General features: G+C 58.0%; 16 protein-coding genes and 1 pseudogene across 20 annotated transcripts; 7 read left to right on the top strand and 10 right to left on the bottom strand.

Moving 5' to 3' along the window:
- Nucleotides 1-7027: 7027 nt before the first annotated feature.
- EIF4E1B (eukaryotic translation initiation factor 4E family member 1B) lies at nt 7028-8514 on the bottom strand. Its single transcript, XM_072872653.1, has 7 exons — nt 8497-8514; nt 8236-8324; nt 8033-8128; nt 7833-7896; nt 7518-7631; nt 7266-7405; nt 7028-7142 (listed from the first exon to the last, which is right to left on the bottom strand). The coding sequence occupies exons 1-7, from the start codon at nt 8512-8514 to the stop codon at nt 7028-7030; spliced, it is 636 nt and encodes a 211-aa protein (XP_072728754.1).
- A 1205-nt stretch (nt 8515-9719) lies between these two features.
- SNCB (synuclein beta) lies at nt 9720-13738 on the top strand. The gene is made up of 5 exons (XM_072872835.1): nt 9720-9840; nt 11372-11410; nt 11751-11869; nt 12711-12800; nt 13023-13738. Exons 1-5 carry the CDS (start codon nt 9720-9722, stop codon nt 13053-13055), a joined length of 402 nt encoding a protein of 133 aa, XP_072728936.1. The 3' UTR covers nt 13056-13738.
- A 1411-nt stretch (nt 13739-15149) lies between these two features.
- LOC140656984 (glutamate dehydrogenase 1, mitochondrial-like) lies at nt 15150-22181 on the bottom strand (annotated as a pseudogene).
- Nucleotides 22182-26464: 4283 nt separating this feature from the next.
- Nucleotides 26465-31316, top strand: GPRIN1 (G protein regulated inducer of neurite outgrowth 1). The gene is made up of 3 exons (XM_072873366.1): nt 26465-26550; nt 27761-27855; nt 28058-31316. Exons 1-3 carry the CDS (start codon nt 26467-26469, stop codon nt 29475-29477), a joined length of 1599 nt encoding a protein of 532 aa, XP_072729467.1. The 5' UTR covers nt 26465-26466; the 3' UTR covers nt 29478-31316.
- Nucleotides 31317-31706: 390 nt separating this feature from the next.
- CDHR2 (cadherin related family member 2) lies at nt 31707-41543 on the bottom strand. The gene is made up of 31 exons (XM_072872542.1): nt 41485-41543; nt 40972-41037; nt 40742-40881; nt 40419-40472; nt 40089-40178; nt 39418-39507; nt 38740-38862; nt 38519-38662; nt 38301-38376; nt 37991-38097; nt 37681-37911; nt 37434-37589; nt 37059-37226; nt 36727-36788; nt 36392-36632; nt 36050-36286; nt 35708-35777; nt 35006-35620; nt 34673-34744; nt 34338-34387; nt 34073-34224; nt 33765-33867; nt 33597-33685; nt 33290-33364; nt 33094-33171; nt 32948-33008; nt 32718-32842; nt 32443-32556; nt 32196-32273; nt 32029-32089; nt 31707-31826 (listed from the first exon to the last, which is right to left on the bottom strand). Exons 1-31 carry the CDS (start codon nt 41528-41530, stop codon nt 31707-31709), a joined length of 3894 nt encoding a protein of 1297 aa, XP_072728643.1. The 5' UTR covers nt 41531-41543.
- An 11253-nt stretch (nt 41544-52796) lies between these two features.
- Nucleotides 52797-62699, top strand: RNF44 (ring finger protein 44). The gene is given in 12 exon segments (XM_072872743.1): nt 52797-52849; nt 52851-53242; nt 56223-56403; nt 56782-56998; nt 57516-57683; nt 57889-58065; nt 58266-58427; nt 58506-58630; nt 58797-58884; nt 59033-59154; nt 59258-59357; nt 59633-62699. Coding segments are annotated over 12 exon segments (1833 nt in total). The 5' UTR covers nt 52797-52811; the 3' UTR covers nt 59696-62699.
- A 1289-nt stretch (nt 62700-63988) lies between these two features.
- FAF2 (Fas associated factor family member 2) lies at nt 63989-81304 on the bottom strand. 2 transcript variants are annotated; one of them, XM_072873743.1, is made up of 12 exons: nt 80493-81304; nt 76975-77062; nt 73169-73237; nt 72601-72735; nt 71234-71310; nt 69936-70074; nt 68512-68597; nt 68341-68432; nt 66700-66877; nt 65603-65774; nt 65241-65384; nt 63989-64765 (listed from the first exon to the last, which is right to left on the bottom strand). In XM_072873743.1, exons 3-12 carry the CDS (start codon nt 73214-73216, stop codon nt 64583-64585), a joined length of 1254 nt encoding a protein of 417 aa, XP_072729844.1. In that variant the 5' UTR covers nt 73217-73237; nt 76975-77062; nt 80493-81304; the 3' UTR covers nt 63989-64582. The 2 variants fall into 2 exon arrangements, with proteins under 2 accessions (XP_072729844.1, XP_072729843.1); XM_072873742.1 differs by lacking the exon at nt 76975-77062.
- Nucleotides 81305-81356: 52 nt separating this feature from the next.
- Nucleotides 81357-88499, top strand: CLTB (clathrin light chain B). Its single transcript, XM_072873744.1, has 5 exons — nt 81357-81696; nt 83460-83506; nt 84816-84933; nt 85238-85349; nt 86320-88499. Exons 1-5 carry the CDS (start codon nt 81513-81515, stop codon nt 86489-86491), a joined length of 633 nt encoding a protein of 210 aa, XP_072729845.1. The 5' UTR covers nt 81357-81512; the 3' UTR covers nt 86492-88499.
- Nucleotides 88500-90180: 1681 nt separating this feature from the next.
- Nucleotides 90181-91014, bottom strand: HIGD2A (HIG1 hypoxia inducible domain family member 2A). The gene is made up of 2 exons (XM_072872713.1): nt 90796-91014; nt 90181-90541 (listed from the first exon to the last, which is right to left on the bottom strand). The coding sequence occupies exons 1-2, from the start codon at nt 90908-90910 to the stop codon at nt 90375-90377; spliced, it is 282 nt and encodes a 93-aa protein (XP_072728814.1). The 5' UTR covers nt 90911-91014; the 3' UTR covers nt 90181-90374.
- Nucleotides 91015-91129: 115 nt separating this feature from the next.
- Nucleotides 91130-93982, top strand: NOP16 (NOP16 nucleolar protein). The gene is made up of 5 exons (XM_072872712.1): nt 91130-91303; nt 91526-91637; nt 92337-92406; nt 93190-93296; nt 93543-93982. The coding sequence occupies exons 1-5, from the start codon at nt 91197-91199 to the stop codon at nt 93684-93686; spliced, it is 540 nt and encodes a 179-aa protein (XP_072728813.1). The 5' UTR covers nt 91130-91196; the 3' UTR covers nt 93687-93982.
- A 284-nt stretch (nt 93983-94266) lies between these two features.
- Nucleotides 94267-97601, bottom strand: ARL10 (ARF like GTPase 10). Its single transcript, XM_072872711.1, has 4 exons — nt 97001-97601; nt 96248-96410; nt 95841-96016; nt 94267-95383 (listed from the first exon to the last, which is right to left on the bottom strand). Exons 1-4 carry the CDS (start codon nt 97184-97186, stop codon nt 95207-95209), a joined length of 702 nt encoding a protein of 233 aa, XP_072728812.1. The 5' UTR covers nt 97187-97601; the 3' UTR covers nt 94267-95206.
- A 645-nt stretch (nt 97602-98246) lies between these two features.
- Nucleotides 98247-106392, top strand: KIAA1191 (KIAA1191 ortholog). The gene is made up of 7 exons (XM_072872826.1): nt 98247-98424; nt 98531-98721; nt 100063-100189; nt 101878-102002; nt 103312-103418; nt 103737-103873; nt 104335-106392. Exons 1-7 carry the CDS (start codon nt 98397-98399, stop codon nt 104541-104543), a joined length of 924 nt encoding a protein of 307 aa, XP_072728927.1. The 5' UTR covers nt 98247-98396; the 3' UTR covers nt 104544-106392.
- Nucleotides 106393-107870: 1478 nt separating this feature from the next.
- Nucleotides 107871-116569, bottom strand: SIMC1 (SUMO interacting motifs containing 1). 4 transcript variants are annotated; one of them, XM_072872456.1, is made up of 11 exons: nt 116434-116569; nt 115211-115435; nt 113861-114616; nt 113401-113621; nt 112558-112627; nt 111966-112111; nt 111333-111512; nt 110736-110864; nt 109582-109738; nt 109416-109500; nt 107871-108435 (listed from the first exon to the last, which is right to left on the bottom strand). In XM_072872456.1, the coding sequence occupies exons 2-11, from the start codon at nt 115220-115222 to the stop codon at nt 108215-108217; spliced, it is 1977 nt and encodes a 658-aa protein (XP_072728557.1). In that variant the 5' UTR covers nt 115223-115435; nt 116434-116569; the 3' UTR covers nt 107871-108214. The 4 variants fall into 4 exon arrangements, with proteins under 4 accessions (XP_072728557.1, XP_072728556.1, XP_072728555.1 ...); XM_072872455.1 differs by lacking the exon at nt 115211-115435 and having other exon boundaries at nt 113401-113618; nt 116434-116568; XM_072872454.1 differs by lacking the exon at nt 115211-115435 and having other exon boundaries at nt 107874-108435; nt 116434-116568.
- An 11-nt stretch (nt 116570-116580) lies between these two features.
- On the top strand, nt 116581-120368 carry THOC3 (THO complex subunit 3). The gene is made up of 6 exons (XM_072872459.1): nt 116581-116909; nt 117401-117557; nt 118427-118631; nt 118971-119132; nt 119221-119321; nt 119653-120368. Exons 1-6 carry the CDS (start codon nt 116727-116729, stop codon nt 119814-119816), a joined length of 972 nt encoding a protein of 323 aa, XP_072728560.1. The 5' UTR covers nt 116581-116726; the 3' UTR covers nt 119817-120368.
- A 2269-nt stretch (nt 120369-122637) lies between these two features.
- On the bottom strand, nt 122638-137817 carry CPLX2 (complexin 2). The gene is made up of 5 exons (XM_072872891.1): nt 137799-137817; nt 132985-133083; nt 123889-123996; nt 123254-123429; nt 122638-123081 (listed from the first exon to the last, which is right to left on the bottom strand). The coding sequence occupies exons 3-5, from the start codon at nt 123917-123919 to the stop codon at nt 122884-122886; spliced, it is 405 nt and encodes a 134-aa protein (XP_072728992.1). The 5' UTR covers nt 123920-123996; nt 132985-133083; nt 137799-137817; the 3' UTR covers nt 122638-122883.
- An 18431-nt stretch (nt 137818-156248) lies between these two features.
- HRH2 (histamine receptor H2) lies at nt 156249-163031 on the bottom strand. The gene is made up of 3 exons (XM_072872991.1): nt 161899-163031; nt 158244-158391; nt 156249-156287 (listed from the first exon to the last, which is right to left on the bottom strand). Exons 1-2 carry the CDS (start codon nt 162999-163001, stop codon nt 158373-158375), a joined length of 1122 nt encoding a protein of 373 aa, XP_072729092.1. The 5' UTR covers nt 163002-163031; the 3' UTR covers nt 156249-156287; nt 158244-158372.
- Nucleotides 163032-204132: 41101 nt separating this feature from the next.
- Nucleotides 204133-209198, bottom strand: SPINK1 (serine peptidase inhibitor Kazal type 1). Its single transcript, XM_072873040.1, has 4 exons — nt 209144-209198; nt 207612-207652; nt 206867-206979; nt 204133-204214 (listed from the first exon to the last, which is right to left on the bottom strand). The coding sequence occupies exons 1-4, from the start codon at nt 209196-209198 to the stop codon at nt 204133-204135; spliced, it is 291 nt and encodes a 96-aa protein (XP_072729141.1).
- Between the last annotated feature and the right edge of the window lie 4603 nt (nt 209199-213801).

Here is a 213801-nt window from a genome sequence, read left to right as displayed (position 1 = left end):
TGTGCCCCAGCTGCCATGGCCGGCCAGGCCAGCCGAGGAGAAGCAGCTCCCACCCATCACCGGGTCCGGCAGAGTCCTTGCCTGTGCCGTGCCCGACCTCCTGCCCGGCCCCAGCAGTCGCGAGCAAGGCCAGCCCCGAGATTTTCTAAACTTCCATCAAATAGTTAAATAGGTATTTGAGCTCATGTATAATGGATTGCCCGCACACTGCCTCCCTATCCATTTGTGGTATTTAAGGAAGTCGAATATTAAACACCATTGTATTAGCAAAACCACCGTCTGCCTAATTGAGTTACAAACGGGGAAGGTGCTGACGAATAAACAATGCATAATGCATGGCCCCGTCAGCAGGATGCGGCCGGGACCCCGGCGCCGGACAGGGACCGGGCTGTGCAGGGTGCTGGGGCCAGGAGGGTACTCTGGTGGGGAGCAGGCACCAGCGCTGCTGGTGTCGATGGCAGAGCCGAGGGTGCGAGGAACATGTGTGCCGTGCAAGGGACACATGCCAGAGTGTGGCATGGCATGGCATGGCATGGCACAGCACACATGGGACATCCTGGGCCTCATCCTGCACGGGGATGCTTGGCCATGGAGCCAGGAGCCTGAGAACAACCCCAGCTGCATGAGGAACAGAAAGATTATGAAAATGAAAAGTAAATAAATATGGATGTTGAGGACCTAATTCTGATAAGAGGATTTTCAAAATTAGCCATTTGCAAGAGTAGATTAACAGCGCACGGCGCCGGGGGCAGGAACGGCTCCATTAAGACACGCGGCAAAGCCCGTCCCAGCACAGCCCGCTCCTTGCAGCCCCCAGCACCCACAGAGCCGCTGCCTCCTTTTCAGGGAGATGGATTTGCTGCTGCTGTGGGGGAAAAGGGGGCAGCTGGAGGGGCCCGGCCACAGCACGGTGCCACCCTGCACATATGGGTCCTGCGGTCATGTTGCCACAGTGCTGGGACCTCACCGGAGAGCAGCGGTGGCTGGAGGCACTGGGGTGCTGGCGTCTGTGCCCAGGCAGACAGGAGGGAGGGCATGGCGGTGTTGTGCAGCCCGGGGTCCCCAAGGGTGTGCCTGGCACCCCCAGCCCGGGCATGCGGTGGCTGCACTGGTGGCAGTGTGGGGCTGGGATGGGGGAAGTGGGGTGAATAGGTAGTGAAGCTGCTGGCTTGTGCATCCCATGGGTGCCTCGTGTCAGCCAGCGCAGCAGGCGCTCCCAGACAGAGCTGGTGCAGATGCCCCCGGCAGCGCTGTGGGTGCTGGGGCAGGGGCAACTCTGGATGCCCCGGGGTGGGCAGGGGCAGGAGGCTGTCAGGGCTCGGAAAGGCTTTTTGCATCCTCCAGCTGGGATTTTCCATCCAGGCAGCCAAGCAGAAATCTCATTACAGCCCGGCACAAAGGCAGGGTCCCCATCCCTGTCCCCACGCCTGGCTGGGGGCTGGCGCAGGCTGGGGCGAGCATGGCTTCGAGGAGCAGGAGGGTGTCCTGGACATGGGCAGCCAACAGGGCTGAAATGGGCCATGTGCTGCCCCCCAAGCCACTCCTCAGCCTCGTGTACTCCTCACACCAGCCCAGGGCCTGCCAGCCCCTCCCCAGCCTGACACAGACCCCCCCTCTGTGGTGCAGGTGGGTCAGATGTGGGTCCAAGGCGGGTGTCAGCTCCCACAGGGCCTCCAGACCACGTGTGGGGCAGGGGCTGTGAGCTCGCAGGCAGGGCAGGCAGGGCAGGGTGCAGGCAGCCCAGGCACCCCGGGTGCCTGGCGCTCCCGCAGCAGCAGCAGCAGCAGCAGCAGCAGCAGCAGACAATTAATTAGCAGGGCGGTGGGAGAGCAGCCGGCGGAGCTGTGTGGGATCGATGGGCGCATCGACCGCCCGGGAAATACCAGCCCTCCCAGCCAGAGACGCAGTGCTGGGGCGGGTGGGCAGGGAGATGGGCAGGGAGTCTGGCAGGGAGCCTGGCAGACCCCCAGCCCCACGGCTGGGTGCTGGCAGGGGGTTGGCTATGGGCTGCAGCATCACCAGCCCCTTGCAAGGGAACAGCAGGGTGCACAGGGCCAGGAAGGAAAGGACAGGCATCAGTGGCACTGCCCGCTGTGTGCCCTGCGGCCTGGCAGCCGCGGGGCTGGTGGCTGCTCCTCTTGAGCTGGGAGAGCGTCTGGTCCCTGTGCCATGCCGGGAGAACGTGGGGGTGCTAATGGAGCCCCCCTTTCCCAGCTGTTGGGATGCATCTGTGTCGAGGGAGGTGCAAGCTGGTCCCTCCGAGCCGGTGGCATCAGTTAGGAGAGCCGAGGGACAGGGCCACAGGCAGAGGCTGCACCATGCCCATGGTGGAGGCTCAGGGACAGCTTGGGCACGGCGCCTTGGGGGGACGACAAAGTCCAGTGGGAACATGCCAGCCAGCCAGGGGGCACCCAGGCCATGGTACGGGGCCAGCAGAGCAAACCCCAAAGTGATGATGGGCAGGGGGACACAGGGCAGAGTGGCGGGGACAGCTCTGCCTGCGGCGGGGCACTGCCTGCAGCCTGCCACAGCACCGTGCCGCAGCCATGCCTGCAGGGCTCATGCCTGCAGGTCTGTGGCCACGCGGCTCCTGTCCCTGTACCCATCCCTGTCCCTGTCCCCATCCCACCCGCTCGTTCCCCCCGCCTGCCTCTGCCAAGAGGGAAGTGCCAGCCCATCCCTGCGGGGGAAGGAGAGTGCTCAGCCATGTTACAGGAGCCTGGTTGCCACTGTCATGCAGATGAGAAGTGACAGCAAGGGACCCTTCTCAGGTACAGGCTCCCTGCGGCGCAGGGCAGGAGATACAGTCCCCCTCTCCCCCGCCTCTGCTGCTGGTACTGGGGACAGCCCTGCAGGCACTTAACCCTTTCCCCTCCGTGCAGACCCCTCCATGCCAACCCCACTGTGCAAAACCAGACGTGCAAATCCCACCGTGCAAACACTGCTCTGCAACCCGCCCGTGCAAACCCGACAGCGGTGGGCAGCACCAGCACTGCCATGCCTGCCTGCCCCATGCTGCAGGGACAGCGGGCAGGGAGCAGGACGGGGCAGGCAGAGCCTGAGGCCGGGAGCAAGACCCATGGGTGCAGCCCCTCTGCTGCGTCCCGCTGTATTCTGCCATGCAGGAGCCTGAGTGTGGAGGGGTCCGTGGGCCCCTTGCCTCCCACTTCTCCCGCACTGGCTGCTGTCTCCAGGGAGGTTGTCATGGGAACAGTGAGCTGTAGGTACCCCTCACCCTGGGTACCCCTCCTCGCATGCCATGGTGCTCATGGATGGAGGACGAGCTCGGCCTGCACCCTTGGCAGGGCCCAGCAGGGTGGGCAGGGAGGGCACAGGGCACCTTGTGGGGGCCTGTCCCTCAGGGGATGCTCAGGGGATGCTGGCAGTACCCAGGGCTGGAGGTCCCCTGCACACCCACATCACCCCTGCCAGGGCCCAGAGTGTCCCCATGGCTCCCGGGCAGGTGATGGGGCAGGGAGAGGGGTGCAGGCACCACGGGAACTGCATGGCACAGCCACAGCCCCAGTGCCAGCAGCCGAGCTGCCTGCCCACTCCCACGGTGAGCCAGCGCTGCCTGTTCTTCCCCAGCCCACGCGCCAGGGAGCCAGCAGCTCCTTCCCCAGTTACTTTGGGGGATTTTAACCCTGCAGCACCCACCGGCCAGAGCGGGATGGGTGCCTGCACCCAGCCTGGCACCGGGTGCGTGCCGGGGGCAGGATCTGTCCTTGCTGTCGGAGCCATCAGAGCCAGTGGCGCAGGGAGAGGCCAGGCTGGCAGCCTGCCGAGCCGAGGTGCGGACCGTCAGCGCCCAGCCCTGGCTGCACGCCAGCTGCTGGCAAGGTGACCCTGGGCAGACACCCAGCACCACCAACCTGCACTGCCCGCCCAGAGAGGGGGACATGGGTCCCCATCCCTGTGCTAGCCCAGTGCCATGCTGCTGTCCCCATCTCCTCTGTGCCCCACAGCAACCCTGGCCCCACATCCCCATCCCTGCTGTGGCCTATGGGTCCCTTACCCTGCACCCCCCATCCCCACCAGACCCCACAGCACCCTGACCCTCCTGCCCTACTGCACCCCATGGCTCCCCTGGCCCCCCCATCCTTGTCCTCACCAGTCCCCCTGGCTCCAGTGCCCCCCACCCCCACCTGCAGCCCTGCCGCATGTCTGCTGCCATCTGCCTCTCCCTTTTGATTAGTATTAATTTTTAATTATGATTATTGACAGGGCTGCCAGCTCAGCTGCCAGCTGGGACAGCTGCCTGGCATGAGACAGGCCGGGGGCAGCCCTGGCACTGCTGTACTCACCGGATGGCTCCCGGACACCGCTGTGCCCACCCGGGGGGTTCCTGAGTGCCCCCAACCTCTCAGCACCCTCTTCCCCCCAGGCACGGACCCCGGGGTGCAGGAGCCAAAGATGGAGACCATCACGTCCCCAAAGGGTGGGCTCCAGGTAGGCACTGCCAGCCCCCCACCCCTGGCCTGGCGGGGCTGCAGGGAGCCCATAAAGCCACAGAGATAAATGGCCCCTATTACTTTTCCAATCAAATGAAATCCCACCACAGCTGCACACGAATGGCAATGAACCACAGCAGCGCACGGCAGCCTCTGCCATTCCCCCCTGCCAGGTAACCTTGACCCCCCAGAGCGGCAGGGCGCAGGGCAGCCCATGAGCACAGCCCCCTTGCTGCACCCATTGCGGGGGTGAGGGGACAGGGACAGTGTGCCAGCATGGCATAGGGGGGCCTCAGCCCCAGAGCCAGGCGGGGGGCTATGGGGGAGGGACGGGACGGGGATGGGGATGGAGGCCATGCCAGGCAGAGGAGGGGGTTGAAGGGGCAGAGGGACAGGCAGCCCCTGGGCCTCACCCCCTTCATGCTGCCACTGCGGGGGGGGGCACACACAGGAGCCACTGACGGTGCGTTGGATGTGGGTCTCAGCATCCCACACCCCCCCGTGCTTCCACCCCCCCTCCAGCTTCAGGCCTGCCAGCTCCACAACCCGTGCCCCACGCATCGCTCCTGCCTGCCTCTCACCGGGGGGGGCTGGGGCAGCTCTGCCACCCCACTGCAGGCAGGGCAGGGTGGAGGGTACCCCACTGCAGGCAGGGCAGGCTGCCAGCCCTGCCGTACTGGAGCTGGCCAAGGCCGGGCGAGCGGCACCATCGCGTGGCGAGGGGCCGGCAGTGCAGGCAGCAGCCGGGTGCCCGCCCGGCGGCACGCGCTGCCCGTGCGGACCGACGCCGGGCGGGGCAGGCTGCAGCCCCCCGCCCCAGCCGGGCAGGCAGACCCTATGCCCGGGTCCCTCTTCAGGGCCCCTCGGCTCCCCCGCCTGCAGGCGCACCAGGCTTGGGGGTACCAGCCACCCCCATACTTCTCTTCCCCACTCCCTGCCTGGCCGTGCTGCCGGCCGTGGGGCCAGCTTGGCCCACAGCACCCCCGCACCGGTTGCCCTACAGGGAGGACATCAGGGTCCTGTCCCCCTTGTACCTGCACAGGGAAGCAGCCCAGGGCCAGCACGCGACTCAAGGACAGAGGGACACGGCCTGGCACGCTGCGTGCCAGGGATGAGCTCCCACCTCCCCTCTCTGGCAGCATGTCTCACCCCCGCTGTGCCTGGCACAGGGGCAACGGCAGGCAGTGAAGGGCAGGCAGGCTGCAGGCAGAGCCCTGGCGCAGCTGCCTCAGGGGAGCTGCAGGGCTGGTGGCCCTGGAGAAGGGCAGCTGAGTCCCAGGGACACAGCCCTGTGCAGCCATGGCAGCATCCCAGAGCAGGGCAGGGCTCAGCCTGCCCCAGCAAACCCCGTGGGGCTGCACTGCAGGGTCCAGCGCCCAGGGTGCCACAGCCGCACCACCTGCCTGCAGAGCTGTGGCCAGACATGCCTTAACCAACTGCAATGGCAGAGACGTAGTCAAGACTGTCCTTCTGCAGGACCAGCTCTCTGCAAATCCCAGCTGCAGGCAGGGCAACACTGAGCCAGCACAGGCACCACACAGCTGTGGGGGACAAGTGGCCCCAGCTCTGGGCTCACGGGGAGGCATGGATGGGCTGGACGTGCTGCCCTGACGGGGTGCAACCCTGGGCTGAGCTGGAGCTGCCCAGGGTGCTCCTGGAGGGGATGGAGGAGGCTCCTGGAAGAGAGCTGCAGTGAGGCCAGAAGTGCAGGCAGCACTGTCAGGAGGTGAGCAGGCAGCTCCACCTCAAGAACCTGAATAGGCATAGGGAAAGGACAGACCCAACAATCAAAAACAAATAAAAGATTAAAGGACAGACCGTGGGCTGGGCTGTGCTGGAGCAGTGGGGGCCCCTCTGCAGCTAGGGCCAGGACAGCTGAGGACATGGGCCATGGAAAGGAGGAGCCAGCAAACTCCCAGGGCTCAATGGGCTGGAGCTGTGAACCTGCAGGTCTGGCACCAATACACCCTTGGGAAGCAAATAAGCTTCATACCACTTGTGCTGCAGGTGCCCGTGGGAGGGGATGCGAGCAAACACAGCCCGAGGTGGGCAGCTGCGGGGACACTGGGCAGCTGGTCTTCCCGAGAAGGCAGACCCATGTCCCACTGATGTGCAGGGGCTTGGGGGAGATGGGGACCAGCCCCTCAGGCTGAGCCAACCCAGAGGAGCTGGGCTCTGGTACCCCCTCCTACACACAGGCTCACAGGGTAGTGAGCTGTGCCCGTGCCTTGGCCAGGGGATGACAGAGCCAGCATCCTCCTAGGGACTATCCAGGGTCCCCCAGAGCAGAGGGACACCCGCGCAGCCCCAGGGAGAGGGGCACCGGTCCCAGGCTCTGGGGAAGGCAGGGGGACACATACAGTGCCTCAAGCCCATAGTGATGCCTGGGCAATGCCAGCTCTGTGCTCGCAGCCCCACTCACCCAGCGGGCAACGCATCATCCCCCTCCCAGGAGACCACCCCAGGGTGCCAGAGCCCTGGCCCAGTCCTGGACACACAGGCCATGCTCAGCTGCAGCCATTCATTGTGGGATGGGACAGGGGGACCCCGCGGGCAGTGCCCCACTCCCCCCACAGTCACACCACAAACTTGGTCTTGGTGAGAGAGCCGCTCTTGGTGGCCGTGTCTGCATGGGCCTGGTACCCGATGGCCACTTTCTGCGACAGGCCCAGGTGCTCCTTGTAGACGCGCCTGGAGGAGGGAAGGGGCTGTGTAAATGGGGCAGCATTGCTTCTCCCACCGGCTCCCTGCCCAGGGACCCCAATTCCCCCCAAACCTGGCCCCACACAGCACCCCCCCCCAAAGCTGCATTACCCAATGTGGGTGACTCCTTCCCGGTTCTCTGCTTCCCGGGTCCAGATGGCAATCTTGTCCCCCTTGGCGCGGATGTTGATGACAGCTCCACACACCTCATCACTGTACTCGTCAAACATCTCCCCGATGAGGCACAGCAGCTGCCGGGAGGAGAAGGGGAGTGCGGGACAGTCCCTGCTAGGGCTCAGCAGGGGCAGGGGGAAACACTGCTGCCGGGACCCTGCAGGCCAGCCCGAGCAGGGCCACACTCACCGTCTCCAGCCAGAAACGGTCCAGCTCGGTGTGCCGCTGCTGCTTGGCTAGGGTGATGAGCCAGCGCCCGCCACGCTTGTTCTGGCTGTCCTCCCACATGGGCTCGATACCGTCCTGGGGACGGGCGTGGGGTTGGTAGGGGCACCAAGCACCTGGCCACAGCCAGCTCAGGGAGCTGTGAGCACCCAGCCAGGCTTCCCCTCCCACCCTATGGCCAGGGCACCCTGCCAGCCCCACCAGCACCCAGTGTGCCCCCGTAATGCTGGGTGCTGCAGGGGGCTCTGAGGAGGGTCTGCGGCAGGGAGGATGTCGCACCTTGAAAAGGGAGTAGTCACAGCCAGATGTGAGCTTGCTGGCGAGCTGGATGTGGCTGTACAGCCTGTGCCAGGTGGAGACAAGACACAGAAGCAGGTGAAAAGAGATGCTTCAGGGACCCCCAGCACCCTCCTCTGGTCCATACCCCCCCACCGGGACCTCTTTGGAGGGGGCGCATTGCCCACCCATGGGACACTCACGCCCAGAAGTCCTCCACAGTGCTGAACTTGGTGACGAGGCGCAGGTTTGCCTGCCACATCTTGCTCTTGTCATTCTTGAAGAACCACAGTGCCCACCTGGGGAGGGAGGGGAGATGGGGGGGTCAGCCATGCCGGACCCCGTCCAGCCCCAGCACCCCCCTCCCAGCGCTGGGAGAGGCTGCCCATTGCTGGGCCCCCCATACCTGTTCTGCAGGGGGTGCTTGCCTAGGGTCTCTGCCAGGAGCAGCTCTTGCTGCTGAGCCCTCCGCCGCCGCCACTCCTCTTGCCTCCGCTGGGGAAGGAGGGACAGCCCCAAGGAGCCCCAAAGCCACCCCAGCAGGAAGCCTGCAGCCCCCCAGCCACCCCCACACCATGACATGGATCCCACGGCCAGGGGCCCCGAGGGGATGGCAGGGCTGACCTAGGCTCTGCTGCCAGGCCCAGCCCACAGGGAGAGCACTCACCTGCTCCCCTGTAGCCATCCTGCCCAGCACAGCCTTTCCCCCCGGCCGCCTCTGGCTCTTAAGTGCCAGCAGGCGGGCGGGATGAGGCAGCCGTCCCAGCTGCAGCTGGTGGGGCGGGAGGGCGGTGTGCTGGGGAGGGGGTGCCAGGCCTGCCCCTCCTGGGGAGCAGGGAGATGGGGGGATCCTCCCCCAGGGCAGGGAGCTGGGGGATGAGGGCAGGGGTCAGGGTGGGATGGGATCAGGATGGGGGGGTAGGATGGGGTAAGGTGGGGACAGTGGGAGGTGGGATCAAGATGGTGTGGGGCAAGGCAGGATGGTACACAAGATAGGGCGGGGTAGCGTCAGGATGGGGCGTGGGGATGAGATGGGATGGGATGGGACGGGATGTGGAGGATGTGATCAGGATAGGATGGGATGGGAACAACATGGGAGAGGAATGAAATGGGATGGGGAGAGTGTGGGATGTGATGGGGAGGGGATGGGATCAGAATTGGATGGGGTGGGGACAGGGTGGGATGGGAATGGGGTGGGATGCGGTGGGAGGAGGGCACGACGAAGAGGAGATGGGATCAGGATGGGATGGGGGACGGGAATGGCATAGGGACAGCGTAGAACGCGGAGCGGGTGGGACGGGGACAGGATGGGATGGGGACAGCCTGTAGAGCGGAGGGGATGGGATCAGGATCGGGAGGAGATGGGACAGGGAGAGGATGGGATGGGACGTGACGGGGACCGGGACAGGATAGCCTGGGGACAGCGTGGGACGGGATCAGGACGGGTGCGGATGGGGAGAAGGTGCGACGTGATGGGGCCGTCCCGGGGGTGCCGAGCCCTGCGGGGAAGGAGCCCGCGGGCCGGGGCGGCAAAGGGCCGGGGCGCGCTCCCGGGCGGGGCGGGGGGGGGCGGCCGGGCACGGCTCCGCACGGCCGGGCACGGCTCGGCCCGGCTCAGCCCGGTCCCCCCCGCGCATCACGGCGCGGCGCGGCGCGGCCCCGGCACAGCCGCACTGAGCCCGCCCCGCCGCAGCCCGGCCCGGCCCGGCCCGGCCCGCCCGTCCCCGCCGCCAGCGAGCCAGGTCGGACGGGCGGCGGGGCCGGGGGCGGGCGGGCGGCGGGGCCGGGGGCGCGGGGTGGGCGGGGATGCGCGGGGCGGGCGGGAGCGGGGCCGGGCCGGGGGGGGCCGGGGCGGGGTGAAGCCGTGCGGCCTCTCCCCGCAGAGCCGCCATGGAGGTGTTCATGAAGGGCTTGTCCAAGGCCAAGGAGGGGGTGGTCGCCGCCGCCGAGAAGACCAAGCAGGGGGTGGCCGAGGCCGCCGAGAAGACCAAGGAGGGGGTCCTCTATGTCGGTAAGGGCCGGCTCGGCCCGCCTGCCCCCTGCCTGCCCCCTGCCTGCCCCCCGGCTAGTCCCCGCCCGTCCCCTGCATGCCCCCGCCGGCCCCCTCTGCCTGCCCTTGCCTGCTCCTGCGTTTGCCGTTGCGTCCTCCTGCCCATCCCCCTGCTGTCCCCACCTGTCCCCGGCCCCGCTCCCCCACCCGTCGCCTGCCCCTGCCCCTTCCCCGCCGCCACCACCCTGCCGGCGGGGTGCCCCGGGGCAGAGGCGGGGTGCCCCGGGGCAGAGGCGGGGTGCCCCGGGGCAGAGGGCCGGTGCCCGCAGTGCCCTGCCCACCCCCTGCCCACAGGCCATGTGCAGGCAGGAGGATGGGGCCCCGCGGGCAGGGGCAGGGTCGAGGCTGGTCCCCGGGCTGAGGGGATGGGGCCCCCGGGGACCAGACCCCCTGCGGCTCCCGGTGGTCTGAGCCCGACGGCCCCGCGGCTCCTCGCCGAGGATGCTCTGGGGCAGGAGCGCAGAGGGACCGTGATGGAGCTGGTGACCCCCGTGCTGGGATGTGCCCGGCTCGGAGCCGGGGGGCCGGGGACACGTTTGTCCCCCTCGGAGAGGCCGTGCCCTGGAGCGCATCCTGCACCACGGCTCTGCCGGCATCTCCCCTGCACCCAGCCGGCGGCTGGGGGGGTCCCTCCGCGCTGCCGCTCGGGGCCGGGGTCCATTCGGGGCCAAGTCCCGAAGATGTGGCTGGCAGGGAGGAGGCAGCTCCCGCGCAGGCTGCGTGCCCGGCTGGGGTGTTGGGCTGCTCGGGGAGGGAGCTGAGGCCGCCCCTGCCTGCAGTGGGAGGGAGGGAGGGCACAGGGCTGGGGCTCTGTCCCGCTCCGGAGGGCATCAGCTCTGAGGGAGGGCTGGGGCGCCGGCGCCGTTTCCCTGGGCGGTGGTGGGTGCCTGCTCTGGACCCCCCAGGGGTGCGTGCCCTGGCCGGGGGTCCAGCAGCTCCAGGAGCGCCCCGAGGCCTCATCCTGCAGGAGCTGCCCAGTCCCTGCCTTTCCCCTCGTGGCAGGCACCCCGCTCCCATCCTGTGGGGTGTCCCGGCATCTGGGGGTGGTGTCGCTCTGCCTGAAGGGAGCCTGGCAGGGTCGGCATGGCCAGCGGCAGCAGCCGGCCCTGGGCAGCTCTGGCTGTGGGGCTTCCCGTGCCGTGTTGGCACCAGCTCCGGGTGTGGATCCCGGCTCCCGCGGGAGGCTTTGCTCAGCGGCACGGCCGGCATTCACCCTGCCCGGCTGCGCCCCGGCACGGCGCTGGGCCCCAAGGTCTCTGTCCTGCCTGGCACGCGGCGGCGGCCCTGTGCTGCCCCAGCCTGGGCTCCTGCAGGGACTGGAGGAGCCTTGCAGGGAGCCAGGAGGGTGCTCAGCCCCCCGACTGCCCTGGCGTGGGGTGCGGACAGGATGCTGCCCCAGCTCGCAGAGCCCTGCTAGGGTCCTGGGCACGGCACGTGGCAGAGCCCGGCCGCCAGCCCCTCTAACCCTGTCTCTGTCTCTTTCTACCCCCAGGGAGTAAAACCCAAGGTGTGGTGCAAGGCGTCACCTCAGGTACAGTCCCTTCCGGCTCCCTGCCGCGGTACCCCGAGAGCACGGACGCGCTAACGAGATCAGAGGCTAATTGAGGGGCTGATGTCACCCGGCTAAAGCCTCTTATATAACAGGGCCCGCAACGAAGGATTTGCGGTGGCTGCTCACGCTCCCTGCCCAGCTGCAGAGCAGCGTCCCGGCCCCCTCCGCTCCCCAGTGCCTGGGCAGGGAGGCAGGGAGGGCCCGATCCTGTCCAGTGACTCCCCAGCAGCCCCCCCCGGGTGGTGCGGGGCATGGAGCCGTGGCTGGGCACCCCTCCCTGGCACGGGGTGGCACTGATGGGCACCCCCGGCTCTTGCAGTGGCTGAGAAAGCAAAGGAGCAGGCGTCCCAGCTGGGCGAAGCGGCGTTCTCGGGCGCTGGCAACATCGCGGCAGCCACTGGGCTGGTGAAGAAGGAGGAGTTCCCTGCGGACCTGAAGGTGAGACCCCCCCCGGCCACTGCCATGCCCGCAGGGAGGCTGGCTTGCCCCCAGGCTTGGCGGGGAGCCCCTCGGCTGCTCCTCAGCCGCATGGGGGGACCCCGAGGGTCCCCAGCTGCTCTGCCTGAGCCCAGGGCAGGCAGGCGTCGCTGCCCCAAGCGTGCCGGTTGCGTGTGCGGCCGCCGCGGACGTGTGCGCGTGCGGGCTCCTGCATGGCGGCCAGCGGCGCGGGGCCGGCGGCACATCGCTCCAGCGGTTGCGAGGTGACCTGACAGCTGTGGGAGCGGAGGGGCAGGGAGGGGCAGTGGGTTTGCATCTCACCGCCCCCATGAGCCGTTGGCTTCCAGCTTAGCCCAAAATAGCATCAGCTGAAGAAATGAGGCCACCGCCGCCACCGCTGCTGCACGGGGGGGATTGGCTGCCCCCCTTTCCCTGCTGCCAGCTGCTCTGCCAGCCCCGGGGAGGGGTTACCCAGCACCACCCTCCCCTGCCAGGGATGCAGGATGCTCCCGCGGCCCCGCCAGCGCCTGGAGCCCGCCAGGGCCCACGCGGTGCCAGCACCCATCACCTGCCTGGGGCTGGGTCTGGGAGCGGTGCAGGGATGTGCACACCCAGGCCCTGCTCCCATGGACTCCTGCCTGTCACCTCCCAGCTAGGTGGGCTGGTGTGTGCCCAGGGTGCCCTTGCCAGCCACCCCCCACTGGGCCCCCCAGATAGAGCCCCCAGCATCCCGGGTGCGTTGCTGGTCTCTGCCAGGTTCCCCCAGTCTGGCAGGGGCAGGGAGGGTGGGTGCCGCGTGGGGGGCTGTCTGCATGGGACTGAACCCCCGTTTCACCCCCAGCCGGAGGAGGTGGCCCAGGAGGCTGCTGAGGAACCACTGGTCGAGCCGCTGCTGGAGCCAGAGGGGGAAAACTACGAGGAGACCCCGCAGGTGAGGGGACGGGGTGGCAGGGGTCACAGGGATGGGGTGCCAGCACTCACCATGCCCATGGCCATCGCTGTCCGGAGTAAAGCCCAGAGCCTGCCTGCTCCCAGGTGCCCCATGCACGCAGCCCTGCAGCCTCATGGGCAGGCTGGCGTGGGGCTGGGGGGGACAGGGGCTCCGTGCCCCACCTGAGCTCTCTCACTGGCTCTTTCTTTCCCCACCCCACAGGAGGAATACCAGGAATACGAGCCAGAGGCATAATGGACCCCCGTCCTCGCCTCTTCCACCAGCAGCACAACGAACCGCCGGTAGCCCCCTGCTCCTCCCCAGCTGGCCCCGGCCGGTGCCCACGTGCCGGGGAGGAGCAGGGGTGCCCCTGCCCCGTTCGCTCACGAGTTCTTCCTCCAGTTCCGTTCCAAGGGACTGTGTCCATGTCTCCGTACCATGTCTAGCAGTGAGAAAAACCCGCCATGTCCAAGCCCCCGAGCCCCGGCGCGTGCCCAAGCCGTGGGCACTGCCCACAGGGGCTGGTGTGCGTGTGTGCGTGTGTCCGTGAAGCCTGGGTTTATCGCTCTGTATCCCTCCCAGCGCCATAAACCCCGGCCGCGTCCCAGCGCGTCTGTGTCTGTACAAAGCATGTTTACCTGCTCATGGGCTGCTGTACATTTGCTTGCACGTGTGTCCCTGTGGTTCTGCTCTGGTCATCATGGAACTTTTTTTTTATATATATCTATCTCTATCTATGGGTGGACGGGTCTTTTGCCTTTGTGAACCCTTGGCGCCCAAGCCCGCTCCCCAGCCTGCTCGGTGGTGACGGTGCCTGCGCCCCCCCCCAAGGTCCCGTAGTGCCGACGCTGTGTTGTGACGTGGCATGGATATCCCCCCGCCCCCGTCGCTGGATGTGCAATACGAGGGCAGCTGCCAGTGACACAGCTGCCCCCGTGTCCGTGAATAAAGCCAACTCTTGTCTGTAGCCCTCTGGTCCTGGCTGTGGGTTCCCTGGGGAGAGGGGCGGCCCTGTGCTTTGGTGGTAGGGGTAGTTTTGGGAAGAGGAATGAGGGGCTGGGGCAGACTAGCTGACCCCTTCTGGCTGGGGGAGTGGGCAGGACTGGGTTCTCGTGAGGACAAGATGCCTTCCCGTCTGCTCGCTGCTGTGTCAGCCTCACGCTCTGGCTGAGGCGTGGGGTGCAGGAGCGTCCCCGTACCACCTGCCTGTGTGCTGGCTGCAGTGCTTTGCGCCTGCAGGCGAATGCAGGGGGCCCTTTGGGGCTGAGGACCTCGAGCCAGGATGAGGCTAGACACAGTCCTGGGCTCGAGCACTGGTTCCCTCCCAGGAAACGCTGGCTGTGCTAGCAAAGGATGTTCAGGTACTGGGTGCAGGCCTCCCGCAGTCCTCCCTGCAGCACGATGTGCTGCTGTTTGTGAGGTACCTCCTAGGGACGCACCCTGATCTTGTGCTAGAAGCGCAGAGCAAAGGGGAGCCTCTCCTCTGCTGTCCCCACCTTCCTACGTGACCCTGCTCCCCTCAGGGGGCCGGGGACATGGCTGGCACCTGTGGCTCGTTCAGCTGCAGTGTGACCACCTCAAGGGCAGGTGACTGCCACACACCATTAGCGATGTCCACCACAGCAAGGGGTCCTGTGCCCACCCCAGAGCGCAGTCCTTGGGCCTTCAGCTCCCCCAGGGCAGGGCCACCAACCCAGCCTGAGCCCCCAACCAGCCTCCAGCCCCTTGACTGCAGCACAGGCCAGGCTGAGAGGTTGGGCTGAGTCTCCCTGCCATGAATATCAGATCAAATCCCCAACCCGAGCTGGCTCGACAGCTTTGCCAGCAAAGAGTGAAGCTGCAGCAGTCAGCACGGACACACAACAGGTTTGCTGATGCCTGCAAATCCCCGCCCTGGCTCTGCTCCCCGTGTCTGCGCCAGTTGCAGCAGTGCTTGCAGCACCCACCGTGCGTTATTAAAAGGACCGAGACAGCTGTTTCTGGGGCTGGCTGTGCCGTGGGCTGTCCCCTCCCCTAGAACTAACTGCATTTTTTTCTTCCCTTGTCCAATTCTGCCAGCCACGGGCAAGCAGACCCAAACCAGCATCAGCACGGCTTCCTCCAGTGCCCAGGAGGCTGTAAAGGGGCTGGGGCAGAAGGGATGTGCTCAAGGGATGAAGACAGCCCCCTGCCCAGGAGAGCTGAGAACCAGGCAGCAGGGAGAGAACATGCTCAAACCAACCATTTATAGAGACCAGGGTGCCCCCTCTGCACAGCACGCGGTGTCCCAGGCACCCCCTGCACAGCAGGACTGTGACCCTCACCATATGGCTGGCAGTGACGCCTGGGGCAGCCCTGCCGGGTGCTGTGTCAGTAGGTGAAGCCGGCTTCACTGTAACACGGTGAACACCTTCTCCAGAGCGCATAGGTAGGCAGTGGTTCTCTGGTCCAGGCCCAGGTTGTACCTTGCAGCCATGGTCATAATTTGCTAGAGAGAGAGGAGAGCTGTGAGGCTGGTGCGTGCTGGGAGGGTCTGGGGGCGAGGGGTGGGCAGAGGACCCAGAGAAGAGGGTGCAGGCAGCGCCACACGTGCAAGCACCAGGCCAGGCCCTGGGAGCAGCCAAAGGGGAAGAGGTCACCTCCACACCAAACAACCAAACGGGCTGTTCTGTAAGACCTGCAGCCGCCTACGAGCGGGTCTGGAGATGCTCTCCCACTGCTGCCTGCCAGCACTCCCCTAGGGACAGACGCTGCACTCACAGGTGAGCTGCACACACACTACTCATGCCTCTGAGCATGGCACGCAGCCATTTCCCCGAGAGGTGGCATGAGACCCCCCACCCAGCAGTGCCGGCACCATCCTGCACCCACTGGCTTATTTAAGCAACCCTGGAAATGGGGAACACAGTTTCAGGAGGATGGAGAGAGGGACAGGGACCCAACAGCAACAAGGGACACTGCTGAGCACGAGTCTTTACCCAAAGTGTGGACACAGCCATCACTGGGAAGATGAACCCAGGCCTTGTGCTGACCCACTGGGAGTGGTGATGGGGTGCTGTGGGTAGGCACCACTCAAATACAGCACAAAGCCTCTGCAGCGAGGCAAGGGGCCCGACAGCAGGGATGGGCGAGGCTAGGAGCCCGTGGAGGTACCTTGGTTGACTGCTCCAGGGTGTAGGCCAGTCCCGAATACACGATGTCCTTCTCTGAGGCACCCTGAGGGGGAGAAGAAGTGAATCCTTTGTGGGAGAGGCTAGAGGTTGGACCCCCAAACCCATTTATAGAACACAGCCCCTTTGCTCGGTGCAAGACCACCACAGGTGGTCTAAGCTTGGCTTGCCACCTCTGCAGCTGGCTCCAGCACATCGTTTGGCTCCCAAGGGACTCCTTGCAGCACCCAGCAGCACCCTCAAATGGTAGGGCTGTACCACCACACACGGCATCTCCACTCCATCCCCTCCACTAGTGGGATGATAGCACAGGGGGCTCTGTGTGTGCCACAAACGCAGCTTTCAGCACTGGGGTGGCAGACAGGAGCGTCTGGGAATGTGAAACAAGTGAGCCAGGACAACACTCCATGGCTGTAGACACTTACAGTCATGCGGGCCTGGAACTCTGGTGACGGGACGATGGGGATCTCCCCTCTGGCCTTGCCAAACTACTGCTCCAGGCTGTGCTGCACTGACTGCAGGAGGTGGTAGCTGGATTCCTGCTCTTGAAGCTGAGGCGGCCATAGCTAGTGTGGTTCAGGTTCTTCAGCCACTCGAAGCAGGATACGGTCACACCACCTGCATTCACATACACGTCCTGCCAAAGGCAGTACACGCTTCAGATTTGCTGCTGAGGGTGACCCTGAGACCCATGACCCATCTGGGGATCTCTCCTCCTCTGCCTTGGGTTCCTCCCCATACCCTTGGGCTCTGCTGTCAGAGACAGTCCTGAGGTTACTGGGATGGCTGAATCCTAGAGCCACGGTGGCTCTGCACTGCCTCTGAGCAGAGACACCAGCTGCTCTGACACCCCGTGTGATGTGGCACGGTTTGCTGTTGGCCCATCAGCGGCCGCAGGACATCTCGGTGCTGGCCAGGAGCCCTGAGGTCTATTGCTGCTGCAGCCAAGAACCAGGAGGGTTCAGAAGGGAAACCAGCATCTGAGATGTGCTCAGGAGCTGGGGGCAAGGCAGAGGACAGGCTGACTGAGACAGCACCATTAATGCTGCCTGATCCCAGAGCCTGGCAGAGCCCAGCTGGATCCACATTGGTGCTGCTGACAACACCATGTGGCCCTAATAGCCATGAGCCCACCATCTCCCCATGTGCATGGGGATGGACATACCAGGATGACCAGGATGTTTCTTTGCAGGAATATCTTGTGTGCTGCTGGTGTAGTGGGGCCGTTAGCAGCTTCTGCAGTGATCTGAGAGCACAAAGAGAGCAGAGGCGAGATAGGCAGAAGAAACCAGTGACAGACTGCTTTCCCTGCTGCTGGATCCCCCCCACCAGGCCACTTCTGGTGGCAGGGGTCTGGGCGCTCGCCTACCCACCGAAGCTGTTCAGGATGAGCAAAAGCTCAGACCTCACGTTTCGCACAGAATGATTAAAGGCTCAGGCTGCACCAGACACTGGCTGTGACAGAGTCCCAGGTCCCAGCAAGCCCTGTCCCTTTGGTCCCTAGAGCTCAGAGTGAAGGGAGGAAGCTGGTATTCATAGCAGTCCCCTACTTTTTTCACTCTTATCTGCTGCCCATGATTTTCAGTGTCAACACTGTGACACCCAGTACCTTCGAGGACATCATCTCCCCTGCCCTGGGGGGAGGATCTGATACAGCAATGAAGACTGAGGATGCCAGAAGAGTCAGCCAAAGTCACTCCAACAATCCTTGTCCCCTGCCAGCAAAGGGAAGGGCTCAGTCTTTCCTCTTCCCCCGAGTTATGTGACCTGCCACCTCTGCCTCAGGCTCTGGCCCTCTGGCACAGCGGGCGAGTTGTCAGCGTAGTGATGTGACACCTCCCTGGGGTGCTGAGTGCCGACAGCGAAGGTTTGGCTGGGCTGCTGTCATTTGCACTGATGCAGGGCCTGTTGAGAGTGTGCGGTGCAAGCAGTCTGTACCTTTGCTTGCACCCGGGGTGCATTCTCCCTCGTGAGCTGCTTCTCAATAGCTGCAGGGATAAGGATGTTGCAGGGCACCTCCAGGATGCTGCCATCGTAGGGCTCTGCTTTTGGAAAGCCAACTGTGGTGCCATGGTCCTGGAATGAGCAGAGAGCCCTGCTGGGCCCAGCCTGGCAGCATCGAGCACTGCCCTCAGAGCTGGACTCTGCAGAAGGTGGGGGGCAGCCCCCTTCTCCGTGGGCATTTCAGAGACAGGCACTGACCACGACCTCCTAAGAACAGGGGCTGGGTTGGCTGGGCTTAATTCACCTGCTCATAGTCTTCTAGCTCTTTGGGGTCGATCCTTCTGGGGCTGTAAATGGCTCCATCTGTCTCCCCAACACAGATGCAGCGGGCTCCGTACTCGTGCAGGTACTTCATGGTGTGCAGCCCCTCTTTGCCAAAGCCCTACAGTAACACAGAGCGGAGACGGTCTGGGAAGAGGGAAGTCATGGGCACAAACACTGAAAACTGACCTGCTGCTCCGGTTACAGGCCCCTCTCAGGAGCTTGAGCTGAGAACCACAAATAGGAACCCCTGATCTAGCAGTTCTTGGTGAATGATTTGGCTGGATGGAGACTAGGACCTGGCAAGACAGAGATCTTGGCTAGTTAGAGGGTTGTGAAAAGCAGAGCCCGTGGGTTAAAGGCTTCTAGCTCAGCCTGTCTTTATCACCTCCAGAGCTCCTGGACGCGATGTTCCAAGCACAGCATGCTGTTCAGCTTCTAAGAGCTGATCGCAACAGAAAACAGATCCAGTGAGAAACACAGTCCCTTGGTGGGCACCACGCAGCATCTAGGCACAATCCGAGCAATCCTCCTGCACCTCACACTGAGGGGGTGCGATCGGCTGCCACGGCACCAGCACGAGGCAGAGCCATGGGGGTAGCCCAGCTCTTCTTAGGGGAACAGATGATTTTGCACTGTCTGCCCCAAAGTGCTTGCCAGCTTGGTACAGCTCCTAAAAGCAACACTGGTTCCTGAGACTGCAAAAACATCCCCCATACACAGCAAAATTATACAAACAGGATCCAAGGACTTCAGCCTTCTTGTTCTCTGCCATATCAGCAAAGCAGAAGGGTGTGCAGAAAGGGAAGGGACAAGCAAAGGCAGGGCCATTCCTGAGGGCACTGCAGGCAGCAGCTCCGGGTGCAGCCTTGGTTCAAAGCCTCTTCCCCGCGGCAGGGAGCTGCATCGAGGAGCGAGCGCTCAGAGGCAAGCACAAAGTGCCGGCCGCAGGCAAGACTTCAGCTGCGCGGTTTCCAGTTTATTTCTCCCTTGCAGAGAGCAGTGGCCTCAGCAGGAAATGGGCAGCTGTGGGCAGAGCGGGCAGTGGATTGGGGCAGCAGTGCCTGGCCCAGAGTAGAAGCTCCTGGAGCTACAGCAGGGGGAAGCACCTCACCGCAGTTGTGAGCAGGCCCTGGGCTGCAGGGAAGGGAAGGTCCTTCCTGGCAGGAGAGGGGAAAAGGCAGGGCTGGCACCCGCAGGGTCCCACTGAGCTCCCAGGTCGCTGGGCAAGGCAGGCCACTGTGGGCCAGACCCACAGAGCACCCAGAAGAGATGGGGGCTGCACCCACAAGCAGGACCTTCGCTGTGGGTAACATCACAGCTCGCTGTGGCTGGTTTGGAGGTGACAAAAATGTGACGTTGTCACTGGGGTTGGCTCTCTCCACCCAGTCTGGTAGAGCCCCCTGTGTCCTGCCACCTCTCTGCTCTGCCTGCTGCACAGACAAGGGTCAGTCGCAGCTTCCATTTTATGAGCGATTTCAGACAAGATGGCTACAGAGAAACCTTGGGAATGCCTGTGCAGTGTGAGCAGTGCGGCATTCCTGGACCTCTGCACACAGTGGGTCTGAAAAACTGCTCAAAGGAGCGTGTGCTGGCTACAGGGTGAGGAGAGATTTGGGAAATCATGTCCAGGCAGCACTGAGACTGAAAGCTTTCCTGGAAAGGAGAGGCAGAAAGATCCCAAGGAGATGTCCTTGTACTCACCTGCAGCACAAAGTTCTTGCTGGGGAAGCTGGGGCTCAGGCCGATGCAGTCCATGTAGTCTGTGTTGGTGATGTAGTTCTCAATGCCAGGCAGGACTCCTCGCCCAGTGGCAGAGTGTTGCCCACGGATGCCTCCCTGGCTACAGGCTTTCCTGTTACACATGCCTGGGCATTGATGTCTTGCAAAGCCGCGATGGGGAGAGCAAAGGTTAAGGTCTCACCTGGTTCAGGTCCTCTAGAGAGGACTTTCCCCAAGCCTCAGCTTCCCTCACCCTCCCCTAAGCCTCAGCTAAACCTAAAGCAAATCACTGGCAAGGGCCTCTGGGCATGAACCCTTGTAGTGCCCATGGCATCCTGGGCTCCAAACCAGCACTGTCGGAGCTTACCCGGTACCCCAGCTTGTGGGTGTCAGTGTCAGCTATCCAGGACATCTCCTGCTCCCCAGTACTGACATCAGGGGCCAGCACGTCAATCCCAGGCCCTGTGGAGGTAGAAAAATCTGTCAGATCCTGTCTTTGCAATTCAACTGCTTTGCTCCAACCAATGGCATGTGCACAGACAGGTGATTTCTGCAGGCTTGTCATGTCCTTGGGCGCACCAGGGAGTCCCCTGACCAAAGCGTGGTGCTGCCTGTGCCCCAGGGCCTCCCCAGCTCCCCTCAGGCATGAATGTCTTTGGCTTTCGCAGGGTCTTTGCCATGTCCCTTCCCAACACTTTAAAGTACAGAAGGAATGTAGAGGTCTTTGCCTTGTGACCAGCACCCAGTGAGCTCTCTATCATGCGCTAAGGCAGGAGAAACCTTCATTCCTCCCTGCGGCTGTGCAGACCAGTGGGAATGAAGGGTAACGTGCAGGTGAGACCCCTGCCCAGCAGTACCTGGGGGGCAGCCTGGCCAGCCCCGCCGTGCTCAGCACCGCAGCAGGCTCCCCCTGCTCCAAATTCACAGCGCAGGCAGAGCAAAGCAGTGAACAGACAGCAGAGCACCAGGGCAGTGAGCACTGCTGACAGGCAGTGAGTGAGCAGCAGCCTCTGTGCCTGCTCAGCCAGGCAGCCGCTGCCCGCTCCCCTGCCTGCAAGCCACACGCTGCTTACAGAATGGGGACAAAACCACTCTCACCTATAAATCCCTTCTTGGCCATTTCTACAGTAAAATGCCTCATTATTTTCTCCAGCTCACGTTCCTGTGCAAGAACAACAAAACATAGTTGTCACTACAGGCCCCAAGAAAAATCAGAGCCACAGTACAGCATCTGGCAGCTGCCCTGCCCTGCACGTACAGGGCACACCCTGACATCTCCTGGGAGTTAATTCACAGCAGCTGGGACCCTGGATCGAAAAAAAGAGATGTGTGAACTCCTGGTCCCTTTGCTCACTGCCCTTCCAACCCCTCGCTGATTTGCACCTTCTCCCAGCACAGCAGGCAGTGGCCAGGAGCGTCCCTACTCCAGGCTCCTTCAGTGTGTGTCTGGCCAGATGCACTCACCCATAAAACAGAGTTCACCACCCCTCTCCCCGCCCTGAGCTGCTTTTCGCAGTCGCTGGGTGAGTGTTACTCACTACAAATGTCTCCCCCCACTTGTCAGAGTGCATTGCTGTGATACGCACAGAGAGGAAGGGCTGTGCAAATGGAGCGTGAGTTATGGGCCGTTGGTGGGGGAAGGAGAGGAGCCAACTCACTGAGTATTTCCTCGGATCGATCCTCACACCTGCCATGGCACCACCAAAAGGAACGTCTGGAAAAGACCGGGTAAGGCAGACAGATGGTCTCTGCCTGCTCCCCAGGGGGAGAAGGCGACTGTGGCAGTCATGACCTTGTTGGTGAATCCAGGCAAGGGCCCACCGCTTCCCCACGCCACACATGGCTCCCCCCTAACGCCACACGGCCTCTGTGGAGCAGAGCCAAAGGCAGGACAGGATACGGACCCTGAGCCTGCCACCAACTCCACCAGCTAGAGCTGAATCCATGACAACCCAGGCACAGAGACTGCATCGGAGAAGCACGATGCTTGACGCTCCCTGATTAACAGAAACATCCTGGACTGCCAGCGGCATATTCTGCAGCCACAGCAAGCCTTGCCCTCGCACATCCGTGCCCAGAGGAACATCCTGCACTTCTAGAGCACTTCTGATTTTCAAAGCATCTAACGAGCTTTTCTGACTCACGGTATCACAGCCCCATCCCATGCCCAAGTCACCATGCACGTTTCGTTCCCCTTGTACTTACCCGCTACAGTGCATCTGTATGTCATTAATGCAGCCAGGGCTTTTACTTCATCGACACCGACTGAGCTGCTGAAACGAAACCCTGGGAAAGGAGAGAGAAGAAATTAAGAGTCCCTGGCTTTTTACCACAATTGGCACAGAGGCATTGTAGGAAAGGCTTTGACTCTTGAAACAGCAGCATCTACTCGCAATAGGTGATCAGCAATTGTTCAGCTAGACCCGTTCCTCCAGATCACCACAGAATGGAAAGCAGGTTCCTACCAGCTGGCCATCCCACAGACACAGGCCTTTGCTGTGGTGGCACCTCAAACAGTGCGGCCGCAGCGTGGCGAAAGCCTCAGGCTAAGGGTGAGGGGACAGGAGGCTGGGACCCCTCGGGCTCAGAACAACTGTCGCCGCTTTGAGGTGTGTTTAGGACAGCGAGTATGCGGTGTTTAGGACGAGGAGTCAAACGTACACGGGGTGGCCGCCAGCCACGGTTCTTGTGCTCCAGCGTGAGCAGCTGGGCTGCAGCTGAGGTTGGCAAAGCTGCCTCCTCCAGGCATCCCTCGTCCTTCTGCGGGACGCGTCCAAGGACGGCATCCTCCTGGGCACCGCGTAGGCATCCCAACCACCACCATGTTAACGCAGATGCCTCCCACTCGGGCTCCCCGCTCCTTGAGCCGGGCGGGGGTGAGCCCAGCAGAGCCCCACGCGCAGGGCTGGGTAGGGATGGAGAAGCGTGTCGCGGGGCCGCGGCTCCCTGCCTCACCCCCTTTGCAGGGCAGGCGCTGCCGGCTGAGCTGGGCCCGCCAGCCCCACACCACCTCCCAGGCGCCGCTGTCCCTGCGCCGGGGCAAGGCCACCGCAGGACGCGGCTGCAGCGCCGGATGGCCTCCAGGAGCCCGCGCACCCGGGGCGGCCGCGCACCCGGGGCAGCCCCCCCCGCCGGGCCCCCGCCGCCGCACCCGCCTCCGCCGCGGCAGCCGCCCGCCCGCAGAGGGCCTCCACCACGGCCAGCGGCCCGGGGGCGCCGGGGCCGTCCCCGCCAGGCCAGCCGGGCCCCGCCGCCCCCCGAGCCAGCCGCTGCCCTGCCGCCCCAACATGGCTGCCCCCGCCCCGCCGCCCTGGCAGCAGCCAATAAGAGCCACTCTGGGTGGCTGAGGGCACGCCCTTCAGCAAACGGCGCTCTGATTGGCTGATCCCCGCCGGGATGGCCGTGGGGGGGGCGCTGTGGAGCGCGGAATGGGCGGGGTGGGTACTGCAAGGCCCTTCTGATTGGCTGTTCTCTGGCCAATGGGAGATGGGAAGATGGGGTGGGGTCTGCACGGGGAGGTGATGGCCTAAAGGGGCGGGGCGATGAGGGGGGGGGCCACTTGGGGCGGGGCCAGCCGGGAGCAGGGGATTGTGCGGGGCGGGTCTCGTGGGGGAGCCGTGGGGCCGTGGGGCAGGGGGCCGTGGGGCAGGGGGCTGCGGGGCCGTGGGGCAGGGGGCCATGGGGCAGGGGGCTGCGGGGCGGTGGGGCAGGGGGCTGTGGGGCCGTGGGGCAGGGGGCCATGGGGCAGGGGGCTGTGGGGCCGTGGGGCAGGGGGCTGTGGGGCCGTGAGGCCGTGGGGCTGTGGGGCCGTGGGGCAGGGGGCTGTGGGGCTGTGGGGCAGGGGGCCATGGGGCACTCGCCCAGCTCCCAGGGCCTGCACAGCCCCACGCCGCCATCCCAGCAGTGGGGGCTGTGCCTCCCTGTGCCCCCGTCCCTGCCCGTGTCCCCCAGCCGGCCCTGGGGCCGTGTCCCTGCCTGCACCCAGGGCCTTGCCTGCACCTGGGGCCTGGCCTGCACCCAGGAGCATCCAGGGCGATGTGCCCGGCCACCAGGCTGCGGTGTCCCAGCTGCAGTGCCCTCCCACCCCGCAGAGCTGGGGCAGGTCAGCCCCAGGCACGGGCTGTGTTTTGGGGCACCCAGGGCAGGGGGTGCCGGCAGGGATCAGGTCCCCCCCCAGCACCTCTGCGCCGAGGCAGCTGGGAAGGCAGTGCTATTTTTAGGGCGCTTGGTGCTTTTAGATCTCCCGGTAACGTCCATGTCATCCCAAGGCACTCGCAGCCCTGGGCAACCCTGCGGGTCCTCCCAGCGGCGCAGCATGGCCTGGCCCGGGGAGGGGAGCCCAGGGGGCAGCAAGGGATTTGCCAGCACCCCATCAACTCCACAGCCTGGTTTCCCTGCCCACAGATAACGTGGGCAGCCGCACGTGAAGGCAGCGCAGCAGTGAACGTCCACGGGAAACCCATTGCCTTCGCGCCGGGCAGCCCCGGAGGGGACACGTTCCCCGGCCAGACCCTTTCGACTGCGTCCCACCGCTCCCTGGCACAACCGGGCACCGGCGAGCCGGACGGCACAGGACCCAAGCCTGGGCCGAGCCGTGTGCCGGGCGCGTGTGCCTGCCCGCACCGGCGTGTGCGTGTGCCGGCGGCGTGCTGGTGGCTGTGGGGGAGCCGGGCGCGTTCACGTGGCGCTGCCCGTGCGGGCGTGGGAGGTGGGCCACGGCGCCGAGGGAGGGGGCTGCCATGCTACCTGCGCCGGCAGCCCCCTCCGCCGAGGCAGAATGCGCTTTTCAGGCAGCTGCCTGACTCCTTGCGCGCCGGCAGCGCGGGAGTGCGTTGCCAAGGCAATGGGGACCATCTTACTCATCCTCCTTGCTATTGTTCTCCTGCCAGCCCCAAGGTGCCCGGGCGGTGAGAGGAGGAGGAGGAGGCAGCCGGCCTGGGATGAAGGCTGCCGGCGGGGAGGGGAGGGTGCTCCCCGCGGCCCCCCCCCGGCCGGCCCCAGCGGGGATGGGGACGCGCTGGGTGCCGCGATGCTGATGGGGACGGGGAGAGCGGCTGCTGGCAGAGCTGAGAGCGGCGGGTGGAAGCAAATGCCGGCAGGATGCAGCCCCACAGCCCCCTGCCCCGCGGCAAAGTCCCGGCCAGGGGATGGGGGACATTTTGGTCCCCTCCTCTGCTAGGACTTGATCCTGCCTGCAGTGTCCCTTTGATCCTGCCCCTGGTGTCCCTTGTCCTCCCCCAGGGTCTGTGCCCCGGCTTGGGTCTGATCCCACGTGGGATGTAAACCCGTACCTGTGGCCCACTGGAAGCAGGCACCTGGGCCCAGTCAATGCTGCAGGACTGGGACCAGCACACAGGACCATGAGTGTGGACAAACACCTTGAGGGGGGGACACGCTGATGGGTGCAGCGATGCACTCCCACACCATCCACCCCATCCGCCTATTGGGGTGCCCGGCGGTGGCACAGGGGTGCCCCGCTCTGCCCCAGGGGGGGTAAAGCAATGCTTTTTATTTCATTTCCATATCCTGTCTCCCTATTTTTTGCCTTTGGGGTTTTGTTCCAGCCTGGCTGTTTACTGGAAGGAACATTTCCAACCTCTCCTGTCTCCAAGCAACCAGGTGTGCCAGCTCCCATTGCGCCCACCTCACCCTATAGATCTATAGGGCCGGGGGTGTGTGTGTGCTAACGTTAACCCCAAGATGTTAGCATCCCCCGCTCCCAGCCCTATAGATCTATAGCTCCTGCCCCAGCGTGGACATCCCCACGGCAGGGAGGGGATCCTGACCCTATGGAGTGATGGGGGGCAGCTGGGAGATTTTGGGGGGATGCGGGAGGGTTGTGGGGGGGATGCGGGGATGCAGGCGAGGCGAGCAGGCCGCCTTCCCCCCCGCAGCGCGAGCGGGAGTGCGTGGGAAGGAGTTAGACAAAGCCTGAGCCCGGGAGCAGAGGCAAGTGCTGCCGGGAGGGAGACAGGGACGTTCTCCCCTCCCCGTCCTCCCCCACCCTTGGGCGAGGGGTACGCGGGAGCCCACCTCCATCCCTGCCGCGGTGGCACCTTGTCCCCGTCCCTCGGGCTGGCTGGGGTGCAGCCCCCCCCGGTGATGCTCAGGAGGGAAGCGGCCGTCTCCATCACCAGGTAGGAGGGGGACCGGGCTCTGTGTCGCTGTCAGCCCCACCCACGGGACCCATGCTAAGGGTCGGGGACCCACGGGGCAGGCCGGTGCCGGCCGTGTGCCCTGCTGTGCCCGGGTGCACCGGGGGGGACCGGGGGTGACCGACCCCGGAGGATACGGGGCGGTGATGCTGGGGGTGCCGGGGGCTGCGGGGTCCCGGGGCGCTCCCAGGGCGGGCCGGGGGTTGACAGCGATGACACCGGGGGGAGGGGGGCGTGCCGGGACCCTCACGCTCCCCCGCGGCAGCCGGCCCTCCCTCGCCTCCCCACCGCTGCCCGGGGGCGCCGGGGCGGGCGGCAGCCGGGGGGAGCGGCCCGGGGCGCGGTACCGCCCCCGCCGCCGCCGCCGCCCCACGCATGCTCGCCACCGCTGCCGCCGCCGCGCCGGAGCCGAGCGGAGCGGGACGGGACGGCAGCGGGCGGGAGGGTCCGCCGCCGCAGGTAACGGCGGCCGCGGGGCGCACGTGGCGGGGCCGGGCCGGGCCGGGCCGGGCGCTGCGGCCGCCGCCCGCCCCCGACCGGCACCCCCAGGGCGGGGGGGGGCGGCGGCGCCGCGGGCCCCGGGACGGGCGGCGGGGGCGGCCTCCCCCCGGCCGGGGCTGCCGCGGGGGCGGCTTTGTCCGGGGCTCGGCCGCGGAGCCGGGGCGGGACGTGCACACGCGTGTCCGTGCGTGCGGGTGTGCCCGTAGCCATGTGCCGGCGTGTGCGTGCCTGTGCGTGTGCACACGCGTGTCTGTGCGTGTGCACGTGCCTGCGCGTGTGCACACGCGTGTCTGCCTGCGCGTCTGCACACGCGTGTGCGGGGCTCGCAGCTCCTCCGTGGAGCAGCGGTACCGGGGCACCACGCCCAGCCCCGGGCCGGGCAGGGCGCCCACAGCCCCCCGGGTGCTGTCGGGGCAGGTCGGGGTGCGGGGCGGCACGGCCCCCCGGGAACGGGGTGCTGCGTGGGAAGACCCGGACGGGGGACGGGGTTCATTGCCTCCGGGGCCCCGGCGCTGCAGGGCGGCCGCGGGGGGCTCGGTGCCAGCCTGGTCCGTGCTCCTCTGCCGCTTCCCGTGGGGGCACTTGCTCGGCTCCAGCTGTGTCTGCTCAGCTCTGCCCTCTCCAGGACCCACGAGTGGCCGTGGCCGGAGGCGTGGAGTGCCCCACGGCTGTGGGACGCATGTGCTCCCAGCGCCAGAGGGACTCGCTGGCACTGGCAGAGTTGGGGGGCTCCCGGCGAGCTCGGGGCTTCCCACCATGCTCCTGCTGCAGGGCTGCCCCACGGGGCTGGGGAGGGGGGTTTGGGGCCGGTTGGGTGACACCAGGCTGTGTCCCCCCACCGTGCCGGGGTGCCTGCCTGCAGACAGCTCTGCACGCACGGCCAGAGCTCGGCGCACCCTCGACGTGGGGCATGGGAGCTGAGCTGGGGGTTCTCGTGGCCGGGGGACACACTCAGCTCCGGGAACGCTGGTCCCAGCCAGCGGAGGGAAGGGCTCGGGCTGCCCCATGCCCCTGCCGTGCTCTGCAGCCCCCCTTGGCCCCGGGGCCTGGCTCGCTCTCACCCCATGCTGCGCCCAGCTCCCCTCTGGCGGGTGGGGGGTGCCGACACCCCCCCCAGGCTCTCAGCCTGGTGCCTGGGGCTGCGCTCTAGCTGCCGCTCTCTCTGCAGGGGTCCCTGCGCCACATCCCCCAGCTCCGGCAGCCGCAGCAGCGCCTGGATCCTACTCCCGGTCCGGCCGTGCCGGGGGAAGGCTGGCTTTTACGGTAGGCAGCCAACACCGTTCCTCCCTTCCCGTGGGGCCGGGCACCGGGTGCCACCATGCAGGCTGTGCCGGGGCTGGTGGGTGCTCCGGGCAGCCGCCCAACCTGTTGTCACGGGTGGCATGGAGAAAAACAGTTGGCAAGCGAGGGGGGCTGGGGGTCCGTGCGCTGCTCCCCCCTCACTGCCCCATCCTCTCTCTTGCAGACCTGCGTCGGGACTAGCATGGGAGAAGCCTTCCCCGGGCATGGGCAGCGCTAAGGAGCCCGAGGGGCTGCAGCTGCTGAGCCGCCAGGCTGGGGCCGAGGACGCCTGTGAGCGCAGCGCCAGCTCCCCTGGCTGCCCACTGGCGGACGAGTGCCTGCCTGGCTCCGGCTGTGCCACGGAGGGCCGTGCCATGAGGACCTGCTGCGTGGTTGAACCGGAGGCCCAGGGCGCCGTGGCCAGCCCAGCAGTGGAGAAGAAGACACCATCACCGACAGGACCGGCTTCCGGCACTCTTCTCCCGGATGCCAGCGCAGAGCCAAGCATTGCGGCAGCGACGGGGAGCTGCGGAGGACCAAGTGGCGCTGCCCCTGCCTGCGATCCCACGGGGATGGGGGGCCCTGGTGACCAGAAGGAGAATGCAGCCCCTGTGCCCGCTCTGCCCGAGCCCTGCCTCAAAGTGCCCAGCAAGGACACGGGGAGCGTGCCAGCTCCTGCCAAACACGTGGTATTCGTGGAGCCCGCTGTGGCTGCCAGAGCAGCTGAGCTGCCAAGTCAGGAGCACCCCCAGGGTGGCACGGGGACGTCTCTGGGCACTGCACCCCAGCTGGGGGGTGGCGAGGCTCCCAAGCACCCCCAGGGGGGCACGGCAGACCCCCCTGGTGCCAGCACTGCGGGGAGCGGGGGCCGAAGTGAGGCAGGGCCAAGCCCCACCACCCTGGGTCAGGGCAGAGCCGAGGGGAGCCCAGCCCAGGGTGTGGATGCCGGGAGCAGCCAGCAGCCCCGGACAGCCAAGCTGCTCTGCGAGAGCTACTCCTTCGAGGTGACCCCACCACAGGATGCCGGTACGCAGGACATGGGAACGCAAGTGGACAGCCGAGCGTCCCTGGTGTCGGTGGCCTTGAGCCCCATGAGCCCCCCGGGCGGGGCTGCTGCCTTCACCTTCCCCAAGAGAGAGCCGGGCTCTGCTGCTGCCCCGCGCCTGGAGCCCTCCAAGAAGGACGCGGAGATGCAGGTGTCCATGCCTGTGGAGACCCGCTCAGTGGCCACTGGGCCCATGACGCCGGTGGCCAAGTCCCCGCAGGCCTCATACCCCGAGGTGCACGTGAAGGGGACGGTGGCGGAGGAGGCTCCGGAGCCCATCCGGGAGGTGAGCTGGGATGAGAAGGGGATGACGTGGGAGGTGTACGGGGCCTCCATGGAGGTGGAGGTGCTGGGCATGGCCATCCAGAAGCACCTGGAGAAGCAGATCGAGGAGCACGGGCGGCAGGTGGTGATGACCCCGCAGAGCACCCGCACCGGCTCTGTCAAGGGAGCCCCCCGCAAAGGCGAGGCCAAGAGGCAGCCCAGCGTCTTTCGGGCTCTGCTGCAAAACGTCCGGCGGCCCCGGTGCTGTTCCCGCGCCGGCCCTGCTATGGAGTGAGCCGCTGCCCACGCCAGTGGGGCAGGGGTGCCGCGGGGAGGGGTCCCTGCCCCGGCGTCCCAAGACACCCGCTACCAGTGTGCAGGGCTCCTGGGGCTGGGGCAGGTGGTGATGGAGCACTGCACGCTGGGGCAAGACGTCTCCTTCACCGGGGGTCCCCCTGCCAGCCTGGCCCCATGGAGGTGTCCCGGGACCTGAGGCTGGTGCCGCGTCTCTGTGCTTGGTGGCTTTTTTTAGCATGAGGAAGCACATGGCTCCTTCCAGCTGGAGGCGGCTGCTCCCGGGGCATCTCCTGCCCATGGCACAGGTCTGGTGATGGCTCAGGGTGGGCACGAGCAGGTTGCTGCTGTCTCCCCCGAGCTCTGGCCTGGCTCGTGCCCCAGGCAGCAGCGTCAATCCCCGTGCTGGAGGGACGCTGGTGTGTCACGGTGCCACCGCTTCGCCTACCCAGGGCTCAGCCACGGATCAGCCCATGGCCATGGACATGTGGGTCCCCATGGCTGCCCAAGGTGGGGGCATTCAGCCCAGCCCGCCACAGCCCTGTCCTCTCTGCCCCGCTGCCATGCCGTGGGTGCCCCAGAGCTGGGAGGACCTGGCCATGTGGGCACTGGGACAGATCTCAAATGGGAGAGACTAGGGTCAACCATGCCTGCGGTGGAGAGCCGCTTGTCCCTGTCACCGTGGCTTGGGAGGCACTTGGGAAGTCTGTCCCCACGGCCCCCAGCCCCCCCCCCCTTCCCTGGGGACCTTCCTGAGAGTGGCCATCAGAGCCCAGGGCACATCCTCCCCACGGCTGGCGGTGGGGATGAAGCCTGCCCTGCCGCCGGGCCCGTCCAGCCTCCCCAGTGCCGGAGAGGCCCTGCGTGCTGGGGATGTGGGCTCGTATCCCTGCGCAGGTCCCTTCAGCCCCGCTGGCTGCTCTCCCCCCATGGCAGCCGGGGATGTGCCGGCTGCAAAGCGCTGCCACTTTTTACAGCTGGGATTTTACAGGGTGGGGGGGAGGGGGGCTTTTATTGAACAGTGTTTGGATTTTTGGAGCTTTTTAAGAGACACTTTCAGCTGTGCGTGTCGTGCCTGGAGCCACCTCCTCCCTGGTGGCCTGTGGGGCCGTGACCCTCTTTTCAAACACTTTTCCTACATTGCCTGCGCCCTGCCAGGCCGGAGGGTGTCAGGAGCGAAGGGTCGGCGTGCAGGGGGGTGAGCATCCCCGTGGTCGGGTGAGCATCCTCATGGCCAGCAGCACCACAGCATCCTGCCGAGATGCGGGACCTGGCCTCTCCAGCCTGGCCTTGTGCAGAGGACCGGCCCTGCAGTGCCGCAGCGAGGGGGGGCCCAGGTCTGTGCCCAGCGCCTGATGGGCAGGAGGCTGCAAACGGGGGGTGCTTGGGGAGCTGCACCATCCCCTCTCGGCAGAGGCGCAGGAGCGCTCGAGGTGCAGGGGGCACCAGTGCAGCCGCTTCCTCTCTTTAAGGGGCAAGTCTTGCCCCCCCAAGCCCCTGTTGTACGTCCTGGGCTCGTTTTGGCCCTGCAGGGGTGTCTCTTGCCCTGGGGGGTGCTGCGAAGGGCTCACTGAAGGGCCAGCCTGCAGCCAGGGCTGCGGCCAGTGCCCGCTCTGTGCCGCAGTGCTCACCAGGAGCCGGCTCTTCCCTGTGCCTTGGGCCGTGGGAACGGTGCCGTGGCCACACAGGGAAGACCAGGAGCCCTGGGGCATCCCCTGCCACCCTGCCCCGGGCTGTCCCCCGCCTCCAGCCCTGCGCTGCCGAGCTGTGGCACACCGGCGCCGTGGCTTCATCACCTACTTTTTTTCCTCTACATTTCTTTTTTGGGGGTGGGGGGGAGGAAGGGGGTGGGAAGACTAACCTGTCAACGTGGATGTTGGGTAATAAAACTTGCACAAACCTCTGCGCCGGGCTGCCTGCACCTCTCTCCCCCGAGGCTAAGTGGGGCCAGGGGACAGTGGGGCAGCCCAGAGAAGGGTCCTGGGGACAAGAAGCCAGGCTGAGCCCCACGGTGGCACTCACCTCCCCTCTGGCACCAGCCTGGCCCAAAACCAGCTACTTGTGCCGGGAGAGATGACCCCGAGGTGGCTGAGTACCCTGGGCAGACAGGCTTATGGCCACAGGACACCATGACCCATGTGGGACAGGTTTATTGCCTGCCTCTGAACACAACATCCCCAAAGCAGCTGCTGGAGTCCCACTCTGGCCCCGCTGCTCCCCATGTGCCCGCTCACAAGTCCGTGGTGGTGAAGGTATTGTTGATGTACACTGGTTTTGTGGGTTCCTTCAGGTTCAGGGCGGCCACCAGCACCTCCTCGTTGGTGGGGTCCATCAGCTGTTCTTTGTCCTGCTGCAGGAAGAGAGCGTGGTCAGAGGGGATGGGGACAGGGACAGGGACACTCCGTCCTTCCCAGGAGCTGGGAGCTGTCAGGGGGATGGAGAGGAAGGGAAATGAGGGGTCCAGGAGCCCAGGGACCCCAGAAGAGAGGAGGGGACACGGGGTGTGGTGGCAGGACTCCCTGCTGGGCACCAGCAGCTCTTTGCACACTCACCTTGGCCTTGAGGTTGTTGTCCCCAGGTGCATTTACTGCGTTTTCATCCAGGGAATTCATGCTGTGGAGAGTGGAGGGTGGGGGGGTAGAAGAGGGCCCAGGCACTGGCGGAGCGGGGATGCAGGGTGACGGCCCTATGGCCTTCGGGACCTGCCCACAGAGCTCACCTGGCCACAGAGATGGAGTCCTCATGGAAGCCCAGGTCGTGGGAGGGATCCAGTGAGAGGTTCAGCATGGGGTTGGCCCTGGCCAGGGATGGGTGGCAGGTGAGTGACTGTACCGTGGGGCTGTGGGGTCAGCCCGGGGCAGCCGTGTCCCCCAGGGCAGGAGGGCTGTGGCAGCGAGCCCTGCAGCCCCTGGGTGTGGGGACCTGCCTGGGCTCTCCCTTCCTGTGGCAGGGAGCCCCCCACTCACCCCTCTGCATTGTACTGGTTGGTCCCGGGGATGCCAGCTCCCTGCTGGGCCATGGCAGGGCTGAACGTCGTGGCAACCTTCAGAGCCTTCATCGCACTCAGCTTCCTCTTGTAGCTGCAAAGCCCAGGGACGGGGTGGGTGAGAGGGGCAGGCGGGAGCCGGGCCGTGGGATGGGGTGGGCAGGAGCGGGATGGAGGGTAGGGATGGGTCTGGGGGTGCCGGCGAGGATGGGGGCAGTGGGGGGAGGCAGGAGGGGGGTGCGGGCGGTGCGGTACCTCCTGGTGGTGAGAACCAAGACCAGGATCATGATGAGGATGAAGATGAGCAGGAATGCCACCAGCCCTGCGATGATGCCAATCAGCTCCGTCTCCCTGGTGGGCTTAACCACCTCCCCGGGGCCCTGGCGCAGAGCAGGGGTGAGGACACAGCCCTGGCCAGCGGACCCCCCCCAGCCCCACACGGGGCTGGTGCCCTCTCACTGTGCCCCTTGCCCGGCCCCACTCACGATGACGGCCAGGCCTAGGTTCACCAGCTCAGCCAGGACCAGCGGGTCGGACTGTATGAGCCTGCCAAGGAAAGCGGAGGCGTGAGCAGCTGGGCTGGTCCGGGCGTGTGGCAGTGCCCGTGCGCAGCCCCTGCCCCGGCACACACACGGTCAGCTGGTTGACGTCCAGGGCAGTGCCATTGCTGTAGACGAAGTACGCCTCCATTACCGACTTGGCTTCCCCCCTGCGGGATCAAAGAGATGGGGTGAGCGGGGTGCAGGGCACGGTGCCCTGCCCCAGCGTGACCCCTTCCGATGCCACTGCCACGTCCCCTTCCCCACCACCTGCATGGCCCCACTCACTGGGAGGCACGGGTGTCCTCCATGCTCCGGATGGCCACCACGTAGACCCCTGCCTTGGTCGCGGTGGTCAGGGCCCTAGGAAGAGGAAGGATGGAGGGAGGCTGGGCCAGGCGTCCTGCCGCCCCGCTTGTGGGCACGGGAAGCGGCTGGAGCCCCTGCAACCCCTGGCTCTGGTGGGGACCTGCCTGCCCTGGTCCCTTTCATGGTCCATGAAGCTGGGAGACACGGTCAGTGGGTCCTGGCCTGCATGATCGTGTCCCCTGCTGCACAGCCATGCACACCCCCTCCCCAGCCCGGCCCCCCTTACACTTTGATATTTTCAGAGTTACTCTGGACTTCATCCACCGTTGTAATGAACTGGAGGCGAACGCGGTAGCTCTGATCCACCGTGAAGATCTGTGTGGGGAGAGCAGGGGTGAGCGGGGCTGGGCAGGGCACGGGGCATCCCCGGATGGGGGACAGGGGTGACACTCACATTCAGCACGGTCTGTGCTGTGTGCGCTGGTGCCTCACCGTCCCGAGCCTCCACCGTCAGCTGGTACTGCCCCTTCAGTGAGCCATCGAGGTTGCTGGCCACCCTGTGAGGATGGGGACATCAGCGATCCCATGGGACATCCCCAGGAGGGCACCGCCATCCCCCAAGCTCCACCCTGCCACCATGCCCAGGGCAGGACCCCAGGATGGCTTTGTCCCTTTGCCAGCCTGCGCTGGCCCTGCCTGCACCTCTGCCTTGCAGCAGGCAGGAGCCGAGCTGCGTTCCCCGGCCCAGACCCATGACCTCACTGGATGCTCCCGACGTAGCTGTCCTGCTCAGGTGTTGTCACCACCTTGAAGAGGTTCTCAAAGGGCCGGCTGACCCCGTTGTCCTCCACGAGCACCACACTGACAATGGAGAAGGTGATGGTTCCCCTCAGCTCTGAGTCAGCGTCTGTGGCCTACATGGACAAAGCGTGGCAGGAGCACGGATGGGAACGGCCACTGCCTGCCCATGGTGGGGACAGGTGAGCCCGGCTCCACAGACTGGGAGCTCATCACCCCAGCTCCTCACCTTCACGGTAGCCACTTGCAGGTCCACAGGAGAGATTTCGGGGACAACCACTGCAGGGGACAGACAGACAGACAGCACGGTCACGCTGGTGTGCAGCCAGGCTTGCTGCAGACCCCGTATCCTGCACAGCCCCAGGGCTCAGCAGATCTCTGAGCGTCCCCCCGCTGCCATCGGCCCCACAGCCTTCATGGAAAGCATCGAGTAACCTTAGCCTGGTCCCTGCACCTCTCACAGCCCTGCCCTGGCTGGGGAAGGTCCCCACCACTGGGGAGCATGGCAGAGCACGTGCAAGTGCAGAGAGGAGCCCACAGGACGCACCAGCCCCGGCTGCTCACCAAAGGTCTCCAAGATGGGCAGGAAGAGTGGTGTGTTATCATTCACGTCGGTGATGAGGATCCTCAGGGTTTCTGCAAATGTCCCAAAAGCAGAGCTCTGGTCACCAACAGAGCAGCCCTGCAGCACCCTCTGTTGCCTATGGGAGCCCTGTCCTCCCAGCAGGCTCAGGTCCCTGTGGCAGGGACCAGAAGAGCTGGGACACCCTCCCTCTATCGTCAAACTGGTCGGCTCCTGCCCTGCTCCCCACAGCTCCTCCTGGGAAGTGGGAGAGACAGGTCCCACCACCCACCATGCCCAGTGGTAGTGGAAAGAGTGGGGAGTGGGTGTCGTACCATTCTGGCTGTAGTGGTTGCCCTTCTTGGTGTACAGGTCTTCAGCCCGCAGCGTGAGCACCACGCTGTCGCACAGCTCGTAGTCAATGTCCGAGCTGTTCACCAGCACTGAGCCATTGGGTGCCAGCATGAACCAGTCCCAGCACACCTCCCCAGCACTGCTTGCCCCCTTGAAGCAGGCGACTGCCAGCTCCTCGAAGACCAGCAAGTGGTTGGTGTCTGGGTCAGAGGCGACCACCGTGTGGACCAGACCCTGCTGCGTGCCGTTCTCGCTCACTTGCACATCCTGCAGTGAGGCCGGCAGGATGGTGGGGGGCTCGTCGTTGATGTCTAGGATGTGGACCACCACTGAGACGTTGGTGGTGTCCCCCATGTTGTCTGCGGCCGTGTTCTCTGCCAGCACCACCAAGGAGAAAAACTTCTGCTGCAGGGTGTCATAGTCCAGGGAGGTGTCGGGGTCCACGAACAGATGCCCACCATAGTACCCTGGCTGCGGGTGGGAAGAGCGGATCAAGAAGTTGCTGGAGCCACTGCCCCTCTGAAGTAGGAAGGAAATGCGGGAATTTATCTCCGTCCGGTCGGCATCTGTGGCCTCCACCTCACCCACGAGGGACCCTGCAGGTGGAGACAGACACTCAGTAGCCAGTGGGCACTGACTCCAGGACACCACTGGTCTCGCAAGCCTGGCCACGCAGCTTCTACCTGGAGAGTCTTCAAAGACTGAGAACTCATAGGACTGGTTGAGGAACACAGGTGCGTTGTCATTCATGTCCTGCAGGAGATAAAGTCTATGGTTGTAGCCGCTCCAGGAAACAGGGTCCCCCACAGCAGGCTGGGGTCAGGAGCGTGGACACGTGCCTGCCCGCAGGCAGGAGGCACACAAGCCCTCTCCTGCCTCTCTTCATCAACTATTCCATCTGCCCTCACAGAGAATCTGGGGACACAGTGCCCCTGCCAGGGATCCCACGTCCCCTCCCTGCCCTTACATCCCAGCTCCAAGCCTCTGTCTACCCCAGCACATCCCCACTTGTGCCCAGGGCTCACCCCCACAGTGATGGTGACGTTCACTGAGGTGCTGAGCTGTGGCATGCCGTGGTCGTACACCTCCACTGTCACTACCATCTGCCCCCGCTCATCTTCCAGGGCCTCACGGTCCAGTGGCTCCTTGCTGTGCATCTCACCTGTGGTCGCGTTGATGGTGAAGTTGTTGCTGAATGGTCCTGGCAAAATCTTGAAGCCCAACTGGCTGTTGCGGTTGCCAGGCTCATCATTGTCGATGGCCTGAAAAGGTCAGGGGTTGGAACACAGCTGTCCAGCACCTTGGGGACAGTCCCTGCTCCTCTCCAACAGCCCCCCATCGTCCTCCCCACCTCCAGCGGCGCATACCTGGATCTGCGTTCTGACATTCTGCCCCTCTTCCACCGAGATGAAGTAGGAGCCAGTGATGATGGGCGCCATGTCGTTGTCATCCAGCACGGTGATCTCCAGCACGGTGGTGCCCACCAGGTTGCCCCCATCCTTGGCCTGGAGGTTGGCGTAGTAGATGGAGCGAGTCTCCCGGTCCAGCAAGCTCCCATTCTGCACCAGCACTGCCCCGGTCGTGGCATTCACCGTGAAGATTTTACGGCTACGGCACACACGGAGCTGTCACCAGGGCTCAAGGCCTGGAGCCCCCTCACTGGGACAATGCCCCAGTTGTGGCTGACCGTGCCCCTACATACATGCTCTCTGGGAGTAGCTCGTAGGTGATCTGGCCCAGGACACCACTGTCCGGATCATAGGCCTAAAACAGAGAGAAGGAAGCACCCGGTCCATTCACCTCAGCTCCCAGGGCAGTGATGAGTCTGGGGCACCGGCTGCTAGCAGTGAACACCCCAAAAACATGGCCCTGATGGGCACATAGTCCCACACCCTGTGTGCCCACTGGCACTGTCTCCTTCCCATGTGCATGGAGACCAGTGTCCTCAACATGAGCTGCTACAGCAGTGCCAGGCGTGCCCAGCACCCTGCTTGGGGGACATAAGCTGTGCCTGCTCCCTGCCCAGTGCCTGACCGTGATGTTTGGGGAGATGGTGGTGCCGGCCGGGCTGTTCTCCATCACTTTCAGGTTGTAGGTGCTCTGGGGGAACTCAGGGATGTGGTCATTGCTGTCAATGAGATCGATGGTCACGGTGGCCGTGGAGCAGCAGTCCGTGGGGTTCCCCGTGTCATTAGCAATGATCTGCAGGATGGAGAAGGGTCAGTGTCTCACATGGGTCCCCAAGCATGAGATAGAGACCTGTCACACTCCAGCCCAGCTCCCCTAAACCAAACAAGCTGCCAGGGCAGAGCCATGTTCTGCTTTGGCTTTTGAACCCTTTAGGAGAAGGACTGTGTCCCCTCTGTGCCCCGGCATGCACAGGAAGCAGGGACTGTTCCCACGGCGAACCTGCACCACCATGACATGGCTTATCTCGTAGTCTACAGAGGATGGGTCTTGCACCAGGAGCTGGACCTCCCCTGTGCCCACGATTTTTGCGGGGGAGACAGTGAAGGCGCTGGCATTCGGACCCTGCAGGTACAGCTCATAGTTGCTGTTGATGCCCTGTCAGGGAGAGACGTGCAGGAGTGAGGGTGGGCAGTGCAGCCAGGACAGGCACCTGCACTCCAGCCTAGCCCCCTGGACAAGCTCCCACCTTGTCCGGGTCATGGGCGACGATGCTGAGGTTGGACACGGGCAGTCTGGACGAGGAATGCTCTATGATGTTGCCCCTGAAGTTGTTCTGGGCACTGGTGAAGAAGTTGCAGTTGGGAAGGGAGCAGTGGTAGAACTGGGGCTTGTTGTCATTGACATCGGTCACCACGACTTCCACCAGGGTGCTGGCCTGTGCCACCTTGCCGTAGATGTCCAGGTTCTTCTCACGCGCCTGGGCAGGAAGAGAGAGCGGGTCGGAGGGGCCCAGGGAGCGGAAGAGGATGGGGTTCCCCTTGCTGCCTCCTACTCACCATGACTTCCAGCAGCACTTCCTCGCTTGGCAGCTGCTCACGGTCCAGGGGACCACTCACAGTGATGGTGCCCGTCGTAGCATTGATAGCAAAGGGGATGCTGGCATCTAGGGCAAGGGGACAGCAGGAACCAGCTGCAGCCACCGGGAAATGCAGGCCTGGCCCTCTCTCTGCCAGCAGGGCAGGCTGGCAGTGCCCAGGAGCCCAGAACCAGTCCCCATGTTGCCTCTTGCTGCCTGATCGCCCCTCCTTCCCATCCCACCCTCCCACTGCTCGCCCCCTGCCCATCCCGTCCTACCCCATCACTCACTGGTGATGCTGTAGAAGATTTCATCATTCACCCTTGTGTCTCTGTCCACGGCAGTGACAGTCAGCACAGTGGTGCCCTGTGGGGACATGGCCATCAGGGCAGGACCCATGACGTCTCCAGCTGCCCCCATGCCTGGTGGCCCAGACACCCCGGAGCGTCAGAGCCCCTAGGGAGTGCCAGGGGTAGGGACATGCTGCTGGGGCAGGCGGGCTCCTTACCAGGGTGCAGTTCTCGGACACAGAGCCGGAGTAGGGCTCGTTAAGGAACCGTGGGTCCAGGTTGGGCAGGTCGCGGATGGTCAGGGACAGGTAGGTCGAGCTCTGCTGGAAGGTCAACATGTTGTGCAGAATCCCCCCGCCGTCCTGGGAAGCAGAGCACCCATTAGTCCCATGGCACCCTTACCTGGCAGCCCCACGCCCCTGGCACAGCTGGCCCCCACCTTGGCGAGGATCTTGAGCTGGTAGAAGGTGTTCTTGGCATAGTCCAGTGAGCCGTTGAGCACCACGTTCCCGTTGGGCAGGATGTAGAAGAGCCAGCGATTCTTTGTGCTGTCTGGGATCACCTGGGCAGGGGACATTATCCCGTGTCACCAAGGCAGGGAGCAGAGGTGTCCCAGCAGAGATTGGGGCTCAACCCCCATCCTACTACCAGGCTTGACCCACAGGCTATGGGGACCCTCTACCACCTGGCTTGTCCCCAGCTTGCAACCGTTCAGTACCTTGCACCCATCGCCCCGTGGGTGCAGAGCCAGCCCTCCTGACCCAACACATACCCCTGCTCCCCCAGAGCCACAGGCTGCCCCTGGCCAGGTCCCCCAGCACCTCTGCCCCACAGAGGTGGCTCAGGTTTGGGTATGGCATGCCCCACTCTACGATGCACTGCTCTCCAGCAGGCATGAACCCCTCCTTGGTGCCGGGGAGCGGGCAGGCTCAGCCAGGGGAGATGCTAGGGCCTGCCCTGGCTCACGCGGTTGAGCCATGCCGTCTTCCTGTTGGCACAGAGCGCTTGCTGGGGAGGTCCCGGGACTGCCAGCATCCTCCCAGCCCCACACACCCCAGCACGCTGAGCCCCTGGCCAGGGCAATGCCCGGGGTGTTGGGGCTCAGCCCCGCACTCACCTCCTCAATGCTGTAGCTGACTTTGGAGGCATTCCCGGTGTCACTGTCATTGGCAAACACGGTGTAGACGGTGCTGTTGAGTGTCACGTTCTGGGCACACAGGAGGGTGGTGGTGGCATCACCCGGGAGAGCAGGGGTGGTGGTGCTGGGCCCGGCCCCTGCCAGCCCTGCTCTGCGGTGCTCTGGCCCCGGAGGGCTCCAGGGGCTGCCCAGTGCCGTGGGCCACCCAGGGATGAGCTGCTGCCCTTGCTCCCCCCCGCCACCCTCCCAGAGGCTGCACCCCAGCCCTGGGGCTGCTGGAGGGGGGTAGGGCTCAGCCCCACACCCCATCTGCACCCCGATCCGGCCTCACCCTGGCCTGGGCTGAGCGGCAGCTCGGGCGCTCCCTGCTCAGAAACTCATGGCAAGGGCAGAGTCCCAGCCATGTGCCAGTGCCTCAGACTGGCACAGAGGCACCCACCGGCAACTGCCCCGGCACGGAGCGCTCCCAGGTCAGCCTTGCTGACTGCACCATTGTCCCACGCCCAGGCACGTCGTCACCACACGCCCAGGCGTGGGGTCACCTGGTTCCCAGCGCACCGTTGCCCCGCTGCCGGCACACCCATGCCGCAGGAGCCACCCAGCAGCCCTGCCCTGCTGCCCGCGGGGGACAGGAGGTCCCGGGAAGGTACCTCGGGGATGGAGGCTTCATACGGCAGGTGCTGGAAAACCGGGGCGTTGTCATTACGGTCCTCCACGATGATCGTGAGCTTTCTGGAGACCTACCAGGTGTCAGGGAGGGCACAGGGTGGGTGCAGGAGATGGTGCCTGGCAGAGCTGGGTGCAGCTCTGGCACCCTGCACCCTCCCGGCTCCAAAGCCAGCCAGCATCGCCCGCCCCTGGGCAAAGCTCACCTCCAGCCCCTTCCCCACCAAGCCTTGTCCATGGCCCCGCTGAGACCCTGCTCCCCTCCCTGTCCCCATGACCCGCTGCAGCCACCCAGCCCATGCCCTGGCACTTACTGCTTCGTTCACCTGGTCGAACACCTTGACGATGATGGTGAGCCTGGCCAGGAGCTGGAGGGACATAAGGCAGGACTTGGTCTGGGCCAGGCAGAGCTTGATCCTTGGATGGCTGAGCCTCAATGTCCTCCCAACTGCCAGTCCTGGGTGGGATACTCCTCCCAGGTGGCTCTACCACCCAGAGCCAGGCTCCGGGGCCAGAGAGTGACCCACAGTACCGCTGTGAGCAGCTCTCCCACAGGACTCATGGCTCTGCCCTCCATCCCCATCACCCCAGACCCCCCAGCTCAGGCAGGGATATCTGGCCCGGTCTCTGCCCTCACCTCACGGTCCAGGGAGTTCCTCAGCGTCACGTTGCCTGTCTGGGTATCGACAGAGAAGTAGAAGGCTTCTGGCCCACTGATGGTGTAGGTGAGCGGGTCCCCGTCTATGTCAATAGCTGTCAGCTGGAACGCATGCTGGCCTGGGGACATGGGCAGTGTCAGCCCCTGCCCAGGGTCCCCCCTGGCCGCTCCTCCTGCACCCGGGGCCTCCCTGAGGCTGCCCCACTCACCCAGCTCCAGGTCCTCAGGCACGTAGACAAAGGTCATGTTGAAGAAGGGGGCTGTGTTGCCTGAAACTACAAGGAGGAGGTGTGCTGAGCACCATCCCTGTGCCAGGCTCTGCCTGCACCCTGCACCCCTGCGCCCGGCAGCACCTAGCTCCAGCCCCAGCTCCCGGCTGTGGTTTGGGTCTCCGGGGGAGGCAGGGGAACCCACCACCCCTCACCTTCCTCGTGCTCATCCCAAACCTCCCACCTCCCACCTCCAGACCACGCTTGACCTCCGCCTGCAGCACCCATGCTGGGTGCCATCCCCGCTGCCCAGCCCCCTGCCCGCTCTGCCTTGCCCTGGGGTGGCTGCCGTGGGGCAGCAAGGTTGCCATGGGGTCTCCAAGATGCCAGCAGGGTGGGCAGCTGTTTTGGTGGTCCCAGCTGCCCTCAAGGAATTTGGAATGAGTGTTGGGGGCTGAAAGCATCTCCAATGCCTCCTGCCCATCCGTGCCAGCCACCAAGCGAAGTCCTCACCTGCCACCAGGAGGAAGGGGAGCAGCACCGGTGAGCGCCATGCCATCCTGCCAGCGAGCCTGTGGGCACACACCAGACAACCAGCTCCTTGGGACTTGTGGCTGCCTGCTCCCACCAGCCCCCCCAAACCCTTCCTGGGGAGCAGCCCCTGGGGCAGGAGGGGCTCTGGTGGGGACAGTCCCCTCTGCTGAGCCGGGCTGGTGAGCAAGCACCAGGCTCCATCCCACCCCCCTGGGGACATGGCATGGGGGGACAGGGTTGGCTTCCAGGGGCTGGAGACCATGGGGGTGCCTGGGGACCCCAGGACCCTCTCTTGGGCATGGCTGGAGGCCTCATCAGTTGGGCTCAACAGGGCCACCCTAAGCAGCACTTGGAGCTCAGGAGCAAACTGTGACACCACCGCGGTGTCCCCGTCCTTGTGCCACAGCCCATGGGCAGCCCCACGCTTGACAGACACCCCCACCTCCCCCTGCAATGGACCACAGTGCCCATGGGGGCCAGGGTGGGGGCTGACATCCCTTACCTGTGGCTGCGTCGCTGGGGATGCTGCCGGGCGGGCTGCTCTGCACTCGTTCCCTGACACCGCTAGAGACCTTTGCCTCCTGCAGTAAATATGTTCATCAATTATTAACTGCAATTAAAGGGTGAGGAATCCCTCTCTCATCTTCCTTATTCCTTGTTCTCATCCCTCACCTCCTGCCCAGCCCATTCCCATGCTTGGTTCCCAACCCCAGCCCCCCAGGTCCCCACACTGGGTGCCGTCCCCCAGGATTCAGCCACCCCAACCTGCACCCATGGGACTCCGGCTCCCAGGAGGGATGCAGTGCCTGCGGGGATGCAGAGGGATCCCAAACCACCCCAGAGGACTGGAGAGGGGCTGGGGACACCGGGGTCCCACCAGGACAAGAGATGGGCACCAACCCAGTGGTGTAGCTACTGGGGCGGGTGCCTGGGGCCCTCTGCACCCCTCTACCACCCACTCCCCTCCCCAGGGGCTCGGCCCAGCCTCCCTGACCTACTTTGGACCCTCTGGGGACAAGGGCGGATTGTGCAGCTCCGCTCAGGCAGAAGAGGGCTGGGAGGTGGGGGGGAGGGCATGGCCAGCTCTGGGTCTGTGGGACCACGGCCTCCATGGCCCTGGCCCCTTTCACCCCTATTCCCTGGGGAAGTCCTGGGGTCTGGGTGCCCAGGAAGCTGTGGGGTCCCCCCAGATGCCCAGCCTGCTCCGAAGTCCCCATCTCACCCCACACCTAGGTCAGGAGCCCTCAGAGAAGGGGCTACAGGGGGCCAGCCTGCCCCCCCGCCCCCCAAACCCCTCCAGGGCTGGTCCAGGATCCCCCCAAGACCCTGCAAAGGCTGCTCCGGGACACCCCCAACAGACACCCCACAGGCTACCTGGGAGTACCCCTGGAGCCCCCGAGGTCTGGCCCAGGACAAACCCCCTGAGCCCCCCAGGGCTAGTGCTAGACACCCCTCTGCAAACTGCCCCTAGGCTGTCCCGGGACCCCGCCACACCTCCCAAGGGCTGGCCCAGGACATCTTCCCCAGCACACCCCCAGGCCGGCGTTGGGACGCGCTGCCACTCGGAGCATTACGGCCGCAGCGCCTCGCCGCGCGGTTTTGGCGGCGCCGCTCTTGGGCGCAGTACGGCGAAGGGGGGGCGGGCGCGCCCATAGGCGCGGCGCGGGGGGTGGCAGCGCGGCGCGGCCGGTTCCATCGGGGCGGCGGACGCGGGGGCGCCATGAGGCGGGGCTGAGGCCGGGCCGAGGCCGGAGCGGGAGCGGCACCGGCACCGGGACGGACACCGAGTCCGGCGGGCCCGGCCGCCGCGCCATGCGAGCGGGCTGAGCGGCGGGCAGGGCCGGGGCAGGCACCGAGCAGCCCGCGAAGCCCGCGAGCGCGCCTCCGGTAGGTACGGGGCGCGGCGGCGGCGGCGGCGGGCCCGGGCTGCGCGGGGCAGGGCCGGTGCACCGGGAAAAGACGGCGGGCAGGGCCTGGGGCTTGGGGAGGGCAGGCCCCGGTGCACCGGGGGAAGGGGCGGCCAGGCCGGCCCCGGTGCACGGGGGGAAGGAGGTAGGTAGGGCCGGTGCAGGGGGGCAGGGAGGCCGGCCCCGGTGCACCGGGGAGCGCGGCAGGCAGAGCCGGTGCAGGGCGCAGGCAGGGCACGGTGCGAGGGGGGGCGGATGCACGGGCTAGAGAAGCCCGGTGCGTCGGGCGAAGGAGCGAGCGGGGCCCGGTGCGCGGCGGGGGGCGGGCGGGCAGGGCCCGGCGCACGGTGGCTTGGCGGGGGCGGATGGCCGGGGCAGGCGGGGGCTCGGCGCGCCAGGGCCGGGGCCGAGCGCAGGGCCCGGTGCGCGGGGGTGGTGGCTGCATGGGGCACCGGGGCTCGTGGGAGGGGGCCGTAAAGGGCAGCAGGGCCCGGTGCACCGGCAGCCGCACGCCGGCGGGAGGAGCCCCCGGTACTCGGGGAGCCCCTCGGGGGGAGGGGGGGCCGCGGCAGGGGCTGCTGGGGACGGCGGCGGAGCCGGAGCCCTGTCGCCCCTCGGGGCCTCGCCGGCAAGAGCGGGGCTGCCCCCAGGCTGTCCCGGCCGTAGCCCCTCCTCGGGGGGCTCCCCCGTCCCCGGCCGGGCGTGAGTCGGTGGCTCCTGCCGAGACCGGTTCTGTGTCCCCGACTCGCTGGGCACCCCGGGGATGCTCCCTCCGCCGCTGCCGCAGCCCCCGGGCCCTGCTGCCCGACCTGGGGTCGGTAAGCAGGGCCCGGCTCGGGGCGAGCCCCCGGCGTGTGAGAGGGGATGGGAGGGGAAGTGGCGAAACTCTTCGGAAAGTTGTAAATGGGGAAGAGGTAGGAAACAACTAAGCCCCAAATGACGGGGCGGTGGCAGCCGGGGCGGTGGGACAGGCCGTGCCACCGACCCTGCGGTGCGTGTGCTGGCAGCGTGGGCTGCGTGTGGGGCCTGTGGCAGCCCTGTCCCGCAGAGGACACGTGGGACCGGGCTATGGGCAGCGGAGGTGTGCTCTGGGGCTTGCAGGAGCAGGAGTTGAGCCCCATGGGCAGCCTGCGGCCAGGCAGGTGCTGTCCCTCTGCTTGGGGACAGCCCCTCTTCCTGTGAGCACGGCTTGGTTTTGTGCTGGCATCTCGGCCGCAAGCTCTGCACCGGCCCTGTGCTCTGGCGCAGCTGGCTGTGCGTGTCTGCAGCTCCGGAGCTTGTCCCCGTGCTCGCCTCCTTGCCATCCGGTGTTACCATGTCTCTTGGTCCCTCTGCCACCTGCACCCATTTCTGCTCTGCTGCCGGCTCCGGCGCCCCAGGACCCCGAGTCCCCCTGTGTGCAGCGGTGGGGCCGTGCCCTGGGGAGATGCGCAGGGCACAGCCCCGGGGGACAGGTGGGTCCCTGAGGCCGGGAGCCCTGGGAGGAGGAGTGGGTGCCGGCCTTGCCGGCTGTCGGAGGGGAACAAGCTGTGTCTGATGTCACTGCGGTGCATGGTGGGTAATTATGCACGTTGCAATGAAAATAATAAGGCCGGCTCCATAGCGGTGTCTAAAAATACTGCTAATGCGGAGTGCCTGCCGGGTGCCTTTGTTTGTCACCTTTGGGTCTTTGCTTTGAGGCTGGCCGGGCGATGGGAGCCATGCTCTGCGGCGTCACGCCCCTCGGGCGGTGGGTTTGGTTTAGCTGGTGAACTGCAGCCCCTCCGTGCCCCTCCGCTTGGGCAGCGGTGCCAGGGGAGCCGGGGCAGGTGTCAGCATGGGAGGTGAGGCAGGAGCCACCTGGGTGTGTTTGGGAGGCTCCAGTGTCACCCTTCCTGCACACAGCCATGCAAGGAGTCACGATGGGGTGGTGGGGCTTTGTCCCCCCCACCTTGTTTGGAGCCAAGTGCTCTGACATGTGGCTATTCCTGTGTCCCAGTGACCTGCCCTGATGTCCCCTGGCAGGTACCAGTGTGCTGGCCTGCCTGCAGGAGGGTTGGCGGAGATTGGGGTTTGGGCCCAGGTGGCATGGTCTGTCTGTCACTGGCATTGTGTGGCCGGGGCAGAGCTTGCTGGGGCCAGGGCTGCCGGCCTTTCCCCTGGGGCTGCCTCCATGGCGTGTCCTGGTACCGGTGGGACCGGGGCTGTGGCATCTTGCTGCTTTCTGGCTGAGCAAAGGTGGGAGGGAGGGATGCGTGCCTGGAGCAGAGGGAAATGGTATGATGGGTGCTGGGTGGCACCTGGGTGCTGGCCCAGGGCAGGGGCTGCCTGGGGTGCTGATCTCTGCTCCGTGGGCAGGCAGGCACTCTGCCCGTCTGCTGTCTGTGCAGCTCTTGCTGCTGCTGTGGTCCCTCCATCTGCTGCCAGGAGCTGGTAGCTCCCTGCTGCAGCGGAGGGAGAGGCTTGCCGGGGTGGCAAGAGCCATCTGGAGCCCCAGCTGCTCCAGCCACCAGCCTGGCACACTCACGGGGGTAAGGTGGCACATGGCAGGGCAGCAACAGAGGGCCGGGAAGGGCAGGAAACGGTGAGCCTGTGCGCTCGGATCTCTGCGACGAGTCTCTTCCACTTTGCGCATGGGGAGGTCAGAGCAGTGGCGGCTGCTTTTGGTTCCCAGTCGATGCTTGCAGAGGGCTCTGACTCCAGCCGTCGGCCGCGAGAGCTGAGCCTTGTCCCTCTCCACCTTGGAGCGGGTGGAGAGGCGTCATCCCGCCTGCGTGCTGGGCTGCCTTGCCTTTAGGGTCGTGGCTGCGTTTTTGGGGCCCCATGCTGGGCCCTCCCTTCGCTGGAGGGGGAGCATCGCTGCTGCCTCTGCTCTTGCCAGTCGCTAAATCTGACCTCTGAAGCTGCGCGTGGCAGTGACGTTCCCTTGAGCGGTGAAACAAGCTGTCCCTACCTGCTGCGCAGTGTGGCTCCCCTTTGGTGAGCGAGGGACAAAGAACGGGGAGAGGAGACTTTGCGAATCCCCATTGGTTCGCACCGTGGAAGCTGCCCGCTGCGTGTTTGCGTCTGCCTGCCTGGGACCAGGGCTCTGCGAGGGGAATTGATCAAGCTGTAAAATCCAGAGCCAGCTAATGAAATAGGGACTATAGATTTTTATTTTAAATGGAAGAGAGTTTAGGAGAGATTTAATTATCCCTGTTTTATGGACCTGTTAGAGGAATGAAATAACAGCCGGCAGGTAGGGCCTGGGCTTTGGCTCGCAGCACTTATTCCAGGTGTGTGCAGGGCCGGTGAAGTCCTGCCACCCCGGGGCAGCGGCGGGGAGTGAAGCAAAGTCACTCGGAGCAGAGCAGGACAGAGCGAAGTCCTGCTTATCCTGCCAGGTGTCCTTGCTTCCCCAGTGGGAGTATCTGTGCTGAAACAGCAGTGGGGCAGGCCCTGGGGAGGTGGGTTCCCAGCCTAAACCGGAGCTGGTGTAAGAAGAGCTCTCCTTGTCCCTGGGGCTTGGTGTGGGACTGTCCTTGCACTGGTGGACATCAGAGAGTTCAGGAGCCCCGTGCTTGCTGGGCTGTCTCCCTCCAGGTGTCGTTTCCCCAGGGCCATGGGCACCGAGCTCTTGCTGAAGCCTGTGTACCTGCGCAGAGCGTGTGGGGTTTGTAAATGAGAGCTGCAGAGCACTGGGATTTGCTGGGCTTAGCTGTGTGTCGGACACAAGCTGTAACACTGTCACTACAGCCACTCCTACTGTGTGCATCCACTTCACCGTCACGTGAGGCCGGCCGCGGGGCACGGCTGGGGAGGTGGTGGCTGGGCAGCTGGCGGCAAGCGGCGTAGCGCTGGTTTTCGGCAGTAAGGCCTGGAGCTTTTGGATGCTTTTTGTTTTTCATCTCTGAATCGAGGAGCCGGTGCATGCTGTTTACCCACCACCCCCTGGCTTCCTGCTTGGGGTGAGCTGGAGAATTGTGGTTTGTCACCTGCCCTTTGCAGGTGAATGGTTGGCCAAGGGATTTGCGTAGCCACCAGGCAGATGCAGCACATAGAGTGCCAGTTTGATGTGTCAGAGGCTGCTAAAATGTCTCGGGAAGCTGCGAGTGCTGGGGAGCCCTCCCAGAGGCTCTGCGACATTGGCCTGGCCAGAACTCAGGAGAGCCAGGCCCTGAGCCCTGCGGTCACCAAGCTGCACGAGGATGTTGCGTGGCTCCCTGGGACAGGTCATTTCTGGCGAGGAGCAGTGTGGATCCGTGCTGTTGGCTTACAAGGGTGCTGGGAGAAGCCAGCCTTCCAACTCCCTGGGCAGCAGAACCACCCCAGGGTGCTTATCCTTTCCTTCGCCCTTGCACCTGCAAGTCCTCAGCCTTTCAGGGCAGGAGCCATTTCCTGGAGGTCACGAGCAGCCTGTGGGGGCCTGTGTCCAATACGGGATGTCTGGGTTTTCTGGAGCGGGGTGGCTGGGGAGGGCTCCCTGCTTCACTGCGTGCATGGCAGAAGGCGAGGTGAGCAGTGTTCGCAGCAAGCAGCGCTTGTGACAGGCCTTGGGAGTATTATTTTCCAGCTGCACCCCAGTCTCTGGAGACCTGGCCTCGCTGGCTGCGGAGCTGTAGCTGTGGGCTTTCCTTGGCTAGCCTGGAAAGCAGGATGAGGGACTTCAGCTCAACCATGCAGAGCAGAGGACTGGCCTGCGATGCTGTGCGCTCGGAGCTGCTTTCTCCCGGGTGAGCCTGCATGGTGGTGACCTCTCGCTGTCACCCCCGGGAAGGGAGCGCCTGTGCTCTGGTCCTTCCTTCCCCCAGCCTGGCAGCGCTGAGCTGCGGTCCCCTCTGGCAGGTTGTCTTTTCCCTGCTGTGCTGGTGGGGCTCCCTGGCTGTGTTTGCATTTTGAGCCGAGTGTCTTGGTTGCTTTTCTCTCCGTGCTTGCGCTTTGGGAAAGTGGTGAACAATAAAAATCTGCCAGTGAGAGCTGTAGCAGAGGTCAGCCAGCTCCTGTGCCCCAGGCTGCTCTGTTGTCACAGCACAGTCACTCTTTGTGCACAGGAGCTGTCAGCTTGGAAGTCATGTTTTTGCTCTTAAAACCATCCCCGGGCACTGGTGTGGGGTTCTCTGTGAGTGATGTACTGGGGAGGTATTGCAGCAAGACTCCTTTGCACTTAAGGCAGTGGTCACTGCCTGTTTCGGTGCATCTTGTAAGCAGCCTCCTGGCAAATTTTAAATCGAGGACAAAAGAGGATAAACTGTTGCTGAAAATCATTAATTTCTCTGAGCTCCTTTCTGAAAATGATCGTTGCAGGTTGTCGGTGTCCCTGCAGGCTTCTTAAAATGCCAAACAAAACACCCAGCCCAACTTCCTGACTGTCACTAGTGCTTTCAAGAGACGCTTCATTTTGCTGAGCAGTAACGAAATTGCTCTTTGCCATCCACCAGCTTCTGGCTCTGCCCGTATCCTTTTGCTGGAGCCACGACGCCAGACACTGCCGCTCTGCCCTGCCTCCCACATGCTGGCGGCAGAAGGGCAGCAGGGAGGGGAGGCGGAGGGGTCCAGCCTGAGCCCAGCCGGCAGAGCAGTGGGGAAGGTGTCTGGAGCCCGGCCCCTCCTGCCCTCAGCCACTTGCTTGGCAATGCTATTAACGCTATCCACAGCATGTAGGGAGCAGGCTGGACTCGGAAGGATGCTTGTGAAGAGGTAGCAGGTGAGCTGGGGACTGCCAGGGACACTGTGTGGGGATGGGGAGGGGAATCCCTGCTCCCTGGGCTGGCTCTGCCCAAGGAGAGATTGGGTCTGTTTTAGGAAAGAGCTGTCTGAACGGAGAACTAAAACATGAAGGGTAGAGGAGTACGGAGTCCTGAACCACAGTGTCTCGTGGTAGGAAGGAAGGGGAGGACTGGGGAGGTTGCCCAGACAGTAGGTTGGGGACGGACGTGGTGGTGTTCACTCTTCTCTCCCCACCTATGTGCAACTGAGCTGCGGAACTGGCTGCTGCAGGATGCCAGAAGAGACAGAGGTGAGCGTGGTTCAATGTGCTTCTGTCAGGGGCAGAAGTGTCCACCGAGGAGAGTGGAGGACACGACCTATTGTTTGATGCTGCTGAGCTGTAGAGGTACCTGAGCTGGACCCAGCTGCTGCACAGCAGCTCTTCTGGTCATGCTATTCAGGTTGTGCTGGTGTTTCTAGGGCAAATGAAGGAAGGTGGAGATATCTCTGCAAATTATTTACCCTGTCCTGAGGAAATGAAGGCTTGTGCAAGCTTACTGTTTATTTGCGAGTCTTCTCCTCTCTGCTTTGAACTTGCTGGATGGTGTCAGTTGTGGTAGGTGTCAGATGTGGCAGCTGTCTCAAAGGTCTTGGCTTGCTACAGGCTCTGGCTCATGGGGAGGAAGATGCTGCTAGTTCTCCCTCTGCAGTGCAGCTCTGCCTTGCTATTAGACATCAGAGAATCCACGTGGGAGAGATCGACAGGAAACCGGGCGTTATCAGTTCCGCTGCCTGTGCAGCTACTCACTCCTCATGTCAGCATCCTCCACGTGTGTGTGGTTGGAGGCGTTTGACGGGAGTGCTGTCAGTCTGGGGGTGTGAGTGGGTGGTGTGCGATCGCGGCAGAGGCGTCCTGCCTCCGCTGCCAGTGAACTCGGCTCCACCGGGGTGTGTGGAGTGGGGAGGGAGCTCCTCATCCCCCCCGTCTCCCCAGCGGCACTTCACCCTGTGGTAGCTGCTGATGTTGGGGTGTCCCATGTACCCTGATGCTTGTGTCGGGCCTTGGGTAGGGTGGGGACACTCCTGCTGCTCCCCCCCCCCCCCCCCCGCAGCCTGGGAGCTTCTGGGGGCTTGGTGCTGGTTTCTTCCCACTTGTTTTCCAGGCACTGGGGAGGGGAGAGAAGGATCTGGGGCTTCTTCCTCTCCCTGGACTTGGGGGAGAGGCTGGGGAGAGCGTGGAGGCGAGCCACTGGCATGCTGGGTGTTGGGGAGAGGACAGGGCAGAGTGTACCTCCAGTGGGAGATGTGCTCACACCACTCGAATCGCCCCGGCTAATCCTGTCAGACCTGACCTATATATGGGGCAAGGGAGGTGGCACATCTGCGGCAGCAGATGGTGTCTTAAAGAGCCTGGGCTCGGGAAGGCTTCGTTTCTGCCGGCCTCTGGCTCTCACGAGGGAGAGGACGGGCTGCCTGTTGGCTGCGGAGCAGCCAGGTTCAGCCCGAGCAGCCCCCGCAGGTAGAGAGCTTTCTAAGGCTGCTGCCTGGCACAGGGGGATCCCCGCTCACCTGGGGTGTCACAGGGCTCGGTGGCTGGTCTGGGGACCCCTTGTCCTGGCCCAGAAGCACTGACCAGTGCTGTTGTCCATGGCCAGCCTTGCTGTAGCATTGGAGGGGTGTTGCTTGGGCTCCTCACATGGCTCTTCCAGGCAGGGCTCCTAGACATGGGGCAGCGTGATGATGGTGGCTGTGTGCATTGGCTGTGTTCCTGAGACGACACGGGGCAGGCCTGGGCTGAGCTGCTTCCACGTGCTCTAACCCTGCGGCTGGACGTGCAGTGCCCCATCCTTGCGGGAGCTGGCTGGGCAGGCTCGGCACGGCCGCACGTGATGTGGCTAGACCCGGCTCTGCCACAGGAGCCGTCCAGCCTGGTTGGGCAGGGAGCACGAGCAGTGCCTCGCTGGTGAGCTGTGCTCCATTGATGGTTTCTCCCAACGCTGTCCTGAGGACATTGATAGCTGCTGGCCACGGGGGAGCTGGTGATGCTGGAGCGGGTTGGGAGGGAGTATCTGCACAGATAGCCACCATCTGTAGCCTCTGCCTGCTGCCAGTGCTCTGCTCAGGATCAGACCATGTCCTGGCAGCCTTGTAAAGGTGCGGTGCTGCCTCTGCCTGCAAATAGTGGCAAGGTCAAAGTGCAGAGTGCTATTTTCCTCCTCTTCCCTCTAGCCCCCAGCTCTTGAAGCAAAGAGGCTGCAGAGGAGCAGACTTTGAGGTCTGGGCTGACGATTCAGTCCTTTGGCTGTTTCCTCCTGGGGTGCCCGTCTGAGCACATGGGTCTGACCCCGTCATAGGTCTGCCCCATGCCCTGCCATGCTGCTTTCCTGTCTGGTGTGTCCCCTACCATGGGGACAAAAGCAGTTGGCTGTGATGCTGTTGACAGTCATGGTAGAGGGAGCTTGCCCCAGGATGCTCCATGCCCCGGGGGATCCTCGAGGCTGGTGTGGGTCCTCGCGTGCACCTGGATTTGGGGTGAGGAGGTGAGAGCTGGCGAACTGGCCTTGAGAGGGGCCTGGAGGGAGCTGGGCATGGGGCTGGGATGGGGCAAAACTGAAACCAACCACTCATCGCAATGATGAGCCTACTGAATCATGAAATCATTGCCACCGATCTGAGGTTTTCTTTAAAAGGGGTGATGTTACAAATTAATTAGCTCCCTTTTGGTTGTTAGCGCTTTAAAGCCCAGCTGTCAGGGGAGGGCTGGTTTATAGGCATTACATCAGGGCTGCCGGCTGGCTCGCTTGCCTACCTGGGAATTTCTTAAGTGTGCGTTGTAACCCGGGGAAGTTTGGCTTGGATGCAGCATCTGGCTTTCAGCAAAGCCGCTGCGATGTGCTCTGCCGAGCACAGGGGTTTGACTGGCGCTGAGCGGTGCTGCCGGGGGCAGGCGGGGAGCCGGCGGCACAGCCTCTTGGCGTGCAGCTCCTGGTGCTAGCTGCCAGCCGGGTGATGTGCTCGGCTGACCTGCAGGTGTGCCTCCTGGAGATGTGCCGAGGAGTCCCTGCTCCTTGTTTAATCGAGGGGAGAGAGCAGGAGGCTTTTCTGAAGTAAAAGGGGGCTTTTCTGGTGCCTGGAAATCCGAACTGGGTAGAGGTGCCCTGGGAGAGCTGCCTGTGCCTGGCACGCTGCCGGTGTGGGCAAGGGCTCCACGCAGTGCTGGGCTGGAGGGGAACAGCTTCTCCACCCTCCCGTCCCCGCGCAGGAGGGTGCCGGGGAGCCGAGCTCCTGCCTTCGCCTTCCCCCTTGCCCGGGCTTTTCTGCCCACCTGGCCGCGGGAGCATGGCGGCATGGTGCGGGCTGGCCGGGAGCGCCCAGGCACACGGTGCTGCTGTCCCGGCGGCCCGCCGGGCTCACGGAGCCGCCGGCCCGGTGGGTTGGGGCCCGGTGGGCCGGGAGCGGTGGCGGGCTGGCAGTGGTGGGTGAAGCCGCAGGTAAGGTGCCACCTCGGCCTGGGCCCCCGGAGCCGTGGCGCCCGTCCCCGCGGGGTGAGGCGGCGCGGCCGGTACCGGGGCCGGGCCCCTCGAGGGCGGGGGGGTCTCGGTCCGGCCGGGCCGCCCCCAGGCCCCGTTGCTAGGGACCCCCTCTCCGTGGAGACCGTTGCTAGGACACCGTCCCCCGGGGGGGGCGGGGGGCCCGGCGCTGCCCCGCGTGGCGGCCCGGCCCCGCGCCTCCAAGATGGCTGCGGAGCGTGACACGCCTGGTCACGTGGGGCGCGCGCGCGCCGCGCCGCCCCCCCTCCCCCTCCCGCCAGCCGCGCGCGCCCCCGGGGCCTCCGAGTGTTGTGACTCGGTCCGGTGCGTCCCGCCGCCGCCGCCGGTTCTTAAAGGGGCAGGCACCCCTCGCGCCTCCCCCGGCCCGGCGGCGGCTGCCCCGGCCCGCCGCGGCGGCCCCGCCGCCCGCGCCGCGGAAAACAAAGAGGCACCGGAAACAGCGGCGGCGGGAGGGGCCGGCCCGGCGGGGGCGGGAGGCGGGAGGGAGGAGGGTGGGCCGGCGGCGGGCGGGCGGGCGGGGGCAGGCCCGGGCCCGGCGTCGGCGAACAAAGAGCGGCGGGAGGGGGCGGGGGCGCCGCAGCGGCACCGGAGCGGCGGCCCAGGCCATCGGTGCAGGTAGGTGCGGGCGGGGGGGGGCGGGAGCGGGGCGGGGGCGGGGGCCGCCCCCCGTACCCCCGGCGGCACCTGCCCCGGGCGGCGGCGGCGGCGGCGGGGCCCGGCGGCCGCCTTTGTTATTGCTTTTGTTTGGCGCCGAGCACATGGCCCCGGAGCGGCCGCTCTTAAAGCCACAGCTCCGCGCCCGGCCCGGCACCGGCACCGGCGGGGCTCCGCTGCTGCGGCGGGGGGCGCGGGCTGCCGGCTGGGCGGTGCACCCGCGGGGGGGGGCTGCGGGCTGGGGTGCGCTCCTGGGGTGCCAGTGGCTGGGGTGCCCCACTGGGGTGCTGCGCGGCGGGGTGCCCCGGCGGGGTGCTGCACCCGGCGGGGTGCTCCGAGATGTGCCGCTCGCCCCGCCGGGTGCCGCCGTCCCGGAGACCCCAGGGCCTGGGCTCGGCTTTGGGGTCGGGGTCGGCGGGGCGCCCCTCCGAAGGGGCTGCCGGTGCGGCGCGGCCAGCGATGACCCCGCTCCCGGGGGAGTCGGCGGCCCTCGCGTGGGAACGGCGGGGAAGGGGGCCCGGGGGAGCCCGGGGTGCCGGGACGGAGCCGGCGACGGGTGGCACCGGCGTGGCAGGACCCCCGGGGAAGCGATGGCGGGGCGGGCGGCTCCCCCGGCAGCCCCGGAGCCCGGCTCTGCCCGAGCAGATGGCACCGGGCGTGAGCGCTGGCGCGCTGCTAACTTTGTTCTCGGCGGGGCCCGGGAGCCGCCTTGCCCCCCCGCCACCGAGGGGCTGCGGGGCCCGGGGTTCCCTTCGCTCCGGGGCTGCGGGGCCTCCACGGGGTCACGGTGACCCTGCCCGGGGTGGCCTCTGGCTCCCAGCCATGGGTGCGAGGAAGGGAGCCGGGTGTGCCCGCGTGGGACAGGAGGATGGGTGCCTTGGGGGCTGCTGGTTGCGGCAGGACAGGGGGCCGTGCCAGGTCCGTGCCCCTCGGCCACCACCGTCCCGGCGAGTCGGGGACGTCCCGCCTGCGGGAGACGCCTGCGTGGCTTTAGTGTCCCTCGGTGGAGGCGCTCCCCGTCCCCAAGCCCATCGCTGTGGTGTCTGGTCTGGAAGGTGCCCGCTGGGTCACGCAGGGCCCTTGTACCACGTGTGCTCTGAGAGCGGGGATGCGGAACTGGAAGCAGTAACACCTCGGGGAGACTCCTGGAGAGCGGGGTTAAACTTGGCCACCGCTGCGTCCTGGCCCCCAGCCCGCTGGCGGGGCACCCGGGGCAGAGGCTCAGGGGCAGAATAAAACACCCGTGGGGCAAAACCCCATCCTTGAGCATGGCTCTTTCCTGGCGGCAGCCACGGACAGGCTCCTGGGGCTCTCGGTCTGTGGCTTTTGTTGGTTTTTTTGGTTTTGTTTTAGTTTTTCCTTTCACCCCCAAAACAGAGAGAGAAATTTGCCTTCAGCTTCTGAAATAGTGAGGGTGAGCTTGAGAGACCCATGTGTGGCACAGGGCTCACCCCGGTGACTTCCCGCCCTGGTTGGTGATGCCTGTCACCCAGGCGTGACATTGCAGCTTCTCCCTGCTGGGGTGAGACCCCACCGCCAGCCTCCTCCCAGGGCCGAGCAGCGCTCCCTGGGCTCGGGGTGCCCCTCCTGGCCCCAGCGTGCCTCTGCCATGGGCACCGAGGAGGAGGAGGAGGTAGGGCTGAAGAAGGAGCTGTGTTGGGGGGGCGCGCCACCAGGCGAGCTGGATTTAGGGGCACGTGGGGCACAGTGCCAAGGCCATGGCTGCTCCCACTTGCTGGCCGTGGCTGTGGAGGCTGAGGGAGGCTGGCAGAGGGGCCTGCTGGGCAGCGGGAGGGTGCGCAGGGGAGGCTGCTCTGGGGAGGGTTGGACAGACATGGAACCAGGGGAAAGCCCTTTTGAGGCCAGGGGAACCAGAGCCTGGGGAAGCGCAGCCCCGCATGCAGATGTCTCCTCTGTGCCCTGCCAAGCTTCGCTGGGTGTGGGAGGGGAGACGGGGCAGGGCCCGGGGCTGTGTTCCCACTGACCCCCTGCCTGTGGGGGTAGATGGGGGAGCAGAGCTGCCTACCTGGCTTCAGCTGCAGCCCATGCCTGTCCCCCCCTCCACGGGGTCGTGCAGTTGTGCCCCGTGTGCAGCAGGGAGTTAACGGGCACAGGCTGAGCCAGAGCAGGGCCATGAGCCCCGCTGTCCCCTGTCAGCCTCCTGTGCCTGTCACTGGGGCGGCAGCGTCAGTCCAGAGTAGGATGTGCAGGAGCCCAGCAAGAGAGAGCAGCCCCTAGAGCAGCGCTGGAGCCTGTCTTGGCCAAGGACGCGCTGGACACCCCCCCACACCACGGTTCAGGCTCCTTGTCGGCCAGCGAGCAGCCTGGGATGCTGCGGAGCCATGGGGCCTTCCGCCGCTTGCTTTTCTCTGTGCCAAAACCAAAACTTCTCTCTCATTCGGTGTCTGTGTCTTGCATGGGGTGGTGGCTCTGGCCATGCAGGGGGGGGACAGTAACGGGGTAGCTGGGGGGGACGGGCTCTTCCTAGCCCCCGCCCCAGGGCTGCATCCAGCCATGGGAGATGGGGCAGGCACAGGTCTAGGTGCCGGAGCAGCAAGAGCTCCAGTCATTGGCATTACCATCCCTGCAGGGAGCAAGCAGCAGGCTGAGCCGTGCAGGAGCAGTGGCGCTGGGGTGGCTCAGAGTCACTTGTGTGGTGTGGGTGGCAGGGCTGGGCATGGGAAGGGTGGCCTGGCTCCCAGCGTGGAGGGGGCACGGGCAGGAGCCAGGCAGGCTCCAACCCTCCCAGCATGTCCGTGGGTGCAGTGTGTGCCCTGGGCTTGCTCCATGCCTCTCCTCCCTTCCCTCTCCCATAGCAGGCGGTGGGGGAGTGGGCTGGGGTTGTGCTGCCCAGGCCTGGGGCACAGGGAGGATTTGGGGCTCCTGCAGCCCTGCGCAGCCCCGGGGGTTAGGGGGCCATGACCCGCTGTCCTTCTCGCAGGATCCAAGGTGCTGGTGTCTTGCCCTGCCTGGAGCCTGAGGTCCCGTGTGCCCATCCGCCTCCCGACGTCACCAATGCGACCATGGGAACTGGCAGTGAATAGGCGGCCACCCTCTGCCCCTTTTAACCAGCACCGTTTCTCGGGGGGACCCTGCAGCAGCCCCGACCACCTCCGGCGAAGGTACGGGGCGCAGGGTGGTGCAGAGCCCTGTCACCCATGGTGTGTGGAGACATAGGGCTGGTTCCGTGGTCTTGCTGGGGGGCAAGCCGTCAGCTTCTGGGGGGCTTGTGGGGAGATCACGACAGGGAAGCACATCCACCTGGCCCGGCCGATGGGTGTGTGGGGAGCAGGGGTCCCTTTTGTGCTGAGGTGATGCAGCACCTCACGTGCAGGGTGAGCAGAGGAGCCGGTTCTGGAGCTCCCCAGCCACACAAGGAACCTGGCCTGGCATGATGCCCTGAGCATCTCTCCCTGGAGCCGGGCTGGCACTACTAGGCTGTGGTGCCCCTGGCCCGGGGGTCACTCCTGCTCTGTTTCTCTCCCGCGGTGGCCCCGCAGCCCCCCTGCCAGGCGTCAGTGGGGACGACGTGACCGACCTCTGGCAACCCTGCTGGGCCAGGATGAGCCCCAGCTGCACCCTGCCTTCCCCCAGCAGTCGCACATCCCTGTAGATGAGCCCCGCGCCTACGCTCTCCCCAGCACACCGCCACGAATGCTTCACCCGGCTGCTCACCCGCCCCACCAGAACCCATTCATGGTGGATCTGCATGACCAGGTAGGTGCTCCAGCCCCACTCCTGAGGGTGACCCTATGGTGGCCCTGGGCTGGTGTCTGGGGCAGTGGTCCCAAGACATGTCCCTGGGTCCCCTCTGGCCAGTCGCTTGCTGGGGAGCACCCAGCCCTGAGGCTGCCAGTGCTCTTGTCCTCTGAACACTTAAACGCTGGGGTCCCCCTGTCAGCTTGGGTGTGTCCAGGGTGGTCCCCGCTCCCAGGGGCTGGGGACAGTCCCCTCATAGGGTTGTTCATGATGCACAACTGTCACAATCGTCCACGGCGGTGGTGCTGGGTCGGAGGCCGTGCCAGCCTGTCTGCAGGGAGCAAAGAGGGGTCCAAAAGCCCCCTCGAGCCCAGCCTGCACTCAGCCCCCCTCTTCTGGCCACACCGGTGGGATGGAGGTGCCAGGCAGTTGTGTCCTAGCACTGGGTGCTCAGTGCCCTGCTGCCACCCTGCCAGGATGGGGACAGCTCAGCCGGGGCTGTACCCTGACTGTGCCCTCGGCGCCTTGTCCTCAGGTGCACCAGGGACCTGTCCCTCTCTCCTATACGGTTACCACCGTCACAACACAAGGCTTCCCCATCCACGCCGGCCAGCACATCCCTGGGTGCAGCACCCAGCAGCTCCCAGCATGCTCAGTGATGTTCAGTGGACAGCACTACCCGCTCTGCTGCCTCCCGCCCCCGGTGAGTCACGGCGGGGGACACCCACAGGGGACGCCTGGGGACAGCCTGGACTGTGGGTGCCCGGAGGTCATGTGGGTACCCAAGCCCATCGGAGTGCAAGTTTCTGGGGGCACAGGGTCTGCTGGAGGCCCTGGGGAGGGGGCAGGGGTGCAGCCATGCCCATGGTGGGTGTCTGACTTCCATTTTTTTTCTTTCTCCCCCACAGCTGATCCAGGCATGCGCCATGCAACAGCTCCCCGTCTCTTACCAGACGTTCCCCCCCATCATCTCCAGCGACCATTACATCCTGCACCCCCCCCCACCGCCAGTGCCCCCCCACCAGCCGCCCCACATGGCCCCCCTGGGGCAGTTTGTACCTCTCCAAGCCCAGCACCCACGCATGGTGAGTTGGGGTGGGGGTATGCGCTGGGGACACAATGTGCCTTGTGGCCCAGTGAAGGTCACCTTGGGGTCTTGTCCTTCTGCAGCGCCCGTGAGTCTGAGCTGGGGGTGATGGGTGGGATGCCCAGGTTGTCTCTGTCCTGCTAGCGTCGGGGGGGTGTAATTTGGGACGCCCCTCTCAGCCTAACTGTTTGCCTACAGCCTCTGCAGAGGATAGACAATGACGTGGACCTGCGAGGGGAGCAGCACCCCATCGCGGGCTTCACGTACCCCCCGTCCCACCACGCTCCCACGCTGTCCCCCTCTGTGCCGCTGCATTACCTCCCCCATGACCCGCTGCACCAAGAACTGCCATTCGGCGTGGTGAGTCCTTGTCTTGTGGAGGGGTGGGGGGATGCCGTGGGGCTGACACAGCTCTGAGCGCCCCGCCTCTCCCCACAGCCATACCCCCACATGATGCCCCGGCGGCTGAACACCCAGCGGTACCGGCTGCAGCAGGCGCTGCCCCCTCCACCGCCCCCTCCGCCGCCCCCCCCGTACTACCCGAGCTTCCTGCCCTATTTCCTGTGAGTACCGGCGGGGTACAGGGGGGATGTGTGGGGCAAGGGCGGCACTGCGGACGGGGGACACAGTGGCGCGGCGTTGGCACAGGTGGCTCTGCCCCCCTGGGGATGCCAGGGCAGAGGTTGGGGTTTGCGGCCCCACACCGACTGCCCCGTTCTTCCCCCCCAGCTCTATGCTTCCTGTGTCGCCGACAGCAGTGGGGCCCACGATCAGCCTAGACCTGGACGTGGATGATGTGGAGATGGAGAATTACGAGGTGCGTCGGCTCTGCTTCCCCGTGGGGTGACAGGATGGGGGAGCCGGGGGGGGCGTTTGGGGATCGCTCTGCCAGGGTGGGGAGAGCCTGGAGGGGTGCTGTGCCGGGGCATGAGCCCAGCTGAGCTGGCCTCTGCATCTCCCTCCAGGCGCTGCTGAACCTGGCCGAGAGGCTGGGGGAGGCCAAGCCGCGGGGACTCACCAAAGCAGACATCGAGCACCTCCCATCCTACCGCTTCAACCCCGAGAGCCACCAGTCCGAGCAGACCCTGTGAGTGAGCCTGGGGTGCAGACGGGGGGCACAGGGGGTGCCTGGTGGGGGGCCGTGGGCCGTGGCTGTGCAGTGGGGCCATACTGATGGCTGCCTCCCCCAGGTGTGTCGTGTGCTTCAGTGACTTCGAGGCCCGGCAGCTTCTCCGCGTCCTGCCCTGCAACCACGAGTTCCACGCCAAGTGTGTCGACAAATGGTTAAAGGTACTGCCTGTGTTTGTGCTCACTGCGGGGAGCAGGCAGGCTTCTTGGGGTGCTGCGGGAGCAGGGTGCTGCCGTTCAGGCAGTCTCGGTGCCATGCAACACAGGATGTGCTGGGAGCAGGGGCCAAGCACCGTGCCAGGCTGGATCAGGCACTCCCGGGATGTGGCACACAGGGGTGCTTCCAGCCCTTGGCGGTGGGGTGGGGGGGGGGACCCTGGGTGCAGCTGGTGCCATGGGGCGCGCGCTCACTTGCCGCTGTCTCTCCTTGCCCGTAGGCGAACCGCACATGCCCCATCTGCCGGGCGGACGCGTCGGAGGTGCAGCGGGAGGCGGACTGAGGCTGGCAGGCGCTGTGCCGCACAATTCGCTAGAGGACGAGGACGCCGGGCCAGGGGCGGGGGCTGCTGCCCGCTGCTAGGGCCTGACCCTGCGCTTACCCCCCTTCCCCAAAGCCTCTCCTCGGATGTGGTGAGCGTTGAGCAGTCTGGGCTCCCGGCCAGCCCTCCTCCTCCCCGCCGGGGCACGGACTTGGCCGGACACCTGCCCGCTGCGCTTCCGGGGCCCCGAATCATGTTGTGCTGGAGGCGGGAGGCGCGTGGCCGTGCCCTCCACGCTCCAAAGACGCTGTTGTTGCTCCATCACTTTCCAGGTCTTTGTACTCCGCTAGGGAATTAGTGTTTTTTCCTTTTGTCACTTTTTTTTTTTCATGGTAGGGTTTTTTTTTTTTCCCGTTTCCTTTCCTTTTCCGTCACGTTTTTGGTTCTGTGGCCGTTTGACCCAGTGGCGCACAGGCAGCTCCTCCCCTCGGCGTTGCTCACGGAGGACGCGGGGAGGAGAGAGGAGGGAGTGCTGCGGGTTTGATGCTGGCAGCACCCCGAGCCGGAGTGCCGGGCCGGGCCCGGGGGCAGCCGGAGGAGGTGGCCGGTGGAGCGCGGCCAAGGTGGGACACCAGCAACCCCACGGCGTGGCCGGGGCAGGAACGCCTCCGTCCCCGCTCCCGCACGCAGCCTGGCGTGGCCCCTCTCCCGCCTCGGCTGCCGTGGGGAGCCCCGGAGGGTTATGGCTGCTTGGGGTCTTTCCCCAGTGGGAGGACGGTGCTGGCATGGCCCCGGCCCCTCTCCCCGTTCATTCCCCTGTGCCCGGCCGGTGCAGCTCTCGGGGCCGGGCCATGTGGCATCCCGCAAAGCAGCCAGGCCTGGGGTGGACCCCAGCCCTGTCCCCGTGGCTATGGGCGTGCAGTGTCCCCGGTGTGCCGCCCGGCCCCCGGCTCACTGTTTCTCTGTCCTGCTTCTGTAACTCGAAGTCGGGCCGTGCCCCCGTCCTGCTGGCTGGACGTGCGGTGCGGTGCCCCTGGCCGGTGGGCAGCAGGGGGCCGGCCGGGCTGCGGCGGGTGCCCCCGGGCCCTGGAGCGGGGGGTTTTTATCCATAACCTCGTGGTATATTTTCAGTGCTACCCCTGGCCCTGCCCCGGCTGGTGCGGGGGGGAGCTGTGAGCAGACCCCCCGGCGCCATATCCCCCCATGCCCGCACGGGGCTGGGCGGGCGGGTGCCCCATCGGCTCAGGGCCAGCAGAGAAGCTGCTGCCACGCTGCCGCCCGGCTCCAGCAATCCCGCGTGGCCGTTGTTTTGCATGATTAATTAGCGAGGAGGGTGACGGGAGGCAGTGGCCGGGGGGGGGGTGGTGGTGAGAGGACCGCCCTCCCCCTGCGGCGTGTGTTGCTGACGCCTGGGAGCCTCCGAGCGGACGCCAGCCCTATGTAAATGTTCACAAATATGCATGCATGTCTGACCAGCTTGGAACGTGGTCTTGGCTACGTCTAGCCGGCTGTGGGGTGAGGGGGGTGGGGAGAGGGGTTTTTGTGCTCAGCTGATACTGCCATGCACTGTACTGCACATGTCCGCAACGCCACAGCAGGACCGTGAGACTTTCAGGGCCGTCCCCGCGGGGTCTGCGCCCCTCCGAGCGGGAGGCGGCGGCCGGGGGGGCGCCCGCGGCGGCGGCGTGTGCAAGGGGACGGGGTGGGAGGGGGGGGGCCGCTCCCCGCGGGGCGGGGGGCAGTCGGCGGGGCTGGCCCCCGGCAGTGGCTCCGGCCGCCACGCTGGGGCTGGGTGCGAGGCCAGGGGCCGCGCCCGGCAGGTGGGTGGGCGGGGCGCTGCTCCCGCGCTGCCACGCCATAGGTCCGGAGGGGCGGTGCCAATCACCGGGCTGCTGAGGCAGGCCCGCTCTCGATTGGCAGAGGGCCGCGCACCGCCTCCGCCAATCGGCAGGCTTCTCCCGGCACGCCGGTGGGCCGGCCCCGGTCTCCGCCCAGCCAGTCGGGCACGGGGGGCAGCGAGCGGCGCGTGGCTATTGGCCGGCTACCCCTTGCCTCCCTTCTCCAGCCTCTCCGGCAGCCGCCCTCCCTGCGAAACGTCGAGGCCGAGGGCCCCGGCCCGGCCCGGCGCCACCAGCTCCGCCGTGGCGCGGGCGCTGGCACCGCTGGGCTCGGTGACCCTTGGGCAGGACCCCGGCCCCCTCCCCATCCCTCGCTCAGTGACAGATAACCAAAGGAGTCCCCGTGCCGCGCGGCGGCCTCGCGCCCCCGGAGACGCCCCCCTCCTCCCCTCCCGCCCTCGCGGTGCCCAGGGAGCCAGGAAAGCCTTACGGTCCTTTGACGGCGACTCGAAAGCTCACAGCTCGTGTGCTGCAGAATTTATTCCAATGAGCAGCTAAAAGTATAATTTAAAAAAAAAAAAAAAAAAAAAAAATTACAAAAAAAATACTAAAAAACAATTATTTAGGGTGTTTGTGATTGCTGACTGCGCTGTAGATACCACTGTTTACCAATGATTTCCTGTGGTGGGATAGTGGACTGTTTACTGTTCTATTATACCAGTCCCCGGGCCCTCCGGTGGGACCCCCGCGGCCCCCGCCGCTCCCCGGAAGGTGCTAGGACGTGTGTTCTGTGTTAGAAAGTTTTTATATATATATATATATATATATAAATATATATATATAATTTTTTTTGCTCTGTTACTTGCACATTTTACAGTTACCTCATTTTTCCCATGTATGTATTTGAAAAAAGGCTAATATATAGAAGAAAAAGGTTCTTAAAGCTCTAAAAGTGTTTGGTTTTTTTCCATTCCATTGGAATCATATTGGTTTTGTAGCATTTAACATAACTAGTATGTTGTATTATATATATGTGTATTATACTGATTGAAATTTTTAACAGATTTGTACTTTTTTTAAAATGAAAGTTGCTAGTTCTGCTTGACCAAGTAGTGCAATCATTATTTTTTTTAATGTTGTGGCTGATTTTGAGAGGGATATTCACTAATAAATGTATGATGTATACCAACACGCTGTGCCCTGGCTTTTGTCTCGGCACGGGCAGGCAGGGGCTTGAGGGGGGCTGGGCCCCCTGGGGGGCTGAGGCCGGGCTAACACTCTGGTCAGGGATGGGGTGTCACTGAGCAGGTGGAGGGAGGGTGCAGCACCGGGAAGAGCCCCAGAGAGGGGGCTTGGAGGAGAGACCAAGGGTGGAAGCAAGAGCTAGCTGGATGCTCTGCCCCAGAGGGGTCTGATCCAGCACCATGGACCCCCTTGCTCCCAGCTGGAGACCCTTCACAGCTTGCACCGAGATGGAGAGTCCTCCTGGGTGCCATCCTGGGACAGCACATCTTCCTGGGTGGCTCCAGCAACCCCAGGGAGGCAGCTTCCACCCTCCAGCATGCCTGTGCCCAGCCAGGGGAGAGGTGATGCCTGCACTCTGCTGGCTGGGAGGGAAACCAGCCCAGCATGGCTGGCCCCAGGGGACCTCAACAGCCCCAGCCTGGGCACTGCAAGCTGAGCAGCACACACACGCCTACCCTACATATGACAGAGGGCAGGAGCTCTGGCTCAGTTAGCAAGGTTTCTAACTCCCCAAACCACGCTGCTGCTCCAGAGGGCTCCCTGACTAGAAAGGGAACAGCTCTTCCTTTGGGAGGAAGATGAAGGATCTCTTCTCCCTGTTGAAAAAGCCATGCCAGGCCCTGGAGCCACCAGGAAAGGAGGCTGGTTTACTACAGCTTGCAGGCTTCAGAAATGGCAGGGGTAGAGAGACCTCCCTGCTCCCTTCTGTGCTTTGTGCAGACAAGCGAGCATGGTTCCCTGTCCAAAACAGGTGACTAGCAGGTAGGGAAGGAACAGGCTCCTACCACTCTCCCTTTGGGCAGGAGCTGATAGCACCACACTCCACAGCCATGACCAAGCCTCAGGGGGAAAGAGGCTTACACCCACCCTTCTCCACACCGCACCTAGCATGTCTTTTTTTCCACCTCTAACTTGATCCAGGAGGGTTGACCCAGCCCTTTGAGGAAAGGAAGGGCCATCTCCCTCCTGCCCAGCCTCACCCCAGAGCTCATGCCACAGGCAGGCAGCACAGCAGCAGCCCCAGCACTGCCTTCACCCATGGTGTGCATGCTCTTGTTCGTCTTACACCAGCAGCTCCACTAGCACAAAATTACCCATTTGAGGGCAGAAGTGTACCCACAGTGCTGCGAGCAGTAACTTACTGTAGAGCCACAGCAGCTAGAACCCCCTCCCCAGTGCTCGGTTGTGGCAGGGGGCAGAGGCAGAAAGCATTGGCACAGACATGCTAGAGGCAGAGTTTATTACACTACGCAGGCTAAGAACCCTGGGCAAGACCCCACACGGGTAAGAATTGAACCAGCTCTTTATCAAAAAGTTAATACTATAGTCAACCCCATTCTCCTTTGGTCATTACAAAGCAAGAGAAATATTAAAAGAAAGATATTTATACACAGAGGGAAGCTGAAGAAATTCTGTCCAGCCCTTCCCCCCCACCCCACTCCCAGCACATTCAGGTACCCAGTCTTCTGGCTGTCAGGAGCAGCAGAGTATCAAATCTTCACAAGATGTCAGGTGGTTGGGGTTTTATTATTATTGTTGTCAATAAAAGCAATAATTACGGAGAGCTGCCATTCCTGTTCCTCCCCAGGGAGGGCGGAGGGGCAACACCAGCTCCCCTCCCTCTCTGCCCTCCAAGTATAGGGGATGGCTGTGTACATAGGTGTGTGAGGACGTGCACACACTTCCTCTTGCCAGTGCACACACACAGCACAGCTGGCACAGGCAATATGGTCTCTGATCCCTCGTTTGTACGCAGTCTTAAAAAAAATATTGTATTATAATAATAATATGAATTTCTTTCCATTTTGTGTCTTCTGGAAAAGTGTCAATCGTCCGTGAGGTCCTGCACAAAGAGGACTTCCGTGTGGCTGAGTCCGGCCTCCTGCAGCGTGGGTGGGTTGGGCCACTCCTCTGTAGGGAGGCAGGGCAGGACACGGCGAGGGAAGTTGGCCTCAATCTGGAACTTTTCAGGGCTTTCTTTCAAGGAGAACAAGAAGTCATGGATCACCTGGGAAAGAAGCACAGAAATAACTGCCAGCTGCAGGAACAACGACACAGCCAGACTGCATCCATGGCATCTCACAGGGGGAAGGTTACCAAATTTGCACCATCATTGCATTGTAGACACAAGACAGCCATTTTCTTAGCATGCATGAAACTGGACTTGTCACAGCATACTTGGGGAGTCCAGACACTGTTTCTGGCTCTTCCTACACTCTTATTTAATAGGGAGCAACAAGTCTCAGCTTTTCAGGAGAAGAAAAAGTTTCTCTTTTCTTTTTCCTCTAATCTCCCTCTTCTAAGCTGGTGGGTCCAGGCCCCAAGACACCCTCCTTACCCAGGAAAAACTCTGCCTGCTAAGGCTCTCAGCAAAGGTCACCATTTGGCAAAGTCCAATGGAACCAAAGCTTTGCTGAGCCACCTGGAGAATCTCTTGACCCTCTTCTACTCTGGGATGCCCATCAGCTCTGCCCCAAGCTCACCGTCAATGACTGTGTGAAGTGGAATCGCCGCTCCACTCTGGAATCGTTAGGCAGCTTGAAAATGATCTTAACGCTCTCTGGATCATCAGGATGTGGTTCAGGAGGAAGGCATTCGGACTTCCGCTCCTTCTCCTCCTGCAGCGTCTGCAAAGTAAGGAGGGAGCAGGAGCAATGGGCATCCACTGAACTGACCTTTATGCTTGTCCCTTGCAGCACAGCTGCTCCAGGAGGCTGAGGACACTCAAGCCCTGAGCAAGACAAGCAGCTCCACTCTGACAAGAAAGCCTTACTGCAGGCACTGCTCCTACACATGAGCACCCGACAGGGCTCAGCAGCCTCTCCAGCGGTCAGTTTGCTCTCACCTGTCGCCGCCTCTCCTCTGCTAGTTTTTGCTGCTGCACTTCCTCCTCCTTCTTCTTCTTCCTCTCCCGTTCTTCCTTCTTCTTGCGCTCCTTTTCCTGGTCCGCACGCAAGGATGCCAGATATGCCTCATCCTGCTGCTGCCTCAGAACTTGGGTTTGGTTCCTCTCTTCCCTGCAAATGTAAGCAGGGAGCAGTCAGGGCTAGCAGGCCCTAAAGTGAAGGCATGGCAGACCTGAGGGTGCAGGTACAGCCTCAAACTCGTAGGAGCACACACATCAGGTAATGACTCATTTAGAGTACCACGAGTTCCTAAAAGCAAGCCAAGTCTCCACAGTCCCTAGCACACAAACTTTCCCTAGGTTGAGTGGAAGTGAACTGAACACAAAAGACTTCTCACCCACTGCAGCTTGAGAGTGGACAGATAGCACATAAGCAGTGCCCAGGATTTCTGCCTCGTACTTGAGACTCTTCACAGTTTTATCTCCTTCAGGTAATTCCTTGCACATTTCCAAAAACAGAGGCATCAAAATGTGTTACTGGGTCCCCCCCAGAGACCATGGGGCAGAGAAGGGGCAGACAGAAGACCAGAAGGTGGCATCCTACATCAGACACAGCCTGCAAATCCCTACAGAGTTGTCACAGACTGGAGCTTGTGCTCGCAAGGCACCACCAATGACACAGTCAGAATTCAGGACAGCCAGCCCAGGCAGCAGCACTCGCTCACCGACTGGCTGTGGACGCCAGCTCTCCTCCTGCCTGCAATGCCTTCACTCCCACTTGGCTCCTACCGGCTATTGTCCAAGCTTTACCTGCAAAGCTCCAGCACACTAAGGGTGTGCTCCAACTGCAGAAAACATTAGAGCACTCACACCCACCTTTCAGTAGTGGGCTTGTGTGGGCAACACATCCAGCCCCCTGGCTACAGGGTGGCCTGAAATTACAGACCAATGATCCCACTGGGAGAGCCCATGGGCTGTGTTACAGAACAGGAGATGCTGAGCTACCTGCCTACATATGGTGTCTGAAGGGAGGAAGGAGGCAGAGCAGAGCCTGCCTCCACAAAGTCTGCATTACTGGAGCTCAGGTCCCATCATACCTTTCCAGGCGTTCAGATACCAGGTACGTCTGATTAGCATCCATGATGAACATCAGTTGATTAATGAGGTCATCAGCCTGGATGAGGCCTTCTAGCCGCCCAACTACCGTCATTCTGCGATCCTTCAGCATGATCACGGCCAGGAATGGGTATGTGTTCTCTCGCAGAGCCTGGGAGACTGGGAAACAGGCACAAACATCACCATAACTGCCCCATCCAGAAGGGTCAGCAAGGGGTACAGCACAAACACTTTCCATCACCAAGGGCCTAGGAAAGCAGCTTCCACAGACACTATCTCTTCCAAGGCAGAAAAGGCCTCAGGCTCCATTTTGTCAAACTAAGCCCTATAAATTAGCAAAGGGAGGAAGTGGCTTGGAGCATAGACACTGAGGGGAAAAAACAAGCTTTCAAGTAACAAAAAAGGTTCTTAAATTCAAGCAGGAAAGAAGTAAATTGCTCTGAATATCCATTCAGAATGGAAGAAAAAGCCCTGGGTTTAAACTGCATGAAGCAAAACACAGGTCAAGCACAGGGAAACACTTGCTAAGATGATTAAGGATGGCTAGACTGTGGAAGATACTGTCACGGGGAAAATGGCAGAGTGTCCATCCTGGACATTTCCAAACAAAATTAGGTTGTTGCTGCCAGAGGCAGGCTCTGTCTTGAGGCAGGGAATGGAGCACATCAGGGGCTTTTAAGTTACTGTTCACCTATGGCTGCTGACCACCTCCTCAAAACATGCATGGCACATCACACAGCTTGGAGCTGTCATTATCAATGGAGCCCTCCAAACTAAATCAGAGCACCCCATGGATTAAATGAAAGGCCACAATTCCTTCCAGCTCTGCTATCTAGGCTGTGACTCCAAAGCATTGCAGCAATAAAACAGCAATAAGTAAAAGTATGTGTCCTTAGAAAGCCATTCTTTCAAGGTGTCAATAGCTGGTAGCTGAACTATGAAGCCAAGAACAACCTGGATTTAGTACCAGAACTCCTGGCCTCTCCTGCCATGAAACAGGGTCGGTCAGAAGCAACACAGAAGGCACAAACAGAACTTTGGGAAAAGGCTCCATTTGCAGCAAAAATCTACCAAAATGCTGGCAGGCCAGGTATCAACAGCTCTGGAAAGACAGTACTTAAAAGGACCTCACTGTGGACTTTTGAGGAGACAGAGAGACTGGGTATGTAGTAAAGATGACTGCCTCAGAAAGGGAAAAAAATGCACCTAACAAGCACTCCTGGCCTCAGGTGTAATACGAGCCAGTGTTAAGGGCACAGCTAGTTAGATACTTGCTTCTGCACTCAGTTTAACCCTCAGCACACACCCACCAAAATCCCATTAACAAGGCCCTTTTCAGTGGGCAGCCTGAATGCCCGCAGCAAAGAGTGCACAACTAGGACTGCCCAGAAACATATGGAACAGCAGAGGTAAAGAGCAGAAGGTATTTCCCTGGCATCCAAACAGGCCCTCTGAGATACCACACAGAAACCAACAGGTATTTCCCCATGCAATCCTGAAATCTCTTGTCTGCTTGCACAAAAACCAACAGCGTGTTTCACACACGCAAAATTGTCAAAGAGCATCTGGCTTGTTCCAGAGACAGAAGGGGGATAGGTAAAGCCCAGGAGGGACACACTCACCTCTGTATCCCTCTGGTTTATTGGTTGAGCAAGCCCAGAAGAGCATTCTAGTGTTTATGAGGGTGATCACCTCAGGTACGCACAGTGTATTGCTAGGGATAAGAAGAGAGCGTGTGAATGAAGCTGCATTTAAAGTGCAAAGATAACTATTTGGAAGACTTTCCTACCTACCGGCAGAATTCATCTGTGTCTTGGTGGTCATCTCCATGAAGATAAACCAACAGGAAGCGCAGCTCCCGCTTGGCATCATTCAGTGCCTTGGCATAAGAGCAGAGGAGGTAAAGTTACAGGGTCTCTAGGCAAGGGGAAAGCAGCACCCACAAGACTTGTGTGACACAGCTCAGCAGCATTTACCTGGGCCATTACTCTGCCACTAGCGTGGTTTTAATGAAGCAGCAGTGGAGGATGAACCTGTCAGAACTTCTGACTAAACCCTCATTTAAGGGGTCTACAATGGTTTTCTTTCACACTCCTTTCAGGATGTGGCTTTGGAGAACACTGAAGTCAGAACGAAGCCAGGTAGGCAACTGCACGGATTGACACCCCCCACCGCCCTGCCAGACTCAGCTGGCAGTGAAGAGCCCTCCTTCATCCCTCAGACTCACAGCAGCCAAGACTGAGCTTTCCACTCTAGCCTGTACAGGACACAATCTTCAGACCACATCAAATGAAAACACTACTAAAAAAAGATAACTCAATAATGCTGCAGGCCCCAACAAAACAAAACACAAAAACACCCCAACAACAAAAAAAGTTTTTGCATCTACAGTCTCTGGATTCCACCCATCCAAGAGCATTTCTTAACAAGACCACAGGATAACTGCACAATAGGCTCCCTGTTTTACTGGCGCTGAGTTTTGGTAGCCTAACCATTCCGTGGTTATTTAAGTTTGGATTCCAGGCAAGACAGAGGGGCCTAGAAGAGCTGCAGAGGTGACAAGCTCCATCACTGTGCAGCATGGAACAGATACAGACTGCACATTCTTCTCTGGCACTCGGAAAGCAGTGCTGATCCAACTGTCTGCTGGGACACACTGCAGGAGGCCCCTTCCCTTGACTAGGACAAGAGAAGCTGCCGAAGAGGCAGTACCCATTGGGACGCCCCTCTTTTACAGGGAGCACCATCAGCCCAGATCTAAAATATGGAACTATCGCCTCCCATAATTTCTTCAGGGGCTCCCTCTCTCAATTTTGAGGTCCTGCACCAAGTTCTGGAGTTGCATTATAATACAAGCCCAGGCAGTCAATCCCAATTTGGGGAACAGAAGGACACTCTGGCATACCACATCAATTTATAAAAACAAAGGCAGGATTACAAAGAATAGCTGTTGGCTACAGAGCCATACAGACGGTCGAGGAACAGTCAGAGCGGCTTTGCTTTCCAACTTTGCAGGCTTGGCACATCATCAAGCCTGGCAGACACTGGTTTTCTAATATGCTTGTTCACTAGCTCTCCATTACCCTGTTGGAGAGTTTGGGGACAAACGCCGGGCTTTTAGATGAAAAGTGATTTTGCCATGTAGGCCCTGATACCATCTGGCAAAATCCTCACTCTCCATCTCCCCAGGATCTATGCACCAACATGTGACACTGACCTGGCTGTAAGTTCCCTGGTAGAAGACAGGGTGTATCCTCCCATATTTTTCCTCAAACATATGAATAAATGAAAGAATGTCACCCACTGGGTCAGTGACCCGACTACGAGGATCAGGGCGTATAAAACGCAGAGCAAACCTAGGAAGGAAGCAAAGGACACTGGAAATTCAGCTTACTGACTTTCTGAAGAACAGGTTTTCTTTTCCACAGTCACTGGTATTCATAAGGAGGAAAAAAGTCACAGCTGAGACCCTTGAACATTTATAATCACAACCTAAACTGTCACCTGCTCCAAACTGATACCATTGCTACAGAAACCCCCCAGTCAAATATTATCTCATACCAGCCATGAGCAAGTATCTGAATTCTGTGTGATTAACAGTTTCGACTTCCTCTGAAGCATCAGGCATAAGCCACACCAACAGTATGAGGTTTGAGGAATTTAGTCAAAGACAGGCTGTTAAAAGCCACACAGTTTTGTCCAGATAACTTTGAAAACTGCATTTCTGCTATTCCAAGACTAACAATTCCAGAGTGCAAAGAGCTGCAGAAAGAGAACATTACACTACAAGTCCAATGAAGACAGAAGAAACAGTCATTCCTCTGGGGCTGAAAAAGCTTAACTGCAAGGCAGATATCAATGTTGTTTAGTTCTATTGATGCATAGAAGATACGCTGAACTTTGGAAAAGTCTGGGTGGGGGGGTGGGGGGAAGTAATACAACACGGGAAACTGCCAAAACAATGCAGATGGCAGAACTGCTAGATATTTACCCACTTTTCAACATTCCCTTTGCTCTCTAGCCATGCTGTAAGGAGGCAAGATGAACTACCCCTTCAGGGCAGTAAAGGGAGAAGAGGCAACAGACACCAAAGAGGAAAAAGCAGAGGCGTTTACAGTTTGGGTTTTGCCAAGTAACATACAGGGATTAGGGCAGGTTAACCTGCAGCCCAGCCCAATGGGACATTATTTTAATGAAGTTGTTTGTCCAAGAATACCGGAGAGTTTGACACTGTTTTGCATCCCCTTTGCGTGGTACTCAAACTGTAAAGCCGCCTGGAGTTAGGACTCCAATTAAATATTTCATTTACAGAGCTGCAAGATGCTTATTTTCTCTGCAATAAGATCTATTTCTTACTAAACCATGTAAGAACTTTACAAGGCTACAGATAAAGCCAGGTGAGCAAATAAATGGAATATCTGCCTTAAAGATCTAAGTGACAGAGGTACAGCCAAATCTAAGCTAGAGTGTGTCTTGATGCAGTCAATACATGAGTCAGCACAAAAAAGTACTTACCTAAATATATCAAGTAATGTGTAATAGGTAAATCGGAATGGAAGCATTATGAAGTAGTAACCCCATCCTAATAGGCCCTGCAATTACAAACAAAGAATTAGAACAGTCACCACCCCAGGAACAGGCCTGCTAAAGTGAAGTATCCACCAGCATCAAGCACACAGGCACACATGGGAGCATCAGTGCTCTAACCACTGCAGAAATGTTCAGCAATATTTCATGCTTCGGACATGTCAAATCAAATTCAGGTGACTAACATGGTTCATTCAGAATTCAGTGTGACACATCTGAAAATCAGCATCACTGACTATTCAAGCAGCAATGCTTTTGCTCTGTGCTAATTTTCTTAACTGTACAAAGGGATTAACAGCACTGAGTCTTACAGGTGCTCATGCAAATTTGGTTGTGAAACATTAATGCAAGTAATTGATACTGTATTCAAGTTAATATACATTTTAGGCGGACTCTAAAAAGAAAAAATATTATCACTTTGCCATAAGGAGGGGACAGTCCATTGTTCCAACTGAACTGATCAAAAAGCTTTCCTATGCCACAGCAAGACATTTTATGACACCAAGAAGGTTGTCTCATACTGTGAATCACAGCATGGAGAAAATATCCACAGTAGTAACAGAGGCTGAAGGAACAGTTCAACATTTTGTTTTCAGAAGATAAAATATTTAGAAAGGAGATAACAGCATACAGAGAAAACAATTCCTTTCCCTGCTTGCAAGTTCTGTTGTTCACAAATGTTGTGGTTTAGCCCCAGTCAGCAACTAAGCACCACACAGCTGCCCACTCACTCCCCTCCCCCGGTGGGATGGGGGAGAGAATCTGAAGAGCACAAGTAAGAAAACTCGTGGGCTGAGATAAGAACAGTTTAATAATTGAAATAGTAATTTAAAAAATTGTAATGAAAAGGAAAATAACAAGAGAAGAAGAGAGAGAAGCAAAACTCGGGGAAAAACAACAAACCCCCCCCCCCCAAAAACAAGTGATGCAACGGCTCACTGCCTGTCAACTGACACCCAGCCAGTCCCCGAGCAGGAATCGATCACTGCCCCCCAGTTTATATACTGAGCGTGATATCATATGGTATGAACACCCCTTTGGCCAGTTTGGCTGTGCCCCCTCCCAGCTTCTTGTGCACCTGGCAGAGCATGGGAAGCTGAAGAGTCCTTGACTAGTGTAAGCACGACTTAACAACAACCGGAACATCAGTGTGTTATCAACAGCATTCTCATACTAAATCCAAAACACAACACTATATCTGCTACTAGGAAGAAAATTAACTCTATCCCTGCTGAAACCAGGACAACAAAGAGTCACCCAACAAGCAGGACAAAATCCACTGTAAGATAACTTGCCCTGGGCTGTGGCCTTGAGACAATGTAGCTGTAGATCCTGTGGTCGGCTGTATTGACCTGCAATGGCCGCGATGGAGGAGGATTAAAGACACTTGGGACACCCTCTTGCTCATTCAGTCGGTCCTGTACAGCTGCCTTTGACACGAAAAAGAGCAAAGGGAAGTTTCAGACATTTAAGGATGGCAGAAAAGATCTTTATTATACTTTGGACACTAACAGTAGGTATTATTTGTCCACAGCCCCAGAGCACTGGATAAGCACAACTCATTACAAACCGTAACCATCAATACTCTCTTCTGTATGGAAAGCCTTCTCCATGGCAGCCTGCACACACGCACTACGGGAAGTTACACAACGTGCCAGTCAAGCAATTGTTCATAGCCATAACAACTCTGCTGCGTACTTCTGAAACCAGCTCTCCAGATGCATCAAGATACTGTTATAAAAAGCTACTAGTGTAAATTCAGAGGTTAACAGATTAACTCTTACTGGTAGCACCCCACCCACCCGAGTACTCTGTTTAATCCAGGTACTTGGAAACCTCTACAAATCTTATTTGCAGTGGTACCTCTATGTTCCAGTTGTGCTGCTCCAGTGTGTGACGACATTGGTCCATGGACTCTATGCCAGTCAAGTCCTAAAGAAGGAGAATAAAAGCAGATGAGTGCCAGGGAGGTGCGGTATTTTTACTGTTCTTTGCAACACGTGAGCACAGACAGGAGTTACTGCAACACATTAAAAAAAAAGTGTTGTGGTGAAGTGCTCTACTCTCAGTTTAAGAGCAGAGCAACCTGAGCCAACCCAAATCCATAAACACCCAGGAGGCCTCAAACAGGCCTTTGCACTCTTCCAGCACTAGGCAATTCTCAGCAGTGCCCAACGTCTGTTACTACGACTGCACTCAGCCCAGTCAAGAGTCTAACATAATACTGCCCACAAGTTTCACTCTGAAGGATATGCCAGGCTGATGCCCTCAAATGTCACCTCAAAGCATCAACTTAAAAGACAGGCCAAGTATTTCTGACAACCCAAGATGACCATTACTTCACTCACTGCAAGCATAAACAGAAACTAAAACCAAAATGAGCCAGGAACTAATGAAGGTAGTGTTTTCCAGCATCACGGGGGATTCTATAGTAAAAAAAAAAACCAGTCCAACACAGACAGGAACCAAACCAGAAAACATAGTCCAAACACACCAGCAGACCTCAAAGCCACTGGGCTCTCATATCAATGTTTGGGAAGGCGTTATTTTAGCCCCGTGCCAATCAGAACTTCTGCACAAGAGATCAAACAACAGTATTTGTTATTACAGGAAGCCACGTCAGCACCTCTTGAATGGAGACAACCTTTGACAGGGATGTTCACTTCAGCACGGTGCCACAGAAACACATCTCTCCCCACAACACTCGCTGTAAGGTGTTTGAACAGACATTTCAGGGTTGTATGCCACACCTATCAACAGAGCCGAAACACACACTTTCAAAGGACAGCATAAAGCCACAAATGTACTGCTGCTACCCTTTTAACAATCCTTTGAATCAGTCAGTGAAAAATCATTACAGGTGACAGAATTAACAATGCTGGGAATTTTGAAGGAAACTACTGTTATTTTAAAATTAAGAGGAATAAAAAGTTGTGGGGTTTTTTTTTTTTTATAACTGGGCTACAGAAAGCCAAGAAAACAGTTATACTTCAGAAACAATTATTTAGCTTGGATACAAGATAGCAGAAGCAATGACAATAGGCATCACAAGCAGTGTAACAAATTCAACATAAATGCCGGCAATATAAGGAGACCATTGAAATACAACAGTTTCTCCAGCAAGGTCATTCTTAACAAGAGAACTCCACAGATTCTTAATGCTTCATGCTCTCACCTGGTGGACTTCTCTCCAGACACCTCCCCAGCCAGCTGGTGTAACACTACAGAGGGTGCACCTTCCTTGGTGGCTCAGGGACAGAGTTGAGAAGCGAAACAGGCTGCTTTCCCACCAGACTGCTACACACTGTGACAGGTGGAGCCTGCTGACCTACAGAGGTTGTGCGAGCTGAACTACACCAGAGCCTTGCCTGTCCTCTGCCTGCCAGATCCACACACTCTTCTCTGCAGCACCTGAGAAGATCTCAGCCATGCACAAGTTTGGCAAAAGAGCAGGGAACTTTTGCTCCCTGTGCCTGTCATGCAACAGAGCATAGCTTTTCTGCAGGAGGCAGCCTATGATGATTGCAAACACAGAGCAGTGACTTGATATAAATCCTTGTGTGCAGTTTCGATTACACCTTGTGATCCAATCCATTGTTAGCAATCCTATTTAATTCTGCTCGTCATCTCCCTCATTTCTTGCTTCATTTAAAAGCCCCTGAGGCAGTCTTGACAAGCTGACCATTTAAGAATGCACTGAATTGTTTTTTTACTGGAGAAGGATGGTGCACTATTCCCTTCCCTGCCCCCATTCATACATTCCACATGCTATTTCCACCCAAGTTGCACTGTGGACAAATGCCCTATTCAATCTCTGGGCTCAGTTCAAAGTTTTGAGCATTTCTTGGCTTCTCTCATGAAGTCTCCACAAATCTCTACCTTCTCTCCAGTCTACTGGCTAAAAATCATTGTTTCATTCTGCTGTACAGAACTGGACTGTTCAAAGCATTGCCAACATTAACTATGTGATTGCAATCGCTTAGAAAAAAGCACTTCAAGTCACTGCCCAGTAGTGTATAAATATATATTAAAAAGTAAGTCTGCAGCAAGCCTTGCAAGGGAGCACTACAGAATTGACTTTCATAGAAGAAATGAAGCTCAGTGAACTCCACTGTTGCTGCCAGAATACCTTCGTTTATCACTCAGCTTCACAACCTAGTGTTTTAGTTTAACTATCTTTCTTTAAAGATGTACTTCACTGAGTAAAATTTAGGTTTTGTATTCTGATTTTTTTTTTTACCCAAACTCCTAAAGAAGGCACTTAATCATCCTTTTTAGAAGGACATCTTAAAAGGCACCTGCAATTTACTCAATTATTTGATTTTACAATGGAGTCACAATGTCTGTATTTCAAAGCCTTGAAAGTCTTCTGACCACCATTCCTTAACACTCTGGAAATTCTGCTGGTGTTTGCAAAATTTACAAGATTCAGAAACTCATTCACACCTTTGTCTCTAAAGGTCTGGATTATCACTCAGCACTAATAACAGGGTTTCATGACTGAACAGTACCTCCTTTTAAAATTATGCAAACCCTTTAGCAGTTTTAGGTCAGAAAGCAGCACCAAAGTAACAGCCATGCAGAACTATCAACAAACATTTAAATAGCACTGAATCACTGCAGCATTTACGAGACCCACTGAGCTCCACAGAGACAGACTACAGGCCAGCTAACTTCACCCCCTCCCGACCATCATTACAGTGACAGGCACACTGCTGGTCAGATTTCAGTCTTCTACAACAGCACTTCTCTGTGGAGGTGAATCTACTTTTTTTTTTTTTTAGCATCTAATACAGTTGCTCTCAACACAAACCAGAAGTGACAAAACCACCCCAGCAGCACCATGCCTAGCGCTCCCACCACTCTTCTGATCAATGAAGCTGCATAATTAAACATTGCAGGAAAAAGAAACTGCCTGTGTAAAGGCAGCTTTTAAAACTGAACACCTTTTTGAATGTTATTTTGACATGCTCCGTAAGACAGACACACTACAGTTCCAGGATCTTCTGGAAGACATGTATGGGTTCAGAACGACTTGCACTCAATGTAAGGAACTGCAGGAAGACAGTTCAACTGTCAGTTTAGACAACACTTGCTGGTAAACACCGATACTGTTCATCATCACTTCCAATGACCATTTATACTGTTATCTCACTACCTTCTATGGCCACTGCTTCGCCTTAGTCACAGAAACAGGTTAGAAACTTGAAACGCCACATCATTTCCACTGCACCAGTTACATTTCTGGTGAATCTCATGGCTAGCTGCAAACTGCTTTGTTCACATGCCAGACAAACGAGCATGTTCTTAATATCATTAAGGCTAAGAGAACAAACTGTATCTTCAAATCAGTCACTAACTGCTAGTTTCCTACTCTGTAATCTCTCATTAGCTGCCTCAAAGAGCATATATTTTACAGAGACATAGTAAGTAATAAAAAGATAAGGCTCCCTGCCGTTAAAGTTAATCCCATTAAACTAGCACCCTCAAACCTTCAAATAAATGTAGATCTAAGCTCAAGACAGTGGATAATATTTAGAAAACAAAATATTAAAGTACCACAAATACCAGGAAAGTTCAACACTGCCTTCTCAAACACCACTCAAAGCAGAGCACTATCCTAAAACATACCGAAGCTGCCGCTGGGTATAATTATTTGCACCTCTCACCTTTGAGCCTGCTCAGAATGCTAAAATCTTCTCACTGCTGAAGTAGCGGAAAGTGCAATTCCACGCTTCAAAGGCAGAAGGAATACCCCTGCGTGGACAAAGGTTGCAAACTGGACTTAGGAAAGTGTTCCCTCTGCAGACACACTCATATGTTGAAACACAGCATAAAAGATGCAAATCCACAGGACTGTAACTGGCAGTGCTCTTAATTCCCAACCCACTGCCAAATTCCAGAGAATTATGTTTCCAAGGGTAAAGAACATCTGACTTCAAGCAGCAAAAAAGCATTTCCCAAGAGAGTTTCTCTTTGCACATTACAGCAAATGCCTTTATGAGGGTTTTGATTGATATGCAATACACTGAGTAGGAAAGATGCCTTGAGTTTCTTGTTTCCTCCTTCCTCTTTAAATTAGAGATGTTTTCAGTCCTGAGCATTTTGTTTTCCCCAGTTGAAGTTAGAGATGGTATTGTGAGTGCTAACTTTTTCCTTTGCAAATAACAATCCATTACTTTACATTAGCATATTATAACATTAGACATCAGCCCAAGTGTAATGGGTACAGATCAATAACAAGATCCTACAAAAGCTGCTCTGCTGTTTCTTCCATCTCCCAAATGGAACTGTATCTCCACAGCTTTAAGCTGTTCACATCAAGTTTCTCTCTACAGATGTCAAGACAGCCAAGTCTTGACAGATTAAAAATGTAGATGCTTTTATTCCTTTACATTAGCCAATGCTTCGGCAGTAAACAGGAGGCTGAAAGTGTGCAAGAGTGCTTTGTTGTTTTTATTTCAAGTCTCCTGATTATCTCTCCATATTGGTACTTTTTTTTTTTACTCCATTAACCCACCATAGCAGGGTGGCAGAGAACTGTCCTATTCCAGCCCTGTCAGTAGGAAGAGAACTGCTACTTTCACCATTCTGCCCGCAAAGCTGTTTATATGAGCACTACCAAGACACATCAAGCAAACATCAGTGGAATTAATGCAAAGCATGTATTCAAACTGTAACCCTGACAGCTTGGGCCACAAACAGGACAGCAGGCATTCACTTCTCTACCTTGGAAGGAGCAATTTCCAGCAGAAGTAGGATAAACAGTGTAGGGCAACAGCATCTTCACCCAGAACAGCTGTTTGTTGGGTGAATGGCAGTCTACAGCTCTTGCTCATTGCTCCCCTTCTGGCTCTCCATTTAACTGTAACACTACTGAAGGCCTTCTGCTATCGCTTACCTCATCTTTGTTATCCCCACTCCCTTCTTTCCTAGTCCACCCTCCTGCTTTATTCACATTGCAGTAGCATGCCACCTTCTGTGGAAGTACAATGCTCTGCCACCACAGAATATTGTACAAATTACATATGATAGTGCATCACAACAAAAGTGTGAAGTTATCTTTGAAAACATGTAAGTGTTCCCTGTGAAGACAGCAGGAATTCCTGAAAGGTTTACAAGCTAACTGTAGCAGTGTTTTTCATCAATAGCAATGTACAAATGATTTTAGTGAGACTTAGCCATCCTCTCCAAACAGTAAATGCTATTTAACAGAGTCCAGCTAAAGGAAACAAAACAAAAAAATCTTTTCCAGGTGGACTGATTTACTCCATCTCATTTCAAAGAAACAAGCAGGACTGCACACCTGAGCCCCTTTCAGCCAGGCATTAAGTACCAAAGGAGAAGGACTCACCAGTGAAGTCTGTCACTGGCCCAGCCCTGGTGAAAAGCTAATCCCATATACCCCAGGGGACTGAAGAATGAGAGGATCCTGGTATCAAAGCCTTCTGGACTACAGCTTTCACGTCAGGTTCTTGACAGTAGCTGTCTTCTAAAGGAAAAATTTCTCCCATTTACAGTCTAAGGCACATTTCCCTCCACTCCAGGGCTCAACAGGAAGCTGGACTAAAACCTGAATCCCTCCTGACTCCTTCTCCTTCCCCTCCAGCCCCCAGCCTGCTGTCCATGGCAACACCAGGTAGCATTAGGAAACAGGATTCTTTAGTTTCACAGCTGCCCACAGGGTTTTGAAAATAGCAACCGGGACACTGATGAGTGCAGCTGGTCCTATCTGTCCAGATTCAGTAGATTAATAAGTACCACAACATCTTACAGCAAGAGAATGGGAGCTGGAGGACAGCTTTTGCACATATATACATGCAGCATAAAGCAATGGCTTAAAACTCATACTTACCAGGAAAATGGTAGCATTGAGAAAGCAACTGTTAACACTGCTCTGCCTCCTTTGTCTGTAAGTTAAGATTGCCCAACCAGCTTAATTTGCAGTAAAGATTTAGAGGGGATATCTGTAAAAAAGTCTCCTCATAGCTATAGTCACAGAGAAAGACTGCAGTACATTAATTACTTCAGGAGGTTACCTCTGAGCCAGGGGGATTCTGGCTCAGAGGTAAAGGCTTGGCAAATATCTGCGTGGAACAAAGAGGAACACCTGCACCTATCTCACCTGTGGAAGGCAGAGCTGGATGCCTCTGAAGTCCCTTTAAGCCCTCTAATTCCACAGTTACATCACACCAAAAGATGCAAAGCACAGCCTTAAAAAATGAATATGAAGCAACAAAATCTGACAAAACACTCTTGAAAGAAAATGTTGTATTTGTAAAAGAACTCTGCAATCCAAGGAACACCACATGACACCCTATAAGAGACAAACCCAAGACACCTGAAGATAATTTTCATTGGCCAGCCTGTTTAATTACTTCTCATTGAGCAGCCCTAATTATTTCAACTCCACAGCACTGTTTTCTACCCAAAAAGCCACATCTACAGATTTTTTTTTAATTATTCAGCTGCTGCACAGCCCCAAAGCCCTGGCAAACCAAAGGTTAAGCAACCCAGCCCATGTTATGCAGCAGACAGCAAGATTAGATCATTACAATCCCCAGTGGCCTCCCCCCAGTAGGCATTATCCAACAGTGAGGGTTAGAAACAATTTTCTGACAAACCACATCACGTAGAAACCCACTAGCTCACCCTCCCAAGACGCCAGGAAAGGTTCTCCCATTCACCGCTAACGACAAGAAAGGGAGTTTTTCAGACTACCTAATTAAAATGGCCGGGACTTACCAAGGAGTTTTTCCCCGTACGGAGTTTATGGGGTTTATTCAGCAGTCACTTCCTACCTCCCCAATTAGCGATGACAGAACACCCTTCCTAATGATGCGCTTGGGGCACGCATAGTGCCAGCCGGCCCCTCAGCGAGGCCCCAGCCCTGGAGAGCCCGAAGCCCGACGAGCCCAAGCCCCACACAAGAGCTTCACTCGCCCCCGCGGGGAGCGCCCTTACCCCCACCAGGACCGGGACTACCGGATTCTCTCCTCTCGCCCCCCACTCAGGCCCAGCCCGACACCCCCGCACCGGCTCTCAGTGAGCCCCGTACCCCCCGGCCCGACGCAGGCCGGCAGGACCCCAGCGGGCAGGCCCGGCCCGGCCCAGCCCGGCCCGTTCCGTGCCCGCGCGCCGCCTCCTCCGCTCCCGCCGGCCGGCACGGGCCCCCCCGACGCGGCACCTGGAACTGCAGCAGCTTCTCGGTCTGCTCCGCCGTCAGCTCCCGCTCCTCAGGCGCCGCCATTTTGCTGCCGCCTCTGACCCGCCGCTCCGTCACTCTCCGGAACTGACGTCTCCCACCCGCACTTCCGCCCCGGCTCCAGGGCGCGCGCGCGCGCGAGGCGCCGCTACGAAGCCAATGGCCGTTTATCGGCCGCAACCGGAAATGCTTGACCGCGTTCCGGAGAAAGCCGAAGTGCTCTCAGACCTATCCGGAAATCCCCGAATCTCATCGACGGGGCTCGCCGCTCTCGGGTGTTCCCAATGGGTGCACGAAGAGTTCCGAAATATGCCGAAAGCTGCTCGGACGTTTCCGGAGCTGGAAGGGGGCGGGAGGGGGGTGGTTGCCTTCGGCTGTGGGAGCGGGTCGCGCGAGTCGGGGCCTGGAGCTCCGGGCGGGCCGCGGCGGGAGGGGGGACGTGGGTCGGAGTCCCTTGGGAGCGGGTTGGGCTGCCTGTCACCGGGGCGGCCCGTCCGCCACCGGGTGGGTCCTACCCGGCCACCTCCCGTCCCGCCGGGTCGGCCGTCCACCGGCGGCGGCTCCACCCAAGATGGCGGCCGCGGCGGGCGCCAGCCAAGATGGTGGCTGTGAGGGGCCGCCCGCTCCCGCCCCGGAGAGCTACGAGTGCGCGCGTGGGTGGGGAGGGTGCCCTGGGACCACGGGCCTGCGAGCCCGGGGGGAGGCGGCCGAGCAGCTGCGGCCCCCCATGCCCGCGGTGGGGCCGCGCCTGGCCCGCACCGGCTCCGGCCGGCAGCGGCGATGCGGCTCGCGGGCTGCGGCTCGCCCCCGGCCGGCGGCCTGGCGATGCGCCGGGAGGCGGGGAAGCAGGACGGGCCCGGCGGGGCCGCCCCGCCGCTGATGTCAGCGCGGCCGCCCCGCCTGCCGCCGCCGCCGCCGCAGTGACAGCTCCGCCCGCGCCCAGTCGGGCCCAGCCCAGCCGAGCCGCGCAGCCGGAGCGGGAGCGGGGCGGGCGGGCCTGCCATGGCCGACGACTTCGGCTTCTTTTCCTCGTCCGAGGGGGCCGGCGCCGAGGAGGACCCGGCCGCCGCCTTCTTGGCCCAACAGGAGAGCGAGATCGCGGGCATCGAGAACGACGAGGGCTTCGGGCCGACCGACGGCGAATCGGCCGCCGCCCCTGCCGGGCAGGCGGCCCCGCCGGAACCGGGTGAGCGCCGCGCTGCGCCGGGCGGGCGCGGCCGGGGCCCCGCGGGGTCTGCCTGGCTGCGCGCCCGGTGGGCACGGAGGGGGCTGCCACCCCCGTGGGTGTAAAGGAGGACTGTGTCCCCTCTTGCCCCGAGGGCGGGGAGGGGTTCCTTCCAAGCTGCACCCGCCGTGGGACTGGGGTTCCCCACGGGATGCACTGCACCCCCAGTGGGTGATGGGGTCCGTGCTGCACCTCCAATGGGCAGGTGATGGGGTTCCCCAGTGGCCAGGCCTATATCCCAGCAAGGACTATCTAGGGCCCGTGCTTGGTCCCAGAGGGCTTGATGTTGGGGTTTCCTCTCAAGCTTCAGGATGTGGGGTGAATCCTGAGCTGGGACTTGCCAGCTGTGGGGTCATTCCTCCCCTGTGTGCTCAGACTGGGTTCCCTGGGTTGGATGGACCCCCATCTCCGTGTCTCAGTGCCTCCAGCTAGGGCAATGTGAGAGGCATCCAGGCGAAGCTGAGGAGCAATGACAGCCCTGCCACTGTCCTCACAGACAGGAGAGCCCTTTGGGGTGCAAAATGGAAGGCATTTCCATTGGGGACGTTGTGGTCCCAGGCCCTGCAGGCAGAAGATATTAATCCGGATCTCTTGCCTCCAGTCTGTGGGGGCTTTGGTAGGTAGCAGGGGCTCAGGGTCTGCTCTCCACATGGACATAGGGACGCTGCTGCCACAGTACTCTGACTCCTTCCCCTAACCCAGGCCCACAGGGTGTCCTTGTGCTGGCTGTGGAGCAGTGGTTTCACCTCTCCACACACGGGGCTGCGGAGGCAGACCTGGGCCCAGCGGGGTGTTGACAGCCGTGGTGATAAATGCAGTCAGACAGGCTGGAGCTGGGTGTAGTTGGCTCTGTGGGGGCGAGCACTGTGGGGACAGCGCTTGCCTGAGCTGCACTGTGGCTGTGCGGCTGCCTGTGCCTGCAGCTAGGCAGCTGGTAGAAGCCCTGTGGTCATCAGAGCTGTGACAGCTCAGAGCCTGGAGTCTGCCTCCTTCAAAGCCTCTTCTCTGCCTAGCAGCAGAGAGCCCCGCATGGGGCTGGTCTTGTGGCCCTGGTGTGCAGCTTGGTGTTCTCTGGGGCTGGGGGGCAGATGGGCTGTACCCCAGCTGTGGGTCTCAGTGGTGCCTCATTCCCAGACCTAACCTTGCAGCTCATCCCAGGGGCATGCCCCTAAGTGGGCTCTCGAGGACCTTGGCATGCACGCTTGCCCTCCTCTCCTGGTGGAGCACACTGCAGTGTTTCTGTGGGCTCTGTCCCTGGCAGGGTTGCCTTCCCATCGCAGCCCTGCACTGCTGGGCACTTGGCTGACAGTTTCTGGGTCAGCTGTCTGTGTCCATCGGCAGCCTCTGCTTGGCCGCTTGCAGATTGGGGTTGGTCGGGTTGTCTTTCTACAGTCAGAGCACCTCCCTGTATCCAGCCCCGTGCCTGGAACAGTTTCCCTAATCTTCAGATAAGACAAAACACCAGTGAAAACACCATAAAGACATAAATGCCCAGAGAGGCTTGTCTGGGAGAGAGAGATGTGCTGGCTGAATCCCACCTAGGACAGGAGACCATGGGGCCTGGCCCACATATGTGGGGCTGTTGTGGATGGGTGTGCTGGGCTGGAAATGGCACAGCCAAACTCCCAGGAACTGATTCGCTTCCGTTTCATGAACACCAGCCCCTCCGGGATCACCTGCAGTTGCTATAGTTGTGTTTGTGTTTCTCTCTTCCTTTTCTCTAGCTGGTTTCCAGAATGGAGGAGCCACTGTCAATGGAGATGTCTTTCAGGTGAGAGCTCAGCCCCTTGCCCTGGCTCGGTGGTGCTAAGGGGCATTGGGTGGGTATGGGGCCAGCACTCCACTGCTCTGCCCCCAGGATTGACTGGACTTTGCTATCCAGCCCCACAACAGCTATGGTGCTCCTGGGAAGGTCTGGGTCTTGTGGGAGAGTCCTGGCTGCTCCATTCTCACACCTCTTTGAAGAGAATATTGGTCCTGCCTGCCATGACCTGCCCCAAATCTGTTTGCAGGTGGCCTGTGCCCTGAAGGAGTGCCTGGGCTGTAAGAGCAGATGACAAATCCTCCATTCCCCACAGAAGCCCCCTCTCTCCAGCCTGGGTAGCTCCTGGAGGCCTCTGAGGCGGTCAGGAGCATCTCTTAGCAGGGTCCAGAGCCAGGACAGCGCTGCCATGGGACACTTGCTTTGCTGTGGCCTTGCTGCCAAGTCCTGGCAGCATCTCCCATTAAACCCACTTGCCCCATGGCCAAGGGTGTTTCATGTCAGCTCTCTCTGGGAGCCCGAAGCCCAGCTCTGCTGGCTACAGGAGAAGCTGTGCCAGCTTCTGACAAGTCCTTCACCCCACTCAGTGCTCAGCAGCGTGGCATGTGCATTGCCCATACCTAGTGTATGGGATGATAATCACATTAGAGATGGGACAGACTTAATTAGATTGGGGATCTTGGAGGAAAGCCGTAATGCCATTGCTGAGCTTGGTGTCAGGCTGGGTGTCCTGGCCAGTGGAAGATGTTAGGAGAGGTGCTGAGCCAGTGTGGTGCTGGGCCTGGCGGGAGCCGTACAGGCAGCTTGGCTCGGAGGGGCGAGGGAGGCTCTTGCCTGTGGGCTGGTGTCCAGGCAGAGCGCTGTACCTCCCTTGGGCCCTGCCTCTTGCCTGGGCTCTCCCGGTCTGTTGTGGCCAAGCCTGTAATGACGCTCAGTCCTGGGGCTGCCTCAGCCCAAGTCAGGGCCGGGGAAGCCCGGTGCTGGTGGGGAGCATGTCACAAAGCTGGTGGCTGTCCTCTGCTGTGGGGCTGCCCGGAGCATGCGAGTGCTGGTTGGCAGCGAGCAGCAAGTCAAGGAGGGGAGTGCTAGGAAGTCTTTCTGGGTGGCAGGGCCTGGGGCTGGGATTTGGGACAGCAGCTTGAGCAGTGCTTTGGGGACACTGTCCCACATGTCCTGGGCTGTCACCCTCCCTACCTCCTGTCTTGGCTTGTCTGAGTGCTGGGAGTGTGGAGTCTTGCCCTGCTGCCAGCCCTCCGAGGTGGCTGGGCTGGGCTGTGGAAAGAGCTGGTGCTGATGGTGAGGTGCTTGTGTCCTGCAGGAGTCCAACGGCCCCACGGATGCCTACGCAGCCATAGCCAAGGCTGACCGGCTGACCCAGGAACCTGAGAGCATCCGCAAGTGGAGGGAGGAGCAGAAGAAGCGCCTGGAGGAGCTGGGTGAGACCCAAGGCCGTGTGTGGCCATGCTCGTGGCACCTTGCAATGTGGCAGTCAGGGCCCTTGGGGTCCCTCACCTGGCGGTGACCCTGCTGCATCCCAGAGAGGTGTCTCGTGCCCCGTGCCCTGTGGGTGCCCCTGCCAAGGATCTGCTGTCCTTGGGGCAGTGATGCCTTTCAAACAGTACTAGTGGGGACTGGGGACAGGCCTGGGGGGGCTGCAGCTGTCCTGTCGGCCGAGGGGCTGCCCAGTAGACCCAGTGGGTGCCAGTCTGGCTGATGGAGGCTGTCTCGCCCTGGCCTTAGATGCAGCATCGAAGGTGACTGAGCAGGAATGGCGTGAGAAGGCCAAGAAGGACCTGGAGGAGTGGAACCTGCGTCAGAATGAGCAGATGGAGAAGAACCGGGCAAACAACAGGTATGTCGGGCTCAGCGTGGCTGCAAGGGCTGTGACAGGAGCTGCTGTGCAGCCAGATCTGCCTTCCTGGGATGTCTGGGGATCTCTGTCCCCACAGTGGGGCCCAGCCCTGTGGGGACAGAGCTTTGCCAGGCAAGGGGAGAGGCCCCAGGGCTTCAAGCGGCTCCGGTGGCTGTGCAGGGCCACCCTGGCTGGGACCACACTGGGATCACCCTGGGATCTCAGTGCCTCGCATCGGGGCAGGGTTGGGGCACCATCTGTGCAGCCCTGTCATCACCGGCAGGTCTTCCTGGTGCTGTGTATGCTGTGATGAGTGGGTCACGCTCTGTGGGAGGATGCTAACCCCCTCTCTGTTTCTCTCTTTCTAACCCTCTGCCTGCCTGTCTGCTCTGCGCTCTCTCTCTGTCTGTGCCTCGGGGGCTAGGATCGCTGACAAAGCCTTTTACCAGCAGCCGGACGCCGATGTGATTGGCTATGTGTATGTGCCTCTTACAAAACCGTATCCTGCCCCGCAGGGTCTGGGGGTCCTGGCCCCAGCACTGGCTGCCCAGCCAAGGGAAGGGGGGATGCTGGGAGGTACTGGGCCGTGGTGAGGTCCCAGAGGGAGGATGCTGCAGCTGAGCATCTCCAAATGGTGGAGTCTTAGGAGGCAAGTGGAGCTCCTGGAAATGCCCTTGTGGGGGCTGGTTGAAGAGGCAAAGCTGTGGAGTCTTGTGCCTTTTGGGGGACAGCTCTGGGGGTGGAGAAGTCTTGGGAGCAGGCAGACACCCCTGTGCCCCTGGATGAACCTATCTTGGGCAAGTGCAGCCAACAGCAGCCTTGAGCATCGTGTGTCTCCGGATCCCGGAGGATGCTGAGCTGATCGGCTGGAGCAAGGGGACAGGAAGCGGGAGCATGAGGGGTTCCCAGACAGAGGGGAGGGTCTCCTTGGAAAGGGTTCTGCCAGTGACAACCCTCAACATCTCTGCAGGGCCTCGGAGGAAGCATTCCTGAAGGAGTCCAAGGAGGAAACCCCAGGCTCCGAGTGGGAGAAGGTGGCCCAGCTCTGTGATTTCAACCCCAAGAGCAGCAAGCAGAGCAAGGATGTCTCGCGGATGCGCTCGGTGCTTATCTCCCTCAAACAGACACCCCTGTCCCGCTAGCTGCCGCCTGGCACAGCCAGGAGCGCAGCAGGGCAAGGCCAGGCTCACTGAGCCGGGCGGCTTCGTGGGGCCAGCCCATGAGGGGCCTCACCCTGCCTGCCCGCTGTTCCCTGGTGTGCGCCTCAGCTGTGCTCGAGTCACTGGTTGTAACTCTCCCCATGGTTTTCCTTTGCTTAAAAGGTGCATCGGTCTCTTTTTACACTTATTTATTACTGTGGCATTTCCCTGGGAAGCGACACTGGGTGGCAGAGCTGAGTTAGCAGGGGAGCTCCCAGCCTGGGCTCTGTGGGATGTTGTGCCCAGGGGCCTGGCTCAGTGAGAGGGGGAACACCCCACTCGGTGTTCCTCACCTCACCCCCATGCTGGGAATCAACCTGCCTGCGGCTGTCCTGGCCTGGGCGAGTGCAGGCTTGGCAGCCCCGTGTCTGGGCCTGGGTCCTAGCCCCAAGGCAGCGATCCTAGTGGGAGCCCTGGCTCCCATCTGCCTTTCTGGCAGGGTTTAGAGCAGAGCTGGCTGCAGGGCTGCAAGGGTGGAGGAACAGCCCTGACTCAGCTCTGCACCGCAAGGTTCTGCAGGGAGCATGGCCGCAGCATGATGCTGCTGGGCTAGCAGGGACTGAGGAACGTGAGTGCAGGCACCCAGGCTAGGCCAGGACTGCCAGTGGTTGCCCCAAGCCCAGCAGACCTCTCCCTAGCCTGGCTGTGCACCCCAAAAAGCTGGCAGGGCTCCAAGCAGCAGTTGCAGTGTCTGTGTCCCATCCATCCTGCGGGGCTGCTGGTGCCAGGCAGCATGGTGGTGTGGGGCACTAGGAAGGGGCCACGGGGTGAGTGTGCAGGACGTTTCTTGTCCCTCTGCCAAGACTACTAGCAGTTGGAAATGTGGGGTGCCAGACTTTGGGGGCCCTTGGCTCTGCTCCTTCCCCTGCTACTAGGATGGGAGATGGAGGCTGTGTGGTTGCAGGGCAGCAGATGGGAAGGTCCAGCCACTGTGAGGCAGGTTGAGCCCCCAGCTCCCTAACCCAGGGTCCCAGAGCAGCATTGGGCAGTTGTGGTGCTGGGGTTTGTACAGTCCCTGGAGAACAAGCAGCACATCTGTCCGCAGCTGCTCTGTGGCTTCTCTCTGGCCCCCGCTGGATTTGCACACCTGAAGCAGCGTGGTGAGATGCCTCAGTCCTGCTCCCTGCCCCACAAGGTGCACGCTTTCTGGCGTGAACACCAGCTTTCTCTCCTCTGCTTGGTGGGGCTGGCCCTGGAAACCTGCAAAACTCCCGTGTAGCAGGAGAGGGGCAGGCTGCATGCACCCTGCTGCAGGGCAGCCTGGAGCTCGTGCCCCGGGTCTGGCCTGTGGGGGCTTGGGAAGGGCTCGTAGCAGCAGGCTGGGGGGGACATGGAGCAGAGCCCACAAAACATTTGCTTGAGCCTCACTGCAGAGCCCTGCTCAGACGAAAAACAAGTATGCAGAGCTTTCCTGCCCTACAGCTATGGTTCCATGAGTCAGGAAGGTCACCTGCCCTGCTGCTGCAGCCTACCGGTGGGGTGACCGAGCACCCCTGGCTCTTGGGGCATGGGCTCAGCAGTGGGCTGGGAAGGGAAATGGGTGTGTAGGGAGTCACTCAGTGTTGTGTGCTGGCATTGTGCCCCCTTGTCCATAGGGCTGATTGCTCCTACTCTGTCCCCCTGCACTCCAGCATGCGTAGGCAGCTCTGCTGCGGTGCGGGATGGACACCAATGCAGGATACCTCAGGACTCGGCTGCCTGCCTCTGCCTTTCACTGCAGAGCAGCGGGAAGCACCTCTGGCTGCGTCCCGGGGGCAGGGAGACCCCTGCACTCTGGCCCTCCAGCACCACAGGCAGCCGGGCCCCTGGGTCCCCCAGCTGCTATGTACCCCGTGTCAGGCAGGGGCAGCCAGCTCCAGGGGAGCCGTGCCCACAGCTGTTCTACATCCCCTCGGCTTTGGTATCTGTGACTGTTCAAATCACCTGTTACAATAAACTGACATCTCCAGTCCTATGGGGCACTGTCTTCTTTCTGCTTCAGCAATGCACACGTGTGTTTAGGAGAACCCACAGCCACGAAGCCTCCTGTGGGAAGGGCGGGGCTACAGGAGAACCACGTCCTACAGGAAAAAATAGGAGCGAGGGGAAGGGCCAGAGGGTTTGCGCTAGGCCGTGGCAGAAGCGGTGGCAGCAGGACCCAGGGGCTCTGCTCTGCCCCCAGGGAGCTGCAAGCTCCTGCTTGTCCAGACAGGCTGAGCTGCTCCCCAGCCCGCTGTGCCCGTCTCCAGGCTGCCAGGGCTGCCAAAGGATTGTGCTTGCAGCTGCCTCTCACACTCCTGCCCCAAGCTAGCCGGGCTGGAAGTGCCAGCGAGGCAGCCAAAAGCAGCAGGCAGCCAACCAGGGAAGACGGGCAGTGCCACAGCTCCGCAGCAGGCAGAGCCCCGGGCTCCCCACTGCAGAGGTGGAGCTCACCCTGCTCAGCACCAGTGGTGGCTTATCCTCCACCCTCGCATTTCAGAAGTCGCCTCCGGTGGGCGAGAGTCTTCCCCCCTCTCCTTGTCGAGGCGCACTGGCACCGTGGTTCCCCAGGCAGGACAAACCAAGCACTCGTTCATGGGCAGAGCGAGTTTACCCCTCACCCTGTCCTCCAGAACTGCTTGTAGGGGCAAAGCGGGATCAGCAAGCTGCCAGGCAGCCAGCTGCAAAGCCACCACAGGCCAGGGAGGGCTGAGGCGCAGGCACCAACGTGCAGACACCCAGAGAGCAAAACCTGGAAACGCCCCACGCGGCTCAACGTGAGGAGGGATCACAGCACGGTTAGCAAGGTCTGTGGCCCTTTCCCCTGCAGAGATACGCTCTGCCTACAGGCAGGTACAAGCTGCTGCAGCCACACAGCAAACAGATCCGACAGCCCCATATCCTCCCTGCCCTGCGGCCCTGACACGGGAGAGCAAAGCTTCATTGCTTACCAAACACCCCTGGTGTGATCCAAACAATCCAACGCCAACAGCGGGACTTGGAGGCACCCGTGATGATGACACAGGCAGTGCAGTCCCCTCTGGGAACAGGGCACTTGCTCAGCAGCCAGTTCTAGCTCACGCGAAGCAGCGAGCTGCGCAGGAACTGACTCCCCAGCAAAAGCAGCCGAAGCAGCAGCGTGTCTCAGAGAACGCGGCCAGGCCCTGTTTTGGAAATGCGACTTCCCAAGTTGTTTTCACAGGGAGTTACATCTCTTGTGTCCTGCTTACATCATCACAGCTTTGAGGCAGTTGTGCCTGCTCCCCTTCCTTCTCACAGTGTTTATTCTTCTGGCTTCTCAATCTTCTGCAATCCAGTATCAGTCAGAATCTCGCTGCAATTCACTTTATTACTCACCAGCTGCAACTGAACAGATTACATGTTCTCCCCAAACAACTCGCCCACTGCTTATGAACTCTGTCCTGCCAGGGTCAAGCCATAAACAGAGCTATTCCTTCCTACCTGGGCAGCTCATTTCTCAAATGTTGGTGCACCGCCTGACTAAAGCCACACCTCAGTGCAGACCATGACCCAGAGGACACAATTTTAACAGATTGTGACAGCACCAAGCAGGGACAAGAGGTCTGACGGGGGCGGAGAGCCTTAGTGAGGCGCAGCCTCCAGTGCTGCCAGAGGATAAGCTCTCAGGGAATTAAAAAATGCCACGGCCCAAATTTCAGGTTAATCACAGAGGTGTATTAGCCACGTTTCCAGCACCCTGGAACACAGAGCCTCTCTGACACTGGCTCCACCGAGACATCACAACTGTTTCTCAGAAAACTCCATCCGCAGCCAGAATCCACCCTGCCAGCTGGGGCGCAGGCTGGCGGGCGCACGCCCACGGCCGCAGCTTCTCTCTTGCCTGATTTCACTTTCTAGATTTCATGGCTGTGACCACCATGCCTCCCAGGAGGGCCGCAAAGGTGAAGCCCTGGGCCAGGATACGTGCCCGCATCATCAGCTGAGACCGACGGATGTTGCCTCTCTTGAAGCAGATCAGTCCGTAGGTCAGGACGCCGACAGTGCAGAGGCAGCCTGCGGAGAAGGACAGACGGACGGCTCAGCGGAGCCGGGCAGGGGCTGTGAGGACCGGCTCCCACCTCGCCCCCCGCACCTGAGCGCTGCTGGCTTGTTGGACAACGCCCCCGAACTAGGGACGTGCCTCCCCGGAGGGCAGCCCCTCGGGTTTGGGCTCACTGCCCTCCCCCGTCACCAGCCCCCATCAACCCGGCCCTTCCCCCTCACCGCAGCGCCCCCCCCCCCGTCACCCCCCGGCCCTTCCCCCTCACCGAGGGGCACCATGGGGTTCTCTCGGGTCTTGCGCAGGAACTTGTCCCCGAAGCCCTCGTCGCTGAACACCGGCAGCGGACTGGGCTCCAGCGGCGGGGGAGGCCCGGCCGCCATGGCTGCGGCCCGCAGGGAAGGTGACCACTAGCGACCCTCCCCGGCTGCCGTAGCCAGGAAGCAGCGCGGCTCCCGGCGGGTAATGGGGGGACCGCTCCCGGCAGGCCGCACGCCCCGCCCCCGCCGCGGGTCATGCCGGGGGTTGTAGTCCGCGGCGGGGTAACCCCGCGGGAGGTGTTGCCAGCGCGGGACTACACTTCCCGTGGTGCCCCGCGGCGCGGCCCCGCCCCTCGCGGCCCGGCCCGGCGCTCGGCGGCGGCGGCGGCAGCAGCAGCGTGTGGCCGCCATGCCGAAGGCGAAGGGGAAGAGCCGGCGGCAGAAGTACTCCTACAACCTCAACCGCAAGCGGCTCTACCGCAGCGCCCGCCGCCGCGCCGCCCCGCGCATCGCCTGGTGAGGGCCGCGGGGTGTGGGCACACGGAGGGGCGCGGGGGCCGTGCGTGGGCTGTGGGCAGGGCGGCCGTGAGCCCATCGCCGTGTGGGAGTGGGCCCCCGGGGGGACCTGCTACACGTCCCGGTGGGCGCTTGGGGGCTATTTGTCTGTGGGGAGGGGAACACGCACCCACGCGGGGAGGGTGAGCGCAGCCCGCGATGCCGGTGCCTGTCCCCGCGCAGCTCGCATATCCGCCATGCCTGGGACCCGACCAAGTCGGTGGCGCAGAACCTGGCCGAGATGGGCCTGGCCGAGGATCCCAACAAGGCCGTCCCCATCCCCAAGAAGCTGCTGGTAAGTGTGGCCGTACCCTGCGCCGCTGGGGAAGGGCAGGGGGGCTCGGCTGGGGCTGCTCCTTTGTGGGGGGTGGAAGGCCAGGCCTCCTCCAGGACACGCAGCCGGGCTGGGGAGAAGCAGCGTGGAGAGCAGCGTGCCCTGGAGCACGGGTCAGGCGGCTCTGGATCAGTCTCTGTAGGTGGATGGGTTTCTTATCTTTATTGACACGCTTTTGTCGCCAAGATCTGGTGTGGGAGTGAGCTAAGGCATCACAGGGAAATAATGGGCTTTGGAACAAGTGTAAATAACGTCGGTCAGTCTCCTGGGACTTGCTAGAGAGAGGTGGGGTTGGGAACACTGCAGCTGAGTTCCTCCTGCTACAAAAGAAAGCCTCTTTGTGTACAGCAGCGCCAGCCTGGCCTGCCTGCGTTGGTGGGCAACACTTCCAGGCGAAAGATGGCCCCACAAAACATCACACACTCATGAAAAAAACAGGAGTGACCTTGTTTGCCACTTGTCTCCATTCACACAGTATTACTCGGGCAACAGGCTTGCCCATGAGCTAGCTTAATGGCACAAATATGGCTCTGCTTAAGCCACCTGAGATTTCCTGGTCCTTGCAGCCGTTGTATAAGGAGTTTTGGGAGCAATGTATGGGGACGCAGCTCTCTTCTAAATGGGCTTGTCTTGAGTTGCCTTTTCTCTCATTTAACACAGGGGATGGAAGTGGAAAGCAATGGACGGGAGCAAGGAAAGAAAATAGTGCGGAAGCCCTACGTGGTGAACGGTCAGTGCTGCTTCTGTCCTCCCCAGGGAGCGCTTCACCACCTCCAGCCTTGGCGGGTTTCCTGCTGAACCGCACTGCTGCCATTGCATTTGGGGTTCTCCCAAAGCCCCGTGGGTTATTTTGTCTTTCATCTTTGTGCTGCCAGACTGTCCTTAGCTGCTGTGCTGTGCCAGGGGCAGGGAGTGGTGTTACTTCTTGTCCAGGCTTGTGGGCTTGTAGAGGAGTACACCCCTGGCAGCAGTCAGCTGGGGGTTCCCAGCCAGGCTAGAGCTGAGCTGGGAGCCAGGACAGCAGCTCTGCTGTTCCTGTGTGTCCTCTGTCTCAGGAATTTCCTTTTCCCTCCTGTGCTGCCTTTTCCACAGTATTTCTACCTGCAGCCCCGAGAAGGCTTTTGTCACTCTGAAACATGCTGGTGTGTGGCACCAGGGTGACAAGAAACTGTGGCTGCCATACCCCCTGTGTTTTAGTGGTGGACTGGGCAGCTCTGAACAGTTGCGCTTTGCAGCCTGGGCAGAAAGGCTCCACTCCTCGTGGTGTGAGCTGGAGAGGAGCTGTAGTGCAGGCCTGGATGTCTGCAGCCTATGTGGAGGGCTGTTGTCTTGTTCGTTTTCCTGCATGATCGTGCTGGGAAGCAGCCCTGTGTGTGTGAGCAGCCGAGCTGTGCTGCAGGAGCCACCTCCTTTCTGCAGTACTGGCAGCGCTTGATCTTGGGAAGAGGCTGCGACCTCTGAGGTGCTGCTTGCTTCCCTCCCCTGCTTCATGGTGTCTCTGTCCTTGTCCTAGAGATGGAATATGAGGCCAGTCTCCCCGAGAAGAAGTCAAACACGCTCTCACGAGACCTCATTGACTATGTGCGGTACATGATACAGAACCACGGGGAGAACTACAAGGTAAGCACTGGCTGTCCCAGAGTGAGGAGCATCCGGAGCGATTCACTCCTGATCCTCTCTGTCCAGGATCCTGTTTCACAGTCAGCTGATCGTTAAGGGGAAGCAGCGCTTTGAACCTTGGCCAGATGCCTGTCTGAGTCAGGCAGTGATCACAGCCGGCCAGGGTGGGCCTTTGGAGCATGGCTGGGCTGGTTTGGTGTTTGCTCTTGGGGCCACTCCTCTGACTTACCCTCTCCTTTGTCACAGGAAATGGCTCGAGATGAGAAGAACTACTACCAGGATACTCCCAAGCAGATTAAGAGAAAGATCAACGTGTACAAGAATTTCTATCCTGAGGAGTACAAGGATTTAATTGCATCACTCAAGCTGGAAAAGATGGATGTGCAGTGACTGCCCTTTTTTCTCAGGTTTGCCTGCAAGTGCAGGTTTGATGTGACCATTTTCTGAACCAAGTGGGGATTGACAGACAGGTGACGGTCACAGGCTCAGTGCCAGCAAGTTGAGCTACGCAAAGCCTCTGGCGACGGAGGAAGGACCTTCATTAGACAGAGACAGTTATAACCAGGCATGAAGGACTCTTGGCTGTGGCTTGTGGCATTGGGACTGAATGTGCTATGCTGCTCCCTTTCTGTGTGGCAGTCAGCACTTCTTTTGCCTTGTTAAAATAAATTACTCTTTCAAGCTGATGTGAATGTCTTGCTCATGGGCTCTCGCTTGGTGCAGTCCCACTTCAGACAGCTCATGGTGCCTACCCGTGGGACGTGGGCATCGGGCGTGTGTCACCCCCTGCAGCAACGGGGCTGGGGGCCCATGGGGCGTGGGTAGCACCTGGGCCTTTGCTGATTTCCCTGTAAGCAGAGCCTGGAGCGGGGCCATGTGCTGCTTCCTTCCCCCCCGAGTGACCTTCCCGCCTCCAGCTCAGAAGACCAGGCTGGGGGCCCCTTCCTTGCCAAGGAGCTGGAGGAAAGCGCAGAGTGATCAGCCTCTTTTATTGACAAAGGGAAGGAGCGGCTGTACAAAAGTTTTAGCAGCAGAGACTGGCCAGTGCATGCTCCCTTTCCCCGATATGCTCCCCAGCTTCCACAATAGGTTTTCCAGGACCCAGCGCCCCATGGCCTGACCCAGCAGCCCTTCTGCCTGCAGGCAGGGCTTCCTGCAGGCTCTGAGCCTGGCTCCTTCCCCTTCTCCCTGGGGCAGCTGAGAGGGAAGGAGACCACGCAGGCAGGCAAACGCCTGCTGAGCACAGCTCCTACCAAGTGGCCCGTCTTTACCCCTGTTCAGGGTGAAGGGGCAGTGCAGGGCTGCCCAATACCTGCCTTCGTCTCTCCTGAACAGGGCTTTAAATACAGAGTCGGGGGAATTGACAGCTGTGCTCAGCCCTGCTGAGGGATAGCCTGAGCTGGTTATTCTCACTGGTGTGCGCTGTACTGGCAGGACTGCGCCAGCGGTAACTCCTCGCGTTTTTTGGGAAGGAGGGCCCATCCCCTGGGATGACCTCTCTGTGCTGGTGGGCGAAAGGGCTACCTCACTTGTTCAGCCCCATTCATTTAATACTCTGTGGGGCTGCTGTGAAGGTGCAGGGCCCTGCCCTGTGCTGCACGTTCCTGCTTATGGGGAGGTAAGAGCTGTGCTCACGCCACCATACCAAGGGAGGCTTCATGCCTGAACAGGGGGAGGCGGCTGCCCTCCCTGTGGCAGAGAGCAGAGCCCACTGCTCATGTTCCCTGAGGGCAGCCATGCCGCAGCTCAACCTCAAACCTTGTGGGGTGCAGCAAACACCCCAGGACTGGCAGCCTGCTACCAGTGAGTCTGAGCTCCAGGGCTCCTACCCAGCCGCCTCCATCCTCACGCTGTTGACCCCGAAGAGGAGCCATGCCGGGGCCGGGAGCCTGTCCACCCCCCGTGTCAGCTCAGGGCTGGGAGAGCAGGGTGACCAGCAAGCTCTTCACATGGAGGACACTGGTGGCAGTGCTCAGGCTGGCCCAGGTTGCACTGGTGGGCAGGAGGAAGAGCTCTCGCTGCTTGCTGAGCGTGTGCAGGGCCAGCTCCTCCTGCAGCTCTGCCACGCTCAGGGCATTGCTCTTATCCTGCAAGGGAGAGAGGTGGTCGCTCAGGAGGGGAGCAGCACCGGGAGCAGCGCTGCCGGCTGGCAGGAGCCCTGTCCTGCCTGTGCGGTCCTGGCAGGGATCCTGCGCAGGCCAGACTGCCTCGATCTCTCATTGGAGTTGCTTTGGCACAAGCTAATGGGAAGCAGCGCTAGGCATGTGCTTGGCCGCCTGCCTGGGAAATGTATTTCCCTGGGGGATTTTGCAGGCTGCTGCCTGGGTGCTCTCCTAAAACTCGTTAGTCAGGGCACTGGTAATGGCTGCTGTACCTCCTGACGAAGACTGGAGGAGACAGGCCCCAGGAAATCAGATTTTGCAAGAGCCAGTGGATTTTGGGTATTAGGATTTCCCCTCAGGGCGCCCTGGGAAGGGACAATTTCACTGCAAACAGCCCCGGGGGCAGCTGCAGGCACAGATGGACAGACAGACGGACACCTACCTGCTTGTTGGCCAGCACAACCAGGGGCAGCTGGGGCTCTGCAGCCAGCAGCGAGTGCAGCTCCTGGCGCGCCGTCAGCAGGCGCGACCTGTCCACCGAGTCCACCACGAACACCAGCACATGGGCCTGGCTCAGGTAGTGGGGCCAGTACGCTCGCAGGTTCTGGCTGCCCCCCACTGCGGAAGACAGGCAGGATCAGGCCCCTGCGCGGAGGTGAGCGGGGCTGCTGCCTCCCTGTAGCACCCTGGGGAACCAGACCTCCCGCCGCCCGGGATGCTCCCACCACCCGGGATGCCCCCGCTGCCCAGGATGCTCTGCACACCCAGCCCAGTGCTGGCAGGCGGGGGGACCCTCTGGGCCGTGCAGGCTCAGCCCTGGGAGACGCGGTGGGGCCAGGCCAGCCTTACCCTCCAGCAGGTCCACCTCCAGCCCCTCGATGTAGAGCTGGGCAGAGTTGAAGCCGCGGGTGGGTGCGATGCGCTCCCTGGCCGTCTGGCTGCAGAGGTAGTGCAGGACGCTGCTCTTCCCTGCCCCGTCCAGTCCCAGCACCAGCACCTGCCGCCAGTCCAGCTGTGGGGACGCAGGAGGGTGCAGGGCTGGTCCCGGGATCCGCAGCCCCATGCTCAGGCAGCTGGTTGAGGGACCAGCCCGGAGCAAGGGGTCCTGCCAGCCCCCCCAACCCCTGCACTCCCGTCTCCAGCCCGCTGGGCTCCAGGGGTGGTTCAGACCGGGGACCCCCTTCCCCAGCAGGATGGGGGGCAGAGGGGTCCCCAAGGGCCGTCATCCTGCGGAATATCCTGGGGAATCCATTCTGACCAGCTCCGGGGGGGACCCTGGTGTGAGATCCCGGGGGATCCTGACCCTGCGCCCCCTTCCCCAGCCTCACGTGCTCAGAGGGATCCCGCTGGCGATCCAGAGCCTTCTCCAGCCTGGTGACCCCAGGGACGATCCCGAGCCCTTGCCCCTTCCCCAGCTTGACGGTCTCGGGGGTGTGAGGAACCCGGAGGGGTCCTGACGCCCTGCCCCGTCCCTGCCCCGTTGAGATCGGAGAGATCCCAGTAAGGGGCTCCCGGTACAGGGGATCCTGGTATAGGGGATCCCGGGGAGATCCCGACCCGCGATGGCCGGGGGTCCCGGAGCGGGTCCGTCCCCGCCCTTACCGCGTCGCCGGCGGGGGCTCGGTCCCGCAGCTCCCGCAGCTCCCGCTCCCACCAGCCGCTCCAGTCGGTGCCGGTGCCGGTGCCGCGGAAGCAGATCTTCCAGGCGATGAAGAGGAGGGAGCCGAGGGCGGCCACGGCCGCCCCCAGGGCCAGCGTCAGGTCCCGGAGGGCGCCGGGCCGAGCCATGCGGCACCGGCAGCGGCACCGGCAGCGCGCGGCCGCCGCGCAGCTGTGCCCCCCCCCGCCAGCTGTGCCCGCGGGCCTCGCGCCAGCGCCAGCTGTGCCCGCCCCTGACGTCACCGCCGCGCTTAAAGGGGCCGCTCCGACCGCAGGAGGGAGGGAGGGAGGGACAGATGGGTGGATGGAGAGATGGATGGAGGGAGGGAGGGAGGGAGGGGAAGATGGAGGGACGGTGGGGATGGAGGGAGGGATGATGGGGAGAGGGAGAAATGGTGGGGAGAAGAAAGGACGATGGGGAGAGGGAGGGAGTCAGGGAGGGAGGCAGCAGGGAGGGAGGCAGGGAGGCAGCAGGCCCTCCCCAGACAGCGCACGGACCCGTGAGCCACCTCCAGGCCCCACACCCGGCTGGCAGCCTGGCACCCAGCACAGCAGGTGCCCACAGGCCCAGGGGTTGCGCCCGCTGCCCACGGGACTCGTTTGTCTTCAACCCTGCCCGGTGGCACAGCGCGTCCCTGCCCCGGGCCGGGCTCCACTGGGAGCAGCTGCGGGGCCTTCCCCGGAGCCACCGTGCCTGACCCCCCACGGCCCTGTGGGCGATCGCAGCAGGACAGCAAGGGACTCCCAGGACCGTGGGTGGGCTGGGCACCCCTCCAGCGGGCCGACACGGTTTGCTGGTCGAGCTGGTGCATGGTCGGGCAGGGGATGGGCGCGGGCAGGAGCAGGCGGCGGGTGTGGCAGGGCGGGCAGGGTCGGGCAGCGCTGCCCTGGCAGGAGAGCCCCACGCCACGAGGTCTGGCAGGGGCGGGGAGTGGCGGGCAGCGCTGCCCACCCCCGTCCCCCAGCTGCCGCCCCGCGCCCGCGTGGGGCCCGGCCGCGCCCCGACCTCTGCCCCCACCCCGCCTTGCCCCCCGGAATCGCCCGGCCCCGCCCCTTCAACACAACCACGCCCCTCCGCTTGGCCCCGCCCCGCGCGGCCCGAACTACACCTCCCAGCGTGCCCCGCGCGCCGCCGCCAGCTCTCGCGAGACCTGGGCGCTATAAGGGCGCTCCCGCGGGGGCGGTGCCCCTCGCGCTTCCCCTCCGGCGGCAGCTGCGGTGGCGGCGGCGGGACGACCCCGCGGGCTCCGCCATGGCGCCGCCCGGCCCGCAGGCCCCCGGCCCGCCGCCCCCCGCCGCGCCTCGCTAGCCGCAGCCGAACCGCGGCGCCGCCGCCGCCATGAGCTCGCGGCAGCCGGACGCTCCCGGTAAGGTTCCCCCCGCCCCCGCGCTCCCCACCGGCCCGGGTAGGCCGCGGTGGCGGCGGCGGGGCGGGCGGGCGGCGGCGCTGAGCGCTGCCCTCTCTGTTCGCAGCGCTGGAGCAGGGCGGCGGGGCCCGCCCGGGCAAGATGTCGCTGCCCGTCGGCGTGCCGCGGCGGGCCTTCAGCTACGACGACGCCCTGGAGGACACGGCGCCCATGACGCCGCCGCCCGCCGACCTGTGCGCCAACGTCCTCTGGAAGCAGCCGGTCATCCCCGAGCGCAAGTACCAGGAGCTCTCGAAGGTACGGGCCGGCCGGTTGCCGCGGTGGCCCTGGCCCAGGCGTGCCTCCGGTGTGCCGCTGCAGCCCGGCCCTGGCAGCCCTCCTGCCTGGCCGAGGCACCGCAGCGGGCGAGCTGCCCCTGCCCTGGCAGCCCTCGGGAGGTGCTGGGGACAAGAGACCGGCTTTGCTGCCTGGCCCTGTCGTGGGAGCCCTGAAGTGTGGTTGAGATAGGCGTGCTCTGGGAGTCCCCTCGCTTATGGGAGGTGTTTCTGGGTAAAAAAGCTGAAAGCTGTAAGCAGGTGTAATTAAAACAGAGCAAAAGGGTAGATTTAGGTTGGATGTAAATGCCTTATGATGAGGGTGGTGAGGCCCTGGAACAGGTTGCCCAGAAGAAGCTGTGGATGCCCCATCCCTGGAAGTCTTCAAAGTCAGGTGGGACAAGGCTTTGGGCAACCTGACCTAGTGAAAGATCCACATGCAGCAGCAGGGCTGGACTAGATGATCTTTGAAGTTCCCTTCCAAGCCAAACTGTTCTATGAAATGACTATGGGGATGCTTTGAGTGCCGGGTCAGCTCTTTTAGATTTAGAGGCTGTCTTCTAAGTTTGAAGTGAAGTTAAATGTTATTGAATGGAATTAACTAACTCTGCATCCCTTCGAGCTTAACCTCTGCTTTTCACCCCATTTTGTTTTAAAATCTTTCTTGTGGAAGAAAACCTAAAGTTGTGGTTTGGCACAAAAAGCAAACTGTCCAGTCAGGGAACAGTAACTCCTGTGTTAGGAGGAAGAAGGCCTGTGTTTCACAAGATGTCTTGTTTTCTAGCATTTATTTTCTGGTTCTTTGTTGCTAGGGTCTTGTGATCAGTGGTAGAGCTGTGACCACTAGATACACTGAGCAAGAAACTGATGTAAGGAATGAGGGGGAAAACAAGATCTAAACACCAGCCTCTAACCTGTGTGACTGCCATTCTGTAAATAGTTTGTGTTTCTGAGCTGTCTGTGGAAGGGTGCTCTTGCCCAATTAACCTTGAAGTCCAGTTTACAGTTACAAGAATGGAAATAGATATGTTCTGGTTTATTTCCTGTTGACCTTTTTGTACTTAGACTAACAACTTGTTGGCTCTGAGCCTGCTAGGTTTTCAAATGTTGGATGCAAGTTGCTTGTTAATTGCTAAGAATTATAAGGTTCAAGCTCTAAATGTTCCTGGGCTGTAGCGAGAACAGTGTATGGGTTTCTTCCATGGGATGAAGGCTAGCTGCTAGAGCAGCTTGGCCTTGTCTCATTTGAGTAGTTAGAGATGTGTCCTGGCAAGGTGCTGAGATACTTTCTCATCTTAAACTGTACACTGCTTCTTCCCCACAGATTGAGGAAGGGGATGCTAACATGAATGCACCTGTCATAACTCCTTCATCGTCCACTGAAAGTGTGAACAAGGTACCTGTGGTGAAGGCCAAGGCCACTCATATCATCATGAACTCTCTCATTACAAGTAAGAACTCTCACCTTTAATGGGGTGGCTAATGGGGTGTGGGCACACAAGCGTGCTCTGGCTTGGTAATGCCTCAGGGTAACTACCAGAGTTCCTGGACAGCTTGTGGGTTCAGATTGACTCTGCTCTTGAGCTCTATGAGGTTTTCTTGGAGGATGTTTCTAGAAAGAAGCAAGGAACTAGGGAGTAGGGCACGCTTGCTGCCTCTGTGTTTCCAGGTGCTGGAGGTGGGTGATGAGGGAGGAGTGCAGGGTACATTATCTGCTGATAGGACACTGCAGTCCATGCCACCTCCTTGCTGGAGTGCAGAGGCGGCTGCTGGTGCTACTCTGCTTATTAACTTGCTATTTCTGAATGACAGGTAAAGCTCTAAAATTAACCAAAGTGGTGTGGAGAGCTGACATACTGTGCTAATGGAGTGCTTGCTGGCATTTATGTTAGTCAATAGCAGTGGCAGCTGTCTTGCTAACAGTAATGCTTACTTTAAAAAAAACAAACCTCATAAATCATGATGCTTTAAAATCAAATTGGGTCAGTTATGCTTGCAGAGAAGACATGCCCATTTACAACAAGAGAAATTATTCATGTGTTAATCTGTCCCTGCTGCCTCTTCTTTTAGCAGCTGGGATCTGAGCTTCATCTTTTCCTCCAAGCAGTGATTCCAAAGACTTCTAGATTTTCAGACCAGCTTTTTGGAGTAGCTGTACATTTGCACTTATTTCAATCTTGGCTCAAAAATGACCAACGCATCAGAAAATAATGTCCAGGAATATGGACTTTCTTCTGGAAGGCAGCTCCTGTTCTAGTCTGATGATAAAATGCTAATCTAGTTAAAACCATGATGGCCTAAAAATGTTCTTGTGCAGTAAGAAGTAAGGAGCCCCAACCTGTACCTCCCAGGAAGAACATTCAGTCAAGTTGGAAATAAACAGGCAAAGGTCCTCTAGATTTCTCATCTGTACAGTGCATTATCTCTGCAAATAACTTATAACACTTCCCATGTTAATGTTACTGTTTTAAAGGCATTGGGCTTTTCCAGTAATCTTTTTGTGCTCTAATTCCTTTTGACTTTTTTCTCAGTTCCACCAGGGAGTGAACATCTTATGCTGGTATTGGGGGGGGGAAGTGCTTATATTTTTCAAAACTGAAGTTGATATCAGTGTATTGGATGCTGGCTCTGTATTTGCCTGAAATAGCTTATTTTACCTAATCTAGAATCACTGGGAGTCTTTACCACCTGTTCTGCAAGGCTGTGATTGTCAGATTAGCTAATGTGGTCAGTGTTTCAGAAGACTTCATTTTTTTTTTGTTGGCCAAAAAAACTCCCTTGAATCTAGAGGGTCACTTAAAATGTCCAGCTTATTGGGGTCTCCTAGATTTAGGAAATTGTAATTAGGAGTGATGCAGCTTCTTGGGTGAGATGGGTTTAATTACAAGTGTTGCATTTGTAATACATCTGGTGATATGGGACAAATCACTGCTCATCTGACTTTGCCCTATGACTCGGGATAGTTTTCAAGTCAGAATATCTCATTGGCTTTGTCTTGCTGCCTCTGTCAACTCATCACAACATGTAGGTATGAATGATGAAAAAAAGGGTCTTGCATTCTGCTGCTTAAGTTGCCTTTGTTTGCTATAACTGCTTGTGGTGGCATTTCTGTGTGAATATGTGCTCTTGTTTGTTCCAGAGCAGACTCAGGAGAGCATTCAGCGCTTTGAGCAGCAGGCAGGGCTGAGAGATGCTGGCTACACTCCCCACAAAGGCCTCACTACTGAGGAGACCAAGTATCACCGAGTGGCTGAGGCAGTCCACGTAAGGCTTGTTTTGCTTTGGCTTTCTCTGTAGGTTGTGTACTAGCTTAACACCTATCTGGTGATGTAACTCTTGGAGCATGTTGCAGGACTCTCCTGAAACTGCTTCCTCTGAAGGCTTTTAGCTCATTGTGTAAAAAAGGTTACCCACTTATATTTTAAAGTTAGCATTAGCCTTTATAGTTTTGAAACAAACTTTTTTCTGAAATCTGTCGTATTCCACAGTCATGTCAGACTATTGCAGTTGTCTTTCCAAGTGGGGACAACCCTACACAGAATCTAGTTTCTTGCTGTACCTTTGAATGGTGGGCTGTAGTTGACTGTTGTAACTGTTTGTCCCTAGAGAACTTGTAAACTGTGCATTTCTGATGTGGAAGTTAGCAGATGAAACTGGGCTTGCCTCTTACTGGAAATAAAGACAAAGGTCTTGAATCAACATGTTTCTGATGAGCTCAGTTGCCCACAGTAATCTTGCAGTTGGAGTTTAATAGTGAACTCTCCAAGTGTACTCCCACAAGGTCAAAACTTCATTAACAGTGTTGGTGAATTGCATTAGTGTGGCTTGGATAGCTGCAGGAAACATTCTGAGGTGCTTGTGTAGTTGGTGTTTGAACTATAACTGCCCTTCAAGTGACTTCAGAGTTCAGTTTGTACTGTCTGACTTGGAATAACCTGGTTCACATACAGCCAGTTCCTGTTGATTTTACGAGCAGGTGTACTCTTCAAATGTAGTTCATCTCAGTGTTCTAGAGCGGCGTTTCCATCCTGTTGTATGTGGATTACTTCTCCAGGTCTAGTACTCCTAGACCTTGTACCTTTTGTATGAGGTCTGGTCTCACCTTCATTAGGGAACTTGTGGGACTGAAAGCTTTGTTGCTCTGAAAAGTGCTGCAGACAAATGACTGCTGTGGCATTTAGACTTGTTACCAGGTAGCTGAACTGATGTGTGCGCTAGCTCTGCTACATCTGCAGCCTCCCTATGAATGCTGGTATTGAAGCAATGCATTACTGTTGGGTAGTGACTCTGAATTGCAGAGTGTGCTGTAGGTGTTATTTTACTTCCTCTAGCCTGGAGGATGTGTGTTGAGCATAGTGGACATAGAAAATGCTTATATCTGGTGTGGAAAGAAGCTTAAGGGGTGTATGCAAGTATTGTAATACTGGGTTTAGCTTTAGGTGAAGGGATGCTTAAATCCTTTATCACCTGTGATATAATCAATTGTACAGTTTTGGCAATAAAACTGGCTGTTTGTTCCTTATGTCTTGTATTTAAGCTCTGTTGCCTCTGTTTATCTTGCCTCTCCTAACAGAAGCTAAAAATGCAGAGTGGAGAGATGACAAAAGATGACAAACAGACTTCTTCTGCTCAGTCCACTCCAAGCACCACTCCCCACTCCTCTCCCAAGCATAAAAACAGGTACTCTGTTCCTGGCAGACCACTGCCTCCTTTGGTTTTCTACAAGCTGCTGAGGTGGGAGCTGCTACAAATAACATTCTTATCCAGTGAGGGACTGTCTAAGGGGTGAAGTTCAGAGCCTACTGTGGGTTTGTGTTGGATAGATCCAAATGTTGAAAGCTTGTGGAACTTGAGCATACATAACTTCATCCTGGGTGGTAACAAACCTATTAAGATTGTTTAAATTGCCCCTGATAACTACATGGAAAGTTCTGGCACAGTGGGGCCACTTGAAATATTTGTTCTCATGTTTTATGCATCTCAATGATTTTTCCCTAGGGGTTGGTTTAGTCAGGGATCCTCTACTTCTATCACTGGCCCAGACTTTGCCATGGAAGCTGGTGGGGACAAACTGCCATCTGAAAGATGGAGCTTTTTTGGACCCAAAGCAATCCAGAAATCTGTCAATGATCCAGGTATGTCCTCTAAAATCTCCTACCCTGCAAGAGCTAGGGGAGAACTGTCACACAACAAACTTGCTAGCGTTTCTGGAGCCTTATCCTGCTTGCCTTGTTACTTTCTAGGACCACCTTGTGAATGTGTGCTATTCATATAATTTCTGTGCCTAAATATAAAGCAGTTAGGTGGAACCTATGCCAAGGGTCTGAAAGTAGAAATAACTTGCACTGTGCTGCAGTGGAAGGGCAGGGTGTGAAGGTGACAGCTTTTTACTCTGTTTTCTCTACTGTCTGGTGGAAGGAGAACTGGAAGTGTCAGCCACTGATGTAGATAGGCTTTAGATGACATGAAGCTGTGGTGTCTTGCATAGGCTTTCTGCAGTGTTGGGCATCAGTGACACTGCTCACTCCTGGCAGCAGTGGAAAAAGGACTTGGCTAGTTTTTGTATCTCTTACTTGCTGTGATTTTTTCTCATCAGGAGGATTTACCATCCAATCTTACAAGGGTGCCCAGAAGCCATCCCCGATGGAGCTGATGCGTGCTCAGGCTACTAGGATGCCAGAGGATCCACTCACCTTCAAGCCACCTAAAATGGACATTCCAGTCACAGAAGGGAGGAAACAATCTCCACGTTCCCATAATATCAAACCTCGGGATCTGAATGTGCTCACTCCCACTGGGTTCTAGGAAGAACGCTTCTGGTGTCTTTAGTGGGCTGCAGGATGTCTTAGGCTCTGCTTCCCTGTCCCATTGTGCTGCAGTAAAATAGGAAAGCCTCCCTTCCAGCACTTCATCTCAGAAAAGGAAACAGTTGTGACTGTCGTCCTAAAGCCAGTCTTGGAAAAACTCCTGCACTAGTACTAAACTAATGTAAACCATCCTGTCCCCTGTATTGCACCAGTTTGGTCTGCTAGGCTGTGCTAGATGTGCTTCCCAGTACACTGCACCACAGTAAAACCTTGAACCATGTTTTGTGGGACAGGACTGCATGTGGTGTGCAAGCAGGCTGGCTTGTCTACCTGTAGTCTGATTGTCTTGTCCTGCTCAGTGCTGAAGTACCCTCAGGAGCACTGTGGTTCTGTCTTGCATATACAGAACACCAGCGGAAAATGATGAAAACAAGCAAGGACTAAAAACTGGACCATTAACTGCCAGAAGGAAGTTGCTCTGGGAATGTGGTGGATTGGTTTTAAATGTGGCACTCCCTTACTATCCTGTTCAACGCCTAGTACTTCTTTTGGTTTTGGGTTATTTTAAAGGAAAAGTGGAGCAGTGATGATTCTAAGATGCTCTTAATAGAAAGGCAGGGAGCAGAATCTAATGGGGCTTGGCAGTAATGAGGAGGAATTGCTTCTCTTCCAACTGTTCATGTTCCTCCAAAAAGGTGGAAATGACCAGAGCTGGTGTGGCTTGAACAAAGTAATCCTCTTCTTTCTGCAGAACAACTGTCCTGCCTTCTCCTAGACAACAGACTTACTGATGTTCTGGCATTCTGGGTGCTGCTTGATTTGTTTTTTTTCTAGCATCTTGTATGAGTCATGTAGTAGAAGTGTATTAGACACCAGGGGCACTTCTCAAATAGGGTTTTCTGTTTCATCAGCATTAAATGCATTTTGCAGGGGTGGGGGAGGACGGAGGGCAGATCAAGGCTAAACATTCCTCCCTGCTATGATACAGCTACATGTAACTTTTGGCCTAGTCAGAACCAGTTACTGGGAACAGCTAACACTTGCTTTCATGAGAAGTGGAAGGAACTCCTGTCCACCATCTAATCCCTTAAGCATTATAGGCAGCATTGCTCTATAATCTTTACCTGTCCTGTGGCAAACAGATCTCCTCTCTTATCTCATGATTGTGTTGCAGAGCTCCCTCAGCCAGCAGCAGGCTTTTTGTAGTGGTGAGGTGGCAGCAGCAGCCTTGTATCTGGTACTGGAAGCTTCTCTGTTGCAAGGACATTACGCAGAGGTTACTTAACCGCTGGTAACTGTTGAGCTCTGGGGTTTCTGCTGCCTTAAACTGAACATTCCTCCTGGAGGGTGAGGCAGGGTTGGCTCACTTGGCTAGCTGCTGTCTCCTCTGAAGAAGCATGTTTTGTGGCTCTGTTTCCTCAGCACTGCCAATGATGTGTTGTGTTGAAAGCTTCCCACCCAACCAAGCAGTTTTCATTGTCACCACTTATTTGCACCTTGGCAATCAGTTCCTCATTTGACATTAATTTATTTGTTTTCTGTATTCATGTCTTGTGTATGATTTTTGTTTGCTACAAGAAAATAAAATCCGTGTGAATGGAGGTCCTTGGTGTGTGTTAGTGCTGGCAAAGCATCTCTGGAAGAAATCTGGGGCTGTCCAGGGACTGTGGGGTCAAGGTTCTGCCTAATAAAGCTCTAGCAGCAAAACTGCTCTAGGGTAAAATGTTTGCTCTGTAAAATTCCCTTTTGACAGGGAGACTAGGTTTAAAGCCAGACTCAGTCCTGTCTTAGGGCTTGTGCAGATGAAACTAAACATTAAATCTTTGTGTTTTCTTGAGCTATTCAAATTGTGATTCTTCATTTGAAGAATGAAGAGATTGCTTCTCTTGCAGCTTGTGTGCTGTTTGCACCTGTACAGTGGAGGTGGGCACACATACAGTGGAGGTGTGGGGGCCAGGCTGGTGTTTGCCTAGAGGTGCCCAGATTCCAGTGGTGTGCCCAACTCTGCTTTGCCTTCCTCTGAAAAGTTCTGGTTTGAGTGCTGTTGTGGCATTTGTAGCTGCCAAAGTACTGCTGATAGAGCACACAGTTCTGGGCTGGGAGTGTCTGAGCTGAATACTGGTGTTTCCTGTGCTCCTAGAGTGTTAGCAGAACTAGAAGTGGTAAATAACTCCTGAAGCACCCAGGTACTCTGGTACAGGCTGCTGCTGCAAGTCTTGTTACACAGGCTAATCTCATAGTTTAGTTTGGAAAGGCTGGGGTTAAAGAGTGGCCTCTTGGTGTGATAGTCTCATTCTACTTCCTGTATTTTACTCCAACATCATTCTTGGGATATGACCAACATATTGGAAAATAACATCCATAACTATGGACCTCTTGCTGGAATGTGGCTTCTTTTCTAGTCTAATAATACAAGTCTAATCCAGTTAAAGGACCTATCTGGAAAATACACCTGAATGAGTATACCATGCAGGAAGAGCAGCTTTCTAGAGCAGGAAGCATTTGGAGTTTGCACTGTTGGGAACGCTTCTGGCTATTACTCCCAAAACAGACTTCTTCACTTTTCCCAGGATGGCTTATCCCTGGATTAGAGAGGCAATGTCATGCAGATGAGTTGTTTGTTCTACATCTTGCAGCTGGGAAGAGGCTTCCTAAAGAACAGGAAGCAAACCTGTGAGCGCCAGGTCAGACCCTTCCAAACAGTTCTGGGCTAACTGAAGCCAGGCTTCTGGATGAGGCCTTGCTGTGCAGCAAGCACCAGGTCTTCAGTATGTGCAGGACTAACATCAGGACTACTCCATTCCTGACCACGACTGTGCTGTTCAATGCTCCTAGAACCAGGCTCTGGTCTCCTCATTAGGACCCTGCCAAGGGTCGCCTACCACAGGGACAGATAAAGAGGTGGTGGGCAGCTACAGGAGGAGTCTTTCTCCCACTCCCAACCTCTGTTGCTTCTGATCTGTCTGAGAGACTGTCTACAGAAATGCATAATTGCTCTCTGACCTCAGCTGTGATTTGAATTCAATATTCATCTTCATCATAACATGTATGCTTGCCTGCACTGCAGACACTTGAGTGCATTCTGGAAGAGGTGCAGCCTTTTCAGCTGATGCTGCTATCCAGTCCTCCCTCTTGACATGCTAATCACCTTGTGCAAAGTCATGTAGATGTATTTGATTTGGAACAGAAATATTCCTCTCCTGAGGACTGACCAGCATGGCTTGGAGATCTCTGCACTGTGAATGCCCTCACTACAGCCCACACCTGCTTTTTTTCTTTAAATATTATCACCTTTTCCTAAATACTGAGCAGGCATTTTGCTTGCTGTGCAAACTATTGTCAGAGTTTATGGCTGCATTAGTCTAATGCTATCCCAAGGTACAGCTGACAGCTCTGCACTTCCTTTGGGCAGGGCTGGCACCAAGATGGAAGAGTACCAGGAAATTTTAAAATAATTTATTTTTAAAAAGTGTACAAAGTGCCTTGTAAAACTGTAGGATGAGGCAAGTTTGAAAAGAAATTCTGAGACCATGTAAACCAGACATTTTTCTAAAGAAATGTATAAACAAACCCACATGACGTATGACACTTGAGACTGCAGCATGAAGTGGGGGTTTTATAGAGGAAACATGAAGCTCTTTGTGTCCCCTGCCACAGTGGTTGTCTCCATCAGGTAGCAGTGACAATGAGGAACAACTCCCGAAGCATGCACAATTTCTCTATGATCTGTAGGGGAAAAGGCTCTCCCAGGACCTGCTGCAGTCGGCTGATGAAGTCCTCTATCTTCAGTTGAATGTCCAGATGGCTGACGTCATCGCTGTCCTGGAGCTTGGGCTTGGCTTTCTGAATGATCAAGTCCATCCGGTCGTTGAGTGAGCTCCGTAAGTGCTCTGCAAGAGGAAATGCTGATGGGGAGAGGCAACACAGAGTGGGTTGCCTCACCTGTTCAGGGACAGATCGCAGCGTGCCACGGGCAGCGCTGCGCTGTGGTGAGGAGCGGCTGGGAACTGCGCTGATCCTCTGATGGTTATCCTTGATGTTTCTGCACAAGGCTACCCTGGTGGAAGAAGGTACTGTCCCCTTCTGGAGCTCAGTCTGCACGTGGAGAGAGCCCAAGAAATGGGGAGGGGGCAGGGCTTGTAGCATCCTTTTCTCCTGTGCTAGTGGCAGACTGGACAGCTGTCCAGCTGCAAAGGAGAGTCTCCAAAGAGCTTAACAACAGTGATTGTCTAGGGCTTCAGGGAGAATAAGACTCTATGCATATGTGATGGTGGGTTCCTCTGCATTCCTCCTCCAGAGAGCCTTAACCCCAGGCTAAAGCAGCTGAAGTTGGGAAGAAACTTTAGGAATTTTCTGGTAAAACGGCTTTAGGGAGTTTTAGGGAGTATTTTGTGACTGTGCCGCTCTCCTGGGGTCAGAAATACTGCTCCTTCCATGGCTACTATGGGTGGTGCTCCCTGCCCAGTCTACTAAGTGCTGAGTGTGTCCTGGCTTTACCATCCCTTGACTTCTGCTTTTCCTCCTAAACCGCCCTATTCTTCCACCCACTGTGTGTGCAACTTAGATAATAGTGGCCACAAAGCACCCCTTTGTGTACTCATCAGTGCTGGGATTGATCCTTTAGGAAGCAGGCTATTTCTTAGGGGCTAAACTTGGCAAAGCAAGTTGGGTGCTCTGCTTGATGCAACGTCACTTCTTTGCTCTGGCTGCTGGGAATAGCTACTAGCATGGACAGAGGCACATTATCTTTCTAAGACTCAGTGGCTGCGAGTTCAAGAGTGATGAGAAGAGAGGAGGAAGGGTACTTTGGCCATTCTACTGCAGCCTCTTGATGAGATTGTGTTTATTAAGGCCAGAACTGGCTGCTTACCCAGTATTACATTTTGGTAACTCATCAGCAGCAAACTCAAGTACTGCAGCATCTCATCCCATCTTTGCCATGCTGCTGTTTCGTCCTATGACAGGAGACAGTATTTGGTTATTAGAAGATGTTTTCTCAGGAGAAAACAAGGCAAAGGAGAGGTTGGAGTGGATACCTGGTATTGCAGCAGCACAGAGGAGTGGCTCAGGAAATACAGGATCTTGGCCAGAGACAAGGGCAAGGTCGTGGGCACATCACAACTATGCTGGAACAACAGGTCTAGCAGTTTGCAGCGCAGGAGCTGGCTCTCCATGGTGTTTAAGAAAGCTTCCCTGGAAGACAAAGAGGATTTACTTTGGGGAAGAGAGCACAGCCTGACCAGGGACAACTGCTCCAGCATGTTCCTGGTGTCCCGCTGGTGCTGATCTGGTGCAGATGTGGGTGACTGCAGGGGCTGCCCAGCAGTGCAGTGAAAGGAAAACCACCATATGTGTTAGACCTTTGTTATGCAGCTCGGCCATGGACGTGTTTACATCCTTAGGTCTGACCTGTGGTGACTCGAGGTTGGTACGGTCTGTGAAGCAAGCTTAGCTGCTTCACTTCACCCTGCCCAGCAGCCTGTGCAGAAGTTACCCATTCCTGCTGACTTGCAGGGAGCACAGCCAAGCAAGTGTGAAGTGGGGTCAGTGGCCAGTTGGATCTAGGAGATCTGTCCTGGGAGGAGTGATAGCTTGGTTAGAGTCAGTTTGGCTTGATTAGACCCGGTGCATGCTCAGAGAGAGTTCTGCTAAAAGGGTCTGAAAGGGCTGCCTGCTGGGGCTGGCAAACATGGGTGTGAAATGTCTGTGGGTCTAGTGGTCTTGTGTCTACACTAGAGCCAGTAAGGCCCTTGTGCTTTGGCTTCAGGTACCGCATTTCTTAGAGAAGCAAACAAAAGCATGTCAAGGCAAAGCTGTAGGAACTGTATCATATTTCTGATGAGCTTCTCAGTTGTCCCTGGGAATCAGTGATGTGTTTGCCAGTACTTGACCATGCTGTTGTAGAGTGCTGCTTTTCAGATGCTTTTTACAGTTGTGAGGTCCTGCAACTTTAACAAGTGGGAGAATCAACTTTTCTCAGCAACACATGAGCTGGGGAGATGCATTCGGCTGGTGATGTTCTATCTCCATGGGATCTGTCAGTCCAGCAGCCACACATTTGCTGGCTGGGTCATAAATGAGCCTGTCTTTCTATACCCTGTGGTACTTTATGCATCTAGACTTGGATGTAAATTGGGAATAAGACTATTGCTCACACAGGCAGATGCTGCCCTCCGCATGTTTGTCTCACCTTTGGCTCCTCAGGGGAATATTCAGTATAAATGGGAATATCACATCTGCAATCTTACAGGAGCTGCAGTTGGGAGATTTGTCCACTTCCACTGCGATGGACAACATCCGCTGGAGCAGGAGCATCACCCTAGGTTAGAAAGACAGTCAACGTCAGGAAACACAACCCCTTGGCTTGTAAAGTAAAGCAGTGGGGATGGCACCTAGTTCAGCCTCATGCCTTGCAGTGAGGGATGTAGGGGAACATAGCAGGCTAGATTTGGTGTCTCTTGGTGGCTTTTGAATCTGATGCTCTTGGAAGCAGAGCTAATCCCCAGATGGGCCCTTGGGAGGTCTCACTGGCTGTACTGAGTGTTGGTGGAGCAGGACGGGGCAGCCTGGGCCAAGAGCTCCAGTCTTATGCTACATGTAAGAGGAGGACACTCACTGAGCCAGTTTCCTGCCAGGTGAGGAAGTCTCTTGCTCACCAAGTATAAGTCTACCCCAAAGGAGAACTTGAGGTACAGCCTGGCTTCCCTGACCTGACAGGGAGAGACTCTGGCTTCTGACTTGGGCCCCATGATACTACCGGCAGGGAGTCAGGACTTCTGGGGCTTACTTCTGGGCGAAGAAAGCTGGTGGAGCCACCTCTGCCTGGTCAGTGCTGGCCAGCCATGGCGCAGATGAGCTGTGTTCGGCCTTTGCTTCTGCTGAAGAGGATGTAATCTCTTGCAGCTGCTCCTGGGGCTGGGAGAACCCGACTCCTGTAACTGCTGCGACCAACCATTCAACCACCTCCCTGGGACAGAAACAGGAACGTGAGCAGGGACAGGCCTGGTTTTGCTACATTCTGACCTCTAGATCCACTTGGAGCTCAAGGAAAGACCCCAAAGATGAAGAATATGTCCCACCCGCTTGGACAGGCTAGGGAGTAGCTCTGTTGAGCAGCAGATTTATATGCTTGTCAACAGGACCGCCTCCTTCTCAGTCCTGTCCTGAGCAATGAAAATCTGACCTCGTTCCTGGGAAAAGCCCACTAGGTTGTGGCTGGAAATGCCTTGCATCATCTCTGGTGGTTTGCTTTTGTAAACCTGCTCCTGTTCTTTATACTTGGGCCCTACGCTTTCCTCTGTCTCCCAAGCTTGTTTCCTGAAAAGTCTGAAAGTCTGACCTGGAATCTTGACAAGCGTTCCCTGAGCCCCTGCCTCCCAGCATCTGGTTAGAGAATAGGGGAGCAGGAGACGTCCCTTACTTGACATTGTTGAAGCACATGTCACATGAAAGCACTGTCTTGGCAATTGATTTCTGCAGCAGGCGCAACCTCAGGTTCTGCTGGAAGTCATCCTCCAGGGTCTGCACCACGTACTGCAGGAAAAGGAGCCGGCCAGGGGGCTTCTCCTGAGGGCAGACGGAGATGGTATGGGCCTGACGGAGTTGCAGGGCAAGGAGCACCAGGGAATTTTGCTGTCTCAGGAATGGGCTGATGTATGTGACTGAGTAGTAGCTCCAGGAGGAGCTGCCTGTCTCAGGCAATGCCCCAGGGGCTTGGCTGGACCTGCTTTACCATTGCACTAGGGCTGTGGCCCACAGAGGTTTTGTCTGTTGCTGTGTCTTCTTCAGATGAGACAACCTGCCTGCAGCTGTGCAGCAGCTTAGGGAGCACCGCGGATAAAAGCAGGAGACCCAACTGGCATTTGCTGCCCTCAGTGGCTGCAATAAAACTGCATGTTGGACTGGCCCATTCTGCAGCAGAGCATGGCCGTGAGGCCCTGGGGCAATGCTTACCCTCAGGCACCGCATACTGGATGATCCCTGCCCGATGTGACACACGCGGTGCCAAGTACCTGGTCCTCCATGATGTATTTCAGCAGCGTCCAGTCCCATCCCACCGTGGCGGCGTTGGCTGGATGGAGCCTGCAAGGACAGCACTGTCCATTTGTGCTGAACTCTCCGACCGTCTGCCTGGAGGCATGGCACCCCTGGCCCTCCCACAGCCCCACTTGCTCAGGGGCCTGCCCTACCTTCTCCTCTCCAGCTTCGCCCTCTCCCTTTCTCCTCCCCTGACCATGTTAATTTTTTGGAAGCACCTGACTGGGGCTGTACTCCATGGAGAGCATCGGCACTCCTGGGCCCGTGGCCTCACAAAACATTGTGACTCTCTGTGGGAACCCTGAGGGCAGTGGGGAACCGTTCCAGCCACCTCCAGCCCATGGCCCCTGCTGCAGCCCAGGGAAGGCGTTTCTGCCATGTCACAGCAGCGAAGAATGAGATCTGCTCTTCATGAGAAAGGCAAACACACTCTCCTGTCCTAGAGGGCTCCCTGGTGTCACAGGCCCTCCCTGCACTGTGCGGGCTTGCTACTAAACGATTAAAGCATGCTCATGATATAGTTGGAGCTGCTTTCCCTCTTGTCTCAGCATCCCCTGCCTCTCTCATCCCCCCATCCTCCATCCACTTGGGGGTTTGGCAGCTGCTGTCTGGGCCAGCAATGGCCCTGAGCCACCCTCAGACAGCCCAGGGCCTGCCTGTGCTGATAACAGGAGGCAGGGGCAGGAGGATCATCCTGGGTTATAGGGCAAATCGCTCCCTGTTCTGTGGGCGAGGACCATGGAGGTCCTCAGGAGCCCTCAGGAGCCCTCAGGAGCACCTAGCCAGCCCCAGGGCACCGTGGCAAAGGGAACACATACATTTGGATCTTCATCAGCAGCATGTAGGTGTCATTCAGGATCTCCCCTTGGTGCAGGTTCAACAGGATCTCTCTGATCAGGTGGGAGACGATTTCTTTGGGGGGACGGTGCTGGCGGGAGACGAACTCGCTCAGGAAATGCAAGGTGCCCTCCAGGAAGTTCTCCTCCATGGTGGTGCGCACCATGCTCAGCTTCCCGCTGGGGATGAGCTCAGGTTTCTGCTGCATGCAAGGCAAGGCAATGGGTGAAAGCTGGCTCCCCCCAACACAGAGGAACCCAGCTGTGATGTGGGGCCCACCATGAAAGGAACTGCAATAACCAGAGATCCCAACTGCCTGGCAAAGCTTCCCCTGAAAGGGGAAGCGGAGCAGGGACTGCCCCTGCTCCATCCTCTACTGCAGGGGCTGCTCTGGGCAGGCTCCGTCTGGGCTTGGCAGCGGCTGCTCTGAACCCCGTTTACCTGCTGTGTTTCCCTGTTGGGTGCTACACCTTGGAGGAAGAGGTGCTGGACTCCGCTCCTCCTGAAATAGTGCAGTTTGTTCAGCCAGGCCTTGCTGTCAGCCTTGGTCCTGGCTGGGGTCACTTGCTGGATCGCTTCGCGTGTCAGTAAGTCACCTGCTTCCAGCAAAGACCCTTGGGCCTTCCCTGGGGTTGTGGGGATGGCTGGGGCAGGCCTCAGCCTGGGGGGCAGCTCCCTTTGCTGGCAGAGGTGGGGAGTCTCTTCCTCCGGGCCACCGGCTCTCCAGCTGCTGCTGCTGTCCAGGCTGGAGGGGGACACGGACAGCAGGTCTGAGTCCAGCTGCATGCTGTCCAGGGAGCCCAAGTCATTGTTAAAAGTGGTGGTGCTGCAGTTCTGCTCCGGGCTGCAGGAGGAGCCGTGGTGGCTGGAGGTGGGACAGAAGCAGCTCCAGTTCTCCGCACTTTCTGCCGTGTCCGTGGTGGCACTGGGCTCTGCGGGAGTGCCGTGGCAGGGTACTGCAGGGCTCAGCCCTGCCGTCGCCTTCGTTTCTTGCGTTGTGGTGGAGCAGAGCTGGGGATCGGAAGTCTGTGCTGCTGGGGCAGCAGGCGCCTGCCCGGGGTCCTGGTCAGCCCAGCCGGCGGTGCGGGGAGGGCTGTGGGAAGGGCTGCATGTGTCCTCCGTCAGGTCGATGACGGCGAGGCTGCTCCACGGCGCCGGGTCTGTGCTCGTGTCCTCGCAGGTCAGATCGATGATCTCCTGCGGGGACAGAGGGGCCAGCGCTGTCAGCAATGGTGGCACCTGGGTACCTCGGTCCTCCCCTGCCAGGGACCTCTGCTATGGCGGCACTGTCGCCCCAGCCCAAGGGGAAAAAGGGGCTCATTGGCACCAGCCCAGGAAGAGAAACCAGGAGCAAAGACCCCACTGCCTGGTCGAGGGGATGGGGCAGCCTGCAGGGCAGCAGTCCCGAGCTCTAGTGTTGGCCTGCCCCGGCAGCGTGGATGAGCCCGAGCCCAACCTGGGCTCTTCTTCCCTGCTCCTGGCAGAGACAAACTCCCTGCTCCCCCCAGGGCTCCTTAGGGCAAACGGCTGTGTGCTCTGCTCCAAACACCTCTTGTCTTAGCCCAGAGTGGGCCTGGCTGCCTGCTCAGCTCCCTCCCGGGATGGGGAAATGCCAGCCCTGCTTGGGGTGCCCAGGGAGGGCAAGGGGAACGCAGCGAGCGCTCCTGTCCCCCATCCCCAGGGGCTCCTGCCCGGCGCTGGCAGGAGCAGCGCAGGATCCGAACCTCAGCACCCCCCCTGCAGCACGACCTCACCGGCTACATGGACACGAGCGGCGGGGAACAGAGCTACCTTCACATCCATGGCACCAAGCCAGAGCTACAGCAGCCCCGAGAATTTGGGGACTCCCATCCAGGACTCGCCGGGTGATGCAGCACCCAGAGCTCCAAGGACACGCCTGTCCGAGGGGCAGCAGGAGCAGGCAGGGGAAGGCAGCTGTGCCCGCACCACCGGCAGGCAGGACACGGCACTTCTCAGGGTCTCGACGTGCTCAGGAGGGGTCAGAGCCTGTTTGCTCTTGGAAAAAAAAACCCCTCAGCGTCTCAAAGCAGGAACACGTTTTGCGGACAATTTAAATCCATTTTTTTCCCTTGACTCAGACCTGCTGCCTTTCCCAAGGAGGGGCCGCATGTAGCCTGGGGAGGTGGCAAAACCCAGCAGGCCTCGCGTGCTCCGGGAAGCCGGTGGAGCCGAGGAGGGCCGGAGGCTGCCCCTGCTCCAGCCAGCCCCGCCGCACCGGGTGCCGCGGAACTGCCGGCATTTGAAACCTGCATCGGAACCGGGGCCAACGGCGACCGGAGCGGGGGGGAGGGGAGGGGTGGACAGACCGTTCTCCCCCGCCCAGGGCTGTGCCTCGCAGCCAGCCTCGTGCCCTGAACCGCCACCGCACCGGCCCATCGTCGTCGTCCCCTGTCCACGGGGTGGCCCAGGTGAGGGGGACGGCGGCCGCCCCACCACGGCCTGGGGGCTGGACCCCCGCCGGGGGGGCTGTACCCGGCAGGGTGCCCGGGCGCTGCGTCCTGGCAGGCTGGGACCCTCCTCGACGTGCAGCCGAGGGGACCAAGACAGACACTCCACGGCTGGGGGCTGGGGTCTTCCTGGGGAGACGTGGCCAAGGGGGCTGGGACCCCCGGGGGGACACGCTTGGGGACCGGGCCCCTGCTGGCGGGAGGTGGCCGAGGAGACCCGAACCTTCCTGGTTCCCTCTTCCTGCTGGGAGGTTGGGGGGGGGTCCTTGGGGAAGTGGCTGGGGACAGGACTGTCCTGTGAGGGACGTGACGGAGGGGACCTGGCTCCCCGGGAACACACGTCCGGGGCCCCGGGCCCGCCGCCCCCGCCCGGCCCGGGACACGCGCTGCGCCCCTCCACGGCCCTCGAGGCTTCATGTCCCCGCACGGCTCCCGTTCCCGCCCGCGCTCCGGCCGCGGCGGAAGCGCCGCCATCTTTGTGAGGGGCAGGCGGCGCCGCGCCCGCCGGGAGGCCCCGCCGCTCCGCCCCGGGGGCCGCCGACTCACCGTGGGGGGCGGCAGCGCTCGTTGCCGCGGCGGCGGGCGGCGGCAGCGACGCCGGAGCGGCGGCGAGCGGCTGCCGTCAGAGTCCGAGGCGCTTACGCGGGCGACGCTGTCGGCCATCTTCGCGGCGGGCGACGGCTCCGCCCCCGACGGGCCGGCAGCGGCGGCGGCAGCGCCGGCAGCGCTCTGGCCGCGGGCCGGGCAGGGCCTAGGGGGGCGGTGGGAGCTGCGTCAGTCGCGGCGGCGGGGCGGGGCAGTGGTGGCGGCGGCCCCGGTCGCGGCGCGGCGCCGCCGCCATGGCGCTGTCGCCGTACGTGCAGGCCATGCAGGAGCTGTTCCGCGCCAACACGCGGAGCCGCGAATTCCCGGCGCACGGCGCCAAGGTGCACTCGGTGGCCTGGAGCTGCTGCGGCCGCCGCCTGGCCTCCGGCTCCTTCGACAAGACCGCCAGCGTCTTCCTGCTGGAGAAGGACCGGCTGGTGAGCTCCTCCGGCACCGGACGGGCGGGGAACGGCGGTTCGGTACCGGGCCCCGGGGGACTCCTGGAGCGGCCGCTCGGGCGGGTACCGGGGCACCCCGGGAGCCCTTGGGCTGGGACTGGTGATTCGGGCCGGTACCGGGGCTCCCCGGGCCCGGATGCTCAGACAGGTGGCTCGAAGCGGGGGTGGGCCCCGGTGGTCGGTACCAGGCCGGGAAGCGGGGACTCGGGTCCTCGGGAGAGGAGCGTTGCCGAGGGCCCCGCAGGCCGGTGCCGTGGCCAGGGAGCCGGGACTGGAGCTGGTGCCTGGCTGGGGAGGGGGGAAGGGCTCCTCCATCCCGGCCGGCCGTGGGTGGTGGTGGGGTGGTGGGCTGGGCTCCCGCCCCATCCGGTAACTGGCAGCGAAGCGGGGTGCAGCATACTGGGATCCGGGGCAGAAGGGGGGTAGAGCTGGGCTCATCCCTCCCGTGAATGGCTGTTCTCTCCCTCCAGGTGAAGGAGAACAACTACCGGGGCCATGGGGACAGCGTGGATCAGCTCTGCTGGCACCCCAGCAACCCTGACCTCTTTGTCACGGCGTCTGGGGACAAAACCATCCGCATCTGGGATGTCCGCACCACCAAGTGCATCGCCACTGTCAATACCAAAGGTGAGTCCATGCCTTCCTGGGAGGGCTGTTGGGTCCCAGCAGAACTTCTGCTGCATGGAACCCGTCTGCAGTGGCACAGCGCTTTGGACCCTTCTCGTAGGTGTTGGCGATCAGGGCCTCTTTGCTGAGTGCTTTTATCTCTGTGTTGCGCTCATCTGTAAGGAGCAGCGGTGAACGTGAGGGCTGATTTACTCTGGTGTCAGGACTGGAGAAACTACTGAAATATGATGCTGACTGTTAAAATGTCCTGTGCACTTGTGTCTGGAGTCTGTGGGCTGCAAGGCTGGAGGCTGGGGAAAGGCATGTTTGCAGAGAGCCATGGTGGGAGTAAAAGTTTGCATGGATTCAGAAAGCGATTATTCGAATTCACGGGCTGGTTAACCCAGATACCATCTCTGCCCTTGGAAATCTCCAATTTTGAATCGCTGGGGCTGGAAACGGTGTTGTAAGATGACACAGAAACCTGCCTTGTTCTTACTGTTGTTCATATGTATTTATTGTTGCCTTCTCCTTTTTCTGGATCTCAGAGATCACTGGGTTGAGAGGATCTTTGAGCTGACCTTGTTTGGTGGTTGCTGTGGTCCCATCTTGGCTGAAATGGGAAGGGCAGTGATGTAGTCATGTTGGCTCGAAGCTGTGGTTCTGTTAAGTTTAATTTTCAATAACTGTACATATTTGCTGGACAGCTACTGCATAGGGTTTGTGTGTTAGACGGCAGACCTGGCAGTCTTTCCCATTTGGGAGTGGTTTGGAGTTAGTGGAGCAGATTGTGGCCTTGGATCAGGAATAAAAGCCACCTGTCTGTTTAACTCGTGGCTGCTGCAGATTGTTGGGTGGAAATGGGAACTGCTGCCTTTCTGTCTGTCCAGGGGAGAACATCAACATCTGTTGGAGCCCTGATGGACAGACCATTGCAGTGGGGAACAAGGATGATGTGGTCACTTTTATTGATGCCAAGACGCATCGCTCCAAAGCTGAGGAACAGTTCAAGTTTGAGGTGAACGAGATCTCCTGGAACAACGATAACAACATGTTCTTCCTCACTAATGGGAACGGTTGCATCAACATCCTCAGGTAGGCGCCCGTGGCAGTGGGTGGGCAGGGTAGCTGGGCTGGCTGCGGCAGACATCAGTCTGCAAGCTGCTTTTGGGAAACCCGAGTCCCACACCCCAGCGATTCCCAGCTCTGTGGTGGGAACGAATTTGCCTGGAGCTGAGGTTGCCCCAGTTCTGGGCTGGGCTCCCCAAGAGTGACCCTGATGCTTTGCCTCATTCACTCAGCACTCAAGGTTTCCAAGAGCATGGCTCTGCACCAGCTTGGTTTGCTCACAGTCCCAGTCCCAAGCCTGCCCTGCTTGTAGACGAGCCCTACGCTCCTCTCACTGTTTCCTGCCCTCTCCCTTCATCTCCGCAGCTACCCGGAGCTGAAACCCATTCAGTCCATCAACGCTCATCCTTCAAATTGCATCTGCATCAAGTTTGATCCCATGGGGAAATACTTTGCTACGGGCAGTGCTGATGCATTAGTTAGCCTCTGGGATGTGGATGAACTGGTGTGTGTGAGGTGCTTCTCAAGGTAGGTAGTGCTGTCCCGAAGTAGTTTTCCTCCCCTCCTGTGACGGTGCGGGAGGTGGCTCACTGTCTGCTTCGCTCTGTTGCTGCAGGCTTGACTGGCCTGTGCGAACGCTGAGCTTTAGCCATGATGGGAAGATGCTGGCATCAGCATCAGAAGATCACTTCATTGACATTGCAGAGGTGGAGACAGGTAACGGTTTCCTTTTGGAAGGAGGGAAGGATGGAGAAGCGCTGGTTTAGCTGGGAGGGCACTGGGAGTATTGGGCTGCTAAGGAAGAGCTTGGCTGTGCAGAGCAGAGTGCCGTGAGGGGGAGCCTCTGCCTCGTTAGTCTGTGCTAGACATGCATGTCATGTCTGTGCCTTGTCACCAGGTGATTAAAAGGCGCTGAAGCAGTGTTTGTTCCTCCTCTGCCCTGCGTGGGAGGGAAGAAGCAGGTGCTTGGCTCTGGTGTGCACTATGGGGCAGCGTGCAGCGGAAGGCCAGAGGCTCTCCAGGCTGACGTGGCCCCTTTTCCATGCAGGAGAGAAGCTCTGGGAGGTGCAGTGCGAGTCCCCCACCTTCACAGTGGCCTGGCACCCGAAGAGGCCGCTGCTGGCCTTCGCCTGTGACGACAAAGATGGCAAATACGACAGCAGCCGGGAGGCAGGCACTGTCAAGCTCTTTGGGCTCCCCAATGACTCCTAATGAAACCACACTGGGGAAGGCAACGCTTCCCTGCTCTCGGGGATGGGAGAGTGCTTAGTTAGTATAGGACAGGGTAAGGAGATGGCTCCCCTCCTTGCCTGCTTGGCAGTGCTGTGACCTGTGGCTCAGCTCTGTGCTACTGTTCTCGGGAGCATTTATAAAAGAAGCAGCTGGTGTGCTGGGGAGGACGGGAGGTGATGCTAGCAGAGCCCCCCCTCGCTGTCTCAGGGCTGCTGCTTCCTCCTCCCTGGGGCATGGGGGGCTTGTTCCAAAGGCAAGTGGCCAAAGGAAGTCAGTCACTGAAGGTGACTGCTGAGGAGCCTCCAGAGAGAGGAGCTCCAGGCTCCCCAGCAGTGATAAGCTACGTGACCGTCCCCTTCTGCCCCATGGCCTGGTGGCGAGGGCAGCCTTGAGAGCGCAGCCTGCCCCTTCCCCTCCCAACACCCCGTGTCCCTTCCCCGCACTGGGGCAGCGAGGGGAGGGTGGGGGGATGTGAGCTGGGGGATGTTTCCCCAGCTTTTTTTTTTTTTTTTGTATGTGTGGTTGTTTTTTTGAATTTTGATAAATCCTCTTCCATAATGACGATGCCTGTGGCTGCTCTGGAGGTAGAAGCGGGGAAGAAGGGGGGTGCTGAGCTGCTCTCCTGCGAGCTCCTCTCCCTTCCCCTGCCTCCTTCCCCTTGGCCATGGCAAGGCCCTGGCTGAAGGGTCTGTGTCGAGGGGCTGTCCCCCTTGTCCCCTCTGCCTTGTCCCCGCTGTCCCTGTCTCCTGTCCTGCGCTGTCCCCCCACCAGGGGGCGCTGCGCCCCCACGCTGGGGACAAGTGACACCACGGACACAGCAGAGGATGGGGACAGCTGCCGGGACCTGTCCCAGTCCTGTAACCCTGCTCCCGCCTGGCAGCACCTCGCATGGATGGAGCAGGGCCGTGGCTCCAGCAGAAGACGCCGCCTCTCCCATGGCCACCGGCGCCAGGCAGAGCCCTTCCCTGCGCCCCTGCCAGGGCTTCCCCATCCCTGCTCCCCGGGGACAGCCGTGGGGCTTTCTCCCCGCCCTGCATGCTGGGTCACAGGGGAGACGGTCACCGCACGGGAGGTGCAGGCGCAGCCTGCCTGCAATGGAGACCTTGCCTGCAAGATCTCTATCATTTCCTACCCTAATATTTTCTTCTGACAGAAGCTTTTCCAGGTGACTGCTCTGCTGATGCCGCATGGGTAACAGCTGAGCTCTTTGCTGGTAAATGATGGCAAATCTGTCAAAGCTGAGGCTGGCTCCGGATGGAGGCCTCTAGAGCTGTGCCAGCCCTGGGCACTTCCAGGGGCCCTGCCTCGCTGGGGGGCACAAGGTGCCCATTGCCCACAGCCTGCCCATAGCCTCGTGCCCCTGCTCTTGGGGGGTTCAGAAGGCTGTGACCCACCAGAAACAGCCCTTGTACCCCAGGGGTATCCCCAGTCATTCTGTGAGGGGAGTCCCACAGTCAGGGGAAAAGGGCAGAAGCCCCCCTGCCACATCAGTGGGACAGGGGCCCACCAGCACCCATCCCTTTTACCTTGTCCCCAGCCCTGGAGAAGGCGCCTGCAGGGTGGACACAGGGGTGTGGGGAGCAGCTGGACTGAGCAGGGCTCTGGGAGCCGTGTGTGGCCTCTCCCTTCACCTGTGGCCTGGCTTGGGTGCTGCCCAGGGTGGGCCTCGTGGCCTCCTGTAGTGTGATGAGCTGCCAGGTCTCAACCCCGAGGGGCATGGAGGGGCGAGGGAGCTGACGCGGGGCCCCAGGGAAGCAATGGCTGAGAAGAGGCTGGAGCAATGTACAAATCCCTTTATTTTATTAGTTTGTCAAAGACTAGTTCGAGCAGGATGGTCACAGCATGTCTGCGGGGCCCCAAGCCACCCACCGCCTCCCGGGGAGGGCCCTGGTGAACAGCTGGGGGCTGTGGCGGAGGAAGTACGGCAAGGGGGGAGCACGGTGTGGCAAGGGATGGGCTGGGGTAAGGGCGTGCCCCCGCATCCCCCCGTTGGGGTGCAAGCAGCAGCTCCTGGGATGTGCCTGGGGTGCTTGCCCAGGGATCCCTTCCCAGGCCCGGGGGACCCGTGTGCCCAGCGTCGGGTGGGGTGCAGCCGAGCACTCCCAACCCGGGACTGGCCCGGCAGCCCTCGGCCCCACGCTGGCTTTATTGCAGGGGGCAGAGCGGGGGCCCCGTCAGCGTGGCAGGGGGCTCTCGGCTCAGCGCCGCGGGTGGCCCCGGGGACAGCGGGGACTTGGGGGTGGGAGCGTGAGCAGCAGACACGAAGGACGCATGGAGCAACGGGGCGCACCCTGGCACAGAGACACTAATGCGAGAATGGGGGCCAGCGGGGCCGAGACACGGACGAGCAAGTGGTGGGGACGGCGGGGACGGGGTCGGGGGGGACGAGGCAGGGTGGCCCCTGCCCCGCACGTGCCTTTGTACATGGTCGGTGGAGCGCGGCGCCCGCTCCTCCCGGTGCTGAAGTATTGCAGTCTAACTGATATGGCTTTAACTATGGGGCCAGAGATGCGGGGAGGGGGTTCCCCTCCAACCCCCCGATGCTGGGGCACACCGGGCAGCCCCGGGGGACCCCCGTGCCCGGGGACCGGGGATGGGGGAGCTGCGGGCAGGGCGCCTGGCTTTGTGCTTTGGGCCTGGCCCAGGGCGGGATGGGGCAGGGGGATGGCAGTGCTGGGGACGAGGGCAGGCGAGCAGAGGCCTGCCAGGGTCCCCTGGGAGGGCAGGAGGGGCAGGGCAGGGGGCACAGGGAGCCACCCCGGGGTGCCGGTAGGGCCTGGGGTGCCCCCAGCCTGCCGCGAGGTTACATCAGTGCATTTGGTCCCGGTTCGCCCTGTCCAGCCAGGGCCGCTCCCCTTTGGCACGGCGTGGTGGGGGGGCCCTGCCTGGACGGGACGGGGCGGGTTTTTGGTCTGGTTGGGGGAAAGGGCAGAGGGGATGGGGAGGGGGTGCGGGGACCCCCCCCGGGGCCAAGGGAACTGATGGAGGGGTCAGAGGGGAGAGGGCGCCCGTGCCCCAGCACCCTATGGCAGGGTTGGTGGTGCTGTTACTTCTTGAACATATCCTGCAGCGGCCCGGGCAGGTACTTGAGGACGGTGTCCAGGATGCTCTCCTCCTCCTCCTCCTCCTCGTCCCCGCAGCCCGCCGGGATCGCCTTCTTGGGGCGCGTCAGGCTGCCCTCACATGGCTGCTCCAGCGCGGCTTTCTCCTCCGCCTCCTTCTCCTCCTTCTTCTTCAGCCCGTACTGCGAGGACACAGGCCCTCAGCAGGGCAGGCAGCGGGCACTGCCTGTGCTGTGCCCTGTGCCCATCACCACCACCTCGGGCCACCCTCCTCCCTGGCCATGCCGGCTCCCTGTCCCAGGCCCACCCCGGATGCCACGGGCAGGGGTGGGCACAGGGGAGGTGTGTGCCCACCTTGTCGCGGATCTGCTGCCGGACTTTCTCCCGCTCCGCTTCCATGCGGGCGTGCTTGGCTTTCCGCTCCTCCTCCTGCTGGCGCAGGGCCTCCTGCCTCTCCTCCTCCTTCTTCTGCGCGTCGGGGTCCTTCTCCTCCTCACCCCCCAGCATCTTCCCCATGTCCTTGGTGGCCCCTGTGCAGCACAAGACCATCGGCCGGTCCCCAAGGGTGCTGCAGCCTGGCGCTGGCTGCCGAAGCCCCTGCAGAGGCAGGGAGGGCACAGAGCCCCCTGGCAAGGACGACCCGGGACGTCCCCAGGGCCACCCGCACCAGAGCTGGCTGCAGACGGGCTCCAGAGGCTGCGGGGATGGGGAGTGCCACAGGCTGGCTGTGCTGCCCTAGTTTGGCGTCAGCTCCTTCGGCGCTGGCACCCAGGGGACCCGCCGGGGAATCCCACTTAGCGGCAGGAGAGCCGGGATTCCCCATCCAGGCGCTGCCGGCGCTGGGAACGGGAGCCCTCCGGCAGCAGCTCCCCGCCGCCGGCGGCTCTCCCCGCAGTTCTGTCCCCCCACCATGTCCCTCCCACCACGCTCCCCGGGGGCCAGCATTGCTCCTGGAGAGGGGACCCTGAGGGGGGACAGCACCCACTCACCGCCCAGCGCTTGCTTCATGACAAAGTCCATGGTGCCAGCGTGCACGGGCAGCTAGGCCAGCGCCCAGCTCTCATCCACTGCCGTCCGGGCTCGCTGACCAGGGCCACCTGCATGGGCAGAGAGGGACGCGGTCGGGGATGCTGTGCCCAGGGTCCCCGCTGCCCAGCCATGAGGGACGGGATGGTCCTGCAGGCTGCAGGATGCAGCGTTTCCAGCCCCAAACACCTTCCAGGATGAGCAGAGGGAGCTTTTGGGGTCTGCAGGCAGACGGTGCAGATCTGCAGGGTCTGCAGAGGGTGGGAAGATCTGCCTGCTGGCAGTGCCTGCTCCCCTTGGCACCCTCCCCACATCCCCGCTGGCCTTGGGGACCTGCGGAGGGACTTTCCACCCCAGCACTGCCCTCGGTGGGGCAGCAGGAGCCCGGGAGCCCCCGGGTGCTGCCTGGGCGCTGGCAGGATGGGGACCTACCACGCCACCACCCACTGCGTGCCCCTGCTTTGAGGGTGGGGGGACAGACCCTGCCTAGGGATGCCAGTGTGGCGCAGCCGGACACGGGGTGCTATGTGTGTGTGTGTGTGTGTGTGTCTGTCTGTCTGTCTGTCACAATGCACGTGCTCTGCAGAGGGAAGGAGAAGAGGCTGTTGGCAGGTTGTGACAGCGTTTGGGGGCTGTAGGGGTGGTAGGCAGCAGCCTGTGACTGTGATCCCTGTGGGTGCTGCAGATGGGTGACAGCGTGCAGGGACACTGCGTGTGCAGGACGGAGTGCGTGTGTGCATGCTGTGTTTGTGTGTGCTCTGTGTGTGTGTGAGCTGTATGTGCAGGCTGTGTTTGGTCAAGAGGTGTGTTTGCAGGTGGTGGCAGGCTGTGTTTGCATGGGGGGCGTGCACGCGCGTGTGTGTATATAAGTTTGTGGGGCTGCAAGCTGCATGTGCCCACACGGTGTATGGGTTTGCAGCCTGTTTGCAAGCTTTGCATGTGTGCATGCGTGAGTTTGGGGGTTTGCAAGCTCTGGGGATGTGCGTGCAAGGGCTTGCAAGGGGTGTGTGTGTGCAGAGGTTTGCAGGCTGTGTTTATGTGCGCTGTGTGTGTCTGTCCTGCGTGTATGTGTTTGCACACTGTGGGGGGGTGCAGGCTGTGTTAGTGTGTGTATGGGGGCTGCGTGTGCAGGTCCGTGGGTTTGCAGGCTGTACGGGGGGGTGTGTGTGCACACAAATTTGCAGACTGTGCTGCGTGTGTGTGTACGTGTGGGGGTGTTGCAGGCTGTTTGCATGCTCTGTGTGTGTGTGCATGTGCGGGATTGCAGGCGGTGGGGGTGTGTGTGGGGTGTGTATGCGCGTGTGGGGGGGGCTGCAGACTGTGCTCACAGCCTGGGCGTGCAGTTTGCAGAGTGTGTGCGTGTGCATGTGTGTGTGTATGTGTGTGCGCGTGCCTGGTGGGTGCCGCAGCCTCGTGGGTCCCCCCACCCGGGCTCCCTGGGACCCTGCTGGGCTGCGGCACCCACCAGACCCGGGGAAGTTTGTTGCTTCCAGCCCCGGCGCACCCCGTGGCACCGGGGGGGGACGGGGACGGGGGGGGGACGGGGACTCCTCCAGGCAGTACTGTGCTGAGCCCCGGGGCCGCAGTGGGGGCTCAGGGGACACCGGGGACGTGGGGACACCGGGGGCTGCCGGGACACCGGGGCCGCAGGGAGGATGCAGGGGACAGCGGGGGCCGTTGGGACACGGGGGGCACCGGAACACTGGGGCCGCGTGGGGGGCGCAGCGACACCGGGGTACGTGGGGGACACCGGGGGTGCAGGGACACGGGCGACGCGGGGGACACAGCAGACGGGGAGACACCGGCATGCTCCGGGACACCGGGGCCGCACGGGCTGCAGCAACGCAGGGGACACGGGGGCGCCGGGAGGGCGGGGGACAGCGGGGACACGGGACGTAGGGGACACCCGGCATGCGGGGACACCGGGACCGCATGGGGTGCGGAGCCCGGGGCATGCACCGTGGGGGGGCGCAGGCACACGGAGGGCGCGGGGGGCACCCGGGACGGGGGACACGCACCGGGGACGCAGGGGACACGGGGCAGGGCGCAGGGACACGGGGAGGGCGGGAGACGCGGTGGGGGGGGGGGTCGCGCAGGGGACGCGGTGCCGCGGGAACCCGCCGCCCCCCGGTGGATGCGGCGCGGGGCCCCGCCCGCCGCCCGGGGCCGCCCGGTGCCGCAGCGGCGGCGCTGTCCCTTCAGCACCGGCGCGGCGCGGCACTCACCGGCTCCGCCGCCGCTCTCCGCTGCCGCCGCTCCGCCCTCCCGCCCCGCCCCGCCCCGCCGCGGCCCGGCCCCCGCCCGCCCCCGGCGGCACGCGTGGGCCCGCCCGGGGCGACACCCCCCCGCCCCGCCACCGCGCAGCCCGGCCCCCCACGGGGGATGCGGGACACCCCCACCCCCGGGAAACGCCGCACGACCCCCGGGGAAACGTCCCGGGGAGCCCCGCACCGCTCCCCAGGATGCGGACGGGGCTCCCCAGGACCCCCCCCACGCTCCCGCAGCGGAGGGATGGGGGAGAGCGCGTCCTGCGCGGGGTTAATGATTCGCCTTCGTGGCAACTAACGGGCGAAACGAGGCATTCATTAATCAGCCGGAGCCACCGGGAGCTGCCCCTCCCCAACCCCGCAGCCCCCTGCTCCCTCACCCGGCACCCCGGCCGCAGCACCACGTCCCCCTCCGCAGCGGTGCAGGGCGGCTGCGGGAGTTTAATTAAAGTCCCTGATAAATCACCTCGGCCCCCCCTGCCAACAGCCGCCACTCGGAGGCCCCAGCTTTGGATTTTTGGTGCTGCCCCCCCCGGGGGTCCCACATGCGCTCCAGGAGGCAGGGGATGCTCGGAGGGGCTGCGTGGTGGCGTCAAGGCCATGATGCCCACAGAGCTCAGGATCCCTTTCAGCAGGGGGGTCCCCTGGAAGGAAATGGGGGGCACCACCCTGCCCGGCTCCCCGCACCTGCCCAAAGGCAGACAGGCTCCTGCAGCCCTTCCTGCCCCCCGCGGCTGCGGGACAAGGCTCCCCCGGGTCTCCCATCCTCGTCCCACTGCACAGAGAGGCACTGGGGACAGGCGTGTGCCCCATGTCCAGCCCTGCCACCCCGCAGAGGGGCAGCTGGCGCCTCCTAATTAATCCAGCCCTGGGTTATTAGAAACAAGATCAGCCCTTTGCAAATCAGATTAGTGGTGCTCTGAGCCAGGCTTTGGGGATAGCTGCTGTGAGGCTCTGGAGGAGCAGCCCTGCGGGGATGCTTATGGCTATGGCCTGGAAAAGTGCTGGAGAGAGTCTGGGTGTGGGGTCGTTTTGGGGACACCCTCCCTGCATGTGGGAGGCTGTGGGGAGCTGGGATGGGCTGCAGTTACCCCCACAAGCCCAGTGGTGCAGGCTGCAGAGATGCTGCTGGTGCCGCTGGGCACTGCTGGGGCTGCCGTGGGGAGGACAGGGGCGATGCGAGGTGTGGGGCAGCAGTGGGGAGCCATCCCGCAGCTGGGGGGGCTGGAGCTGCGTCATGCCTGTGCCAGCCCAGCACCTCTACAGGGATGCAGCACTGGCAGACCCGTGTGTGTGCACCCGCTGCCAGCTCCTGCCCCGATGCACGGCTGCTGCCACAGATGGGTCTCGGCACAGGGACAACACATCAAGGACACGGCCTTCTTGTTCACCCCCTCTCACCACTCCCCAAAATACCCCCCCCGGCACACCCCATCTCCGCCAGCCCCAAGCCCGCAGCCTCCTTCTACTGCGACATCGACCAACAACTCCTTTTTCCACCTCCACAGAAAAAAACACCTCCTGCCTTCGTGCCCAGCCCCACTCTGCCTGTCGGGACCTGGTGGGACAGGCACGTGGGTGGTGGGACAGGCCTGCGCTTGGCCTGTCCGTCCGTCCTGCGGCAGCCCTGGTCTGGGCGCTGACGTCAGCGCTCCCAGCAGCCGGGCGGTGGGCGGGCGGCACCGCTCCTATTGTATTAAAAATAATACAGCGGAGCACAAATTCATTACAGATAAGTGTGACAGCCAGGAGGAATTAACAAGCCCGTCTCTCAGCGCCTGACAAACGCCTCCTTTTGTTGCTGGGATGGCTCCTTGAGTCTTTCAATCTTTGGAGATGCCTTGCCTTATTAAGTGCATCCTCCCCCAGTAGCTCCCAGTGTGCCCAGGGACTGCTCCCAATATGAGCTGTGGCCAAGCTGGCAGGGCCGTCCCTTGTGCCAGAGCCCAGCACTAAGCCAGGTTTGCCCTCCTTGGGGCTCTTGGAGTGGTGTCCCCAGGCGTGGGACTCCACGCGGGGTGTGGGGTGGCTGGGGGGAGGTGGGCGAAGCAGCCCCTGTCCCTGCTGCCGCGGGAAGCAGGAGGCTCACGTGAACTGTGGCCAACCGCCCCGGCACTCCAGCTGCTGGTGCCGGCAGCGCAACCACAGCCGACGGGCCGGTGGGCACCCAACTCTGCCCTGCTGACTGGGCTCCCATGGGAAGGGCAGCCAGGGGCTCGTCACCAGCCCTGGGTACTGCCTCCGTCCTCCTGCCCCACACACCCCTGCGGACACCCCTGCTCCCGGGATGGGGATGGGCCCAGGGGACCCCCACAGTCCCAGAGCCAAGCTGGCTCTGGCAGGTGTTTGGAGGATGTTCCCGGTGCTGGGAGATTGTTTGCGCCTGGCACAGGCACTCCTTAGGCACAGCTGTCCCCTGGCATCGTCCTGGGCAGTGTCACCTGCCGCGTGGCTGCCTGGAGCTGCCGGAGGAGGCAGGAAGGGAAGGGACGGGGAGGGATGGGAGGGACGGGGGGGGCAGCGCCATGGCCAGATGGAAGAGGAAGCTCTCAGCGCTGCCAAGTCCTGCAAGTCGCCTCCGTGCCGGCTTGCGGGGGCAGCACAGCAGGGACGGAGCCGGCACGGGTGCCAGGGTCCCGGCAGCGCCCTTGCTCCTCTCCCTGCCGGCACCTGGGGAAAGGGCATGGGGCTGGCTGCTGCTGCCACATCACCCACCGCATCCACTGCCAGCAATGCCTCGATCGGCACCTGCCCACTCCACTGCCGGCATCGTCCCCAGGCCTCGCAGCCACACAGGGACCCTGCAAGGTCACAGCCTCTGCGGGCTCTTGCAAAGCTCCCAGGCAGAGGGAAGCGGGTGCCTGAGTACCTGCACCCACCCCTGCGGCAGCACCAGCCCAGCCTGCTGCCACCCATTAGCACAGGACAGTTATCTTAGTCCGCCCCCCCCATCTCTGCAGAAAATAATTATTGGTCCTTCTCATTGCACCGAGGGATTAAAAGTGGTTAACTCCATTTCCAAAGGCTTTGTTATGTTGGTTTTCCCTCGGCTGCTGCACAAGGCGATTTCCACAGTGCCACTTAGGCAGCTTTTATCAGGTTGTCTCCTGGAGGTAATTGGGTTTTTCAGGAGCCTGTTTAAAATTCGTAAGCCAGCCCCTTAAACAAAACAAAAACAGCAGCGGGGAGAAGGGGAAGCGGCAGAACAAAACACGCAGCAGCTGCAGCCTCCCAAGAGCAGCCCCGGCCCCTTGGGGCTGGCACCTGGCGGGGATGGGGACAGGGACAGGCACCAGTGTGCTGTAGCGTCAGCCTGTGGCTGGACCACCCAGTGCAGTGGCTGAGCACAGTGAGGGCGCACAGACCACAGGGACAGCCCCTGCCACCCCTGCTGTCCCTCCCACCAGTGACACCACACAAGGCGAGGGGGACCCGTGGTCACTCCGTTACACCGTGCTCAGGGTGAGTGTGCTGTGCTCAGAGCTGCCCATGTCCAGCCCCTGGGGACAATGAGGCCACCGCTCTGCCCCTGCAGCAAGTCACAGCACCCCCTCTGCCATTATCACCCCCACACCAGGCACAGGGTGTGAACATGGGTCTCACCGTGGGGCCCATGTGGGAGTGTGCCACAAGCCTGGGGGCTGGCGGGGAGAGAGGTGGGCTCGTGCTGTGGCTTGACGCCGGCTCCACTGCAATGCTCTGCCCAACCGTGGGAGCAGCACCGTGACGGCAGGGGGTGGCAGGGGCCCCTGAGCTCACCAGTGAGGGACAGAGAAAACGGGCCAAATCCACCCCTGGAGCCACCCTCACAGGATGACTTCTGGCCCCATGTCCTGAGGCTCTCCCTGGCTTTGGGCTTTGCTGGCTGGACGGGGGAGGCTCCTGCCCGCTGCCCTCCCCATGCCCTGCTCTGCACGGGCACAGCAAAGCACCCCTGCAGCCAGAGGGGCTCCGGACTGATGCTGCGGCTTTTCCTGCTCTCCTGCATCACCGGCACGGGCCCTCTCCTGCATCACTGCATTAATACCATGGCCCCATTGGCATCACTATTGCAGACCCATCTGCATTGCTCACACAGACCTGTCTGCCTCCTCTTGCCGGGCTCCTGCCCGTGGGGCGGGGAGGGTGTGCTGGGCACCCCCAGCCTGTCCCTGCCCAGCTCCATGCCATGGGGTGCAGCGTGGGCCAGGGAGTGGGTGGCGGGGAGCTGCTGCAGCAGATGGTTGGCAGGGCTGGATCACGGCACTGCACGCAATGAGGGATGCGTGCATTCCCTGGGGGGGCCGTTTGCAGGAGTTGGTTGTGAACTGGTGCCTGCAGGGCCCCAGCACACGCCCGCTTGTCCCAGGCACGGCAGCTGGCATGCGAGCCGGGGTGGCCACGGCTGAAGGAGGGATGGGGCAAGGAGGGGACCGAGCCCATGGCTTCCAGCTGTTCCCAGCGTGGCAGTGTCCCAGGAGGATGCCCAGAGAGGGAGGGATGCTCCCAGTGCTGCTCAGCCCTCCAGAGCTCCTCAAAAAGACCATCTACACCTACACCTGTGCAAGAGAGAGAGTGACGGAGGGTCTGAATCTCCCAGCAAGAAAGAGCGCCCAAGGGGACAGGGACCCAGCTCCAGGCTCCAACTAAGAAGCGTCCAGCGTGGCCAGGATGTCAGCTGCTGCATGACTGAGTGCCTTGGCTTTGCTGCCGCTGCTCTGTGCCCTGCAACGGGGAGCTCTGCTCACCCAGCCCCAGCCTCAGGGCCACGCAGAGCCCCGAGGTGTCCACGTCCCTATAGCCCTGCCAGGGCCATGGCACACCACCACACCGCAGCTGCCCACTGCCCCGTGAGTGCCAGGGGATGCTGGGAGGGACCCCGCTGGCCAAGTGCTGCAGTGGCGACTCCTTGTCCCCATGGCTCCCAGCTCCCGGCGCTCGTCCGGTGCCTCTGTGCCATGCATTATTAAACAGAGGCACTGCAGCCTCTTGCTGTTTATCCTGGCATGGCTGTGCGAGGAGCGGGCTGTGGGAGCTGCTGTGGCTCGCTGCAGTCTCAGCCGGAAGATTTAGGCTCGCTGTGGGTCTAGCCGACTCCCCAAACAGGTTTATGACTCCTGGGGTTACTCACCCGGCCGTTTCCCACCTCCCCACCCCACACAGGATGGATCCCACCTCCCTGTAAAAAAGCCACCGTGCACTCAGCCTCGGTGCTATCACCTACACTGCTTTCTCCTGCCCACACAGCAGGTACTTATAGCATTTACATCCCAATCCCTGTACATAAAGGCACGCTTGCGCTGAGTCCACCCCATCAATATTTATGGCAGACATGCACACCCGCACAGCTCTGCAGGGGCTGGTGTGGAGTGGAGCTGGGCGCAGCACACCAGGCACCACTCGGGGAGCAGACAAAAGCCCCCCTGAGCCCCCGTGATGCCTCCCCGTCCCTCCCCATCGCCCCAGCCATTGCCTTTGGGGAAGGAGCCAGCCTGTGCACATACTGATTCCCATCCCTGCTGCCGGAGGTGGTCGGGACTGTGCGGGGAGCGGATGCCCAAGGGTCCCCTCCTGGCTCCGTGTCAGGATGGGATATGGGCATCCACTCCCCACAGAAAGCCTTGGAGGGGTTATACCCACCCTCATTTCACCAGTGGGGGAAAGGCATGCAGGATAAGGGCACGATTAGCTCAAGATCAGGCATCCAGATCACAGCAGAGCAATGGCAGCCTCTGCCAGTCCCCCTCCAGCTGAAGCACCCTCAAAAATGAGACCCCAGGCACTGCTCCCCTGGGGTTCAGCTTTGTGCTGATACAGGTGTTGGTTTTGCAAAGATCCTGCAAGCTCTTTGGGGCTCCCAACACGAGGGCAGAGAGCCTGGGGTGCTTCCAACCCCCCCCTGCACCGTCAAGGCTGGGGAGCAGGAGGAAGAGGGGAGCGGGGATGCTGTCATGGCTGGTCCTGCTCTACACAAACTCCCAGCCTGGCTCTGGGAGAGCATCTGCCTTCCTGGGGGAGAAGGGCCTGTCGCATCCCATGAGAGGGGAGGTTTGGGAGCTGAGATGCCCCTTGCCCTGGGCAACAGAGCCGGCCAAGGGCCACAACGCCGGGGACACCCTGTCCTCCGACGGCAGCAGATGGCTGCACAGTGGCGGGCTCCGTGGTGGCGTAGGGTAGGACATCTGGGTGTCTGGGCTCCAGCCAAGCTGCAGCTCGGTGAGAGTGGGATGAGCCTGCACTGCCTTGGCTCACAGCGCTGGGAGGGCTGAGACCCCTGCACCGGGGGGCAGCTGGGATGGGTGGGGGGCTTGCTGCCCACCCCGGCTGAGACCTCCCCCAGCCTGCCTGTGCTTGGGGTTTCCGCTGCGGCGTGACGCTGGACGGGTACGGCGCCACTCCAAGAGCTGCTGGGGCTCTGGCCAGAAAATTCATTCTTGGCTGCTTGCAGCGGGGTTTGGCGCATACCTTTCCCATCTGGGGGCTTTCAAAGGCAAAAAAAAAAAAAAAAAAGAAAGAAAAAAACCCCTGGGCCCTGTGCCATCTCCACAGTCACCGTCACCTGCCACGGTCCCCAGGCAGGACTGTGCCCAGCATCCACCCTGGAGCTCGAGCTGCTCCCCCCTCCCATGGCCTCAGCCTGGTCCTGAGCTGGATGCCTCTCGCCCTGCACCGGGGTCTCACGAGGATGCCCATGATGAGCCCCCATCCTGGGGGGCCTGACTGGCTCCGCTGAGGCAGCCCCAGGCGTTATCTCTGCACCCCCGCCTTCATCCCATGGCTGTACCACGTCGGTGGCTCAGGCAGCACTCCTACCTTGGTGCGTGCAGCGCCGGGTGTCCGCAGGCTTCAGCACCTAATGCAGGGGCTTGAGCACCTCGTGGGGGCGGCTGGGCATTGCAGGGAGAGCGGGGCCTGCGGGAGACACCGACAGCGACAGCATCAGCTCCGTGGTGGGGCCCCAGGACTGGTCAGGGTGGACAAAGCAGAATCACTTGATGGGTGATGGACAGAGCACACCACTGCCTGCTGCCCTCTCCCTGCACCCGGGGGGGCCAGGGTAGGTCTGTGCACCCCCCCACATCCTGACCTCCAAGGATGGGAGCAACCTGCTGCCAAGACGCACCACCTCCCCACAGGTGGGAGCCCAGCGGGGCGCGCGGAGGGTGACAGGCTGCAGGAGGTGGCAGCCTGTCAGGGTCTTTGCTCCTCTCCCAGATCAGGGACACCACCTCCGCTGCTGGCAGAGGGCTCCTAGCCGTCTCTGCAGACACCCGGCAGTTTGGATGCCTTTATTAAATATTTAGAAGGCTCTCAATTCTTTGAGGATTTTAAAATTTCACATTAACTCTGCCTTCCTCAGCTTGCAAAGGATGATTTTCGTCTTTGGAGAACATAATGGCAAGTTAAAACAAGCCGCCAAACAAAAGCCCTTCCTCAGACTTTGTAATTTGTGAAAGCCTGGACCCGCTTTGGACTCCCCACTTCTGCTGGACCTCAGGAAGCTTCTGCCCAGGGATCTTGTCCCTTCCCTGAATGTCCTTGAAACCCCCCTGTGATGCTTGGGGAGACCTGGGGGGTGCCCCTGGGGGATGCTGGCCTGGGCAGGGGCTGTGCAGAGACCCAGGTACCAGGGTGCTGGGTGCCGTGCTGGCAGTTCCTCAGGGTGGCTTGTCCTCGCGGTGTGGCTGGTGCCACTGTGATGGGTGCCGCAAGAGTGATTTGTGCTCTGTGACTCGGGGAGCAGGTTCCTGGGGAAGTTACAAATTCATCCTGACTTCGAGCAAAGGCTTTTCCTCCACCCTGGGGAAGGAGGGAGGCTTTGGCAAATTGGAGATAAATATATGACCCAGGGGAGCCAGGGGAAACACAGGCAGACAGCGATGCTGGAGGAGCAGGGGCTGGGATGGATGGAGCCTGCATTTTTAAAAGCATTACAGGGCAGAGATGCCTCGTCCCAGCCCCAGGGGCAGGAGACGTTGCCAGCCCCCAGGCACAGTGCTGGGTTTGGGGAGGATGCAGGCTCACCCAGGGGACCCCGAGCTCTGGGGGCTGTGGGGAAGGGGCAGAGGGTCCCCAGTGGGATCCCCGAGGAGACCCCAGAACTGCGACGGCTTCCCTGGGAAATGCAACGGTAAAAGCTCAGCCTGGAAAGGGCTCAGCAGCAGCGTGAAGGTGACCTTTGCTGGGGACAACCGCTGCCTCCTTCAGGATGTGGGAAGGCTGGGGAGCGGGGTAAGACAGGCTGCAGAGTGCTGCGGGGACGCGTGCCTGGGGATGGCTGGTTTCCAGACAGCTCAGTGCCAAGGAGACGAGCTGGGCTGGGACAGGATCAGTACCCTGCTTTGTCAGCCATGGCCTGGGGTGCAAATTAGCTGTTCTGTGCTGAAACCCCAGAGGGTGAAAAGAGTGGGGACCCCCTGCCTGGGGACCCGAGAGGATGCAGAGAGTCCCTGGGGGTGCTGCTCTGATCCCTGCAGGGTATTTTTTTTCTGAGACAGACTGAAGCCCTTTTTTTCCTGCCTTTGCAATGGGCAGAGCCTGCCCTATGAAGATGCATCTCACCTGGACAGCTGCACTAGCTCAATCTGTCTGTCCAGGCAACCAGACACCAACCGCAGCCAAAAGCAGAGGATAAGGAAGAGCAGAGCAGGGTGATGGTGCCAGGACACCCCCAGCTCTGGGGACTGCGGTGCCCCTAGGCGCTGGCAGGGCTGCTTTTATCCAGCTGAGGTCTGGACACAAGACAGCATCCAGGGAAAACTTAATGCTCGAGACGAGACCATTAGCAAGCCCGCAGCTCTTCTGCTTTGGCACCTCTGGCTCTCGGCACCCTGCTTTTATAGCTGAGCTTGTCCAAATGTCGGCAGAAGAGGGTGGGCTGAGGAAGACAAACAGCGGGGTGTGCGGGCTGAGAAACTCTGGGCCACATCTCAGCACTTCTCCTGCCTAAGGGAAATGCTCTCATTACTTGCCTCGGGATTGGCATCAGCTTCGTGTCCAGGCACTGGGGTGGGAAAGAAGGCTCAGAGCCACGACGCTTGGGCCAAATACCTGCAAACGGGACTCGGTGCTGGCAGTGCGTCGTCCTGGCTCTCACGTGGGGTTGCAAAGGGCTTGGGGTGCCATGCCGTGCTGGGCAGCCCCCAGAGGCATTTCCCAGTTGGGGCCCTGTACCTGCGCCAAGCTGCCGTGCCTTCAAAAAGCCCTCAGCCTCAAAAATCTCAACGCCTCTTGCAGACTTCATCTTGCCACAGCCCGGGGCAGGTCTGGGTCACACCGTCATGGGGCTCTGGGATTTGGCTGAGATGAATGATGTTTCTGAGCCTCTGGTGAGTGTTACAGCAGGAGCTGGTGGCACCAGCTGGGGAAGGATGGACCTGCTGACCTGGCTGCTTACAGGAGTAGCAGGCACCTGCAGTGCAGAACGGCACAGAAAAGGTGACAGTGGCTCCTGGCGAGGCACCGGGTGACCCAGCAAGATGCTGGAGCCTGGAGGCACGGCCTGGAAGGCCCATGGCTGGATGAGGCACATGGTCCAGGTCTCCGCAGCCAGGAAGGCTCCACAGAGCCAGGAGAAGCAGAGGGGAAAGCTCCTGGGACGAGCAAGCAGAGAGCGCTCACGTGAGAGCAGCCTGCAGGAGCGCAGCTTGTTTACCCTGGCTGAGCAGGCCTGATTGCTCTCTATAAATACACCCAGCGAGTAAACACCGGGGAGGGAGAAGGATCGTTTAAACTCGAGGATGATGCTGGCATAAGAACAAATGGGGAGGTCTAGCCAGGAACATGTGGAGGCTGCGGGCGAGAGCAGAGATCCTCTGGCCGCTGGGAAGGTCCTGCTCTGGGCAAGGGGGTCCAGCCCTGGCTGTTTGGGCAGTGCGTGATGCCCGAGCACTTGGGCTCGGTGCCGGTGGGAAAGGTGGCAGCCCAGGCTGCAGTGCCCATGCCCACCTGCCAGACCAGACCTCTCCAGCTCTGGGCTGTGGGGGCATGCGGGAGCCCAGCGCTGCGAACGGAGCTGTGCCATGCTGCCAGCAGTCACCATCTCTTCCCCAGAGGGTTTCTCTGCAACACCGGACCTCCGCTGGGACCTCTCAGCTCCGGTGCTAAAACCGTGATGGGCAACTCCATGCAGCTCCGCTCGGCTCCCGACAAGCGGCACCCGGCCTGGCGGGCTGCGCCTGGCAGCAGCCTCTGCAGAAACCCAGGGAAGAGCCAAGGTGCGAACCACAGTCATCCTCCAGCACTTCGAGGTGTTAATAGCTCTATCTGGTTGGGGTCATTTCAATACTAATGTTATCACGCGAGGCAATCGAAGAAACAAACACTCAGCCCATAGCCAAGGGAGACTTTGAGACATTTTTCTGTGCTGGTTTGTCTCAGCTGAGCCGTCTCCAGTTTCCCCAGGATGGTGAGGGCCGGACACCCAGAGCAGTGCTGCCGGCTGGGGGCTGAGCTCCGTTTCCCCGGGCCAGGTCAGAGCCCATCCTGGCACCCCTCAGGATCCTGCAGCCTTGGGGGGACGAGGGCAGGTTTGGTGGAGAGGACACCTCTCTGCCCTGCAAGCCCAGCCCATCCTTCCTCATCCTCTATTTGCCAAACCCAGCACCTCGGCTTGACTTGAATTGCTCCGGCTCCTTCCCCAAACTCGGCCAGTGGCTGCCACTGCCCAGTGAGCCCAGCTGGTCGCGTGGAGAAGGCCTGAGCTGCCAGCCCTGTCCTGAGCGAAGGTGCCAGCTCTGCTTCACTGCTCTGACTCACTGCACTGCCTGCCTCGGGCAGTGGCTGCCCGGTCATGCTCGTGCCATGCGGGTGGCAGTGCCACCGTGTGCTGCCAGGCCTGGATCACAGCAGCCACCTGCCCTGTGTGCTGCAGCCACGGCGCTGGGGGCACGGCGGGGAGAGCGGCTGGAGCGTGGGGCCTCGGAAGGACCCCAGAGGGACGGAGTAGCGGGGAGAGGGGCTGGAGCCTGGGGACCAGAGGACCATGGAGGGGACCGTGCAGCTGGGATGCTCCACGAGTGGTTGGACTTAGCGGCGGAGAGCAGGATGGAGGAGGGAGATGTGACGGGGAGGTGTGGGAAGAGCCCGGTGGGGTAACAGGAGCTTCCCACAGCAGAAGGCTGCGTGGAGCATCCCCAGGTGCAGGCAGGGGGTGGTGGGGGGAGCAGGTCGCCTCCTCTCCCTGCCCACGGTCCCGCTCTGCAGGGTCCTCCCGCAGGGACGGCCAGGCACGGAGGGGCTGGGGGGGGACATGCAAACCACCGTCCGGGGGGTGACGGCCCTTCTCCTGCCATCCCCTCCGCATCGGCGTCCCCCTCTCCCCAGCCCTGCGAGGGGGCAGCACGGGGACGCAGCGCTCAGCCCTGCATCTTGCACCTGCATCCCGCACCTGCATCCCGCACCCTCACCGCATCCTTCCCCGCATCCCGCACCGCATCCCGCATGCCGCATCCCGCATCCCCGCGGCCGCCGCCCCGTTACATAAGCCGGCGGCCCCGGGAGGCTCGGCGGGCCGGTCCCTGTGCCCGTGCCCGTGCCCGCCCCCCCGCCCCGGGCTCTGCGGCACGGCGGGCCCGCCCCCGGCCCCGGCCCCGGCCCGGCCCGGCCTGGCCCGGCCCCGCACCCACCTGGCTGGGCTCGGCGCGGCTGGGCTCGGCGCGGCTCCGGTCCGCCCTGTCCGCCCCCGGCGCAGGGAAGGAGCCGCCGCCGGAAGGGAGGCGGGAGCCGTAGCGGTACGGGGGGGGCCCCGGTGCTGGCTCCCCCTCCGCCGCACGGCCTCCCGGGCGGGGCCGGCTCCGTGCCCGCCCCCAGCCCGCCCCGCGCCCCCGGCGGCAGCCCCCGGCTCCGGCCTGCCGTCCCCGCAGCCGGCAACTCCTCTCCGGTACCCGGCGATTGCCCCCGCTGCCCGGCAGGTCCCCTCGGTTCCCGGTAATTGCCCCCCGGTACCTAGCCGCCCCTCTCGGTACCCCCAGTTGCAGCCATCCCCCGGTACCCGGCTATGCCCCCCAGCACCCAGCCATGGCCCTCCAGTAACCAGGCATCCCTCCCAGTACCTGGCCATGCCCCTGGTCCCCAGCAGTTGCACCTCCAGTGCCCGTAAGAGCCACCCCCTCGTACCTGGCCATGCCTCCCAGTACCCCCATTTCTTGGCCACCCCTGTTTCCCCAGTACCCAGCAATTCCCCTCAGTACCTGGCCATCCCTCCTGACCCCCTACCTGGCAGTCCCCCCATCCAGCAATTCCCTCCGATATTCATCCTCCCCCAGGGCCCAGCACTTCTCTCCCCCAGAGTCAGTGATTCCCCTCCCATGGCACTGTCAGCCCCCCCCAGAGGAGGGGTCTCTAAACAGGGCATCTCTGGGTGTCTCGGAGTGCCAGCGGTGCTCCCCCAGTCAGAGACTCCCGTTGCACCCGACAAAGCCCTTGTCCAGGGTCTCTTGCAGGGTGTCCCGAGGATGGGGGACGAGGAGAGCTGGGCACGGCCAAAAGGACTCCTGAGATCCCCACTGGCCGGGAGGGCTGGGACTCATCCTGCCCCTTCCCAGCCCCTCTCCGCAGGCTGCTGCCCTCACTTCCCTGGCAGGCAGGCAAAGTGCTGCTTTCCCTCGGTTTTCCTTTGGGTTTTGTGCGTGCGCAGAACAGCTCCTGCCAAGCCCTGGGGTTGCTCCAGGACCGGTGCTTTCTGGGGTCAGCTCCTCGCTTTGCAACTCATCTTTGCAATAGGTTTGGCCATTGGGATCCGATCTCCTGAAAAATGGGGTCCTGCCTCTCCATCCTGAAAGGGTGCTGCACCGCACCCTGAAAGGGGGGTGCAGGATGTCCATGCCTTAGTGCCTGAGGAGGGCTCAGCAGCACAGCCTTGGGGGAGTTTGCTGCTCACATTTCCCACCCTGGGGAGTCCCTCCTCCACCAAGCATCATGGTAGGTGGGATGTGGGTCAACCGGGAGCCACCTCTGGGGTCAGCCCACCCTGCTCCCTGCCATACGACTCATCACATCACACAGCAGCTCATCGTGATGCTCCTTCTTGCAGGGCTGCTGCGGGATGGAGAGGCTGATGAATAAATCAATCCCCCTCGGTGCTGAGGCAGCAAAACTTGGATGCAAACAGAGGAGCAGCGCCGGGGCCGGCGGCCTGACGGCTGGGGTGGCACCGCTTGTGAATTCCCCCCATGCAGCTGCCGCAGACAGAGCTGCCTGCAGCCAAGTGGGCAGCTCTGATTGCCTTCTCGCCATGTTTTATTTATCAAAGCGCTCAATATGCAGGCTCGCTCCCGCTGTCCCACATTTTTCCTGGATACTCCTGCCTGGAAATGGGAGCAGCAATTTGGAGAGGGGCCATGGAGCGCTGCCAGCTCCTCCTGGGCTCGGGGGGCACCGGCCCCTTTGCCACCCCATGGTGGGCTCCTGTGAGCCGTTGGCATCACCCTGCCATCAGCCACCGCTGTGCAGAGGAGACAGGGTCCCTTGCTGCAAGCGGAAGAACAGCGCTGTGCGACTGACCTTTCCTGAGCTCGGGGAGCACTTTTAAGAAGCAGCCAGGCTCTCGCTGCTCCTCCCATGGTTTGCCAGGAGCGGCAGTGTCCCGGGCTGATGCCAGGCACAGGCGGAGGCTGCTGTGATGCCTCCATGCCCAGCAGAGACTGGTTCTGACCCAGCCCTGGCCAAACCGCAGCTGTGCACACTGTCACTGGCCCTGTCCTGGCCCCCGCTCGCTTTCCTCCACCACCTCCAGCTGCCTGCGCTGGAGGAGAGGGAGCTGCAGGGTGCATTTCTGCTGCCTCACTGCTAATAAATAAGCCCCGGTAATGAGTTGGGCTCTGGCGGACGGGCAGGTAGTGGCAGTAATCCCCCAATTAAGTGGACGAGGCAGACAGTTAAGTGCAGAAAAACCACAAATAAATAATAAGGAGAATAATTTAGGAGCAGGGAGGAGCTGGTGGCTGGGTCCCTCAGCCTTTGGCTGGGCAGCAGGCAGGGCCAGGAGCACTCTGGGAAGTGTAGTTCTGCCTTCTCTGCCAACATCCTCTTCTGGAGGGATGGAAATCTCTGATTTTCACCCCGTTCCTCCCGTTGTGCCAAGGCTGAGTGTCCCATGGAGCACCAGGGCAGCTGGCCCTGGGGATGGGGAATGGGCCAGGAGCATGGCTCTGATGGGAGCCTGTGTGCATGGGGCATCCCTGGTTGAGAAGGGAGCTCACAAGGCTCCAACACCGTGGAAGCCCTGCCTGCCACCCTGTGCCTGCCACCCCGTCCTTTGGCAGAGGGTCCCTGGGGCTGTCTCCATGCCACCAGTGTGGGAGCCGAGGGGATGGAGAGGCTCTGGCCGTGGGATGGCTGCTTTGCCTGCTCACCCCTGCCATACATGAGTGAGCATCCCTGCTCTCCTGACTCCCATGGGTGGGAATACTGGCTCAGAAAGCCCAGTGGAGGATGCACATGCAGGAGCCATGGTACGGCACAAGGCTTCCTCCTGGAGCCCCGGATGGACACACAAACCACAGCGAGAGCAAGAGCAAATGCCTCCCTGGCACTATCGATCGTAGCCATGGGCTGTGCGTGCCTCGCTGCTGAACTTGCAGGGACGATCAATAGTCGTTTTTCTCTCCAGCTTTCACCCTGCTAATGGGAGCCACCGGCCCCGTCATTTCCCCAGAGCAGCTGGGAGGAGCCAGCCATGGGCGGGCTGGGGTGGGACCTGCTTCTCCTTTGCATTCACAGGTTTATAATCTCCAAGAGCTGCGGTACGTACTGCAGCCTGGAGCTTTGCAACCAGGCACTGGAGAGCTGGTGGCTCTGCCGAGGCTGCAGGGACAGCTGACACCACTCTCTGGCTGGGGACGCCAGCGCTGGGGTAGCTGCGATCAGTTGTAAGCAAACACTTCAGAGCAAAGGTCCCTGGGCTTTTGGCGTGCAGGAAATTTTCTCCCTGCGGTGACAGGTTTCACCCTTCACAGCAGCCAGCAGTGGCTGCATTGGTGCGTGCAACACAGGAGGATATACTTAGCTCCATGGCTCTGCCCGTGCAGGCTCTGCCCGGGAGGACGTATCCACCGTGCATGGGTGGGAGAGGGAAGCCCGTGGTGCCAGAGGCCGGGCTGCGGTGCCAGGGGACATGGTCCCATCCTGCCTGGTGGCAACGATGCTGACGGTGCCACTGCAGGGATTTTTCCTGTGCTAGCAGCAGAGGGGGGGACTCAAGACAGGCATAATAATCCCCACGTGAAGTATAAGAAAAGAAGCTATTTAAGTATTACCTCCTCCGCCTGCTGAGCCTGCAGCCAGGCCCTTATCAGGAGAGGGAAGGCAGATAAATCAGCCGTTCCCATTAAGCAGATGAGCTTAATAACACTCACGTGGCACCAAACCTTGTGGGAAAAGGTGCCAGTTCCTGGTGAGAAGGTGATGGAGGGGATGCTGGGGGCAGCCAGGATGGAGCCTGCCCATGGTCCCGCCGGCGGCCAAACATGGGGCAGCGAGTGACCGGCATTGCCTCAGCTGCCGGGACCCCTGCCAGGAATTTCCCAGGGACAGCAGCGATTCCCGGGGATTTTCATTTCTGTTCCTGTGCAGGCCTGGGAGCCGAACTCCTCTGGGGGAGGAGGGGGAAAAATAAGAACGAAGGGAAATCAAAGAAATCAGGGCTTTGATGCCTTTCGCTTTGAACCTGTGGGCTTGCAGAGCCGGGTGGCAGTGGGCGAGGTGCTCTGGTGTGATAGCGGGGTGCTGCTGCGAGATAGAGCATGGATCGGGGTCCCTTCATCCCGTTTGTGTTTAGGAAAGCCAAACCAGGCCCCCATGTGCTCGCTGTCCCGTTTTGGAGGGCAGGTGCTGCCCTTCATGGCAGACTGCAGAAGATCGATGTGTTTTTGAAGGCAAACAAGAGTTTTTGCCCTGAAACAGCGCGGGCGCCTGCTCCGAATGCTAAGCAGCTCTTTGGAACGTAGTTTCAAAGCACAAAGTGCAGCGGGATGCAGGAGCAGAGTGCTCAGCCCCCTCCTATGGCCCCCAGGGACCATGTCGTCCCTTCCTGAAAGTCACAACAGAGAATTAAACATGCAGGAAAAAAATCCCCAAGGAGTCTGGCCTGTGTTCCTGGTGGTCTGGGTGGTGGCATCCCCCCTTGGGAGGTCATTGCCTGTTTTGTGGTGGCCATGGTGGCATCTGCTGCTCGGGAGGCAGCGCTGCCAGACCCACTCCTGGAGGATCATTTTGGGGGGCTGCAGCAGTGGCTTTATTTTGCAGGCAGCTGCCACTGGTGGGACCTGCTGCGCTGGTGGGATAGAAAGCAGAGAAGTGCAGGGGACCCATCCCAGGGGTGTCACCAGCTGTAGTCCCCCAGCCTTGCTGCGGGCTGAGCCTGCACAGAGCAGAGCATCCTTGGGGCCAACTCTGCAGGAGTTTGGGGGCGGCTGGTGGAGAGCAGCCGTAAGGCTGCCAGCTGCCCCCAAACTCCTGCAGCATCGGCCCTGGCCTGAGTCCCCACATGGGGGTGGCACAGCAGCACCTTGCATACCCCCAAACTGCCACCCCATGCCAGGGGTCTTGCAGGGCAGGTGGTCGGGACCTGAACAGAGTCAGCCCTGAAGTGCTCTCTCCATAGATCCTCTCGCCTGCCTCTGCCCAGCTCATGGAGGTGATTTTCACCTCCTTTCATCTGGAAAACCACCAGCAAAAATCATATAACAACTTCCCTGGCAGCAGGAGAGGTGAAGAGATGCGCTTGCACATTCACAGCAGGTGATTCTCTGTGCTGCTTGTCAGAGGAGGATCTCTCTGGCTCGGGATGCGGAGCAGCACTCGGGCACCCTCGTCCCCCCAACCCGCACCCAGCTGGGCACAGAGATGTGCAGTGAGGGCAGAAGTTACCCACCCTCGGTCGCTACTTCTCCTCCATCCTCCCTTGTGCCTGCCCCACGAGAGGTGACGGGCAGTGCAAAAATATTGCGGCATTGCCTTTGAACAGCAAACACTCCAGCTGAGGGGACGGGGGTCAGGGTGGTGCATCCGCAGGGGTCCCCCACGTGCCATGCCTGAGCGCAGCCTCTCCCCACGGTGGAGATACCCGGGAGCATCTGATGGTGGAAGCTCCTCCGACCAGGGATGGGAGCATCATCACGGCGAGGCGGAGGCTGACACGGGCTCCTCAGGAGCCGCTGTAATCTCATTCCAGGAGCAAATCACATTCCCAGCAGCCAAGGACATGTTAGGTCTTAATAAAAATGGTAATTCCCAGCAGATTGAGTTGGGAACAGGGAGAGCAGTTGCCGCTTCCCCTTGCAAGCCCTCGCTGGTGCCCATGGGGAGCATGGTGGTGTCGGAGGAGGCAGAGGGCTGCGCCAAAGGATGTGGCTCTGGCTGGAAAGCAGGAGCATGGGGAGCTGCTGCAGAGCCCCAGCGCCTCACATCCTCCAGGATCTGGTCTCGGCTCCTGGCCTGCCCGTTCGGTTGCCCGATGCTCGCCTGAGCCGCCCAGCCCCCGAAAGCCAGAACTGTTTGTTTGCAGTTTCCTAGGAGAGAAATCACGTTAAAAAAATTAATTACACACCTGAAAACAAAATCTGGCTGCTCAAGTGCACATCAGGGATAAATGGAGTGCTCCAAATTAGACAATTTACAGCTTGGGTAAGTAATGAAGGAACCCAGCCGGGCGTGAAAGCAGAGGGGGAGAGTGACCTTTGGAGCGGCACAGGGCTTCCCCTCCACAGCCCCCAGGCCCCCCAGCCCCTCCATCCCTCCAACCCCCTCTTCATCACCGCTTGCTGAGAAACCCTGATTTGCTCAGCACAGCTGGCTGGGGTAGCTCCTTGCAGCCCCAACCTGGGGAGTTCAGCAGGGATTTTGGGTGAGTTTGAGCCCTTTTAGAGCTTGGAGATGGGGAATAGCCCTGGAGAAGGGGGCAGACGGGGCAGGTAATGGAGTGGAGGGATGTGCCGTGCACCCCAGGGCAAGAGGGGCTGTGTGGGTCCTGCTGCCCCCGTGGTGTCCAGCATGGGGGGACCCTGCTGCGCCCCGGTCCCCCCGGCATCCCCCAGCCCACGCCGGCCTCTGCAGTCCTCCGCCGCGCAGTGCGTGGGAGGGCTGGCAGCACGCTGCTGAGGAACAGGCAGCTCTCCAGGCTTGCCGGCGAGAAGAAAATAATTTCTTTGCCTTATTTTTCCCTTTACGGTGTCCCAGCCCGGTCTGTGAGTGCAGGGATTTAAAGGGGCTGTGCCCTGGTGCCATTGCCCCGCTTTAGTGGCAGCGGGGATTGTTGACGTGGCTGGATCCGTGTGGTGGAGCTGAGCTCTCCTTCATGCATGGGCTGGCAGCTGTGGGTGCTTCCCGGCTTGCCCGTGGAGAGGGACCAGCTACCGGGACTATGGCCCAGGCACCCCCCTGGCCAGAGCTGGAGTGTGGCAGCACCTGTGAGAGGCGAGGAGATGCCCTGTCCCCCTCGCACTGCCCACAGGGGACCTGCAACTGTGGGACCCCCGACTCGCAAGGAGCTTGGAGCACAGCATCACCCCAGGGAGCCACAGGGACCGACCCCCCTGCACCTACACCCCTCCCCGGCCCCCTGCTGCTGCCCACCAGCTCAGGCAAGGGGCAGGATCCCCCCAAGCTCCCCAGGCTGCCAACACATGATAGTGCGTGGGGCTGGGACCAGCCTCCCTTCTCCCCTCTCTGCTCAACTCCCACCTCTGCTCAGAGCCGCCTCGGAAACCAGCCAGCTAATGATGCGAGATGCGGAGCAGATGGGGGACCTGACGCTATACTCCCCAGCAGCGGATTAAGCATGCAAATGGATGTATAGCGACGCGATGCCTCTTGGCCTGTATCCTTTCCACCCCCACCATGCGTATGGCATTTCAATTTCAGCCCCAGGCCCCCCACTCGCAGCACCCCCGGCCTGGCCTGGAGCCACACATGGAGGGCAAAGACGGACGGACAGACGCAGGGCTGAGGAAGGTCTGCGCAGCCCTGCCTGCACGCGGGATGGCCCATGGTTTGCAAAAGCTCCTCGAATTGTAAATCCCCCCGTGCGTCCCTGCAAGACAGTGGCAGCTGCGTAGATGAGCTGCATTCACTGCATCGTTTCCTCTGCCCCCTTCTTGCACTTCTTTTGCAGCATCAGTGGGTGCTGCCGCCCCGTGCCCCGTTTGCGGGGGAGCTGCTGTGCTGGGACGGGGACCCAAGTGCCGCAGCCGCCCATCTGTGCTGGCCTCAGGGGCACGGCTGGGCACTGCAGAGAGGGTGCCCTGGGCTGCTGGCAGAGCCGCTCCTGCTCTGGGGAACACCAAGGGGCAGTGGTTTAGCTCCTGCAGCACCGGTGACCACTTCTCGGCCTCAAAAAGGCTGGAAAATGTGAGCTGCCTGAGTCCTACCCCACCTCCAAAACGTGCAGGGAGGGCCAGGGCTTCGTGCTGCCTGACCCCACTGCATGCCCTGGGGGGACCCGGGCAGCCCTGGGGGGGACCAGTTCAACTGGGAGCTGGAGCAGAAAGGATGTCCTGCTTCAGCCCAGCCCTGCAGCTGGAAAACCACCCCCCCCAAAAGACACAAAGTCTCCCCTTCCTGTCGCAAGAGTAAAACTGCCTCCACCTGCAGCATCGCTCCTTCAGACCATCTCTGCCACTGCAGCGCAGCACGGTGCAACGCTGTTATCTCTAATGCCTGGGAGCAGGGAACAGATTAATATTCATCACAAGGGAGCAGAGCATATGGAATATGAATAATGCTAATTGTGTCTGTATAGATTTAGCGTAAGAAGCTTCCATGCATTAAGGAGGGAGGGAATTAGTCCTTCTCCGAACCGTTTCAGACTCATTTGTGGCAAAGGAGCGCCTGCCTGCCTGCGGGTTTCAAGACGGGGATGAGGATAAAACTTGCGTCCCATGCCTGAGTGTGGGAGAGGCTTGGGGATGCGGGGTGGCTGCGCGGGTGGGTGCACGCACCCTCTGCCTCTCAAAAAATTGATTGATGGAGCAAACTCAGTCACTGCAGATGCCAAGGAGAAAAAGGGGCTGCCTGCAGATATGTGAGCCCTGCTGCAGCGGGCTGCCGTGGCCAGAGACCCCCGAAGCTCTCTGCACTGGAGGCAGCTCTGAGCCTGCCCTGCCTGGGCTGGATTTCCACGTGCTTGGCCCCGCTGGGCTGTTGGTCCCAGGGCTGGGACCCTGGGTAGTGCAGGGCTGGCAGATGCATCATGCTCCCACCCTGGCTGCATTTACCTTCCCCTAGGTGCAGGCAGCTGCCGTGTGTGGCAGGGAGGGAGCTGTCAGGAGGCAGTGCCCTGTGTGCAGGGGGGCTGCAGTGGTTAACGAGGCACCGGGGGCGAGAAAACTTAATGCCTTAAACATTCATCCCATTTGCCTTCTGGGGACAAGGGTTGGTGCCCTGTTTTAATCAAGTCAGCTCATGGCTTTAATAAGGTTCATTTGCTCGGCTGGGTGGCGGAGGCAGGTGGGGAGAGCAGGCTGGGCACCGCGGGACTGGGGCTTTGGCAGAGCCCCCTGAGGCCCAGGCAAGCGTGTTCCCCCCTTGTGTGGCATGGGCTGACATGGGGCAGTGTCACCTCGGTCATGGGGAACCCGGTAGGTGTAGCGGGACCAGGGCCCCCTCCTTGCAGGGCACAGCGCTGAGCTTCCCCCTGTGCCTCAGCGCTACAGCGGGGGGTCCGGGCTGGACACCCCTCTTCTGCCATGCTCCCCAGGGATGGCCCCGTGGCAGTGGGGAGCTCAGGAAGGGCTGATCTGGCCAGGGAGGTTTTGCAGCCCCAGGAGAGAATCAAAAAACCCAGGGTCAGCCTGCTCCCCGAGATGCCTCCTGGCATCCCTGCAGCTGCAGGGTGGGGAATGCTCCATGCCTTTCCTCGGGCTCTCCGGGGCCAGCAGCTGCAATTGTCTCAGGCTTGACCACTGGCCTCTTTCTCCCCTCCCCTTCCCAACACCGAGAACGTGGGATTCCTCTTTCTGCACTTTGATCTCTCCAATTTTTAGCTCATTCTGGCTGCCTTATAGGCACTAATCCCTCTGCAGGCATCGGGGAGAATCCACCTACACTCCATGCAGCAATCACTTAAGTCTTATTGTGTAAACAAAATCTCAAACATGAAATCTCTAATCCTTAATGGTTCAAGCCTCCAATACCTGTTCCGCTGTGTCCTGTGCAACAGAGGCTGGAAGAGGGGGAAGGTCACTGCCATGTTTGCTCCCATCCTCAACCTCAGCCTGGATTAAACATCTGTGCACGCTTTTAACCTTGGATTTTTCCTTTCTTCCTGGCGGTCCACACCAGTGAGCCGCCCCTGGCCCCCTCCCTGCTCTGGTGCATTTGTTCAGCTTAGGGGATCAAACTGGGTGACATTTGGAGTTGTGATATTTAAAATGCAAATCTCCCCTCGATAGGTAAGTGGAATTTGCTCCCCCTTATGAAGGGAACCTCTGGGGAGGGCCAAGCGCTGTGGCCGGCCAGCTCTGAATGCAAAATCCAGCTGGAGGGGGAGGAATCACTGCCTCCTCCCCATCCCAGCACCTCTGGACAAACACTTGTGCAATAAGCATCCTCATCACCATGAAGGCATCTGAATTTCCCCTAAACACAGCAGAGAGGTAAGAGCCATGGGGCCGGCCGGGAAACCTGCAGTATTTCTGGGTTACAGCCAGGGAGGGAGAAATCTCGGTGGCCACTGGTGTTATCCCAGAATTGATGTTTTCTTACTCTGCGCCCAGGGTGCTGCTGATGTATCATTGTCTCTCCCTCCCAGCTCGGAAATTAAAGCTTTCACCACTTTTCTTGCTGCAGAGGAACAAATGTGTGTCTGAGAGAGAGATTTACACTTTGCTTTCCCTTTTGGAAATGGAGCGTGATTTTCCAGTGACTGCAGATGCTGGGCCGGTCCTGACGCATTGAAATGGGCTGTTGGGGGGGGGTAAGGAGCCCCCCCACCTGCCCCCCCTCCCGGCCTGCCTGCAGCAAACCGGGTGGGTTTACACCCCAAACGGTTTGGCTCAGAGAAGGCTGCGGTCCTGCATTGCCCCCTCCCACTCCTGTAGCTGCCCCCTGCCCTTGCCCACCCCTGCCCGGGGGTGCAGGCTCTAAGCTGGGCTGATTCACTTCCTGGCATGGCTGCGCTTGAAACCTGCTAAACCCCCCAGAAAGGAGGAGAACCAGAGCATCTTTAGGAAAAAACACTCGATTTGCTGCCAACCCCATCCAGGGTGCGCCTGCAGACACCAGACTGCAGCTGGTTTAGGGGATGGGGGGGCTTGGGAGGCCAGGGAGGTGCATAAACTGCAGCAGGAGAGGAGCAGCCCCGGGTGGGAAAGCCCTGGGAGGGCTGGCGGGGGGTTCACGAGCCCTGGAGCCATGCATGGGCGGCGGCTCCTTCCCTGCCTGCAGCTGACCTGGGTGCCCCTGGCCCCCCACTCACCCAGCAATACTTTAACCAAAGGGAAAATATAAAGAAGAAAAAGTTCAGCCGGCTCTTTGAGCTAGTCCCGGCTCCTGCAGCGGCTGGGGGCTTCCCGCAAATCACGATGCACCGAGGAATATCTGGAGCCTCATAAATATACTCCGGGAATGGAGGAAAAGGGATTTGAATTTCAACTTTGATGCATAATGTGCTTTTTCTAAAAAAACAGCCTTCTTGGCAGGGACCAGACAACTTCCCACTAAATCTCCTGGAGGAGTGTGTTGCCAGTTGCAGAGATAAAACCTCAATGAAACACAATTAGCTTCCACTAGGATTAGCCAAACTTGCCTCTCTGCTCCCACCCGGCCGCCCCAGCCCGGCAGCGGGATGGGGACTGCTCGGTGCCAACCTCCTGTGTCCCCAACCCCGCTGGGAGCGGGACGGCAGCTCTGCCTCCGGGGGAGGATAACCCTCTCTTCACGGTTAAGGGGAACCGGCGTGTGATGAATGCAGAAAAGCCAGAGTGCTGCAGGGCAGCCCCTGCCACCTCACTGAGGACAGCGGCTCATCATGGCTGGTTTGCTGCGGTTCTCTGCCATTTGGAGGATGGTGGGGAGCCTGGGGCAGGGTCCCCATATTGTCCCCCACGGTCCAGCCAGCTCAGGGTCAGGGCACGGCACCGCTGTCTCCTTTGCCTGCTCAGTCCTAAAGTGGGGAGAAGGGGGCAGAGGAGACCTGCTGGCGGTGAAGGTTGCTTCAGAAGGTTGCTAAAGATCTTTTCTTTAGGCAGGAATATCTTGAATATTGATTTTTTTAAGCTTATAAGCTGAGGTGTTTTCTAGGCTTGGAGTTTTTAGTCGTAAGCATTATTCATGGTAGGGATGTCTCACCCCTGTTTGGCCCGACTCCCTGAGTATCACACTGAGCCCAGACATGTGTCAGCCTTGCTTGTGCTCCGGGTGTCTTTTCGGAGCAGGCTCCCACCTCCAGGCTGGGTCACAGTGCCCCGGAGCCAGGCTGGCAGGGCGAGAGCACAGAGGAGGTGGGAGAAATGCCTCGGAGCCATCCCGGGGAGGGGAGCATTCCCCCAGCCCCGCAGCATCCGCCACACCGGGGATCGGCTGCTGGAGGGACCAAGAGATGCTGGCAGGGCTCTGAGGGGAAACTGGCCCATTAATTAAGAGCTTAATTATCCAATAACGAATGGTGGACTTAGCTCAACCTTGAAGCAGGCCAAGCGAGTGAAGCGCCCTCGAGGAAGGATGGGGAAGGTGAGCTGAGGGCATGCTTTGCCTTCTGCAGTATTTGCAAATATCTGCAAGATCTATACATGGAGAGAACAAAACCCTGCAGCCCCCTCTGTCCCTGTTGTCCCCAAGGTGTCCCCCTGCGCCCCCGCTGCCATCCCCCATGTCAGTCCCATCATCCTGCTCATGAGTGCTGGCACTTGTCTCCGGCCCGGGGAAGGGGGCTATGGCCCCGCTGCCGCACTCAGTGGGTTATGGGGTGCCCGGCTCTCCCGCAGAACAGGATGGCTGCACGTGTCAGCCGGGGAAATGAGGATGAATGACCCAAACACAGCCCGGAGTCGTGGTGTCAGTGGGAGGACACGGGATGGGGGCCATTCGTCCCTCCAGCAATATGACTTGCCCCGGGGAAGGTGTGGCCTGTGGGGGGGCATTTCTGCTGGCAGAGGAGGAAGGGGAGTTTGTGAGCTGGAAAGGGAGAAGGAGGCTTGGCGCGTTTTGCTGCAGAAAGGCGGTTTCAGCTCCAAGGGTAAGGGAAATGAAACAGAAAAATGCCTCCCATTAAGCAAAAGGGATGGAGAGCCCTGCGTAATAGTGCTGTCTGCAGGGGCTTCTCGCTCAGTATTTGCATCCAACGCGGCCTCGTGCCAGTGCCTGGAGGGAGCCGTGCTACGGTGAGATGCGCCGCGTGCTGCTGCAGGAGACGTGGACAGGACGGGACGAGCTCCTGGCCCTGCAGCTCTGGGGTGGGGACAGCCGCATCCATCACCCCCCCCATGGATGATGCGCAGTGCCCGGGGAGAGGGCAGGCAGACGTCCTCCACGCACATCCCTGTGAGCGCCTGGGGGGGTCCCACAGGGGGACTGGGATCCCCCTGACATGGGCTGAGTCAGGCATAAGGAGCCCCTGGAGGGGGTTTGGTCAAAGCTCGTGGTCAGCCCTGAAGGTCTCCTGACCGCTGGGACACGGGCAGTGCCAGTGCGTGCCTCTTGCCCTGCCTGCATCTGCACAGCCCCAAAGAACAGCCCCCAGCAGAGACCCCGACCCCGGCAGGGACCTCAAGCCCAGGCAGGGACCCCAAGCCCAGGCAGGGCACGGCTGTGGGTGTTCATCAGGGGATGCTCTTTCCTCCCCCTTTGCTGTTAGCTTTTTAAAAAGCCCAAGTAGACGCGGCGGGTGTGTGGAAGGAAGAACAACATTCGCTCCGGAGCTTTCCCGAGTAATTCATTCTCCGAGAAATTAATTATCAGCGCTGGCGCTGCATTTAATCAGCATCAGTCCCTGCGTGCCTGGGGTCGGAGGGTGTTGCTGCCTCTGCCTCCAGCAGCTCTGGGTTCTGCTGGTGGGGAGCAGATCTGCTGCTCTTGCTGGAATGGGAGCTGGAAGCAGGGAGAGCAGATCAGGCCGGGAGCGCGCGGCCCCGGCAGCTGTGCAAACACCACCGGGGCGGCAGCACCCTGCCAGCCCTGCCCGAGGTGGGTGGCTGGGCTGTGACAGGGCAGCCCCGGTGCTGAGAGCGGCTCAGATGCCTGTTGGGGGGAGTCCCCAGGGTGCCCATCGGGCTGGGAGCAGGAATATAGCCCGGGAGATGGTAGCCTGCGAGCCAGCACCTGCATTGAGTACAGCAAACCCACACGGGCAGCGTGCACACACGTGTGTGTGCATGTCCGGGTGTGTGGCACACCAGGAAGGTGGCTGTTGCAACATGTGTTTGCTGGGGGGGACACAGGGGCATCTGTTCCAGCAGAGCTGCCTCTGGCATCTATCTCCCTGACAAATGGTGTTTGGTTTGGTGGTAGAGCCTTAATGAGAGCGGTGCTGGCTCCAGGCGCGGGGAGGGGAGCGCCTGCCTGGAGGATGCACTAGGGGAGAAAAGAGAAGAAAAGGACAAAAGGACGCTGGACGCAGCCCTTGGCGATGGCCAGATGGTTCCCTGGCACGACCTGCGTCTCGCCGCCTGGCCGGGGGCAGCCGGCTCTCTGAAGCCAGCCCTGCGCTCTGAGCCCTGCGTCTCATGCCACCAGGAGAAGGTGCGTTGCTGGTGGGGGACAGGGTCTGGGGGTCCCCTTCAGCCCATTTTCTGGGCATGAGAAAGTGCTGGCTGGTGTGTGGGGTCAGGCTGGTGCTGGGCAGGTGTTGTGGGGCTGTGCAGCCCCCAAGCCGAAGGGCAGCAAGCTGGAGGTGCTGCCTGTGTGCAGCATGGGCTGCCACCGCCCCGGGCTGCAGGTCTGGGGCTGTCTGGGATGATGCTCTCCCAGCAGGGCCAGGACATTGGGTGTCCGTGGCTGGACAGATGGACATGTCTCTGTTATGCAGCACCGGCAGCTCCAGGTGCAGCAGTGCCACCCCAGTGCCTGGGGGACACCAAAGCCCTGGGGCCCCCAAACCTCAGCTAAGGGTGGACTTTTTGGAGATGGGGGGAGGTGATGGGGGGTTTTGGGGACCTCTGGGACTGCTGCCCTAGGGCAGCCAGAGGTCCCTTGATTTGGGGACATGTTTCTATCATACTTGTGCCCTCTAGTGGCTTTGTCCCCTCTCTGGTCCCACGGCCACCATGCTAGTGCCATGACCATGCTCCTGGTCCCATGGCCACCATCGCGTGGTGTCCAGGGTCAGCCTGGCCCTGAGCCTCTGGCACTGCCAGCCTTGGCATTCACAGGCGGTGGAGAAACACCGGGCAAGAAGGGCTTGGGTCAGGCCAGGAGGGTACCTTGGCACCACATGATGCTGTCCTCATGGTCATCTCCTTCAGACTGGAAGTGCTTCTCCTTCCAGTCTCAAGATAGTTTGGCATGGAAATGTAATTTTTAGATCTGGGGAAAGGCAATGGATCCCAAAACCTTTCCAGAGGCTTGAATCCCCAGTCAAAACTGTTGGGTGAGTGACCCCAAAATGCATTTTATTCCAGAAAACCAAATCTTGAGATTTCTACCACAAAGTTTCTCATTTTTTGACTGCTTGAGGCTGTTTGCTACCTTTCTGTCTCCTCTGTGTTTAATCACATGACAGCCTGAAAAAAACCCAACAGCCTTTTTTCTCATTCTTCTGATGTTTCTCTTGTATTGAAAAGAAATAAAACGCTCCTTCGCCTCCGGCCCACTGCAGCCACCACTTCTTAGCTGCAGTCCTTGGGGAGAGGACACCTGGATGCCCTGCGGCTGCTCCTGCCTCCAGCATGTGTCTCCCCTTGCCTGCATCTCCTTTTTGCATGTTTTTGGACTCTACCCAGAGCTGTGGCAAGGACAGGAAAGGTGGTTTGGTGGGAGAAGCCCAGCTGGGCACTGTGGGTCCCTGGGGAGGCTGGTGGAGCAGGGTGAGGATGGGGTCCCATATATCAGGGCAGTGTGAGCTCCCATGTCCTCTGCAGGGACAGGGGGATGGGGGTGTCCCCATGCTCTTGGCAGCCATCCCTGTCTGCGCTCCCACTGCTAGCAGGGGGATATTTCCTATCTGAGAAAGCAGATGTTGGTTAGGAGCTTCCTAAGCAGTTTCTCTTGCCCCCTAGAATTGCTGCTTGGAGAGAAAATTAAATTCTCTTTTGTTGTCAGTTTAGAGAAGAACAAAACCAAATGTCACCTGGAGAAGTTCCTGCTGTTGCAGCCCCCGGGACTGGCACTGCTGCCCCAGGACCGGGCTTAGCCCATCACAGAGAAAGCCACCATGGTCGATGGTCCCCAGGGGGATCAGATAGATGATCAATGCTGGGATTAGCTTGTACAATGGCTATGGTGACAGCAGTGACCTGGAACCACAGCTTCACCCTGCCTGTGCTTGCACTGTGCTAACCCTCCTCACGGCCTCTGGACCAGTCCATGCACCGAGTGGTGTCAGGCCTCTGCCAGCCCAGGGAAGGGCTCAGGCAGCAGAGCTGTGGACACCAACCGACACAGATGTTCTGCATTTTGGATTTCTCCCCCTTCCAGCCTCGTTAGTATTGAAATTAAAAGCAAGTGTTTGTGAATTGGTAGCTGTTCTCCAAGACCCTAATTAGCAAATCTCTTCATCCCCCGGGGCTGCAATCTAATAAAAAAAAAAACCCAACACCCAAACAAGCCCCAAACCTTGTTTGATGGATCGGGAGTGTTACTGGAACAGTCGGAAGCATCTCTTCCTGCTTAGTATGGTAATTAAACACTTCAATTGCAATTATTTTTGCAATTAGATAAGTCTCTAATTGTTATCATAGGTGGCAGGGGTTTGGGTGCGTGTTTGTCAGTTCTTCCTCCCTGAGCTGGAGTGAAGTGTGGATGCTACAGGTAATTCAGGGCCTGCTGCTGTCTGGTTGGTTTGGAGAAGATGAGTCCTCTGCATGCTGGGCTGTGGGGACTCCTCTCCTGCCTCTTTGCAAAGGAAGGTGCTGATGAGGTCACATCCCCTTCTGCTGTGGGATGCTCACCTGAGGGGGCTCGTAGTTCCCTGTCCCTGGGTCATGTGAGGTAGGACCAAGGAGGGGGCATTGCTTGCCAGGGTGTCACCTCGCTGCAGGTCTCTCCCTGCCCACTGATGCTTTGGAGGGGCTCAGTGCTGCCGGGGCTGGGTGCTGTGGGGCACTGGGGCTGCGCACTGGGGCTGCCCCCCGCCCTTCCCCCCCTCCCCCCCAATCCCTCCGTGCTCTCTGGAAGCCATTTGTTCTTTGCAATCGCTAATTACTAGTAGAAGGGCAAAATCCACGGAGGTGCAAGCGGTAAGTGCTGAAACTAAACGCTGTGGTCGCCCTGGGGGTGGCAGGGGGATTGGGGAGCTGAGCGGGGTCCAGTGTGCCGGGTCGGAGGGGAGTCCTGCCCGAGCCGCGGGTGTTTTGGGTGTGTTCGTGGGTGAAGCCCCGTGGCGTGGCCGGGAGCGAGGGGGCCCGGCGTGCAGGTTTGTCCCCGGCAGCAAGCAGGGGGAGCTCCGAGCCCGCGCTGCCGCCGCGCCGGCCCCTGCTCCTCGGGGGGCGGCGTGGACGCGGGCCCTGGGGCGTGGGCGCCCGGCAGAGCGGCAGCACCGCTCCGGGCGGGGCGAGTCCGGGCGTCGCCTGGTCCCGACACTCACCGAGTGGGTGCGAGGCACCCCGGCCGGCCCCTTCCAGGGAGCCCCTTCCAGGCAACCCCGCCCGCCGGGAGAGCCCCGAAGCTCGGGGCAGGAGTGTCCCGGAGCAGCTGGAGGGGCACCCGGAGAGCTCTGCCCTCCCCCGCTCCCCCTCCCAGGACAGAGCCCCGGCACACACGAAACCAGCTGGCGTGGGGCTCGGCACCCTCCCTTCACGGGGGTGGATCCTGCAAACAGGGGCTGCCTGTCCCCTGATGCGCCCTGGGGATGCTGTGGGGTGCAGAATGAGCACGCTGTGCCCAGGGGTGATGTGTGTCAGGCTTGTTCCAGGAGGAAAACTCTTGCCCCACAGCACAGCAAGGGATCCTTGTTCGTTCCTGTCCTACTTAGTCCTCATTGCCTGCTGCCCCCTTCTCCCCAGCTCAGGGACCAGGGATGGCGACGGGGCGGGGGGGGGGATTGTCTAACTGGTCCCACAGGGTAAGGTGCTCTCTGCAGGGGGTGCCAGCCCTGCCTCGGGCAGCTGCAACCCGTGTCCTGGGGGCTTGTGCTGTGTGTGTCCAGGCTCTGTCCCAGCAGAGGGATGGGACAGCAGGGTATAGGGGGACAGGGGGGCTCCTCACAGGACAGAGCACATCCAAATAAATAATCTCATTTTCCCTCTGTGTTAAATAGATTTTTATACCATTGATGGCTGTTCTGGCAGTCTTAGTGTTGAGGCTGCCTGGGAGGGTAGAGGCCAGGGACAAACTCCATCTACTTAGTGTCATCCCGTGGCCCAGCTGGCTCCAGGGCCTCTCTCTTTCTTGCAGTGGGACTGGGACAGGGGGTGTGAAGCAGACACAGAGAGCAGGGACAGCCCCAATGATGCCAAAACCTCCCCAGCGTGGGAGGCAGGCTTGCCCCGGCATGGATGCTGCAGGACTGGACGTCCTGTGCACGGACATCAGCACTCGTGGCTGCTGATATCCGCCGTGCCTAGCCCTCCTGCCACATCGCCCACTCCTCTGCCAGGACCCCTGCCCTCTCTGAGGTGTGGATACGGCCCTTGGACAGGGCACCAGGGAGGGTAGTGCTTGTGCTCCCCTTCTCCAACTTAGGCTGGTCTGTCTGGCACCAAGACCTTGACTGCAGCCCCTTTTCCCCCCACCCTGTACCTTCTCAGCCTGACCCACTGCCCTGGGCCTGGGGAGGGCACCCCCATCCCAGCCCTGCTGGGGGCACGCTCTGGCTCCCGACCCAGCTCCTCAGGCACCACTGCCTGCCAGTGCGGGGCTCGATGCTGGAGGTGTCATGGCCCTGACGGGGCAGGGAAGAAGCTCTTCTGCAGCTCCTCTGAGGGCTCTTCAAACACACCACCCTCCTGGGAAGAAACTTGGGCAGGCAAAGGCCTCTCCAGCAGCGTCTGGTGATGGAGCAAATGCTGCATGCCAGAGCAGGGATCCTGCAGGGGAACAGAGAGGGGGTTCAATGGTTTTGCAGGGTGCAGGTGGGTCCCTTTCCCCCTTTTTCATGCTCCCCAGCCCCAGGGATGCTGTATTAAGCACCCACTGTGCCTGGGAGGGACCATGATGTGATGCTGTGAGGATGCTCTCAGCAGAGCATGGCTATATGCTCAGTGCTGACATTTGGGCAGACCTGAGCAGGCTCACGTCACGCCAGGACCCATCATCCGGCATCCCTCTGAGTAATATCGCTTTGCTTTGTGGTTTTCTCTGCATGCTCTTTCTATCTACTTGGGCCAGCCAGCAGTGGTGGGGTTGTCACCTCTGCAAATAGCTCGATAAAAGTAGGTGTCCTGGGATCGGCGGTGCTCTGTTCCTGGGTGCTCCTTCTCCCATGGCCCCTCTCCCTGCTGCTGCAAGTGGGACAGGGACTTTTTCGGGTGGGTGGCCTGTGCGAGGTGACATTTCCTGTCCCCACCCCCATGATGCAGAGAGGAAATCTGTGGCCACATGAGGACCTCAGATCTCCTGCAAACCTTTCCCCCAGACCGACTTTGCTTCATTCTGCTGATTAGATTAGCAGTCTCTCAGAGGATGGCTGGTATTTTGCCTTTACCTCATGGAAACTAAATGTGTTTCGGAAGATATGCGCAGCATGGAGAGGGAAAGCATGAAGCAGAAGAGCTGGAATTGGCATCCCTTCTGCCCCTGCTGCCCAGCAATGACAGCAGCAGAGATGACTCTGCCTCATGTCTGCACTGCTGGGGGTGAGCACTGTGTCTCTCGTGGGCAGGTTCACAGTGAGCTGTTGTGCCCTCCAGGCTTGGGGTTTCACGCTGCTCCCTCCTGTAGGGCAGTGCTGGGGCCGTGGCGATGCCATTCTGGGGAGCAGCCTCTGCGCTGCGACCTCCCTGCTGAGTGATGCTTGTGCCTTGGTATGTTGCATCGAGGGACTTGCAGCCCAGCAGGGCCTGCTGGGGTCACGGGGACCTCGCTGCCCTGCCCTGCTCCTGCCACCTTGCGCTCCAAGCCTCTGGTTCTCCTTCTGCTGACAGGCAGTGACATTTCCAGGGTGATTCACGGGGAGTCCCTCCCAGAGGTGCAGGCTCATGCTGTGCCCCAGGGCGGGGGGCCTTGCGCTCTCCTGCAGCAGCCCCAGCTCCCTCCCAGCTGCATGTGCGGACAGGCAGCACTGGCTCTCGCCATCGCCATGACCTTGGCTAAGGTTAGCAGTGCTCAGCGTGCAGCAGGGACAAGTTTACCTAGCTTCCAGCACGTGGGTGACCGTATTTTCCCCCCCAGGGCACAGTCAATATAGGAGAGCCCAGGTTATCAGCACGCAGCATTGGAGGCAGAGCATGTGGAGGGCAGGGTGACCTTGCCTGTCTCTTCCAGAGGAGGGCTGCACAAAGTGGCTCTCTGGAGCTGAGAGGCATCCCCATGCACGGCAGCCATGTCCTCCAGCCCAGCACATCTGGGAGAGAGCAGCAATGCCCGGTGCAGCATCAGCCCCTCACCCTGGGAGCCCTGCCAGCATCCCCGCAAAAGCTGCTGGTAATTTATGTGGAGCCAATATAGGCTTGCATGAAAATGAAGCGTGCTGGAAATACACGGTCTGAACGCAGCTGCTTCTGCAGCATGTGGAGGGACAGGCAGGATGCAGGCATCTTCCAGGGTATCGCAGGGTGGTTGTGTAAGCCCACACCTCCAGGGCAGCTGGGGGGTGCACAGCTCTGTGCACCTCCCCTGGGTTTGGGGCTGGGTTTAGAGGGCACATGGTGCTGGAGAGAGGAGTGAGGATGCACCTCTGATGGTATCACCCTCTGCACCAAGTACCATTGGGATGGGATGGCTGGACCAGGGAAAATGCAGCGGGTGCCACAGCAGGGAGAGCTGCCCCCTCCCGTCGTTTGTAGCCAGCGACTCCAGCCCTGTACTCACCCTGTGGCCCTCACCTCTGCCATTGAGTTTCTCCCTGAGGAAAACTGAGTGTTGTCCTTTCAACCTCACAGGATTTTGGAAGAGGGGAGCCAGGAGCTGAAGGCTGGGAGGTGCGGGTCCTAGGGCAGTGGGCTGGCTGAGACTCACAGGGAAGCTCTGGCACTGGAAAGGGTTAAATTGCACATGAAAACAGACAGAAAAGAGAGAAAAAGAAGAGATCAGCTGGTCAGTGCCAGCCTGGTCCAGTCCAGCTTTGCTTTGTGGAGCACTAGGTACTGCCTGCCTAGCATCTGCCCCTGACGCCAGCAGCTGGGGCAGGCACGCCGTGACCAGGACGGTGACCCTTTCCTATGGAAACTGGCTTCTCTCTGCTCATATATTGTGGCCATGGTCCTGCCCCAAGCTGCCGTGAGCACAGCTGATGTGTGCAAGAGGGTGATCCAGAGCAGCTCGCTCAGCTCTGGTGTCTTCTGCCTGATACCTCCCTGTTAGTGCTGAATGCTCCTTCTCTCTGGAGCTCAGGGACTGGTCTCACAACCTGCAGCTGTGCCCGGTGATCGGCATGCTTCAGAATCCTGTCCCACTGCAGTGAAGCAGGTTCCTGAGGTCTGTCAGGTGGTGTGCGTACAAATAGTGCTTTCCTTTACTGGTTTTGTGTGAAGTGCCTTGCCTCTTGGGTGCCTGGTGGGGAGGCAGAAGCAGCTGTCTTCCCTTGCATCCCTCCTTGGCCCTGCACTCTCCACCCTACATGGTCATCACCCATGGAAATGCCTACAGCCCTTTAATGGCTGTGGTGCTCCCGTGGCCTTTTGATTTCCAAAGAAACGATGACTCTGACTCCTGACACCCCTGAGACTGGCTGCAGTTCTTCCGTATTCCCACTATTGTTTGCTGGTCTCTTCTCTATGCCTTATAACAGGAAAGAACATTGTTATTAAGGGTAACGGTTCAAACTACTGCCGGTTGTGCTTTTCCCTGAATGACCCTGTGGAGCTGCTCCAAGCTGAGCTCTTCTGAGCTCTGGTCTTTCTTATTTGGAGGGTTATGAGTTTGTGGAGTGATTCGTGTTGGTCTTTTTCTGTTAATGTGGCTGGGGCAGATGACTGAGAAGACTATGCAGAAGGGAAGTGGGGAGAAGAACCAGTTCAGTTTGTGCTTGGGGTGAAATTGGCTGCCAGGCTTTTGGTGTACAGGTAAATCCTGTGCCCACCTGTCTTCTGTGGTATTAGTTGATCCAGGTCATCTGCCAACAGCAGATGTTTATATATCTGACTATGGAAAAAGGGGTTGGAAGGGGCCCCCCATGCGATCCTTGGTGCATCATTTCTGGGCAAGTGAGCAGGCTAAGAAGAGAAGAAGATAAAGTAAAAGCAATAACTGGTGCTCGAGCAACTCTCATCTGATTGCAAGCAGAAACCACAGCAGTGGTGCTGTGTAGGATGGGAAGGAGATCTCTGGATTTAGAAAGGTCAAGAAACATCCCTGTGCTTGAGTCTTCCTGTCTTGCTTCCCTTGCTTCCTGTGTCTCATGTATCTGCACTGTTGGGGCACTGGCTGCTGCTTGCCCTCTTCCCTCCAACCTTCTGCACCCTTGGGAGCAAATCCACCTGGGAGACTCACTGGGGTTGATTTTAGTGGTGGGGGAACTTCACCCTGCAGAGGTGAGGACAGTCTGGAGCCACGTGCTGGGTCCCTGCGCTGGGGCTTTTGCCAAACCCTGCTGGCACCAGGCACCTGCACGCTGAGAGTTTGGGGATGGAGGTCCCCTAGCTGCCTCTGACCCCAGCGTGGGCTTTGGATGCAACTCCTGTAGCAGGATCAGGCCCTCTGGGGAACCAGGGGAAGGACTTTGTCTACCTGGGAAAGCTGAAAGGGGGGAAAGCCAGGACGAGGCAGGCTCCAGTGACCCTGACCTCTGCCCAGGGAACAGAAACCCATTTTTCTTCCCCGTTTCTTTCCTTCCATCTCATTATTCTACCTTTGCGGCAAGGCAGCACTTTGAGAAAGTTGTTGACCTTTTTTTTTTCTCTTCTCCCTCTCGGCTGCATAGGGAAGTCCTGCTGGCCTGTCCCCCTTGGCCAGCTCTCCCCAGCTGGCAGCAGAGCCCCAGTGCATGAGCTCCCAGTTTTCCTAGGAGTTGTGCTTTTGTGTGAGTAAACAGCACAGCTCGCTCTTTGTCTCTGTGTGTTTGCAGAAGCATGTCTACCACACCAGGCCCATGCTCTCCATATGTTTTTATACACACCTGCAACTCCGTTTACCAAATGCTATACTTTTGCACTCTTTATTAGTTCCTCGGAAGCTGAAAAGGCAGCCCCAGGAGCTGCAGTCTTGTATTTGCATGCATCCATCCCTCTGTGTCTCCCAGGGCAGACTCCCCTGCCCCAAGCTGCCCCTCTTCCTTGGGTAGAGTCACATCTGCACCCCAGGGAAGGCCCTTTTGGATGGCTCTGCACTTTGGTTCACCTCCCTACGTTCTCCTTTTGGTGGCTTGAGACTGTGTTTCTGGGATGGGATCAAGGGCACGTGCTGCAGGAGAGCACGAGTGTGGCTTCTTTGCTTTCACATTGGGAACGGGGAGTCAAAGGACTCCTTATCTATGCATGGAAAGTTTGAGCTGCTTATCAGGCGCTGCCTAGAAGTTAGATTAAAGTCTTGGGAGCAGCAGTTTGCACCGTGGCAGACAGCACGCTTCTCCATTCTCCTTATGTTCATGTGGGTGAATGCCTCTGGGCAAGGTGACATGTGGGTGGCCCAGCCCTGCGGGGATGTGGGTGACCAGGGAGGGGACCGGTCCCACAGCCTGGCACAGAGCTCATTCACCTTGCACCCATCCTGCTCCCTCACTGCACCTGCACCCCTCCGAGTGGCCTAACCCCTGTGACATGCTTGGGGTGACACTGAGGGAATTTTGGGCTCTAACTTGACATGGGTATTTGTATTTCCAAAAACATTTGCCAACTTAATTTTGGCTATTCCGCTCCTTTCCAGAGATGGGAATGGAACTTGCTGTTGGCTGAATTCACTGCTGATGCAAACTGACAGCTGAAATGCTGAGGGTAGAGGCTTGGCTGGGAAGGGAAACTGCTGAGCTGTTCTGCAGGGAGCTGGGGACCCAGATCTTGGCTCCTGCAGGGACTCGCAGCCTGACCGCAGGTGCCCTGACTCTGCCCCAGGGCTAATACCCTGTTGCCTGCCCTGTGAAGGGTGGTCACCTTTCTCAAGCACCCTTCAGCTCTGCTGTGGGCCCGGCTTTGCTGGCTGCCCGCCACTGGAGAGTGGGACATGGCCAGTTTTTGGGAGCAGCCGCAGCTAATGGCTGCACCCCACTCTGTACAGCAAATTCTGATGGCAAAACTGTCCCCATTACCCAGCAAAGCCAGGGACATTTTGTGCTCCCTGTGAACGGGTGGTAATCGCAGGGGTGGGCCAGCCACGTGTGAAGCTGGAATAGCTGGACCTGTGCTGCCAGCATGGAGGGACGTGAGCTGCTGGTGGTGATGAATTTCTGAGCGGCTGCAAACAGCAAGAGTTGCCTGGGCAAGGATCTCCTGCTGGGGCATCGGCTTGTTGCTTAAAAGTTCATGGACAACATGGGGTCCCCATCTCTGCCTTCCTCTCTGGGGATGGACCTACCATCAAAGCCCATATGTGTAAGAAGGTTCTTACCTCTTGAGGGTTCCATCATTCAGCAAGATCCCTTTCCCGTTCCTCATCTCCAGTTTCAGGGGTTTACCCTCCTGCCTGTCCTGGCCTTGCCTGCAGCTTCTGCCCCTGGTCTGGGCCTTCTGGAGGGAAGGCAGGTAGGAGCTCCTGGGGCCCCCAGTCCTCCAGCAGCGCAGCAAGTGCTGGTACGCCACCCGGAAATCCCTGTTGAGCGTCCCGTAGAGGATGGGGTTCAGGGCTGAGTTGGCGTAGCCCAGCCAGAGGACAATGGACATGGGTGTGCCTTTCACCCTGCTGTCCCCCCACATCCCCCGGTACATGAACACTGTGAAGTAGGGGAACCAGCACACAATGAACGCTCCCAACACCACTGCCAGTGTCACGGTGGCTTTGTGCTCTTTCACCATGGGCGGCATGGGGGTGTTGCTGCTGCAGCACCACGTGTGGTTTATCCTCTTGGCTTGCTCCCTCGCTATCTTGAATATCCGGTAGTAGGTGATGCACATGATGACCAAAGGGATGTAGAAGGTGAGCAAGGCATCCACTAGCCCATACATAGGATTCACCTCCAGCATGCACTCCTTGTTGCAGTTGGGGACTGTGTTTTGGACTGCTGTCCCGTTGGTGTTCCAGCCCAGGTAGATGGGTAGGAAGGAGACCATCAGTGAAACGGTCCAAATAACAACCAAACCCACAACCACCCGGGAGGGAGTGACCAGCTGGCGGTAACGGAGTGGCGTGGTGACCGCAAAGTAGCGGTCCAGGCTGATCATGAAGAGGTTGAGGATAGAAGCCGTGCACAGCATGACGTCCAGGCTGGTGTAGAAGTTGCACAAAGTGCTGCTGAAGGGCCACTCTTTGGTGAGTTCATAGAAGGCGGAGAACGGCAGCACCAGGAGGCCCAGCAGCAGGTCGGTGATGGCCAAGGAGACAATGAAGCAGTTCGTCAAGCTGCGGAGCCGGCGGTCAAGGGTGACAGCCAGGCAGACGATGATGTTACCGCAGAGAGTGATCACGATGAGGATGGTGAGGCAGGACCCGACCAGCAGCTGCAGGGGGAACTCCATCCTTTTTTGAAAGCTTGTATGGTTGTAACACGGATCCATAGTGCAGTCGCATGGATGGAGCAGTCCTGCTCTCACCGGCTCCAAAGCTACTTGGAGTGAACCTCTACCAGGCAGCCCTAGAGCCCTTTCCAAAGCAACCTTGGGCCTACAGTGACCTTGGAGAACATTGCAGAGTCACCTTATGTGTTCAGCCTTGTATGCTAGGAGTGTCACTGTCTAGGGAAGGGTGTGGTTCTGCGCCTTTTGGCCCCATCTGGGAGCTCAGTGCTGGAGCCGATCCCCCGTGGCAGTTGCTGGTGGGTCTCAACAGCTCCCTTTTCCTCTCCTGCCTTCTCCTTTCCTCTGAGTGACCGTGGGATCAGGTCCTGTGGGGTCTCACGTGCTCTGCATGTTTGGTTGGTGACAGTGGTCAGCAGTGCTCCAGCAGGGACAGAGCTTTGCCACCTCCCAAGGACAACCTGCAAAGAAAGCACAAACTCAGAGCTGCAGTGGGCAAAGGTCCTTTGAGCTGCCCCTCAAAACCCTCCAGAAATGGGGTGTCTGCACCTCCCTGGATGCTCTAGCCCACTTAAACCTGAATTGGAAAGTCCCTTGGCAGCCAGGCACACATGTCCCTGCCAGCTAGCCTCCCCCAGCCCCAGGGGTGCCCATGTAATGCAGGGATATTGAGAGAAGTGCAGCGATTTTAGAGGCACCAAGTTCCTACAGGCTTATGATCAAAGCGAGGACTGGGAAGATATGAGGAAAGAGTTTTCCTGAGAAAGCAGTGTGCTTTTCTTATGCAATCTTGCAAAATTAGTCACCACTACATAATTTCTGAAGCTCGGCTGTGGCTGTAAGTCTCATTAAATTTTGCCTTTGTATCTGCACTTTGCAGCAGCACATGCCTTATGTTGGTCCCTGCTGTCAGCAACTATGCTGGCTCCTGCAGCCTGGAGAGGAAATCCTTGCTCTGTTCAGAGCCCTGGGAGGAAAGAGGAACCTATTTGTCAGTGGTGCAATGTCCTGGGCAAGAGGTGGCTGGAAAGTGCTCCGACAGCTTCATCAGTCCAGTTCCTAGCAGCTGAAGGGCAGCATGGAGGTTTATTTTTCACGGAGAGTTTGGATGGAGCTGCTCCTGTTGTGGGACAGGGACACAGAGTGGAGAATATCCCTTGTAGACTTACTTTTAATGACTGTTTTCTGTCTGTATGTAAATAACAAAAACCTGTATTTTGCAAGGGTAGAAACAACACAGCAAACCCCTCTAACCTCCAAAAGAGCTTTTAACTGCTGATCACAGTGGTCTCCAGGACCATGCTGCTACTAGATTCAAAGGGGCCTTGGTTCCTCTGTGACTGCAAGCAACACCCATGTTGGGAAGGCACCTAAAGGGAAACTGAGGCACTGCAGGGACGAGAGAGAGGGGGCTGGCAGCAGGCTGAGGAGCCCAACTGCCTATGCTGGGACCCCCATGGAGCTGCCTGTGCTGCAGCTGTGGTCTCCCCCCATGTGCTTCCCAGGTGACGTGATGGGTCTCCCCATCCTCCCCGATGTGCTGGTGGGGGAGAGCTGTGCTGGTCCCCATGGGTGCTGCAGGATGCAGCTCCCCGGGCTCTCCACAGCCGATGGAGTGGCAGCGAAGCCCTCCCTGGTGGTGCACAGGCTTGTGCAGGAAGGTAGAGCTGATTCTCTGCAGGGTGCAACAGACTGCAGAGATGGAGCAAACAGAAGAAACTCCAGGAAAGGAAAAGGTCTAGCCTTGGCAGAGGACAGAGGTGAGATTTTAAAGTTAAACTCACCCTGCAAGAACAAGATAATGATGTGGAGCAGGCTGAAATACTCTTCAGATGATTTATGTCTTTGATTCAAAGGTAAAGGCATGGGGGCCAAGGGAGGGAGTATACCATGGAGACTGCATGAGTAAATAACCATTGATTGCCAGGAGCTGTATGGTGGAGAGATGGGGACTGGACCGGTAAGATTAGAGATGATACCTGCAGCCCTGCTGCTTCTAAAGGAATTGAAAGTGAATGACAAACGATGAACTGGTCTGTGGGAAGCCTTCTGCTGAGCAGAGCAAACTCATTGCCAGACAGGGGGTCCTCTGAATTTGGGTGCTGGGATTAAGGCTGTCAGGAAAGGGATGCGACGCTTTCAGCTGCGGTGGCAGCGTGCGGAGCGGTTCCTCACCTCCTGCTGCAGCGCAGGCTTTCGCCATGGAAAGCTCTTTGTTCGCGCACAAAAGGAGCGTGGAACAAGCTGAGCGCTGCCTGCCTGCCTGCTGACGGCAATGACGAGAACAGGTTGTTTCTCAGAGTTTCCAAGTGAAAGGGATGTTTTTTCATCGCTCCGAACATGTGGAAATGGCAGGATAAATTATAGGGGGAGTAGCACACTTAGAAAATGCTGTGGGTGGATTGCAGCTTCCTACATGGCTGCTTCACCACGCATCAACAACCTGCTCCTGCCACCAGCTCTCGTAGCTCATGGGGGCTCTGCTGGGGCTCAGCTCTGGCTCTGCTGGCGGGTCCCAGCTCCGGGCACATCGGTGCGCTCGGCGCCCACCGTGCTGCAGGCAGTGTGCTGCAGACCTGGCTAGAAGTAGTTTTGTTTCTTACTGCTTTTTCTAATTAGCTCAGGGCAAGAAATGGGCACTTTCTTTCCCTCCCACCTTGGGCAGGGAGTAGAAAGTATTTCCAAGTGACATATGGAGCCACTGAGCTGAGCTGTGGAAGGAAGGAGCAGGGGTCCCCAAACGAAGGGGACAGAGGTGTCCCCATCCCTGCAGAGTAGCTCAGGTAGAGCTGGGCTCTCGGCAGCTCTCAGCCCAGGCACGGGCACCCTCCCTGCACATGTGGGCTGCAGGGCTCAGCTGCCTGCAAACCCTTGGGACTTTGTTCCTCCATGCAACAGGGCAGGAACTACCGCCTGCCAGCTCGGATGTGGGGTGTTGCAACCCTAACTGTGGCAGGGGTGTGAGAGACTTTCCCATATCCTTTGGCCAAATTATCTCATGGAAACATTCCCCTGAGTGATCACAGCCTCCATTCATGGCTTTGCAGGAAAAGCAGGCTGGAAGGCTGGTGTAGATGGGGGCTGTGTGTGGTCAGCCCGCTGCCATCAGAGCGCAATCCCCAGGGCAATGCACCCAGCGTGGGGCTCTCTCCTGGAGCATTGGCCCTCTGGGTTTCCATATCTGCTCCTGGTTTTCTGCCCAGGTCACTTGCAGCCACCTTTAATACCAGGTTCTGTGTCTTCTGCTCCTGTTGTGTTTTGGCAGAGCGAGTTCATTGCCTCCTTGATGTACAAGCAGAGCAGCTGTTTCCTGTGGCAGCCTTTCTAGCAATAGCCTGAATAAATAATACCCTTCCAGCCCTGTCTCACCAGGCAGCTTTTACATTTACCTGATTATCCTCATCACAGCCTGGACCTGTTCCTGGTTCAAAATCACCCTCCTGACAGTAAGGGACCAGAGTAGGGCATTGCTTCTGGGTCATCCTTCTAGTGCCTTTTCCAGTGGCACTGGTGCTCTGACGGACACTATTTCTGCTGTGAAGATTTGTCAGGTTGCATTTGTTTTGTTGCAGTCATCCCGGGGTTCCCTAAAAGCCAGATTTTTTTTCCTGTAGTGTTTTCAGCTGCTTAGAGTAGCAATTTTTGATGTTAGTCCCTAAGCGTATGAACTTGTGCCAGCCTGTTGTGTTTCTGTTGATCTTTGGATCCTCTGGTTCTTCTTCTGTAGAACTTAGTCCCTTGTCCAGTTCAAAACTTCTCCCAAGTTTCTCACCAGTACATTTTCTTAGAGAAACTCACATTTTCTGAGCCAAGATCACTAATGAAAGCCATTAAATAAAATTTATCTCTAGGCTGATATATAAGGAACTCTATTAATAGCCTTCTCCGGAGCATTAATGATCCTTCCATTGTAATGTACTATCGTCTCCCCATAAGCCTCCTTACAATTCTCATAGTAATTCCTGCCTTCTCCTGCCTGAAGAGATATTTTCTGCTCTGTTGCAGCCCATGTTACATTTGATCCACTGTGTTTCCATTTAAAATGGCAATTATCTCCTCTGGGGAGGGGGTTGTGATTTATCCATGGGAAATTTCTGTTGCATTTTACCCTCCTCCCCATCTTTCAGCATCCTTTCCTTCAGCATTATTTATTCCAGCACTTGGTGCACTTTTACAGCAAGACTAATGGGACGCAGTGCCCGCTCCGGCAGCGTAGGTAATACATTTGCTGCTCTCTGTTCATGCGCTTCTACTTCTGGCATAATAGGTTTGTTCAAAATCTGTTAAAAGCCTAGGTACATCAGCACCATGAGCGGATACATGGGCAGAAAGGAGCACTCAGCGAGCTCCTGAATGTGGCAGCCTGTCTTTGGGAAGCATTTCCCACTACCCAAAAGGGCACTGACAGCGATGGTTGGGGGCTCAGGAGAAGCTCCACAAGAAGCATTTTAGCTCCGTCCTGGGGACAGGATGGCTCTGCTCTCAGGCAGACCTGAAATGTCACTCTGCCTCCTGCGTTAGCTTCTTTCCAAGCAAAGTGCTGGCAGAAGTCACTTAGGAGCAAAGCAAATTCCCTGGCCCTGCAGAGCTTGCAGCAGAGCGTCACGGCTTTTTCTAGAATTATGTTCAAGTGCTTCCAGAGATTAAACATCTGGGATGCTGTGAGAGGTACTTCAGCCAAGGCTGTGAGATGGGCAGGAGGATGGGGATTTCTTCAGGTCTGAAAGAGGATGTTTGAGGTTTGATGGTGGGGAGCGGGCAGGGCTGGGAGCTGCAGGAACCCTGGCAAAAGGCTGTTTTGATCCTCTGCCAGAGCCATGAGCCTGCCTCACAACAGGACAAGACCAAATTTGCTAGTGTTGGGGCTTGAAGGCAATGTGAGAGGGGACAAATGTGAGAGTGGTGCAGAAACCAGCTTGCCCTGCTGCCCATGGAGGGCTTTGGTGAGGTTGTGGGGTTGTTTCTAGTTTATGAACAGCCTTTCTGGAAGGGCTGTGCTCCTCCCCATGCCTCTCATGCGGTGCTGCACCCCATAGCATCCCCCAGCACACCTCTGCCCCTGTGCTCGGCGAGCCCTATCGCTGGAGCTCTTGCTCCCTTGTTTCCATCTCTTCCTTGCAATTGCTCGTCTCCCCTCCACTCCCCGGGGCAGGGCTGTCGGGTGTGCTGCTCGTGGGTACGCACCCATCCAAGGTGCCCCGTGCCCTCATTTGGGTGGGTAGATGCAGCTCACCCCGCGATCTTACAGGTGCACACAGACAGTTGCAGTCTTATTTTTGCAGAGCCCCTTTGCAACCTCTCTGGGGCTGTGGGGGGACCCTGGCGTCCTGCCTGGCTGCATTCCCAGACGCTTTTGTCCCTGCTCCTTGGTCTCCTCTGGAGCCTGGTGCCCATCCCAGGCTGAACCCTAACTGATACACAGCACCAACTACTGCCTCTGGCATGAGCAGAGGGGCTGGGAGAGGCAGGACGCAATTCCCATCTGTCCTGGTTTTGGCTGGGATAGAGTTAATTTTCTTCCTAGTAGCAGATATAGTGTTGTGTTTTGGATTTAGGATGATAATAATGTTGATAACACACTGATGTTTTAGTTGTTGCTAAGTAGTGCTTACACTGGTCAAGGACTTTTCAGCTTCCCATGCTCTGCCAGGTGCACAAGAAGCTGGGAGGGGGCACAGCCAGGACAGCTGACCCCAACTGGCCAAAGGGCTATTCCATACCACATAACATTATGCTCAGTATAGAAACTGGGGGAGTTGGCTGGAGAGCAGCGATCGCTGCTCAGGGATGGGCTGGGCATTGGTCAGCCTGTCCCTGATCAGTGGGTAGTGAGCAATTGCACTGTGCATCACTTGTTTTTTATATTCTTTTATCTTATTTATCTTATTTTATCTTTTATCTTATTTTCTCTTCCTCTGCTGTCCTATTAAACTGTCTTTATCTAAACCCATGGGTTTTACATCTTTTTTTTTTTTTCCCCGATTCTCTCCCCCATCCCGCTGTGGTAGGGGAGGGTGAGCAAGCAGCTGTGTGGAGCTTAGTTGCCGACCGGGGTTAAACCATGACGCCATCACGACCACCAGCTCTCCGTCATGCTCCCCAGGAGGGAAAGGGTTCTGTGGGTAAGAGGGAGTTCGGAACCCCTGAAAGCAGAAAACCTGAAGAGGTATCCGGAAACCAGCAAAGCAGTCACCATTTCAAAAGTTTGCTCTGCAGAGGGTGCTCGGGAAAGGTGAAACTGAAAACAGAGGTACAGGGCTCATGGGCGCGCTTGGAGCTGCGTGAGTTCCTAGCAGAAGGTTCAGCCTCCTGCCCAGGGTTCAGGCTCCTGCCGAAGCCTATTGCAGCCAGGGTTATGCAGTGCCTGCTGTCCCCTGGGGACTACCCACCCCTCCCGTGCCAGTGCTACAGCCCAGCTTGGGGGTACCCTGCCCCACAGAACCAACTGTGCCCCTGGACGGGGCAACCCCTGCTCCAGCAGATGCCTGCCAACTGCCAGGGTGCAGAGAGCTGGATGGAGGGGCTGGGGTGCTTAGAGAAAGGGCTTGGAGAGCTCGGTGCCAGAGGTTGGCTTAGCAGCAAACCTTCTGGGGAGGCTGCTTGGGCAGAGATGCTTCACACCTGCAGATAGGCAGGGCAGGGCTCTGCCTCTGTGCCCTGGGCACGCTCCATCCATGTCCTCCCTCTGACCCTGATGGTCTCAGCTCCGGTGGTCCCCACCAGCAGAAGTCCCCAGACTGGCCTCTGCTCCATGCACAGCAGGACGATGACGCTGCACGGGTCCCGTGAGCGACACCCTCCTGCTCTGACCCGGGTGCCCCATTGCAGGGTGCTTAGCACACCCCAACCTCAGTGCAGACCCACCAACCCCTCTGAGATCTCACCTAGAAAGTGATTTACCAGTGTAACAACCAAGCAAAAAAATAAGGCAAAAGCTTTACCTGGGAAAGGTGCTGCTCTCTCACAGCCCCTGAGCAGGTGGGAGCCTTCGGTGGCTGCGCTGCTTCCAACTTTCCCCCGGCGTGTGCGGCTCAGTTTGTGAAGGCAGCACGGGTGGATGGGATCAGAGCTGTGAACTCAGACACCGAGGTTATCACCCGGCAAATCTGAAATGGTGAAAGTGAGCTGTACTCCAGGCATGTGGCGTGCTGGGCTCCACCCAGCTGTGTCAGACACAGAGGGGTGTGGTATGCCTGCTGCCTCCTGCTGCTGCTTCCTCGCGTGCTACCATCACCCTCCTCACTAACGTTAAGGTTTCAGGACCCTTGCTGCTTGCTTGTGATGTCCAAAGCCTTCCTCCCGAGTGACTCTCTGCTGCAGGCATGCACTTGCTGGCTGCCGGGAGGCCTGACGCCGTCACTCGCTCTGAGCGCGAACTTGGCTTTGCAATTGGTGTGAGCCCTCTGAGAGCAAGCACAGCTGAGCCTGGAGCTGGGCTATCTGAGATGGCTCAGAGGCTGCAGGGAGGATCAAGGCTCTTGGGTTGCATTGGGGAGAGATAAGGAAAAAGGGGGGGTAGCTGCAAAGTGGGAGGAGGAAACTGGAGCTCAGCCAACACTGGGGTGCAAATTTGCTCCTTGTGCAACTCAAGGCAATAGGAGGAACCCGTGCCGACATGCCGGGGGTTCTGCGCCACAGTGGGGAGAGGCTTTGCGTGCTCCAGGTCAGTGGCAGGGGTGCTCCGGGCTGGGCATCTTTCCCGCAAGGCTGCACTCGCCTCTGCTGAAAACTGTCCCCTGCACGTGCGATGACAGGGGGGAACCACACAGGCAGTGACAGCCTTTCGCATCTTTCAAATCTTTCATCTGTGGGTTTCAAAGCACTGTGCAAATATCAACTGCCGGGCCAGCTGTGTGAGGACCTGTTTCCCCTTTTAGCTCTCCCTCTTCAGCTGAGCAGGTCCCGGGCTGTCAGCAGAGCTCCAGCGATGCTTGGCCACCCCCCTGGCTCCGCATGGCCCAGGGAGAGCAGCGCTGGCAGCGATGCACTATGAGTGAGGTGCTTCAGTCCCCACCAGCCGCTTCTGAGCCCCCCGAGCAAATAGCCAGGGACTGATGTGTTACAATCTGGATGTGGCCCTGGGCTCCCCAAGCTGGAAGGAGATGGATCCTGCTGCTCCCCCAGCCAGGCTGAGCTTCCCCAACGCCCTGCACTGGGAACAGAGAGCACGTCCCAGCTTACATCTCTGCCAAATGGGGATACTGGCGGCACTGGCACACAGACCAAAAGGCCTTTGATGTTGTCGTGGTTTAACCCGGCAGGCAGCTAAACACCACGCAGCCATTTGTTCACTGCCCCCACCAGTGGGATGGGGGAAGAGAAGTGGAAAAAAGGTAAAACTCATGGGATGAGATAAAAACAATTTAATAGGACAGAAAAGGAAGGGAAAATAATAACAACAACAACAACAATAATAATTAATAATAATAAAAGAATATACAAAACAAGGAATGCACAATGCAATTGCTCACCACCTGCTGACCAATGCCCAGCCAGTTCCTGAGCAGCGGAACCCTGGCCAGCTTTTCCCCCAGTTTATATGCTGAGCGTGACGCCATAGGGTATGGAACATCCCTTTGGTCAGTTGGGGTCAGCTGTCCCAGCCGTGTCCCCTCCCAGCTTCTTGTGCACCCCCAGCCTGCTCGCTGGTGGGGTGGGGTGAGAGGCAGAAAAGACCTTGACTCTGTGTGAGCACTGCTCAGCAGTAACGAAACATCCCTGGGTTATCAGCATTATTGTCATCCTAAATCCAAAACACAGCACTATACCAGCTACTAGGAAGAAAATTAACTCTATCCCAGCCAAAACCAGGACAGATGTGTTTATCTCTGCAGATCAAAGCACAGATCTATCTTTAATAAGCTTATGATCTGCTGGAGCCAGAGAGTTTTCCCGCTGATTGGCAGCCCTGTGATGTGTCTGGGTAGCAGAGCTGTGGACTGGCTGCCGGGAGTTTCTCAAGCGGCTGGCGTGTGCAGCGTGTGACCACAGAGTGATCCCTCTTGCAAAACAAGGTTAAAATCTGCTCAGGAATCTCTGCATCAGCTGAAGTCACTGGGGTGTTGATTCATTCTGGGGCTGTCGCTTGGCTCTGCTCTAGGAGGGATCTTTCATCTGGAAGTCTCAGGATGGGAAGCACCATGTAGGGGTAAAGGGCTCTGGTTATTGGGGCAGGATCCCCTCTCCAGCCCCCTCGCCCTAATCCCTCCCAATAAAAGGTCCCTGCTGCCTGGGGGGCAGGAGAGCCCAACAGGGCAGGCTCTGAGCTCAGCGTGTGCCATCTTCCCAGCACCTCCGGGGAGCTTCAAGGGTTCAAACTCTCACCCGGCTTCATCAGCCCCCGTGGGCAGCCAGCAGAGAGGAACGGTTGCACCGTCCCCACTACGCTGCCTCCCCCAGCTGCCGGGACCGGCACCCTGACCCACCCCACCCAGCAGCCAGAGACAGGGCTGGTGGCTGGAGCTGGGGCCGGGCTGCTGTGCCTGTCCCTGGGCTGGGTACCTCGGTCCCAGCTCTGCAGAAGGACACTGCGTGCAGGGTCCTGGGAGTGTGGTGGCGGAGTGGCCTCGGGCTTGCAGGGGCCTCTGGGTCATGGGGAAACCCACCACTTCTGCAAACCCCTGAGCACAGGAGATCCTTGAAATGTGACCCTGTGCGATGGCTGGGTGACTATGGAGCTTCTGAGGAACTGTATGGGCTGGTATGCTAGATCTGAGTTAACTGGAGAACATAGCACTGGAGGCGTGAGAAGTACAGCCTGCATGGATCATGCAGTGGGGTGCAGGGAAGCAGCCGGACTTAGAGCCAAAAGGAGCTGTGCAGGGACATTCCTGCTGGCATGGGCTGCTGTGCACTGTGCATCTGCAGAAGCAACCTGGGAAGTGGCAGATGTAACACCTGCAGAGGCTGTGGCTGGAAAACATCAGTGGTGGCAAGCTCTGAAAAGGAAGGAGGCACTTGAGACCCATCAGACCCAGCGGCCGACCCACTGTGCGTGCCCAGGCAGCGCGGCCACCTTGGCCAGGTTTGCCGAGCTGCATGGAGCAAGCAGCAACCAGAGACACTCACAAACTGGGACATTCCCCAGGTGGGCTGTGCTGAGCTGTGGAGTGAGTAATGAGTCAGGAAATGGCAAGGAGAGGCCTTCTGATGTCCTCTGTGTGTGTGTATGTGTAAAGCAGCAGTTATTAAAGGCTACAGCAATGCTGGGAGCTGGGAAAGTGCAAGAGAAGCCAGGGAAAGAAAGTCTGGGACTCCAGGAATAGGGACATGAGATTTGTCAAACACAGGAGCTCCTGAAAAGCCTCAGATGGTGAAGATATGCCTGGAAGGTGGCGGCCAACCTGGGAGATCACATATGGCTTGGAGGGTGCAGCTCTGCGCTGCTCTCCCCAGCCTGGTCTGGGTTTGGAAAAGCCAAAGGAGGAGGGGGAAAAGGAGTAGAAAATACCTAGAAAACAAAGCATCTGGGTGCAGAGCAGCTCCTTGGGCAGCGCAGGCTGAGAGGAGCTGGTGGGGTGTCCCATTGGGTTTCAGAGACATTTATGTGAACTCTGGCAGAAGATCCTGGGTTAGGGAAATGGGACTTGTGCTTAGTTGTTCCCCCTGGAAAAATAAAAAATAAAAAGCCATGGAAAGGTCCTGACCCTGTCACAGACTGCTGCTCTTCCTGGCTAGATGGGAGAGGCCAGTAGCTTACTCAAATAATCCAAATATTTTGATTTCCAGTGAATTATATATGTAGTGAAAATAAAAGACAGAGACGTCCCCAGTGCATTTTTTCTTTTTTAAACAAATACTTTCCAGTGAAATCCTGTCCTGGACAAAATGGTAAACTTATGACAGAAATCTCTGATATACCCTGCTGGGGGCTGTGTAAGCCAGAGCATACTTGTGGGAAATAAATATTGCAAGGAAAGGACATGTAAAACAGTCCTTCCAGTCCTTTCAGTGGGTCTGACACAGGGGCCTCGCAGCTGTGCAAGGAACCACTCCTGCCTGCAGACTAGGCACCTCCCCACGGCGGTGGGAGACCCCCACTGTGCTGTGGCTGAGCAACATCCTGCTTGCGTATATATTTTTGGCATGCCATAAATCCTGGCTATTCCAGGAATATCTCTAACCAAAGGCACCTTTCCTGTACCAGGACACACATACTGGAGAAGAAAAGGATGCTCGGGTCTTTCCCACCCGCTTGGTTGCTGCAATGCTGATCCCAAGGAGGCTTAGCAGGATCCCATCTGCTGTGATATAGTGTCAGACTATAGACACAATCTGTGATATATTTCTTAAACTTCTCTTAGTGCAGAGAGAGGATGTTAGAGGTTTATTTCCAGGTTGCTGGCCTATTTGTGTTATACAAAGCTCTCCAAGCTCTAACGAGGACTGGAGGGTGCTGGCTGGCTTCACACTAGTATGGAGCATCCTTCAGGCAGTTGAAGGCTCACATGTTTTCCAGTGTGTCCAAGGGCCAAGGAGGGTCCTCAATTCACTTGAACACAGCTGTTCAAAAATTAAACTGTGCTAGGGAGAGAGCAGTTTGTATGACACCAGTGCAGGGTTTTTCATCTCTCTGATGCACTGTAAAGAGAAAAAGGAAAGGCTGAGGTCCATGGGAAGAGGTGACAGTCATTCCCCCTCCAGACCACAAGGCTGGGAGAGGAGCAGGAGCTTTGGCACAGCATGCATCCACCCGCCGGTGTGCACGAGGCGTCCCTGGGAAGGGAGCAACTGGCTACAGCTCCGATGAGTGGGTCTTTTATGGACACTAATCCTGCCAAATGCAATTGTGCATGTCCTTGTTTTCCAGATAAATATTTCATCCTCCTCCAAACACTGCTGAGCTCATGGCCTGGGTGATATCTTGTGGCAGCAGGTTAATTTGGGGCTGTGCAAAGCTGTTGCCCTCTCTGGGTGTGGAGGATGCTGAGCCGTGGGTTGCTCTTCGTCCAGGAGCAGTGTGGGCGGATGGGATGCTCCGGGCTGCAGCCCTGCTCAGACCCCTCCCGGCATTTTTGGGCTCTCTGTCAGGAAGGTCAGCCAATTTCTGCAGGAATGAGCTGTCTGGTTTCAGCTTGGAGCCAGTGAAGCCTGGTCTGTGTAGGTAAGCATCTGCTTTGAGGCTGTTTGGACCTCTCAGGGCTGGAAGCTGGCTCCTGCCCCTTCGCTTTGCAGGGAAGGATTGCCTGCTTGAGTCCCAGGTTCTTCTAAAGCATTTCCCTGCAAAGCTGGCAGGAGGTTGTGCTGCTGGGCAAAGGGCAGGAATGGAAGGATTAGCAAAACGCTCCCCTGCAGTGGGACCACCACGGGGCTGGCAAGGAGCATGGAGCTCGGTGCAAGGACCTGGACACAGGCATTGCCCAGGCAGGCTGCCAGCTGCTGCTGCCAGCTCACTCCCTGCCTGGGCCCCGCACTGGGACCCTGCTGTGCCCCTGCCTGACCTGCCAGCACGGGCAGACGGGGCACGGGGAGGCCCTGCAAGGACCGAGGGTTGCAGGGGGACCGTGAAGCCAACGCAGTGCTGAGCTGCTCCCAGCACGAGATGAGGAGCTGGGCACTGGTGTGGATGCGCAGCACCAGCAGGTCTCTGCACGCAGACCCCGACAGCGAGGGCTGCCCGGGGAGGGAGCAGCATCGCTTCACTGGTGGCTCCTCGCAGGGGTGTGGGCAAGCTCAGCCAGGCCAGGAGAGAGGCTGTGGCACCCTCCCTGCAACGTGCCGTTCCTCTGTGCCAAACTGCTGCGACCTCCATGTCATGTCCCGCTGCAGGTAACTTTGTAAAAACGGGGGCTGTGGCTGTGGGATGCTGCTCCCTGGCTTGCAATGGCGTTGCAGCTGCATGTGGGAGGGGGTAAAGAAGTAGAGGATCTTTCTGCCCTGACCCACAGTGTGAATGTCCTATGCTGCAGGTGGGACTTCTCACAGTCCCAGGCTTGATCCTGGCTGATACCAGCCTCCCCATGTCTCCTGTGTGCAGGAGCATCTACCAGGGCGAGCAAAGCCAACTATGACCTTCCTTCCTCTTCACGGAGGCTTTTCTGGCTGAAAAGCTCCAAAGGTGAAGAGCACACATGATAGAGGCCTGGAGGACATGTCATCTGAGAAACGACTGATGGGATTTTGAAAGAGCAGATGTCATAACCTGCGTATATTTCCAGTTTCACCACAGGGAAGGAGAGTAGGGGCTCCCTACCCCTGAAAGGAGAAGTAGCAGCCAAGAGCTTAGACTGCAAAAACTAAGATTAATTTAGACTTACTCATCATAAGGATAGTCATGCACTGTAAGGAACTTCTTAAGGAAGTTTAGGTTCAACAAAGCCCCAAAGTCAGCACGGAGTTGGAGCACGTGGCAAGAGGCATCGCTAGCAGCAGCCGCCCCAGCACCCATGCATTGCTTTCACATCTCCATATATACAACCCCTATATACCATGAGCTTCTGGGAACCATCAACATGGGAACTGCCGTAGTGGCTCAGAGCGAAAGACCTGCTGTCTAATAATAATCACCTATGGAAAAAAATAAAAGCAGGCGGTGAAATGTGCCTGGAGCCTTCCCCCTGCAAACCACAAGCTGAGACTGGTGACAGGCGCTCAGGGACAGCCGTGCTGATGGAGGAGAGCAGACGCTGCTGCGCCCAGGACAGGCTCACCCCAGGTGGACCGGTCAGACCCATCCTGCCTTGTACAGGAAGCATGAGAGCCGGTGTGGTGAGGCATCAAATTCCCAAATATATATATTTTTTTTCCCCCCTTACGCAGCCTGGAATGAGGCCAAAAACGTAGGGCTGGAATCTCTCTCCAGACAATTAATTATTACAGAGAGACAATTTGTTAAGCAAGAGAGGCTTTTAATTTGTAGGAGCTCATCTATTCTTATTGTATCTTTTAAACTGAAGGGAGCGGAGTTGATCAAAATAGACTTGAAATAGGAGATTTTAATTTAGAGGCTATGTTCAATGTGCCAACAAAAATAGGAAACAGCTCTCTCAGAAGAGCATGTTCCCCCCGAAACCCGGCTGGAGTCTACAGGGATTGCTCCAGAACAGCTCAAATCATTACAAAAACGCTCAGAAATCTTTTAGTGAGATTCAGCTGGACTTGCTCAGGAAAGGCAGGACTGTCCCCATTGCTGATCGCTGTCCGGGCGCCGATTCCCTGCATGCAGGGCTCCCACTGGCGCAGCGTGGGACGTCCAAGGGGAGGCAGGGGACGGGGTTTGGGGTAACCCTAACCCAGAGTAACCTTTGCAGCCTTGCAGGAGGCAATGGGATCAGAGCTGTGATCTGCTGCCCTTTGGGAAGACGCATCGAGTTTCGGTTATACAAGGGATGGGACAAGGGATGGGGCAATTGCAAGGGGTCCTGCCCAGGCAGCCGTGCCAAGTCCTGCAGCCCGGTGAAGCATCTGCACTCCCCTTGTCCCAAGCTATGCGTACCCCACAGCGGGACCCCAAACTGCGAGGCAGGTAGTAAAGAAAGTGGAATAGAGCCATGATGGGCCTAGGAAAGGCTCTCAGGCTCTCATCCTGCATGCAGCGGCTTTCCTGCCCGGTGCTGGGATGGGACCGGCACAGCCCCCTGCGCCGGGACCAGCAGCCATGCTGCCATCGGCAGGTGAGCCGAGGCTGCAGCAGCGCAGGGATCTGCCCAGGGAACATTTGCAGTTTAGCATCTTTTCATCAGAAAACATGGGTTCGTCAAAGCTGCCAGTCTGCGCAGAAAAGGATACGTCTTGACCAGTCTCCTTATTGCACTTGTTCTTTTGAAGTATCTATGTTTAGAAATCTTTGTGAAGTCTCGCATTGACACTTTTCAAAGGAGAATGGTTTGTTTTTTGCTTTGAAACAACTTGTTTAGAAATTTGTGCTCATCTGCAGCATAACAAGTAGGCTGGGCTGTAGAAGAGGCTGGAAATGGAAGTGAAATGACCCTTTCTGTCATTGCTCTGGACACCTCACTTGCAAAATATGTTGAGATCCCAACTTTTTGTCCCCATTCAGGCTGGGAATTACTGTCTTTTAAGTCTGTGCATGGATGCCATTTGTTACGTAGGTGAAAAGCTGCATGAAACAGCCACTAACTGGAAATTAAATGCTGCTTTCCGTAAAAGACAAGGGACTTTTCCCCAAACAAGGCATTGCTCCCTGAAGACTGAAGGTCCATTGAGAAGGAGCTTGCTGTAAAGATTGTATCAGCTGGCTGGAGGAGAGGAGCCAGCCCATGGGCAATTCACTTGGAAGCAGAATCGGCTCTACTTCAGTTTAAAAAATAATAATCTACAATGAAGTGAAGGCAAAAGGGAAAATGGGTAGAAATTGAATTAGAACTGTGGTTGTTCCAGTACTCCCCCGCAGCCCTCTGCAAGCTGAGCCCCCCTGGGCCCAGCCTGCTTCCTGGACGTCTCTGAAGCCTGGAGAGGCACCAGTAGGTGCAATGGGGCAATTCGTGTTTGGGGGTGCCAGCTTCTTGGAAGGAGGGTGAGAAATTCAAAGGTAAATCACTCCAAATAAACAAAGCAATGCTGCTGCTGGGCTATGCAGCAAGAGCCTGTTAGTGATGGGAGCTGTGTGCGCTGGCTCTGCGTGGCAGCATTAGATTAGCATAGCTGATTAGGCACGTTGCAGTCTTGACTTTCTGCTTAGCAGAGCTGGGGATTTTCCTAGAAATGTCTAGAAATCAGATGGCAAGTTGAGTGCTTCAATTATGGGAAGGAGAATTAGCACTCACACGTATGCTGTAGGCAGGCAGGAGCTGAAGGGAATGAGATGTTCCCCCTGCATTTTTGTCTGGGACCAAAACTGGTCCCAAGTCGTGAAGCTGGGATACTCCCACAGCGATGCTCGAAGACTCTTGCTTCTGAATCTCCATTTACCTGGGACATTTCAGGCCCGTGAACGCTGTGAGCCCAGTCCTGTTTTTGGGCTGAGATCATCCATAAAAACCTGTCCTAAGCCTGCCCCAGCCCCCTGCCATAGCCCTGCCAGCCCAGGAGCCAGGCGCTGGCACTGATCTGCCTCGCAGCGCGTGGGCTAGTCCTCGTCCCCGCAGGCTATCGGGGACTTAGTGGTGTGGTGCTCCAGCAAACACTTTGCTGCAGTTGAGGTTGATTAGCTCACTATTCCTCCCATTTACAGAGGCAATATCTTATCTGTGAGCAGTATCGGGCTGTCTGGCACCCTTGGGGGAGTGGAAAACAGGCTGATACGCTCAGCGCTCCAACTCCCCCTTCCCTTGGACTTTGCTCTACGCCTGGCATGTGGCATGGGACACCTGAATGGTCTGCAGTTGGTGGAGTGGCATTTTTCCCTGTCTTAAGTCAAGGTGCTGTGTTTTCTGTTCTCCTTTCCCTATGCTTGGTGAATGTTTCGATGGGCAGGTTTCAGTGTCAGGCGTTCAGTGCTGGGGGACAGGAACCAGCCGTGCCCATGATGAGAGCTCGCTGCCCTCTGACCTTGGTCTGGAGGGATGTGACATTTCCATGTCCATCTCCTCGTTCCTGTTATCCTCGTGCCCTCTGCACACTGACAGGATGTTAGAAAGAGGATGCATTAGTTTTGGATCACACTCAGACTAACTTTAATCTATGCCCCATCCTCTCTGTACAGCAGCTCTGTTTCTTCTTTCCTTCTTTTTCTCTGATGTATACAGCTAAAACTTCTCTTGTTATTTTTCTTGCCATCCTCTGCAAGAGCCAATTCAGCCTGACCTTTGCCAGTTCTCACTTTATGTCTTGGGCGTTTCAAGACATAGGGAGTAAGCTGCCTTTTTTCTTTGCAGCACAATCCTTTTACCCCGTTCCTTATCAGCTCTCTCTGTCCTTTTATGTAGTTATTTCCTTGGACAGCACAAAAGCCTTTCTGGGCTTGAAATACATGTTCCAGAGATCAAAGGTGCAAAACCACTAAAGAAGACTCCAAGCCATGTCTGTATATGAGTCCCCAGACTCACCACCCAGCTGGTTTTGTACTTAGGGATGCATACATGGCAGAGTCCATCAGGAGGGCAGCCAGCAGCATGGTGCTGGGATGGGGCTGGGGAGGCCGAGCAGCAGTATGGGGTGGAAGAAGCACCACAAGGCAGGAACTTCCTCGCTCCCAAGGATCAATATGAGAAATGGTCCCAGTGGTTTATTTTTATCTAGCACTCTTCTATTTCTGGGGCACCACCATGTACCGAGTGATGTTCAGAGCCGCAGCTCGGCGGCCGTTCTGCTCTGGTCCCTCCGCAAGCTTTGCCCTGCTTTTACATTGCAGGGGAAACGGAAATAATATCACCTGCCCTTCCTCATGCTGCTTTGTTCCCAAGCTAGGAAATTTAACGTGAAAATCAGCTGTGGCCATCTTGCAGGGCAGAAAGAGAGCATGAGAATTTTGCAGGATTGGGGGCTTGCAGGTCCCAGAACATTAATTAGGGAAGGAACAGTAATGCAAGGCTGAGGGCAGCTGGACGGCACTGTTTTATTTGGCCACATGCTAGGAAACAAAAAAAAAAGAAGAAAAAAAGAAAGGCCAAAGCTTTGTCCAAACACTGACACAGTTCTGGGAAGGCCAGCCCTGGGATTTGGAGCTGTGTCCTACCGAGTTCGTTAGTGTCTCTCCTGGCCCTGGTGCCCTGGGGAGGACCAGGGCTGCAGAGCTCCTCCAGCTGCCCTGTCCTGCTGCCTTACAGCTGGAGCGGTCCCACCAACTGTGCCCGCTGCCTGCTCCACTTTGGCTGACACGAAAGCCATCACAGGTGGCTGCTAGTGCCCTGCTGTGTGATGCTTGGCTCAGCTACTCGCTAGCTCCTGGCCAGCTGCTCATGAAGGGTGAACATTTGTCATTCCTGTACTGGAATGGAGGGATCTGCATGGGATAAACTGGATCCCAGCCAGAATACTTTGGGAGAAAAGCAAACAGCTGCTTCTTTCCACCCATGTCCCAAGCCTGGGGCTCTTCTACAGCTTTGGGCATGGCCAGGGACAATTTCATTTTGTCCTATGTCACCTGGACCAAACTTCTAGTTCTGGTCTTTCTGTCTCTCACCTCACCAGGCAGCCCTGGTCCTTCAGAGCCCAGCTTAAAAATACTCCCACACTGTTGCATGGGACCACTGCTGCCAAGCTGCACCCCGAGAAAGCTGTGACTGGTGCCACTCTGATGTGATGGAGCAGCCGGTCCTCAGCATCGCTCCCCGGCCCTCCTGTTCCTCCACCTCTGCAAAGACAAGTGACATCCTGTGGCATCTTTGACTCTGCTGCCTGCACATGAACTCCTGTTCCCAGCTGCCCTCATGGGAACCAGTGGTTTTGACTCTCACCCCATTGCCAAGGCCGGTCTGACTTGGCACAGGGATCCTGGAGCAGAAATAGCTGGGGTGCTGCGGGGTAGGAGATGTGCTCCATCTGCCTGGGATCAGGAGTAACATCCACAGAGGGCAAAGGCTGCTCCAGCAGACAGGAGTCTTTCACTCTGCTGCCAACACAACTGTTTTTCCAAGGCATAACTGTTGCCAGAAATCCATGGAGTCAAGAGCTGCTATTTCTTCACTTCCAAACAAAACAAACCCTAGTTTGCTTTCTGTTAGGGAGAAAAGCTCTTGTCTCGGAGAATAAAATCAGGTAGAAAGAGAATGGGCTCCAGTTTCCTCTCTCGTTCAGTAACAATAAATTTGGGGAGATGGAAATTACCTTGTAGGAGATGGGTGTAAAGGCTGGGCATGCTTTAGTCTGCACGGGGAAGCCTCATCCATGCTTGCAAGATGTTTTAAGCATCTTTCCAACCTGATCATCCTTTGGAAGTGGTTGGGCTCCTTCTCCCTGGTGCCTTTGGCACTGCGAGCAGCGTGACGAGCTTGCTGCCACGCCGCCTTTGCAGCTCAGCAGAATGATCATGCGTAAAATCCCCAGGTAATTTACCCTGAGTGGGATCCTGTGATTTGCTGACATTCCTCATAGTTTATGAAAAGAAATGAACATAAAAGAAATTAATGCAGAGCCGCTAATTTGGAAACTCGTTTTGAATAACTCCTCACCGATGTGGTAACGGTTAGCAGGGACCCCTGGTGATAAATAATAGTTGCTGAAATCCTGAATTGGTTATAAATTGGCATGAAGGAGTGGAATCCCCTGCATGAGGCTCAGCTCAGTGAGTTACTCTACACTACACTCATCAGCAACTGCAGGTGAAGACAGAGGTAGTTTTAGCTGTGTGAGGTCATAGTAGCAGATGTCCTGACATACGCAAACTAGAAGATCATATGCATCCTCAAATGCCAGCTCTGCTTTACATCGCTTATTGCTTCTGGGAGCTGTAGGGCTTTACACCAGCTGATTATCCGCCTCCCTTCTCTGCCGAGCACTCCTCCTTTTTAGCTGCTTGGTGTAATTGCGTATAAACTGGGAAGATCCCAAAGGGATCATTACTTTTCTGCACAAACTGCTTTCCTTATTCACATTTCACATCATCACCTGCAGGCATCCCTGAGACCAAGCAGCGTTTCCTTGCAGGGCAGGGTGGTTCGCACAGGGCTGCAGTGGTAGCGGGCAGAGAGCTGCTGTGCCCGGGGCTGGATGGGATGAGGTGGTCTGAGAGCTCTGCGGTGGTACTCAAGGTGTGTGGGGGACAAGATTTCCTTGTGGACAACTCGCTTTCCTTCCTGGTGGCTCACCCTCCTCAGCATCTCTGCAATGTTCAGTCCTGGAGAGGGGAATGTGGTATCTCACCTCCAAGATGCTTGGGAGGGATCAGCAGAAGGGCCATGAGCTGGGAGCGTGGTAGCAGCTTCTCCCTCCCACGAGCTCACGGGTGACTTGGCGGGGCTGCTTAGGCCACCTTCCAGCACCATGGCTTGATGTATAACAGCACCTGGGAGGCTGAAGAATGTGCAAGGAAATGATGCTGGTGAGAGCAAAGCTTGGATGCAGGCTTTCTCTGCTGAACATGACTGTTTTTGGAAGCCGTGAGTCTGAGCTGTAACGAGGATGAAATTAAAGTTTCTTTTCACCACATTTTGTCTTCCAAAAGAGCTGCTGCTGCTGCTGCTTGTAGGTGGCACTGATTGCAGCAACACCTTCATGGTGTACAGCGTTTGCTTGTCAAGAGGGGAAATTGTGCTGCTGACATTGGAAGTTTTGTTGATTTGGGTGGCTAAGGCACGACTCAGCCAACAGCCTGCAGGGTCAGTGGCCACAACAGCCAGGTCCCAGAGGCAGCTTCAACCAACACTGTCCTGCAAAGCAATTGCAGAAGCAGACTGCAATTCTTTGTAACCACAAACTTTGAAAGATACATCTTTGTCTTTCAAAACCTTGTGATGGCAGCAGTTGGTTGTTACACACACTGGGAATGAGTTCAGAACTCAGAGGACTGCTCAGCTTTTCAGGTACTGATCTGGCCCTCAGCCCTAAGAGTTAAGGCTTTCTGCTGGGTTTCCTCCATCTGCGGCACCTCAGGCAGACCCATCCATTCCGATGGCAGCGACCTGCTTCTGCTTATCTGAAAAGGAAATTGTTGTACAGATTGTAAACTGTGGTAGCTAGACCACAAAAGCAAGGCAGCTTGTCCAGCACAGAGATATGGAAGATCTTACCTGACTATGTATGTGCTTGAGAAAGATATATAGGAGTTCAGTGTTTCCTTTGGTTAAGGATGTTCTGAATTTGCCAAGCAATTTCATTTATTGTGGCATTCTGATTGTGTGGTTTTTGGGTCCGCTGTGCTAACCACGACTAGCTGTGGCAAACCCATAGCTAAGATCCCTCCACATAAATTTTCTCCACATGGAGCTATTTCTAAAAGTTTGTTAAATCCTACAGATTTCTTCCTCCTGCTCCTGCCCAGCAGAGGCTGTGATTTATAATACACATTCGTGTATTTTTAAATGACCTTTCTGTATGATAAACACCCTTGAAATATGCTACTATAAGTGACTCCAGGGAGATTAGCTCTGCTTGAGGCATTGTCCTGGTTTCAGCTGGGATAGAGTTAATTTTCTTCGTAGTAGCTGGTATAGTGCTGTGTTTTGGATTTAGGATGACAATAATGTTGATAACACACCGATGTTTTTGTTACTGCTGAGCAGTGCTTACACAGAGTCAAGGCCTTTTCTGCCTCTCACCCCACCCCACACCACCCCACGCCACCCCACACACCCTGCCACTCATAACTCTCCAGCCTTGGGGCAGATCTCTGGATGGTATTCTTAAATAGTTGTTTAACCTTAATCCAGCCCCCAGAGGTGATAAACAGCACAACAGGGAGCATATACAGCAAGTCAAGTGTTGCATAACACAGCTCTGAGAACAAGTGCAACTCTGAGAATCAATAAATCAACATTGCAACCAGTGACTCTTAACCTAATAATGAATGCTTATAACAAATTTATTTTAACACGCTCTGGTCAGATCTGTCATTATCTCAACCCTTTAAGCCCCATGTTGGGCACCAAAAAAGTACTGCTGTGGTTTAACCCGGCAGGCAGCTAAACACCACGCAGCCATTTGTTCACTGCCCCCACCAGTGGGATGGGGGAAGAGAGTAGGAAAAAAGGTAAAACTCATGGGATGAGATAAAGACAATTTAATAGGACAGAAAAGGAAGGGAAAATAATAATAATAATGATAAAAGAATATACAAAACAAGGGATGCGCAATGCAATTGCTCACCACCTGCTGACCAATGCCCAGCCAGTTCCTGAGCAGCGGAACCCCGGCCAGCTTTTCCCCCAGTTTATATGCTGAGCGTGACGCCATATGGTATGGAACATCCCTTTGGTCAGTTGGGGCCAGCTGTCCCAGCCGTGTCCCCTCCCAGCGTCTTGTGCACCCCCAGCCTGCTCGCTGGTGGGGTGGGGTGAGAGGCAGAAAAGGCCTTGACTCTGTGTGAGCACTGCTCAGCAGTAACGAAATATCCCTGTGTTATCAGCATTATTGTCATCCTAAATCCAAAACACGGCACTATACCAGCTACTAGGAAGAAAATTAACCCTGTCCCAGCCAAAAACAGGACAGGCATGCAGCTTTTGGTTGCGTGTCCTTTGAAAGGCATGACATGTTTAAGAAACACCTCATGTTAGACAAACTGTTCACAGGCTGAAGACATCCAACAGCAGCCAGTGATGAATGTTTTGTGCATCAGAAGTTGTAAATCTTATTTTAATCCTGCCCGACTCATGGCCAGCTTGTCCTGAGCTGGGCTCAGGGGTTGCTGCCTTGTCTTCTGAGTGCATCTCACCCTGGTCACAGGGACAGGCAGTTGGCAATCCCCAACTCTCAGATGAGCAAAGGCAGCATGAAGCCATCAACTCAAAATGACTCAATAGCCGTAACTCAGAGCAGGAGGCCTCCAGCTCAGAGAGATATCATGATAGACCTCCTCTGACTGGAAGATCTTACTCCTTCCCCATGCAGGGTGGGTCCTCTTCTCTGGGACTTTGGTTTCTATGAGCTCAAAACAAGCTCAGAGCTGCCTAGGAGAGCTGCAGCTGTGATTATAACCAACTTGACCTTTCTAAACACTTCTATTCCTCGAACTGGGGTTGGAGCACAGCTTTCCAAGCCAGAAGGCTGATGTCAGGATTGCTTCTTTCAACAATGTTGGGTAAAGGCTAATAAACACCACTAAAAGCTTGCTAATAGCTCTAATTAGACTGCAGCTGATGCTTCATAAGTGGTTCTCTTTCCTCCTCCACCTCTTCCTTGCAGCTATTTCCTGGTGGAGCTTAGGAAGGTGAGGTAGATTAATGCTGCTTTGGGAGGCAGTCAAGAGTCCCAGCTGCAAAATCATATTTTTCTCTTGGCTTTTTTGCAGAGGGTCTGTCAGAGATTTCTCAGGGCAGCTGCCTGCTTCTGCCTGGGCTGGGTTGAGGTGCAGACAATGCATTTGTCTTGCTGGTGTGTTGCTGGGAGTAAGCCTAATTTGGGAGTTCGATAGACCAGAGGTAGAATGAAAATGTAGTTTTGACGAGCTATTCACCCTTGCTGCTGGGACCTTTCCTGGCTGTGAGAGAATCAGCAAGTTGTTTCCTCAAATACCTGGGCAAAAGAAACTGATAAAAGTGTTTGAAGAAGGAGTTCATGTTAAAAAGAAGAAAGCTTTGTTGTAGTTTGTTTTTTTGTTTTTTTCTTTTTTCAACCTTGAGTACTTCCTGCAGCAGGAGAGACTTACATGTCAAGACTTTTGCTGTCTTGTGGCATGTGAGATTTTTAAGCTGCTGTTTTTTAATTGGCCAAGGATCCTGACTGTGAAGGCACAGGGGGTGCCTGTTGCTGTGCAGAGCGGGTGCTCAGGGTCCCATTACTGTCCAACATCTATTCCTCAGCTATCTGCCACTGCAGGGCCTGGGCACAGGAATTCAGGGGTCCCTCCAGTCCAGGTCTGGGGGCTCACATCACCAGAAACATGCCATGATGCTCCAGCCCTTGCCTTGGAGCGTCATGTGCTGCATTTCTCATCCCGAACCTCTGTTTACGGACACTGGGTTGCTTCTGTATGTGAGCTGGGCTGAGCTGCAGAATTACACAGGCTCCTACAGCAGCATCATGGAAAACACTGTTCACTGTATCATAGAGCGAGGTGGGTTGTAAAATCTTTGCAGAGACTGAGGCAGCAATGCTGCGGGGCTCTGCTGTTTCTGGGCTTGAGGATCCTAATTCTGGCTCTTTTCTCCTACACCTTTGATTACAGTTCCTATAACGCATCTGAACAACCTGCTGTGCAACCTTCCTCCACAAGGATTCACGGGCATATTTTGAAAGCATCTTTACTCTAAGCCCCCACAAAAAAAAAATCAAACCAAACATACTTTGGAATAAAGCACCCGAGCAGATGACTTGGAAATGGCTCTTGCATAGCACTGGCATTGTGTGCAGGCTTATGTCCCCTGATTCTGTGGACTTAAAAGCAAGTAAACACAGTGATTGTGCTAGCAGAACTTGTTTCCTTCTTACAGAGAAAAAAGCAAGAAGCAGGCTGAATTCTTGTGGGAGAGAGTACTTTTTGAGAGATGCTCCCATTGAAACCTCTTATGGAAATAAACAAACATCTACAGCTGGAAAAGTAATAAAAACTGTCCCTTCCACAGCTCTGGACAGTCATTGCAAAGCAGGGGTTTGTTCTGCGTGTGTCTGAGAGGTGCAGTCTCCCTATAGATAATGTCTGCGGGAGGGAACCTGTGCATTGCACATACAAAACAAGCTCTTGAGCATGGGCCACAGCATTTGCTGCAGTGTTTGTAGGCATGTGCTGAGGGTGGGGGAAGTAGAGGAGGGTAAGATGAGCATCTAGGGGCCTCGGTGGTAATAAACTGCAGCGAGATGCAGGTGTGAGGCTGGTGAGCTGCTCTTTGCTGGTCGAGCTGCAGTCGTGACATTGCTGAATATTAGAGGTGAGGAAGGTTGGCTGGGGAACCTCTTTTCACTCTCTTTACCTAAGTGACGCTACTGGTCTGTGCTGGAGGCTGAATGGCCCTGGGGCTGAGCTAGCCCAGCTATTTGTGTGTACGCAGCAGGGTGGGGTGGCAGGCAGTGATGGTTTGGTGCAGGACTGCTGCTCTGGTCCTGGTGAGCTGGGCTGGCTGTGAGAGCATGGTGTTATTTCAATTTCAACATCTCCCTGGGGTGCGAGTGATTTCAAACAGTGCATGTGTTTCTGAAGGTCCGAGGGAGGTTTGCAAAGAGAAGGATGGCTGTCCATCCAGGAGGACAGTGCTTTTGGGCAGGGAATCAGTCATATGTAGGATTAATGTGGGATAAGCTTTTCTCTGCAGCAGCAGGGCTAGGAGCATTGGGGTTACTTCACTTTCTAGAGGAAAGCTGAATTCCTCTTTCGGGGCTCAAGGCAAAAACATGCCTTGAAATATGACCAGACTCCTGGCACGTCGTGTGCTGGTGACGGCACTGCTGAATGCAATGGAGATGAGCGCATGTTATTCCCTGAATCCCTTCCCAACCCCTCTTGGATAGAATGCAATGGAGATGAGCGCATGTTATTCCCTGAATCCCTTCCCAACCCCTCTTGGATAGTGGCGTTTTTTGGTGGTGCCGAAGTAACATGGAACTCTTCAAATGCTGTGTGTCAGTGCCTGGAAGAGATGGGATCTATTCAGAAACTCAGCAAAGGCTTCCCGTGCTTCCTGGAAGCTGTGCCACCACCATCCTGTGCCGAGGGGCTGCGGTTCCTGGCTGCTCAAGGAGGTGCAGAGCTTACTGCTAATACTCTACAACCCAAACCCTGCCTGTGCTGGGGAAATAAGTGTGCAGGTTCTGGCTAAGATGTTTCGGCAGCTTCTTTCTGGCAGCCTCTGCCTGGATTTGGCAGGCAGGGGGACTTTGTGACATTTGGTCCTTGTCCCCAGGAACGTGGAGGGGTCTAACGTGCCCTGACCTCATGCCGTGTCTGCTGTGAAACGAAGAAGGTGGCTTGTGCTGTACTAGTCTGGAAAAACAAATGCTTACTTCTGTATTTACACCAAACAAACTGTTGGAAGCACGATTGATAGAATTGCTGTACTGACTTTAGGTGAAAAAAACCTCCACAAAGCAAAACAAGCAAGTTGAGACACAAAAAGGATGAAGCTTTTTAAAGGGAAAAAAGATCCCTGGGTGTGCTGTAAACCACATGCTGGCTCATGAGGTCTGGACTTGTGCTGTCAGGAAAGGCAAAGCTATCAAGACCTTACTTGGTTGTTTTGGGGGTTTTTGAGCCAGGTTCACACGTTCCTGGGAAACTGGTGTGTTGTAAGCTTTAGGCCAGATGCTGGTGGCACAAGCTGGGAGGTGAATATCTGGCCCTTGAATGTAACTAATATTAAAAATCACATTTGGGCTCCATGGAGCTCTTTGGAAAAAAGCAGAACAGTTTAACGCTGCTCCCAAATGAGTGCCACAGGACACATCCTGGCAGTTCAGGCAGGCGATCCCACCGACACAGCCCTCCTGGCTGGCCAGCCCGGCAGGCGAGGGTGAGCTCTTGGGGGAAGATGCTTCTCTGCCCCTTAATAAGGCCCTCTGCTCCCCTCCAGCTGCTGTGCATGCTCCAGGTGCAGCCCCGGGTGCATCTCCTGCTTCCCCAGGCCTTTCTGCAGCACTTCAGTCGTCCTCTGGGCTCCCTCATGCAGGAGGATGCCAGCGTGGAGGCAGGGGCATTTCTTTGATGGCTGCCGGCAGCCTTCTGCAAGGCACCCCTGTGCATTTGCTGGCTGGTGCACAGAGATGGGATTCTTCCGGCTTGGTCTCTGCGTGCAAGAAGCTGCAGCAACTGAGCCCATGTTTGCCTCTCAAAGCCCTCCATTCTCTCTCCTCTGGAGCTGTTTCGCTCAGCTTTTTGCCCCCGCTGTGGGAAAGCTGTGCACAGAGGAAGGCTCTGGTCTGTGATTGCCACTTTGAGACCCTGTGACGTTCTGTATGGGCATTTTGGGCCCTTCTGCCCTGATTTTCCAGGGCTCTCAGATCTTCTGCCTTAAGGAAAGTGTTAGTGGCTTTAGAAATGGTCCTTTGCCTGATTGCTTTCTCGATGCTGTGTGAAGAAAGAGCCTACTTGCTCCAGTCTTCCCCATTCAGCCATCCTGAGAAGGTTTGAGAGATTTGGCAGGGCATCCCATGTTGCAGAATTTTGGTGTTTAACCACGCCATCTGTTTTTCCTCTCAGCTAATGTTTGCTTGAAGGCTCTTGAAATGCAAACAAGGCCAAACCGCACAAATCTGGAGCGATGCATGCAAGTAAGGCCTGTGAGAACTGGTTTTAGGATTATCCTGTCGTTCTTCCTTCTTCGATACAATTTCATGAAGCATGAAATGCTACCCACAGACAGGCAGAGTGCTCGAAGAGCTGCCTCATGTGCAGGCCAAATGCTTTGAGGAGTGTCCTGAAACATTTAGAAACGGAGCAATTGTGAGGACTGTATTGTGGCAGAGCAGTGTGGGAGCTGGAGTGTAGGAGGTCTGGGATGCCAAGGTGTGCCTGGTGTGAAATGGCAGGAAATGTCTCATTTTAGAAGTTCCTAGCAATTTCTTGAAAAGGAAATCCTGGACACTCTTGGCTGATTCAAAGGAACTACTTCCTCTAAAGAAATCTGGGATGTTTTGTTCTTTTTGGAGGTTAAAATCTTTTAATCTAAATCTAAGCTAAATATTTTAATTTATAAGATTGGCAAAATATATGGCAGTATAATTTTGAAATGGAAAACTGATGGGGAAAATTCATTATTACAAATTAATTTCTGGAGAAGAAAATCAGAAATTTCAGGAAAAGTCATAAAAATCAAAGCATTTCTATAGAAAAATTCTGATTCACAGAAAAGCTTTTCTCGTGGAAAGCTGTGCAGCTGGGGAGCTCCTGGGAAGGGGTGCGTGAAGCAGGCAGAGGGATGCTTGGAAGGAGATGCTTTCGTTGACATGTCAACTGAACTGACATAAATCACGGCCCTAAATTTTGCATCACAAAAACCCTCCCTGCACTTTTTGGAGATTCGGCGTAGCTTTGTACGTGCATCCAGGAAACTGGAAACAGCCAGAGACCAGCAGCAACCAGGCGATGCGTGTTGGATGAATTTTCAACCACTGTTTAAATGTCCCTATGTCAAAATCCTTTTGGACACTTTGCTTCATAGCTTGGATCCTGTCCTCACGCAGGAAGGTGGGCGCCTCTGGAGCTGCTCTCAGCAGGGTCTGGTATTAGAGGCGATGTCTGTTTTGCCTGGCACCAGCCAAGCCTGCCTGATTATTCCGAGGAGAGTTGGATGGCAGTGCTGAGTGATAGCTATTAAGCCGGGTGCCTGTGGATCCTGCTCAGAATGCCTGTGTGCTACAAGCCTACACAGGTTTCCACAGTGTCTAGTACCAGCAGGCAATGTTGGTGTCATACTTTTGACTTGGACAACATAATTATCGTCACACCTCACCCTCCTACCCCAGTGCGATCTGCTGCCAGTGTTGTATTAGCAAAAGGGGGAGGAAAAAGCACCATGTTTCCAGTGTACAGATAGTAACAGAGATGTTTGTATGGCAGTTGTGACTGGTGTAATCTTGGTTGTTAGACAGCTTTAAGTGGGATTTAAAACAGTCAAAGATGCCAAAACAAATAGCAATGAGATAGATGGTCTATTAGGCACAGCTTGTTTGAATCACTCGGTGCAGGAAGACTTTTACCTGGTTTGTGATGCATTGGCAGTGCTAAATGAGAGGAAAAAGGGGTATGGCCCTAGTGGGACACGCCACCAAGGAATGGGCCAGCACCAGATTCCAAGTAGAGCACCAGGCAAAGCTTTTAAAGCAGTTGTGTCTGTGCGGCGCTTCCTTGGCTGTTGGGCTTGGGCTTCACCCTGTTCAGTGCCCTGCACAGAGGGAAGGTTCGGCACTGTGCTCCAAGCCTGGAATCCAGCCAGGTTCTCACCTGCCCATCCGATGAGCTAGAGAAACATGATCCCAAAGACTGGTCGTTACGCTTTTATCTTTGCTTGCTTGCTTGCTTGGTTGATTTTGATGTTTTTCCAGAGCACGACCTTTGTCATTATTTTCAATCATTTTAATCCAAAGCTGGTGTAGGTATCAATAAGGAAGCAGGGAGGTACATTCACTCTTTGGTCCCAGCCTAGGCTACCAAGATCCCTAAGCTTCCAGGGGACCTGCTCCTTTCCAGTCACTGCTATTTAATGCTTGGGCCGCTGGAGCTGAGATGCTGTTCACACCTTCCATGTGTGTGGATATATTGTGCAAGCGGTTTTTTTCAACAGCATCACGTTTCTCACTTGAAGTCCCCATGTGAACCTCAGCGAGCAGACACGTGGCTGTTGGGAGAGAGACCACAGCAAAGTAGACAGCCAGAGGCAGGTGATGCGTGGGAGGACACGTGTCCCGCCAGCGAAAGGACAAGGATATCTCCTATTCCAGCCAAATGTGGCATGTCTTTGTGCCTCTTTTGGGAACAGAAGCCCCTTTCCTATCTCCAGCAATGACCTTTGCACATGTGACATTCAACAGAGAAAATCGTAATTGCATAAACTAATGATTTGCAGAGCATGAGCTTTCCCAAGGCTATGTAAAAATGGCTGGTGTTTATCAGTGACAGATAGACGAGGAAAACAGAAGTTTCAGGGCCAGCTGGTTTATGTATTTTTGTTAAGTCAGTCTGCTGCTGGTAAAGCTCTAATTGACCAAAGTCTGCCCTGGGAGTCCTGGCTGTGTGAGGCAGCTGCCTCCTTACAGCCGTCGTTTGCCACCAGTCGGCTGGAAGCGTTTTCTCTCGTACTGTCTTTTTACTAGTTTTATTTCTGTCCATGTAATTATTTATTCACTTAATTCCTAAAGAGAAAAGAAGCAAAACCAAGCACCTTGGATGGAAAGACAGATGAAGAGCTGCTTCTGTACCGGAGAGCATCAGGAATTAATTTCTGACATCCTTGCCTTGGTGCAGTCCAGACTTCATTAAAGCATTTGCAAAACTCCTCCTGGAAGTCAAGTATACAGCGGAATAATTTGCGTCTCCCTATAGATTGAACTGGTATCTGCCTTTGGGTTTGGCTGGTCTCATTTAGGAAATGTTTGTGTTGCTTGCTGCTGCACAGAGGGGACTCTTTGTACTATCTTTTGCATAACAAAATGGTGTACACCTTCAGCAGGGCATGCAGCAGCAAACCGGCTGAGGAGGCGGTGAGTCCCTGCCACGATTTGTTCAATAGATGGAGAAGCAGAGCGGGAAGACAACGGGACAGTGCCCATGGCCATGAAAATAGGATCTGAGCTTGGCACTTGAGTCTCTAGCATAAAGAAAAAGATCTTCATCACAGAGCTAAATGGGTAGAACTGGACATGAAGTGGTCAACAGGCTGTGCATCCCCCCCGTACCCATATCTCCCCTGTGTGTGTGATGCAGTGCTGTGATTACTGAAGGACACACAGAGCCTTACGTGGTGTTTTCAGATCTCCATCAGCCAAATAAACAAGCTGAAGTTACAGTGAACTAGCTGTGACAGTCTGACCTGGGGAAAATGTGTCTCTGCAAACGCCTGGTGCTGCCAGCCACGTGGGCTTTCCTAGGAAGCAGCCGGGTGGGAGCTACACCACCATGCGATTTAATTTTGTTTTCATTAGAAAAGGTGGGAGCCTGTTAGGCTGCGGTGAGATTGGCAAGATGAGCCAATCATAATAAACGTTTCCAGGAATTTAGGTCTTTGCCATCTCTTGAATGTATAATGCGCACGCTGCAGGTCTGCTGGAAATCAGTCTGCAGTGGCTTTGGTGGGGTGGGCAATTACCTGCTGGCATTACACTGCAGGAAAATTTGTTATAGTTTTGCTAAATATAGCAAACAATACCCAGAGCATGACACATGTATTGTGGGATGGAGATGATGGACAACCGATCTAGTATGCTGCTAGAAACTTGCATTTTGGCCTGGGTACAAGTTGTGGTGTTAACCCTTTCAGATATCTGCTGGGAGAGCATGGACTGCTTCCTCCAGTATACATGGAGTCCCGCAGTATTAGACATGGCATTATTCTCACTTTCATGCACATAATTATATGTAGCAACTTCTTTTAAATAGTTCAAGGCAATGTAATGACTGTAATTAGGCTGTCATATACCACATAAAAAGAAAAAAAAAACCAAAACACAGAATGCATTGAGCCAGGACCTTATTAGTAAGTGAGGAAAGTTTAAAAAACCTGAACATTTATTGTTCCTAATCATTATTAACGTGCTTTATGAAAACCAATGGCCTAACACCGGCTGTCCCTTCCCATGCGTTTTGACAGCCCCAGGTATCACTCGTGGTGCAGAGGCGCTGGGGCTGCAGCTCTCCCCTCCTGCTTGTCCCCTCTCACTCTGGAGTGATGCTGCAGTAACTGCAGGTCCCTGTGGGGAAGCTGGCCTGGGCAGGCTCTGCTAAAAGCCAGACAACTCTTCTTGAGCTTGAGTCTTTCTGCAGAGCAGGTTCACACCTTTGGCCAAAAAGCAGCAGTAAACAGCCTGTGCAGTGGTGTAGGAGCCCACAAAAGTGAAGAAAGCCAAAGGCTTTTGCACCAGGAAAGCCCAGCTTGTCACTTTTCCCTCCTGTGGAGCACCACGCTAGCACTAATCCACGTGTGGCACCCAGCCCAGGCTCTAGCAAGCTGACTGCTGCACTGGGTTTATTAGCAGGTTCCCATAGCACTGCCCTCCCTGTGCATCCTCTCCTCCTCTGCGCTTGCTGCCGTCTGACCTTCCTGAGTGACTTGTAGACTGGGAGAGACTGCTGGGTGTTTACGAGGAGCTTCACTCCTGTTTCGGCTCCTAGGACCACAATGGAAACACCAACATGAGTGAATCTTTAAGTAAACAGCCAGGCACTGGAGGGAGAGGAAGGATAAAAACTCTGAATAATGACTGAAATGTCAGACATTTATTATTAAGTTGGTCCTGATGTTGACAGCTGAGCCCATTAAAAGCATTCTTGATCAAAAAAGCCAAAGGCAAATCTGATTCTTAAATATCCCAGTTGTTCTTTTTGGCCTAGTTTTTAAAGTCTTAAGAAGGAAATAATATTTTAGAAAATATTTACAGACACAAGAAATGCAGGATTTCATCATGGCTGGTGACTACACAGATCTGCAGGGGGCAAGGACAGCAATAAAAGAGCAGGAGGGCAAATAAATTCTCACATCTCTTTTGCAGAGATATTGTCAGTCTTAGAAGTCGAAACGTGCGTCGTTAGGGCTGGAAGAGCAAGAAGTCACCAGGTCTCAGCATGAGGCTTTGACGAGCTCTGAAAGCTTTCAGGATGTTAAAGGAGTAGTTGTGAGTGAGGCTGAGGTTTGACAGGCTTTGCTGGGAGCTATAAAGGTGAAATGATCGGTGCTGTGTTGTGTGTCAGTGAAGCAGAAATGCCAAAGAACCGCGCTGAATAATGCATGGTCTTTGCGGGTCAAAGTCGCCTATGAGAAGGCCAGTGGAAAAGGCTCAATGGAGCTTACCCTAAGTATCAGCCATAGATTTCAGGTTTGGATTAGGGTAAGAATAGAGGACAGCAGTAGGAACAGGGAGAAGGAGAGAAAATCCGACCTAGCAGGAGAGATGGAAAGAAAGAAAATTGTTTACTAAAGATTGAGGCAAAAGAGGGTAAGTGTGTAAAAGCTACAGAAAAGAGGAAGAAAATGCTTTTTTCTCTCTGTCTCTCATGGCTAGGAGAAGATGTCATGAGCACATGCCAAACCAGAAAGACACAAATGCTGGGAAATTACTTCTTGGGGAAATTGTAGAAATTCCATTACTGGAAGCCTTCGAAAAGAAACTGGAAAAAATCTGATACAGCTGGCTATGCTTTGAGCTCCTTAGGCTTCTTCAAGCTTTATTTTTTATGAGTGCATTAATTTTGTGAGTGCATGATATTAGAGAGACAGCACAGCTATTGATAGCATTTTAGAAAGATTCAACTCCAGAGCTGCAGAGTCGGACACTGCCAGAACCAGCTCTGAGGGCAAAGTCTTGAGCCGAGACCACAGACCTTGGTGGCTGAGTGTTGAGTAGAAAATGGAAGCCGTGAACAGAGAAAAGCATCTCTTGATATTTAATTAGGTTCCTTGTAAATGAGTGGGAGCACACCAGACACTTCACCTGTTTCCCCATGGCCGGGCACAGACAGATTTTTTCTGACTCCAAGGTGGCAGATGTGACGGAGGCCTCCAGCCCAGCTAACGTGATCCAGACAGGTCTCTGGGGACAGTTAAGCTCCTCTGTATCCAGCCATGAGACGGGGATGTGACCCTGCCGTGAGGCAGAGGCTCCCTGCCAAGATAACTCCTGCCTGGCTCTGCTGATGGGGATGTGGTCCCCCTGAGTCCTTGGCCAGGACCTTGAACTGAGGCTGCGCAGGGGGTTGCCAGGTCCTCAGTCTGCCAGCAGAACTACCCAAACAGCCTAATTTTGAGGTCGGATGTGGGGGGGGAACTGGGAGGATACGAGTGGATGGCAGTCCCTTGTGTGGTGATTCACATCTCCACACATCTCTCATACATCTCTCATGTTCATGGTGCCCCTGGGAACTGCACAACTATGTTCTCCTGATGAAGGACATATTGTGCTGGAAGCACAGTCCTTGGCTAGATGGACCTTTGGGGCTAGAACAGCCATTCCTATGTACTCATTTAAATTTCATTGATTTTTCTAAAGAGTTATTTCTCCCTTGATGGTCTAGAAATAAAACCTCTTGCCCCGACTGGCGCAACAACCTCATGATTTCTATCTATTGACAAGGCGGTTTTCACACTCTGTCTCAACATGGGCAAGCTATTCTTCAACATGCTCAATCAGGGAAAGAGAAAATTACATTTATGCACCTCCTGCTGTTTCCTGTTACATTTCCCCTCCTGGCTTTCCAGGGGCAGGTGTTCGTGCAAGATCCCATCTACAGGCTGGCCAGTGAGTTACCCAGCATCAGGTTTTCACAGGAATATTTCCTCTCGATGTGTTGATGTGGGCAGTGGCCAATTAGGCATATTGCCAGGCTACAAGTTTGCAGTGATATTTTTAGTCTTCCTCTGAGGTTCCTTTTTGTCTCTAGCCTTATCTTCGCTGAAGCAAAACAGCTTGTGTGGCTACTCTTTGTGCCCCAGTCTGATTTCTAGCTTATTTCTCGTGGTGCAGCCAAATGCGTGCAAAGCAAGCGAGGACATAAAGTTGCGCTGACCCTTTTGCGCAGAGTGCACGTGTCAGGCTGGTGACCTGGAGTCAAGGCCTTGCTCGAAGGATTCCCCAAACTCAAATGCTTTGAATAGCAGCAGCAGAGATGAAGTGTGGAAGCTGGTATGATGACCCTGCAGGTGTATGACAGCAGGTTTGCTGGGCTACCTGAGGATAATGTGACAAAGGTGCTATTTTACAGCTTCCACTTTGGTTAGGACCTTTCTGGCCATTACATATATATTAGATGCCATTATATATAAGAATCAGGATTTTGGATGAGGAAGCCTTCATAGGTTTCAGAATTGCAACCACACTGTTTCCAGCACATACAGTCTCCGGCTGTGATCCTTGAAGACCTAGCTCTGGAGCTTGTTTCCTTTGTTTGCATTTCAGTGGGTCATCCCTGCAGTGTTTTCCAGGAGCAAGTAAGAATTATGGACTTAGATTAACTGCGAGATCCCTGAAGTGATGCACTGTGTCACTTGAGGCTGTATATACCATCTACTGCTCTCATTAACAGGAACTTGTTTGCATGGGAAAGCACGTCTGCTGTCGGGATTGGTTACTGGGGGTGACTTTGCTCTCATAAGCCTTATTTCTGAGAGTAGCAGTTCAACTATGCAACTCTAAATATATGTTTCCTTGTCCAGATGTCCTATTTAGGCCAAAGCCCGCACTTCGCCTGTAAGAGAGTTGCAAAAGCACAGACCTGCCTTTGCAGTCAATTAGCTGCATCCAAGGTGGGAATTACCTTTAAAAGGAGTTGGATCAGGATAGGGAACATGGGTCAGAGCTGGAACCTAAAGATGCTTGTCTGCCCCAGTGCTTATAAAGGTAAGCCGAACTTTTCTTAATTGCTTTTTGGGAAGTTAGTTATAACTAGATAGCTGCTTTCCTTTGCCAAGAACATGGGTGTATTTGTGGCTCTGGAGTAAGAAGAAACAGCAGAAACAATAAGGCACTCGTGACCGAACAAGTTTATGCTTAATCTTTCAAATGGTTTTTCCAGAGAAAGACCTTGGCCTTGAACTCTGTCTTAGTTTATTTGCTATACTCATGTCGCTGGCAGTGGCAAGCAAACTGGAAAGCTCGGGCATGTTAGTGACTGTTTCTGAGCGCCAAAATTAGGAGCTCTTGTTGAATTGGGTGGCTGAGCTCAGGGCACTGGCACAGTCAGTGGCCAGGGAAGGCTTAGAGGGCAGAAACATGGGGCTCTGTCCCAGGTTGTTTTTACTTGGTTTGCTTTAAGACACCATAGCCTGGTCTGCACATTCCCTGGAGCTTTCCAGACAGGGTGAACGTGTGTGCTGTCCCCTAAAACATCCTGTCCACAATGGCAGGGCAAGACCTACGCTCCCCTCCTGCCCTGCACTTCATCTGCTTGGGCTCTGCTGCCAGATGGAGGAGAGGAGCTAAGCCCTGGTGCAGATGTTTTGCTTCATCACTGCATTGCCAGCCGCTGGCAGCAATGCAGGCGCAGTGTCCCGAACCGGCCAGGAAGGCCAGCGGAGGCAAGGGGGGTCACATCTGGCCAGCCCCTTTCTCCTGGCAATGTGCACTGGATAATCCCTTTGGTTAACAAATTCCTGTGTGCTTGTGACCGGGAGTGGGATGAGGAAAGAGGAATAACTCCCGCCCTAGTGCTGGGGCAGCCAGAAGCACTTTCAGCCCAATAGCAACTGCAGCGATGCTGCTGCAGCTACATTTAGTGTCTTGCTGGGGCCGGATCCAAAGCCCCGCTATACCCACTGTTTTTGGCCCACTCTGAATCAGGTGTTTGTGCCATCTCACTGCCACGTGCATTAGCTCATCCCCTGCCTTTGAGCCAGCATGCGGCCATTGGTGCAAGGGCTGCAGGATGCCTTCCTGTGCCCCAGCCATGCCCTGCCTGCTACTTCAGTCCTGCCTCAGCTCCTCAGCTCCTTCCCCACCGTGTTTCAGCCCCCAATGGGCCCCACTTGAGGTGTCTTGGGTGGCTTTTGCTTTCAGGACTTGGCATCCTACCGCTGCACTTAAACACCATCTGCACCTGTGAAGGCATTGGTGGGGAACACACCCAGAGCCCCACCAATGCCCCAGAGCATGCTATAGGGTGTATAGGGAAGGCTGCTCTTTCCCTTCCCCTGTACGGATGCTGACTTCAGGAAAAAGGGCTGATAGGGGGTCTCTGATTAATGCATCAGATCTTGGTCCCCGAGAGGGATGCCACCTGCAAGCTGGACACTTGCACTGACCTAATGTCTTTGTGGCTTCAAGCCACATTAGCACCATCTGCCAGCGATGGAGAGCTTCCCAAAACCCCAGGAAGTGGGTGTGGGGGAGGATCATCAGATGCTTTCATGCTGGGGTATACTGGGAAGGACCTGACCTTCTCCCAGAGACCAGCAGCCCCTGTTGGGGTTTAAACTGCACACGTGTTTTTTCTATTTGTGGTATCCTTTCACAACTAGTAAAGCACTTAAGTTTTTGGAAAGAGCCTGCAATCCAGCCCTGCTGAGCCGTGCTACAACAACAGGTTATTGTAGGTGAAGGACAGGACCTCTGCCTGGGAGCTTTCCAGGAGTTGTGCTGCTTAGCTGGAAGGAAGTAGAACTTCTTAGCATCGAATCTATCCGCAGTGCAAATGCCAACTGCAGCGCTGCGAGGTCTCCGACAGTGTGCAGAGCACGAGGAATCCAGCTTCATGCACTGGCACTGTACAGAGCATGAGGAATCCAGCTTCATGCACTGGCACCGTGCAGAGCTGGCACTTCCAGCGCCTCCTGTCCCTTGCTGTAAGTGGAGTGTGCCTGATGCAGGATGAAGGCCAGAAAACTAGTGTAGAAACATTGGCAGGGTTGCCTTGCTGTCTGCCCTGGCTGCAGAGCACTTTGGATGCTCCCGATTCCTGGAAGCTTACTGCCTTTTGATAGAGAGAAATACAAACTATTACTGTCATTGGACTTGTCTGTAACAGCTCAGAGACATTAGAAAGCAAAAGCTGAGATCCTGATTCAAATTTGCAGCTCTAGTTGTGGCTGTTTGCTCTGTGTCTGTGGTTGTCGTGGTGCTTTCAGCCCGCCAATGAGAAGTATCCACTCTCTTATTTAGCAATGATCCTGCTACAGCCCCACTAAGCCCTATGGACATTCTGTCTGTATCGGTACAGAGCCACTTCCAGCTCATTCCCATACACGTGCCAAGGACAGCTATTCCCCTAGGTAGCCTGAGCTGTGGTTTAGATGAAAGGAAATTTGCAGTTTAAAAGCATCCTTCCATTTCAGTAAGACTTTTGCTTTGCAGAGAGTTAACACTATCATTTCCTACTCGTGTGGTACCCATTGGTATTTCCTTCTCTGGCCTCAAGCTTGGCAGCGTAACCCTATAACATAGTGGTGTTGCTGCGCTGCGCCAGGCAACTGTCTCTCCACGGTAAAACTGTTTGCATTTGCTGGCACTCCTGACATCTCTTGTTGAGGTTGTCACAATGGCAGCAGCTGAAGTGGTTATGTAGGTCTGGTGTGCAGACCTGACCCGTAAAGGAGAGCAGGCTCCGGACCTCTGCTCTGCACACCGCTGTCTGCACCCTTTGCAAAAGGTCAGATCCAGGCGGTGGCATGTGGCAGCATTGTAGCACACACAGAACCTTTCACCAGCAGCAGGTGGGTTCCCAGGGCGTGTCTGCAAAGAGAAGCTCTCTTTGCCAAGTGGGCAAACTGGGTTTAATGGAGCTCCACCCAAAACAAGTCTCCTGGAACTGAACACACCCCATGGAAAGTGCCCTTGGGCAGCTGCAGCAAATCCAAGGAAGGCTCTGCTTATTTCCAGACTAGAAAAATGACTCTGATGTTGAAAATGTGGCTAAAATAGAAGCTGCCTTAGAGGAGAAAGGCTGGGGAAGGCTGCAGCGGGCAAAGGCTGCCCCTTCCAAATAGGTCTGAACACAGGAACATTTTGAAACTACCAAAAATCCAGAGCTGCTTCTCAGCTGTGGCCTTGCGTGTCACTAAAGTCCCTCTGTCCAGTTCTAATCCTGACTTTGCAGTTTGCTATCATGACATTATAAAGTCAAATGCCACCAGCGATGGAAATAGATATTCCCTCCCAGACAGGAGCTTCAGTAAAGTGTTCCAGGAGGCGGAGGGGGAAGGGCTTCCCTGGCTGAATTTTACCAGAATTTTTACTGGCAGAAAAGTCTCAATTTTAAAGAAACATGCTTTTCTGATCAGAAAATGCTCTCCTGGGCCATCTGTCCTCAGCTGTCTGGTTTTCATCACTCTTGTGACATTCCTAAGGCTTGGCAGTACCCAGGGCTGCTTTGGAGGCACTGAGCAGGATGCAACCCCGCTTTGAAAAGCTTCCACCTGAACAGCAAATCCTGGCAAAGGAGTGAAGGAGAGATGTCCCCCAGATGGCAGGAGGAGGGAGAGGAGGGGAAGCATTGCCAGCTGCAAGCCGCCTGCTCCTCCCGTAGATGTGCTGGTGCTCCCCAGGGCAGGCAGGGTGGGAGCTGGCATGGGGCTGGGTATCTTGCTCTCTGCGGAGCCCCGGCTGCTGCAACCGGCGCAGTTATTCTCAGTGTTTCCCCCTTTGTCATTCAAACACTTCTGAGCAGTGCGGCGGTGGGGCAGGCATCACGTTGCTCCATGCCCTCACTTCCCCAGGCGGTAAATGCTGAGCCCCCCGTGTTTGTACCATCCTTTGGGGTCCTCCTTGCCCACTGTGTGCCTCTGAGCCCCTTGGCCTTTGCCCCTGCCCTGGCTGAGCCCTCTGGGAGCAGCCGGAAGGGAAGGAGGAGGGAGGCGGATGCTGAGCCCTTCCTGTGTTTTGGTGAGTCCTGTTTTTCCACAGTTGCATCATTTAAAATGCGTTCAGAGCTCTCCCAAACACCCACTGCCAGAAGCGCTGCCCTTAGAAGGTGGCCTGAAAGGCTGCAGCTATTTAGACAGACAAAGAAAAGAAGAACTGAAGCTGTTACCCTTCCTCCCGTCGCTCTCCCTTCTGCTCTTTCCCCTGTCCCTGCCAGCTCACCAGTGCTGGGAACAGCATCATGGAGACACAGAGAAGCAAGCTGGTGTCTCAGAAAATTTGCTGGCTGCCAGCAGGACAGCTCCAGGCTCTGCTGGTGATCAGATAGCAGAGGAGCAGCTAAGAAGAAGCGTTCCCCTCCTCAGCTTCAGGGAAGAATCTTTATGGGGGCAGGAGACTGGCTTTTGAGGATGTCTCCTACAAATAAAACTAAACCCAGCCCAGGGGTCAGTAAAACACCTTTGCACCTGCTAAAGCTTCCTCAGATTTGCACTTGTTCAAGCCAAAACTGGAATATGGACAGGAACCATTTCCTCCTGGAAACTTGCCGCTGGTTCTGCCTCGTGTCCCCGCTGTGCAGTACTTATAGGGTGGCCCTTGACCTGCTGCTTCCCATAATCTCAAGCCTGATATGGACCTTGCTGCGGAACAGATGTGACTGATTTAGCAGGAATACTAGTTCTCATCAGAACAGTGCCTGGGGAGATGCAGCCTGCGCTCAACCATCCAGCTGACGCAACCCGCTGTTTTGCAAGCTTGGTTAGCACCTCACTTCATTGCAGAAATGCTTTTGGCTAATACTGGTGATGTTTCCCAGAAATGGTATGGGCAGGAAAGACGTTTTCCTTGGCATAAGCTGGCCTCAGCGCAACCTCTCCAGCGTTGTCTGGGTGGAAGAAACCAACTTGGATGAGTTTGGAGCTAAGCAGGGTTTAGCCACACCACAAAGTCCAAGAGCAGTGAGTGAATGGCACGAGGAGGCTCAGCCTCCTCTCCTGCCAGCCCCACTTGCAGAGACCTCTCCAGGTAAAAGCTATGCTCCATTTCTTGTGATGCAGCAGAATGAGAAATATCCCAGCTGCAGGAGACATACTTCCAGGATCCCCTTTGTGCAAAGATGTTGAGGCAATTTACAGTCCCAAGCCTATTTGGGGCTACCACCTTTAGTGCGTAAATTTTACATATGGGCAAAGTGAGTCGTTTTTCATCTCTCCCTCGACCACAGACAGACTTGTTGGCAGATCTGGGAAGAGGAGCCTGTGCTGCCCTCCCTCCCAGCTGCATCTGATTGCATTTGAAATTTGAAGCGAGCGCTAGAGCTTTCTCTCAGCTTGATCATGCATATTTTTTTTGTGTTTCAGCCACTTCTTCAGGGAACATAAAGAGAACTCAAACACATCTTTCTAACCAAAGTGAAGTTCAGGATTTGCTAAGAACAAAGCATTTGGTTTGCCCAAAATACAAATACCCATTGACTCAAGGGCTATAATTCATGGGGAACCCCGAGTGCTTTAACCCCCAGCCCTGACTGCTCTGTCCCAGGCTGTTTTGGGTTGAGTCATTACAGTCCTTCGGCACAGGCAGCGGAGTGCCCAGCTCGCTGGGGAAGAGCCGGCAGGGCCGTGCCAGTGCCAGGCAGACCGGTCCCTTCAGCACAGGACTTGCGGGCAGACCCTCTGGGGCCACTCATGTCCTTGCGTCCCCCCGCCCGGAGCATGAGCTCCCTGCAGACCTGCCCGTAGGTCCCGGAGGGTGAGGGACAGGGACGAGGCGAGGCTGAGCGCCCATGCCGCCCCACCTCAGCGGCTTTCAGCCCCGTTGCAGGGCTGGAACGAGCAGCACCCACATCCCGCTGCGCGCCCGCGGAGCGGCCAGCGCCGCTCCCCCGCCGGCCCCGGCCGCGCCTCCCGCCAGCTGCGGGCTCCAGCTGCGGCTCGGCTCCGGCATCGGCATCGGCATCGGCATCGGCATCGGCACCGGCGCCGGCGCCGGCGGAGCAACAGCGGCCTCCAGTGCCGAAACCTCCTCCCTTTCTCCATCCAGGGACCCGCACTCTGCGTCTCGCTGCGCCGGGCGCCGCATCTCCGCTCCCGCCAGCCCGCAGCCCTGCGGCCCGGGCATGGGTGCCAGCAGCAAATCTCACCAAGGCCACGAGAGGAAAACAAGATTTTTGCCCGGAAAAATGGAGCCTTTTTGGTTTTCCGAGGCACTGGGTAGCTGTGACCTGCAGGGCAAGCCTGAGGCTGGTGGCTTTGGCTGCACAGGGACGGTGTGATGGGGCACTGGCATATGGACAAGGCTGGAGACGGGTCAGCAGGGAGATGATTTGTTGGACGACTCCTCCTGGCAAAGGCCCTGGAGTGAGAGCTTTAATGCCCTGTATTTAACAAATGTAATTGCAGGTAATGAGAATGCTAAAATCTCCTATTACTTGGATACTGGAAGTTTAGGGAAGGAAAACAAACTTATTGATGCAAAAAAGAGCCTCCTTGTTATGCCAGAGCCTGACTCTCTCCTTGGGCATGTCCTGGCTTTGTCCCTGGGGCTCCGTCAGTAATTTGCTCACAGCTCTTTATGGACATTACCAAAAAACCCCATATTTTTTCAGGGAGGTATTTTAAATGTCAGGGAAAGGGGTCTGCTGTGTGTGTAAGAAATCCCAGTGCAAGACATGGCAATGCTTCCATTTTATTAGGATTTTGTATAGGTGAGGGACAGCTTTGTGCTATCTTCCCCGGACTGGTTGTGCCTTTTAATTTTGAGCGGAGTCGGAGTGTGGAGAGGGCTTTTGGCACATTCCCCTGTTCTTTATGCGCACGTTAGTGTTTCTTTGCCTGGAAGAGAGGTTAAAAATGCTACAGGATGCCTTCAGGTCCCTGATACACAGAAGAGCCTGGCTCAGAGGACAAGGAAAGAAAGAAAGGAAATACTGCTTAAGTCATCATTTAAGTGTTATTCACAGTAAGTAAGGCCACATAGTCTTGACACAGAGTTCATGGTTACCATGGACATGTGTTAATTAATTCCAATAGGCTCAAGAGCTGGCGCTTCCTGACATCTCCTGGCAGAATAATTCACCTCTATGCTGTAGGACAGCACTAAGACACCTCTAATGCCTGTCTGGCTGCAGACGATAAAGGTTATGACTTTTTTTGTGGGTTTTTACAGACAAATGCCTGCCATTGTGTCTCGCTTGGGCTTTGGCCTCCTCCCAGCCTCCCCTCCTGATTGCTTCTGCAGCAAAAGCGAGGAAAATATTAAAAGGGCACCTGCAAAAAATTATTATTATTTTTGCCCAGTAGTGGACCTAATTATTCTGAATTTTTCCATTTTCACGTGGAATCATGATGTTCTCCTCTGGAAAGACAAACCCATTTTTCAGGTGCATAGAGAAATGCTGGTAAAATGATTTTCAAACTGTTTTGTGTTTTGCAAAAAGCATTTTGCAAAATGCTGGTCACAGTGAAGTGACCAAAGGCGACAAGTGAGACACCACTGCCACAGGGACCCGCCAGATGCTCTCACTGTAGTTATTCTGAGACTCCTTGCAGGCCTCCAGCTCTTGTCAGACCAGTTGCACACACAAAACTGCAAATGACGCTTCATCCTGCCTCTCAGCTACCTGACTTTTCCCCATGGACCAAAGCTTTATAGATGAGGACGCTCCTTTTATCTCTCCCCTGAGACATTTGGGCTTCAAAGTCCTGGTGCCTGGCCCAGATCGCCCTGACCAGGAGACCAAATGGCTGTTGTTCCTAACCCCAAAACTTCTTCGCTTGGGAATGTTACAGGGGTGCTGCAAGGCTCAGGGCTTTGACCCACAGGAACAGCACATTTCCAGTTCCAGCTGCTGAGAGCTTGCACACATGGGAGTTTGAAGAAGTCCAGGGACGCAGTGCCTGTCAATGCAAGGTGGGTGCCAGCACCAGCTTCTCGTCCATCCCTTCCCTCCCCTGACTCCTGGTCAGCTCTGGATACACCACCGGCTCAGTCTTTTTCTTTTTTGTACCCCAAACTTTCCTTCTTGTGACCACTGAGGTCTGCCATCCGCCCCGAAGCTGCCCTCTGCACCAGGGGGATGTAGCATCCTCGATGCCACTTTGCTCCCTGCGTAGCTGGCTTTGAAGCCTTCCTCACTCTCTTTACCCTGCTCTTGGTTCATGGCCAAAGCCCTAACGATGTTGTGTCTGATGAACCTCCCACCCCCATCTGTTGCACAATACAGCCGACAGCTGGTGCTGGGCTGCTGGCTTCCAGCATGGTCATTATGGCCCTGCTATGCTGCGCCAGGTCGTTAACCATGGTGCCTTTGTTCAGGAGATCCCACTCAGCATGTCTCTGCCTGACTGCATCATCTTCAGCCTTAAAATGTAAAACCAGCATTTGAACAGGCCAGGAGCAGAATATGGGGCAGCAGCCTTGGTTAATGAAGGAAAGAGGGGACAAACAGACCAACAATTCTTATCCACGCTCTTTTTCCTGGTGATCTGGACTCTGTTCCTTGTTACTGCAGAGTTAGCTGGGAGGCAATGCTCCTAAAGAATTTGGCTCCACAAGCCCATCCCTCCAGGGATAGAAAAGCTGGAATCTGAGCTTCTGTAAGAGATGTCTCTGCTGAAGGCAGATGGGCGTGTGAGCCCGATCACCAAAAATCCGTGCCTCCAGCAGGTAAAGTCAAGGGTGAAGCTCCCTTAGCCCCACAGACTGGGGCATCTGGCTACAGATAAGACTCAATCTTCCCAACAGAGATTTTTGAACCACCTAATAGCATTGAGTTGGAAGTAATTCCTTCACTTGTCTGACACAGAGTGCTTCCAATGTATAAATATACTCAAAATTACCTAGGGCCCAAGCCAGATGAAATGAATCAAGTCTTGCCAGAGACGTTGCTAGCATTTGGACCTGGCCTTCTGCTAAGACAGTGCAATCTGGCACCAGCACAGATTAAATATAAGGCTCATGCTTAAAAATACCCAGAGCAAATTGTATCCTTTCATATGCAGAGGAGACAGAAAGCAGAGCTCAGCTATAAATTGCTAGGGTGAAAAAACATAGTTTTTTCTCAGCCACCACACGTCTGAGGTCACCTGGAAAAATATTCTTCTGCCTGCATGCTAGATCTGGGCAGACTTTGAGGACTTTGCCGTTTGTCTGAGATCCTGGACACCTGCCAGCACAGTCCGAGCAATTGCTGCAGCTCGGCAGCTGCAGGTGTGAGGAGATTTTGGCCGTGCGGTCCCTGCCCGTGTGCAGCTTGTGTGCTGTGAGCCGCACGCAGCGGACCTATTTTGCAGATGGAGTCCACATGCTCGGATCAGTGGGTGCAGCATCTGTGCAGGAGGCCAGATTCATGCCAGATGTGTTGGGCTCACTGCCCACACTCCACCCAGCTGCATGCAAACAGCTTTGTTTCTAGGAAATCCCAGACATATGTAGTAGCCCTCATCTCCATGATATTTAGACTTGCAGGAGGTCCAGATACTCACAGGTTCTGAAAGCACAACAGACACTCATTGCTGTATAGGAGGTTGTCCGTGCCACAGACGGGGTCAAAGATCTTTGTACAACCTTTTCTTAAGTCATAGTTGCCACAAGCTGCCTAGAGACGCAAAAGGGTAATGCTGAAAATATTAAACAAGCTTTCAGTTTACCACAGGAGCTTTGCATACACAGGGAGGTGCATATTTTGTGTATCTTGATAACCCATCTTGCTCAGAGCTTGCTCAGAGCTCTGCTATGAACTCTCAGAAACACTGGGACTGCCTGTCACCATGCTGTCCCTTGGCCAGCTGAACTTCACCTGGCAATCCTGCACATCCTTAGGAGTGACAATATTGAGTAATCTCCTGAATGCTCAATCACCTTCTTCCCAGTTCTTATTTTTATGCCACAACGATACCTGCCCTCACACTTGCAAGCTAGAGAGTAGGGGAGCTCTGGTCTTCTTGGCAGGTAACAGCAATATTCAGCTCTTTATTAACAGGTTTCCTCCACTGACTGTGGGGAAATGCAGTGGGAAACCAGTGCCATCACTGGGATTTTGCTGTGGCACAACAGGTGGAAGGAGGTTCCCAGGCACTGGCATCTTTGGGCTGCCAACCCAGCAGCTCGCTGTACTTCACTGTATTTAGCAGCTCTAGCCAGAGCTGCTAAACTAACCCACTGTTTGGGTTAGTGCTGTCTCACCAAAGCTGGGCACACCCTTGTGCTACACAAAAATAGGGGCTCTACCTCTGTTCCTTTGCCAGCAGCTCCATCCATCTCAGCGTTTCCTAGAGAAAGGGTGGAGAGAGAGAAGATGCCTTAGCACCCATCACTTGGGCTGGTTTCAAGGGAGACCTACTAAAGATGCTTTAGCCTGAGGACTGTATGTCTTCACTCAGACACCTTTTTCCCAGCAAACAATTTCTTCCCTTGGATCTCCCCCATTTTGCAGCCGGGTCCCTCCCCGCTGCATCTGCCTCTTTACCCTGGCAGAAACGCTGTGATGGTGCAAGGCCCTGTCAAGGCCAGATGCACTTCTAGTGACATTCTCTGCCAGCTGCCAGGGAGCAAAGGTGGCTTTCGTTATCTCTTATCACGTGCTCATGGGTAACTGAGAAACTCCTGCTGATGCTGGACCAGTGCTGGAGTAAATCCAGCGTGATTTTTCTGGTGCCAGTGGGTTTGTACCATGAGGAAGCAGAGTCAAAAGACAAGTTGCTGAAGGTCTCTACTAGAAGGAGAAATGGGTGGACCTTGAGGTCTCACATCAAAGCTGGTGGGAGCAAGCTGTGACTTTGGTGGGCTTCTCCATGGAGAAGCTGGCCCTGAACTGACAGCTGGGATCACATGGGTGGAACACACGGTGGGTATATTTTGAAAAACAACCTGAATTTGTTCAGCAAAAGGCAGTATTGAGAAGAAGACCTTGGGTTGCTTATCCAGAAGTCATCTACGTGGAGGATTTAGGCTACACCTACATTAACAACCAGTGTGACCCGATAGCAGTGGGTCTGTGGAGTGAAATGGTTTGGTGCTGATGACCTGACAGCCACACTATTTAGGGTTTCAGGGATTTTACTTTGGTTGAGCACCAGTCCAGACCCAGGAGCCGTAGCTCTCTACGTCCTCAGTTCATCTGAAATGAGTCCAGATTTTGTGCTCAGACAGCTCTGCAATGGCAACCACCGCACAGTGAATAGCATGACGGAGGACTTGTTTCAGAAGCACCCTCCTGTTCTGAATGAACCCACGAAAGCAGAAATCCGTGGTGAGCAGGACCTGAAGAGCAGCAACAGCTCATGTTCTCATCCCTCTGCACCATATGGGATTTTGAAAACACAGTTGCCTTAAACATTGACTTTGGTTGCGAGAGCTGCATTTTCCCTTGCATAAATGCGTTTCCTGTCTTCTTGGGCTTCTTTTTAAAAACCAGAATAGCACCTATTCACTCTAAAAGAATTGCAGTGTCCTAGAAATCACCAGCTCCAGGCTGAATCCCAGCCCTGAAGGGAGAGTATCAGACCAGCAGGTCTATTCATTTTTGGGAGCAGGTGCCAGGCACCCTTTTAAAGCCTTTGCTTTAGGCTTGCTCACAGACTACTGGTTTAATGCATGTTGGCCATTGCAGCACTCTCTGGGGATCGCTCGCTTTCCCTGCCCGGGGCCGGAGGAAGGTCCCAGCACCAGCTGTCCTGTTCCCAGGCTCACCTTCCCAGCTGGCAGACCTGGGACCTTTAGCAAGGAGAGAAAATGGCTCCTAAGCAAAATGTTGCACTTACCTTGGTAGCAGCAGAACGCCAGGGAGAGGAGCAGGAAAACACCAGTTGCCTTCATGGTCAAGGTGATGCTTTACTGGGGACAGCAAAGAGGAAATGGGACACTTCTCAGGCTTTCAGAGATCCTGTCTCTGGCAGTCTATGCTGGGACCTTTATACCTTTCCCCATCTGTGGCACCACCCTGCATGGCCAGCTCCACCCCACAGTCTCGTGATGACAACATTCAAAGTATGGGGACAACACCAGGTGGCAAATGGCTCATTGGTGTGCGCACGCTCTGAAGCTAATGGAGGTAACGATCCTTATCGCTGGCAAGGACTGGAGCTGCATCTCAGGTTTGGGAGACAGCCTTGGGTCTGCACTGCAAGCTGGGAAAAAGTGACTTTGTACAAGAAGCAGACTGGAGAAACAGGCAGGACGGCAAGGGAAATACATGTGTTAGGACGAGTAGTGTGGCTTTGATTAATGACCCTGCCACTGCCACTTGCAGGGCTCTGGGTGAAGATGGCTTTGGTCCACACACCCCTTTCCTGGCATGATCTGCAGAGCAGAGCTGGAGTGTCGCAGCTCCCCTTCCCACCCTAGACAGATGGGGACAGAAGCAAGAACTGCTGCCGGAGAGCAGAGAGCTTGGATTTGCCTTGGGTTCGCTTGTGGCTGCACATTCAGTGCTGTTATTTTGACTGCACATCTCTCTGCAGGCAGGCAGGCAGCCGAAATGAGCTCGTTGGGTTGGATGCTGCTCCCTTCCCCTCTCCCTGCCTGCAGTTTGGAGTAAACCCTGGGGATTTCCTACATTTACTTCACCAATGGTGCATTGCAGAGAGTGGATCAGTCCCTTGGGTATTAGAAGGATTAATTAATGTTTCTAAAGCACTTTGATATCTCAGCCATAAATCACTGGAGAAGTGCAAAGCAAATTATTACTAATGGGGGCTTATGACTCAAAGACAGATTTTTAATTAGCTGAACAGGCAAAAGTCAATGCCAAGAGCAATTCAAGGAGCTGTTTGTGAGACAGAAGTCTCAGCTCGATCGGCAGCTGCTCCACTGTCCAAGGGAGACCCCAGTCCGAATGTGGCTCTGGAGGATGCTTTCCCCTGCCAGAAACATCCCTTGTGAGTTTGCTTTGGTGGTGATGGAGATTTTCCTCGCTCTTGTCTGGGCTTCCCTCTGCTCTCCCTGAGGCGATCTGCAGCATGGGGCTGAAATAACTACTTTTAATGGCATCTGTTATTTTATTAATTTGGAGAGTAGAGCTGGCTTTGGGTATGACCCACTCACCATCTGTGAATAGCTGGACTGGGTGTTGGTGGACCTCTGTGAGCAAGCAACAGTCCCTTAGCATGCCTGGGACAAGGATTCACATGGTGTTATCACCCTCTGAGGAGCAAGGGAGAGAGGTATGGTCATTTTTTATAGCTGAAAGAAGTTCATCTCGATCCAACACTGTCCCCTGTTGCTCCTCCAACACACCTGCCAGGTTCACAGCATGAGTAAAGCCAATAGGTGGCAATAGGTGCTTTGGTCTCACTTCCCAAAGCTGGAAGGGGACTTAGCAAGGGCATTTACGGTTATACGCCAGGGCAACTGGGGAAAAGATTTTCTTCTTCAATCTGTTAACACATGTAAATAGAGCAGTGCTGAAAAGAGTTTCTCTGATTACCCTTGTTTGGGATGTGCCCACTCCTGGTAAAACACATTTGCACATTTTTCAGTTTAGAGATCCTCGCTGTAGCCAGGAAATGTGATAGTATTGATTGTCCAGAAACAGAAACATCTTTCCTCAGATTCCTTGGAAACATCCAGGCACACTTCCAAACTTGAGTTTGATGGGTAAATCCTTAATGTTTACGAGAGCTGCTCTGCCGATGGGAACGGTGTTGGCTCCTGGGACATTTCAAATGTGTGTAATGCCATGGTTTTCTCCTTTCCTTCCTCCACAAGTCAGAGGCATCAAAGCACAGACAGGCTGCCGACCTCCCCCTGCCTCCTGGACACTTCTCTCTTCATCCTCTTATTGCTTAGGCTCCTGATAGATTTGCATTGACTTAATTTCATGTTCGTAACCCCTCCCAAAGCTGTATGAGATTAAGTACTTTACTACTGAAGCAGGTTGAAGAAACTCCAGATCATGCAATACAATGGACTGAACTTAATTATTCCACAACGAATTGAGCCAAACCAACTGATTCAAGGACAGTTGCTTCTGCCAAAAGAAGAATCCAACACAGGCTGCTAACGCTGCTGCGGCCAAACAGCAGTCACACTAGGTTTTTAATGCAGTTTCTCCATTAGCAATTGCCCTTCCTTTCCTAGCGCCTCTGCTGACATCTGTGTGTTTATGAGATGCCTTCGAAAACATGGAATTTCAGGGCTCCTCTCTCCTGATTGACACCTATTCTATATCCCTCAGAAAATCAAACAGAAATGCTTGGGGCTTATTTGACTGGGGAGGAATGAAAAAGCTGTGAACTGCTATTGCGCTGGGTGCTCCTGGTAGAAGGAGCAGGGAGATGTCTTCAGCAGTGTGGGCTTTCTCAGGATGTGTCACCTTGTCAGAGCAGCGTGTTCCTCCAAACACATCAGCTGGAGGAGTAGAGAAAAATGAGTCAGGCGGCTCCACCAGCCGTGCTGTGTGACTTGCTGAGCACGGCACCCATCGCGGAGAAATGGAGAGGACAGGCAGGCCCTAAAGCAGGTGCTGGCGTGGGATGGCTTTCCCTTGGTTGCCTTGTTGGGTGACGGCCCCCACACATGGTGTGGGGCAGAAGACCTCTGCAATTGCTGATGGTGTCTTCTCCTGACTTCGGGAAGGCACTCGGAGGAGAAAGCGATGCCACACAAGAAATGCAGGGAAGTGGCGGTGGGCAAGGAGGTAAGCTGAACTGGCAGGTCTGAGTCGAGATGGATCAGCAGGAAGAGGTGATTCTCCTTCTGCAGGATGAATGTCTGTGTCATCTTTCGGCCAAATCTGAGCACTTTCAAGTTACATTTTTTTGAATAGTAAAGTGTTGCAAAGGAATAAAAAGTTGCATTGCAGGGAAATGAAAAATTTGGGAACCTACCTACTTCCCTGCGATGGCTCATCCACGACAGGCTGGAGGAGCACTTGTTGTACCGGGGCTGGAATTTGCTTTTTGTGAAGACTTGATGTACAGAGAAAAGCCACCAGTACCCTGGGGAAATTGCAACAGAGTCACCAGCAAAAGCATTCAAAGATCACAAACCAGACCCAGATGATCATGAATCACAGCTTAGAAGCCACAAGTGGTTCTTAAGCCTCTTCAAAGTAATGGCATTTACCAACAGGCTCGTTTGGAGTGGTTCACATTTTCCAGCCTTATTCTGAACCCGAGAGAGAGAATGGGCTAAAGGAGCAGAGCTCTTCTCGCAGTCCTGGTGCCTGGGAATTGGGGTGATAACAGGGAGATGTTGTGACACTTGGCACAAGCTCATGCTTGCTGGGGTGCTGAGGCTGTATGGGAGCTCGTCTGCTGGGGAGTGCAGGCGAGGCGTGACCCCTTGGCCCCATCCCAACAGTGTTCCAACCCCTGCCGCCAAGGAGTGGCGGCGTGGCCAAGACCCGCACCACAGCCCTGCGCTGGTGGCATTCCTGAGCCTTGGTCCCTTGGTGGAGGTTGTGGGGACCTTCCTGGGGATACATGAAGGGAAGGTATCTTTTGGGGACCTACAGGAGGATCCTCAGTGCTCAGGTTGGTCAACAAGGCAGGTAGGGGGTTTGCTGCTTCCCTGCAATGGCTGGGTTGAGTGGAGGTTGGAGAAAGGCTGATGCAAATGGGAAGCCCAGGCGTGTCACAAAAGATCGTTCCCAAGATGCTCAAATCTCTCTCGGGTCCAAAGGGCTGCTTGTGTTGGATTTAAAGGCTAAAAATCCCTAAAGCTCTGTTACCTGCTGGGTTTGGCAGGCCTGAAGCTTGCAGGTATACCCAGGACCTTGCCTATGGTATCCAAGATGGGTTTGAAAGCAGTCAGTGCAGACAGTGCAGAAGAGCAAGCCCCATGCAGCGGTGTGCCCATGGAGGGGAGGAGGTCATCTGTGCATGCAGGAGCCCACGGGGAGATCGATCTGCAAGTTGCTGGGAGGAAGGGGGACGGTGCAGCTGGATCCATTCAGGCATGGGAGACAGACCAAGCCATTTTGCATCAGCAAGGTGAGAGCTAGCTGGTTTGCAGTGATCAGCTGCTCTTGTATCCAGGGGATACTGCTCAAACACTGATTTTTCCTGCAGAAAAAAACCAACCATAATTTGGTCCATAGTGATTTTTGTCTTGGATCCTTTCCCATTAATGCTGAGAAAGCTATTTTGTTGCTCTGGGTGCATGGAAGATATTGAACACTGACAGTTTAGGAATAGGGATCCTGTGAGTAGCTGCTGTGAAAACATCACTTATTTTCTCCAGCTGTAGGAGACTCTTTGGAGCCCAGGACAGTATGTCAATTTGTTTTCTCTTCTGTCCTGGAAACGTTGCCACTGGGGCCTCTGGTTTCTGGGGAGGGGGCTGAACATAGCTACAGGAGAAAATTAACAAATGATAATTTCTACTTTTACTAAAGCTTCTGTTTGTGATCCTTCAGCAAGGGCAGCATGTCCATGATAGTGACCTTTGGAAATCTGCAGGCATCAGCGGCTTCCCC

Source organism: Ciconia boyciana, chromosome 9 (genome assembly GCF_034638445.1).
Source record: "Ciconia boyciana chromosome 9, ASM3463844v1, whole genome shotgun sequence".
Taxonomy (NCBI): domain Eukaryota; kingdom Metazoa; phylum Chordata; class Aves; order Ciconiiformes; family Ciconiidae; genus Ciconia; species Ciconia boyciana.
The sequence above is the reverse complement of the archived record's forward strand: the minus strand, read 5'-3'. Positions and strand labels throughout refer to the sequence as shown.

Bases quoted from the DNA above. Each gene is read 5' to 3' on its own strand.
- EIF4E1B (XM_072872653.1), bottom strand. The intron at 8,129-8,235 runs GTATGGGGGGCC...CTCCCTCCCCAG, and splicing joins AAGCACCCCCTGCAGAACAG to GTGGGCACTGTGGTTCTTCA. The intron at 7,406-7,517 runs GTGAGTGTGGCC...TCCTCCCGGCAG, and splicing joins ACCGTTTCTGGCTGGAGACG to CTGCTGTGCCTCATCGGGGA.
- SNCB (XM_072872835.1), top strand. From the start codon at position 9,720: ATGGAGGTGTTCATGAAGGGCTTGTCCAAGGCCAAGGAGGGGGTGGTC. The intron at 11,870-12,710 runs GTGAGACCCCCC...TTTCACCCCCAG, and splicing joins AGTTCCCTGCGGACCTGAAG to CCGGAGGAGGTGGCCCAGGA. The intron at 12,801-13,022 runs GTGAGGGGACGG...CCCACCCCACAG, and splicing joins ACTACGAGGAGACCCCGCAG to GAGGAATACCAGGAATACGA.
- GPRIN1 (XM_072873366.1), top strand. From the start codon at position 26,467: ATGCTCGCCACCGCTGCCGCCGCCGCGCCGGAGCCGAGCGGAGCGGGA. The intron at 26,551-27,760 runs GTAACGGCGGCC...CTCTCTCTGCAG, and splicing joins GGGAGGGTCCGCCGCCGCAG to GGGTCCCTGCGCCACATCCC. The intron at 27,856-28,057 runs GTAGGCAGCCAA...TCTCTCTTGCAG, and splicing joins GGGGAAGGCTGGCTTTTACG to ACCTGCGTCGGGACTAGCAT.
- CDHR2 (XM_072872542.1), bottom strand. From the start codon at position 41,530: ATGGCATGGCGCTCACCGGTGCTGCTCCCCTTCCTCCTGGTGGCAG. The intron at 40,882-40,971 runs GTGAGTGGGGCA...CCATGTCCCCAG, and splicing joins GCCTGAGGACCTGGAGCTGG to GCCAGCATGCGTTCCAGCTG. The intron at 38,863-39,417 runs GTGAGTGCGGGG...TCCCCTGCCCAG, and splicing joins TCAGCTACAGCATTGAGGAG to GTGATCCCAGACAGCACAAA.
- FAF2 (XM_072873742.1), bottom strand. From the start codon at position 80,555: ATGGCGGCGCCTGAGGAGCGGGAGCTGACGGCGGAGCAGACCGAGAAG. The intron at 66,878-68,340 runs GTGAGTGTGTCC...CCTGTTTCCCAG, and splicing joins TAAACCAGAGGGATACAGAG to TCTCCCAGGCTCTGCGAGAG. The intron at 65,385-65,602 runs GTGAGAGCAAAC...CTTACTTTGCAG, and splicing joins CAGAGGAGAGGCGGCGACAG to ACGCTGCAGGAGGAGAAGGA.
- CLTB (XM_072873744.1), top strand. From the start codon at position 81,513: ATGGCCGACGACTTCGGCTTCTTTTCCTCGTCCGAGGGGGCCGGCGCC. The intron at 83,507-84,815 runs GTGAGAGCTCAG...TGTGTCCTGCAG, and splicing joins TCAATGGAGATGTCTTTCAG to GAGTCCAACGGCCCCACGGA. The intron at 85,350-86,319 runs GTATGTCGGGCT...ACATCTCTGCAG, and splicing joins AAGAACCGGGCAAACAACAG to GGCCTCGGAGGAAGCATTCC.
- HIGD2A (XM_072872713.1), bottom strand. From the start codon at position 90,910: ATGGCGGCCGGGCCTCCCCCGCCGCTGGAGCCCAGTCCGCTGCCGGTG. The intron at 90,542-90,795 runs GTGAGGGGGAAG...CCTTCTCCGCAG, and splicing joins GAACCCCATGGTGCCCCTCG to GCTGCCTCTGCACTGTCGGC.
- NOP16 (XM_072872712.1), top strand. From the start codon at position 91,197: ATGCCGAAGGCGAAGGGGAAGAGCCGGCGGCAGAAGTACTCCTACAAC. The intron at 91,638-92,336 runs GTAAGTGTGGCC...CATTTAACACAG, and splicing joins CCATCCCCAAGAAGCTGCTG to GGGATGGAAGTGGAAAGCAA. The intron at 92,407-93,189 runs GTCAGTGCTGCT...TCCTTGTCCTAG, and splicing joins GAAGCCCTACGTGGTGAACG to AGATGGAATATGAGGCCAGT.
- ARL10 (XM_072872711.1), bottom strand. From the start codon at position 97,186: ATGGCTCGGCCCGGCGCCCTCCGGGACCTGACGCTGGCCCTGGGGGCG. The intron at 96,017-96,247 runs GTAAGGCTGGCC...TGTCTTCCGCAG, and splicing joins GGAGGTGGACCTGCTGGAGG to TGGGGGGCAGCCAGAACCTG. The intron at 95,384-95,840 runs GTAGGTGTCCGT...TCTCCCTTGCAG, and splicing joins TTGTGCTGGCCAACAAGCAG to GATAAGAGCAATGCCCTGAG.
- KIAA1191 (XM_072872826.1), top strand. From the start codon at position 98,397: ATGAGCTCGCGGCAGCCGGACGCTCCCG. The intron at 100,190-101,877 runs GTAAGAACTCTC...TGTTTGTTCCAG, and splicing joins CATGAACTCTCTCATTACAA to AGCAGACTCAGGAGAGCATT. The intron at 103,419-103,736 runs GTACTCTGTTCC...ATTTTTCCCTAG, and splicing joins TCTCCCAAGCATAAAAACAG to GGGTTGGTTTAGTCAGGGAT.
- SIMC1 (XM_072872454.1), bottom strand. From the start codon at position 116,550: ATGGCCGACAGCGTCGCCCGCGTAAGCGCCTCGGACTCTGACGGCAGC. The intron at 113,622-113,860 runs GTAAACGGGGTT...CCTTGCATGCAG, and splicing joins CCAACAGGGAAACACAGCAG to CAGAAACCTGAGCTCATCCC. The intron at 112,628-113,400 runs GTATGTGTTCCC...CTGTCCTTGCAG, and splicing joins CTGCTGATGAAGATCCAAAT to GCTCCATCCAGCCAACGCCG.
- THOC3 (XM_072872459.1), top strand. From the start codon at position 116,727: ATGGCGCTGTCGCCGTACGTGCAGGCCATGCAGGAGCTGTTCCGCGCC. The intron at 116,910-117,400 runs GTGAGCTCCTCC...CTCTCCCTCCAG, and splicing joins TGCTGGAGAAGGACCGGCTG to GTGAAGGAGAACAACTACCG. The intron at 118,632-118,970 runs GTAGGCGCCCGT...TCATCTCCGCAG, and splicing joins GGTTGCATCAACATCCTCAG to CTACCCGGAGCTGAAACCCA.
- CPLX2 (XM_072872891.1), bottom strand. From the start codon at position 123,919: ATGGACTTTGTCATGAAGCAAGCGCTGGGCG. The intron at 123,430-123,888 runs GTGAGTGGGTGC...TGTGCTGCACAG, and splicing joins CATGAAGCAAGCGCTGGGCG to GGGCCACCAAGGACATGGGG. The intron at 123,082-123,253 runs GTGGGCACACAC...GTGTCCTCGCAG, and splicing joins GGCAGCAGATCCGCGACAAG to TACGGGCTGAAGAAGAAGGA.
- HRH2 (XM_072872991.1), bottom strand. From the start codon at position 163,001: ATGGATCCGTGTTACAACCATACAAGCTTTCAAAAAAGGATGGAGTTC.
- SPINK1 (XM_072873040.1), bottom strand. From the start codon at position 209,198: ATGAAGGCAACTGGTGTTTTCCTGCTCCTCTCCCTGGCGTTCTGCTGC. The intron at 207,653-209,143 runs GTAAGTGCAACA...CCCTTTCTCTAG, and splicing joins GGCGTTCTGCTGCTACCAAG to GAAACGCTGAGATGGATGGA. The intron at 204,215-206,866 runs GTGAGTATCTGG...CCTCTCTTCCAG, and splicing joins CTGTTGTGCTTTCAGAACCT to GCAAAGAAACACTAACGTGC.